This window comes from Osmia lignaria, unplaced genomic scaffold (genome assembly GCF_051020975.1).
Source record: "Osmia lignaria lignaria isolate PbOS001 unplaced genomic scaffold, iyOsmLign1 scaffold0007, whole genome shotgun sequence".
Taxonomy (NCBI): Eukaryota; Metazoa; Arthropoda; class Insecta; order Hymenoptera; family Megachilidae; genus Osmia; species Osmia lignaria.
In genome coordinates, this window is record NW_027478164.1 from 20,135,657 (window position 1) to 20,424,014 (window position 288,358).

A 288,358-nucleotide genomic window follows, 5' to 3' on the forward strand; every position below is an offset into this window, starting at 1 on the left:
ACCTTTTTTGTAGAGAATTAAGTTTCCTACTATTTATCTTCTATGATATTTTCTGATCAGATGCGTAGTTCTCGAGATATATCAAGATATTTAAAAGTTCCGAAGCCGCACCAACATAATAGAGATACAGAAACACCGTGGCCCCTCTCTTTGAGATAACTCTGCACAATTGCGAGCTGCAAATGCCACTTCCAGCTTAGCTGTGCAGAAGAGGAACAACAAGAAGAAGAAATATCTCGAAATATGTCCGTCAGGCCCCTTCCCTTGAGATAAATCTGCAAATATCTCGGAAACGAAGAGAGCTATGGCAAAATGATAAGAGACCTTTTTTGTAGAGAATTAAGTTGCCTACTTTTTATGTTCTATGATATTTTTTGATCAGATGCGTAGTTTTCGAGATATATCGAGATATTTAAAAGTTCCGAAGCCGCACCAACATAATAGAGATACAGAAACACCGTGGCCCCTTTCTTTGAGATAACTCTGCACTATTGCGAGCTGCAAATGCCACTTCCAGCTTAGCTGTGCAGAAGAAGAACAACAAGAAGAAGAAATATCACGAAATATGTCCATTAGGCCCCTTCCCTTGAGATAAATCTGCAAATATCTCGGAAACGAAGCGAGCTATGGCAAAATGTTAAGAGACCTTTTTTGTAGCGAATTAAGTTTCCTACTTTTTATGTTCTATGATATTTTTTGATCAGATGCGTAGTTCTCGAGATATATCAAGATATTTAAAAGTTCCGAAGCCGCACCAACATAATAGAGATACAGAAACACCGTGGCCCCTTTCTTTGAGATAACTCTGCACTATTGCGAGCTGCAAATGCCACTTCCAGCTTAGCTGTGCAGAAGAGGAACAACAAGAAGAAGAAATATCTCGAAATATGTCCGTCAGGCCCCTTCCCTTGAGATAAATCTGCAAATATCTCGGAAACGAAGAGAGCTATGGCAAAATGATAAGAGACCTTTTTTGTAGAGAATTAAGTTGCCTACTTTTTATGTTCTATGATATTTTTTGATCAGATGCGTAGTTTTCGAGATATATCGAGATATTTAAAAGTTCCGAAGCCGCACCAACATAATAGAGATACAGAAACACCGTGGCCCCTTTCTTTGAGATAACTCTGCACTATTGCGAGCTGCAAATGCCACTTCCAGCTTAGCTGTGCAGAAGAAGAACAACAAGAAGAAGAAATATCACGAAATATGTCCATTAGGCCCCTTCCCTTGAGATAAATCTGCAAATATCTCGGAAACGAAGCGAGCTATGGCAAAATGTTAAGAGACCTTTTTTGTAGCGAATTAAGTTTCCTACTTTTTATGTTCTATGATATTTTTTGATCAGACGCGTAGTTCTCGAGATATATCAAGATATTTAAAAGTTCCGAAGCCGCACCAACATAATAGAGATACAGAAACACCGTGGCCCCTTTCTTTGAGATAACTCTGCACTATTGCGAGCTGCAAATGCCACTTCCAGCTTAGCTGTGCAGAAGAAGAACAACAAGAAGAAGAAATATCTCGAAATATGTCCGTCAGGCCCCTTCCCTTGAGATAAATCTGCAAATATCTCGGAAACGAAGAGAGCTATGGCAAAATGATAAGAGACCTTTTTTGTAGAGAATTAAGTTGCCTACTTTTTATGTTCTATGATATTTTTTGATCAGATGCGTCGTTCTCGAGATATATCAAGATATTTAAAAGTTCCGAAGCCGCACCAACATAATAGAGATACAGAAACACCGTGGCCCCTTTCTTTGAGATACCTCTGCACTATTGCGAGCTGCAAATGCCACTTCCAGCTTAGCTGTGCAGAGGAAGAACAACAAGAAGAAGAAATATCTCGAAATATGTCCGTCAGGCCAGTTCCTTTGAGCTGAATCTGCAAATATCTCGGAAACGAAGCGAGCTATGGCAAAATGTTAAGAGACGTTTTTTGTAGAGAATTATGTTTCCTACAATTTATGTTCTATGATATTTTTTGATCAGAAGAGTAGTTTTCGAGATATATCGAGATATTTAAAAGTTCCGAAGCCGCACCAACATAATAGAGATACAGAAACACCGTGGCCCCTTTCTTTGAGATAACTCTGCACTAGTGCGAGCCGCAAATGCCACTTCCAGCTTAGCTGTGCAGAAGAAGAACAACAAGAAGAAGAAATATCTCGAAATATGTCCGTCAGGCCCCTTACCTTGAGATAAATCTGCAAATATCTCGGAAACGAAGCGAGCTATGGCAAAATGTTAAGAGACCTTTTTTGTAGAGAATTAAGTTTCCTACTTTTTATCTTCTATGATATTTTCTGATCAGATGCGTAGTTCTCGAGATATATCAAGATATTTAAAAGTTCCGAAGCCGCACCAACATAATAGAGATACAGAAACACCGTGGCCCCTCTCTTTGAGATAACTCTGCACAATTGCGAGCTGCAAATGCCACTTCCAGCTTAGCTGTGCAGAAGAAGAACAACAAGAAGAAGAAATATCTCGAAATATGTCCGTCAGGCCCCTTCCCTTGAGATAAATCTGCAAATATCTCGGAAACGAAGCGAGCTATGGCAAAATGTTAAGAGACCTTTTTTGTAGAGAATTATCTTTCCTACTTTTTATGTTCCATGATATTTTTTGATCAGATGCGTAGTTCTCGAGATACATCAAGATATTTAAAAGTTCTGAAGCTGCACCAACATAATAGAGATACAGAAACACCGTGGCCCCTTTCTTTGAGATAACTCTGCACTAGTGCGAGCCGCAAATGCCACTTCCAGCTTAGCTGTGCAGAAGAAGAACAACAAGAAGAAGAAATATCTGGAAATATGTCCGTTAGGCCCCTTCCCTTGAGATAAATCTGCAAATATCTCGGAAACGAAGCGAGCTATGGCAAAATGTTGAGAGACCTTTTTTGTAGAGAATTAAGTTTCCTACTATTTATGTTCTATGATATTTTTGGATCAGATGCGTAGTTCTCGAGATATATCAAGATATTTAAAAGTTCCGAAGCCGCACCAGCATAATAGAGATACAGAAACACCGTGGCCCCTTTCTTTGAGATATCTCTGCACTATTGCGAGCTGCAAATGCCACTTCCAGCTTAGCTGCGCAGAAGAAGAACAACAAGAAGAAGAAATATCTCGAAATATGTCCGTCAGGCCCCTTCCCTTGAGATAAATCTGCAAATATCTCGGAAACGAAGCGAGCTATGGCAAAATGTTAAGAGACCTTTTTTGTAGAGAATTATGTTTCCTACAATTTATGTTCTATGATATTTTTTGATCAGAAGCGTAGTTTTCGAGATATATCGAGATATTTAAAAGTTCCGAAGCCGCACCAACATAATAGGGATACAGAAACACCGTGGCCCCTTTCTTCGAGATAACTCTGCACTAGTGCGAGCCGCAAATGCCACTTCCAGCTTAGCTGTGCAGAAGAAGAACAACAAGAAGAAGAAATATCTCGAAATATGTCCGTCAGGCCCCTTCCCTTGAGATAAATCTGCAAATATCTCGGAAACGAAGCGAGCTATGGCAAAATGTTGAGAGACCTTTTTTGTAGAGAATTAAGTTTCCTACTTTTTATGGTCTATGATATTTTTTGATCAGATGCGTAGTTCTCGAGATATATCAAGATATTTAAAAGTTCCGAAGCCGCACCAACATAATAGTGATACAGAAACACCGTGGCCCCTTTCGTTGAGATAACTCTGCACTATTGCGAGCCGCAAATGCCACTTCCAGCTTAGCTGTGCAGAAGAAGAACAACAAGAAGAAGAAATATCTCGAAATATGTCCGTCAGGCCCCTTCCCTTGAGATAAATCTGCAAATATCTCGGAAACGAAGCGAGCTATGGCAAAATGTTAAGAGACCTTTTTTGTAGAGAATTAAGTTTCCTACTTTGTATGTTCCATGATATTTTTTGATCAGACGCGTAGTTCTCGAGATATATCAAGATATTTAAAAGTTCCGAAGCCGCACCAACATAATAGAGATACAGAAACACCGTGGCCCCTTTCTTTGAGATAACTCTGCACTATTGCGAGCTGCAAATGCCACTTCCAGCTTAGCTGTGCAGAGGAAGAACAACAAGAAGAAGGAATATCTCGAAATATGTCCGTCAGGCCAGTTCCTTTGAGCTGAATCTGCAAATATCTCGGAAACGAAGCGAGCTATGGCAAAATGTTAAGAGACGTTTTTTGTAGAGAATTATGTTTCCTACAATTTATGTTCTATGATATTTTTTGATCAGAAGCGTAGTTTTCGAGATATATCGAGATATTCAAAAGTTCCGAAGCCGCACCAACATAATAGAGATACAGAAACACCGTGGCCCCTTTCTTTGAGATAACTCTGCACTAGTGCGAGCCGCAAATGCCACTTCCAGCTTAGCTGTGCAGAACAAGAACAACAAGAAGAAGAAATATCTCGAAATATGTCCGTCAGGCACCTTCCCTTGAGATAAATCTGCAAATATCTCGGAAACGAAGCGAGCTATGGCAAAATGTTAAGAGACCTTTTTTGTAGAGAATTATGTTTCCTACAATTTATGTTCCATGATATTTTTTGATCAGAAGCGTAGTTTTCGAGATATATCGAGATATTTAAAAGTTCCGAAGCCGCACCAACATAATAGAGATACAGAAACACCGTGGCCCCTTTCGTTGAGATAACTCTGCACTAGTGCGAGCCGCAAATGCCACTTCCAGCTTAGCTGTGCAGAAGAAGAACAACAAGAAGAAGAAATATCTCGAAATATGTCCGTCAGGCCCCTTCCCTTGAGATAAATCTGCAAATATCTCGGAAACGAAGCGAGCTATGGCAAAATGTTAAGAGACCTTTTTTGTAGAGAATTAAGTTTCCTACTTTTTATGTTGTATGATATTTTTTGATCAGATGCGTAGTTCTCGAGATATATCAAGATATTCAAAAGTTCCGAAGCCGCACCAACATAATAGAGATACAGAAACACCGTGGCCCCTTTCTTTGAGATAACTCTGCACTATTGCGAGCTGCAAATGCCACTTCCAGCTTAGCTGTGCAGTGGAAGAACAACAAGAAGAAGAAATATCTCGAAATATGTCCGTCAGGCCAGTTCCTTTGAGCTGAATCTGCAAATATCTCGGAAACGAAGCGAGCTATGGCAAAATGTTAAGAGACGTTTTTTGTAGAGAATTATGTTTCCTACAATTTATGTTCTATGATATTTTTTGATCAGAAGCGTAGTTCTCGAGATATATCAAGATATTTAAAAGTTCCGAAGCCGCACCAACATAATAGAGATACAGAAACACTGTGGCCCCTTTCGTTGAGATAACTCTGCACTAGTGCGAGCCGTAAATGCCACTTCCAGCTTAGCTGTGCAGAAGAAGAACAACAAGAAGAAGAAATATCTCGAAATATGTCCGTCAGGCCCCTTCCCTTGAGATAAATCTGCAAATATCTCGGAAACGAAGAGAGCTATGGCAAAATGTTAAGAGACCTTTTTTGTAGAGAATTAAGTTTCCTACTTTTTATGTTCTATGATATTTTTTGATCAGATGCGTAGTTCTCGAGATATATCAAGATATTTAAAAGTTCCGAAGCCGCACCAACATAATAGAGATACAGAAACACCGTGGCCCCTTTCTTTGAGATAACTCTGTACTATTGCGAGCAGGAAATGCCACTTCCAGTTTAGCTGTGCAGAAGAAGAACAACAAGAAGAAGAAATATCTCGAAATATGTCCGTTAGGCCCCTTCCCTTGAGATAAATCTGCAAATATCTCGGAAACGAAGCGAGCTATGGCAAAATGTTAAGAGACGTTTTTTGTAGAGAATTATGTTTCCTACAATTTATGTTCTATGATATTTTTTGATCAGAAGCGTAGTTTTCGAGATATATCGAGATATTTAAAAGTTCCGAAGCAGCACCAACATAATAGAGATACAGAAACACCGTGGCCCCTCTCTTTGAGATAACTCTGCACTATTGCGAGCTGGAAATGCCACTTCCAGTTTAGCTGTGCAGAAGAAGAACAACAAGAAGAAGAAATATCTCGAAATATGTCCGTCAGGCCCCTTCCCTTGAGATAAATCTGCAAATATCTCGGAAACGAAGCGAGCTATTGCAAAATGTTAAGAGACCTTTTTTGTAGAGAATTGAGTTTCCTACTTTTTATGTTCTATGATATTTTTTGATCAGATGCGTAGTTCTCGAGATATATCAAGATATTTAAAAGTTAAGAAGCCGCACCAACATAATAGAGATACAGAAACACCGTGGCCCCTTTCTTTGAGATAACTCTGCACTATTGCGAGCTGGAAATGCCACTTCCAGTTTAGCTGTGCAGAAGAAGAACAACAAGAAGAAGAAATATCTCGAAATATGTCCGTTAGGCCCCTTCCCTTGAGATAAATCTGCAAATATCTCGGAAACGAAGCGGGCTATGGCAAAATGTTAAGAGACCTTTTTTGTAGAGAATTAAGTTTCCCACGTTTTATGTTGTATGATATTTTTTGATCAGATGCGTAGTTCTCGAGATATATTAAGATATTTAAAAGTTCCGAAGCCGCACCAACATAATAGAGATATAGAAACACCGTGGCCCCTCTCTTTGAGATAACTCTGCACTATTGCGAGCTGGAAATGCCACTTCCAGTTTAGCTGTGCAGAAGAAGAACAACAAGAAGAAGAAATATCTCGAAATATGTCCGTTAGGCCCCTTCCCTTGAGATAAATCGGCAAGTATCTCGGAAACGAAGCGAGCTATGGCAAAATGTTGAGAGACCTTTTTTGTAGAGAATTAAGTTTCCTACTTTTTATGTTCTATGATATTTTTTGATCAGATGCGTAGATCTCGAGATATATCAAGATATTTAAAAGTTCCGAAGCCGCACCAACATAATAGAGATACAGAAACACCGTGGCCCCTTTCTTTGAGATAACTCTGCACTATTGCGAGCTGCAAATGCCACTTCCAGCTTAGCTGTGCAGAAGAAGAACAACAAGAAGAAGAAATATCTCGAAATATGTCCGTCAGGCCCCTTCCCTTGAGATAAATCTGCAAATATCTCGAAAACGAAGCGAGCTATGGCAAAATGTTAAGAGACCTTTTTTGTATGGAATTATGTTTCCTACTTTTTATGTTGTATGATATTTTTTGATCAGATGCGTAGTTCTCGAGATATATCAAGATATTTAAAAGTTCCGAAGCCGCACCAACATAATAGAGATACAGAAACACCGTGGCCCCTTTCTTTGAGATAACTCTGTACTAGTGCGAGCCGCAAATGCCACTTCCAGCTTAGCTGTGCAGAAGAAGAACAACAAGAAGAAGAAATATCACGAAATATGTCCGTTAGGCCCCTTCCCTTGAGATAAATCTGCAAATATCTCGGAAACGAAGCGAGCTATGGCAAAATGTTAAGAGACCTTTTTTGTAGCGAATTAAGTTTCCTACTTTTTATGTTCTATGATATTTTTTGATCAGATGCGTAGTTCTCGAGATATATCAAGATATTTAAAAGTTCCGAAGCCGCACCAACATAATAGAGATACAGAAACACCGTGGCCCCTCTCTTTGAGATAACTCTCCACAATTGCGAGCTGCAAATGCCACGTCCAGCTTAGCTGTGCAGAAGAAGAACAACAAGAAGAAGAAATATCTCGAAATATGTCCGTCAGGCCCCTTCCCTTGAGATAAATCTGCAAATATCTCGGAAACGAAGCGAGCTATTGCAAAATGTTAAGAGACCTTTTTTGTAGAGAATTGAATTTCCTACTTTTTATGTTCTATGATATTTTTTGATCAGATGCGTAGTTCTCGAGATATATCAAGATATTTAAAAGTTAAGAAGCCGCACCAACATAATAGAGATACAGAAACACCGTGGCCCTTTCTTTGAGATAACTCTGCACTAATGCGAGCTGCAAATGCCACTTCCAGCTTAGCTGTGCAGAAGAAGAACAACAAGAAGAAGAAATATCTCGAAATGTGTCCGTCAGGCCCCTTCCCTTGAGATAAATCTGCAAATATCTCGGAAACGAAGAGAGCTATGGCAAAATGTTAAGAGACCTTTTTTGTAGAGAATTAAGTTTCCTACTTTTTATGTTCTATGATATTTTTTGATCAGATGCGTAGTTCTCGAGATATATCAAGATATTTAAAAGTTCCGAAGCCGCACCAACATAATAGAGATACAGAAACACCGTGGCCCCTTTCTTTGAGATAACTCTGTACTATTGCGAGCTGGAAATGCCACTTCCAGTTTAGCTGTGCAGAAGAAGAACAACAAGAAGAAGAAATATCTCGAAATATGTCCGTTAGGCCCCTTCCCTTGAGATAAATCTGCAAATATCTCGGAAACAAAGCGAGCTATGGCAAAATGTTAAGAGACGTTTTTTGTAGAGAATTATGTTTCCTACAATTTATGTTCTATGATATTTTTTGATCAGAAGCGTAGTTTTCGAGATATATCGAGATATTTAAAAGTTCCGAAGCAGCACCAACATAATAGAGATACAGAAACACCGTGGCCCCTCTCTTTGAGATAACTCTGCACTATTGCGAGCTGGAAATGCCACTTCCAGTTTAGCTGTGCAGAAGAAGAACAACAAGAAGAAGAAATATCTCGAAATATGTCCTTCAGGCCCCTTCCCTTGAGATAAATCTGCAAATATCTCGGAAACGAAGCGAGCTATTGCAAAATGTTAAGAGACCTTTTTGGTAGAGAATTGAGTTTCCTACTTTTTATGTTCTATGATATTTTTTGATCAGATGCGTAGTTCTCGAGATATATCAAGATATTTAAAAGTTAAGAAGCCGCACCAACATAATAGAGATACAGAAACACCGTGGCCCCTTTCTTTGAGATAACTCTGCACTATTGCGAGCTGGAAATGCCACTTCCAGTTTAGCTGTGCAGAAGAAGAACAACAAGAAGAAGAAATATCTCGAAATATGTCCGTTAGGCCCCTTCCCTTGAGATAAATCTGCAAATATCTCGGAAACGAAGCGAGCTATGGCAAAATGTTAAGAGACCTTTTTTGTAGAGAATTAAGTTTCCTACGTTTTATGTTGTATGATATTTTTTGATCAGATGCGTAGTTCTCGAGATATATCAAGATATTTAAAAGTTCCGAAGCCGCACCAACATAATAGAGATACAGAAACACCGTGGCCCCTCTCTTTGAGATAACTCTGCACTATTGCGAGCTGCAAATGCCACTTCCAGCTTAGCTGTGCAGAAGAAGAACAACAAGAAGAAGAAATATCTCGAAATGTGTCCGTCAGGCCCCTTCCCTTGAGATAAATCTGCAAATATCTCGGAAACGAAGAGAGCTATGGCAAAATGTTAAGAGACCTTTTTTGTAGAGAATTAAGTTTCCTACTTTTTATGTTCTATGATATTTTTTGATCAGATGCGTAGTTCTCGAGATATATCAAGATATTTAAAAGTTGCGAAGCCGCACCAACATAATAGAGATACAGAAACACCGTGGCCCCTTTCTTTGAGATAACTCTGTACTATTGCGAGCTGGAAATGCCACTTCCAGTTTAGCTATGCAGAAGAAGAACAACAAGAAGAAGAAATATCTCGAAATATGTCGGTTAGGCCCCTTCCCTTGAGATAAATCTGCAAATATCTCGGAAACGAAGCGAGCTATGGCAAAATGTTAAGAGACGTTTTTTGTAGCGAATTATGTTTCCTACAATTTATGTTCTATGATATTTTTTGATCAGAAGCGTAGTTTTCGAGATATATCGAGATATTTAAAAGTTCCGAAGCAGCACCAACATAATAGAGATACAGAAACACCGTGGCCCCTTTCTTTGAGATAACTCTGCACTAGTGCGAGCCGCAAATGCCACTTCCAGCTTAGCTGTGCAGAAGAAGAACAACAAGAAGAAGAAATATCTCGAAATATGTCCGTCAGGCCACTTCCCTTGAGATAAATCTGCAAATATCTCGGAAACGAAGCGAGCTATGGCAAAATGTTAAGAGACCTTTTTTGTAGAGAATTATGTTTCCTACTTTTTATGTTCTATGATATTTTTTGATCAGACGCGTAGCTCTCGAGATATATCAAGATATTTAAAAGTTCCGAAGCCGCACCAACATAATAGAGATACAGAAACACCGTGGCCCCTCTCTTTGAGATAACTCTGCACTAGTGCGAGCCGCAAATGCCACTTCCAGCTTAGCTGTGCAGAAGAAGAACAACAAGAAGAAGAAATATCTCGAAATATGTCCGTCAGGCCACTTCCCTTGAGATAAATCTGCAAATATCTCGGAAACGAAGCGAGCTATGGCAAAATGTTAAGAGACCTTTTTTGTAGAGAATTATGTTTCCTACTTTTTATGTTCTATGATATTTTTTGATCAGACGCGTAGCTCTCGAGATATATCAAGATATTTAAAAGTTCCGAAGCCGCACCAACATAATAGAGATACAGAAACACCGTGGCCCCTCTCTTTGAGATAACTCTGCACTATTGCGAGCTGGAAATGCCACTTCCAGTTTAGCTGTGCAGAAGAAGAACAACAAGAAGAAGAAATATCTCGAAATATGTCCGTCAGGCCCCTTCCCTTGAGATAAATCTGCAAATATCTCGGAAACGAAGCGAGCTATGGCAAAATGTTAAGAGACCTTTTTTGTAGAGAATTATGTTTCCTGCTTTTTATGTTCTATGATATTTTTTGATCAGAAGCGTAGTTTTCGAGATATATCGAGATATTTAAAAGTTCCGAAGCCGCACCAACATAATAGAGATACAGAAACACCGTGGCCCCTTTCTTTGAGATAACTCTGCACTATTGCGAGCTGCAAATGCCACTTCCAGCTTAGCTGTGCAGAGGAAGAACAACAAGAAGAAGAAATATCTCGAAATATGTCCGTCAGGCCTCTTCCCTTGAGATAAATCTGCAAATATCTCGGAAACGAAGCGAGCTATGCTAAAATGTTAAGAGACCTTTTTTGTAGAGAATTAAGTTTCCTACTTTTTATGTTCTATGATATTTTTTGATCAGATGCGTAGTTCTCGAGATATATCAAGATATTTAAAAGTTCCGAAGCCGCACCAACATAATAGAGATACAGAAACACCGTGGCCCCTTTCTTTGAGATAACTCTGCACTATTGCGAGCTGCAAATGCCACTTCCAGCTTAGCTGTGCAGAGGAAGAACAACAAGAAGAAGAAATATCTCGAAATATGTCCGTCAGGCCAGTTCCTTTGAGCTGAATCTGCAAATATCTCGGAAACGAAGCGAGCTATGGCAAAATGTTAAGAGACGTTTTTTGTACAGAATTATGTTTCCTACAATTTATGTTCTATGATATTTTTTGATCAGAAGCGTAGTTTTCGAGATATATCGAGATATTTAAAAGTTCCGAAGCCGCACCAACATAATAGGGATACAGAAACACCGTGGCCCCTTTCTTTGAGATAACTCTGCACTATTGCGAGCTGCAAATGCCACTTCCAGCTTAGCTGTGCAGAGGAAGAACAACAAGAAGAAGAAATATCTCGAAATATGTCCGTCAGGCCCCTTCCCTTGAGATAAATCTGCAAATATCTCGGAAACGAAGCGAGCTATGGCAAAATGTTGAGAGACCTTTTTTGTAGAGAATTAAGTTTCCTACTTTTTATGTTCTATGATATTTTTTGATCAGATGCGTAGTTCTCGAGATATATCAAGATATTTAAAAGTTCCGAAGCCGCACCAACATAATAGAGATACAGAAACACCGTGGCCCCTTTCTTTGAGATAGCTCTGCACTAGTGCGAGCAGCAAATGCCACTTCCAGCTTAGCTGTGCAGCAGAAGAACAACAAGAAGAAGAAATATCTCGAAATATGTCCGTCAGGCCACTTCCCTTGAGATAAATCTGCAAATATCTCGGAAACGAAGCGAGCTATGGCAAAATGTTAAGAGACCTTTTTTGTAGAGAATTATGTTTCCTACTTTTTATGTTCTATAATATTTTTTGATCAGACGCGTAGCTCTCGAGATATATCGAGATATTTAAAAGTTCCGAAGCCGCACCAACATAATAGAGATACAGAAACACCGTGGCCCCTTTCTTTGAGATAACTCTGCACTATTGCGAGCTGCAAATGCCACTTCCAGCTTAGCTGTGCAGAGGAAGAACAACAAGAAGAAGAAATATCTCGAAATATGTCCGTCAGGCCAGTTCCTTTGAGCTGAATCTGCAAATATCTCGGAAACGAAGCGAGCTATGGCAAAATGTTAAGAGACCTTTTTTGTAGAGAATTAAGTTTCCTACTTTTTATGTTCTATGATATTTTTTGATCAGATGCGTAGTTCTCGAGATATATCAAGATATTTAAAAGTTCCGAAGCCGCACCAACATAATAGAGATACAGAAACACCGTGGCCCCTTTCGTTGAGATAACTCTGCACTAGTGCGAGCCGCAAATGCCACTTCCAGCTTAGCTGTGCAGAAGAAGAACAACAAGAAGAAGAAATATCTCGAAATATGTCCGTCAGGCCCCTTCCCTTGAGATAAATCTGCAAATATCTCGGAAACGAAGCGAGCTATGGCAAAATGTTAAGAGACGTTTTTTGTAGAGAATTATGTTTCCTACAATTTATGTTCTACGATATTTTTTGATCAGAAGCGTAGTTCTCGAGATATATCGAGATATTTAAAAGTTCCGAAGCCGCACCAACATAATAGGGATACAGAAACACCGTGGCCCCTTTCTTTGAGATAACTCTGCACTAGTGCGAGCCGCAAATGCCACTTCCAGCTTAGCTGTGCAGAAGAAGAACAACAAGAAGAAGAAATATCTCGAAATATGTCCGTCAGGCCCCTTCCCTTGAGATAAATCTGCAAATATCTCGGAAACGAAGCGAGCTATGGCCAATTGTTAAGAGACCTTTTTTGTAGAGAATTAAGTTTCCTACTTTTTATGTTCTATGATATTTTTTGATCAGATGCGTAGTTCTCGAGATATATCAAGATATTTAAAAGTTCCGAAGCCGCACCAACATAATAGAGATACAGAAACACCGTGGCCCCTTTCTTTGAGATAACTCTGCACTGTTGCGAGCTGTAAATGCCACTTCCAGCTTAGCTGTGCAGAAGAAGAACAACAAGAAGAAGAAATATCTCGAAATATGTCCGTCAGGCCCCTTCCCTTGAGATATATCTGCAAATATCTCGGAAACGAAGCGAGCTATGGCAAAATGTTAAGAGACCTTTTTTGTAGAGAATTATGTTTCCTACAATTTATGTTCTATGATATTTTTTGATCAGATGCGTAGTTCTCGAGATATATCAAGATATTTAAAAGTTCCGAAGCCGCACCAACATAATAGAGATACAGAAACACCGTGGCCCCTTTCTTTGAGATAACTCTGCACTACTGCGAGCTGCAAATGCCACTTCCAGCTTAGCTGTGCAGAAGAAGAACAACAAGAAGAAGAAATATCTCGAAATATGTCCGTCAGGCCCCTTCCCTTGAGATAAATCTGCAAATATCTCGGAAACGAAGCGAGCTATGGCAAAATGTTAAGAGACCTTTTTTGTAGAGACTTAAGTTTCCTACTTTTTATGTTCTATGATATTTTTCGATCAGAGGCGTAGTTCTCGAGATATATCAAGATATTTAAAAGTTCCGAAGCCGCACCAACATAATAGAGATACAGAAACACCGTGGCCCCTTTCTTTGAGATAACTCTGCACGATTGCGAGCTGGAAATGCCACTTCCAGTTTAGCTGTGCAGAAGAAGAACAACAAGAAGAAGAAATATCTCGAAATATGTCCATCAGGACCCTTCCCTTGAGATAATTCTGCAAATATCTCGGAAACGAAGCGAGCTATGGCAAAATGTTAGGAGACCTTTTTTGTAGAGAATTATGTTTCCTACAATTTATGTTCTATGATATTTTTTGATCAGAAGCGTAGTTTTCGAGATATATCGAGATATTTAAAAGTTCCGAAGCCGCACCAACATAATAGAGATACGGAAACACCGTGGCCCCTTTCTTTGGGATAACTCTGCACTATTGCGAGCTGGAAATGCCACTTCCAGTTTAGCTGTGCAGAAGAAGAACAACAAGAAGAAGAAATATCTCGAAATATGTCCGTCAGGACCCTTCCCTTGAGATAAATCTGCAAATATCTCGGAAACGAAGCGAGCTATTGCAAAACGTTGAGAGACCTTTTTTGTAGAGAATTAAGTTTCCTACTTTTTATGTTCTATGATATTTTTTGATCAGATGCGTAGTTCTCGAGATATATCAAGATATTTAAAAGCTCCGAAGCTGCACCAACATAATAGAGGTACAGAAACACCGTGGCCCCTTTCTTTGAGATAACCCTGCACTACTGCGAGCTGCAAATGCCACTTCCAGCTTAGCTGTGCAGAAGAAGAACAACAAGAAGAAGAAATATCTCGAAATATGTCCGTCAGGCCCCTTCCCTTGAGATAAATCTGCAAATATCTCGGAAACGAAGCGAGCTATGGCAAAATGTTAAGAGACCTTTTTTGTAGAGAATTAAGTTTCCTACTTTTTATGTTCTATGATATTTTTTGATCAGATGCGTAGTTCTCGAGATATATCCAGATATTTAAAAGTTCCGAAGCGGCACCAACATAATAGAGATACAGAAACACCGTGGCCCCTTTCTTTGAGGTAACTCTGCACTACTGCGAGCTGCAAATGCCACTTCCTGCTTAGCTGTGCAGAAGAAGAACAACAAGAAGAAGAAATGTCTCGAAATATGTCACTCAGGCCCCTTCCCTTGAGATAAATCTGCAAATATCTCGGAAACCAAGCGAGCTATGGCAAAATGTTGAGAGACCTTATTTGTAGACAATTAAGTTTCCTACTTTTTATGTTCTACGATATTTTTTGATCAGATGCGTAGTTCTCGAGATATATCAAGATATTTAAAAGTTCCGAAGCCGCACCAACATAATAGAGATACAGAAACACCGTGGCCCCTTTCTTTGAGATAACTCTGCACTATTGCGAGCTGCAAATGCCACTTCCAGCTTAGCTGTGCAGAAGAAGAACAACAAGAAGAAGAAATATCTCGAAATATGTCCGTCAGGCCCCTTCCCTTAGGATAAATCTGCAAATATCTCGGAAACGAAGCGAGCTATGGCAAAATGTTAAGAGACCTTTTTTGTAGAGAATTATGTTTTCTACAATTTATGTTCTCTGATATTTTTTGATCAGAAGCGTAGTTTTCGAGATATATCGAGATATTTAAAAGTTCCGAAGCCGCACCAACATAATAGAGATACAGAAACACCGTGGCCCCTTTCTTTGAGATAACTCTGCACTATTGCGACCTGCAAATGCCACTTCCAGCTTAGCTGTGCAGAAGAGGAACAACAAGAAGAAGAAATATCTCGGAATATGTCGTCAGGCCCCTTCCCTTGAGCTAAATCTGCAAATATCTCGGAAACGATGCCAGCTATGGGAAAATGTTAAGAGACCTTTTTTGTAGAGAATTATGTTTCCTACTTTTTATGTTCTATGATATTTTTTGATCAGATGCGTAGTTTTCGAGATATATCGAGATATTTAAAAGTTCCGAGGCCGCACCAACATAATAGAGATACAGAAACATCGTGGCCCCTTTCTTTGGGATAACTCTGCACTATTGCGAGCTGCAAATGCCACTTCCAGCTTAGCTGTGCAGAAGAAGAACAACAAGAATAAGAAATATTTCGAAATATGTCCGTCAGGCCCCTTCCCTTGAGATAAATCTGCAAATATCTCGGAAACGAAGCGAGCTACGGCAAAATGTTAAGCGACCTTTTTTGTAGAAAATTAGGTTTCCTACTTTTTATGTTCTATGATATTTTTTGATCAGATGCGTAGTTCTCGAGATATATCAAGATATTTAAAAGTTCCGAAGCCGCACCAACATAATAGAGATACAGAAACACCGTGGCCCCTTTCTTTGAGATAACTCTGCACTATTGCGAGCTGCAAATGCCACTTCCAGCTTAGCTGTGCAGAAGAAGAACAACAAGAAGAAGAAATATCTGGAAATATGTCCCTCAGGCCCCTTCCCTTGAGATAAATCTGCAAATATCTCGGAAACCAAGCGAGCTATGGCAAAATGTTGAGAGACCTTATTTGTAGAGAATTAAGTTTCCTACTTTTTATGTTCTACGATATTTTTTGATCAGATGCGTAGTTCTCGAGATATATCAAGATATTTAAAAGTTCCGAAGCCGCACCAACATAATAGAGATACAGAAACACCGTGGCCCCTTTCTTTGAGATAACTCTGCACTATTGCGAGCTGCAAATGCCACTTCCAGCTTAGCTGTGCAGAAGAAGAACAACAAGAAGAAGAAATATCTCGAAATATGTCCGTCAGGCCCCTTCCCTTGAGATGAATCTGCAAATATCTCGGAAACGAAGCGAGCTATGGCAAAATGTTAAGAGACGTTTTTTGTAGAGAATTATGTTTCCTACAATTTATGTTCTACGATATTTTTTGATCAGAAGCGTAGTTCTCGAGATATATCGAGATATTTAAAAGTTCCGAAGCCGCACCAACATAATAGGGATACAGAAACACCGTGGCCCCTTTCTTTGAGATAACTCTGCACTAGTGCGAGCCGCAAATGCCACTTCCAGCTTAGCTGTGCAGAAGAAGAACAACAAGAAGAAGAAATATCTCGAAATATGTCCGTCAGGCCCCTTCCCTTGAGATAAATCTGCAAATATCTCGGAAACGAAGCGAGCTATGGCCAATTGTTAAGAGACCTTTTTTGTAGAGAATTAAGTTTCCTACTTTTTATGTTCTATGATATTTTTTGATCAGATGCGTAGTTCTCGAGATATATCAAGATATTTAAAAGTTCCGAAGCCGCACCAACATAATAGAGATACAGAAACACCGTGGCCCCTTTCTTTGAGATAACTCTGCACTGTTGCGAGCTGTAAATGCCACTTCCAGCTTAGCTGTGCAGAAGAAGAACAACAAGAAGAAGAAATATCTCGAAATATGTCCGTCAGGCCCCTTCCCTTGAGATATATCTGCAAATATCTCGGAAACGAAGCGAGCTATGGCAAAATGTTAAGAGACCTTTTTTGTAGAGAATTATGTTTCCTACAATTTATGTTCTATGATATTTTTTGATCAGATGCGTAGTTCTCGAGATATATCAAGATATTTAAAAGTTCCGAAGCCGCACCAACATAATAGAGATACAGAAACACCGTGGCCCCTTTCTTTGAGATAACTCTGCACTACTGCGAGCTGCAAATGCCACTTCCAGCTTAGCTGTGCAGAAGAAGAACAACAAGAAGAAGAAATATCTCGAAATATGTCCGTCAGGCCCCTTCCCTTGAGATAAATCTGCAAATATCTCGGAAACGAAGCGAGCTATGGCAAAATGTTAAGAGACCTTTTTTGTAGAGACTTAAGTTTCCTACTTTTTATGTTCTATGATATTTTTCGATCAGAGGCGTAGTTCTCGAGATATATCAAGATATTTAAAAGTTCCGAAGCCGCACCAACATAATAGAGATACAGAAACACCGTGGCCCCTTTCTTTGAGATAACTCTGCACGATTGCGAGCTGGAAATGCCACTTCCAGTTTAGCTGTGCAGAAGAAGAACAACAAGAAGAAGAAATATCTCGAAATATGTCCATCAGGACCCTTCCCTTGAGATAATTCTGCAAATATCTCGGAAACGAAGCGAGCTATGGCAAAATGTTAGGAGACCTTTTTTGTAGAGAATTATGTTTCCTACAATTTATGTTCTATGATATTTTTTGATCAGAAGCGTAGTTTTCGAGATATATCGAGATATTTAAAAGTTCCGAAGCCGCACCAACATAATAGAGATACGGAAACACCGTGGCCCCTTTCTTTGGGATAACTCTGCACTATTGCGAGCTGCAAATGCCACTTCCAGTTTAACTGTGCAGAAGAAGAACAACAAGAAGAAGAAATATCTCGAAATATGTCCGTCAGGACCCTTCCCTTGAGATAAATCTGCAAATATCTCGGAAACGAAGCGAGCTATTGCAAAACGTTGAGAGACCTTTTTTGTAGAGAATTAAGTTTCCTACTTTTTATGTTCTATGATATTTTTTGATCAGATGCGTAGTTCTCGAGATATATCAAGATATTTAAAAGCTCCGAAGCTGCACCAACATAATAGAGGTACAGAAACACCGTGGCCCCTTTCTTTGAGATAACTCTGCACTACTGCGAGCTGCAAATGCCACTTCCAGCTTAGCTGTGCAGAAGAAGAACAACAAGAAGAAGAAATATCTCGAAATATGTCCGTCAGGCCCCTTCCCTTGAGATAAATCTGCAAATATCTCGGAAACGAAGCGAGCTATGGCAAAATGTTAAGAGACCTTTTTTGTAGAGAATTAAGTTTCCTACTTTTTATGTTCTATGATATTTTTTGATCAGATGCGTAGTTCTCGAGATATATCCAGATATTTAAAAGTTCCGAAGCGGCACCAACATAATAGAGATACAGAAACACCGTGGCCCCTTTCTTTGAGGTAACTCTGCACTACTGCGAGCTGCAAATGCCACTTCCAGCTTAGCTGTGCAGAAGAAGAACAACAAGAATAAGAAATATTTCGAAATATGTCCGTCAGGCCCCTTCCCTTGAGATAAATCTGCAAATATCTCGGAAACGAAGCGAGCTACGGCAAAATGTTAAGCGACCTTTTTTGTAGAAAATTAGGTTTCCTACTTTTTATGTTCTATGATATTTTTTGATCAGATGCGTAGTTCTCGAGATATATCAAGATATTTAAAAGTTCCGAAGCCGCACCAACATAATAGAGATACAGAAACACCGTGGCCCCTTTCTTTGAGATAACTCTGCACTATTGCGAGCTGCAAATGCCACTTCCAGCTTAGCTGTGCAGAAGAAGAACAACAAGAAGAAGAAATATCTGGAAATATGTCCCTCAGGCCCCTTCCCTTGAGATAAATCTGCAAATATCTCGGAAACCAAGCGAGCTATGGCAAAATGTTGAGAGACCTTATTTGTAGAGAATTAAGTTTCCTACTTTTTATGTTCTACGATATTTTTTGATCAGATGCGTAGTTCTCGAGATATATCAAGATATTTAAAAGTTCCGAAGCCGCACCAACATAATAGAGATACAGAAACACCGTGGCCCCTTTCTTTGAGATAACTCTGCACTATTGCGAGCTGCAAATGCCACTTCCAGCTTAGCTGTGCAGAAGAAGAACAACAAGAAGAAGAAATATCTCGAAATATGTCCGTCAGGCCCCTTCCCTTGAGATGAATCTGCAAATATCTCGGAAACGAAGCGAGCTATGGCAAAATGTTAAGAGACCTTTTTTGTAGAGAATTATGTTTTCTACAATTTACGTTCTCTGATATTTTTTGATCAGAAGCGTAGTTTTCGAGATATATCGAGATATTTAAAAGTTCCGAAGCCGCACCAACATAATAGAGATACAGAAACACCGTGGCCCCTTTCTTTGAGATAACTCTGCACTATTGCGACCTGCAAATGCCACTTCCAGCTTAGCTGTGCAGAAGAGGAACAACAAGAAGAAGAAATATCTCGGAATATGTCGTCAGGCCCCTTCCCTTGAGCTAAATCTGCAAATATCTCGGAAACGATGCCAGCTATGGGAAAATGATAAGAGACCTTTTTTGTAGAGAATTATGTTTCCTACTTTTTATGTTCTATGATATTTTTTGATCAGATGCGTAGTTTTCGAGATATATCGAGATATTTAAAAGTTCCGAAGCCGCACCAACATAATAGAGATACAGAAACATCGTGGCCCCTTTCTTTGGGATAACTCTGCACTATTGCGAGTTGGAAATGCCACTTCCAGTTTAGCTGTGCAGAAGAAGAACAACAAGAAGAAGAAATATCTGGAAATATGTCCGTCAGGCCCCTTCCCTTGAGATAAATCTGCAAATATCTCGGAAACCAAGCGAGCTATGGCAAAATGTTAAGAGACCTTATTTGTAGAGAATTAAGTTTCCTACTTTTTATGTTCTACGATATTTTTTGATCAGATGCGTAGTTCTCGAGATATATCAAGATATTTAAAAGTTCCGAAGCGGCACCAACATAATAGAGATACAGAAACACCGTGGCCCCTTTCTTTGAGGTAACTCTGCACTATTGCGAGCTGCAAATGCCACTTCCAGCTTAGCTGTGCAGAAGAAGAACAACAAGAAGAAGAAATGTCTCGAAATATGTCCCTCAGGCCCCTTCCCTTGAGATAAATCTGCAAATATCTCGGAAACCAAGCGAGCTATGGCAAAATGTTGAGAGACCTTATTTGTACAGAATTATGTTTCCTACTTTTTATGTTCTATGATATTTTTTGATCAGACGCGTAGTTCTCGAGATATATCAAGATATTTAAAAGTTCCGAAGCCGCACCAACATAATAGAGATACAGAAACACCGTGGCCCCTTTCTTTGAGATATCTCTGCACTATTGCGAGCTGCAAATGCCACTTCCAGCTTAGCTGTGCAGAAGAAGAACAACAAGAAGAAGAAATATCTCGAAATATGTCCGTGAGGCCCCTTCCCTTGAGATAAATCTGCAAATATCTCGGAATCGAAGCGAGCTATGGCAAAATGTTAAGAGACCTTTTTTGTAGAGAATTAAGTTTCCTACTTTTTATGTTCTATGATATTTTTTGATCAGATGCGTAGTTCTCGAGATATATTAAGATATTTAAAAGTTCCGAAGCCGCACCAACATAATAGAGATACCGAAACACCGTGGCCCCTTTCTTTGAGATAACTCTGCACTATTGCGAGCTGCAAATGCCACTTCCAGCTTAGCTGTGCAGAAGAAGAACAACAAGAAGAAGACGTATCTCGAAATATGGCCGTCAGGCCCCTTCCCTTGAGATAAATCTGCAAATATCTCGGAAACGAAGCGAGCTATGGCAAAATGTTAAGAGACCTTTTTTGTAGAGAATTAAGTTTCCTACTTTTTATGTTCTATGATATTTTTTGATCAGATGCGCAGTTCTCGAGATATATCAAGATATTTAAAAGTTCCGAAGCCGCACCAACATAATAGAGATACAGAAACACCGTGGCCCCTTTCTTTGAGATAACTCTGCACTATTGCGAGCTGCAAATGCCACTTCCAGCTTAGCTGTGCAGAAGAAGAACAACAAGAAGAAGAAATATCTCGAAATATGTCCGTCAGGCCCCTGCCCTTGAGATATATCTGCAAATATCTCGGAAACGAAGCGAGCTATGGCAAAATGTTAAGAGACCTTTTTTGTAGAGAATTATGTTTCCTACAATTTATCTTCTATGATATTTTTTGATCAGAAGCGTAGTTTTCGAGATATATCGAGATATTTAAAGGTTCCGAAGCCGCACCAACATAATAGAGATACAGAAACACCGTGGCCCCTTTCTTTGAGATAACTCTGCACTAGTGCGAGCCGCAAATGCCACTTCCAGCTTAGCTGTGCAGAAGAAGAACAACAAGAAGAAGAAATATCTCGAAATATGTCCGTCAGGCCCCTTCCCTTGAGATAAATCTGCAAATATCTCGGAAACAAAGCGAGCTATGGCAAAATGTTAAGAGACCTTTTTTGTAGAGAATTAAGTTTCCTACTTTTTATGTTCTATGATATTTTTTGATCAGATGCGCAGTTCTCGAGATATATCAAGATATTTAAAAGTTCCGAAGCCGCACCAACATAATAGAGATACAGAAACACCGTGGCCCCTTTCTTTGAGATAACTCTGCACTATTGCGAGCTGCAAATGCCACTTCCAGCTTAGCTGTGCAGAAGAAGAACAACAAGAAGAAGAAATATCTCGAAATATGTCCGTCAGGCCCCTTCCCTTGAGATAAATCTGCAAATATCTCGGAAACGAAGCGAGCTATGGCAAAATGTTAAGAGACCTTTTTTGTAGAGAATTATGTTTCCTACAATTTACGTTCTCTGATATTTTTTGATCAGAAGCGTAGTTTTCGAGATATATCGAGATATTTAAAAGTTCCGACGCCGCACCAACATAATAGAGATACAGAAACACCGTGGCCCCTTTCTTTGAGATAACTCTGCACTATTGCGAGCTGCAAATGCCACTTCCAGCTTAGCTGTGCAGAAGAAGAACAACAAGAAGAAGAAATATCTCGAAATATGTCGGTCAGGCCCCTTCCCTTGAGATAAATCTGCAAATATCTCGGAAACGAAGCGAGCTATGGCAAAATGTTAAGAGACCTTTTTTGTAGAGAATTATGTTTCCTACAATTTACGTTCTCTGATATTTTTTGATCAGAAGCGTAGTTTTCGCGATATATCGAGATATTTAAAAGTTCCGAAGCCGCACCAACATAATAGAGATACAGAAACACCGTGGCCCCTTTCTTTGAGATAACTCTGCACTATTGCGAGCTGCAAATGCCACTTCCAGCTTAGCTGTGCAGAAGAGGAACAACAAGAAGAAGAAATATCTCGGAATATGTCCGTCAGGCCCCTTCCCTTGAGCTAAATCTGCAAATATCTCGGAAACAATGCCAGCTATGGGAAAATGTTAAGAGACCTTTTTTGTAGAGAATTAAGTTTCCTACTTTTTATGTTCTATGATATTTTTTGATCAGATGCGTAGTTCTCGAGATATATCAAGATATTTAAAAGTTCCGAAGCCGCACCAACATAATAGAGATACAGAAACACCGTGGCCCCTTTCTTTGAGATAACTCTGCACTATTGCGCGCTGCAAATGCCACTTCCAGCTTAGCTGTGCAGAAGAAGAACAACAAGAAGAAGAAATATCTCGAAATATGTCCGTCAGGCCCCTTCCCTTGAGATAAATCTGCAAATATCTCGGAAACGAAGCGAGCTACGGCAAAATGTTAAGCGACCTTTTTTGTAGAAAATTAGGTTTCCTACTTTTTATGTTCTATGATATTTTTTGATCAGATGCGTAGTTCTAGAGATATATCAAGATATTTAAAAGTTCCGAAGCCGCACCAACATAATAGAGATACAGAAACACCGTGGCCCCTTTCTTTGAGATAACTCTGCACTATTGCGAGCTGCAAATGCCACTTCCAGCTTAGCTGTGCAGAAGAAGAACAACAAGAAGAAGAAATATCTGGAAATATGTCCGTCAGGCCCCTTCCCTTGAGATAAATCTGCAAATATCTCGGAAACCAAGCGAGCTATGGCAAAATGTTAAGAGACCTTATTTGTAGAGAATTAAGTTTCCTACTTTTTATGTTCTACGATATTTTTTGATCAGATGCGTAGTTCTCGAGATATATCAAGATATTTAAAAGTTCCGAAGCCGCACCAACATAATAGAGATACAGAAACACCGTGGCCCCTTTCTTTGAGGTAACTCTGCACTATTGCGAGCTGCAAATGCCACTTCCAGCTTAGCTGTGCAGAAGAAGAACAACAAGAAGAAGAAATGTCTCGAAATATGTCCCTCAGGCCCCTTCCCTTGAGATAAATCTGCAAATATCTCGGAAACCAAGCGAGCTATGGCAAAATGTTGAGAGACCTCATTTGTAGAGAATTAAGTTTCCTACTTTTTATGTTCTACGATATTTTTTGATCAGATGCGTAGTTCTCGAGATATATCAAGATATTTAAAAGTTCCGAAGCCGCACCAACATAATAGAGATACAGAAACACCGTGGCCCCTTTCTTTGAGATAACTCTGCACTATTGCGAGCTGCAAATGCCACTTCCAGCTTAGCTGTGCAGAAGAAGAACAACAAGAAGAAGAAATATCTCGAAATATGTCCGTCAGGCCCCTTCCCTTGAGATAAATCTGCAAATATCTCGGAAACGAAGCGAGCTATGGCAAAATGTTAAGAGACCTTTTTTGTAGAGAATTAAGTTTCCTACTTTTTATGTTCTGTGATATTTTTTGATCAGATGCGTAGTTCTCGAGATATATCAAGATATTTAAAAGTTCCGAAGCCGCACTAACATAATAGAGATACAGAAACACCGTGGCCCCTTTCTTTGAGATAACTCTGCACTATTGCGCGCTGCAAATGCCACTTCCAGCTTAGCTGTGCAGAAGAGGAACAACAAGAAGAAGAAATATCTCGGAATATGTCGTCAGGCCCCTTCCCTTGAGCTAAATCTGCAAATATCTCGGAAACGAAGCGAGCTATTGCAAAACGTTAAGAGACCTTTTTTGTAGAGAATTAAGTTTCCTACTTTTTATGTTCTATGATATTTTTTGATCAGATGCGTAGTTCTCGAGATATATCAAGATATTTAAAAGTTCCGAAGCCGCACCAACATAATAGAGATACAGAAACACCGTGGCCCCTTTCTTTGAGATAACTCTGCACTATTGCGAGCTGCAAATGCCACTTCCAGCTTAGCTGTGCAGAAGAAGAACAACAAGAAGAAGAAATATCTGGAAATATGTCCGTCAGGCCCCTTCCCTTGAGATAAATCTGCAAATATCTCGGAAACGAAGCGAGCTACGGCAAAATGTTAAGAGACCTTTTTTGTAGAAAATTAGGATTCCTACCTTTTATGTTCTATGATATTTTTTGAACAGATGCGTAGTTCTCGAGATATATCAAGATATTTAAAAGTTCCGAAGCCGCACTAACATAATAGAGATACAGAAACACCGTGGCCCCTTTCTTTGAGATAACTCTGCACTATTGCGCGCTGCAAATGCCACTTCCAGCTTAGCTGTGCAGAAGAAGAACAACAAGAAGAAGAAATATCTCGAAATATGTCCGTCAGGCCCCTTCCCTTGAGATAAATCTGCAAATATCTCGGAAACGAAGCGAGCTATGGCAAAATGTTAAGAGACCTTTTTTGTAGAGAATTAAGTTTCCTACTTTTTATGTTCTATGATATTTTTTGATCAGATGCGTAGTTCTCGAGATATATCAAGATATTTAAAAGTTCCGAAGCCGCACTAACATAATAGAGATACAGAAACACCGTGGCCCCTTTCTTTGAGATAACTCTGCACTATTGCGCGCTGCAAATGCCACTTCCAGCTTAGCTGTGCAGAAGAAGAACAACAAGAAGAAGAAATATCTCGAAATATGTCCGTCAGGCCCCTTCCCTTGAGATAAATCTGCAAATATCTCGGAAACGAAGCGAGCTATGGCAAAATGTTAAGAGACCTTTTTTGTAGAGAATTATGTTTCCTACTTTTTATGTTCTATGATATTTTTTGATCAGATGCGTAGTTCTCGAGATATATCAAGATATTTAAAAGTTCCGAAGCCGCACTAACATAATAGAGATACAGAAACACCGTGGCCCCTTTCTTTGAGATAACTCTGCACTACTGCGAGCTGCAAATGCCACTTCCAGCTTAGCTGTGCAGAAGAAGAACAACAAGAAGAAGAAATATCTCGAAATATGTCCGTCAGGCCCCTTCCCTTGAGATAAATCTGCAAATATCTCGGAAACGAAGCGAGCTATGGCAAAATGTTAAGAGACCTTTTTTGTAGAGAATTAAGTTTCCTACTTTTTATGTTCTATGATATTTTTTGATCAGATGCGTAGTTCTCGAGATATATCCAGATATTTAAAAGTTCCGAAGCGGCACCAACATAATAGAGATACAGAAACACCGTGGCCCCTTTCTTTGAGGTAACTCTGCACTATTGCGAGCTGCAAATGCCACTTCCAGCTTAGCTGTGCAGAAGAAGAACAACAAGAAGAAGAAATATCTCGAAATATGTCCCTCAGGCCCCTTCCCTTGAGATAAATCTGCAAATATCTCGGAAACCAAGCGAGCTATGGCAAAATGTTAAGAGACCTTATTTGTAGAGAATTAAGTTTCCTACTTTTTATGTTCTACGATATTTTTTGATCAGATGCGTAGTTCTCGAGATATATCAAGATATTTAAAAGTTCCGAAGCCGCACCAACATAATAGAGATACAGAAACACCGTGGCCCCTTTCTTTGAGATAACTCTGCACTATTGCGAGCTGCAAATGCCACTTCCAGCTTAGCTGTGCAGAAGAAGAACAACAAGAAGAAGAAATATCTCGAAATATGTCCGTCAGGCCCCTTCCCTTGAGATAAATCTGCAAATATCTCGGAAACGAAGCGAGCTATGGCAAAATCTTAAGAGACCTTTTTTGTAGAGAATTATGTTTCCTACAATTTACGTTCTCTGATATTTTTTGATCAGAAGCGTAGTTTTCGAGATATATCGAGATATTTAAAAGTTCCGAAGCCGCACCAACATAATAGGGATACAGAAACACCGTGGCCCCTTTCTTTGAGATAACTCTGCACTATTGCGAGCTGCAAATGCCACTTCCAGCTTAGCTGTGCAGAAGAAGAACAACAAGAAGAAGAAATATCTCGAAATATGTCCGTCAGGCCCCTTCCCTTGAGATAAATCTGCAAATATCTCGGAAACGAAGCGAGCTATGGCAAAATCTTAAGAGACCTTTTTTGTAGAGAATTATGTTTCCTACAATTTACGTTCTCTGATATTTTTTGATCAGAAGCGTAGTTTTCGAGATATATCGAGATATTTAAAAGTTCCGAAGCCGCACCAACATAATAGAGATACAGAAACATCGTGGCCCCTTTCTTTGGGATAACTCTGCACTATTGCGAGCTGGAAATGCCACTTCCAGTTTAGCTGTGCAGAAGAAGAACAACAAGAAGAAGAAATATCTCGAAATATGTCCGTCAGGACCCTTCCCTTGAGATAAATCTGCAAATATCTCGGAAACGAAGCGAGCTATTGCAAAACGTTAAGAGACCTTTTTTATAGAGAATTAAGTTTCCTACTTTTTATGCTCTATGATATTTTTTGATCAGATGCGTAGTTCTCGAGATATATCCAGATATTTAAAAGTTCCGAAGCCGCACCAACATAATAGAGATACAGAAACACCGTGGCCCCTTTCTTTGAGATAACTCTGCACTATTGCGAGCTGCAAATGCCACTTCCAGCTTAGCTGCGCAGAAGAAGAACAACAAGAAGAAGAAATATCTGGAAATATGTCCGTCAGGCCCCTTCCCTTGAGATAAATCTGCAAATATCTCGGAAACGAAGCGAGCTACGGCAAAATGTTAAGAGACCTTTTTTGTAGAAAATTAGGATTCCTACTTTTTATGTTCTATGATATTTTTTGAACAGATGCGTAGTTCTCGAGATATATCAAGATATTTAAAAGTTCCGAAGCCGCACCAACATAATAGAGATACAGAAACACCGTGGCCCCTTTCTTTGAGATAACTCTGCACTATTGCGCGCTGCAAATGGCACTTCCAGCTTAGCTGTGCAGAAGAAGAACAACAAGAAGAAGAAATATCTCGAAATATGTCCGTCAGGCCCCTTCCCTTGGGATAAATCTGCAAATATCTCGGAAACGAAGCGAGCTATGGCAAAATGTTAAGAGACCTTTTTTGTAGAGAATTAAGTTTCCTACTTTTTATGTTCTATGATATTTTTCGATCAGAGGCGTAGTTCTCGAGATATATCAAGATATTTAAAAGTTCCGAAGCCGCACCAACATAATAGAGATACGGAAACACCGTGGCCCCTTTCTTTGAGATTACTCTGCACGATTGCGAGCTGGAAATGCCACTTTCAGTTTAGCTGTGCAGAAGAAGAACAACAAGAAGAAGAAATATCTCGAAATATGTCCATCAGGACCCTTCCCTTGAGATAAATCTGCAAATATCTCGGAAACGAAGCGAGCTATGGCAAAATGTTAAGAGACCTTTTTCGTAGAGAATTAAGTTTCCTACTTTTTATGTTCTATGATATTTTTCGATCAGAGGCGTAGTTCTCGAGATATATCAAGATATTTAAAAGTTCCGAAGCCGCACCAATATAATAGAGATACAGAAACACCGTGGCCCCTTTCTTTGAGATAACTCTGCACGATTGCGAGCTGGAAATGCCACTTCCAGTTTAGCTGTGCAGAAGAAGAACAACAAGAAGAAGAAATATCTCGAAATATGTCCATCAGGACCCTTCCCTTGAGATAAATCTGCAAATATCTCGGAAACGAAGCGAGCTATGGCAAAATGTTAAGAGACCTTTTTTGTAGAGAATTATGATCCCTACAATTTATGTTCTATGATATTTTTTGATCAGATGCGTAGTTCTCGAGATATATCAATATATTTAAAATTTCCGAAGCCGCACCAACATAATAGAGATACAGAAACACCGTGGCCCCTTTCTTTGCGATAACTCTGCACTATTGCGAGCTGCAAATGCCACTTCCAGCTTAGCTGTGCAGAAGAAGAACAACAAGAAGAAGAAATATCTCGAAATATGTCCGTCAGGCCCCTTCCCTTGAGATAAATCTGCAAATATCTCGGAAACGAAGCGAGCTATGCCAAAATGTTAAGAGACCTTATTTGTAGACAATTAAGTTTCCTACTTTTTATGTTCTATGATATTTTTTGATCAGATGCGTAGTTCTCGAGATATATCAAGATATTTAAAAGTTCCGAAGCTGCACCAACATAATAGAGGTGCAGAAACACCGTGGCCTCTTTCTTTGAGATAACTCTGCACTATTGCGAGCTGCAAATGCCACTTCCAGCTTAGCTGTGCAGAAGAGGAACAACAAGAAGAAGAAATATCTCGAAATATGTCCGTCAGGCCCCTTCCCTTGAGATAAATCTGCAAATATCTCGGAAACGAAGCGAGCTATTGCAAAATGTTAAGAGAACTTTTTTGTAGAGAATTGAGTTTCCTACTTTTTATGTTCTATGATATTTTTTGATCAGACGCGTAGTTCTCGCGATATATCAAGATATTTAAAAGTTCCGAAGCCGCACCAACATAATAGAGATACAGAAACACCGTGGCCCCTTTCTTTGAGATAACTCTGCACTATTGCGAGCTGCAAATGCCACTTCCAGCTTAGCTGTGCAGAAGAAGAACAACAAGAAGAAGAAATATCTCGAAATATGTCCGTCAGGCCCCTTCCCTTGAGATACATCTGCAAATATCTCGGAAACGAAGAGAGCTATGGCAAAATGATAAGAGACCTGTTTTGTAGAGAATTAAGTTGCCTACTTTTTATGTTCTATGATATTTTTTGATCAGATGCGTAGTTCTCGAGATATATCAAGATATTTAAAAGTTCCGAAGCCGCACCAACATAATAGAGATACAGAAACACCGTGGCCCCTTTCTTTGAGATAACTCTGCACTATTGCGAGCTGCAAATGCCACTTCAAGCTTAGCTGTGCAGAGGAAGAACAACAAGAAGAAGAAATATCTCGAAATATGTCCGTCAGGCCAGTTCCTTTGAGCTGAATCTGCGAATATCTCGGAAACGAAGCGAGCTATGGCAAAATGTTAAGAGACGTTTTTTGTAGAGAATTATGTTTCCTACAATTTATGTTCTATGATATTTTTTGATCAGAAGCGTAGTTTTCGAGATATATCGAGATATTTAAAAGTTCCGAAGCCGCACCAACATAATAGAGATACAGAAACACCGTGGCCCCTTTCTTTGAGATAACTCTGCACTAGTGCGAGCCGCAAATGCCACTTCCAGCTTAGCTGTGCAGAAGAAGAACAACAAGAAGAAGAAATATCTCGAAATATGTCCGTCAGGCCCCTTCCCTTGAGATAAATCTGCAAATATCTCGGAAACGAAGCGAGCTATTGCAAAATGTTAAGAGACCTTTTTTGTAGAGAATTGAGTTTCCTACTTTTTATGTTCTATGATATTTTTTGATCAGATGCGTAGTTCTCGAGATATATCAGGATATTTAAAAGTTAAGAAGCCGCACCAACATAATAGAGATACAGAAACACCGTGGCCCCTCTCTTTGAGATAACTCCGCACTATTGCGAGCTGGAAATGCCACTTCCAGTTTAGCTGTGCAGAAGAAGAACAACAAGAAGAAGAAATATCTCGAAATATGTCCGTCAGGCCCCTTCCCTTGAGATAAATCAGCAAATATCTCGGAAACGAAGCGAGCTATTGCAAAATGTTAAGAGAACTTTTTTGTAGAGAATTGAGTTTCCTACTTTTTATGTTCTATGATATTTTTTGATCAGACGCGTAGTTCTCGAGATATATCAAGATATTTAAAAGTTCCGAAGCCGCACCAACATAATAGAGATACAGAAACACCGTGGCCCCTTTCTTTGAGATAACTCTGCACTATTGCGAGCTGCAAATGCCACTTCCAGCTTAGCTGTGCAGAAGAAGAACAACAAGAAGAAGAAATATCTCGAAATATGTCCGTCAGGCCCCTTCCCTTGAGATAAATCTGCAAATATCTCGGAAACGAAGAGAGCTATGGCAAAATGATAAGAGACCTTTTTTGTAGAGAATTAAGTTGCCTACTTTTTATGTTCTATGATATTTTTTGATCAGATGCGTAGTTCTCGAGATATATCAAGATATTTAAAAGTTCCGAAGCCGCACCAACATAATAGAGATTCAGAAACACCGTGGCCCCTTTCTTTGAGATAACTCTGCACTATTGCGAGCTGCAAATGCCACTTCCAGCTTAGCTGTGCAGAGGAAGAACAACAAGAAGAAGAAATATCTCGAAATATGTCCGTCAGGCCAGTTCCTTTGAGCTGAATCTGCAAATATCTCGGAAACGAAGCGAGCTATTGCAAAATGTTAAGAGACCTTTTTTGTAGAGAATTGAGTTTCCTACTTTTTATGTTCTATGATATTTTTTGATCAGATGCGTAGTTCTCGAGATATATCAGGATATTTAAAAGTTAAGAAGCCGCACCAACATAATAGAGATACAGAAACACCGTGGCCCCTCTCTTTGAGATAACTCTGCACTATTGCGAGCTGGAAATGCCACTTCCAGTTTAGCTGTGCAGAAGAAGAACAACAAGAAGAAGAAATATCTCGAAATATGTCCGTTAGGCCCATTCCCTTGAGATAAATCTGCAAATATCTCGGAAACGAAGCGAGCTATGGCAAAATGTTAACAGACTTTTTTGTAGAGAATTAAGTTTCCTACTTTTTATGTTCTATGATATTTTTTGATCAGACGCGTAGTTCTCGAGATATATCAAGATATTTAAAAGTTCCGAAGCCGCACCAACATAATAGAGATACAGAAACACCGTGGCCCCTTTCTTTGAGATAACTCTGCACTATTGCGAGCTGTAAATGCCACTTCCAGCTTAGCTGTGCAGAAGAAGAACAACAAGAAGAAGAAATATCTCGAAATATGTCCGTCAGGCCCCTTCCCTTGAGATATATCTGCAAATATCTCGGAAACAAAGCGAGCTATGGCAAAATGTTAAGAGACCTTTTTTGTAATGAATTATGTTTCCTACAATTTATGTTCTATGATATTTTTTGATCAGAAGCGTAGTTTTCGAGATATATCGAGATATTTAAAAGTTCCGAAGCCGCACCAACATAATAGAGATACAGAAACACCGTGGCCCCTTTCTTTCAGATAACTATGCACTATTGCGAGCTGCAAATGCCACTTCCAGCTTAGCTGTGCAGAGGAAGAACAACAAGAAGAAGAAATATCTCGAAATATGTCCGTCAGGCCAGTTCCTTTGAGCTGAATCTGCAAATATCTCGGAAACGAAGCGAGCTATGGCAAAATGTTGAGAAACGTTTTTTGTAGAGAATTATGTTTCCTACAATTTATGTTCTATGATATTTTTTGATCAGAAGCGTAGTTTTCGAGATATATCGAGATATTTAAAAGTTCCGAAGCCGCACCAACATAATAGAGATACAGAAACACCGTGGCCCCTTTCTTTGAGATAACTCTGCACTAGTGCGAGCCGCAAATGCCACTTCCAGCTTAGCTGTGCAGAAGAAGAACAACAAGAAGAAGAAATATCTCGAAATATGTCCGTCAGGCCCCTTCCCTTGAGATAAATCTGCAAATATCTCGGAAACGAAGCGAGCTATTGCAAAATGTTAAGAGACCTTTTTTGTAGAGAATTGAGTTTCCTACTTTTTATGTTCTATGATATTTTTTGATCAGATGCGTAGTTCTCGAGATATATCAGGATATTTAAAAGTTAAGAAGCCGCACCAACATAATAGAGATACAGAAACACCGTGGCCCCTCTCTTTGAGATAACTCTGCACTATTGCGAGCTGGAAATGCCACTTCCAGTTTAGCTGTGCAGAAGAAGAACAACAAGAAGAAGAAATATCTCGAAATATGTCCGTTAGGCCCATTCCCTTGAGATAAATCTGCAAATATCTCGGAAACGAAGCGAGCTATGGCAAAATGTTAACAGACTTTTTTGTAGAGAATTAAGTTTCCTACTTTTTATGTTCTATGATATTTTTTGATCAGACGCGTAGTTCTCGAGATATATCAAGATATTTAAAAGTTCCGAAGCCGCACCAACATAATAGAGATACAGAAACACCGTGGCCCCTTTCTTTGAGATAACTCTGCACTATTGCGAGTTGCAAATGCCACTTCCAGCTTAGCTGTGCAGAAGAAGAACAACAAGAAGAAGAAATATCTCGAAATATATCCGTCAGGCCCCTTCCCTTGAGATAAATCTGCAAATATCTCGGAAACGAAGAGAGCTATGGCAAAATGATAAGAGACCTTTTTTGTAGAGAATTAAGTTGCCTACTTTTTATGTTCTATGATATTTTTTGATCAGATGCGTAGTTCTCGAGATATATCAAGATATTTAAAAGTTCCGAAGCTGCACCAACATAATAGAGGTGCAGAAACACCGTGGCCTCTTTCTTTGAGATAACTCTGCACTGTTGCGAGCTGCAAATGCCACTTCCAGCTTAGCTGTGCAGAAGAGGAACAACAAGAAGAAGAAATATCTCGGAATATGTCCGTCAGGCCCCTTCCCTTGAGATAAATCTGCAAATATCTCGGAAACGATGCCAGCTATGGGAAAATGTTAAGAAACCTTTTCTGTAGAGAATTAAGTTTCCTACTTTTTATCTTCTATGATATTTTTTGATCAGATGCGTAGTTCTCGAGATATATCAAGATATTTAAAAGTTCCGAAGCCGCACCAACATAATAGAGATACAGAAACACAGTCGCCCCTTTCTTTGAGATAACTCTGCACTATTGCGAGCTGTAAATGCCACTTCCAGCTTAGCTGTGCAGAAGAAGAACAACAAGAAGAAGAAATATCTCGAAATATGTCCGTCAGGCCCCTTCCCTTGAGATATATCTGCAAATATCTCGGAAACAAAGCGAGCTATGGCAAAATGTTAAGAGACCTTTTTTGTAATGAATTATGTTTCCTACAATTTATGTTCTATGATATTTTTTGATCAGAAGCGTAGTTTTCGAGATATATCGAGATATTTAAAAGTTCCGAAGCCGCACCAACATAATAGAGATACAGAAACACCGTGGCCCCTTTCTTTCAGATAACTATGCACTATTGCGAGCTGCAAATGCCACTTCCAGCTTAGCTGTGCAGAAGAAGAACAACAAGAAGAAGAAATATCTCGAAATATGTCCGTCAGGCCCCTTCCCTTGAGATAAATCGGCAAGTATCTCGGAAACGAAGCGAGCTATGGCAAAATGTTAAGAGACCTTTTTTGTAGACAATTATGTTTCCTACAATTTATGTTCTATGATATTTTTTGATCAGATGCGTAGTTCTCGAGATATATCAAGATATTTAAAAGTTCCGAAGCCGCACCAACATAATAGAGATACAGAAACACCGTGGCCCCTCTCTTTGAGATAACTCTGCACTATTGCGAGCTGGAAATGCCACGTCCAGTTTAGCTGTGCAGAAGAAGAACAACAAGAAGAAGAAATATCTCGAAATATGTCCGTCAGGCCCCTTCCCTTGAGATAAATCTGCAAATATCTCGGAAACGAAGCGAGCTATGGCAAAATGTTAAGAGACCTTTTTTGTAGAGAATTATGTTTCCTACTTTTTATGTTCTATGATATTTTTTGATCAGACGCGTAGTTCTCGAGATATATCAAGATATTTAAAAGTTCCGAAGCCGCACCAACATAATAGAGATACAGAAACACCGTGGCCCCTTTCTTTGAGATAACTCTGCACTATTGCGAGCTGCAAATGCCACTTCCAGCTTAGCTGTGCAGAAGAAGAACAACAAGAAGAAGAAATATCTCGAAATATGTCCGTCAGGCCCCTTCCCTTGAGATATATCTGCAAATATCTCGGAAACAAAGCGAGCTATGGCAAAATGTTAAGAGACCTTTTTTGTAATGAATTATGTTTCCTACAATTTATGTTCTATGATATTTTTTGATCAGAAGCGTAGTTTTCGAGATATATCGAGATATTTAAAAGTTCCGAAGCCGCACCAACATAATAGAGATACAGAAACACCGTGGCCCCTTTCTTTCAGATAACTATGCACTATTGCGAGCTGCAAATGCCACTTCCAGCTTAGCTGTGCAGAAGAAGAACAACAAGAAGAAGAAATATCTCGAAATATGTCCGTCAGGCCCCTTCCCTTGAGATAAATCGGCAAGTATCTCGGAAACGAAGCGAGCTATGGCAAAATGTTAAGAGACCTTTTTTGTAGACAATTATGTTTCCTACAATTTATGTTCTATGATATTTTTTGATCAGATGCGTAGTTCTCGAGATATATCAAGATATTTAAAAGTTCCGAAGCCGCACCAACATAATAGAGATACAGAAACACCGTGGCCCCTCTCTTTGAGATAACTCTGCACTATTGCGAGCTGGAAATGCCACGTCCAGTTTAGCTGTGCAGAAGAAGAACAACAAGAAGAAGAAATATCTCGAAATATGTCCGTCAGGCCCCTTCCCTTGAGATAAATCTGCAAATATCTCGGAAACGAAGCGAGCTATGGCAAAATGTTAAGAGACCTTTTTTGTAGAGAATTATGTTTCCTACTTTTTATGTTCTATGATATTTTTTGATCAGACGCGTAGTTCTCGAGATATATCAAGATATTTAAAAGTTCCGAAGCCGCACCAACATAATAGAGATACAGAAACACCGTGGCCCCTTTCTTTGAGATAACTCTGCACTATTGCGAGCTGCAAATGCCACTTCCAGCTTAGCTGTGCAGAAGAAGAACAACAAGAAGAAGAAATATCTCGAAATATGTCCGTCAGGCCAGTTCCTTTGAGCTGAATCTGCGAATATCTCGGAAACGAAGCGAGCTATGGCAAAATGTTAAGAGACGTTTTTTGTAGAGAATTATGTTTCCTACAATTTATGTTCTATGATATTTTTTGATCAGAAGCGTACTTTTCGAGATATATCGAGATATTTAAAAGTTCCGAAGCCGCACCAACATAATAGAGATACAGAAACACCGTGGCCCCTTTCTTTGAGATAACTCTGCACTAGTGCGAGCCGCAAATGCCACTTCCAGCTTAGCTGTGCAGAAGAAGAACAACAAGAAGAAGAAATATCTCGAAATATGTCCGTCAGGCCCCTTCCCTTGAGATAAATCTGCAAATATCTCGGAAACGAAGCGAGCTATTGCAAAATGTTAAGAGACCTTTTTTGTAGAGAATTGAGTTTCCTACTTTTTATGTTCTATGATATTTTTTGATCAGATGCGTAGTTCTCGAGATATATCAGGATATTTAAAAGTTAAGAAGCCGCACCAACATAATAGAGATACAGAAACACCGTGGCCCCTTTCTTTGAGATAACTCTGCACTATTGCGACCTGGAAATGCCACTTCCAGTTTAGCTGTGCAGAAGAAGAACAACAAGAAGAAGAAATATCTCGAAATATGTCCGTTAGGCCCCTTCCCTTGAGATAAATCTGCAAATATCTCGGAAACGAAGCGAGCTATGGCAAAATGTTAAGAGACCTTTTTTGTAGAGAATTAAGTTTCCTACGTTTTATGTTCTATGATATTTTTTGATCAGATGCGTAGTTCTCGAGATATATCAAGATATTTAAAAGTTCCGAAGCCGCACCAACATAATAGGGATACAGAAACACCGTGCCCCTCTCTTTGAGATAACTCTGCACTATTGCGAGCTGCAAATGCCACTTCCAGCTTAGCTGTGCAGAAGAAGAACAACAAGAAGAAGAAATATCTCGAAATATGTCCGTCAGGCCCCTTACCTTGAGATAAATCTGCAAATATCTCGGAAACGAAGCGAGCTATGGCAAAATGTTAAGAGACCTTTTTTGTAGAGAATTAAGTTTCCTACTTTTTATCTTCTATGATATTTTCTGATCAGATGCGTAGTTCTCGAGATATATCAAGATATTTAAAAGTTCCGAAGCCGCACCAACATAATAGAGATACAGAAACACCGTGGCCCCTTTCTTTGAGATAACTCTGCACTATTGCGAGCTGCAAATGCCACTTCCAGCTTAGCTGTGCAGAAGAAGAACAACAAGAAGAAGAAATATCTCGAAATATGTCCGTCAGGCCCCTTCCCTTGAGATAAATCTGCAAATATCTCGGAAACGAAGCGAGCTATGGCAAAATGTTAAGAGACCTTTTTTGTAGAGAATTAAGTTGCCTACTTTTTATGTTCTATGATATTTTTTGATCAGATGCGTAGTTCTCGAGATATATCAAGATATTTAAAAGTTCCGAAGCCGCACCAACATAATAGAGATACAGAAACACCGTGGCTCCTTTCTTTGAGATAACTCTGCACTATTGCGACCTGGAAATGCCACTTCCAGTTTAGCTGTGCAGAAGAAGAACAACAAGAAGAAGAAATATCTCGAAATATGTCCGTTAGGCCCCTTCCCTTGAGATAAATCTGCAAATATCTCGGAAACGAAGCGAGCTATGGCAAAATGTTAAGAGACCTTTTTTGTAGAGAATTAAGTTTCCTACGTTTTATGTTCTATGATATTTTTTGATCAGATGCGTAGTTCTCGAGATATATCAAGATATTTAAAAGTTCCGAAGCCGCACCAACATAATAGGGATACAGAAACACCGTGCCCCTCTCTTTGAGATAACTCTGCACTATTGCGAGCTGCAAATGCCACTTCCAGCTTAGCTGTGCAGAAGAAGAACAACAAGAAGAAGAAATATCTCGAAATATGTCCGTCAGGCCCCTTACCTTGAGATAAATCTGCAAATATCTCGGAAACGAAGCGAGCTATGGCAAAATGTTAAGAGACCTTTTTTGTAGAGAATTAAGTTTCCTACTTTTTATCTTCTATGATATTTTCTGATCAGATGCGTAGTTCTCGAGATATATCAAGATATTTAAAAGTTCCGAAGCCGCACCAACATAATAGAGATACAGAAACACCGTGGCCCCTCTCTTCGAGATAACTCCGCTCTATTGCGAGCTGGAAATGCCACTTCCAGCTTAGCTGTGCAGAAGAAGAACAACAAGAAGAAGAAATATCTCGAAATATGTCCGTCAGGCCCCTTACCTTGAGATAGATCTGCAAATATCTCGGAAACGAAGCGAGCTATGGCAAAATGTTAAGAGACCTTTTTTGTAGAGAATTAAGTTTCCTACTTTTTATCTTCTATGATATTTTCTGATCAGATGCGTAGTTCTCGAGATATATCAAGATATTTAAAAGTTCCGAAGCCGCACCAACATAATAGAGATACAGAAACATCGTGGCCCCTCTCTTTGAGATAACTCTGCACAATTGCGAGCTGCAAATGCCACTTCCAGCTTAGCTGTGCAGAAGAGGAACAACAAGAAGAAGAAATATCTCGAAATATGTCCGTCAGGCCCCTTCCCTTGAGATAAATCTGCAAATATCTCGGAAACGAAGCGAGCTATGGCAAAATGTTAAGAGACCTTTTTTGTAGAGAATTAAGTTTCCTACGTTTTATGTTCTATGATATTTTTTGATCAGATGCGTAGTTCTCGAGATATATCAAGATATTTAAAAGTTCCGAAGCCGCACCAACATAATAGGGATACAGAAACACCGTGCCCCTCTCTTTGAGATAACTCTGCACTATTGCGAGCTGCAAATGCCACTTCCAGCTTAGCTGTGCAGAAGAAGAACAACAAGAAGAAGAAATATCTCGAAATATGTCCGTCAGGCCCCTTACCTTGAGATAAATCTGCAAATATCTCGGAAACGAAGCGAGCTATGGCAAAATGTTGAGAGACCTTTTTTGTAGAGAATTACGTTTCCTACTTTTTATCTTCTATGATATTTTCTGATCAGATGCGTAGTTCTCGAGGTATATCACGATATTTAAAAGTTCCGAAGCCGCACCAACATAATAGAGATACAGAAACACCGTGGCCCCTTTCTTTGAGATAACTCTGCACTATTGCGAGCTGCAAATGCCACTTTCAGCTTAGCTGTGCAGAAGAAGAACAACAAGAAGAAGAAATATCTCGAAATATGTCCGTCAGGCCCCTTACCATGAGATAAATCTGCAAATATCTCGGAAACGAAGCGAGCTATGGCAAAATGTTAAGAGGCCTTTTTTGTAGACAATTATGTTTCCTACAATTTATGTTCTATGATATTTTTTGATCAGACGCGTAGTTCTCGAGATATATCAAGATATTTAAAAGTTCCGAAGCCGCACCAACATAATAGAGATACAGAAACACCGTGGCCCCTCTCTTCGAGATAACTCTGCACTATTGCGAGCTGGAAATGCCACTTCCAGCTTAGCTGTGCAGAAGAAGAACAACAAGAAGAAGAAATATCACGAAATATGCCCGTTAGGCCCCTTCCCTTGAGATAAATCTGCAAATATCTCGGAAACCAAGCGAGCTATGGCAAAATGTTAAGAGACCTTTTTTGTAGCGAATTAAGTTTCCTACTTTTTATGTTCTATGATATTTTTTGATCAGATGCGTAGTTCTCGAGATATATCAAGATATTTAAAAGTTCCGAAGCCGCACCAACATAATAGAGATACAGAAACACCGTGGCCCCTTTCTTTCAGATAGCTATGCACTATTGCGAGCTGCAAATGCCACTTCCAGCTTAGCTGTGCAGAAGAAGAACAACAAGAAGAAGAAATATCTCGAAATATGTCCGTCAGGCCCCTTACCTTGAGATAGATCTGCAAATATCTCGGAAACGAAGCGAGCTATGGCAAAATGTTAAGAGACCTTTTTTGTAGAGAATTAAGTTTCCTACTTTTTATCTTCTATGATATTTTCTGATCAGATGCGTAGTTCTCGAGATATATCAAGATATTTAAAAGTTCCGAAGCCGCACCAACATAATAGAGATACAGAAACATCGTGGCCCCTCTCTTTGAGATAACTCTGCACAATTGCGAGCTGCAAATGCCACTTCCAGCTTAGCTGTGCAGAAGAGGAACAACAAGAAGAAGAAATATCTCGAAATATGTCCGTCAGGCCCCTTCCCTTGAGATAAATCTGCAAATATCTCGGAAACGAAGCGAGCTATGGCAAAATGTTAAGAGACCTTTTTTGTAGAGAATTATGTTTTCTACTTTTTATGTTCTATGATATTTTTTGATCAGACGCGTAGTTCTCGAGATATGTCAAGATATTTAAAAGTTCCGAAGCCGCACCAACATAATAGAGATACAGAAACAGCGTGGCTCCTTTCTTTGAGATAACTCTGCACTATTGCGAGCTGCAAATGCCACTTCCAGCTTAGCTGTGCAGAAGAAGAACAACAAGAAGAAGAAATATCTCGAAATATGTCCGTCAGGCCCCTTACCTTGAGATAAATCTGCAAGTATCTCGGAAACGAAGCGAGCTATGGCAAAATGTTAAGAGACCTTTTTTGTAGAGAATTAAGTTTCCTACGTTTTATGTTCTATGATATTTCTTGATCAGATGCGTAGTTCTCGAGATATATCAAGATATTTAAAAGTTCCGAAGCCGCACCAACATAATAGGGATACAGAAACACCGTGCCCCTCTCTTTGAGATAACTCTGCACTATTGCGAGCTGCAAATGCCACTTCCAGCTTAGCTGTGCAGAAGAAGAACAACAAGAAGAAGAAATATCTCGAAATATGTCCGTCAGGCCCCTTACCTTGAGATAAATCTGCAAATATCTCGGAAACGAAGCGAGCTATGGCAAAATGTTGAGAGACCTTTTTTGTAGAGAATTACGTTTCCTACTTTTTATCTTCTATGATATTTTCTGATCAGATGCGTAGTTCTCGAGGTATATCACGATATTTAAAAGTTCCGAAGCCGCACCAACATAATAGAGATACAGAAACACCGTGGCCCCTTTCTTTGAGATAACTCTGCACTATTGCGAGCTGCAAATGCCACTTTCAGCTTAGCTGTGCAGAAGAAGAACAACAAGAAGAAGAAATATCTCGAAATATGTCCGTCAGGCCCCTTACCATGAGATAAATCTGCAAATATCTCGGAAACGAAGCGAGCTATGGCAAAATGTTAAGAGGCCTTTTTTGTAGACAATTATGTTTCCTACAATTTATGTTCTATGATATTTTTTGATCAGACGCGTAGTTCTCGAGATATATCAAGATATTTAAAAGTTCCGAAGCCGCACCAACATAATAGAGATACAGAAACACCGTGGCCCCTCTCTTCGAGATAACTCTGCACTATTGCGAGCTGGAAATGCCACTTCCAGCTTAGCTGTGCAGAAGAAGAACAACAAGAAGAAGAAATATCACGAAATATGTCCGTTAGGCCCCTTCCCTTGAGATAAATCTGCAAATATCTCGGAAACCAAGCGAGCTATGGCAAAATGTTAAGAGACCTTTTTTGTAGCGAATTAAGTTTCCTACTTTTTATGTTCTATGATATTTTTTGATCAGATGCGTAGTTCTCGAGATATATCAAGATATTTAAAAGTTCCGAAGCCGCACCAACATAATAGAGATACAGAAACACCGTGGCCCCTTTCTTTCAGATAGCTATGCACTATTGCGAGCTGCAAATGCCACTTCCAGCTTAGCTGTGCAGAAGAAGAACAACAAGAAGAAGAAATATCTCGAAATATGTCCGTCAGGCCCCTTACCTTGAGATAGATCTGCAAATATCTCGGAAACGAAGCGAGCTATGGCAAAATGTTAAGAGACCTTTTTTGTAGAGAATTAAGTTTCCTACTTTTTATCTTCTATGATATTTTCTGATCAGATGCGTAGTTCTCGAGATATATCAAGATATTTAAAAGTTCCGAAGCCGCACCAACATAATAGAGATACAGAAACATCGTGGCCCCTCTCTTTGAGATAACTCTGCACAATTGCGAGCTGCAAATGCCACTTCCAGCTTAGCTGTGCAGAAGAGGAACAACAAGAAGAAGAAATATCTCGAAATATGTCCGTCAGGCCCCTTCCCTTGAGATAAATCTGCAAATATCTCGGAAACGAAGCGAGCTATGGCAAAATGTTAAGAGACCTTTTTTGTAGAGAATTATGTTTTCTACTTTTTATGTTCTATGATATTTTTTGATCAGACGCGTAGTTCTCGAGATATGTCAAGATATTTAAAAGTTCCGAAGCCGCACCAACATAATAGAGATACAGAAACAGCGTGGCTCCTTTCTTTGAGATAACTCTGCACTATTGCGAGCTGCAAATGCCACTTCCAGCTTAGCTGTGCAGAAGAAGAACAACAAGAAGAAGAAATATCTCGAAATATGTCCGTCAGGCCCCTTACCTTGAGATAAATCTGCAAGTATCTCGGAAACGAAGCGAGCTATGGCAAAATGTTAAGAGACCTTTTTTGTAGAGTATTAAGTTTCCTACGTTTTATGTTCTATGATATTTCTTGATCAGATGCGTAGTTCTCGAGATATATCAAGATATTTAAAAGTTCCGAAGCCGCACCAACATAATAGGGATACAGAAACACCGTGCCCCTCTGTTTGAGATAACTCTGCACTATTGCGAGCTGCAAATCCCACTTCCAGCTTAGCTGTGCAGAAGAAGAACAACAAGAAGAAGAAATATCTCGAAATATGTCCGTCAGGCCCCTTACCTTGAGATAAATCTGCAAATATCTCGGAAACGAAGCGAGCTATGGCAAAATGTTAAGAGACCTTTTTTGTAGAGAATTAAGTTTCCTACTTTTTATCTTCTATGATATTTTCTGATCAGATGCGTAGTTCTCGAGATATATCACGATATTTAAAAGTTCCGAAGCCGCACCAACATAATAGAGATACAGAAACACCGTGGCCCCTTTCTTTGAGATATCTCTGCACTATTGCGAGCTGCAAATGCCACTTCCAGCTTAGCTGCGCAGAAGAAGAACAACAAGAAGAAGAAATATCTCGAAATATGTCCGTCAGGCCCCTTCCCTTGAGATATATCTGCAAAAATCTCGGAAACGAAGCGAGCTATGGCAAAATGTTAAGAGACCTTTTTTGTAGAGAATTATGTTTCCTACAATTTATGTTCTATGATATTTTTTGATCAGATGCGTAGTTCTCGAGATATATCAAGATATTGAAAAGTTCCGAAGCCGCACCAACATAATAGAGATACAGAAACACCGTGGCCCCTTTCTTTGAGATAACTCTGCACTATTGCGAGCTGCAAATGCCACTTTCAGCTTAGCTGTGCAGAAGAAGAACAACAAGAAGAAGAAATATCTCGAAATATGTCCGTCAGGCCAGTTCCTTTGAGCTGAATCTGCAAATATCTCGGAAACGAAGCGAGCTATGGCAAAATGTTAAGAGACGTTTTTTGTAGAGAATTATGTTTCCTACAATTTATGTTCTATGATATTTTTTGATCAGAAGCGTAGTTCTCGAGATATATCAAGATATTTAAAAGTTCCGAAGCCGCACCAACATAATAGGGATACAGAAACACCGTGGCCCCGTTCTTTGAGATAACTCTGCACTAGTGCGAGCCGCAAATGCCACTTCCAGCTTAGCTGTGCAGAAGAAGAACAACAAGAAGAAGAAATAACTCGAAATATGTCCGTCAGGCCCCTTCCCTTGAGATAAATATGCAAATATCTCGGAAACGAAGCGAGCTATGGCAAAATGTTAAGCGACCTTTTTTGTAGAGAATTAAGTTTCCTACTTTTTATGTTCTATGATATTTTTTGATCAGATGCGTAGTTCTCGAGATATATCAAGATATTTAAAAGTTCCGAAGCCGCACCAACATAATAGAGATACAGAAACACCGTGGCCCCTTTCTTTGAGATAACTCTGCACTATTGCGAGCTGCAAATGCCACTTTCAGCTTAGCTGTGCAGAAGAAGAACAACAAGAAGAAGAAATATCTCGAAATATGTCCGTCAGGCCCCTTCCCTTGAGATAAATCTGCAAATATCTCGGAAACGAAGCGAGCTATTGCAAAATGTTAAGAGACCTTTTTTGTAGAGAATTGAGTTTCCTACTTTTTATGTTCTATGATATTTTTTGATCAGATGCGTAGTTCTCGAGATATATCAAGATATTTAAAAGTTCCGAAGCCGCACCAACATAATAGAGATACAGAAACACCGTGGCCCCTTTCTTTCAGATAACTATGCACTATTGCGAGCTGCAAATGCCACTTCCAGCTTAGCTGTGCAGAAGAAGAACAACAAGAAGAAGAAATATCTCGAAATATGTCCGTCAGGCCCCTTACCTTGAGATAAATCTGCAAATATCTCGGAAACGAAGCGAGCTATGGCAAAATGTTAAGAGACCTTTTTTGTAGAGAATTAAGTTTCCTACTTTTTATCTTCTATGATATTTTCTGATCAGATGAGTAGTTCTCGAGATATATCAAGATATTTAAAAGTTCCGAAGCCGCACCAACATAATAGAGATACAGAAACACCGTGGCCCCTTTCTTTGAGATATCTCTGCACTATTGCGAGCTGCAAATGCCACTTCCAGCTTAGCTGCGCAGAAGAAGAACAACAAGAAGAAGAAATATCTCGAAATATGTCCGTCAGGCCCCTTCCCTTGAGATATATCTGCAAATATCTCGGAAACGAAGCGAGCTATGGCAAAATGTTAAGAGACCTTTTTTGTAGAGAATTATGTTTCCTACAATTTATGTTCTATGATATTTTTTGATCAGATGCGTAGTTCTCGAGATATATCAAGATATTTAAAAGTTCCGAAGCCGCACCAACATAATAGAGATACAGAAACACCATGGCCCCTTTCTTTGAGATAACTCTGCACTATTGCGAGCCGCAAATGCCACTTCCAGCTTAGCTGTGCAGAACAAGAACAACAAGAAGAAGAAATATCTCGAAATATGTCCGTCAGGCACCTTCCCTTGAGATAAATCTGCAAATATCTCGGAAACGAAGCGAGCTATTGCAAAATGTTCAGAGACCTTTTTTGTAGAGAATTGAGTTTCCTACTTTTTATGTTCTATGATATTTTTTGATCAGATGCGTAGTTCTCGAGATATATCGAGATATTTAAAAGTTCCGAAGCCGCACCAACATAATAGGGATACAGAAACACCGTGGCCCCTTTCTTTGAGATAACTCTGCACTAGTGCGAGCCGCAAATGCCACTTCCAGCTTAGCTGTGCAGAAGAAGAACAACAAGAAGAAGAAATATCTCGAAATATGTCCGTCAGGCCCCTTCCCTTGAGATAAATCTGCAAATATCTCGGAAACGAAGCGAGCTATCGCAAAATGTTAAGAGACCTTTTTTGTAGAGAATTATGTTTCCTACAATTTATGTTCTACGATATTTTTTGATCAGAAGCGTAGTTTTCGAGATATATCGAGATATTTAAAAGTTCCGAAGCCGCACCAACATAATAGAGATACAGAAACACCGTGGCCCCTTTCTTTGAGATAACTCTGCACTATTGCGCGCTGCAAATGCCACTTCCAGCTTAGCTGTGCAGAAGAAGAACAACAAGAAGAAGAAATATCTCGAAATATGTCCGCCAGGCCCCTTCCCTTGAGATAAATCTGCAAATATCTCGGAAACGCAGCGAGCTATGGCAAAATGTTAAGAGACCTTTTTTGTAGAGAATTATGTTTCCTACAATTTATGTTCTATGATATTTTTTGATCAGAAGCGTAGTTTTCGAGATATATCGAGATATTTAAAAGTTCCGAAGCCGCACCAACATAATAGAGATACAGAAACATCGTGGCCCCTTTCTTTGGGATAACTCTGCACTAGTGCGAGCCGCAAATGCCACTTCCAGCTTAGCTGTGCAGAAGAAGAACAACAAGAAGAAGAAATATCTCGAAATATGTCCGACAGGCCCCTTCCCTTGAGATAAATCTGCAAATATCTCGGAAACGAAGCGAGCTATGGCAAAATGTTAAGAGACCTTTTTTGTAGAGAATTAAGTTTCCTACTTTTTATGTTCTATGATATTTTTTGATCAGATGCGTAGTTCTCGAGATATATCAAGATATTTAAAAGTTCCGAAGCCGCACCAACATAATAGGGATACAGAAACACCGTGGCCCCTTTCTTTGAGATAACTCTGCACTAGTGCGAGCCGCAAATGCCACTTCCAGCTTAGCTGTGCAGAAGAAGAACAACAAGAAGAAGAAATATCTCGAAATATGTCCGTCAGGCCCCTTCCCTTGAGATAAATCTGCAAATATCTCGGAAACGAAGCGAGCTATCGCAAAATGTTAAGAGACCTTTTTTGTAGAGAATTATGTTTCCTACAATTTATGTTCTACGATATTTTTTGATCAGAAGCGTAGTTTTCGAGATATATCGAGATATTTAAAAGTTCCGAAGCCGCACCAACATAATAGAGATACAGAAACACCGTGGCCCCTTTCTTTGAGATAACTCTGCACTATTGCGCGCTGCAAATGCCACTTCCAGCTTAGCTGTGCAGAAGAAGAACAACAAGAAGAAGAAATATCTCGAAATATGTCCGTCAGGCCCCTTCCCTTGAGATAAATCTGCAAATATCTCGGAAACGCAGCGAGCTATGGCAAAATGTTAAGAGACCTTTTTTGTAGAGAATTATGTTTCCTACAATTTATGTTCTATGATATTTTTTGATCAGAAGCGTAGTTTTCGAGATATATCGAGATATTTAAAAGTTCCGAAGCCGCACCAACATAATAGAGATACAGAAACATCGTGGCCCCTTTCTTTGGGATAACTCTGCACTATTGCGAGCTGGAAATGCCACTTCCAGTTTAGCTGTGCAGAAGAAGAACAACAAGAAGAAGAAATATCTCGAAATATGTCCGTCAGGACCCTTCCCTTGAGATAAATCTGCAAATATCTCGGAAACGAAGCGAGCTATTGCAAAACGTTAAGAGACCTTTTTTGTAGAGAATTAAGTTTCCTACTTTTTATGTTGTATGACATTTTTTATCAGAAGCGTAGTTTTCGAGATATATCGAGATATTTAAAAGTTCCGAAGCCGCACCAACATAATAGAGATACAGAAACACCGTGGCCCCTTTCTTTGGGATAACTCTGCACTATTGCGAGCTGCAAATGCCACTTCCAGCTTAGCTGTGCAGAAGAAGAACAACAAGAAGAAGAAATATCTCGAAATATGTCCGTCAGGCCACTTCCCTTGAGATAAATCTGCAAATATCTCGGAAACGAAGCGAGCTATGGCAAAATGTTAAGAGACCTTCTTTGTAGAGAATTAAGTTTCCTGCTTTTTATGTTCGATGATATTTTTTGATCAGATGCGTAGTTCTCGAGATATATCAAGATATTTAAAAGTTCCGAAGCTGCACCAACATAATAGAGGTACAGAAACACCGTGGCCTCTTTCTTTGAGATAACTCTGCACTATTGCGAGCTGCAAATGCCACTTCGAGCTTAGCTGTGCAGAAGAAGAACAACAAGAAGAAGAAATATCTCGAAATATGTCCGTCAGACCCCTTCCCTTGAGATGAATCTGCAAATATCTCGGAAACGAAGCGCGCTATGGCAAAATGTTAAGAGACCTTTTTTGTAGAGAATAATATTTCCTACAATTTACGTTCTATGATATTTTTTGATCAGAAGCGTAGTTTTCGAGATATATCGAGATATTTAAAAGTTCCGAAGCCGCACCAACATAATAGAGATACAGAAACACCGTGGCCCCTTTCTTTGAGATAACTCTGCACTATTGCGACCTGCAAATGCCACTTCCAGCTCAGCTGTGCAGAAGAAGAACAACAAGAAGAAGAAATATCTCGAAATATGTCCGTCAGGCCCCTTCCCTTGAGATAAATCTGCAAATATCACGGAAACGAAGCGAGCTATGGCAAAATGTTAAGAGACCTTTTTTGTAGAGAATTAAGTTTCCTACTTTTTATGTTCTATGATATTTTTTGATCAGATGCGTAGTTCTCGAGATATATCGAGATATTTAAAAGTTCCGAAGCCGCACCAACATAATAGAGATACAGAATCACCGTGGCCCCTTTCTTTGAGATAACTCTGCACTAGTGCGAGCTGCAAATGCCACTTCCAGCTTAGCTGTGCAGAAGAAGAACAACAAGAAGAAGAAATATCTCGAAATATGTCCGTCAAGCCCCTTCCCTTGAGATAAATCTGCAAATATCTCGGAAACGAAGCGAGGTATGGCAAAATGTTAAGCGACCTTTTTTGTAGAGAATTAAGTTTCCTACTTTTTATGTTCTATGATATTTTTTGATCAGATGCGTAGTTCTCGAGATATATCAAGATATTTAAAAGTTCCGAAGCCGCACCAACATAATAGAGATACAGAAACACCGTGGCCCCTTTCTTTGAGATAACTCTGCACTATAGCGAGCTGCAAATGCCACTTCCAGCTTAGCTGTGCAGAGGAAGAACAACAAGAAGAAGAAATATCTCGAAATATGTCCGTCAGGCCAGTTCCTTTGAGCTGAATCTGCAAATATCTCGGAAACGAAGCGAGCTATGGCAAAATGTTAAGAGACGTTTTTTGTAGAGAATTATGTTTCCTACAATTTATGTTCTATGATATTTTTTGATCAGAAGCGTAGTTTTCCAGATATATCGAGATATTTAAAAGTTCCGAAGCCGCACCAACATAATAGGGATACAGAAACACCGTGGCCCCTTTCTTTGAGATAACTCTGCACTAGTGCGAGCCGCAAATGCCACTTCCAGCTTAGCTGTGCAGAAGAAGAACAACAAGAAGAAGAAATATCTCGAAATATGTCCGTCAGGCCCCTTCCCTTGAGATAAATCTGCAAATATCTCGGAAACGAAGAGAGCTATGGCAAAATGTTAAGAGACCTTTTTTGTAGAGAATTAAGTTTCCTACTTTTCATGTTCTATGATATTTTTTGATCAGATGCGTAGTTCTCGAGATATATCAAGATATTGAAAAGTTCCGAAGCCGCACCAACATAATAGAGATACAGAAACACCGTGGCCCCTTTCTTTGAGATAACTCTGCACTATTGCGAGCTGTAAATGCCACTTCCAGCTTAGCTGTGCAGAAGAAGAACAACAAGAAGAAGAAATATCTCGAAATATGTCCGTCAGGCCCCTTCCCTTGAGATATAATTGCAAATATCTCGGAAACGAAGCGAGCTATGGCAAAATGTTAAGAGACCTTTTTTGTAGAGAATTATGTTTCCTACAATTTATGTTCTATGATATTTTTTGTTCAGAAGCGTAGTTTTCGAGATATATCGAGATATTTAAAAGTTCCGAAGCCGCACCAACATAATAGAGATACAGAAACACCGTGGCCCCTTTCTTTGAGATAACTCTGCACTAGTGCGAGCCGCAAATGCCACTTCCAGCTTAGCTGTGCAGAAGAAGAACAACAAGAAGAAGAAATATCTCGAAATATGTCCGACAGGCCCCTTCCCTTGAGATAAATCTGCAAATATCTCGGAAACGAAGCGAGCTATGGCAAAATGTTAAGAGACCTTTTTTGTAGAGAATTAAGTTTCCTACTTTTTATGTTCTATGATATTTTTTGATCAGATGCGTAGTTCTCGAGATATATCAAGATATTTAAAAGTTCCGAAGCCGCACCAACATAATAGGGATACAGAAACACCGTGGCCCCTTTCTTTGAGATAACTCTGCACTAGTGCGAGCCGCAAATGCCACTTCCAGCTTAGCTGTGCAGAAGAAGAACAACAAGAAGAAGAAATATCTCGAAATATGTCCGTCAGGCCCCTTCCCTTGAGATAAATCTGCAAATATCTCGGAAACGAAGCGAGCTATCGCAAAATGTTAAGAGACCTTTTTTGTAGAGAATTATGTTTCCTACAATTTATGTTCTACGATATTTTTTGATCAGAAGCGTAGTTTTCGAGATATATCGAGATATTTAAAAGTTCCGAAGCCGCACCAACATAATAGAGATACAGAAACACCGTGGCCCCTTTCTTTGAGATAACTCTGCACTAGTGCGAGCTGCAAATGCCACTTCCAGCTTAGCTGTGCAGAAGAAGAACAACAAGAAGAAGAAATATCTCGAAATATGTCCGACAGGCCCCTTCCCTTGAGATAAATCTGCAAATATCTCGGAAACGATGCGAGCTATGGCGAAATGTTAAGAGACCTTTTTTGTAGAGAATTAAGTTTCCTACTTTTTATCTTCTATGATATTTTTTGATCAGATGCGTAGTTCTCGAGATAGATCAAGATACTTAAAAGTTCCGAAGCCGCACCAACATAATAGAGATACAGAAACACCGTGGCCCTTCTCTTTGAGATAACTCTGCACTATTGCGAGCTGCAAATGCCACTTCCAGCTTAGCTGTGCAGAAGAAGAACAACAAGAAGAAGAAATATCTCGAAATATGTCCGTCAGGCCCCTTCCCTTGAGATAAATCTGCAAATATCTCGGAGACGAAGCGAGCTATGGCAAAATGTTTAGAGACCTTTCTTGTAGAGAATTAAGTTTCCTACTTTTTATGTAGCATGATATTTTTTGATCAGATGCGTAGTTCTCGAGATATATCAAGATATTTAAAAGTTCCGAAGCCGCACCAACATAATAGAGATACAGAAACACCGTGGCCCCTTTCTTTGAGATAACTCTGCACTATTGCGCGCTGCAAATGCCACTTCCAGCTTAGCTGTGCAGAAGAAGAACAACAAGAAGAAGAAATATCTCGAAATATGTCCGTCAGGCCCCTTCCCTTGAGATAAATCTGCAAATATCTCGGAAACGCAGCGAGCTATGGCAAAATGTTAAGAGACCTTTTTTGTAGAGAATTATGTTTCCTACAATTTATGTTCTATGATATTTTTTGATCAGAAGCGTAGTTTTCGAGATATATCGAGATATTTAAAAGTTCCGAAGCCGCACCAACATAATAGAGATACAGAAACATCGTGGCCCCTTTCTTTGGGATAACTCTGCACTATTGCGAGCTGGAAATGCCACTTCCAGTTTAGCTGTGCAGAAGAAGAACAACAAGAAGAAGAAATATCTCGAAATATGTCCGTCAGGACCCTTCCCTTGAGATAAATCTGCAAATATCTCGGAAACGAAGCGAGCTATTGCAAAACGTTAAGAGACCTTTTTTGTAGAGAATTAAGTTTCCTACTTTTTATGTTGTATGACATTTTTTATCAGAAGCGTAGTTTTCGAGATATATCGAGATATTTAAAAGTTCCGAAGCCGCACCAACATAATAGAGATACAGAAACACCGTGGCCCCTTTCTTTGGGATAACTCTGCACTATTGCGAGCTGCAAATGCCACTTCCAGCTTAGCTGTGCAGAAGAAGAACAACAAGAAGAAGAAATATCTCGAAATATGTCCGTCAGGCCACTTCCCTTGAGATAAATCTGCAAATATCTCGGAAACGAAGCGAGCTATGGCAAAATGTTAAGAGACCTTCTTTGTAGAGAATTAAGTTTCCTGCTTTTTATGTTCGATGATATTTTTTGATCAGATGCGTAGTTCTCGAGATATATCAAGATATTTAAAAGTTCCGAAGCTGCACCAACATAATAGAGGTACAGAAACACCGTGGCCTCTTTCTTTGAGATAACTCTGCACTATTGCGAGCTGCAAATGCCACTTCGAGCTTAGCTGTGCAGAAGAAGAACAACAAGAAGAAGAAATATCTCGAAATATGTCCGTCAGACCCCTTCCCTTGAGATGAATCTGCAAATATCTCGGAAACGAAGCGCGCTATGGCAAAATGTTAAGAGACCTTTTTTGTAGAGAATAATATTTCCTACAATTTACGTTCTATGATATTTTTTGATCAGAAGCGTAGTTTTCGAGATATATCGAGATATTTAAAAGTTCCGAAGCCGCACCAACATAATAGAGATACAGAAACACCGTGGCCCCTTTCTTTGAGATAACTCTGCACTATTGCGACCTGCAAATGCCACTTCCAGCTCAGCTGTGCAGAAGAAGAACAACAAGAAGAAGAAATATCTCGAAATATGTCCGTCAGGCCCCTTCCCTTGAGATAAATCTGCAAATATCACGGAAACGAAGCGAGCTATGGCAAAATGTTAAGAGACCTTTTTTGTAGAGAATTAAGTTTCCTACTTTTTATGTTCTATGATATTTTTTGATCAGATGCGTAGTTCTCGAGATATATCAAGATATTTAAAAGTTCCGAAGCCGCACCAACATAATAGAGATACAGAAACACCGTGGCCCCTTTCTTTGAGATAACTCTGCACTAGTGCGAGCCGCAAATGCCACTTCCAGCTTAGCTGTGCAGAAGAAGAACAACAAGAAGAAGAAATATCTCGAAATATGTACGTCAAGCCCCTTCCCTTGAGATAAATATGCAAATATCTCGGAAACGAAGCGAGCTATCGCAAAATGTTAAGAGACCTTTTTTGTAGAGAATTAAGTTTCCTACTTTTCATGTTCTATGATATTTTTTGATCAGATGCGTAGTTCTCGAGATATATCAAGATATTTAAAAGTTCCGAAGCCGCACCAACATAATAGAGATACAGAAACACCGTGGCCCCTTTCTTTGAGATAACTCTGCACTAGTGCGAGCCGCAAATGCCACTTCCAGCTTAGCTGTGCAGAAGAAGAACAACAAGAAGAAGAAATATCTCGAAATATGTACGTCAAGCCCCTTCCCTTGAGATAAATATGCAAATATCTCGGAAACGAAGCGAGCTATGGCAAAATGTTAAGAGACCTTTTTTGTAGAGAATTCAGTTTCCTACTTTTCATGTTCTATGATATTTTTTGATCAGATGCGTAGTTCTCGAGATATATCAAGACATTTAAAAGTTCCGAAGCCGCACTAACATAATAGAGATACAGAAACACCGTGGCCCCTTTCTTTGAGATAACTCTGCACTATTGCGAGCTGCAAATGCCACTTCCAGCTTAGCTGTGCAGAGGAAGAACAACAAGAAGAAGAAATATCTCGAAATATGTCCGTCAGGCCAGTTCCTTTGAGCTGAATCTGCAAATATCTCGGAAACGAAGCGAGCTATGGCAAAATGTTAAGAGACGTTTTTTGTAGAGAATTATGTTTCCTACAATTTATGTTCTATGATATTTTTTGATCAGAAGCGTAGTCTTCGAGATATATCGAGATATTTAAAAGTTCCGAAGACGCACCAACATAATAGAGATACAGAAACACCGTGGCCCCTTTCTTTGAGATAACTCTGCACTAGTGCGAACCGCAAACGCCACTTACAGCTTAGCTGTGCAGAAGAAGAGCAACAAGAAGAAGAAATATCTCGAAATATGTCCGACAGGCCCCTTCCCTTGAGATAAATCTGCAAATATCTCGGAAACGATGCGAGCTATGGCGAAATGTTAAGAGACATTTTTTGTAGAGAATTAAGTTTCCTACTTCTTATCTTCTATGATATTTTTTGATCAGATGCGTAGTTCTCGAGATAGATCAAGATACTTAAAAGTTCCGAAGCCGCACCAACATAATAGAGATACAGAAACACCGTGGCCCCTTTCTTTGAGATAACTCTGCACTAGTGCGAGCCGCAAATGCCACTTCCAGCTTAGCTGTGCAGAAGAAGAACAACAAGAAGAAGAAATATCTCGAAATATGTACGTCAAGCCCCTTCCCTTGAGATAAATATGCAAATATCTCGGAAACGAAGCGAGCTATGGCAAAATGTTAAGAGACCTTTTTTGTAGAGAATTAAGTTTCCTACTTTTCATGTTCTATGATATTTTTTGATCAGATGCGTGGTTCTCGAGATATATCAAGATATTTAAAAGTTCCCAAGCCGCACTAACATAATAGAGATACAGAAACACCGTGGCCCCTTTCTTTGAGATAACTCTGCACTATTGCGAGCTGCAAATGCCACTTCCAGCTTAGCTGTGCAGAGGAAGAACAACAAGAAGAAGAAATATCTCGAAATATGTCCGTCAGGCCAGTTCCTTTGAGCTGAATCTGCAAATATCTCGGAAACGAAGCGAGCTATGGCAAAATGTTAAGAGACGTTTTTTGTAGAGAATTATGTTTCCTACAATTTATGTTCTATGATATTTTTTGATCAGAAGCGTAGTCTTCGAGATATATCGAGATATTTAAAAGTTCCGAAGACGCACCAACATAATAGAGATACAGAAACACCGTGGCCCCTTTCCTTGAGATAACTGTGCACCAGTGCGAGCCGCAAATGCCACTTCCAGCTTAGCTGTGCAGAAGAAGAACAACAAGAAGAAGAAATATCTCGAAATATGTCCGTCAGGCCCCTTCCCTTGAGATATATCTGCAAATATCTCGGAAACGAAGCGAGCTATTGCAAAATGTTAAGAGACCGTTTTTGTAGAGAATTATGTTTCCTACTTTTTATGTTCTATGATATTTTTTGATCAGACGCGTAGTTCTCGAGATATATCAAGATATTTAAAAGTTCCGAAGCCGCACCAACATAATAGAGATACAGAAACACCGTGGCCCCTTTCTTTGAGATAACTCTGCACTATTGCGAGCTGCAAATGCCACTGCCAGCTTAGCTGTGCAGAAGAAGAACAACAAGAAGAAGAAATATCTCGAAATATGTCCGTCAGGCCCCTTCCCTTGAGATAAATCTGCAAATATCTCGGAAACGAAGAGAGCTATGGCAAAATGTTGAGACCGTTTTTGTAGAGAATTAAGTTTCCGACTTTTCATGTTCTATGATATTTTTTGATCAGATGCGTAGTTCTCGAGATATATCAAGATATTTAAAAGTTCCGAAGCCGCACCAACATAATAGAGATACAGAAACACCGTGGCCCCTTTCTTTGAGATAACTCTGCACTATTGCGAGCTGTAAATGCCACTTCCAGCTTAGCTGTGCAGAAGAAGAACAACAAGAAGAAGAAATATCTCGAAATATGTCCGTCAGGCCCCTTCCCTTGAGATATATCTGCAAATATCTCGGAAACGAAGCGAGCTATGGCAAAATGTTGAGAGACCTTTTTTGTAGAGAATTATGTTTCCTACAATTTATGTTCTATGATATTTTTTGATCAGAAGCGTAGTTTTCGAGATATATCGAGATATTTAAAAGTTCCGAAGCCGCACCAACATAATAGAGATACAGAAACACCGTGGCCCCTTTCTTTGAGATAACTCTGCACTAGTGCGAGCCGCAAATGCCACTTCCAGCTCAGCTGTGCAGAAGAAGAACAACAAGAAGAAGAAATATCTCGAAATATGTCCGTCAGGCCCCTTCCCTTGAGATAAATCTGCAAATATCTCGGAAACGAAGCGAGCTATCGCAAAATGTTAAGAGACCTTTTTTGTAGACAATTATGTTTCCTACAATTTATGTTCTACGAAATTTTTTGATCAGAAGCGTAGTTTTCGAGATATATCGCGATATTTAAAAGTTCCGAAGCCGCACCAACATAATAGAGATACAGAAACACCGTGGCCCCTTTCTTTGAGATAACTCTGCACTATTGCGAGCTGCAAATGCCACTTCCAGCTCAGCTGTGCAGAAGAAGAACAACAAGAAGAAGAAATATCTCGAAATATGTCCGTTAGGCCCCTTCCCTTGAGATAAATCTGCAAATATCTCGGAAACGAAGCGAGCTATGGCAAAATGTTAAGAGACCTTTTTTGTAGAGAATTATGTTTCCTACAATTTATGTTCTATGATATTTTTTGATCAGAAGCGTAGTTTTCGAGATATATCGAGATATTTAAAAGTTCCGAAGCCGCACCAACATAATAGAGATACAGAAACATCGTGGCCCCTTTCTTTGGGATAACTCTGCACTATTGCGAGCTGCAAATGCCGCTTCGAGCTTAGCTGTGCAGAAGAAGAACAACAAGAAGAAGAAATATCTCTAAATATGTCCGCAAGAACCCTTCCCTTGAGATGAATCTGCAAATATCTCGGAAACGAAGCGAGCTATGGCAATATGTTAAGAGACCTTTTTTGTAGAGAATTATGTTTCCTACAATTTATGTTCTATGATATTTTTTGATCAGAAGCGTAGTTTTCGAGACATATCGAGATATTTAAAAGTTCCGAAGCCGCACCAACATAATAGGGATACAGAAACACCGTGGCCCCTTTCTTTGAGATAACTCTGCACTAGTGCGAGCCGCAAATGCCACTTCCAGCTTAGCTGTGCAGAAGAAGAACAACAAGAAGAAGAAATATCTCGAAATATGTCCGTCAGGCCACTTCCCTTGAGATAAATCTGCAAATATCTCGGAAACGAAGCGAACTATGGCAAAATGTTAAGAGACCTTTTTTGTAGAGAATTAAGTTTCCTACTTTTTATGTTCGATGATATTTTTTGATCAGATGCGTAGTTCTCGAGATATATCGAGATATTTAAAAGTTCCGAAGCCGCACCAACATAATAGAGATACAGAAACACCGTGGCCCCTTTCTTTGAGATAACTCTGCACTAGTGCGAACCGCAAACGCCACTTACAGCTTAGCTGTGCAGAAGAAGAGCAACAAGAAGAAGAAATATCTCGAAATATGTCCGACAGGCCCCTTCCCCTGAGATAAATCTGCAAATATCTCGGAAACGATGCGAGCTATGGCGAAATGTTAAGAGACATTTTTTGTGGAGAATTAAGTTTCCTACTTTTTATCTTCTATGATATTTTTGATCAGATGCGTAGTTCTCGAGATAGATCAAGATACTTAAAAGTTCCGAAGCCGCACCAACATAATAGAGATACAGAAACACCGTGGCCCCTCTCTTTGAGATAACTCTGCACTATTGCGAGCTGCAAATGCCACTTCCAGCTTAGCTGTGCAGAAGAAGAACAACAAGAAGAAGAAATATCTCGAAATATGTCCGTCAGGCCACTTCCCTTGAGATAAATCTGCAAATATCTCGGAAACGAAGCGAGCTATGGCAAAATGTTAAGAGACCTTTTTTGTAGAGAATTAAGTTTCCTACTTTTTATGTTCGATGATATTTTTTGATCAGATGCGTAGTTCTCGAGATATATCAAGATATTTAAAAGTTCCGAAGCTGCACCAACATAATAGAGGTACAGAAACGCCGTGGCCTCTTTCTTTGAGATAACTCTGCACTATTGCGAGCTGCAAATGCCACTTCGAGCTTAGCTGTGCAGAAGAAGAACAACAAGAAGAAGAAATATCTCGAAATATGTCCGTCAGACCCCTTCCCTTGAGATGAATCTGCAAATATCTCGGAAACGAAGCGAACTATGGCAAAATGTTAAGAGACCTTTTTTGTAGAGAATTAAGTTTCCTACTTTTTATATTCGATGATATTTTTTGATCAGATGCGTAGTTCTCGAGATATATCAAGATATTTAAAAGTTCCGAAGCTGCACCAACATAATAGAGGTACAGAAACACCGTGGCCTCTTTCTTTGAGATAACTCTGCACTATTGCGAGCTGCAAATGCCGCTTCGAGCTTAGCTGTGCAGAAGAAGAACAACAAGAAGAAGAAATATCTCGAAATATGTCCGTCAGACCCCTTCCCTTGAGATGAATCTGCAAATATCTCGGAAACGAAGCGAGCTATGGCAAAATGTTAAGAGACCTTTTTTGTAGAGAATAATGTTTCCTACAATTTACGTTCTATGATATTTTTTGATCAGAAGCGTAGTTTTCGAGATATATCGAGATATTTAAAAGTTCCGAAGCCGCACCAACATAATAGAGATACAGAAACACCGTGGCCCCTTTCTTTGAGATAACTCTGCACTATTGCGACCTGCAAATGCCACTTCCAGCTCAGCTGTGCAGAAGAAGAACAACAAGAAGAAGACATATCTCGAAATATGTCCGTCAGGCCCCTTCCCTTGAGATAAATCTGCAAATATCTCGGAAACGAAGCGAGCTATGGCAAAATGTTAAGAGACATTTTTTGTAGAGAATTAAGTTTCCTACTTTTTACGTTCTATGATATTTTTTGATCAGAATCGTAGTTTTCGAGATATATCGAGATATTTAAAAGTTCCGAAGCCGCACCAACATAATAGAGATACAGAAACACCGTGGCCCCTTTCTTTGAGATAACTCTGCACTATTGCGAGCTGCAAATGCCACTTCCAGCTTAGCTGTGCAGAGGAAGAACAACAAGAAGAAGAAATATCTCGAAATATGTCCGTCAGGCCAGTTCCTTTGAGCTGAATCTGCAAATATCTCGGAAACGAAGCGAGCTATGGCAAAATGTTAAGAGACCTTTTTTGTAGAGAATTAAGTTTCCTACTTTTTATGTTCGATGATATTTTTTGATCAGATGCGTAGTTCTCGAGATATATCAAGATATTTAAAAGTTCCGAAGCTGCACCAACATAATAGAGGTACAGAAACACCGTGGCCTCTTTCTTTGAGATAACTCTGCACTATTGCGAGCTGCAAATGCCGCTTCGAGCTTAGCTGTGCAGAAGAAGAACAACAAGAAGAAGAAATATCTCGAAATATGTCCGTCAGACCCCTTCCCTTGAGATGAATCTGCAAATATCTCGGAAACGAAGCGAGCTATGGCAAAATGTTAACAGATCTTTTTTGTAGAGAATAATGTTTCCTACAATTTACGTTCTATGATATTTTTTGATCAGAAGCGTAGTTTTCGAGATATATCGAGATATTTAAAAGTTCCGAAGCCGCACCAACATAATAGAGATACAGAAACACCGTGGCCCCTTTCTTTGAGATAACTCTGCACTATTGCGACCTGCAAATGCCACTTCCAGCTCAGCTGTGCAGAAGAAGAACAACAAGAAGAAGAAATATCTCGAAATATGTCCGTCAGGCCAGTTCCTTTGAGCTGAATCTGCAAATATCTCGGAAACGAAGCGAGCTATGGCAAAATGTTAAGAGACCTTTTTTGTAGAGAATTAAGTTTCCTACTTTTTATGTTCGATGATATTTTTTGATCAGATGCGTAGTTCTCGAGATATATCAAGATATTTAAAAGTTCCGAAGCTGCACCAACATAATAGAGGTACAGAAACACCGTGGCCTCTTTCTTTGAGATAACTCTGCACTATTGCGAGCTGCAAATGCCGCTTCGAGCTTAGCTGTGCAGAAGAAGAACAACAAGAAGAAGAAATATCTCGAAATATGTCCGTCAGACCCCTTCCCTTGAGATGAATCTGCAAATATCTCGGAAACAAAGCGAGCTATGGCAAAATGTTAAGAGATCTTTTTTGTAGAGAATAATGTTTCCTACAATTTACGTTCTATGATATTTTTTGATCAGAAGCGTAGTTTTCGAGATATATCGAGATATTTAAAAGTTCCGAAGCCGCACCAACATAATAGAGATACAGAAACACCGTGGCCCCTTTCTTTGAGATAACTCTGCACTATTGCGACCTGCAAATGCCACTTCCAGCTCAGCTGTGCAGAAGAAGAACAACAAGAAGAAGAAATATCTCGAAATATGTCCGTCAGGCCCCTTCCCTTGAGATAAATCTGCAAATATCTCGGAAACGAAGCGAGCTATGGCAAAATGTTAAGAGACATTTTTTGTAGAGAATTAAGTTTCCTACTTTTTACGTTCTATGATATTTTTTGATCAGAAGCGTAGTTTTCGAGATATATCGAGATATTTAAAAGTTCCGAAGCCGCACCAACATAATAGAGATACAGAAACACCGTGGCCCCTTTCTTTGAGATAACTCTGCACTAGTGCGAGCTGCAAATGCCACTTCCAGCTTAGCTGTGCAGAAGAAGAACAACAAGAAGAAGAAATATCTCGAAATATGTCCGTCAGGCCCCTTCCCTTGAGATAAATCTGCAAATATCTCGGAAACGAAGCGAGCTATGGCAAAATGTTAAGAGACCTTTTTTGTAGAGAATTAAGTTTCCTACTTTTTATGTTCTATGATATTTTTTGATCAGATGCGTAGTTCTCGAGATATATCAAGATATTTAAAAGTTCCGAAGCCGCACCAACATAATAGAGATACAGAAACACCGTGGCCCCTTTCTTTGAGATAACTCTGCACTATTGCGAGCTGCAAATGCCACTTCCAGCTTAGCTGTGCAGAGGAAGAACAACAAGAAGAAGAAATATCTCGAAATATGTCCGTCAGGCCAGTTCCTTTGAGCTGAATCTGCAAATATCTCGGAAACGAAGCGAGCTATGGCAAAATGTTAAGAGACGTTTTTTGTAGAGAATTATGTTTCCTACAATTTATGTTCTGTGATATTTTTTGATCAGAAGCGTAGTTTTCGAGATATATCGAGATATTTAAAAGTTCCGAAGACGCACCAACATAATAGGGATACAGAAACACCGTGGCCCCTTTCTTTGAGATAACTCTGCACTAGTGCGAGCCGCAAATGCCACTTCCAGCTTAGCTGTGCAGAAGAAGAACGACAAGAAGAAGAAATATCTCGAAATATGTCCGTCAGGCCACTTCCCTTGAGATAAATCTGCAAATATCTCGGAAACGAAGCGAGCTATGGCAAAATGTTAAGAGACGTTTTTTGTAGAGAATTATGTTTCCTACAATTTATGTTCTATGATATTTTTTGATCAGAAGCGTAGTCTTCGAGATATATCGAGATATTTAAAAGTTCCGAAGACACACCAACATAATAGAGATACAGAAACACCGTGGCCCCTTTCTTTGAGATAACTGTGCACCAGTGCGAGCCGCAAATGCCACTTCCAGCTTAGCTGTGCAGAAGAAGAACAACAAGAAGAAGAAATATCTCGAAATATGTCCGTCAGGCCCCTTCCCTTGAGATATATCTGCAAATATCTCGGAAACGAAGCGAGCTATTGCAAAATGTTAAGAGACCGTTTTTGTAGAGAATTATGTTTTCTACTTTTTATGTTCTATGATATTTTTTGATCAGACGCGTAGTTCTCGAGATATATCAAGATATTTAAAAGTTCCGAAGCCGCACCAACATAATAGAGATACAGAAACACCGTGGCCCCTTTCTTTGAGATAACTCTGCACTATTGCGAGCTGCAAATGCCACTTCCAGCTTAGCTGTGCAGAAGAAGAACAACAAGAAGAAGAAATATCTCGAAATATGTCCGTCAGGCCCCTTCCCTTGAGATAAATCTGCAAATATCTCGGAAACGAAGAGAGCTATGGCAAAATGTTAAGAGACCTTTTTTGTAGAGAATTAAGTTTCCTACTTTTCATGTTCTATGATATTTTTTGATCAGATGCGTAGTTCTCGAGATATATCAAGATATTTAAAAGTTCCGAAGCCGCACCAACATAATAGAGATACAGAAACACCGTGGCCCCTTTCTTTGAGATAACTCTGCACTATTGCGAGCTGTAAATGCCACTTCCAGCTTAGCTGTGCAGAAGAAGAACAACAAGAAGAAGAAATATCTCGAAATATGTCCGTCAGGCCCCTTCCCTTGAGATATATCTGCAAATATCTCGGAAACGAAGCGAGCTATGGCAAAATGTTAAGAGACCTTTTTTGTAGAGAATTATGTTTCCTACAATTTATGTTCTATGATATTTTTTGATCAGAAGCGTAGTTTTCGAGATATATCGAGATATTTAAAAGTTCCGAAGCCGCACCAACATAATAGAGATACAGAAACACCGTGGCCCCTTTCTTTGAGATAACTCTGCACTAGTGCGAGCCGCAAATGCCACTTCCAGCTCAGCTGTGCAGAAGAAGAACAACAAGAAGAAGAAATATCTCGAAATATGTCCGTCAGGCCCCTTCCCTTGAGATAAATCTGCAAATATCTCGGAAACGAAGCGAGCTATCGCAAAATGTTAAGAGACGTTTTTTGTAGAGAATTATGTTTCCTACAATTTATGTTCTATGATATTTTTTGATCAGAAGCGTAGTTTTCGAGATATATCGAGATATTTAAAAGTTCCGAAGCCGCACCAACATAATAGAGATACAGAAACACCGTGGCCCCTTGCTTTGAGATAACTCTGCACTAGTGCGAGCCGCAAATGCCACTTCCAGCTTAGCTGTGCAGAAGAAGAGCAACAAGAAGAAGAAATATCTCGAAATATGTCCGTCAGGCCCCTTCCCTTGAGATAAATCTGCAAATATCTCGGAAACGAAGCGAGCTATGGCAAAATGTTAAGAGACCTTTTTTGTAGAGAATTATGTTTCCTACAATTTATGTTGTATGATATTTTTTGATCAGAAGCGTAGTTTTCGAGATATATCGAGATATTTAAAAGTTCCGAAGCCGCACCAACATAATAGAGATACAGAAACATCGTGGCCCCTTTCTTTGGGATAACTCTGCACTATTGCGAGCTGGAAATGCCACTTCCAGTTTAGCTGTGCAGAAGAAGAACAACAAGAAGAAGAAATATCTCGAAATATGTCCGTCAGGACCCTTCCCTTGAGATAAATCTGCAAATATCTCGGAAACGAAGCGAGCTATTGCAAAACGTTAAGAGACCTTTTTTGTAGAGAATTAAGTTTCCTACTTTTTATGTTGTATGATATTTTTTATCAGAAGCGTAGTTTTCGAGATATATCGAGATATTTAAAAGTTCCGAAGCCGCACCAACATAATAGAGATACAGAAACACCGTGGCCCCTTTCTTTGGGATAACTCTGAACTATTGCGAGCTGCAAATGCCACTTCCAGCTTAGCTGTGCAGAAGAAGAACAACAAGAAGAAGAAATATCTCGAAATATGTCCGTCAGGCCACTTCCCTTGAGATAAATCTGCAAATATCTCGGAAACGAAGCGAGCTATGGCAAAATGTTAAGAGACCTTTTTTGTAGAGAATTAAGTTTCCTACTTTTTATGTTCGATGATATTTTTTGATCAGATGCGTAGTTCTCGAGATATATCAAGATATTTAAAAGTTCCGAAGCTGCACCAACATAATAGAGGTACAGAAACACCGTGGCCTCTTTCTTTGAGATAACTCTGCACTATTGCGAGCTGCAAATGCCACTTCGAGCTTAGCTGTGCAGAAGAAGAACAACAAGAAGAAGAAATATCTCGAAATATGTCCGTCAGACCCCTTCCCTTGAGATGAATCTGCAAATATCTCGGAAACGAAGCGAACTATGGCAAAATGTTAAGAGACCTTTTTTGTAGAGAATTAAGTTTCCTACTTTTTATGTTCGATGATATTTTTTGATCAGATGCGTAGTTCTCGAGATATATCAAGATATTTAAAAGTTCCGAAGCTGCACCAACATAATAGAGGTACAGAAACACCGTGGCCTCTTTCTTTGAGATAACTCTGCACTATTGCGAGCTGCAAATGCCGCTTCGAGCTTAGCTGTGCAGAAGAAGAACAACAAGAAGAAGAAATATCTCGAAATATGTCCGTCAGACCCCTTCCCTTGAGATGAATCTGCAAATATCTCGGAAACGAAGCGAGCTATGGCAATATGTTAAGAGACCTTTTTTGTAGAGAATAATGTTTCCTACAATTTACGTTCTATGATATTTTTTGATCAGAAGCGTAGTTTTCGAGATATATCGCGATATTTAAAAGTTCCGAAGCCGCACCAACATAATAGAGATACAGAAACACCGTGGCCCCTTTCTTTGAGATAACTCTGCACTATTGCGAGCTGCAAATGCCACTTCCAGCTCAGCTGTGCAGAAGAAGAACAACAAGAAGAAGAAATATCTCGAAATATGTCCGTTAGGCCCCTTCCCTTGAGATAAATCTGCAAATATCTCGGAAACGAAGCGAGCTATGGCAAAATGTTAAGAGACCTTTTTTGTAGAGAATTAAGTTTCCTACTTTTTATGTTCTATGATATTTTTTGATCAGAAGCGTAGTTTTCGAGATATATCGAGATATTTAAAAGTTCCGAAGCCGCACCAACATAATAGAGATACAGAAACACCGTGGCCCCTTTCTTTGAGATAACTCTGCACTAGTGCGAGCTGCAAATGCCACTTCCAGCTTAGCTGTGCAGAAGAAGAACAACAAGAAGAAGAAATATCTCGAAATATGTCCGTCAGGCCAGTTCCTTTGAGCTGAATCTGCAAATATCTCGGAAACGAAGCGAGCTATGGCAAAATGTTAAGAGACGTTTTTTGTAGAGAATTATGTTTCCTACAATTTATGTTCTATGATATTTTTTGATCAGAAGCGTAGTTTTCGAGATATATCGAGATATTTAAAAGTTCCGAAGCCGCACCAACATAATAGAGATACAGAAACACCGTGGCCCCTTTCTTTGAGATAACTCTGCACTAGTGCGAACCGCAAACGCCACTTACAGCTTAGCTGTGCAGAAGAAGAGCAACAAGAAGAAGAAATATCTCGAAATATGTCCGACAGGCCCCTTCCCTTGAGATAAATCTGCAAATATCTCGGAAACGATGCGAGCTATGGCGAAATGTTAAGAGACATTTTTTGTAGAGAATTAAGTTTCCTACTTCTTATCTTCTATGATATTTTTTGATCAGATGCGTAGTTCTCGAGATAGATCAAGATACTTAAAAGTTCCGAAGCCGCACCAACATAATAGAGATACAGAAACACCGTGGCCCCTCTCTTTGAGATAACTCTGCACTATTGCGAGCTGCAAATGCCACTTCCAGCTTAGCTGTGCAGAGGAAGAACAACAAGAAGAAGAAATATCTCGAAATATGTCCGTCAGGCCAGTTCCTTTGAGCTGAATCTGCAAATATCTCGGAAACGAAGCGAGCTATGGCAAAATGTTAAGAGACCGTTTTTGTAGAGAATTATGTTTCCTACTTTTTATGTTCTATGATATTTTTTGATCAGACGCGTAGTTCTCGAGATATATCAAGATATTTAAAAGTTCCGAAGCCGCACCAACATAATAGAGATACAGAAACACCGTGGCCCCTTTCTTTGAGATAACTCTGCACTAGTGCGAGCCGCAAATGCCACTTCCAGCTCAGCTGTGCAGAAGAAGAACAACAAGAAGAAGAAATATCTCGAAATATGTCCGTCAGGCCCCTTCCCTTGAGATAAATCTGCAAATATCTCGGAAACGAAGCGAGCTATCGCAAAATGTTAAGAGACCTTTTTTGTAGAGAATTATGTTTCCTACTTTTTATGTTCGATGATATTTTTTGATCAGATGCGTAGTTCTCGAGATATATCAAGATATTTAAAAGTTCCGAAGCTGCACCAACATAATAGAGGTACAGAAACACCGTGGCCTCTTTCTTTGAGATAACTCTGCACTATTGCGAGTTGCAAATGCCACTTCGAGCTTAGCTGTGCAGAAGAAGAACAACAAGAAGAAGAAATATCTCGAAATATGTCCGTCAGACCCCTTCCCTTGAGATGAATCTGCAAATATCTCGGAAACGAAGCGAACTATGGTAAAATGTTAAGAGACCTTTTTTGTAGAGAATTAAGTTTCCTACTTTTTATGTTCGATGATATTTTTTGATCAGATGCGTAGTTCTCGAGATATATCAAGATATTTAAAAGTTCCGAAGCCGCACCAACATAATAGAGATACAGAAACACCGTGGCCCCTTTCGTTGAGATAACTCTGCACTATTGCGCGCTGCAAATGCCACTTCCAGCTTAGCTGTGCAGAAGAAGAACAACAAGAAGAAGAAATATCTCGAAATATGTCCGTCAGGCCCCTTCCCTTGACATAAATCTGCAAATATCTCGGAAACCAAGCGAGCTATGGCAAAATGTTAAGAGACCTTTTTTGTAGAGAATTATGTTTCCTACGATTTATGTTCTATGATATTTTTTGATCAGAAGCGTAGCTTTCGAGATATATCGAGATATTTAAAAGTTCCGAAGCCGCACCAACATAATAGAGATACAGAAACATCGTGGCCCCTTTCTTTGGGATAATTCTGCACTATTGCGAGCTGGAAATGCCACTTCCAGTTTAGCTGTGCAGAAGAAGAACAACAAGAAGAAGAAATATCTCGAAATATGTCCGTCAGGCCCCTTCCCTTGAGATAAATCTGCAAATATCTCGGAAACGAAGAGAGCTATGGCAAAATGTTAAGAGACCTTTTTTGTAGAGAATTAAGGTTCCTACTTTTCATGTTCTATGATATTTTTTGATCAGATGCGTAGTTCTCGAGATATATCAAGATATTTAAAAGTTCCGAAGCCGCACCAACATAATAGAGATACAGAAACACCGTGGCCCCTTTCTTTGAGATAACTCTGCACTATTGCGAGCTGTAAATGCCACTTCCAGCTTAGCTGTGCAGAAGAAGAACAACAAGAAGAAGAAATATCTCGAAATATGTCCGTCAGGCCCCTTCCCTTGAGATAAATCTGCAAATATCTCGGAAACGAAGCGAGCTATCGCAAAATGTTAAGAGACCTTTTTTGTAGAGAATTATGTTTCCTACAATTTATGTTCTACGAAATTTTTTGATCAGAAGCGTAGTTTTCGAGATATATCGAGATATTTAAAAGTTCCGAAGCCGCACCAACATAATAGAGATACAGAAACACCGTGGCCCCTTTCTTTGAGATAACTCTGCACTAGTGCGAGCTGCAAGTGCCACTTCCAGCTTAGCTGTGCAGAAGAAGAACAACAAGAAGAAGAAATATCTCGAAATATGTCCGTCAGGCCCCTTCCCTTGAGATAAATCTGCAAATATCTCGGAAACGAAGCGAGCTATGGCAAAATGTTAAGAGACCTTTTTTGTAGAGAATTAAGTTTCCTACTTTTTATGTTCTATGATATTTTTTGATCAGAAGCGTAGTTTTCGAGATATATCGAGATATTTAAAAGTTCCGAAGCCGCACCAACATAATAGAGATACAGAAACACCGTGGCCCCTTTCTTTGAGATAACTCTGCACTAGTGCGAGCTGCAAATGCCACTTCCAGCTTAGCTGTGCAGAAGAAGAACAACAAGAAGAAGAAATATCTCGAAATATGTCCGTCAGGCCAGTTCCTTTGAGCTGAATCTGCAAATATCTCGGAAACGAAGCGAGCTATGGCAAAATGTTAAGAGACGTTTTTTGTAGAGAATTATGTTTCCTACAATTTATGTTCTATGATATTTTTTGATCAGAAGCGTAGTTTTCGAGATATATCGAGATATTTAAAAGTTCCGAAGCCGCACCAACATAATAGAGATACAGAAACACCGTGGCCCCTTTCTTTGAGATAACTCTGCACTAGTGCGAACCGCAAACGCCACTTACAGCTTAGCTGTGCAGAAGAAGAGCAACAAGAAGAAGAAATATCTCGAAATATGTCCGACAGGCCCCTTCCCTTGAGATAAATATGCAAATATCTCGGAAACGATGCGAGCTATGGCGAAATGTTAAGAGACATTTTTTGTAGAGAATTAAGTTTCCTACTTCTTATCTTCTATGATATTTTTTGATCAGATGCGTAGTTCTCGAGATAGATCAAGATACTTAAAAGTTCCGAAGCCGCACCAACATAATAGAGATACAGAAACACCATGGCCCCTCTCTTTGAGATAACTCTGCACTATTGCGAGCTGCAAATGCCACTTCCAGCTTAGCTGTGCAGAGGAAGAACAACAAGAAGAAGAAATATCTCGAAATATGTCCGTCAGGCCAGTTCCTTTGAGCTGAATCTGCAAATATCTCGGAAACGAAGCGAGCTATGGCAAAATGTTAAGAGACCGTTTTTGTAGAGAATTATGTTTCCTACTTTTTATGTTCTATGATATTTTTTGATCAGACGCGTAGTTCTCGAGATATATCAAGATATTTAAAAGTTCCGAAGCCGCACCAACATAATAGAGATACAGAAACACCGTGGCCCCTTTCTTTGAGATAACTCTGCACTAGTGCGAGCCGCAAATGCCACTTCCAGCTCAGCTGTGCAGAAGAAGAACAACAAGAAGAAGAAATATCTCGAAATATGTCCGTCAGGCCCCTTCCCTTGAGATAAATCTGCAAATATCTCGGAAACGAAGCGAGCTATCGCAAAATGTTAAGAGACCTTTTTTGTAGAGAATTATGTTTCCTACTTTTTATGTTCGATGATATTTTTTGATCAGATGCGTAGTTCTCGAGATATATCAAGATATTTAAAAGTTCCGAAGCTGCACCAACATAATAGAGGTACAGAAACACCGTGGCCTCTTTCTTTGAGATAACTCTGCACTATTGCGAGCTGCAAATGCCACTTCGAGCTTAGCTGTGCAGAAGAAGAACAACAAGAAGAAGAAATATCTCGAAATATGTCCGTCAGACCCCTTCCCTTGAGATGAATCTGCAAATATCTCGGAAACGAAGCGAACTATGGTAAAATGTTAAGAGACCTTTTTTGTAGAGAATTAAGTTTCCTACTTTTTATGTTCGATGATATTTTTTGATCAGATGCGTAGTTCTCGAGATATATCAAGATATTTAAAAGTTCCGAAGCCGCACCAACATAATAGAGATACAGAAACACCGTGGCCCCTTTCGTTGAGATAACTCTGCACTATTGCGCGCTGCAAATGCCACTTCCAGCTTAGCTGTGCAGAAGAAGAACAACAAGAAGAAGAAATATCTCGAAATATGTCCGTCAGGCCCCTTCCCTTGACATAAATCTGCAAATATCTCGGAAACCAAGCGAGCTATGGCAAAATGTTAAGAGACCTTTTTTGTAGAGAATTATGTTTCCTACAATTTATGTTCTATGATATTTTTTGATCAGATGCGTAGTTCTCGAGATATATCAAGATATTTAAAAGTTCCGAAGCCGCACCAACATAATAGAGATACAGAAACACCGTGGCCCCTTTCGTTGAGATAACTCTGCACTATTGCGCGCTGCAAATGCCACTTCCAGCTTAGCTGTGCAGAAGAAGAACAACAAGAAGAAGAAATATCTCGAAATATGTCCGTCAGGCCCCTTCCCTTGAGATAAATCTGCAAATATCTCGGAAACGAAGCGAGCTATGGCAAAATGTTTAGAGACCTTTCTTGTAGAGAATTAAGTTTCCTACAATTTATGTTGTATGATATTTTTTGATCAGAAGCGCAGTTTTCGAGATATATCGAGATATTTAAAAGTTCCGAAGCCGCACCAACATAATAGAGATACAGAAACATCGTGGCCCCTTTCTTTGGGATAACTCTGCACTATTGCGAGCTGGAAATGCCACTTCCAGTTTAGCTGTGCAGAAGAAGAACAACAAGAAGAAGAAATATCTCGAAATATGTCCGTCAGGACCCTTCCCTTGAGATAAATCTGCAAATATCTCGGAAACGAAGCGAGCTATTGCAAAACGTTAAGAGACCTTTTTTGTAGAGAATTAAGTTTCCTACTTTTTATGTTATATGATATTTTTTATCAGAACCGTAGTTTTCGAGATATATCGAGATATTTAAAAGTTCCGAAGCCGCACCAACATAATAGAGATACAGAAACACCGTGGCACCTTTCTTTGGGATAACTCTGCACTATTGCGAGCTGCAAATGCCACTTCCAGCTTAGCTGTGCAGAAGAAGAACAACAAGAAGAAGAAATATCTCGAAATATGTCCGTCAGGCCACTTCCCTTGAGATAAATCTGCAAATATCTCGGAAACGAAGCGAGCTATGGCAAAATGTTAAGAGACCTTTTTTGTAGAGAATTAAGTTTCCTACTTTTTATGTTCGATGATATTTTTTGATCAGATGCGTAGTTCTCGAGATATATCAAGATATTTAAAAGTTCCGAAGCTGCACCAACATAATAGAGGTACAGAAACACCGTGGCCTCTTTCTTTGAGATAACTCTGCACTATTGCGAGCTGCAAATGCCACTTCGAGCTTAGCTGTGCAGAAGAAGAACAACAAGAAGAAGAAATATCTCGAAATATGTCCGTCAGACCCCTTCCCTTGAGATGAATCTGCAAATATCTCGGAAACGAAGCGAACTATGGCAAAATGTTAAGAGACCTTTTTTGTAGAGAATTAAGTTTCCTACTTTTTATGTTCGATGATATTTTTTGATCAGATGCGTAGTTCTCGAGATATATCAAGATATTTAAAAGTTCCGAAGCTGCACCAACATAATAGAGGTACAGAAACACCGTGGCCTCTTTCTTTGAGATAACTCTGCACTATTGCGAGCTGCAAATGCCGCTTCGAGCTTAGCTGTGCAGAAGAAGAACAACAAGAAGAAGAAATATCTCGAAATATGTCCGTCAGGCCAGTTCCTTTGAGCTGAATCTGCAAATATCTCGGAAACGAAGCGAGCTATGGCAAAATGTTAAGAGACGTTTTTTGTAGAGAATAATGTTTCCTACAATTTACGTTCTATGATATTTTTTGATCAGAAGCGTAGTTTTCGAGATATATCGAGATATTTAAAAGTTCCGAAGCCGCACCAACATAATAGAGATACAGAAACACCGTGGCCCCTTTCTTTGAGATAACTCTGCACTATTGCGAGCTGCAAATGCCACTTCCAGCTCAGCTGTGCAGAAGAAGAACAACAAGAAGAAGAAATATCTCGAAATATGTCCGTTAGGCCCCTTCCCTTGAGATAAATCTGCAAATATCTCGGAAACGAAGCGAGCTATGGCAAAATGTTAAGAGACCTTTTTTGTAGAGAATTAAGTTTCCTACTTTTTATGTTCTATGATATTTTTTGATCAGAAGCGTAGTTTTCGAGATATATCGAGATATTTAAAAGTTCCGAAGCCGCACCAACATAATAGAGATACAGAAACACCGTGGCCCCTTTCTTTGAGATAACTCTGCACTAGTGCGAGCTGCAAATGCCACTTCCAGCTTAGCTGTGCAGAAGAAGAACAACAAGAAGAAGAAATATCTCGAAATATGTCCGTCAGGCCAGTTCCTTTGAGCTGAATCTGCAAATATCTCGGAAACGAAGCGAGCTATGGCAAAATGTTAAGAGACCTTTTTTGTAGAGAATTAAGTTTCCTACTTTTTATGTTCTATGATATTTTTTGATCAGATGCGTAGTTCTCGAGATATATCAAGATATTTAAAAGTTCCGAAACCGCACCAACATAATAGAGATACAGAAACACCGTGGCCCCTTTCTTTGAGATAACTCTGCACTATTGCGAGCTGCAAATGCCACTTCCAGCTCAGCTGTGCAGAAGAAGAACAACAAGAAGAAGAAATATCTCGAAATATGTCCGTCAGGCCCCTTCCCTTGAGATAAATCTGCAAATATCTCGGAAACGAAGCGAGCTATGGCAAAATGTTAAGAGACCTTTTTTGTAGACAATTAAGTTTCCTACTTTTTATGTTCTATGATATTTTTTGATCAGATGCGTAGTTCTCGAGATATATCAAGATATTTAAAAGTTCCGAAGCCGCACCAACATAATAGAGATACAGAAACACCGTGGCCCCTTTCTTTGAGATAACTCTGCACTATTGCGAGCTGCAAATGCCACTTCCAGCTTAGCTGTGCAGAGGAGGAACAACAAGAAGAAGAAATATCTCGAAATATGTCCGTCAGGCCAGTTCCTTTGAGCTGAATCTGCAAATATCTCGGAAACGAAGCGAGCTATGGCAAAATGTTAAGAGACATTTTTTGTAGAGAATTATGTTTCCTACAATTTATGTTCTATGATATTTTTTGATGAGAAGCGTAGTTCTCGAGATAGATCAAGATACTTAAAAGTTCCGAAGCCGCACCAACATAATAGAGATACAGAAACACCGTGGCCCCTCTCTTTGAGATAACTCTGCACTATTGCGAGCTGCAAAAGCCACTTCCAGCTTAGCTGTGCAGAAGAAGAACAACAAGAAGAAGAAGTATCTCGAAATATGTCCGTCAGGCCCCTTCCCTTGAGATAAATCTGCAAATATCTCGGAAACGAAGCGAGCTATGGCAAAATGTTAAGAGACCTTTTTTGTAGAGAATTATGTTTCCTACAATTTATGTTCTATGATATTTTTTGATCAGAAGCGTAATTTTCGAGATATATCGAGATATTTAAAAGTTCCGAAGCCGCACCAACATAATAGAGATACAGAAACATCGTGGCCCCTTTCTTTGGGATAACTCTGCACTATTGAGAGCTGGAAATGCCACTTCCAGTTTAGCTGTGCAGAAGAACAACAACAAGAAGAAGAAATATCTCGAAATATGTCCGTCAGGACCCTTCCCTTGAGATAAATCTGCAAATATCTCGGAAACGAAGCGAGCTATTGCAAAACGTTAAGAGACCTTTTTTGTAGAGAATTAAGTTTCCTACTTTTTATGTTCGATGATATTTTTTGATCAGATGCGTAGTTCTCGAGATATATCAAGATATTTAAAAGTTCCGAAGCTGCACCAACATAATAGAGGTACAGAAACACCGTGGCCTCTTTCTTTGAGATAACTCTGCACTATTGCGAGCTGCAAATGCCGCTTCGAGCTTAGCTGTGCAGAAGAAGAACAACAAGAAGATGAAATATCTCGAAATATGTCCGTCAGACCCCTTCCTTGAGATGAATCTGCAAATATCTCGGAAACGAAGCGAGCTATGGCAAAATGTTAAGAGACCTTTTTTGTAGAGAATAATGTTTCCTACAATTTACGTTCTATGATATTTTTTGATCAGAAGCGTAGTTTTCGAGATATATCGAGATATTTAAAAGTTCCGAAGCCGCACCAACATAATAGAGATACAGAAACACCGTGGCCCCTTTCTTTGAGATAACTCTGCACTAGTGCGAGCCGCAAATGCCACTTCCAGCTTAGCTGTGCAGAAGAAGAACAACAAGAAGAAGAAATATCTCGAAATATGTCCGTCAGGCCACTTCCCTTGAGATAAATCTGCAAATATCTCGGAAACGAAGCGAGCTATGGCAAAATGTTAAGAGACGTTTTTTGTAGAGAATTATGTTTCCTACAATTTATGTTCTATGATATTTTTTGATGAGAAGCGTAGTTTTCGAGATATATCGAGATATTTAAAAGTTCCGAAGCCGCACCAACATAATAGAGATACAGAAACACCGTGGCCCCTTTCTTTGAGATAACTCTGCACTAGTGCGAGCCGCAAATGCCACTTCCAGCTTAGCTGTGCAGAAGAAGAGCAACAAGAAGAAGAAATATCTCGAAATATGTCCGACAGGCCCCTTCCCTTGAGATAAACCTGCAAATATCTCGGAAACGATGCGAGCTATGGCGAAATGTTAAGAGACCTTTTTTGTAGAGAATTAAGTTTCCTACTTTTCATCTTCTATGATATTTTTTGATCAGATGCGTAGTTCTCGAGATAGATCAAGATACTTAAAAGTTCCGAAGCCGCACCAACATAATAGAGATACAGAAACACCGTGGCCCCTCTCTTTGAGATAACTCTGCACTATTGCGAGCTGCAAATGCCACTTCCAGCTTAGCTGTGCAGAAGAAGAACAACAAGAAGAAGAAGTATCTCGAAATATGTCCGTCAGGCCCCTTCCCTTGAGATAAATCTGCAAATATCTCGGAAACGAAGCGAGCTATGGCAAAATGTTAAGAGACCTTTTTTGTAGAGAATTATGTTTCCTACAATTTATGTTCTATGATATTTTTTGATCAGAAGCGTAATTTTCGAGATATATCGAGATATTTAAAAGTTCCGAAGCCGCACCAACATAATAGAGATACAGAAACATCGTGGCCCCTTTCTTTGGGATAACTCTGCACTATTGAGAGCTGGAAATGCCACTTCCAGTTTAGCTGTGCAGAAGAACAACAACAAGAAGAAGAAATATCTCGAAATATGTCCGTCAGGACCCTTCCCTTGAGATAAATCTGCAAATATCTCGGAAACGAAGCGAGCTATTGCAAAACGTTAAGAGACCTTTTTTGTAGAGAATTAAGTTTCCTACTTTTTATGTTCGATGATATTTTTTGATCAGATGCGTAGTTCTCGAGATATATCAAGATATTTAAAAGTTCCGAAGCTGCACCAACATAATAGAGGTACAGAAACACCGTGGCCTCTTTCTTTGAGATAACTCTGCACTATTGCGAGCTGCAAATGCCGCTTCGAGCTTAGCTGTGCAGAAGAAGAACAACAAGAAGATGAAATATCTCGAAATATGTCCGTCAGACCCCTTCCTTGAGATGAATCTGCAAATATCTCGGAAACGAAGCGAGCTATGGCAAAATGTTAAGAGACCTTTTTTGTAGAGAATAATGTTTCCTACAATTTACGTTCTATGATATTTTTTGATCAGAAGCGTAGTTTTCGAGATATATCGAGATATTTAAAAGTTCCGAAGCCGCACCAACATAATAGAGATACAGAAACACCGTGGCCCCTTTCTTTGAGATAACTCTGCACTAGTGCGAGCCGCAAATGCCACTTCCAGCTTAGCTGTGCAGAAGAAGAACAACAAGAAGAAGAAATATCTCGAAATATGTCCGTCAGGCCACTTCCCTTGAGATAAATCTGCAAATATCTCGGAAACGAAGCGAGCTATGGCAAAATGTTAAGAGACGTTTTTTGTAGAGAATTATGTTTCCTACAATTTATGTTCTATGATATTTTTTGATCAGATGCGTAGTTCTCGAGATATATCAAGATATTTAAAAGTTCCGAAACCGCACCAACATAATAGAGATACAGAAACCCCGTGGCCCCTTTCTTTGAGATAACTCTGCACTATTGCGAGCTGGAAATGCCACTTCCAGTTTAGCTGTGCAGAAGAAGAACAACAAGAAGAAGAAATATCTCGAAATATGTCCGTTAGGCCCCTTCCCTTGAGATAAATCTGCAAATATCTCGGAAACGAAGCGAGCTATGGCAAAATGTTAAGAGACCTTTTTTGTAGAGAATTAAGTTTCCTACTTTTTAGGTTCTATGATATTTTTTGATCAGAAGCGTAGTTTTCGAGATATATCGAGATATTTAAAAGTTCCGAAGCCGCACCAACATAATAGAGATACAGAAACACCGTGGCCCCTTTCTTTTAGATAACTCTGCACTAGTGCGAGCTGCAAATGCCACTTCCAGCTTAGCTGTGCAGAAGAAGAACAACAAGAAGAAGAAATATCTCGAAATATGTCCGTCAGGCCCCTTCCCTTGAGATAAATCTGCAAATATCTCGGAAACGAAGCGAGCTATGGCAAAATGTTAAGAGACCTTTTTTGTAGAGAATTAAGTTTCCTACTTTTTATGTTCTATGATATTTTTTGATCAGATGGGTAGTTCTCGAGATATATCAAGATATTTAAAAGTTCCGAAGCCGCACCAACATAATAGAGATACAGAAACACCGTGGCCCCTTTCTTTGAGATAACTCTGCACTATTGCGAGCTGCAAATGCCACTTCCAGCTTAGCTGTGCAGAGGAAGAACAACAAGAAGAAGAAATATCTCGAAATATGTCCGTCAGGCCAGTTCCTTTGAGCTGAATCTGCAAATATCTCGGAAACGAAGCGAGCTATGGCAAAATGTTAAGAGACGTTTTTTGTAGAGAATTATGTTTCCTACAATTTATGTTCTATGATATTTTTTGATCAGAAGCGTAGTTTTCGAGATATATCGAGATATTTAAAAGTTCCGAAGCCGCACCAACATAATAGGGATACAGAAACACCGTGGCCCCTTTCTTTGAGATAACTCTGCACTAGTGCGAGCCGCAAATGCCACTTCCAGCTTAGCTGTGCAGAAGAAGAACAACAAGAAGAAGAAGTATCTCGAAATATGTCCGTCAGGCCCCTTCCCTTGAGATAAATCTGCAAATATCTCGGAAACGAAGCGAGCTATGGCAAAATGTTAAGAGACCTTTTTTGTAGAGAATTATGTTTCCTACAATTTATGTTCTATGATATTTTTTGATCAGAAGCGTAATTTTCGAGATATATCGAGATATTTAAAAGTTCCGAAGCCGCACCAACATAATAGAGATACAGAAACATCGTGGCCCCTTTCTTTGGGATAACTCTGCACTATTGAGAGCTGGAAATGCCACTTCCAGTTTAGCTGTGCAGAAGAACAACAACAAGAAGAAGAAATATCTCGAAATATGTCCGTCAGGACCCTTCCCTTGAGATAAATCTGCAAATATCTCGGAAACGAAGCGAGCTATTGCAAAACGTTAAGAGACCTTTTTTGTAGAGAATTAAGTTTCCTACTTTTTATGTTCGATGATATTTTTTGATCAGATGCGTAGTTCTCGAGATATATCAAGATATTTAAAAGTTCCGAAGCTGCACCAACATAATAGAGGTACAGAAACACCGTGGCCTCTTTCTTTGAGATAACTCTGCACTATTGCGAGCTGCAAATGCCACTTCGAGCTTAGCTGTGCAGAAGAAGAAATATCTCGAAATATGTCCGTCAGACCCCTTCCCTTGAGATGAATCTGCAAATATCTCGGAAACGAAGCGAACTATGGCAAAATGTTAAGAGACCTTTTTTGTAGAGAATTAAGTTTCCTACTTTTTATGTTCGATGATATTTTTTGATCAGATGCGTATTTCTCGAGATATATCAAGATATTTAAAGGTTCCGAAGCTGCACCAACATAATAGAGGTACAGAAACACCGTGGCCTCTTTCTTTGAGATAACTCTGCACTATTGCGAGCTGCAAATGCCACTTCCAGCTTAGCTGTGCAGAGGAAGAACAACAAGAAGAAGAAATATCTCGAAATATGTCCGTCAGGCCAGTTCCTTTGAGCTGAATCTGCAAATATCTCGGAAACGAAGCGAGCTATGGCAAAATGTTAAGAGACGTTTTTTGTAGAGAATTATGTTTCGTACAATTTATGTTCTGTGATATTTTTTGATCAGAAGCGTAGTTTTCGAGATATATCGAGATATTTAAAAGTTCCGAAGCCGCACCAACATAATAGGGATACAGAAACACCGTGGCCCCTTTCTTTGAGATAACTCTGCACTAGTGCGAGCCGCAAATGCCACTTCCAGCTTAGCTGTGCAGAAGAAGAACAACAAGAAGAAGAAATATCTCGAAATATGTCCGTCAGGCCACTCCCCTTGAGATAAATCTGCAAATATCTCGGAAACGAAGCGAGCTATGGCAAAATGTTAAGAGACGTTTTTTGTAGAGAATTATGTTTCCTACAATTTATGTTCTATGATATTTTTTGATCAGAAGCGTAGTTTTCGAGATATATCGAGATATTTAAAAGTTCCGAAGCCGCACCAACATAATAGAGATACAGAAACACCGTGGCCCCTTTCTTTGAGATAACTCTGCACTATTGCGACCTGCAAATGCCACTTCCAGCTCAGCTGTGCAGAAGAAGAACAACAAGAAGAAGAAATATCTCGAAATATGTCCGTCAGGCCCCTTCCCTTGAGATAAATCTGCAAATATCTCGGAAACGAAGCGAGGTATGGCAAAACGTTAAGAGACCTTTTTTGTAGGGAACTAAGTTTCCTACTTTTTATGTTCTATGATATTTTTTGATCAGATGCGTAGTTCTCGAGATATATCAAGATATTTAAAAGTTCCGAAGCTGCACCAACATAATAGAGGTACAGAAACACCGTGGCCTCTTTCTTTGAGATAACTCTGCACTATTGCGAGCTGCAAATGCGACTTCGAGCTTAGCTGTGCAGAAGAAGAACAACAAGAAGAAGAAATATCTCGAAATATGTCCGTCAGACCCCTTCCCTTGAGATGAATCTGCAAATATCTCGGAAACGAAGCGAACTATGGCAAAATGTTAAGAGACCTTTTTTGTAGAGAATTAAGTTTCCTACTTTTTATGTTCGATGATATTTTTTGATCAGATGCGTAGTTCTCGAGATATATCAAGATATTTAAAAGTTCCGAAGCTGCACCAACATAATAGAGGTACAGAAACACCGTGGCCTCTTTCTTTGAGATAACTCTGCACTATTGCGAGCTGCAAATGCCGCTTCGAGCTTAGCTGTGCAGAAGAAGAACAACAAGAAGAAGAAATATCTCGAAATATGTCCGTCAGACCCCTTCCCTTGAGATGAATCTGCAAATATCTCGGAAACGAAGCGAGCTATGGCAAAATGTTAAGAGACCTTTTTTGTAGAGAATAATGTTTCCTACAATTTACGTTCTATGATATTTTTTGATCAGAAGCGTAGTTTTCGAGATATATCGAGATATTTAAAAGTTCCGAAGCCGCACCAACATAATAGAGATACAGAAACACCGTGGCCCCTTTCTTTGAGATAACTCTGCACTATTGCGACCTCCAAATGCCACTTCCAGCTCAGCTGTGCAGAAGAAGAACAACAAGAAGAAGAAATATCTCGACATATGTCCGTCAGGCCCCTTCCCTTGAGATAAATCTGCAAATATCTCGGAAACGAAGCGAGCTATGGCAAAATGTTAAGAGACGTTTTTTGTAGAGAATTATGTTTCCTACAATTTATGTTGTATGATATTTTTTGATCAGAAGCGTAGTTTTCGAGATATATCGAGATATTTAAAAGTTCCGAAGCCGCACCAACATAATAGAGATACAGAAACACCGTGGCCCCTTTCTTTGAGATAACTCTGCACTATTGCGACCTGCAAATGCCACTTCCAGCTCAGCTGTGCAGAAGAAGAACAACAAGAAGAAGAAATATCTCGAAATATGTCCGTCAGGCCCCTTCCCTTGAGATAAATCTGCAAATATCTCGGAAACGAAGCGAGCTATGGCAAAATGTTAAGAGACCTTTTTTGTAGGGAATTAAGTTTCCTACTTTTTATGTTCTATGATATTTTTTGATCAGATGCGTAGTTCTCGAGATATATCAAGATATTTAAAAGTTTCGAAACCGCACCAACATAATAGAGATACAGAAACACCGTGGCCCCTTTCTTTGAGATAACTCTGCACTATTGCGAGCTGGAAATGCCACTTCCAGTTTAGCTGTGCAGAAGAAGAACAACAAGAAGAAGAAATATCTCGAAATATGTCCGTTAGGCCCCTTCCCTTGAGATAAATCTGCAAATATCTCGGAAACGAAGCGAGCTATGGCAAAATGTTAAGAGACCTTTTTTGTAGAGAATTAAGTTTCCTACTTTTTATGTTCTATGATATTTTTTGATCAGATGGGTAGTTCTCGAGATATATCAAGATATTTAAAAGTTCCGAAGCCGCACCAACATAATAGGGATACAGAAACACCGTGGCCCCTTTCTTTGAGATAACTCTGCACTAGTGCGAGCCGCAAATGCCACTTCCAGCTTAGCTGTGCAGAAGAAGAACAACAAGAAGAAGAAATATCTCGAAATATGTCCGTCAGGCCACTTCCCTTGAGATAAATCTGCAAATATCTCGGAAACGAAGCGAGCTATGGCAAAATGTTAAGAGACGTTTTTTGTAGAGAATTATGTTTCCTACAATTTATGTTCTATGATATTTTTTGATGAGAAGCGTAGTTTTCGAGATATATCGAGATATTTAAAAGTTCCGAAGCCGCACCAACATAATAGAGATACAGAAACACCGTGGCCCCTTTCTTTGAGATAACTCTGCACTAGTGCGAGCTGCAAATGCCACTTCCAGCTTAGCTGTGCAGAAGAAGAACAACAAGAAGAAGAAATATCTCGAAATATGTCCGTCAGGCCCCTTCCCTTGAGATAAATCTGCAAATATCTCGGAAACGAAGCGATCTATGGCAAAATGTTAAGAGACGTTTTTTGTAGAGAATTATGTTTCCTACAATTTATGTTCTATGATATTTTTTGATCAGAAGCGTAGTTTTCGAGATATATCGAGATATTTAAAAGTTCCGAAGCCGCACCAACATAATAGGGATACAGAAACACCGTGGCCCCTTTCTTTGAGATAACTCTGCACTAGTGCGAGCCGCAAATGCCACTTCCAGCTTAGCTGTGCAGAAGAAGAACAACAAGAAGAAGAAATATCTCGAAATATGTCCGTCAGGCCCCTTCCCTTGAGATAAATCTGCAAATATCTCGGAAACGAAGCGAGCTATGGCAAAATGTTAAGAGACCTTTGTTGTAGAGAATTATGTTTCCTACAATTTATGTTCTATGATATTTTTTGATCAGAAGCGTAGTTTTCGAGATATATCGAGATATTTAAAAGTTCCGAAGCCGCACCAACATAATAGAGATACAGAAACACCGTGGCCCCTTTCTTTGAGATAACTCTGCACTATTGCGACCTGCAAATGCCACTTCCAGCTCAGCTGTGCAGAAGAAGAACAACAAGAAGAAGAAATATCTCGAAATATGTCCGTCAGGCCCCTTCCCTTGAGATAAATCTGCAAATATCTCGGAAACGAAGCGAGCTATGGCAAAATGTTAAGAGACCTTTTTTGTAGAGAATTAAGTTTCCTACTTTTTATGTTCTATGATATTTTTTGATCAGATGCGTAGTTCTCGAGATATATCAAGATACTTAAAAGTTCCGAAGCCGTACCAACATAATAGAGATACAGAAACACCGTGGCCCCTTTCTTTGAGATAACTCTGCACTATTGCGAGCTGGAAATGCCACTTCCAGTTTAGCTGTGCAGAAGAAGAACAACAAGAAGAAGAAATATCTCGAAATATGTCCGTTAGACCCCTTCCCTTGAGATAAATCTGCAAATATCTCGGAAACGAAGCGAGCTATGGCAAAATGTTAAGAGACCTTTTTTGTAGAGAATTAAGTTTCCTACTTTTTATGTTCTATGATATTTTTTGATCAGATGCGTAGTTCTCGAGATATATCAAGATATTTAAAAGTTCCGAAGCCGCACCAACATAATAGAGATACAGAAACACCGTGGCCCCTTTCTTTGAGATAACTGTGCACTATTGCGAGCTGCAAATGCCACTTCCAGCTTAGCTGTGCAGAGGAAGAACAACAAGAAAAAGAAGTATCTCGAAATATGTCCGTCAGGCCCGTTCCTTTGAGCTGAATCTGCAAATATCTCGGAAACGAAGCGAGCTATGGCAAAATGTTAAGAGACGTTTTTTGTAGAGAATTAAGTTTCCTACTTTTTATGTTCTATGATATTTTTTGATCAGATGCGTAGTTCTCGAGATATATCAAGATATTTAAAAGTTCCGAAGCCGCACCAACATAATAGAGATACAGAAACACCGTGGCCCCTTTCTTTGAGATAACTCTGCACTAGTGCGAGCCGCAAATGCCACTTCCAGCTTAGCTGTGCAGAAGAAGAACAACAAGAAGAAGAAATATCTCGAAATATGTCCGTCAGGCCCCTTCCCTTGAGATAAATCTGCAAATATCTCGGAAACGAAGCGAGCTATGGCGAAATGTTAAGAGACCTTTTTTGTAGAGAATTAAGTTTCCTACTTTTTATGTTCTATGATATTTTTTGATCAGATGCGTAGTTCTCGAGATAGATCAAGATATTTAAAAGTTCCGAAGCCGCACCAACATAATAGAGATACAGAAACACCGTGGCCCCTTTCTTTGAGATAACTGTGCACTATTGCGAGCTGCAAATGCCACTTCCAGCTTAGCTGTGCAGAGGAAGAACAACAAGAAAAAGAAGTATCTCGAAATATGTCCGTCAGGCCCGTTCCTTTGAGCTGAATCTGCAAATATCTCGGAAACGAAGCGAGCTATGGCAAAATGTTAAGAGACGTTTTTTGTAGAGAATTAAGTTTCCTACTTTTTATGTTCTATGATATTTTTTGATCAGATGCGTAGTTCTCGAGATATATCAAGATATTTAAAAGTTCCGAAGCCGCACCAACATAATAGAGATACAGAAACACCGTGGCCCCTTTCTTTGAGATAACTCTGCAGTAGTGCGAGCCGCAAATGCCACTTCCAGCTTAGCTGTGCAGAAGAAGAACAACAAGAAGAAGAAATATCTCGAAATATGTCCGTCAGGCCCCTTCCCTTGAGATAAATCTGCAAATGTCTCGGAAACGAAGCGAGCTATGGCAAAATGTTAAGAGACCTTTTTTGTAGAGAATTAAGTTTCCTACTTTTTATGTTCTATGATATTTTTCGATCAGATGCGTAGTTCTCGAGATATATCAAGATATTTAAAAGCTCCGAAGCCGCACCAACATAATAGAGATACAGAAACACCGTGGCCCCTTTCTTTGAGATAACTCTGCACTATTGCGAGCTGCAAATGCCACTTCCAGCTTAGCTGTGCAGAGGAAGAACAACAAGAAAAAGAAGTATCTCGAAATATGTCCGTCAGGCCCGTTCCTTTGAGCTGAATCTGCAAATATCTCGGAAACGAAGCGAGCTATGGCAAAATGTTAAGAGACGTTTTTTGTAGAGAATTATGTTTCCTACAATTTATGTTCTATGATATTTTTCGATCAGAAGCGTAGTTTTCGAGATATATCGAGATATTTAAAAGTTCCGAAGCCGCACCAACATAATAGAGATACAGAAACACCGTGGCCCCTTTCTTTGAGATAACTCTGCACTAGTGCGAGCCGCAAATGCCACTTCCAGCTTAGCTGTGCAGAAGAAGAACAACAAGAAGAAGAAATATCTCGAAATATGTCCGACAGGCCCCTTCCCTTGAGATAAATCTGCAAATATCTCGGAAACGAAGCGAGCTATGGCGAAATGTTAAGAGACCTTTTTTGTAGAGAATTAAGTTTCCTACTTTTTATCTTCTATCATATTTTTTGATCAGATGCGTAGTTCTCGAGATATATCAAGATATTTAAAAGTTCCAAAGCCGCACCAACATAATAGAGATACAGAAACACCGTGGCCCCTTTCTTTGAGATAACTCTGCACTAGTGCGAGCTGCAAATGCCACTTCCAGCTTAGCTGTGCAGAAGAAGAACAACAAGAAGAAGAAATATCTCGAAATATGTCCGTCAGGCCCCTTCCCTTGAGATAAATCTGCAAATATCTCGGAAACGAAGCGAGCTATGGCAAAATGTTAAGAGACCTTTGTTGTAGAGAATTATGTTTCCTACAATTTATGTTCTATGATATTTTTTGATCAGAAGCGTAGTTTTCGAGATATATCGAGATATTTAAAAGTTCCGAAGCCGCACCAACATAATAGAGATACAGAAACACCGTGGCCCCTTTCTTTGAGATAACTCTGCACTATTGCGACCTGCAAATGCCACTTCCAGCTCAGCTGTGCAGAAGAAGAACAACAAGAAGAAGAAATATCTCGAAATATGTCCGTCAGGCCCCTTCCCTTGAGATAAATCTGCAAATATCTCGGAAACGAAGCGAGCTATGGCAAAATGTTAAGAGACCTTTTTTGTAGAGAATTAAGTTTCCTACTTTTTATGTTCTATGATATTTTTTGATCAGATGCGTAGTTCTCGAGATATATCAAGATACTTAAAAGTTCCGAAGCCGCACCAACATAATAGAGATACAGAAACACCGTGGCCCCTTTCTTTGAGATAACTCTGCACTATTGCGAGCTGGAAATGCCACTTCCAGTTTAGCTGTGCAGAAGAAGAACAACAAGAAGAAGAAATATCTCGAAATATGTCCGTTAGACCCCTTCCCTTGAGATAAATCTGCAAATATCTCGGAAACGAAGCGATCTATGGCAAAATGTTAAGAGACGTTTTTTGTAGAGAATTATGTTTCCTACAATTTATGTTCTATGATATTTTTTGATCAGAAGCGTAGTTTTCGAGATATATCGAGATATTTAAAAGTTCCGAAGCCGCACCAACATAATAGGGATACAGAAACACCGTGGCCCCTTTCTTTGAGATAACTCTGCACTAGTGCGAGCCGCAAATGCCACTTCCAGCTTAGCTGTGCAGAAGAAGAACAACAAGAAGAAGAAATATCTCGAAATATGTCCGTCAGGCCCCTTCCCTTGAGATAAATCTGCAAATATCTCGGAAACGAAGCGAGCTATGGCAAAATGTTAAGAGACCTTTTTTGTAGAGAATTAAGTTTCCTACTTTTTATGTTGTATGATATTTTTTGATCAGAAGCGTAGTTTTCGAGATATATCGAGATATTTAAAAGTTCCGAAGCCGCACCAACATAATAGAGATACAGAAACACCGTGGCCCCTTTCTTTGAGATAACTCTGCACTAGTGCGAGCTGCAAATGCCACTTCCAGCTTACCTGTGCAGAAGAAGAACAACAAGAAGAAGAAATATCTCGAAATATGTCCGTCAGGCCCCTTCCCTTGAGATAAATCTGCAAATATCTCGGAAACGAAGCGAGCTATGGCAAAATGTTAAGAGACCTTTGTTGTAGAGAATTATGTTTCCTACAATTTATGTTCTATGATATTTTTTGATCAGAAGCGTAGTTTTCGAGATATATCGAGATATTTAAAAGTTCCGAAGCCGCACCAACATAATAGAGATACAGAAACACCGTGGCCCCTTTCTTTGAGATAACTCTGCACTATTGCGACCTGCAAATGCCACTTCCAGCTCAGCTGTGCAGAAGAAGAACAACAAGAAGAAGAAATATCTCGAAATATGTCCGTCAGGCCCCTTCCCTTGAGATAAATCTGCAAATATCTCGGAAACGAAGCGAGCTATGGCAAAATGTTAAGAGACCTTTTTTGTAGAGAATTAAGTTTCCTACTTTTTATGTTCTATGATATTTTTTGATCAGATGCGTAGTTCTCGAGATATATCAAGATACTTAAAAGTTCCGAAGCCGCACCAACATAATAGAGATACAGAAACACCGTGGCCCCTTTCTTTGAGATAACTCTGCACTATTGCGAGCTGGAAATGCCACTTCCAGTTTAGCTGTGCAGAAGAAGAACAACAAGAAGAAGAAATATCTCGAAATATGTCCGTTAGACCCCTTCCCTTGAGATAAATCTGCAAATATCTCGGAAACGAAGCGAGCTATGGCAAAATGTTAAGAGACCTTTTTTGTAGAGAATTAAGTTTCCTACTTTTTATGTTCTATGATATTTTTTGATCAGATGCGTAGTTCTCGAGATATATCAAGATATTTAAAAGTTCCGAAGCCGCACCAACATAATAGAGATACAGAAACACCGTGGCCCCTTTCTTTGAGATAACTGTGCACTATTGCGAGCTGCAAATGCCACTTCCAGCTTAGCTGTGCAGAGGAAGAACAACAAGAAAAAGAAGTATCTCGAAATATGTCCGTCAGGCCCGTTCCTTTGAGCTGAATCTGCAAATATCTCGGAAACGAAGCGAGCTATGGCAAAATGTTAAGAGACGTTTTTTGTAGAGAATTAAGTTTCCTACTTTTTATGTTCTATGATATTTTTTGATCAGATGCGTAGTTCTCGAGATATATCAAGATATTTAAAAGTTCCGAAGCCGCACCAACGTAATAGAGATACAGAAACACCGTGGCCCCTTTCTTTGAGATATCTCTGCACTAGTGCGAGCCGCAAATGCCACTTCCAGCTTAGCTGTGCAGAAGAAGAACAACAAGAAGAAGAAATATCTCGAAATATGTCCGTCAGGCCCCTTCCCTTGAGATAAATCTGCAAATGTCTCGGAAACGAAGCGAGCTATGGCAAAATGTTAAGAGACCTTTTTTGTAGAGAATTAAGTTTCCTACTTTTTATGTTCTATGATATTTTTCGATCAGATGCGTAGTTCTCGAGATATATCAAGATATTTAAAAGTTCCGAAGCCGCACCAACATAATAGAGATACAGAAACACCGTGGCTCCTTTCTTTGAGATAACTCTGCACTATTGCGAGCTGGAAATGCCACTTCCAGTTTAGCTGTGCAGAAGAAGAACAACAAGAAGAAGAAATATCTCGAAATATGTCCGTTAGGCCCCTTCCCTTGAGATAAATCTGCAAATATCTCGGAAACGAAGCGAGCTATGGCAAAATGTTAAGAGACCTTTTTTGTAGAGAATTAAGTTTCCTACTTTTTATGTTCTATGATATTTTTTGATCAGATGCGTAGTTCTCGAGATATATCAAGATATTTAAAAGCTCCGAAGCCGCACCAACATAATAGAGATACAGAAACACCGTGGCCCCTTTCTTTGAGATAACTCTGCACTATTGCGAGCTGCAAATGCCACTTCCAGCTTAGCTGTGCAGAGGAAGAACAACAAGAAAAAGAAGTATCTCGAAATATGTCCGTCAGGCCCGTTCCTTTGAGCTGAATCTGCAAATATCTCGGAAACGAAGCGAGCTATGGCAAAATGTTAAGAGACGTTTTTTGTAGAGAATTATGTTTCCTACAATTTATGTTCTATGATATTTTTCGATCAGAAGCGTAGTTTTCGAGATATATCGAGATATTTAAAAGTTCCGAAGCCGCACCAACATAATAGAGATACAGAAACACCGTGGCCCCTTTCTTTGAGATAACTCTGCACTAGTGCGAGCCGCAAATGCCACTTCCAGCTTAGCTGTGCAGAAGAAGAACAACAAGAAGAAGAAATATCTCGAAATATGTCCGACAGGCCCCTCCCCTTGAGATAAATCTGCAAATATCTCGGAAACGAAGCGAGCTATGGCGAAATGTTAAGAGACCTTTTTTGTAGAGAATTAAGTTTCCTACTTTTTATGTTCTATGATATTTTTTGATCAGATGCGTAGTTCTCGAGATAGATCAAGATATTTAAAAGTTCCGAAGCCGCACCAACATAATAGAGATACAGAAACACCGTGGCCCCTTTCTTTGAGATAACTGTGCACTATTGCGAGCTGCAAATGCCACTTCCAGCTTAGCTGTGCAGAGGAAGAACAACAAGAAAAAGAAGTATCTCGAAATATGTCCGTCAGGCCCGTTCCTTTGAGCTGAATCTGCAAATATCTCGGAAACGAAGCGAGCTATGGCAAAATGTTAAGAGACGTTTTTTGTAGAGAATTAAGTTTCCTACTTTTTATGTTCTATGATATTTTTTGATCAGATGCGTAGTTCTCGAGATATATCAAGATATTTAAAAGTTCCGAAGCCGCACCAACATAATAGAGATACAGAAACACCGTGGCCCCTTTCTTTGAGATAACTCTGCACTAGTGCGAGCCGCAAATGCCACTTCCAGCTTAGCTGTGCAGAAGAAGAACAACAAGAAGAAGAAATATCTCGAAATATGTCCGTCAGGCCCCTTCCCTTGAGATAAATCTGCAAATGTCTCGGAAACGAAGCGAGCTATGGCAAAATGTTAAGAGACCTTTTTTGTAGAGAATTAAGTTTCCTACTTTTTATGTTCTATGATATTTTTCGATCAGATGCGTAGTTCTCGAGATATATCAAGATATTTAAAAGCTCCGAAGCCGCACCAACATAATAGAGATACAGAAACACCGTGGCCCCTTTCTTTGAGATAACTCTGCACTATTGCGAGCTGCAAATGCCACTTCCAGCTTAGCTGTGCAGAGGAAGAACAACAAGAAAAAGAAGTATCTCGAAATATGTCCGTCAGGCCCGTTCCTTTGAGCTGAATCTGCAAATATCTCGGAAACGAAGCGAGCTATGGCAAAATGTTAAGAGACGTTTTTTGTAGAGAATTATGTTTCCTACAATTTATGTTCTATGATATTTTTCGATCAGAAGCGTAGTTTTCGAGATATATCGAGATATTTAAAAGTTCCGAAGCCGCACCAACATAATAGAGATACAGAAACACCGTGGCCCCTTTCTTTGAGATAACTCTGCACTAGTGCGAGCCGCAAATGCCACTTCCAGCTTAGCTGTGCAGAAGAAGAACAACAAGAAGAAGAAATATCTCGAAATATGTCCGACAGGCCCCTTCCCTTGAGATAAATCTGCAAATATCTCGGAAACGAAGCGAGCTATGGCGAAATGTTAAGAGACCTTTTTTGTAGAGAATTAAGTTTCCTACTTTTTATCTTCTATCATATTTTTTGATCAGATGCGTAGTTCTCGAGATATATCAAGATATTTAAAAGTTCCAAAGCCGCACCAACATAATAGAGATACAGAAACACCGTGGCCCCTTTCTTTGAGATAACTCTGCACTAGTGCGAGCTGCAAATGCCACTTCCAGCTTAGCTGTGCAGAAGAAGAACAACAAGAAGAAGAAATATCTCGAAATATGTCCGTCAGGCCCCTTCCCTTGAGATAAATCTGCAAATATCTCGGAAACGAAGCGAGCTATGGCAAAATGTTAAGAGACCTTTGTTGTAGAGAATTATGTTTCCTACAATTTATGTTCTATGATATTTTTTGATCAGAAGCGTAGTTTTCGAGATATATCGAGATATTTAAAAGTTCCGAAGCCGCACCAACATAATAGAGATACAGAAACACCGTGGCCCCTTTCTTTGAGATAACTCTGCACTATTGCGACCTGCAAATGCCACTTCCAGCTCAGCTGTGCAGAAGAAGAACAACAAGAAGAAGAAATATCTCGAAATATGTCCGTCAGGCCCCTTCCCTTGAGATAAATCTGCAAATATCTCGGAAACGAAGCGAGCTATGGCAAAATGTTAAGAGACCTTTTTTGTAGAGAACTATGTTTCCTACTTTTTATGTTCTATGATATTTTTTGATCAGATGCGTAGTTCTCGAGATATATCAAGATACTTAAAAGTTCCGAAGCCGCACCAACATAATAGAGATACAGAAACACCGTGGCCCCTTTCTTTGAGATAACTCTGCACTATTGCGAGCTGGAAATGCCACTTCCAGTTTAGCTGTGCAGAAGAAGAACAACAAGAAGAAGAAATATCTCGAAATATGTCCGTTAGACCCCTTCCCTTGAGATAAATCTGCAAATATCTCGGAAACGAAGCGATCTATGGCAAAATGTTAAGAGACGTCTTTTGTAGAGAATTATGTTTCCTACAATTTATGTTCTATGATATTTTTTGATCAGAAGCGTAGTTTTCGAGATATATCGAGATATTTAAAAGTTCCGAAGCCGCACCAACATAATAGGGATACAGAAACACCGTGGCCCCTTTCTTTGAGATAACTCTGCACTAGTGCGAGCCGCAAATGCCACTACCAGCTTAGCTGTGCAGAAGAAGAACAACAAGAAGAAGAAATATCTCGAAATATGTCCGTCAGGCCCCTTCCCTTGAGATATATCTGCAAATATCTCGGAAACGAAGCGAGCTATGGCAAAATGTTAAGAGACCTTTTTTGTAGAGAATTAAGTTTCCTACTTTTTATGTTGTATGATATTTTTTGATCAGAAGCGTAGTTTTCGAGATATATCGAGATATTTAAAAGTTCCGAAGCCGCACCAACATAATAGAGATACAGAAACACCGTGGCCCCTTTCTTTGAGATAACTCTGCACTAGTGCGAGCCGCAAATGCCACTTCCAGCTTAGCTGTGCAGAAGAAGAACAACAAGAAGAAGAAATATCTCGAAATATGTCCGTCAGGCCCCTTCCCTTGAGATAAATCTGCAAATATCTCGGAAACGAAGCGAGCTATGGCAAAATGTTAAGAGACCTTTGTTGTAGAGAATTATGTTTCCTACAATTTATGTTCTATGATATTTTTTGATCAGAAGCGTAGTTTTCGAGATATATCGAGATATTTAAAAGTTCCGAAGCCGCACCAACATAATAGAGATACAGAAACACCGTGGCCCCTTTCTTTGAGATAACTCTGCACTATTGCGACCTGCAAATGCCACTTCCAGCTCAGCTGTGCAGAAGAAGAACAACAAGAAGAAGAAATATCTCGAAATATGTCCGTCAGGCCCCTTCCCTTGAGATAAATCTGCAAATATCTCGGAAACGAAGCGAGCTATGGCAAAATGTTAAGAGACCTTTTTTGTAGAGAATTAAGTTTCCTACTTTTTATGTTCTATGATATTTTTTGATCAGATGCGTAGTTCTCGAGATATATCAAGATACTTAAAAGTTCCGAAGCCGCACCAACATAATAGAGATACAGAAACACCGTGGCCCCTTTCTTTGAGATAACTCTGCACTATTGCGAGCTGGAAATGCCACTTCCAGTTTAGCTGTGCAGAAGAAGAACAACAAGAAGAAGAAATATCTCGAAATATGTCCGTTAGACCCCTTCCCTTGAGATAAATCTGCAAATATCTCGGAAACGAAGCGAGCTATGGCAAAATGTTAAGAGACCTTTTTTGTAGAGAATTAAGTTTCCTACTTTTTATGTTCTATGATATTTTTTGATCAGATGCGTAGTTCTCGAGATATATCAAGATATTTAAAAGTTCCGAAGCCGCACCAACATAATAGAGATACAGAAACACCGTGGCCCCTTTCTTTGAGATAACTGTGCACTATTGCGAGCTGCAAATGCCACTTCCAGCTTAGCTGTGCAGAGGAAGAACAACAAGAAAAAGAAGTATCTCGAAATATGTCCGTCAGGCCCGTTCCTTTGAGCTGAATCTGCAAATATCTCGGAAACGAAGCGAGCTATGGCAAAATGTTAAGAGACGTTTTTTGTAGAGAATTAAGTTTCCTACTTTTTATGTTCTATGATATTTTTTGATCAGATGCGTAGTTCTCGAGATATATCAAGATATTTAAAAGTTCCGAAGCCGCACCAACATAATAGAGATACAGAAACACCGTGGCCCCTTTCTTTGAGATAACTCTGCACTAGTGCGAGCCGCAAATGCCACTTCCAGCTTAGCTGTGCAGAAGAAGAACAACAAGAAGAAGAAATATCTCGAAATATGTCCGTCAGGCCCCTTCCCTTGAGATAAATCTGCAAATGTCTCGGAAACGAAGCGAGGTATGGCAAAATGTTAAGAGACCTTTTTTGTAGAGAATTAAGTTTCCTACTTTTTATGTTCTATGATATTTTTCGATCAGATGCGTAGTTCTCGAGATATATCAAGATATTTAAAAGTTCCGAAGCCGCACCAACATAATAGAGATACAGAAACACCGTGGCTCCTTTCTTTGAGATAACTCTGCACTATTGCGAGCTGGAAATGCCACTTCCAGTTTAGCTGTGCAGAAGAAGAACAACAAGAAGAAGAAATATCTCGAAATATGTCCGTTAGGCCCCTTCCCTTGAGATAAATCTGCAAATATCTCGGAAACGAAGCGAGCTATGGCAAAATGTTAAGAGACCTTTTTTGTAGAGAATTAAGTTTCCTACTTTTTATGTTCTATGATATTTTTTGATCAGATGCGTAGTTCTCGAGATATATCAAGATATTTAAAAGCTCCGAAGCCGCACCAACATAATAGAGATACAGAAACACCGTGGCCCCTTTCTTTGAGATAACTCTGCACTATTGCGAGCTGCAAATGCCACTTCCAGCTTAGCTGTGCAGAGGAAGAACAACAAGAAAAAGAAGTATCTCGAAATATGTCCGTCAGGCCCGTTCCTTTGAGCTGAATCTGCAAATATCTCGGAAACGAAGCGAGCTATGGCAAAATGTTAAGAGACGTTTTTTGTAGAGAATTATGTTTCCTACAATTTATGTTCTATGACATTTTTCGATCAGAAGCGTAGTTTTCGAGATATATCGAGATATTTAAAAGTTCCGAAGCCGCACCAACATAATAGAGATACAGAAACACCGTGGCCCCTTTCTTTGAGATAACTCTGCACTAGTGCGAGCCGCAAATGCCACTTCCAGCTTAGCTGTGCAGAAGAAGAACAACAAGAAGAAGAAATATCTCGAAATATGTCCGACAGGCCCCTCCCCTTGAGATAAATCTGCAAATATCTCGGAAACGAAGCGAGCTATGGCGAAATGTTAAGAGACCTTTTTTGTAGAGAATTAAGTTTCCTACTTTTTATGTTCTATGATATTTTTTGATCAGATGCGTAGTTCTCGAGATAGATCAAGATATTTAAAAGTTCCGAAGCCGCACCAACATAATAGAGATACAGAAACACCGTGGCCCCTTTCTTTGAGATAACTGTGCACTATTGCGAGCTGCAAATGCCACTTCCAGCTTAGCTGTGCAGAGGAAGAACAACAAGAAAAAGAAGTATCTCGAAATATGTCCGTCAGGCCCGTTCCTTTGAGCTGAATCTGCAAATATCTCGGAAACGAAGCGAGCTATGGCAAAATGTTAAGAGACGTTTTTTGTAGAGAATTAAGTTTCCTACTTTTTATGTTCTATGATATTTTTTGATCAGATGCGTAGTTCTCGAGATATATCAAGATATTTAAAAGTTCCGAAGCCGCACCAACATAATAGAGATACAGAAACACCGTGGCCCCTTTCTTTGAGATAACTCTGCACTAGTGCGAGCCGCAAATGCCACTTCCAGCTTAGCTGTGCAGAAGAAGAACAACAAGAAGAAGAAATATCTCGAAATATGTCCGTCAGGCCCCTTCCCTTGAGATAAATCTGCAAATGTCTCGGAAACGAAGCGAGCTATGGCAAAATGTTAAGAGACCTTTTTTGTAGAGAATTAAGTTTCCTACTTTTTATGTTCTATGATATTTTTCGATCAGATGCGTAGTTCTCGAGATATATCAAGATATTTAAAAGCTCCGAAGCCGCACCAACATAATAGAGATACAGAAACACCGTGGCCCCTTTCTTTGAGATAACTCTGCACTATTGCGAGCTGCAAATGCCACTTCCAGCTTAGCTGTGCAGAGGAAGAACAACAAGAAAAAGAAGTATCTCGAAATATGTCCGTCAGGCCCGTTCCTTTGAGCTGAATCTGCAAATATCTCGGAAACGAAGCGAGCTATGGCAAAATGTTAAGAGACGTTTTTTGTAGACAATTATGTTTCCTACAATTTATGTTCTATGATATTTTTCGATCAGAAGCGTAGTTTTCGAGATATATCGAGATATTTAAAAGTTCCGAAGCCGCACCAACATAATAGAGATACAGAAACACCGTGGCCCCTTTCTTTGAGATAACTCTGCACTAGTGCGAGCCGCAAATGCCACTTCCAGCTTAGCTGTGCAGAAGAAGAACAACAAGAAGAAGAAATATCTCGAAATATGTCCGACAGGCCCCTTCCCTTGAGATAAATCTGCAAATATCTCGGAAACGAAGCGAGCTATGGCGAAATGTTAAGAGACCTTTTTTGTAGAGAATTAAGTTTCCTACTTTTTATCTTCTATCATATTTTTTGATCAGATGCCTAGTTCTCGAGATATATCAAGATATTTAAAAGTTCCAAAGCCGCACCAACATAATAGAGATACAGAAACACCGTGGCCCCTTTCTTTGAGATAACTCTGCACTAGTGCGAGCCGCAAATGCCACTTCCAGCTTAGCTGTGCAGAAGAAGAACAACAAGAAGAAGAAATATCTCGAAATATGTCCGTCAGGCCCCTTCCCTTGAGATAAATCTGCAAATATCTCGGAAACGAAGCGAGCTATGGCAAAATGTTAAGAGACCTTTTTTGTAGAGAATTAAGTTTCCTACTTTTTATGTTCTATGATATTTTTTGATCAGATGCGTAGTTCTCGAGATATATCAAGATATTTAAAAGTTCCGAAGCCGCACCAACATAATAGAGATACAGAAACACCGTGGCCCCTTTCTTTGAGATAACTCTGCATTATTGCGAGCTGCAGATGCCACTTCCAGCTTAGCTATGCAGAGGAAGAACAACAAGAAAAAGAAGTATCTCGAAATATGTCCGTCAGGCCCGTTCCTTTGAGCTGAATCTGCAAATATCTCGGAAACGAAGCGAGCTATGGCAAAATGTTAAGAGACGTTTTTTGTAGAGAATTATGTTTCCTACAATTTATGTTCTATGATATTTTTTGATCAGAAGCGTAGTTTTCGAGATATATCGAGATATTTAAAAGTTCCGAAGCCGCACCAACATAATAGAGATACAGAAACACCGTGGCCCCTTTCTTTGAGATAACTCTGCACTAGTGCGAGCCGCAAATGCCACTTCCAGCTTAGCTGTGCAGAAGAAGAACAACAAGAAGAAGAAATATCTCGAAATATGTCCGTCAGGCCCCTTCCCTTAAGATAAATCTGCAAATATCTCGGAAACGATGCGAGCTATGGCAAAATGTTAAGAGACCTTTTTTGTAGAGAATTAAGTTTCCTACTTTTTATGTTCTATGATATTTTTTGATCAGAAGCGTAGTTTTCGAGATATATCGAGATATTTAAAAGTTCCGAAGCCGCACCAACATAATAGAGATACAGAAACACCGTGGCCCCTTTCTTTGAGATAACTCTCCACTAGTGCGAGCCGCAAATGCCACTTCCAGCTTAGCTGTGCAGAAGAAGAACAACAAGAAGAAGAAATATCTCGAAATATGTCCGTCAGGCCCCTTTCCTTGAGATAAATCTGCAAATATCTCGGAAACGAAGCGAGCTATGGCAAAATGTTAAGAGACGTTTTTTGTAGAGAATTATGTTTCCTACAATTTATGTTCTATGATATTTTTTGATCAGAAGCGTAGTTTTCGAGATATATCGAGATATTTAAAAGTTCCGAAGCCGCACCAACAGAATAGAGATACAGAAACACCGTGGCCCCTTTCTTTGAGATAACTCTGCACTAGTGCGAGCTGCAAATGCCACTTCCAGCTTAGCTGTGCAGAAGAAGAACAACAAGAAGAAGAAATATCTCGAAATATGTCCGTCAGGCCCCTTCCCTTGAGATAAATCTGCAAATATCTCGGAAACGAAGCGAGCTATGGCAAAATGTTAAGAGACCTTTTTTGTAGAGAATTAAGTTTCCTACTTTTTATGTTCTATGATATTTTTTGATCAGATGCGTAGTTCTCGAGATATATCAAGATATTTAAAAGTTCCGAAGCCGCACCATCATAATAGAGATACAGAAACACCGTGGCCCCTTTCTTTGAGATAACTCTGCACTATTGCGAGCTGGAAATGCCACTTCCAGTTTAGCTGTGCAGAAGAAGAACAACAAGAAGAAGAAATATCTCGAAATATGTCCGTCAGACCCCTTCCCTTGAGATGAATCTGCAAATATCTCGGAAATGAAGCGAGCTATGGCAAAATGTAAAGAGACCTTTTTTGTAGAGAATAATGTTTCCTACAATTTATGTTCTATGATATTTTTTGATCAGAAGCGTAGTTTTCGAGATATATCGAGATATTTAAAAGTTCCGAAGCCGCACCAACATAATAGAGATACAGAAACACCGTGGCCCCTTTCTTTGAGATAACTCTGCACTATTGCGACCTGCAAATGCCACTTCCAGCTCAGCTGTGCAGAAGAAGAACAACAAGAAGAAGAAATATCTCGAAATATGTCCGTCAGGCCCCTTCCCTTGAGATAAATCTGCAAATATCTCGGAAACGAAGCGAGCTATGGCAAAATGTTAAGAGACCTTTTTTGTAGAGAATTAAGTTTCCTACTTTTTATGTTCTATGATATTTTTTGATCAGATGCGTAGTTCTCGAGATATATCAAGATATTTAAAAGTTCCGAAGCCGCACCAACATAATAGAGATACAGAAACACCGTGGCCCCTTTCTTTGAGATAGCTCTGCATTATTGCGAGCTGCAGATGCCACTTCCAGCTTAGCTGTGCAGAGGAAGAACAACAAGAAAAAGAAGTATCTCGAAATATGTCCGTCAGGCCCGTTCCTTTGAGCTGAATCTGCAAATATCTCGGAAACGAAGCGAGCTATGGCAAAATGTTAAGAGACGTTTTTTGTAGAGAATAATGTTTCCTACAATTTATGTTCTATGATATTTTTTGATCAGAAGCGTAGTTTTCGAGATATATCGAGATATTTAAAAGTTCCGAAGCCGCACCAACATAATAGAGATACAGAAACACCGTGGCCCCTTTCTTTGAGATAACTCTGCACTATTGCGACCTGCAAATGCCACTTCCAGCTCAGCTGTGCAGAAGAAGAACAACAAGAAGAAGAAATATCTCGAAATATGTCCGTCAGGCCCCTTCCCTTGAGATAAATCTGCAAATATCTCGGAAACGAAGCGAGCTATGGCAAAATGTTAAGAGACCTTTTTTGTAGAGAATTAAGTTTCCTACTTTTTATGTTCTATGATATTTTTTGATCAGATGCGTAGTTCTCGAGATATATCAAGATATTTAAAAGTTCCGAAGCCGCACCAACATAATAGAGATACAGAAACACCGTGGCCCCTTTCTTTGAGATAGCTTTGCATTATTGCGAGCTGCAGATGCCACTTCCAGCTTAGCTGTGCAGAGGAAGAACAACAAGAAAAAGAAGTATCTCGAAATATGTCCGTCAGGCCCGTTCCTTTGAGCTGAATCTGCAAATATCTCGGAAACGAAGCGAGCTATGGCAAAATGTTAAGAGACGTTTTTTGTAGAGAATTATGTTTCCTACAATTTATGTTCTATGATATTTTTTGATCAGAAGCGTAGTTTTCGAGATATATCGAGATATTTAAAAGTTCCGAAGCCGCACCAACATAATAGAGATACAGAAACACCGTGGCCCCTTTCTTTGAGATAACTCTGCACTAGTGCGAGCCGCAAATGCCACTTCCAGCTTAGCTGTGCAGAAGAAGAACAACAAGAAGAAGAAATATCTCGAAATATGTCCGACAGGCCCCTTCCCTTGAGATAAATCTGCAATTATCTCGGAAACGAAGCGAGCTATGGCGAAATGTTAAGAGACCTTTTTTGTAGAGAATTAAGTTTCCTACTTTTTATCTTCTATGATATTTTTTGATCAGATGCGTAGTTCTCGAGATATATCAAGATATTTAAAAGTTCCGAAGCCGCACCAACATAATACAGATACAGAAACACCGTGGCCCCTTTCTTTGAGATAACTCTGCACTAGTGCGAGCCGCAAATGCCACTTCCAGCTTAGCTGTGCAGAAGAAGAACAACAAGAAGAAGAAATATCTCGAAATATGTCCGTCAGGCCCCTTCCCTTAAGATAAATCTGCAAATATCTCGGAAACGATGCGAGCTATGGCAAAATGTTAAGAGACCTTTTTTTTAGAGAATTAAGTTTCCTACTTTTTATGTTCTATGATATTTTTTGATCAGAAGCGTAGTTTTCGAGATATATCGAGATATTTAAAAGTTCCGAAGCCGCACCAACATAATAGAGATACAGAAACACCGTGGCCCCTTTCTTTGAGATAACTCTCCACTAGTGCGAGCCGCAAATGCCACTTCCAGCTTAGCTGTGCAGAAGAAGAACAACAAGAAGAAGAAATATCTCGAAATATGTCCGTCAGGCCCCTTTCCTTGAGATAAATCTGCAAATATCTCGGAAACGAAGCGAGCTATGGCAAAATGTTAAGAGACCTTTTTTGTAGAGAATTATGTTTCCTACTTTTTATGTTCTATGATATTTTTTGATCAGACGCGTAGTTCTCGAGATATATCAAGATATTTAAAAGTTCCGAAGCCGCACCAACATAATAGAGATACAGAAACACCGTGGCCCCTTTCTTTGAGATAGCTCTGCAATAGTGCGAGCCGCAAATGCCACTTCCAGCTTAGCTGTGCAGAAGAAGAACAACAAGAAGAAGAAATATCTCGAAATATGTCCGTTAGGCCCCTTCCCTTGAGATAAATCTGCAAATATCTCGGAAACGAAGCGAGCTATGGCAAAATGTTAAGAGACCTTTTTTGTAGAGAATTAAGTTTCCTACCTTTTATGTTCTATGATATTTTTTGATCAGCTGCGTAGTTCCCGAGATATATCAAGATATTTAAAAGTTCCGAAGCCGCACCAACATAATAGAGATACAGACACACCGTGGCCCCTTTCTTTGAGATAACTCTGCACTATTGCGAGCTGCAAATGCCACTTCCAGCTTAGCTGTGCAGAGGAAGAACAACAAGAAGAAGAAATATCTCGAAATATGTCCGTCAGGCCAGTTCCTTTGAGCTGAATCTGCAAATATCTCGGAAACGAAGCGATCTATGGCAAAATGTTAAGAGACGTTTTTTGTAGAGAATTATGTTTCCTACAATTTATGTTCTATGATATTTTTTGATCAGAAGCGTAGTTTTCGAGATATATCGAGATATTTAAAAGTTCCGAAGCCGCACCAACATAATAGGGATACAGAAACACCGTGGCCCCTTTCTTTGAGATAACTCTGCACTAGTGCGAGCCGCAAATGCCACTTCCAGCTTAGCTGTGCAGAAGAAGAACAACAAGAAGAAGAAATATCTCGAAATATGTCCGTCAGGCCCCTTCCCTTGAGATAAATCTGCAAATATCTCGGAAACGAAGCGAGCTATGGCAAAATGTTAAGAGACCTTTTTTGTAGAGAATTATGTTTCCTACAATTTATGTTCTATGATATTTTTTGATCAGATGCGTAGTTCTCGAGATATATCAAGATATTTAAAAGTTCCGAAGCCACACCAACATAATAGAGATACAGAAACACCGTGGCCCCTTTCTTTGAGATAACTCTGCACTATTGCGAGCTGTAAATGCCACTTCCAGCTTAGCTGTGCAGAAGAAGAACAACAAGAAGAAGAAATATCTCGAAATATGTCCGTCAGGGCCCTTCCCTTGAGATAAATCTGCAAATATCTCGGAAACGAAGCGAGCTATGGCAAAATGTTAAGAGACCTTTTTTGTAGAGAATTAAGTTTCCTACTTTTTATGTTCTATGATATTTTTTGATCAGAAGCGTAGTTTTCGAGATATATCGAGATATTTAAAAGTTCCGAAGCCGCACCAACATAATAGAGATACAGAAACACCGTGGCCCCTTTCTTTGAGATAACTCTGCACTAGTGCGAGCTGCAAATGCCACTTCCAGCTTAGCTGTGCAGAAGAAGAACAACAAGAAGAAGAAATATCTCGAAATATGTCCGTCAGGCCCCTTCCCTTGAGATAAATCTGCAAATATCTCGGAAACGAAGCGAGCTATGGCAAAATGTTAAGAGACCTTTTTTGTAGAGAATTAAGTTTCCTACTTTTTATGTTCGATGATATTTTTTGATCAGATGCGTAGTTCTCGAGATATATCAAGATATTTAAAAGTTCCGAAGCTGCACCAACATAATAGAGGTACAGAAACACCGTGGCCTCTTTCTTTGAGATAACTCTGCACTATTGCGAGCTGCAAAATTCCGCTTCGAGCTTAGCTGTGCAGAAGAAGAACAACAAGAAGAAGAAATATCTCGAAATATGTCCGTCAGACCCCTTCCCTTGAGATGAATCTGCAAATATCTCGGAAATGAAGCGAGCTATGGCAAAATGTAAAGAGACCTTTTTTGTAGAAAATAATGTTTCCTACAATTTATGTTCTATGATATTTTTTGATCAGAAGCGTAGTTTTCGAGATATATCGAGATATTTAAAAGTTCCGAAGCCGCACCAACATAATAGAGATACAGAAACACCGTGGCCCCTTTCTTTGAAATAACTCTGCACTATTGCGACCTGCAAATGCCACTTCCAGCTCAGCTGTGCAGAAGAAGAACAACAAGAAGAAGAAATATCTCGAAATATGTCCGTCAGGCCCCTTCCCTTGAGATAAATCTGCAAATATCTCGGAAACGAAGCGAGCTATGGCAAAATGTTAAGAGACCTTTTTTGTAGAGAATTAAGTTTCCTACTTTTTATGTTCTATGATATTTTTTGATCAGATGCGTAGTTCTCGAGATATATCAAGATATTTAAAAGTTCCGAAGCCGCACCAACATAATAGAGATACAGAAACACCGTGGCCCCTTTCTTTGAGATAACTCTGCACTATTGCGAGCTGGAAATGCCACTTCCAGTTTAGCTGTGCAGAAGAAGAACAACAAGAAGAAGAAATATCTCGAAATATGTCCGTCAGACCCCTTCCCTTGAGATGTATCTGCAAATATCTCGGAAATGAAGCGAGCTATGGCAAAATGTAAAGAGACCTTTTTTGTAGAGAATAATGTTTCCTACAATTTATGTTCTATGATATTTTTTGATCAGAAGCGTAGTTTTCGAGATATATCGAGATATTTAAAAGTTCCGAAGCCGCACCAACATAATAGAGATACAGAAACACCGTGGCCCCTTTCTTTGAGATAACTCTGCACTATTGCGACCTGCAAATGCCACTTCCAGCTCAGCTGTGCAGAAGAAGAACAACAAGAAGAAGAAATATCTCGAAATATGTCCGTCAGGCCCCTTCCCTTGAGATAAATCTGCAAATATCTCGGAAACGAAGCGAGCTATGGCAAAATGTTAAGAGACCTTTTTTGTAGAGAATTAAGTTTCCTACTTTTTATGTTCTATGATATTTTTTGATCAGATGCGTAGTTCTCGAGATATATCAAGATATTTAAAAGTTCCGAAGCCGCACCAACATAATAGAGATACAGAAACACCGTGGCCCCTTTCTTTGAGATAACTCTGCATTATTGCGAGCTGCAGATGCCACTTCCAGCTTAGCTGTGCAGAGGAAGAACAACAAGAAAAAGAAGTATCTCGAAATATGTCCGTCAGGCCCGTTCCTTTGAGCTGAATCTGCAAATATCTCGGAAACGAAGCGAGCTATGGCAAAATGTTAAGAGACGTTTTTTGTAGAGAATTATGTTTCCTACAATTTATGTTCTATGATATTTTTTGATCAGAAGCGTAGTTTTCGAGATATATCGAGATATTTAAAAGTTCCGAAGCCGCACCAACATAATAGAGATACAGAAACACCGTGGCCCCTTTCTTTGAGATAACTCTGCACTAGTGCGAGCCGCAAATGCCACTTCCAGCTTAGCTGTGCAGAAGAAGAACAACAAGAAGAAGAAATATCTCGAAATATGTCCGACAGGCCCCTTCCATTGAGATAAATCTGCAATTATCTCGGAAACGAAGCGAGCTATGGCGAAATGTTAAGAGACCTTTTTTGTAGAGAATTAAGTTTCCTACTTTTTATCTTCTATGATATTTTTTGATCAGATGCGTAGTTCTCGAGATATATCAAGATATTTAAAAGTTCCGAAGCCGCACCAACATAATACAGATACAGAAACACCGTGGCCCCTTTCTTTGAGATAACTCTGCACTAGTGCGAGCCGCAAATGCCACTTCCAGCTTAGCTGTGCAGAAGAAGAACAACAAGAAGAAGAAATATCTCGAAATATGTCCGTCAGGCCCCTTCCCTTAAGATAAATCTGCAAATATCTCGGAAACGATGCGAGCTATGGCAAAATGTTAAGAGACCTTTTCTGTAGAGAATTAAGTTTCCTACTTTTTATGTTCTATGATATTTTTTGATCAGAAGCGTAGTTTTCGAGATATATCGAGATATTTAAAAGTTCCGAAGCCGCACCAACATAATAGAGATACAGAAACACCGTGGCCCCTTTCTTTGAGATAACTCTCCACTAGTGCGAGCCGCAAATGCCACTTCCAGCTTAGCTGTGCAGAAGAAGAACAACAAGAAGAAGAAATATCTCGAAATATGTCCGTCAGGCCCCTTTCCTTGAGATAAATCTGCAAATATCTCGGAAACGAAGCGAGCTATGGCAAAATGTTAAGAGACCTTTTTTGTAGAGAATTATGTTTCCTACTTTTTATGTTCTATGATATTTTTTGATCAGACGCGTAGTTCTCGAGATATATCAAGATATTTAAAAGTTCCGAAGCCGCACCAACATAATAGAGATACAGAAACACCGTGGCTCCTTTCTTTGAGATAGCTCTGCAATAGTGCGAGCCGCAAATGCCACTTCCAGCTTAGCTGTGCAGAAGAAGAACAACAAGAAGAAGAAATATCTCGAAATATGTCCGTTAGGCCCCTTCCCTTGAGATAAATCTGCAAATATCTCGGAAACGAAGCGAGCTATGGCAAAATGTTAAGAGACCTTTTTTGTAGAGAATTAAGTTTCCTACCTTTTATGTTCTATGATATTTTTTGATCAGATGCGTAGTTCCCGAGATATATCAAGATATTTAAAAGTTCCGAAGCCGCACCAACATAATAGAGATACAGAAACACCGTGGCCCCTTTCTTTGAGATAACTCTGCACTATTGCGAGCTGCAAATGCCACTTCCAGCTTAGCTGTGCAGAGGAAGAACAACAAGAAGAAGAAATATCTCGAAATATGTCCGTCAGGCCAGTTCCTTTGAGCTGAATCTGCAAATATCTCGGAAACGAAGCGATCTATGGCAAAATGTTAAGAGACGTTTTTTGTAGAGAATTATGTTTCCTACAATTTATGTTCTATGATATTTTTTGATCAGAAGCGTAGTTTTCGAGATATATCGAGATATTTAAAAGTTCCGAAGCCGCACCAACATAATAGGGATACAGAAACACCGTGGCCCCTTTCTTTGAGATAACTCTGCACTAGTGCGAGCCGCAAATGCCACTTCCAGCTTAGCTGTGCAGAAGAAGAACAACAAGAAGAAGAAATATCTCGAAATATGTCCGTCAGGCCCCTTCCCTTGAGATAAATCTGCAAATATCTCGGAAACGAAGCGAGCTATGGCAAAATGTTAAGAGACCTTTTTTGTAGAGAATTATGTTTCCTACAATTTATGTTCTATGATATTTTTTGATCAGATGCGTAGTTCTCGAGATATATCAAGATATTTAAAAGTTCCGAAGCCACACCAACATAATAGAGTTACAGAAACACCGTGGCCCCTTTCTTTGAGATAACTCTGCACTATTGCGAGCTGTAAATGCCACTTCCAGCTTAGCTGTGCAGAAGAAGAACAACAAGAAGAAGAAATATCTCGAAATATGTCCGTCAGGGCCCTTCCCTTGAGATAAATCTGCAAATATCTCGGAAACGAAGCGAGCTATGGCAAAATGTTAAGAGACCTTTTTTGTAGAGAATTAAGTTTCCTACTTTTTATGTTCTATGATATTTTTTGATCAGAAGCGTAGTTTTCGAGATATATCGAGATATTTAAAAGTTCCGAAGCCGCACCAACATAATAGAGATACAGAAACACCGTGGCCCCTTTCTTTGAGATAACTCTGCACTAGTGCGAGCTGCAAATGCCACTTCCAGCTTAGCTGTGCAGAAGAAGAACAACAAGAAGAAGAAATATCTCGAAATATGTCCGTCAGGCCCCTTCCCTTGAGATAAATCTGCAAATATCTCGGAAACGAAGCGAGCTATGGCAAAATGTTAAGAGACCTTTTTTGTAGAGAATTAAGTTTTCTACTTTTTATGTTCTATGATATTTTTTGATCAGATGCGTAGTTCTCGAGATATATCAAGATATTTAAAAGTTCCGAAGCCGCACCAACATAATAGAGATACAGAAACACCGTGGCCCCTTTCTTTGAGATAACTCTGCGCTATTGCGAGCTGCAAATGCCACTTCCAGCTTAGCTGTGCAGAGGAAGAACAACAAGAAGAAGAAGTATCTCGAAATATGTCCGTCAGGCCCGTTCCTTTGAGCTGAATCTGCAAATATCTCGGAAACGAAGCGAGCTATGGCAAAATGTTAAGATACGTTTTTTGTAGAGAATTATGTTTCCTACAATTTATGCTCTATGATATTTTTTGATCAGAAGCGTAGTTTTCGAGATATATCGAGATATTTAAAAGTTCCGAAGCCGCACCAACATAATAGAGATACAGAAACACCGTGGCCCCTTTCTTTGAGATAACTCTGCACTAGTGCGAGCCGCAAATGCCACTTCCAGCTTAGCTGTGCAGAAGAAGAACAACAAGAAGAAGAAATATCTCGAAATATGTCCGTCAGGCCCCTTCCCTTGAGATAAATCTGCAAATATCTCGGAAACGAAGCGAGCTATGGCAAAATGTTAAGAGACCTTTTTTGTAGAGAATTAAGTTTCCTACTTTTTGTGTTCGATGATATTTTTTGATCAGATGCGTAGTTCTCGAGATATATCAAGATATTTAAAAGTTCCGAAGCTGCACCAACATAATAGAGGTACAGAAACACCGTGGCCTCTTTCTTTGAGATAACTCTGCACTATTGCGAGCTGCAAATGCCGCTTCGAGCTTAGCTGTGCAGAAGAAGAACAACAAGAAGAAGAAATATCTCGAAATATGTCCGTCAGACCCCTTCCCTTGAGATGAATCTGCAAATATCTCGGAAACGAAGCGAGCTATGGCAAAATGTTAAGAGACCTTTTTTGTAGAGAATTAAGTTTCCTACTTTTTATGTTCGATGATATTTTTTGATCAGATGCGTAGTTCTCGAGATATATTAAGATATTTAAAAGTTCCGAAGCTGCACCAACATAATAGAGGTACAGAAACACCGTGGCCTCTTTCTTTGAGATAACTCTGCACTATTGCGAGCTGCAAATGCCGCTTCGAGCTTAGCTGTGCAGAAGAAGAACAACAAGAAGAAGAAATATCTCGAAATATGTCCGTCAGACTCCTTCCCTTGAGATGAATCTGCAAATATCTCGGAAATGAAGCGAGCTATGGCAAAATGTAAAGAGACCTTTTTTGTAGAGAATAATGTTTCCTACAATTTATGTTCTATGATATTTTTTGATCAGAAGCGTAGTTCTCGAGATATATCAAGATATTTAAAAGTTCCGAAGCCGCACCAACATAATAGAGATACAGAAACACCGTGGCCCCTTTCTTTGAGATAACTCTGCACTATTGCGAGCTGGAAATGCCACTTCCAGTTTAGCTGTGCAGAAGAAGAACAACAAGAAGAAGAAATATCTCGAAATATGTCCGTCAGACCCCTTCCCTTGAGATGAATCTGCAAATATCTCGGAAATGAAGCGAGCTATGGCAAAATGTAAAGAGACCTTTTTTGTAGAGAATAATGTTTCCTACAATTTATGTTCTATGATATTTTTTGATCAGAAGCGTAGTTTTCGAGATATATCGAGATATTTAAAAGTTCCGAAGCCGCACCAACATAATAGAGATACAGAAACACCGTGGCCCCTTTCTTTGAGATAACTCTGCACTATTGCGACCTGCAAATGCCACTTCCAGCTCAGCTGTGCAGAAGAAGAACAACAAGAAGAAGAAATATCTCGAAATATGTCCGTCAGGCCCCTTCCCTTGAGATAAATCTGCAAATATCTCGGAAACGAAGCGAGCTATGGCAAAATGTTAAGAGACCTTTTTTGTAGAGAATTAAGTTTCCTACTTTTTATGTTCTATGATATTTTTTGATCAGATGCGTAGTTCTCGAGATATATCAAGATATTTAAAAGTTCCGAAGCCGCACCAACATAATAGAGATACAGAAACACCGTGGCCCCTTTCTTTGAGATAACTCTGCATTATTGCGAGCTGCAGATGCCACTTCCAGCTTAGCTGTGCAGAGGAAGAACAACAAGAAAAAGAAGTATCTCGAAATATGTCCGTCAGGCCCGTTCCTTTGAGCTGAATCTGCAAATATCTCGGAAACGAAGCGAGCTATGGCAAAATGTTAAGAGACGTTTTTTGTAGAGAATTATGTTTCCTACAATTTATGTTCTATGATATTTTTTGATCAGAAGCGTAGTTTTCGAGATATATCGAGATATTTAAAAGTTCCGAAGCCGCACCAACATAATAGAGATACAGAAACACCGTGGCCCCTTTCTTTGAGATAACTCTGCACTAGTGCGAGCCGCAAATGCCACTTCCAGCTTAGCTGTGCAGAAGAAGAACAACAAGAAGAAGAAATATCTCGAAATATGTCCGACAGGCCCCTTCCCTTGAGATAAATCTGCAATTATCTCGGAAACGAAGCGAGCTATGGCGAAATGTTAAGAGACCTTTTTTGTAGAGAATTAAGTTTCCTACTTTTTATCTTCTATGATATTTTTTGATCAGATGCGTAGTTCTCGAGATATATCAAGATATTTGAAAGTTCCGAAGCCGCACCAACATAATACAGATACAGAAACACCGTGGCCCCTTTCTTTGAGATAACTCTGCACTAGTGCGAGCCGCAAATGCCACTTCCAGCTTAGCTGTGCAGAAGAAGAACAACAAGAAGAAGAAATATCTCGAAATATGTCCGTCAGGCCCCTTCCCTTAAGATAAATCTGCAAATATCTCGGAAACGATGCGAGCTATGGCAAAATGTTAAGAGACCTTTTTTGTAGAGAATTAAGTTTCCTACTTTTTATGTTCTATGATATTTTTTGATCAGAAGCGTAGTTTTCGAGATATATCGAGATATTTAAAAGTTCCGAAGCCGCACCAACATAATAGAGATACAGAAACACCGTGGCCCCTTTCTTTGAGATAACTCTCCACTAGTGCGAGCCGCAAATGCCACTTCCAGCTTAGCTGTGCAGAAGAAGAACAACAAGAAGAAGAAATATCTCGAAATATGTCCGTCAGGCCCCTTTCCTTGAGATAAATCTGCAAATATCTCGGAAACGAAGCGAGCTATGGCAAAATGTTAAGAGACCTTTTTTGTAGAGAATTATGTTTCCTACTTTTTATGTTCTATGATATTTTTTGATCAGACGCGTAGTTCTCGAGATATATCAAGATATTTAAAAGTTCCGAAGCCGCACCAACATAATAGAGATACAGAAACACCGTGGCTCCTTTCTTTGAGATAGCTCTGCAATAGTGCGAGCCGCAAATGCCACTTCCAGCTTAGCTGTGCAGAAGAAGAACAACAAGAAGAAGAAATATCTCGAAATATGTCCGTTAGGCCCCTTCCCTTGAGATAAATCTGCAAATATCTCGGAAACGAAGCGAGCTATGGCAAAATGTTAAGAGACCTTTTTTGTAGAGAATTAAGTTTCCTACCTTTTATGTTCTATGATATTTTTTGATCAGATGCGTAGTTCCCGAGATATATCAAGATATTTAAAAGTTCCGAAGCCGCACCAACATAATAGAGATACAGAAACACCGTGGCCCCTTTCTTTGAGATAACTCTGCATTATTGCGAGCTGCAGATGCCACTTCCAGCTTAGCTGTGCAGAGGAAGAACAACAAGAAAAAGAAGTATCTCGAAATATGTCCGTCAGGCCCGTTCCTTTGAGCTGAATCTGCAAATATCTCGGAAACGAAGCGAGCTATGGCAAAATGTTAAGAGACGTTTTTTGTAGAGAATTATGTTTCCTACAATTTATGTTCTATGATATTTTTTGATCAGAAGCGTAGTTTTCGAGATATATCGAGATATTTAAAAGTTCCGAAGCCGCACCAACATAATAGAGATACAGAAACACCGTGGCCCCTTTCTTTGAGATAACTCTGCACTAGTGCGAGCCGCAAATGCCACTTCCAGCTTAGCTGTGCAGAAGAAGAACAACAAGAAGAAGAAATATCTCGAAATATGTCCGACAGGCCCCTTCCCTTGAGATAAATCTGCAATTATCTCGGAAACGAAGCGAGCTATGGCGAAATGTTAAGAGACCTTTTTTGTAGAGAATTAAGTTTCCTACTTTTTATCTTCTATGATATTTTTTGATCAGATGCGTAGTTCTCGAGATATATCAAGATATTTAAAAGTTCCGAAGCCGCACCAACATAATACAGATACAGAAACACCGTGGCCCCTTTCTTTGAGATAACTCTGCACTAGTGCGAGCCGCAAATGCCACTTCCAGCTTAGCTGTGCAGAAGAAGAACAACAAGAAGAAGAAATATCTCGAAATATGTCCGTCAGGCCCCTTCCCTTAAGATAAATCTGCAAATATCTCGGAAACGATGCGAGCTATGGCAAAATGTTAAGAGACCTTTTTTGTAGAGAATTAAGTTTCCTACTTTTTATGTTCTATGATATTTTTTGATCAGAAGCGTAGTTTTCGAGATATATCGAGATATTTAAAAGTTCCGAAGCCGCACCAACATAATAGAGATACAGAAACACCGTGGCCCCTTTCTTTGAGATAACTCTCCACTAGTGCGAGCCGCAAATGCCACTTCCAGCTTAGCTGTGCAGAAGAAGAACAACAAGAAGAAGAAATATCTCGAAATATGTCCGTCAGGCCCCTTTCCTTGAGATAAATCTGCAAATATCTCGGAAACGAAGCGAGCTATGGCAAAATGTTAAGAGACCTTTTTTGTAGAGAATTATGTTTCCTACTTTTTATGTTCTATGATATTTTTTGATCAGACGCGTAGTTCTCGAGATATATCAAGATATTTAAAAGTTCCGAAGCCGCACCAACATAATAGAGATACAGAAACACCGTGGCTCCTTTCTTTGAGATAGCTCTGCAATAGTGCGAGCCGCAAATGCCACTTCCAGCTTAGCTGTGCAGAAGAAGAACAACAAGAAGAAGAAATATCTCGAAATATGTCCGTTAGGCCCCTTCCCTTGAGATAAATCTGCAAATATCTCGGAAACGAAGCGAGCTATGGCAAAATGTTAAGAGACCTTTTTTGTAGAGAATTAAGTTTCCTACCTTTTATGTTCTATGATATTTTTTGATCAGATGCGTAGTTCCCGAGATATATCAAGATATTTAAAAGTTCCGAAGCCGCACCAACATAATAGAGATACAGAAACACCGTGGCCCCTTTCTTTGAGATAACTCTGCACTATTGCGAGCTGCAAATGCCACTTCCAGCTTAGCTGTGCAGAGGAAGAACAACAAGAAGAAGAAATATCTCGAAATATGTCCGTCAGGCCAGTTCCTTTGAGCTGAATCTGCAAATATCTCGGAAACGAAGCGATCTATGGCAAAATGTTAAGAGACGTTTTTTGTAGAGAATTATGTTTCCTACAATTTATGTTCTATGATATTTTTTGATCAGAAGCGTAGTTTTCGAGATATATCGAGATATTTAAAAGTTCCGAAGCCGCACCAACATAATAGGGATACAGAAACACCGTGGCCCCTTTCTTTGAGATAACTCTGCACTAGTGCGAGCCGCAAATGCCACTTCCAGCTTAGCTGTGCAGAAGAAGAACAACAAGAAGAAGAAATATCTCGAAATATGTCCGTCAGGCCCCTTCCCTTGAGATAAATCTGCAAATATCTCGGAAACGAAGCGAGCTATGGCAAAATGTTAAGAGACCTTTTTTGTAGAGAATTATGTTTCCTACAATTTATGTTCTATGATATTTTTTGATCAGATGCGTAGTTCTCGAGATATATCAAGATATTTAAAAGTTCCGAAGCCACACCAACATAATAGAGTTACAGAAACACCGTGGCCCCTTTCTTTGAGATAACTCTGCACTATTGCGAGCTGTAAATGCCACTTCCAGCTTAGCTGTGCAGAAGAAGAACAACAAGAAGAAGAAATATCTCGAAATATGTCCGTCAGGGCCCTTCCCTTGAGATAAATCTGCAAATATCTCGGAAACGAAGCGAGCTATGGCAAAATGTTAAGAGACCTTTTTTGTAGAGAATTAAGTTTCCTACTTTTTATGTTCTATGATATTTTTTGATCAGAAGCGTAGTTTTCGAGATATATCGAGATATTTAAAAGTTCCGAAGCCGCACCAACATAATAGAGATACAGAAACACCGTGGCCCCTTTCTTTGAGATAACTCTGCACTAGTGCGAGCTGCAAATGCCACTTCCAGCTTAGCTGTGCAGAAGAAGAACAACAAGAAGAAGAAATATCTCGAAATATGTCCGTCAGGCCCCTTCCCTTGAGATAAATCTGCAAATATCTCGGAAACGAAGCGAGCTATGGCAAAATGTTAAGAGACCTTTTTTGTAGAGAATTAAGTTTTCTACTTTTTATGTTCTATGATATTTTTTGATCAGATGCGTAGTTCTCGAGATATATCAAGATATTTAAAAGTTCCGAAGCCGCACCAACATAATAGAGATACAGAAACACCGTGGCCCCTTTCTTTGAGATAACTCTGCACTATTGCGAGCTGCAAATGCCACTTCCAGCTTAGCTGTGCAGAGGAAGAACAACAAGAAGAAGAAGTATCTCGAAATATGTCCGTCAGGCCCGTTCCTTTGAGCTGAATCTGCAAATATCTCGGAAACGAAGCGAGCTATGGCAAAATGTTAAGATACGTTTTTTGTAGAGAATTATGTTTCCTACAATTTATGCTCTATGATATTTTTTGATCAGAAGCGTAGTTTTCGAGATATATCGAGATATTTAAAAGTTCCGAAGCCGCACCAACATAATAGAGATACAGAAACACCGTGGCCCCTTTCTTTGAGATAACTCTGCACTAGTGCGAGCCGCAAATGCCACTTCCAGCTTAGCTGTGCAGAAGAAGAACAACAAGAAGAAGAAATATCTCGAAATATGTCCGTCAGGCCCCTTCCCTTGAGATAAATCTGCAAATATCTCGGAAACGAAGCGAGCTATGGCAAAATGTTAAGAGACCTTTTTTGTAGAGAATTAAGTTTCCTACTTTTTGTGTTCGATGATATTTTTTGATCAGATGCGTAGTTCTCGAGATATATCAAGATATTTAAAAGTTCCGAAGCTGCACCAACATAATAGAGGTACAGAAACACCGTGGCCTCTTTCTTTGAGATAACTCTGCACTATTGCGAGCTGCAAATGCCGCTTCGAGCTTAGCTGTGCAGAAGAAGAACAACAAGAAGAAGAAATATCTCGAAATATGTCCGTCAGACCCCTTCCCTTGAGATGAATCTGCAAATATCTCGGAAACGAAGCGAGCTATGGCAAAATGTTAAGAGACCTTTTTTGTAGAGAATTAAGTTTCCTACTTTTTATGTTCGATGATATTTTTTGATCAGATGCGTAGTTCTCGAGATATATCAAGATATTTAAAAGTTCCGAAGCTGCACCAACATAATAGAGGTACAGAAACACCGTGGCCTCTTTCTTTGAGATAACTCTGCACTATTGCGAGCTGCAAATGCCGCTTCGAGCTTAGCTGTGCAGAAGAAGAACAACAAGAAGAAGAAATATCTCGAAATATGTCCGTCAGACCCCTTCCCTTGAGATGAATCTGCAAATATCTCGGAAACGAAGCGAGCTATGGCAAAATGTTAAGAGACCCTTTTTGTAGAGAATAATGTTTCCTACAATTTACGTTCTATGATATTTTTTGATCAGAAGCGTAGTTTTCGAGATATATCGAGATATTTAAAAGTTCCGAAGCCGCACCAACATAATAGAGATACAGAAACACCGTGGCCCCTTTCTTTGAGATAACTCTGCACTATTGCGACCTGCAAATGCCACTTCCAGCTCAGCTGTGCAGAAGAAGAACAACAAGAAGAAGAAATATCTCGAAATATGTCCGTCAGGCCCCTTCCCTTGAGATATATCCGCAAATATCTCGGAAACGAAGCGAGCTATGGCAAAATGTTAAGAGACCTTTTTTGTAGAGAATTAAGTTTCCTACTTTTTATGTTCTATGATATTTTTTGATCAGATGCGTAGTTCTCGAGATATATCAAGATATTTAAAAGTTCCGAAGCCGCACCAACATAATAGAGATACAGAAACACCGTGGCCCCTTTCTTTGAGATAACTCTGCACTATTGCGAGCTGGAAATGCCACTTCCAGTTTAGCTGTGCAGAAGAAGAACAACAAGAAGAAGAAATATCTCGAAATATGTCCGTTAGGCCCCTTCCCTTGAGATAAATCTGCAAATATCTCGGAAACGAAGCGAGCTCTGGCAAAATGTTAAGAGACCTTTTTTGTAGAGAATTAAGTTTCCTACTTTTTATGTTCTATGATATTTTTTGATCAGAAGCGTAGTTTTCGAGATATATCGAGATATTTAAAAGTTCCGAAGCCGCACCAACATAATAGAGATACAGAAACACCGTGGCCCCTTTCTTTGAGATAACTCTGCACTATTGCGACCTGCAAATGCCACTTCCAGCTCAGCTGTGCAGAAGAAGAACAACAAGAAGAAGAAATATCTCGAAATATGTCCGTCAGGCCCCTTCCCTTGAGATAAATCTGCAAATGTCTCGGAAACGAAGCGAGCTATGGCAAAATGTTAAGAGACCTTTTTTGTAGAGAATTAAGTTTCCTACTTTTTATGTTCTATAATATTTTTTGATCAGATGCGTAGTTCTCGAGATATATCAACATATTTAAAAGTTCCGAAGCCGCACCAACATAATAGAGATACAGAAACACCGTGGCCCCTTTCTTTGAGATAACTCTGCACTATTGCGAGCTGGAAATGCCACTTCCAGTTTAGCTGTGCAGAAGAAGAACAACAAGAAGAAGAAATATCTCGAAATATGTCCGTTAGGCCCCTTCCCTTGAGATAAATCTGCAAATATCTCGGAAACGAAGCGAGCTATGGCAAAATGTTAAGAGACCTTTTTTGTAGAGAATTAAGTTTCCTACTTTTTATGTTGTATGATATTTTTTGATCAGAAGCGTAGTTTTCGAGATATATCGAGATATTTAAAAGTTCCGAAGCCGCACCAACATAATAGAGATACAGAAACACCGTGGCCCCTTTCTTTGAGATAACTCTGCACTAGTGCGAGACGGAAATGCCACTTCCAGCTTAGCTGTGCAGAAGAAGAACAACAAGAAGAAGAAATATCTCGAAATATGTCCGTCACGCCCCTTCCCTTGAGATAAATCTGCAAATATCTCGGAAACGAAGCGAGTTATGGCAAAATGTTTAGAGACCTTTCTTGTAGAGAATTAAGTTTCCTACTTTTTATGTAGTATGATATTTTTTGATCAGATGCGTAGTTCTCGAGATATATCAAGATATTTAAAAGTTCCGAAGCCGCACCAACATAATAGAGATACAGAAACACCGTGGCCCCTTTCTTTGAGATAACTCTGCACTATTGCGAGCTGCAAATGCCACTTCGAGCTTAGATGTGCAGAAGAAGAACAACAAGAAGAAGAAATATCTCGAAATATGTCCGTCAGACCCCTTCCCTTGAGATGAATCTGCAAATATCTCGGAAACGAAGCGAGCTATGGCAAAATGTTAAGAGACCCTTTTTGTAGAGAATAATGTTTCCTACAATTTACGTTCTATGATATTTTTTGATCAGAAGCGTAGTTTTGGAGATATATCGAGATATTTAAAAGTTGCGAAGCCGCACCAACATAATAGAGATACAGAAACACCGTGGCCCCTTTCTTTGAGATAACTCTGCACTATTGCGACCTGCACATGCCACTTCCAGCTCAGCTGTGCAGAAGAAGAACAACAAGAAGAAGAAATATCTCGAAATATGTCCGTCAGGCCCCTTCCCTTGAGATATATCTGCAAATATCTCGGAAACGAAGCGAGCTATGGCAAAATGTTAAGAGACCTTTTTTGTAGAGAATTAAGTTTCCTACTTTTTATGTTCTATGATATTTTTTGATCAGATGCGTAGTTCTCGAGATATATCAAGATATTTAAAAGTTCCGAAGCCGCACCAACATAATAGAGATACAGAAACACCGTGGCCCCTTTCTTTGAGATAACTCTGCACTATTGCGAGCTGGAAATGCCACTTCCAGTTTAGCTGTGCAGAAGAAGAACAACAAGAAGAAGAAATATCTCGAAATATGTCCGTTAGGCCCCTTCCCTTGAGATAAATCTGCAAATATCTCGGAAACGAAGCGAGCTATGGCAAAATGTTAAGAGACCTTTTTTGTAGAGAATTAAGTTTCCTACTTTTTATGTTCTATGATATTTTTTGATCAGAAGCGTAGTTTTCGAGATATATCGAGATATTTAAAAGTTCCGAAGCCGCACCAACATAATAGAGATACAGAAACACCGTGGCCCCTTTCTTTGAGATAACTCTGCACTATTGCGACCTGCAAATGCCACTTCCAGCTCAGCTGTGCAGAAGAAGAACAACAAGAAGAAGAAATATCTCGAAATATGTCCGTCAGGCCAGTTCCTTTGAGCTGAATCTGCAAATATCTCGGAAACGAAGCGAGCTATGGCAAAATGTTAAGAGACAGTTTTTGTAGAGAATTAGGTTTCCTACTTTTTATGTTCTATGATATTTTTTGATCAGACGAGTAGTTCTCGAGATATATCAAGATATTTAAAAGTTCCGAAGCCGCACCAACATAATAGAGATACAGAAACACCGTGGCCCCTTTCTTTGAGATAACTCTGCACTATTGCGAGCTGCAAATGCCACTTCCAGCTTAGCTGTGCAGAGGAAGAACAACAAGAAGAAGAAATATCTCGAAATATGTCCGTCAGGCCAGTTCCTTTGAGCTGAATCTGCAAATATCTCGGAAACGAAGCGAGCTATGGCAAAATGTTAAGAGACGTTTTTTGTAGAGATTATGTTTCCTACAATTTATGTTCTATGATATTTTTTGATCAGAAGCGTAGTTTTCGAGATATATCGAGATATTTAAAAGTTCCGAAGACGCACCAACATAATAGAGATACAGAAACACCGTGGCCCCTTTCTTTGAGATAACTGTGCACTAGTGCGAGCCGCAAATGCCACTTCCAGCTTAGCTGTGCAGAAGAAGAACAACAAGAAGAAGAAATATCTCGAAATATGTCCGTCAGGCCCCTTCCCTTGAGATATATCTGCAAATATCTCGGAAACGAAGCGAGCTATGGCAAAATGTTAAGAGACAGTTTTTGTAGAGAATTAAGTTTCCTACTTTTTATGTTCTATGATATTTTTTGATCAGACGAGTAGTTCTCGAGATATATCGAGATATTTAAAAGTTCCGAAGCCGCACCAACATAATAGAGATACAGAAACACCGTGGCCCCTTTCTTTGAGATAACTCTGCACTATTGCGAGCTGGAAATGCCACTTCCAGTTTAGCTGTGCAGAAGAAGAACATCAAGAAGAAGAAATATCTCGAAATATGTCCGTTAGGCCCCTTCCCTTGAGATAAATCTGCAAATATCTCGGAAACGAAGCGAGCTATGGCAAAATATTAAGAGACCTTTTTTGTAGAGAATTAAGTTTCCTACTTTTTATGTTCTATGATATTTTTTGATCAGATGCGTAGTTCTCGAGATATATCAAGATATTTAAAAGTTCCGAAGCCGCACCAACATAATAGAGATACAGAAACACCGTGGCCCCTTTCTTTGAGATAACTCTGCACTATAGCGAGCTGCAAATGCCACTTCCAGCTTAGCTGTGCAGAGGAAGAACAACAAGAAGAAGAAATATCTCGAAATATGTCCGTCAGGCCAGTTCCTTTGAGCTGAATCTGCAAATATCTCGGAAACGAAGCGAGCTATGGCAAAATGTTAAGAGACGTTTTTTGTAGAGAATTATGTTTCCTACAATTTATGTTCTATGATATTTTTTGATCAGAAGCGTAGTTTTCCAGATATATCGAGATATTTAAAAGTTCCGAAGCCGCACCAACATAATAGGGATACAGAAACACCGTGGCCCCTTTCTTTGAGATAACTCTGCACTAGTGCGAGCCGCAAATGCCACTTCCAGCTTAGCTGTGCAGAAGAAGAACAACAAGAAGAAGAAATATCTCGAAATATGTCCGTCAGGCCCCTTCCCTTGAGATAAATCTGCAAATATCTCGGAAACGAAGAGAGCTATGGCAAAATGTTAAGAGACCTTTTTTGTAGAGAATTAAGTTTCCTACTTTTCATGTTCTATGATATTTTTTGATCAGATGCGTAGTTCTCGAGATATATCAAGATATTGAAAAGTTCCGAAGCCGCACCAACATAATAGAGATACAGAAACACCGTGGCCCCTTTCTTTGAGATAACTCTGCACTATTGCGAGCGGTAAATGCCGCTTCCAGCTTAGCTGTGCAGAAGAAGAACAACAAGAAGAAGAAATATCTCGAAATATGTCCGTCAGGCCCCTTCCCTTGAGATATAATTGCAAATATCTCGGAAACGAAGCGAGCTATGGCAAAATGTTAAGAGACCTTTTTTGTAGAGAATTATGTTTCCTACAATTTATGTTCTATGATATTTTTTGTTCAGAAGCGTAGTTTTCGAGATATATCGAGATATTTAAAAGTTCCGAAGCCGCACCAACATAATAGAGATACAGAAACACCGTGGCCCCTTTCTTTGAGATAACTCTGCACTATTGCGAGCTGGAAATGCCACTTCCAGTTTAGCTGTGCAGAAGAAGAACAACAAGAAGAAGAAATATCTCGAAATATGTCCGTTAGGCCCCTTCCCTTGAGATAAATCTGCAAATATCTCGGAAACGAAGCGAGCTATGGCAAAATGTTAAGAGACCTTTTTTGTAGAGAATTAAGTTTCCTACTTTTTATGTTCTATGATATTTTTTGATCAGACGCGTAGTTCGCGAGATATATCAAGATATTTAAAAGTTCCGAAGCCGCACCAACATAATAGAGATACAGAAACACCGTGGCCCCTTTCTTTGAGATAACTCTGCACTATTGCGAGCTGCAAATGCCACTTCCAGCTTAGCTGTGCAGAGGAAGAACAACAAGAAGAAGAAATATCTCGAAATATGTCCGTCAGGCCAGTTCCTTTGAGCTGAATCTGCAAATATCTCGGAAACGAAGCGAGCTATGGCAAAATGTTAAGAGACGTTTTTTGTAGAGATTATGTTTCCTACAATTTATGTTCTATGATATTTTTTGATCAGAAGCGTAGTTTTCGAGATATATCGAGATATTTAAAAGTTCCGAAGACGCACCAACATAATAGAGATACAGAAACACCGTGGCCCCTTTCTTTGAGATAACTGTGCACTAGTGCGAGCCGCAAATGCCACTTCCAGCTTAGCTGTGCAGAAGAAGAACAACAAGAAGAAGAAATATCTCGAAATATGTCCGTCAGGCCCCTTCCCCTTGAGATATATCTGCAAATATCTCGGAAACGAAGCGAGCTATGGCAAAATGTTAAGAGACACTTTTTGTAGAGAATTAAGTTTCCTACTTTTTATGTTCTATGATATTTTTTGATCAGACGAGTAGTTCTCAAGATATATCGAGATATTTAAAAGTTCCGAAGCCGCACCAACATAATAGAGATACAGAAACACCGTGGCCCCTTTCTTTGAGATAACTCTGCACTAGTGCGAGCCGCAAATGCCACTTCCAGCTTAGCTGTGCAGAAGAAGAACAACAAGAAGAAGAAATATCTCGAAATATGTCCGTCAGGCCCCTTCCCTTGAGATAAATATGCAAATATCTCGGAAACGAAGCGAGCTATGGCAAAATGTTAAGAGACCTTTTTTGTAGAGAATTAAGTTTCCTACTTTTCATGTTCTATGATAGTTTTTGATCAGATGCGTAGTTCTCGAGATATATCAAGATATTTAAAAGTTCCGAAGCCGCACCAACATAATAGAGATACAGAAACACCGTGGCCCCTTTCTTTGAGATATCTCTGCACTATTGCGAGCTGCAAATGCCACTTCCAGCTTAGCTGTGCAGAAGAAGAACAACAAGAAGAAGAAATATCTCGAAATATGTCCGTGAGGCCCCTTCCCTTGAGATATATCTGCAAATATCTCGGAAACGAAGCGAGCTATGGCAAAATGTTAAGAGACCTTATTTGTAGAGAATTAAGTTTCCTACTTTTTATGTTCTATGATATTTTTTGATCAGATGCGTAGTTCTCGAGATATATCAAGATATTTAAAAGTTCCGAAGCCGCACCAACATAATAGAGATACAGAAACACCGTGGCCCCTTTCTTTGAGATAACTCTGCACTAGTGCGAGCCGCAAATGCCACTTCCAGCTTAGCTGTGCAGAGGAAGAACAACAAGAAGAAGAAATATCTCGAAATATGTCCGTCAGGCCAGTTCCTTTGAGCTGAATCTGCAAATATCTCGGAAACGAAGCGAGCTATGGCAAAATGTTAAGAGACGTTTTTTGTAGAGATTATGTTTCCTACAATTTATGTTCTATGATATTTTTTGATCAGAAGCGTAGTTTTCGAGATATATCGAGATATTTAAAAGTTCCGAAGACGCACCAACATAATAGAGATACAGAAACACCGTGGCCCCTTTCTTTGAGATAACTGTGCACTAGTGCGAGCCGCAAATGCCACTTCCAGCTTAGCTGTGCAGAAGAAGAACAACAAGAAGAAGAAATATCTCGAAATATGTCCGTCAGGCCCCTTCCCCTTGAGATATATCTGCAAATATCTCGGAAACGAAGCGAGCTATGGCAAAATGTTAAGAGACACTTTTTGTAGAGAATTAAGTTTCCTACTTTTTATGTTCTATGATATTTTTTGATCAGACGAGTAGTTCTCAAGATATATCGAGATATTTAAAAGTTCCGAAGCCGCACCAACATAATAGAGATACAGAAACACCGTGGCCCCTTTCTTTGAGATAACTCTGCACTAGTGCGAGCCGCAAATGCCACTTCCAGCTTAGCTGTGCAGAAGAAGAACAACAAGAAGAAGAAATATCTCGAAATATGTCCGTCAGGCCCCTTCCCTTGAGATAAATATGCAAATATCTCGGAAACGAAGCGAGCTATGGCAAAATGTTAAGAGACCTTTTTTGTAGAGAATTAAGTTTCCTACTTTTCGTGTTCTATGATAGTTTTTGATCAGATGCGTAGTTCTCGAGATATATCAAGATATTTAAAAGTTCCGAAGCCGCACCAACATAATAGAGATACAGAAACACCGTGGCCCCTTTCTTTGAGATAACTCTGCACTATTGCGAGCTGCAAATTCCACTTCGAGCTTAGATGTGCAGAAGAAGAACAACAAGAAGAAGAAATATCTCGAAATATGTCCGTCAGACCCCTTCCCTTGAGATGAATCTGCAAATATCTCGGAAACGAAGCGAGCTATGGCAAAATGTTAAGAGACCTTTTTTGTAGAGAATTAAGTTTCCTACTTTTTATGTTGTATGATATTTTTTGATCAGAAGCGTAGTTTTCGAGATATATCGAGATATTTAAAAGTTCCGAAGCCGCACCAACATAATAGAGATACAGAAACACCGTGGCCCCTTTCTTTGAGATAACTCTGCACTAGTGCGAGCCGCAAATGCCACTTCCAGCTTAGCTGTGCAGAAGAAGAACAACAAGAAGAAGAAATATCTCGAAATATGTCCGTCAGGCCCCTTCCCTTGAGATAAATCTGCAAATATCTCGGAAACGAAGAGAGCTATGGCAAAATGTTAAGAGACCTTTTTTGTAGAGAATTAAGTTTCCTACTTTTCATGTTCTATGATATTTTTTGATCAGATGCGTAGTTCTCGAGATATATCAAGATATTTAAAAGTTCCGAAGCCGCACCAACATAATAGAGATACAGAAACACCGTGGCCCCTTTCTTTGAGATATCTCTGCACTATTGCGAGCTGCAAATGCCACTTCCAGCTTAGCTGTGCAGAAAAAGAACAACAAGAAGAAGAAATATCTCGAAATATGTCCGTGAGGCCCCTTCCCTTGAGATATATCTGCAAATATCTCGGAAACGAAGCGAGCTATGGCAAAATGTTAAGAGACCTTATTTGTAGAGAATTAAGTTTCCTACTTTTTATGTTCTATGATATTTTTTGATCAGAAGCGTAGTTTTCGAGATATATCGAGATATTTAAAAGTTCCGAAGACGCACCAACATAATAGAGATACAGAAACACCGTGGCCCCTTTCTTTGAGATAACTGTGCACTAGTGCGAGCCGCAAATGCCACTTCCAGCTTAGCTGTGCAGAAGAAGAACAACAAGAAGAAGGAATATCTCGAAATATGTCCGTCAGGCCCCTTCCCCTTGAGATATATCTGCAAATATCTCGGAAACGAAGCGAGCTATGGCAAAATGTTAAGAGACAGTTTTTGTAGAGAATTAAGTTTCCTACTTTTTATGTTCTATGATATTTTTTGATCAGATGCGTAGTTCTCGAGATATATCAAGATATTTAAAAGTTCCGAAGCCGCACCAACATAATAGAGATACAGAAACACCGTGGCCCCTTTCTTGGAGATAACTCTGCACTATTGCGAGCTGCAAATGCCACTTCCAGCTTAGCTGAGCAGAGGAAGAACAACAAGAAGAAGAAATATCTCGAAATATGTCCGTCAGGCCAGTTCCTTTGAGCTGAATCTGCAAATATCTCGGAAACGAAGCGAGCTATGGCAAAATGTTAAGAGACGTTTTTTGTAGACAATTATGTTTCCTACAATTTATGTTCTATGATATTTTTTGATCAGAAGCGTAGTTTTCGAGATATATCGAGATATTTAAAAGTTCCGAAGACGCACCAACATAATAGAGATACAGAAACACCGTGGCCCCTTTCTTTGAGATAACTGTGCACTAGTGCGAGCCGCTAATGCCACTTCCAGCTTAGCTGTGCAGAAGAAGAACAACAAGAAGAAGAAATATCTCGAAATATGTCCGTCAGGCCCCTTCCCTTGAGATATATCTGCAAATATCTCGGAAACGAAGCGAGCTATGGCAAAATGTTAAGAGACAGTTTTTGTAGAGAATTAAGTTTCCTACTTTTTATGTTCTATGATATTTTTTGATCAGACGAGTAGTTCTCGAGATATATCGAGATATTTAAAAGTTCCGAAGCCGCACCAACATAATAGAGATACAGAAACACCGTGGCCCCTTTCTTTGAGATAACTCTGCACTAGTGCGAGCCGCAAATGCCACTTCCAGCTTAGCTGTGCAGAAGAAGAACAACAAGAAGAAGAAATATCTCGAAATATGTCCGTCAGGCCCCTTCCCTTGAGATAAATATGCAAATATCTCGGAAACGAAGCGAGCTATGGCAAAATGTTAAGAGACCTTTTTTGTAGAGAATTAAGTTTCCTACTTTTCATGTTCTATGATAGTTTTTGATCAGATGCGTAGTTCTCGAGATATATCAAGATATTTAAAAGTTCCGAAGCCGCACCAACATAATAGAGATACAGAAACACCGTGGCCCCTTTCTTTGAGATAACTCTGCACTATTGCGAGCTGCAAATGCCACTTCGAGCTTAGATGTGCAGAAGAAGAACAACAAGAAGAAGAAATATCTCGAAATATGTCCGTCAGACCCCTTCCCTTGAGATGAATCTGCAAATATCTCGGAAACGAAGCGAGCTATGGCAAAATGTTAAGAGACCTTTTTTGTAGAGAATTAAGTTTCCTACTTTTTATGTTGTATGATATTTTTTGATCAGAAGCGTAGTTTTCGAGATATATCGAGATATTTAAAAGTTCCGAAGCCGCACCAACATAATAGAGATACAGAAACACCGTGGCCCCTTTCTTTGAGATAACTCTGCACTAGTGCGAGCCGCAAATGCCACTTCCAGCTTAGCTGTGCAGAAGAAGAACAACAAGAAGAAGAAATATCTCGAAATATGTCCGTCAGGCCCCTTCCCTTGAGATAAATCTGCAAATATCTCGGAAACGAAGAGAGCTATGGCAAAATGTTAAGAGACCTTTTTTGTAGAGAATTAAGTTTCCTACTTTTCATGTTCTATGATATTTTTTGATCAGATGCGTAGTTCTCGAGATATATCAAGATATTTAAAAGTTCCGAAGCCGCACCAACATAATAGAGATACAGAAACACCGTGGCCCCTTTCTTTGAGATATCTCTGCACTATTGCGAGCTGCAAATGCCACTTCCAGCTTAGCTGTGCAGAAGAAGAACAACAAGAAGAAGAAATATCTCGAAATATGTCCGTGAGGCCCCTTCCCTTGAGATATATCTGCAAATATCTCGGAAACGAAGCGAGCTATGGCAAAATGTTAAGAGACCTTATTTGTAGAGAATTAAGTTTCCTACTTTTTATGTTCTATGATATTTTTTGATCAGAAGCGTAGTTTTCGAGATATATCGAGATATTTAAAAGTTCCGAAGACGCACCAACATAATAGAGATACAGAAACACCGTGGCCCCTTTCTTTGAGATAACTGTGCACTAGTGCGAGCCGGAAATGCCACTTCCAGCTTAGCTGTGCAGAAGAAGAACAACAAGAAGAAGAAATATCTCGAAATATGTCCGTCAGGCCCCTTCCCTTGAGATATATCTGCAAATATCTCGGAAACGAAGCGAGCTATGGCAAAATGTTAAGAGACAGTTTTTGTAGAGAATTAAGTTTCCTACTTTTTATGTTCTATGATATTTTTTGATCAGACAAGTAGTTCTCGAGATATATCGAGATATTTAAAAGTTCCGAAGCCGCACCAACATAATAGAGATACAGAAACACCGTGGCCCCTTTCTTTGAGATAACTCTGCACTATTGCGAGCTGGAAATGCCACTTCCAGTTTAGCTGTGCAGAAGAAGAACAACAAGAAGAAGAAATATCTCGAAATATGTCCGTTAGGCCCCTTCCCTTGAGATAAATCTGCAAATATCTCGGAAACGAAGCGAGCTATGGCAAAATGTTAAGAGACCTTTTTTGTAGAGAATTAAGTTTCCTACTTTTTATGTTCTATGATATTTTTTGATCAGACGCGTAGTTCTCGAGATATATCAAGATATTTAAAAGTTCCGAAGCCGCACCAACATAATAGAGATACAGAAACACCGTGGCCCCTTTCTTTGAGATAACTCTGCACTATTGCGAGCTGCAAATGCCACTTCCAGCTTAGCTGTGCAGAGGAAGAACAACAAGAAGAAGAAATATCTCGAAATATGTCCGTCAGGCCAGTTCCTTTGAGCTGAATCTGCAAATATCTCGGAAACGAAGCGAGCTATGGCAAAATGTGAAGAGGCGTTTTTTGTAGAGATTATGTTTCCTACAATTTATGTTCTATGATATTTTTTGATCAGAAGCGTAGTTTTCGAGATATATCGAGATATTTAAAAGTTCCGAAGACGCACCAACATAATAGAGATACAGAAACACCGTGGCCCCTTTCTTTGAGATAACTGTGCACTAGTGCGAGCCGCTAATGCCACTTCCAGCTTAGCTGTGCAGAAGAAGAACAACAGGAAGAAGAAATATCTCGAAATATGTCCGTCAGGCCCCTTCCCTTGAGATATATCTGCAAATATCTCGGAAACGAAGCGAGCTATGGCAAAATGTTAAGAGACAGTTTTTGTAGAGAATTAAGTTTCCTACTTTTTATGTTCTATGATATTTTTTGATCAGACGAGTAGTTCTCGAGATATATCGAGATATTTAAAAGTTCCGAAGCCGCACCAACATAATAGAGATACAGAAACACCGTGGCCCCTTTCTTTGAGATAACTCTGCACTAGTGCGAGCCGCAAATGCCACTTCCAGCTTAGCTGTGCAGAAGAAGAACAACAAGAAGAAGAAATATCTCGAAATATGTCCGTCAGGCCCCTTCCCTTGAGATAAATATGCAAATATCTCGGAAACGAAGCGAGCTATGGCAAAATGTTAAGAGACCTTTTTTGTAGAGAATTAAGTTTCCTACTTTTTATGTTCTATGATAGTTTTTGATCAGATGCGTAGTTCTCGAGATATATCAAGATATTTAAAAGTTCCGAAGCCGCACCAACATAATAGAGATACAGAAACACCGTGGCCCCTTTCTTTGAGATAACTCTGCACTATTGCGAGCTGCAAATGCCACTTCGAGCTTAGATGTGCAGAAGAAGAACAACAAGAAGAAGAAATATCTCGAAATATGTCCGTCAGACCCCTTCCCTTGAGATGAATCTGCAAATATCTCGGAAACGAAGCGAGCTATGGCAAAATGTTAAGAGACCTTTTTTGTAGAGAATTAAGTTTCCTACTTTTTATGTTGTATGATATTTTTTGATCAGAAGCGTAGTTTTCGAGATATATCGAGATATTTAAAAGTTCCGAAGCCGCACCAACATAATAGAGATACAGAAACACCGTGGCCCCTTTCTTTGAGATAACTCTGCACTAGTGCGAGCCGCAAATGCCACTTCCAGCTTAGCTGTGCAGAAGAAGAACAACAAGAAGAAGAAATATCTCGAAATATATCCGTCAGGCCCCTTCCCTTGAGATAAATCTGCAAATATCTCGGAAACGAAGAGAGCTATGGCAAAATGTTAAGAGACCTTTTTTGTAGAGAATTAAGTTTCCTACTTTTCATGTTCTATGATATTTTTTGATCAGATGCGTAGTTCTCGAGATATATCAAGATATTTAAAAGTTCCGAAGCCGCACCAACATAATAGAGATACAGAAACACCGTGGCCCCTTTCTTTGAGATATCTCTGCACTATTGCGAGCTGCAAATGCCACTTCCAGCTTAGCTGTGCAGAAGAAGAACAACAAGAAGAAGAAATATCTCGAAATATGTCCGTGAGGCCCCTTCCCTTGAGATATATCTGCAAATATCTCGGAAACGAAGCGAGCTATGGCAAAATGTTAAGAGACCTTATTTGTAGAGAATTAAGTTTCCTACTTTTTATGTTCTATGATATTTTTTGATCAGAAGCGTAGTTTTCGAGATATATCGAGATATTTAAAAGTTCCGAAGACGCACCAACATAATAGAGATACAGAAACACCGTGGCCCCTTTCTTTGAGATAACTCTGCACTAGTGCGAGCCGCAAATGCCACTTCCAGCTTAGCTGTGCAGAAGAAGAACAACAAGAAGAAGAAATATCTCGAAATATGTCCGTCAGGCCCCTTCCCCTTGAGATATATCTGCAAATATCTCGGAAACGAAGCGAGCTATGGCAAAATGTTAAGAGACACTTTTTGTAGAGAATTAAGTTTCCTACTTTTTATGTTCTATGATATTTTTTGATCAGACGAGTAGTTCTCAAGATATATCGAGATATTTAAAAGTTCCGAAGCCGCACCAACATAATAGAGATACAGAAACACCGTGGCCCCTTTCTTTGAGATAACTCTGCACTAGTGCGAGCCGCAAATGCCACTTCCAGCTTAGCTGTGCAGAAGAAGAACAACAAGAAGAAGAAATATCTCGAAATATGTCCGTCAGGCCCCTTCCCTTGAGATAAATATGCAAATATCTCGGAAACGAAGCGAGCTATGGCAAAATGTTAAGAGACCTTTTTTGTAGAGAATTAAGTTTCCTACTTTTCATGTTCTATGATAGTTTTTGATCAGATGCGTAGTTCTCGAGATATATCAAGATATTTAAAAGTTCCGAAGCCGCACCAACATAATAGAGATACAGAAACACCGTGGCCCCTTTCTTTGAGATATCTCTGCACTATTGCGAGCTGCAAATGCCACTTCCAGCTTAGCTGTGCAGAAGAAGAACAACAAGAAGAAGAAATATCTCGAAATATGTCCGTGAGGCCCCTTCCCTTGAGATATATCTGCAAATATCTCGGAAACGAAGCGAGCTATGGCAAAATGTTAAGAGACCTTATTTGTAGAGAATTAAGTTTCCTACTTTTTATGTTCTATGATATTTTTTGATCAGATGCGTAGTTCTCGAGATATATCAAGATATTTAAAAGTTCCGAAGCCGCACCAACATAATAGAGATACAGAAACACCGTGGCCCCTTTCTTTGAGATAACTCTGCACTAGTGCGAGCCGCAAATGCCACTTCCAGCTTAGCTGTGCAGAGGAAGAACAACAAGAAGAAGAAATATCTCGAAATATGTCCGTCAGGCCAGTTCCTTTGAGCTGAATCTGCAAATATCTCGGAAACGAAGCGAGCTATGGCAAAATGTTAAGAGACGTTTTTTGTAGAGATTATGTTTCCTACAATTTATGTTCTATGATATTTTTTGATCAGAAGCGTAGTTTTCGAGATATATCGAGATATTTAAAAGTTCCGAAGACGCACCAACATAATAGAGATACAGAAACACCGTGGCCCCTTTCTTTGAGATAACTGTGCACTAGTGCGAGCCGCAAATGCCACTTCCAGCTTAGCTGTGCAGAAGAAGAACAACAAGAAGAAGAAATATCTCGAAATATGTCCGTCAGGCCCCTTCCCCTTGAGATATATCTGCAAATATCTCGGAAACGAAGCGAGCTATGGCAAAATGTTAAGAGACACTTTTTGTAGAGAATTAAGTTTCCTACTTTTTATGTTCTATGATATTTTTTGATCAGACGAGTAGTTCTCAAGATATATCGAGATATTTAAAAGTTCCGAAGCCGCACCAACATAATAGAGATACAGAAACACCGTGGCCCCTTTCTTTGAGATAACTCTGCACTAGTGCGAGCCGCAAATGCCACTTCCAGCTTAGCTGTGCAGAAGAAGAACAACAAGAAGAAGAAATATCTCGAAATATGTCCGTCAGGCCCCTTCCCTTGAGATAAATATGCAAATATCTCGGAAACGAAGCGAGCTATGGCAAAATGTTAAGAGACCTTTTTTGTAGAGAATTAAGTTTCCTACTTTTCGTGTTCTATGATAGTTTTTGATCAGATGCGTAGTTCTCGAGATATATCAAGATATTTAAAAGTTCCGAAGCCGCACCAACATAATAGAGATACAGAAACACCGTGGCCCCTTTCTTTGAGATAACTCTGCACTATTGCGAGCTGCAAATTCCACTTCGAGCTTAGATGTGCAGAAGAAGAACAACAAGAAGAAGAAATATCTCGAAATATGTCCGTCAGACCCCTTCCCTTGAGATGAATCTGCAAATATCTCGGAAACGAAGCGAGCTATGGCAAAATGTTAAGAGACCTTTTTTGTAGAGAATTAAGTTTCCTACTTTTTATGTTGTATGATATTTTTTGATCAGAAGCGTAGTTTTCGAGATATATCGAGATATTTAAAAGTTCCGAAGCCGCACCAACATAATAGAGATACAGAAACACCGTGGCCCCTTTCTTTGAGATAACTCTGCACTAGTGCGAGCCGCAAATGCCACTTCCAGCTTAGCTGTGCAGAAGAAGAACAACAAGAAGAAGAAATATCTCGAAATATGTCCGTCAGGCCCCTTCCCTTGAGATAAATCTGCAAATATCTCGGAAACGAAGAGAGCTATGGCAAAATGTTAAGAGACCTTTTTTGTAGAGAATTAAGTTTCCTACTTTTCATGTTCTATGATATTTTTTGATCAGATGCGTAGTTCTCGAGATATATCAAGATATTTAAAAGTTCCGAAGCCGCACCAACATAATAGAGATACAGAAACACCGTGGCCCCTTTCTTTGAGATATCTCTGCACTATTGCGAGCTGCAAATGCCACTTCCAGCTTAGCTGTGCAGAAAAAGAACAACAAGAAGAAGAAATATCTCGAAATATGTCCGTGAGGCCCCTTCCCTTGAGATATATCTGCAAATATCTCGGAAACGAAGCGAGCTATGGCAAAATGTTAAGAGACCTTATTTGTAGAGAATTAAGTTTCCTACTTTTTATGTTCTATGATATTTTTTGATCAGAAGCGTAGTTTTCGAGATATATCGAGATATTTAAAAGTTCCGAAGACGCACCAACATAATAGAGATACAGAAACACCGTGGCCCCTTTCTTTGAGATAACTGTGCACTAGTGCGAGCCGCAAATGCCACTTCCAGCTTAGCTGTGCAGAAGAAGAACAACAAGAAGAAGGAATATCTCGAAATATGTCCGTCAGGCCCCTTCCCCTTGAGATATATCTGCAAATATCTCGGAAACGAAGCGAGCTATGGCAAAATGTTAAGAGACAGTTTTTGTAGAGAATTAAGTTTCCTACTTTTTATGTTCTATGATATTTTTTGATCAGATGCGTAGTTCTCGAGATATATCAAGATATTTAAAAGTTCCGAAGCCGCACCAACATAATAGAGATACAGAAACACCGTGGCCCCTTTCTTGGAGATAACTCTGCACTATTGCGAGCTGCAAATGCCACTTCCAGCTTAGCTGAGCAGAGGAAGAACAACAAGAAGAAGAAATATCTCGAAATATGTCCGTCAGGCCAGTTCCTTTGAGCTGAATCTGCAAATATCTCGGAAACGAAGCGAGCTATGGCAAAATGTTAAGAGACGTTTTTTGTAGACAATTATGTTTCCTACAATTTATGTTCTATGATATTTTTTGATCAGAAGCGTAGTTTTCGAGATATATCGAGATATTTAAAAGTTCCGAAGACGCACCAACATAATAGAGATACAGAAACACCGTGGCCCCTTTCTTTGAGATAACTGTGCACTAGTGCGAGCCGCTAATGCCACTTCCAGCTTAGCTGTGCAGAAGAAGAACAACAAGAAGAAGAAATATCTCGAAATATGTCCGTCAGGCCCCTTCCCTTGAGATATATCTGCAAATATCTCGGAAACGAAGCGAGCTATGGCAAAATGTTAAGAGACAGTTTTTGTAGAGAATTAAGTTTCCTACTTTTTATGTTCTATGATATTTTTTGATCAGACGAGTAGTTCTCGAGATATATCGAGATATTTAAAAGTTCCGAAGCCGCACCAACATAATAGAGATACAGAAACACCGTGGCCCCTTTCTTTGAGATAACTCTGCACTAGTGCGAGCCGCAAATGCCACTTCCAGCTTAGCTGTGCAGAAGAAGAACAACAAGAAGAAGAAATATCTCGAAATATGTCCGTCAGGCCCCTTCCCTTGAGATAAATATGCAAATATCTCGGAAACGAAGCGAGCTATGGCAAAATGTTAAGAGACCTTTTTTGTAGAGAATTAAGTTTCCTACTTTTCATGTTCTATGATAGTTTTTGATCAGATGCGTAGTTCTCGAGATATATCAAGATATTTAAAAGTTCCGAAGCCGCACCAACATAATAGAGATACAGAAACACCGTGGCCCCTTTCTTTGAGATAACTCTGCACTATTGCGAGCTGCAAATGCCACTTCGAGCTTAGATGTGCAGAAGAAGAACAACAAGAAGAAGAAATATCTCGAAATATGTCCGTCAGACCCCTTCCCTTGAGATGAATCTGCAAATATCTCGGAAACGAAGCGAGCTATGGCAAAATGTTAAGAGACCTTTTTTGTAGAGAATTAAGTTTCCTACTTTTTATGTTGTATGATATTTTTTGATCAGAAGCGTAGTTTTCGAGATATATCGAGATATTTAAAAGTTCCGAAGCCGCACCAACATAATAGAGATACAGAAACACCGTGGCCCCTTTCTTTGAGATAACTCTGCACTAGTGCGAGCCGCAAATGCCACTTCCAGCTTAGCTGTGCAGAAGAAGAACAACAAGAAGAAGAAATATCTCGAAATATGTCCGTCAGGCCCCTTCCCTTGAGATAAATCTGCAAATATCTCGGAAACGAAGAGAGCTATGGCAAAATGTTAAGAGACCTTTTTTGTAGAGAATTAAGTTTCCTACTTTTCATGTTCTATGATATTTTTTGATCAGATGCGTAGTTCTCGAGATATATCAAGATATTTAAAAGTTCCGAAGCCGCACCAACATAATAGAGATACAGAAACACCGTGGCCCCTTTCTTTGAGATATCTCTGCACTATTGCGAGCTGCAAATGCCACTTCCAGCTTAGCTGTGCAGAAGAAGAACAACAAGAAGAAGAAATATCTCGAAATATGTCCGTGAGGCCCCTTCCCTTGAGATATATCTGCAAATATCTCGGAAACGAAGCGAGCTATGGCAAAATGTTAAGAGACCTTATTTGTAGAGAATTAAGTTTCCTACTTTTTATGTTCTATGATATTTTTTGATCAGAAGCGTAGTTTTCGAGATATATCGAGATATTTAAAAGTTCCGAAGACGCACCAACATAATAGAGATACAGAAACACCGTGGCCCCTTTCTTTGAGATAACTGTGCACTAGTGCGAGCCGGAAATGCCACTTCCAGCTTAGCTGTGCAGAAGAAGAACAACAAGAAGAAGAAATATCTCGAAATATGTCCGTCAGGCCCCTTCCCTTGAGATATATCTGCAAATATCTCGGAAACGAAGCGAGCTATGGCAAAATGTTAAGAGACAGTTTTTGTAGAGAATTAAGTTTCCTACTTTTTATGTTCTATGATATTTTTTGATCAGACAAGTAGTTCTCGAGATATATCGAGATATTTAAAAGTTCCGAAGCCGCACCAACATAATAGAGATACAGAAACACCGTGGCCCCTTTCTTTGAGATAACTCTGCACTATTGCGAGCTGGAAATGCCACTTCCAGTTTAGCTGTGCAGAAGAAGAACAACAAGAAGAAGAAATATCTCGAAATATGTCCGTTAGGCCCCTTCCCTTGAGATAAATCTGCAAATATCTCGGAAACGAAGCGAGCTATGGCAAAATGTTAAGAGACCTTTTTTGTAGAGAATTAAGTTTCCTACTTTTTATGTTCTATGATATTTTTTGATCAGACGCGTAGTTCTCGAGATATATCAAGATATTTAAAAGTTCCGAAGCCGCACCAACATAATAGAGATACAGAAACACCGTGGCCCCTTTCTTTGAGATAACTCTGCACTATTGCGAGCTGCAAATGCCACTTCCAGCTTAGCTGTGCAGAGGAAGAACAACAAGAAGAAGAAATATCTCGAAATATGTCCGTCAGGCCAGTTCCTTTGAGCTGAATCTGCAAATATCTCGGAAACGAAGCGAGCTATGGCAAAATGTGAAGAGGCGTTTTTTGTAGAGATTATGTTTCCTACAATTTATGTTCTATGATATTTTTTGATCAGAAGCGTAGTTTTCGAGATATATCGAGATATTTAAAAGTTCCGAAGACGCACCAACATAATAGAGATACAGAAACACCGTGGCCCCTTTCTTTGAGATAACTGTGCACTAGTGCGAGCCGCTAATGCCACTTCCAGCTTAGCTGTGCAGAAGAAGAACAACAGGAAGAAGAAATATCTCGAAATATGTCCGTCAGGCCCCTTCCCTTGAGATATATCTGCAAATATCTCGGAAACGAAGCGAGCTATGGCAAAATGTTAAGAGACAGTTTTTGTAGAGAATTAAGTTTCCTACTTTTTATGTTCTATGATATTTTTTGATCAGACGAGTAGTTCTCGAGATATATCGAGATATTTAAAAGTTCCGAAGCCGCACCAACATAATAGAGATACAGAAACACCGTGGCCCCTTTCTTTGAGATAACTCTGCACTAGTGCGAGCCGCAAATGCCACTTCCAGCTTAGCTGTGCAGAAGAAGAACAACAAGAAGAAGAAATATCTCGAAATATGTCCGTCAGGCCCCTTCCCTTGAGATAAATATGCAAATATCTCGGAAACGAAGCGAGCTATGGCAAAATGTTAAGAGACCTTTTTTGTAGAGAATTAAGTTTCCTACTTTTTATGTTCTATGATAGTTTTTGATCAGATGCGTAGTTCTCGAGATATATCAAGATATTTAAAAGTTCCGAAGCCGCACCAACATAATAGAGATACAGAAACACCGTGGCCCCTTTCTTTGAGATAACTCTGCACTATTGCGAGCTGCAAATGCCACTTCGAGCTTAGATGTGCAGAAGAAGAACAACAAGAAGAAGAAATATCTCGAAATATGTCCGTCAGACCCCTTCCCTTGAGATGAATCTGCAAATATCTCGGAAACGAAGCGAGCTATGGCAAAATGTTAAGAGACCTTTTTTGTAGAGAATTAAGTTTCCTACTTTTTATGTTGTATGATATTTTTTGATCAGAAGCGTAGTTTTCGAGATATATCGAGATATTTAAAAGTTCCGAAGCCGCACCAACATAATAGAGATACAGAAACACCGTGGCCCCTTTCTTTGAGATAACTCTGCACTAGTGCGAGCCGCAAATGCCACTTCCAGCTTAGCTGTGCAGAAGAAGAACAACAAGAAGAAGAAATATCTCGAAATATATCCGTCAGGCCCCTTCCCTTGAGATAAATCTGCAAATATCTCGGAAACGAAGAGAGCTATGGCAAAATGTTAAGAGACCTTTTTTGTAGAGAATTAAGTTTCCTACTTTTCATGTTCTATGATATTTTTTGATCAGATGCGTAGTTCTCGAGATATATCAAGATATTTAAAAGTTCCGAAGCCGCACCAACATAATAGAGATACAGAAACACCGTGGCCCCTTTCTTTGAGATATCTCTGCACTATTGCGAGCTGCAAATGCCACTTCCAGCTTAGCTGTGCAGAAGAAGAACAACAAGAAGAAGAAATATCTCGAAATATGTCCGTGAGGCCCCTTCCCTTGAGATATATCTGCAAATATCTCGGAAACGAAGCGAGCTATGGCAAAATGTTAAGAGACCTTATTTGTAGAGAATTAAGTTTCCTACTTTTTATGTTCTATGATATTTTTTGATCAGAAGCGTAGTTTTCGAGATATATCGAGATATTTAAAAGTTCCGAAGACGCACCAACATAATAGAGATACAGAAACACCGTGGCCCCTTTCTTTGAGATAACTCTGCACTAGTGCGAGCCGCAAATGCCACTTCCAGCTTAGCTGTGCAGAAGAAGAACAACAAGAAGAAGAAATATCTCGAAATATGTCCGTCAGGCCCCTTCCCTTGAGATATATCTGCAAATATCTCGGAAACGAAGCGAGCTATGGCAAAATGTTAAGAGACAGTTTTTGTAGAGAATTAAGTTTCCTACTTTTTATGTTCTATGATATTTTTTGATCAGACGAGTAGTTCTCGAGATATATCGAGATATTTAAAAGTTCCGAAGCCGCACCAACATAATAGAGATACAGAAACACCGTGGCCCCTTTCTTTGAGATAACTCTGCACTATTGCGAGCTGGAAATGCCACTTCCAGTTTAGCTGTGCAGAAGAAGAACATCAAGAAGAAGAAATATCTCGAAATATGTCCGTTAGGCCCCTTCCCTTGAGATAAATCTGCAAATATCTCGGAAACGAAGCGAGCTATGGCAAAATATTAAGAGACCTTTTTTGTAGAGAATTAAGTTTCCTACTTTTTATGTTCTATGATATTTTTTGATCACATGCGCAGTTCTCGAGATATATCAAGATATTTAAAAGTTCCGAAGCCGCACCAACATAATAGAGATACAGAAACACCGTGGCCCCTTTCTTTGAGATAACTCTGCACTATTGCGAGCTGGAAATGCCACTTCCAGTTTAGCTGTGCAGAAGAAGAACAACAAGAAGAAGAAATATCTCGAAATATGTCCGTTAGGCCCCTTCCCTTGAGATAAATCTGCAAATATCTCGGAAACGAAGCGAGCTATGGCAAAATGTTAAGAGACCTTTCTTGTAGAGAATTAAGTTTCCTACTTTTTATGTTCTATGATATTTTTTGATCAGACGCGTAGTTCTCGAGATATATCAAGATATTTAAAAGTTCCGAAGCCGCACCAACATAATAGAGATACAGAAACACCGTGGCCCCTTTCTTTGAGATAACTCTGCACTATTGCGAGCTGCAAATGCCACTTCCAGCTTAGCTGTGCAGAGGAAGAACAACAAGAAGAAGAAATATCTCGAAATATGTCCGTCAGGCCAGTTCCTTTGAGCTGAATCTGCAAATATCTCGGAAACGAAGCGAGCTATGGCAAAATGTGAAGAGACGTTTTTTGTAGAGATTATGTTTCCTACAATTTATGTTCTATGATATTTTTTGATCAGAAGCGTAGTTTTCGAGATATATCGAGATATTTAAAAGTTCCGAAGACGCACCAACATAATAGAGATACAGAAACACCGTGGCCCCTTTCTTTGAGATAACTGTGCACTAGTGCGAGCCGCAAATGCCACTTCCAGCTTAGCTGTGCAGAAGAAGAACAACAAGAAGAAGAAATATCTCGAAATATGTCCGTCAGGCCCCTTCCCCTTGAGATATATCTGCAAATATCTCGGAAACGAAGCGAGCTATGGCAAAATGTTAAGAGACAGTTTTTGTAGAGAATTAAGTTTCCTACTTTTTATGTTCTATGATATTTTTTGATCAGACGAGTAGTTCTCGAGATATATCGAGATATTTAAAAGTTCCGAAGCCGCACCAACATAATAGAGATACAGAAACACCGTGGCCCCTTTCTTTGAGATAACTCTGCACTAGTGCGAGCCGCAAATGCCACTTCCAGCTTAGCTGTGCAGAAGAAGAACAACAAGAAGAAGAAATATCTCGAAATATGTCCGTCAGGCCCCTTCCCTTGAGATAAATATGCAAATATCTCGGAAACGAAGCGAGCTATGGCAAAATGTTAAGAGACCTTTTTTGTAGAGAATTAAGTTTCCTACTTTTTATGTTCTATGATATTTTTTGATCAGATGCGTAGTTCTCGAGATATATCAAGATATTTAAAAGTTCCGAAGCCGCACCAACATAATAGAGATACAGAAACACCGTGGCCCCTTTCTTTGAGATAACTCTGCACTATTGCGAGCTGCAAATGCCACTTCCAGCTTAGCTGAGCAGAGGAAGAACAACAAGAAGAAGAAATATCTCGAAATATGTCCGTCAGGCCAGTTCCTTTGAGCTGAATCTGCAAATATCTCGGAAACGAAGCGAGCTATGGCAAAATGTTAAGAGACGTTTTTTGTAGACAATTATGTTTCCTACAATTTATGTTCTATGATATTTTTTGATCAGAAGCGTAGTTTTCGAGATATATCGAGATATTTAAAAGTTCCGAAGACGCACCAACATAATAGAGATACAGAAACACCGTGGCCCCTTTCTTTGAGATAACTGTGCACTAGTGCGAGCCGCTAATGCCACTTCCAGCTTAGCTGTGCAGAAGAAGAACAACAAGAAGAAGAAATATCTCGAAATATGTCCGTCAGGCCCCTTCCCTTGAGATATATCTGCAAATATCTCGGAAACGAAGCGAGCTATGGCAAAATGTTAAGAGACAGTTTTTGTAGAGAATTAAGTTTCCTACTTTTTATGTTCTATGATATTTTTTGATCAGACGAGTAGTTCTCGAGATATATCGAGATATTTAAAAGTTCCGAAGCCGCACCAACATAATAGAGATACAGAAACACCGTGGCCCCTTTCTTTGAGATAACTCTGCACTAGTGCGAGCCGCAAATGCCACTTCCAGCTTAGCTGTGCAGAAGAAGAACAACAAGAAGAAGAAATATCTCGAAATATGTCCGTCAGGCCCCTTCCCTTGAGATAAATATGCAAATATCTCGGAAACGAAGCCAGCTATGGCAAAATGTTAAGAGACCTTTTTTGTAGAGAATTAAGTTTCCTACTTTTTATGTTCTATGATACTTTTTGATCAGATGCGTAGTTCTCGAGATATATCAAGATATTTAAAAGTTCCGAAGCCGCACCAACATAATAGAGATACAGAAACACCGTGGCCCCTTTCTTTGAGATAACTCTGCACTATTGCGAGCTGCAAATGCCACTTCCAGCTTAGCTGAGCAGAGGAAGAACAACAAGAAGAAGAAATATCTCGAAATATGTCCGTCAGGCCAGTTCCTTTGAGCTGAATCTGCAAATATCTCGGAAACGAAGCGAGCTATGGCAAAATGTTAAGAGACGTTTTTTGTAGACAATTATGTTTCCTACAATTTATGTTCTATGATATTTTTTGATCAGAAGCGTAGTTTTCGAGATATATCGAGATATTTAAAAGTTCCGAAGCCGCACCAACATAATAGAGATACAGAAACACCATAGCCCCTTTCTTTGAGATAACTCTGCTCTATTGCGAGCTGCAAATGCCACTTCCAGCTTAGCTGTGCAGAAGAAGAACAACAAGAAGAAGAAATATCTCGAAATATGTCCGTCAGGCCCCTTCCCTTGAGATAGATCTGCAAATATCTCGGAAACGAAGAGAGCTATGGCAAAATGTTAAGAGACCTTTTTTGTAGAGAATTAAGTTTCCTACTTTTCATGTTCTATGATAGTTTTTGATCAGATGCGTAGTTCTCGAGATATATCAAGATATTTAAAAGTTCCGAAGCCGCACCAACATAATAGAGATACAGAAACACCGTGGCCCCTTTCTTTGAGATAACTCTGCACTATTGCGAGCTGCAAATGCCACTTCGAGCTTAGATGTGCAGAAGAAGAACAACAAGAAGAAGAAATATCTCGAAATATGTCCGTCAGACCCCTTCCCTTGAGATGAATCTGCAAATATCTCGGAAACGAAGCGAGCTATGGCAAAATGTTAAGAGACAGTTTTTGTAGAGAATTAGGTTTCCTACTTTTTATGTTCTATGATATTTTTTGATCAGACGAGTAGTTCTCGAGATATATCAAGATATTTAAAAGTTCCGAAGCCGCACCAACATAATAGAGATACAGAAACACCGTGGCCCCTTTCTTTGAGATAACTCTGCACTATTGCGAGCTGCAAATGCCACTTCCAGCTTAGCTGTGCAGAGGAAGAACAACAAGAAGAAGAAATATCTCGAAATATGTCCGTCAGGCCAGTTCCTTTGAGCTGAATCTGCAAATATCTCGGAAACGAAGCGAGCTATGGCAAAATGTTAAGAGACGTTTTTTGTAGAGATTATGTTTCCTACAATTTATGTTCTATGATATTTTTTGATCAGAAGCGTAGTTTTCGAGATATATCGAGATATTTAAAAGTTCCGAAGAAGCACCAACATAATAGAGATACAGAAACACCGTGGCCCCTTTCTTTGAGATAACTGTGCACTAGTGCGAGCCGCAAATGCCACTTCCAGCTTAGCTGTGCAGAAGAAGAACAACAAGAAGAAGAAATATCTCGAAATATGTCCGTCAGGCCCCTTCCCTTGAGATATATCTGCAAATATCTCGGAAACGAAGCGAGCTATGGCAAAATGTTAAGAGACACTTTTTGTAGAGAATTAAGTTTCCTACTTTTTATGTTCTATGATATTTTTTGATCAGACGAGTAGTTCTCAAGATATATCGAGATATTTCAAAGTTCCGAAGCCGCACCAACATAATAGAGATACAGAAACACCGTGGCCCCTTTCTTTGAGATAACTCTGCACTAGTGCGAGCCGCAAATGCCACTTCCAGCTTAGCTGTGCAGAAGAAGAACAACAAGAAGAAGAAATATCTCGAAATATGTCCGTCAGGCCCCTTCCCTTGAGATAAATATGCAAATATCTCGGAAACGAAGCGAGCTATGGCAAAATGTTAAGAGACCTTTTTTGTAGAGAATTAAGTTTCCTACTTTTCATGTTCTATGATAGTTTTTGATCAGATGCGTAGTTCTCGAGATATATCAAGATATTTAAAAGTTCCGAAGCCGCACCAACATAATAGAGATACAGAAACACCGTGGCCCCTTTCTTTGAGATATCTCTGCACTATTGCGAGCTGCAAATGCCACTTCCAGCTTAGCTGTGCAGAAGAAGAACAACAAGAAGAAGAAATATCTCGAAATATGTCCGTGAGGCCCCTTCCCTTGAGATATATCTGCAAATATCTCGGAAACGAAGCGAGCTATGGCAAAATGTTAAGAGACCTTATTTGTAGAGAATTAAGTTTCCTACTTTTTATGTTCTATGATATTTTTTGATCAGAAGCGTAGTTTTCGAGATATATCGAGATATTTAAAAGTTCCGAAGACGCACCAACATAATAGAGATACAGAAACACCGTGGCCCCTTTCTTTGAGATAACTGTGCACTAGTGCGAGCCGCAAATGCCACTTCCAGCTTAGCTGTGCAGAAGAAGAACAACAAGAAGAAGAAATATCTCGAAATATGTCCGTCAGGCCCCTTCCCTTGAGATATATCTGCAAATATCTCGGAAACGAAGCGAGCTATGGCAAAATGTTAAGAGACAGTTTTTGTAGAGAATTAAGTTTCCTACTTTTTATGTTCTATGATATTTTTTGATCAGACGAGTAGTTCTCGAGATATATCGAGATATTTAAAAGTTCCGAAGCCGCACCAACATAATAGAGATACAGAAACACCGTGGCCCCTTTCTTTGAGATAACTCTGCACTATTGCGAGCTGGAAATGCCACTTCCAGTTTAGCTGTGCAGAAGAAGAACATCAAGAAGAAGAAATATCTCGAAATATGTCCGTTAGGCCCCTTCCCTTGAGATAAATCTGCAAATATCTCGGAAACGAAGCGAGCTATGGCAAAATATTAAGAGACCTTTTTTGTAGAGAATTAAGTTTCCTACTTTTTATGTTCTATGATATTTTTTGATCAGATGCGCAGTTCTCGAGATATATCAAGATATTTAAAAGTTCCGAAGCCGCACCAACATAATAGAGATACAGAAACACCGTGGCCCCTTTCTTTGAGATAACTCTGCACTATTGCGAGCTGGAAATGCCACTTCCAGTTTAGCTGTGCAGAAGAAGAACAACAAGAAGAAGAAATATCTCGAAATATGTCCGTTAGGCCCCTTCCCTTGAGATAAATCTGCAAATATCTCGGAAACGAAGCGAGCTATGGCAAAATGTTAAGAGACCTTTTTTGTAGAGAATTAAGTTTCCTACTTTTTATGTTCTATGATATTTTTTGATCAGACGCGTAGTTCTCGAGATATATCAAGATATTTAAAAGTTCCGAAGCCGCACCAACATAATAGAGATACAGAAACACCGTGGCCCCTTTCTTTGAGATAACTCTGCACTATTGCGAGCTGCAAATGCCACTTCCAGCTTAGCTGTGCAGAGGAAGAACAACAAGAAGAAGAAATATCTCGAAATATGTCCGTCAGGCCAGTTCCTTTGAGCTGAATCTGCAAATATCTCGGAAACGAAGCGAGCTATGGCAAAATGTGAAGAGACGTTTTTTGTAGAGATTATGTTTCCTACAATTTATGTTCTATGATATTTTTTGATCAGAAGCGTAGTTTTCGAGATATATCGAGATATTTAAAAGTTCCGAAGACGCACCAACATAATAGAGATACAGAAACACCGTGGCCCCTTTCTTTGAGATAACTGTGCACTAGTGCGAGCCGCAAATGCCACTTCCAGCTTAGCTGTGCAGAAGAAGAACAACAAGAAGAAGAAATATCTCGAAATATGTCCGTCAGGCCCCTTCCCCTTGAGATATATCTGCAAATATCTCGGAAACGAAGCGAGCTATGGCAAAATGTTAAGAGACAGTTTTTGTAGAGAATTAAGTTTCCTACTTTTTATGTTCTATGATATTTTTTGATCAGACGAGTAGTTCTCGAGATATATCGAGATATTTAAAAGTTCCGAAGCCGCACCAACATAATAGAGATACAGAAACACCGTGGCCCCTTTCTTTGAGATAACTCTGAACTAGTGCGAGCCGCAAATGCCACTTCCAGCTTAGCTGTGCAGAAGAAGAACAACAAGAAGAAGAAATATCTCGAAATATGTCCGTCAGGCCCCTTCCCTTGAGATAAATATGCAAATATCTCGGAAACGAAGCGAGCTATGGCAAAATGTTAAGAGACCTTTTTTGTAGAGAATTAAGTTTCCTACTTTTTATGTTCTATGATATTTTTTGATCAGATGCGTAGTTCTCGAGATATATCAAGATATTTAAAAGTTCCGAAGCCGCACCAACATAATAGAGATACAGAAACACCGTGGCCCCTTTCTTTGAGATAACTCTGCACTATTGCGAGCTGCAAATGCCACTTCCAGCTTAGCTGAGCAGAGGAAGAACAACAAGAAGAAGAAATATCTCGAAATATGTCCGTCAGGCCAGTTCCTTTGAGCTGAATCTGCAAATATCTCGGAAACGAAGCGAGCTATGGCAAAATGTTAAGAGACGTTTTTTGTAGACAATTATGTTTCCTACAATTTATGTTCTATGATATTTTTTGATCAGAAGCGTAGTTTTCGAGATATATCGAGATATTTAAAAGTTCCGAAGCCGCACCAACATAATAGAGATACAGAAACACCATAGCCCCTTTCTTTGAGATAACTCTGCTCTATTGCGAGCTGCAAATGCCACTTCCAGCTTAGCTGTGCAGAAGAAGAACAACAAGAAGAAGAAATATCTCGAAATATGTCCGTCAGGCCCCTTCCCTTGAGATAGATCTGCAAATATCTCGGAAACGAAGAGAGCTATGGCAAAATGTTAAGAGACCTTTTTTGTAGAGAATTAAGTTTCCTACTTTTTATGTTGTATGATATTTTTTGATCAGAAGCGTAGTTTTCGAGATATATCGAGATATTTAAAAGTTCCGAAGCCGCACCAACATAATAGAGATACAGAAACACCGTGGCCCCTTTCTTTGAGATAACTCTGCACTAGTGCGAGCCGCAAATGCCACTTCCAGCTTAGCTGTGCAGAAGAAGAACAACAAGAAGAAGAAATATCTCGAAATATGTCCGTCAGGCCCCTTCCCTTGAGATAAATCTGCAAATATCTCGGAAACGAAGAGAGCTATGGCAAAATGTTAAGAGACCTTTTTTGTAGAGAATTAAGTTTCCTACTTTTCATGTTCTATGATATTTTTTGATCAGATGCGTAGTTCTCGAGATATATCAAGATATTTAAAAGTTCCGAAGCCGCACCAACATAATAGAGATACAGAAACACCGTGGCCCCTTTCTTTGAGATAACTCTGCACTATTGCGAGCTGTAAATGCCACTTCCAGCTTAGCTGTGCAGAAGAAGAACAACAAGAAGAAGAAATATCTCGAAATATGTCCGTCAGGCCAGTTCCTTTGAGCTGAATCTGCAAATATCTCGGAAACGAAGCGAGCTATGGCAAAATGTTAAGAGACGTTTTTTGTAGAGATTATGTTTCCTACAATTTATGTTCTATGATATTTTTTGATCAGAAGCGTAGTTTTCGAGATATATCGAGATATTTAAAAGTTCCGAAGACGCACCAACATAATAGAGATACAGAAACACCGTGGCCCCTTTCTTTGAGATAACTGTGCACTAGTGCGAGCCGCAAATGCCACTTCCAGCTTAGCTGTGCAGAAGAAGAACAACAAGAAGAAGAAATATCTCGAAATATGTCCGTCAGGCCCCTTCCCCTTGAGATATATCTGCAAATATCTCGGAAACGAAGCGAGCTATGGCAAAATGTTAAGAGACAGTTTTTGTAGAGAATTAAGTTTCCTACTTTTTATGTTCAATGATATTTTTTGATCAGACGAGTAGTTCTCGAGATATATCGAGATATTTAAAAGTTCCGAAGCCGCACCAACATAATAGAGATACAGAAACACCGTGGCCCCTTTCTTTGAGATAACTCTGCACTAGTGCGAGCCGCAAATGCCACTTCCAGCTTAGCTGTGCAGAAGAAGAACAACAAGAAGAAGAAATATCTCGAAATATGTCCGTCAGGCCCCTTCCCTTGAGATAAATATGCAAATATCTCGGAAACGAAGCGAGCTATGGCAAAATGTTAAGAGACCTTTTTTGTAGAGAATTAAGTTTCCTACTTTTTATGTTCTATGATATTTTTTGATCAGATGCGTAGTTCTCGAGATATATCAAGATATTTAAAAGTTCCGAAGCCGCACCAACATAATAGAGATACAGAAACACCGTGGCCCATTTCTTTGAGATAACTCTGCACTATTGCGAGCTGCAAATGCCACTTCCAGCTTAGCTGAGCAGAGGAAGAACAACAAGAAGAAGAAATATCTCGAAATATGTCCGTCAGGCCAGTTCCTTTGAGCTGAATCTGCAAATATCTCGGAAACGAAGCGAGCTATGGCAAAATGTTAAGAGACGTTTTTTGTAGACAATTATGTTTCCTACAATTTATGTTCTATGATATTTTTTGATCAGAAGCGTAGTTTTCGAGATATATCGAGATATTTAAAAGTTCCGAAGCCGCACCAACATAATAGAGATACAGAAACACCATAGCCCCTTTCTTTGAGATAACTCTGCTCTATTGCGAGCTGCAAATGCCACTTCCAGCTTAGCTGTGCAGAAGAAGAACAACAAGAAGAAGAAATATCTCGAAATATGTCCGTCAGGCCCCTTCCCTTGAGATAGATCTGCAAATATCTCGGAAACGAAGAGAGCTATGGCAAAATGTTAAGAGACCTTTTTTGTAGAGAATTAAGTTTCCTACTTTTTATGTTGTATGATATTTTTTGATCAGAAGCGTAGTTTTCGAGATATATCGAGATATTTAAAAGTTCCGAAGCCGCACCAACATAATAGAGATACAGAAACACCGTGGCCCCTTTCTTTGAGATAACTCTGCACTAGTGCGAGCCGCAAATGCCACTTCCAGCTTAGCTGTGCAGAAGAAGAACAACAAGAAGAAGAAATATCTCGAAATATGTCCGTCAGGCCCCTTCCCTTGAGATAAATCTGCAAATATCTCGGAAACGAAGAGAGCTATGGCAAAATGTTAAGAGACCTTTTTTGTAGAGAATTAAGTTTCCTACTTTTCATGTTCTATGATATTTTTTGATCAGATGCGTAGTTCTCGAGATATATCAAGATATTTAAAAGTTCCGAAGCCGCACCAACATAATAGAGATACAGAAACACCGTGGCCCCTTTCTTTGAGATAACTCTGCACTATTGCGAGCTGTAAATGCCACTTCCAGCTTAGCTGTGCAGAAGAAGAACAACAAGAAGAAGAAATATCTCGAAATATGTCCGTCAGGCCAGTTCCTTTGAGCTGAATCTGCAAATATCTCGGAAACGAAGCGAGCTATGGCAAAATGTTAAGAGACGTTTTTTGTAGAGATTATGTTTCCTACAATTTATGTTCTATGATATTTTTTGATCAGAAGCGTAGTTTTCGAGATATATCGAGATATTTAAAAGTTCCGAAGACGCACCAACATAATAGAGATACAGAAACACCGTGGCCCCTTTCTTTGAGATAACTGTGCACTAGTGCGAGCCGCAAATGCCACTTCCAGCTTAGCTGTGCAGAAGAAGAACAACAAGAAGAAGAAATATCTCGAAATATGTCCGTCAGGCCCCTTCCCCTTGAGATATATCTGCAAATATCTCGGAAACGAAGCGAGCTATGGCAAAATGTTAAGAGACAGTTTTTGTAGAGAATTAAGTTTCCTACTTTTTATGTTCAATGATATTTTTTGATCAGACGAGTAGTTCTCGAGATATATCGAGATATTTAAAAGTTCCGAAGCCGCACCAACATAATAGAGATACAGAAACACCGTGGCCCCTTTCTTTGAGATAACTCTGCACTAGTGCGAGCCGCAAATGCCACTTCCAGCTTAGCTGTGCAGAAGAAGAACAACAAGAAGAAGAAATATCTCGAAATATGTCCGTCAGGCCCCTTCCCTTGAGATAAATATGCAAATATCTCGGAAACGAAGCGAGCTATGGCAAAATGTTAAGAGACCTTTTTTGTAGAGAATTAAGTTTCCTACTTTTTATGTTCTATGATATTTTTTGATCAGATGCGTAGTTCTCGAGATATATCAAGATATTTAAAAGTTCCGAAGCCGCACCAACATAATAGAGATACAGAAACACCGTGGCCCATTTCTTTGAGATAACTCTGCACTATTGCGAGCTGCAAATGCCACTTCCAGCTTAGCTGAGCAGAGGAAGAACAACAAGAAGAAGAAATATCTCGAAATATGTCCGTCAGGCCAGTTCCTTTGAGCTGAATCTGCAAATATCTCGGAAACGAAGCGAGCTATGGCAAAATGTTAAGAGACGTTTTTTGTAGACAATTATGTTTCCTACAATTTATGTTCTATGATATTTTTTGATCAGAAGCGTAGTTTTCGAGATATATCGAGATATTTAAAAGTTCCGAAGCCGCACCAACATAATAGAGATACAGAAACACCATAGCCCCTTTCTTTGAGATAACTCTGCTCTATTGCGAGCTGCAAATGCCACTTCCAGCTTAGCTGTGCAGAAGAAGAACAACAAGAAGAAGAAATATCTCGAAATATGTCCGTCAGGCCCCTTCCCTTGAGATAGATCTGCAAATATCTCGGAAACGAAGAGAGCTATGGCAAAATGTTAAGAGACCTTTTTTGTAGAGAATTAAGTTTCCTACTTTTCATGTTCTATGATAGTTTTTGATCAGATGCGTAGTTCTCGAGATATATCAAGATATTTAAAAGTTCCGAAGCCGCACCAACATAATAGAGATACAGAAACACCGTGGCCCCTTTCTTTGAGATAACTCTGCACTATTGCGAGCTGCAAATGCCACTTCGAGCTTAGATGTGCAGAAGAAGAACAACAAGAAGAAGAAATATCTCGAAATATGTCCGTCAGACCCCTTCCCTTGAGATGAATCTGCAAATATCTCGGAAACGAAGCGAGCTATGGCAAAATGTTAAGAGACCTTTTTTGTAGAGAATTAAGTTTCCTACTTTTTATGTTCTATGATATTTTTTGATCAGACGCGTAGTTCTCGAGATATATCAAGATATTTAAAAGTTCCGAAGCCGCACCAACATAATAGAGATACAGAAACACCGTGGCCCCTTTCTTTGAGATAACTCTGCTCTAGTGCGAGCCGCAAATGCCACTTCCAACTTAGCTGTGCAGAAGAAGAACAACAAGAAGAAGAAATATCTCGAAATATGTCCGTCAGGCCCCTTCCCTTGAGATAAATCTGCAAATATCTCGGAAACGAAGCGAGCTATGGCAAAATGTTAAGAGACATTTTTGGAAGAGAATTAAGTTTCCTACTTTTTATGTTCTATGATATTTTTTGATCAGATGCGTAGTTCTCGAGATATATCAAGATATTTAAAAGTTCCGAAGCCGCACCAACATAATAGAGATACAGAAACACCGTGGCCCCTTTCTTTGAGATAACTCTGCACTAGTGCGAGCCGCAAATGCCACTTCCAGCTTAGCTGTGCAGAAGAAGAACAACAAGAAGAAGAAATATCTCGAAATATGTCCGTCAGGCCCCTTCCCTTGAGATAAATCTGCAAATATCTCGGAAACGAAGCGAGCTATGGCAAAATGTTAAGAGACGTTTTTTGTAGAGAATTAAGTTTCGTACTTTTTATGTTCTATGATATTTTTTGATCAGATGCGTAGTTCTCGAGATATATCAAGATATTTAAACGTTCCGAAGCCGCACCAACATAATAGAGATACAGAAACACCGTGGCCCCTTTCTTTGAGATAACTCTGCACTATTGCGAGCTGGAAATGCCACTTCCAGTTTAGCTGTGCAGAAGAAGAACATCAAGAAGAAGAAATATCTCGAAATATGTCCGTTAGGCCCCTTCCCTTGAGATAAATCTGCAAATATCTCGGAAACGAAGCGAGCTATTGCAAAATATTAAGAGACCTTTTTTGTAGAGAATTAAGTTTCCTACTTTTTATGTTCTATGATATTTTTTGATCAGACGCGTAGTTCTCGAGATATATCAATATATTTAAAAGTTCCGAAGCCGCACCAACATAATAGAGATACAGAAACACCGTGGCCCCTTTCTTTGAGATAACTCTGCTCTAGTGCGAGCCGCAAATGCCACTTCCAACTTAGCTGTGCAGAAGAAGAACAACAAGAAGAAGAAATATCTCGAAATATGTCCGTCAGGCCCCTTCCCTTGAGATAAATCTGCAAATATCTCGGAAACGAAGCGAGCTATGGCAAAATGTTAAGAGACATTTTTGGAAGAGAATTAAGTTTCCTACTTTTTATGTTCTATGATATTTTTTGATCAGATGCGTAGTTCTCGAGATATATCAAGATATTTAAAAGTTCCGAAGCCGCACCAACATAATAGAGATACAGAAACACCGTGGCCCCTTTCTTTGAGATAACTCTGCACTAGTGCGAGCCGCAAATGCCACTTCCAGCTTAGCTGTGCAGAAGAAGAACAACAAGAAGAAGAAATATCTCGAAATATGTCCGTCAGGCCCCTTCCCTTGAGATAAATCTGCAAATATCTCGGAAACGAAGCGAGCTATGGCAAAATGTTAAGAGACGTTTTTTGTAGAGAATTAAGTTTCGTACTTTTTATGTTCTATGATATTTTTTGATCAGATGCGTAGTTCTCGAGATATATCAAGATATTTAAACGTTCCGAAGCCGCACCAACATAATAGAGATACAGAAACACCGTGGCCCCTTTCTTTGAGATAACTCTGCACTATTGCGAGCTGGAAATGCCACTTCCAGTTTAGCTGTGCAGAAGAAGAACATCAAGAAGAAGAAATATCTCGAAATATGTCCGTTAGGCCCCTTCCCTTGAGATAAATCTGCAAATATCTCGGAAACGAAGCGAGCTATTGCAAAATATTAAGAGACCTTTTTTGTAGAGAATTAAGTTTCCTACTTTTTATGTTCTATGATATTTTTTGATCAGACGCGTAGTTCTCGAGATATATCAAGATATTTAAAAGTTCCGAAGCCGCACCAACATAATAGAGATACAGAAACACCGTGGCCCCTTTCTTTGAGATATCTCTGCACTATTGCGAGCTGCAAATGCCACTTCCAGCTTAGCTGTGCAGAAGAAGAACAACAAGAAGAAGAAATATCTCGAAATATGTCGGTGAGGCACCTTCCCTTGAGATATATCTGCAAATATCTAGGAAACGAAGCGAGCTATGGCAAAATGTTAAGAGACCTTGTTTGTAGAGAATTAAGTTTCCTACTTTTTATGTTCTATGATATTTTTTGATCAGATGCGTAGTTCTCGAGATATATCAAGATATTTAAAAGTTCCGAAACCGCACCAACATAATAGAGATACAGAAACACCGTGGCCCCTTTCTTTGAGATAACTCTGCACTAGTGCGAGCCGCAAATGCCACTTCCAACTTAGCTGTGCAGAAGAAGAACAACAAGAAGAAGAAATATCTCGAAATATGTCCGTTAGGCCCCTTCCCTTGAGATAAATCTGCAAATATCTCGGAAACGAAGCGAGCTATGGCAAAATGTTAAGAGACCTTTTTTGTAGAGAATTAAGTTTCCTACTTTTTATGTTCTATGATATTTTTTGATCAGATGCGTAGTTCTCGAGATATATCAAGATATTTAAAAGTTCCGAAACCGCACCAACATAATAGAGATACAGAAACACCGTGGCCCCTTTCTTTGAGATAACTCTGCACTAGTGCGAGCCGCAAATGCCACTTCCAACTTAGCTGTGCAGAAGAAGAACAACAAGAAGAAGAAATATCTCGAAATATGTCCGTTAGGCCCCTTCCCTTGAGATAAATCTGCAAATATCTCGGAAACGAAGCGAGCTATGGCAAAATGTTAAGAGACCTTTTTTGTAGAGAATTAAGTTTCCTACTTTTTATGTTCTATGATATTTTTTGATCAGATGCGTAGTTCTCGAGATATATCAAGATATTTAAAAGTTCCGAAGCCGCACCAACATAATAGAGATACAGAAACACCGTGGCCCCTTTCTTTGAGATAACTCTGCACTAGTGCGAGCCGCAAATGCCACTTCCAGCTTAGCTGTGCAGAAGAAGAACAACAAGAAGAAGAAATATCTCGAAATATGTCCGTCAGGCCCCTTCCCTTGAGATAAATCTGCAAATATCTCGGAAACGAAGCGAGCTATGGCAAAATGTTAAGAGACATTTTTGGAAGAGAATTAAGTTTCCTACTTTTTATGTTCTATGATATTTTTTGATCAGATGCGTAGTTCTCGAGATATATCAAGATATTTAAAAGTTCCGAAGCCGCACCAACATAATAGAGATACAGAAACACCGTGGCCCCTTTCTTTGAGATAACTCTGCACTAGTGCGAGCCGCAAATGCCACTTCCAGCTTAGCTGTGCAGAAGAAGAACAACAAGAAGAAGAAATATCTCGAAATATGTCCGTCAGGCCCCTTCCCTTGAGATAAATCTGCAAATATCTCGGAAACGAAGCGAGCTATGGCAAAATGTTAAGAGACGTTTTTTGTAGAGAATTAAGTTTCGTACTTTTTATGTTCTATGATATTTTTTGATCAGATGCGTAGTTCTCGAGATATATCAAGATATTTAAACGTTCCGAAGCCGCACCAACATAATAGAGATACAGAAACACCGTGGCCCCTTTCTTTGAGATAACTCTGCACTATTGCGAGCTGGAAATGCCACTTCCAGTTTAGCTGTGCAGAAGAAGAACATCAAGAAGAAGAAATATCTCGAAATATGTCCGTTAGGCCCCTTCCCTTGAGATAAATCTGCAAATATCTCGGAAACGAAGCGAGCTATTGCAAAATATTAAGAGACCTTTTTTGTAGAGAATTAAGTTTCCTACTTTTTATGTTCTATGATATTTTTTGATCAGACGCGTAGTTCTCGAGATATATCAAGATATTTAAAAGTTCCGAAGCCGCACCAACATAATAGAGATACAGAAACACCGTGGCCCCTTTCTTTGAGATAACTCTGCACTAGTGCGAGCCGCAAATGCCACTTCCAGCTTAGCTGTGCAGAAGAAGAACAACAAGAAGAAGAAATATCTCGAAATATGTCCGTCAGGCACCATCCCTTGAGATATATCTGCAAATATCTAGGAAACGAAGCGAGCTATGGCAAAATGTTAAGAGACCTTGTTTGTAGAGAATTAAGTTTCCTACTTTTTATGTTCTATGATATTTTTTGATCAGATGCGTAGTTCTCGAGATATATCAAGATATTTAAAAGTTCCGAAACCGCACCAACATAATAGAGATACAGAAACACCGTGGCCCCTTTCTTTGAGATAACTCTGCACTAGTGCGAGCCGCAAATGCCACTTCCAACTTAGCTGTGCAGAAGAAGAACAACAAGAAGAAGAAATATCTCGAAATATGTCCGTTAGGCCCCTTCCCTTGAGATAAATCTGCAAATATCTCGGAAACGAAGCGAGCTATGGCAAAATGTTAAGAGACCTTTTTTGTAGAGAATTAAGTTTCCTACTTTTTATGTTCTATGATATTTTTTGATCAGATGCGTAGTTCTCGAGATATATCAAGATATTTAAAAGTTCCGAAGCCGCACCAACATAATAGAGATACAGAAACACCGTGGCCCCTTTCTTTGAGATAACTCTGCACTAGTGCGAGCCGCAAATGCCACTTCCAGCTTAGCTGTGCAGAAGAAGAACAACAAGAAGAAGAAATATCTCGAAATATGTCCGTGAGGCCCCTTCCCTTGCGATATATCTGCAAATATCTAGGAAACGAAGCGAGCTATGGCAAAATGTTAAGAGACCTTGTTTGTAGAGAATTAAGTTTCCTACTTTTTATGTTCTATGATATTTTTTGATCAGATGCGTAGTTCTCGAGATATATCAAGATATTTAAAAGTTCCGAAACCGCACCAACATAATAGAGATACAGAAACACCGTGGCCCCTTTCTTTGAGATAACTCTGCACTAGTGCGAGCCGCAAATGCCACTTCCAGCTTAGCTGTGCAGAAGAAGAACAACAAGAAGAAGAAATATCTCGAAATATGTCCGTCAGGCCCCTTCCCTTGAGATAAATCTGCAAATATCTCGGAAACGAAGCGAGCTATGGCAAAATGTTAAGAGACATTTTTGGAAGAGAATTAAGTTTCCTACTTTTTATGTTCTATGATATTTTTTGATCAGATGCGTAGTTCTCGAGATATATCATGATATTTAAAAGTTCCGAAGCCGCACCAACATAATAGAGATACAGAAACACCGTGGCCCCTTTCTTTGAGATAACTCTGCACTAGTGCGAGCCGCAAATGCCACTTCCAGCTTAGCTGTGCAGAAGAAGAACAACAAGAAGAAGAAATATCTCGAAATATGTCCGTCAGGCCCCTTCCCTTGAGATAAATCTGCAAATATCTCGGAAACGAAGCGAGCTATGGCAAAATGTTAAGAGACGTTTTTTGTAGAGAATTAAGTTTCGTACTTTTTATGTTCTATGATATTTTTTGATCAGATGCGTAGTTCTCGAGATATATCAAGATATTTAAACGTTCCGAAGCCGCACCAACATAATAGAGATACAGAAACACCGTGGCCCCTTTCTTTGAGATAACTCTGCACTAGTGCGAGCCGCAAATGCCACTTCCAGCTTAGCTGTGCAGAAGAAGAACAACAAGAAGAAGAAATATCTCGAAATATGTCCGTCAGGCCCCTTCCCTTGAGATAAATCTGCAAATATCTCGGAAACGAAGCGAGCTATGGCAAAATGTTAAGAGACATTTTTGGAAGAGAATTAAGTTTCCTACTTTTTATGTTCTATGATATTTTTTGATCAGATGCGTAGTTCTCGAGATATATCATGATATTTAAAAGTTCCGAAGCCGCACCAACATAATAGAGATACAGAAACACCGTGGCCCCTTTCTTTGAGATAACTCTGCACTAGTGCGAGCCGCAAATGCCACTTCCAGCTTAGCTGTGCAGAAGAAGAACAACAAGAAGAAGAAATATCTCGAAATATGTCCGTCAGGCCCCTTCCCTTGAGATAAATCTGCAAATATCTCGGAAACGAAGCGAGCTATGGCAAAATGTTAAGAGACGTTTTTTGTAGAGAATTAAGTTTCGTACTTTTTATGTTCTATGATATTTTTTGATCAGATGCGTAGTTCTCGAGATATATCAAGATATTTAAACGTTCCGAAGCCGCACCAACATAATAGAGATACAGAAACACCGTGGCCCCTTTCTTTGAGATAACTCTGCACTATTGCGAGCTGGAAATGCCACTTCCAGTTTAGCTGTGCAGAAGAAGAACATCAAGAAGAAGAAATATCTCGAAATATGTCCGTTAGGCCCCTTCCCTTGAGATAAATCTGCAAATATCTCGGAAACGAAGCGAGCTATTGCAAAATATTAAGAGTCCTTTTTTGTAGAGAATTAAGTTTCCTACTTTTTATGTTCTATGATATTTTTTGATCAGACGCGTAGTTCTCGAGATATATCAAGATATTTAAAAGTTCCGAAGCCGCACCAACATAATAGAGATACAGAAACACCGTGGCCCCTTTCTTTGAGATATCTCTGCACTATTGCGAGCTGCAAATGCCACTTCCAGCTTAGCTGTGCAGAAGAAGAACAACAAGAAGAAGAAATATCTCGAAATATGTCGGTGAGGCACCTTCCCTTGAGATATATCTGCAAATATCTAGGAAACGAAGCGAGCTATGGCAAAATGTTAAGAGACCTTGTTTGTAGAGAATTAAGTTTCCTACTTTTTATGTTCTATGATATTTTTTGATCAGATGCGTAGTTCTCGAGATATATCAAGATATTTAAAAGTTCCGAAACCGCACCAACATAATAGAGATACAGAAACACCGTGGCCCCTTTCTTTGAGATAACTCTGCACTAGTGCGAGCCGCAAATGCCACTTCCAACTTAGCTGTGCAGAAGAAGAACAACAAGAAGAAGAAATATCTCGAAATATGTCCGTTAGGCCCCTTCCCTTGAGATAAATCTGCAAATATCTCGGAAACGAAGCGAGCTATGGCAAAATGTTAAGAGACCTTTTTTGTAGAGAATTAAGTTTCCTACTTTTTATGTTCTATGATATTTTTTGATCAGATGCGTAGTTCTCGAGATATATCAAGATATTTAAAAGTTCCGAAACCGCACCAACATAATAGAGATACAGAAACACCGTGGCCCCTTTCTTTGAGATAACTCTGCACTAGTGCGAGCCGCAAATGCCACTTCCAACTTAGCTGTGCAGAAGAAGAACAACAAGAAGAAGAAATATCTCGAAATATGTCCGTTAGGCCCCTTCCCTTGAGATAAATCTGCAAATATCTCGGAAACGAAGCGAGCTATGGCAAAATGTTAAGAGACCTTTTTTGTAGAGAATTAAGTTTCCTACTTTTTATGTTCTATGATATTTTTTGATCAGATGCGTAGTTCTCGAGATATATCAAGATATTTAAAAGTTCCGAAGCCGCACCAACATAATAGAGATACAGAAACACCGTGGCCCCTTTCTTTGAGATAACTCTGCACTAGTGCGAGCCGCAAATGCCACTTCCAGCTTAGCTGTGCAGAAGAAGAACAACAAGAAGAAGAAATATCTCGAAATATGTCCGTCAGGCCCCTTCCCTTGAGATAAATCTGCAAATATCTCGGAAACGAAGCGAGCTATGGCAAAATGTTAACAGACATTTTTGGAAGAGAATTAAGTTTCCTACTTTTTATGTTCTATGATATTTTTTGATCAGATGCGTAGTTCTCGAGATATATCAAGATATTTAAAAGTTCCGAAGCCGCACCAACATAATAGAGATACAGAAACACCGTGGCCCCTTTCTTTGAGATAACTCTGCACTAGTGCGAGCCGCAAATGCCACTTACAGCTTAGCTGTGCAGAAGAAGAACATCAAGAAGAAGAAATATCTCGAAATATGTCCGTTAGGCCCCTTCCCTTGAGATAAATCTGCAAATATCTCGGAAACGAAGCGAGCTATTGCAAAATATTAAGAGACCTTTTTTGTAGAGAATTAAGTTTCCTACTTTTTATGTTCTATGATATTTTTTGATCAGACGCGTAGTTCTCGAGATATATCAAGATATTTAAAAGTTCCGAAGCCGCACCAACATAATAGAGATACAGAAACACCGTGGCCCCTTTCTTTGAGATAACTCTGCACTAGTGCGAGCCGCAAATGCCACTTCCAGCTTAGCTGTGCAGAAGAAGAACAACAAGAAGAAGAAATATCTCGAAATATGTCCGTCAGGCACCTTCCCTTGAGATATATCTGCAAATATCTAGGAAACGAAGCGAGCTATGGCAAAATGTTAAGAGACCTTGTTTGTAGAGAATTAAGTTTCCTACTTTTTATGTTCTATGATATTTTTTGATCAGATGCGTAGTTCTCGAGATATATCAAGATATTTAAAAGTTCCGAAACCGCACCAACATAATAGAGATACAGAAACACCGTGGCCCCTTTCTTTGAGATAACTCTGCACTAGTGCGAGCCGCAAATGCCACTTCCAACTTAGCTGTGCAGAAGAAGAACAACAAGAAGAAGAAATATCTCGAAATATGTCCGTTAGGCCCCTTCCCTTGAGATAAATCTGCAAATATCTCGGAAACGAAGCGAGCTATGGCAAAATGTTAAGAGACCTTTTTTGTAGAGAATTAAGTTTCCTACTTTTTATGTTCTATGATATTTTTTGATCAGATGCGTAGTTCTCGAGATATATCAAGATATTTAAAAGTTCCGAAGCCGCACCAACATAATAGAGATACAGAAACACCGTGGCCCCTTTCTTTGAGATAACTCTGCACTAGTGCGAGCCGCAAATGCCACTTCCAGCTTAGCTGTGCAGAAGAAGAACAACAAGAAGAAGAAATATCTCGAAATATGTCCGTCAGGCCCCTTCCCTTGAGATAAATCTGCAAATATCTCGGAAACGAAGCGAGCTATGGCAAAATTTTAAGAGACCTTTTTTGTAGAGAATTAAGTTTCCTACTTTTTATGTTCTATGATATTTTTTGATCAGATGCGTAGTTCTCGAGATATATCAAGATATTTAAACGTTCCGAAGCCGCACCAACATAATAGAGATACAGAAACACCGTGGCCCCTTTCTTTGAGATAACTCTGCACTATTGCGAGCTGGAAATGCCACTTCCAGTTTAGCTGTGCAGAAGAAGAACATCAAGAAGAAGAAATATCTCGAAATATGTCCGTTAGGCCCCTTCCCTTGAGATAAATCTGCAAATATCTCGGAAACGAAGCGAGCTATTGCAAAATATTAAGAGACCTTTTTTGTAGAGAATTAAGTTTCCTACTTTTTATGTTCTATGATATTTTTTGATCAGACGCGTAGTTCTCGAGATATATCAAGATATTTAAAAGTTCCGAAGCCGCACCAACATAATAGAGATACAGAAACACCGTGGCCCCTTTCTTTGAGATAACTCTGCACTAGTGCGAGCCGCAAATGCCACTTCCAACTTAGCTGTGCAGAAGAAGAACAACAAGAAGAAGAAATATCTCGAAATATGTCCGTCAGGCCCCTTCCCTTGAGATAAATCTGCAAATATCTCGGAAACGAAGCGAGCTATGGCAAAATGTTAAGAGACATTTTTGGAAGAGAATTAAGTTTCCTACTTTTTATGTTCTATGATATTTTTTGATCAGATGCGTAGTTCTCGAGATATATCATGATATTTAAAAGTTCCGAAGCCGCACCAACATAATAGAGATACAGAAACACCGTGGCCCCTTTCTTTGAGATAACTCTGCACTAGTGCGAGCCGCAAATGCCACTTCCAGCTTAGCTGTGCAGAAGAAGAACAACAAGAAGAAGAAATATCTCGAAATATGTCCGTCAGGCCCCTTCCCTTGAGATAAATCTGCAAATATCTCGGAAACGAAGCGAGCTATGGCAAAATGTTAAGAGACGTTTTTTGTAGAGAATTAAGTTTCGTACTTTTTATGTTCTATGATATTTTTTGATCAGATGCGTAGTTCTCGAGATATATCAAGATATTTAAACGTTCCGAAGCCGCACCAACATAATAGAGATACAGAAACACCGTGGCCCCTTTCTTTGAGATAACTCTGCACTAGTGCGAGCCGCAAATGCCACTTCCAGCTTAGCTGTGCAGAAGAAGAACAACAAGAAGAAGAAATATCTCGAAATATGTCCGTCAGGCCCCTTCCCTTGAGATAAATCTGCAAATATCTCGGAAACGAAGCGAGCTATGGCAAAATGTTAAGAGACATTTTTGGAAGAGAATTAAGTTTCCTACTTTTTATGTTCTATGATATTTTTTGATCAGATGCGTAGTTCTCGAGATATATCATGATATTTAAAAGTTCCGAAGCCGCACCAACATAATAGAGATACAGAAACACCGTGGCCCCTTTCTTTGAGATAACTCTGCACTAGTGCGAGCCGGAAATGCCACTTCCAGCTTAGCTGTGCAGAAGAAGAACAACAAGAAGAAGAAATATCTCGAAATATGTCCGTCAGGCCCCTTCCCTTGAGATAAATCTGCAAATATCTCGGAAACGAAGCGAGCTATGGCAAAATGTTAAGAGACGTTTTTTGTAGAGAATTAAGTTTCGTACTTTTTATGTTCTATGATATTTTTTGATCAGATGCGTAGTTCTCGAGATATATCAAGATATTTAAACGTTCCGAAGCCGCACCAACATAATAGAGATACAGAAACACCGTGGCCCCTTTCTTTGAGATAACTCTGCACTATTGCGAGCTGGAAATGCCACTTCCAGTTTAGCTGTGCAGAAGAAGAACATCAAGAAGAAGAAATATCTCGAAATATGTCCGTTAGGCCCCTTCCCTTGAGATAAATCTGCAAATATCTCGGAAACGAAGCGAGCTATTGCAAAATATTAAGAGTCCTTTTTTGTAGAGAATTAAGTTTCCTACTTTTTATGTTCTATGATATTTTTTGATCAGACGCGTAGTTCTCGAGATATATCAAGATATTTAAAAGTTCCGAAGCCGCACCAACATAATAGAGATACAGAAACACCGTGGCCCCTTTCTTTGAGATATCTCTGCACTATTGCGAGCTGCAAATGCCACTTCCAGCTTAGCTGTGCAGAAGAAGAACAACAAGAAGAAGAAATATCTCGAAATATGTCGGTGAGGCACCTTCCCTTGAGATATATCTGCAAATATCTAGGAAACGAAGCGAGCTATGGCAAAATGTTAAGAGACCTTGTTTGTAGAGAATTAAGTTTCCTACTTTTTATGTTCTATGATATTTTTTGATCAGATGCGTAGTTCTCGAGATATATCAAGATATTTAAAAGTTCCGAAACCGCACCAACATAATAGAGATACAGAAACACCGTGGCCCCTTTCTTTGAGATAACTCTGCACTAGTGCGAGCCGCAAATGCCACTTCCAACTTAGCTGTGCAGAAGAAGAACAACAAGAAGAAGAAATATCTCGAAATATGTCCGTTAGGCCCCTTCCCTTGAGATAAATCTGCAAATATCTCGGAAACGAAGCGAGCTATGGCAAAATGTTAAGAGACCTTTTTTGTAGAGAATTAAGTTTCCTACTTTTTATGTTCTATGATATTTTTTGATCAGATGCGTAGTTCTCGAGATATATCAAGATATTTAAAAGTTCCGAAACCGCACCAACATAATAGAGATACAGAAACACCGTGGCCCCTTTCTTTGAGATAACTCTGCACTAGTGCGAGCCGCAAATGCCACTTCCAACTTAGCTGTGCAGAAGAAGAACAACAAGAAGAAGAAATATCTCGAAATATGTCCGTTAGGCCCCTTCCCTTGAGATAAATCTGCAAATATCTCGGAAACGAAGCGAGCTATGGCAAAATGTTAAGAGACCTTTTTTGTAGAGAATTAAGTTTCCTACTTTTTATGTTCTATGATATTTTTTGATCAGATGCGTAGTTCTCGAGATATATCAAGATATTTAAAAGTTCCGAAGCCGCACCAACATAATAGAGATACAGAAACACCGTGGCCCCTTTCTTTGAGATAACTCTGCACTAGTGCGAGCCGCAAATGCCACTTCCAGCTTAGCTGTGCAGAAGAAGAACAACAAGAAGAAGAAATATCTCGAAATATGTCCGTCAGGCCCCTTCCCTTGAGATAAATCTGCAAATATCTCGGAAACGAAGCGAGCTATGGCAAAATGTTAACAGACATTTTTGGAAGAGAATTAAGTTTCCTACTTTTTATGTTCTATGATATTTTTTGATCAGATGCGTAGTTCTCGAGATATATCAAGATATTTAAAAGTTCCGAAGCCGCACCAACATAATAGAGATACAGAAACACCGTGGCCCCTTTCTTTGAGATAACTCTGCACTAGTGCGAGCCGCAAATGCCACTTACAGCTTAGCTGTGCAGAAGAAGAACATCAAGAAGAAGAAATATCTCGAAATATGTCCGTTAGGCCCCTTCCCTTGAGATAAATCTGCAAATATCTCGGAAACGAAGCGAGCTATTGCAAAATATTAAGAGACCTTTTTTGTAGAGAATTAAGTTTCCTACTTTTTATGTTCTATGATATTTTTTGATCAGACGCGTAGTTCTCGAGATATATCAAGATATTTAAAAGTTCCGAAGCCGCACCAACATAATAGAGATACAGAAACACCGTGGCCCCTTTCTTTGAGATAACTCTGCACTAGTGCGAGCCGCAAATGCCACTTCCAGCTTAGCTGTGCAGAAGAAGAACAACAAGAAGAAGAAATATCTCGAAATATGTCCGTCAGGCACCTTCCCTTGAGATATATCTGCAAATATCTAGGAAACGAAGCGAGCTATGGCAAAATGTTAAGAGACCTTGTTTGTAGAGAATTAAGTTTCCTACTTTTTATGTTCTATGATATTTTTCGATCAGATGCGTAGTTCTCGAGATATATCAAGATATTTAAAAGTTCCGAAACCGCACCAACATAATAGAGATACAGAAACACCGTGGCCCCTTTCTTTGAGATAACTCTGCACTAGTGCGAGCCGCAAATGCCACTTCCAACTTAGCTGTGCAGAAGAAGAACAACAAGAAGAAGAAATATCTCGAAATATGTCCGTTAGGCCCCTTCCCTTGAGATAAATCTGCAAATATCTCGGAAACGAAGCGAGCTATGGCAAAATGTTAAGAGACCTTTTTTGTAGAGAATTAAGTTTCCTACTTTTTATGTTCTATGATATTTTTTGATCAGATGCGTAGTTCTCGAGATATATCAAGATATTTAAAAGTTCCGAAGCCGCACCAACATAATAGAGATACAGAAACACCGTGGCCCCTTTCTTTGAGATAACTCTGCACTAGTGCGAGCCGCAAATGCCACTTCCAGCTTAGCTGTGCAGAAGAAGAACAACAAGAAGAAGAAATATCTCGAAATATGTCCGTCAGGCCCCTTCCCTTGAGATAAATCTGCAAATATCTCGGAAACGAAGCGAGCTATGGCAAAATTTTAAGAGACCTTTTTTGTAGCGAATTAAGTTTCCTACTTTTTATGTTCTATGATATTTTTTCATCAGATGCGTAGTTCTCGAGATATATCAAGATATTTAAACGTTCCGAAGCCGCACCAACATAATAGAGATACAGAAACACCGTGGCCCCTTTCTTTGAGATAACTCTGCACTATTGCGAGCTGGAAATGCCACTTCCAGTTTAGCTGTGCAGAAGAAGAACATCAAGAAGAAGAAATATCTCGAAATATGTCCGTTAGGCCCCTTCCCTTGAGATAAATCTGCAAATATCTCGGAAACGAAGCGAGCTATTGCAAAATATTAAGAGACCTTTTTTGTAGAGAATTAAGTTTCCTACTTTTTATGTTCTATGATATTTTTTGATCAGACGCGTAGTTCTCGAGATATATCAAGATATTTAAAAGTTCCGAAGCCGCACCAACATAATAGAGATACAGAAACACCGTGGCCCCTTTCTTTGAGATATCTCTGCACTATTGCGAGCTGCAAATGCCACTTCCAGCTTAGCTGTGCAGAAGAAGAACAACAAGAAGAAGAAATATCTCGAAATATGTCCGTGAGGCCCCTTCCCTTGAGATATATCTGCAAATATCTAGGAAACGAAGCGAGCTATGGCAAAATGTTAAGAGACCTTGTTTGTAGAGAATTAAGTTTCCTACTTTTTATGTTCTATGATATTTTTTGATCAGATGCGTAGTTCTCGAGATATATCAAGATATTTAAAAGTTCCGAAACCGCACCAACATAATAGAGATACAGAAACACCGTCGCCCCTTTCTTTGAGATAACTCTGCACTAGTGCGAGCCGCAAATGCCACTTCCAACTTAGCTGTGCAGAAGAAGAACAACAAGAAGAAGAAATATCTCGAAATATGTCCGTTAGGCCCCTTCCCTTGAGATAAATCTGCAAATATCTCGGAAACGAAGCGAGCTATGGCAAAATGTTAAGAGACCTTTTTTGTAGAGAATTAAGTTTCCTACTTTTTATGTTCTATGATATTTTTTGATCAGACGCGTAGTTCTCGAGATATATCAAGATATTTAAAAGTTCCGAAGCCGCACCAACATAATAGAGATACAGAAACACCGTGGCCCCTTTCTTTGAGATATCTCTGCACTATTGCGAGCTACAAATGCCACTTCCAGCTTAGCTGTGCAGAAGAAGAACAACAAGAAGAAGAAATATCTCGAAATATGTCCGTGAGGCCCCTTCCCTTGAGATATATCTGCAAATATCTAGGAAACGAAGTGAGCTATGGCAAAATGTTAAGAGACCTTGTTTGTAGAGAATTAAGTTTCCTACTTTTTATGTTCTATGATATTTTTTGATCAGATGCGTAGTTCTCGAGATATATCAAGATATTTAAAAGTTCCGAAACCGCACCAACATAATAGAGATACAGAAACACCGTGGCCCCTTTCTTTGAGATAACTCTGCACTAGTGCGAGCCGCAAATGCCACTTCCAACTTAGCTGTGCAGAAGAAGAACAACAAGAAGAAGAAATATCTCGAAATATGTCCGTTAGGCCCCTTCCCTTGAGATAAATCTGCAAATATCTCGGAAACGAAGCGAGCTATGGCAAAATGTTAAGAGACCTTTTTTGTAGAGAATTAAGTTTCCTACTTTTTATGTTCTATGATATTTTTTGATCAGATGCGTAGTTCTCGAGATATATCAAGATATTTAAAAGTTCCGAAGCCGCACCAACATAATAGAGATACAGAAACACCGTGGCCCCTTTCTTTGAGATAACTCTGCACTAGTGCGAGCCGCAAATGCCACTTCCAGCTTAGCTGTGCAGAAGAAGAACAACAAGAAGAAGAAATATCTCGAAATATGTCCGTCAGGCCCCTTCCCTTGAGATAAATCTGCAAATATCTCGGAAACGAAGCGAGCTATGGCAAAATGTTAAGAGACATTTTTGGAAGAGAATTAAGTTTCCTACTTTTTCTGTTCTATGATATTTTTTGATCAGATGCGTAGTTCTCGAGATATATCAAGATATTTAAACGTTCCGAAGCCGCACCAACATAATAGAGATACAGAAACACCGTGGCCCCTTTCTTTGAGATAACTCTGCACTAGTGCGAGCCGCAAATACCACTTCCAGCTTAGCTGTGCAGAAGAAGAACAACAAGAAGAAGAAATATCTCGAAATATGTCCGTCAGGCCCCTTCCCTTGAGATAAATCTGCAAATATCTCGGAAACGAAGCGAGCTATGGCAAAATGTTAAGACACCTTTTTTGTAGAGAATTAAGTTTCCTACTTTTTATGTTCTATGATATTTTGTGATCAGATGCGTAGTTCTCGAGATATATCAAGATATTTAAAAGTTCCGAAGCCGCACCAACATAATAGAGATACAGAAACACCGTGGCCCCTTTCTTTGAGATAACTCTGCACTATTGCGAGCTGGAAATGCCACTTCCAGTTTAGCTGTGCAGAAGAAGAACATCAAGAAGAAGAAATATCTCGAAATATGTCCGTTAGGCCCCTTCCCTTGAGATAAATCTGCAAATATCTCGGAAACGAAGCGAGCTATGGCAAAATATTAAGAGACCTTTTTTGTAGAGAATTAAGTTTCCTACTTTTTATGTTCTATGATATTTTTTGATCAGATGCGGAGTTCTCGAGATATATCAAGATATTTAAAAGTTCCGAAGCCGCACCAACATAATAGAGATACAGAAACACCGTGGCCCCTTTCTTTGAGATAACTCTGCACTATTGCGAGCTGGAAATGCCACTTCCAGTTTAGCTGTGCAGAAGAAGAACAACAAGAAGAAGAAATATCTCGAAATATGTCCGTTAGGCCCCTTCCCTTGAGATAAATCTGCAAATATCTAGGAAACGAAGCGAGCTATGGCAAAATGTTAAGAGACCTTGTTTGTAGAGAATTAAGTTTCCTACTTTTTATGTTCTATGATATTTTTTGATCAGATGCGTAGTTCTCGAGATATATCAAGATATTTAAAAGTTCCGAAACCGCACCAACATAATAGAGATACAGAAACACCGTGGCCCCTTTCTTTGAGATAACTCTGCACTAGTGCGAGCCGCAAATGCCACTTCCAACTTAGCTGTGCAGAAGAAGAACAACAAGAAGAAGAAATATCTCGAAATATGTCCGTCAGGCCCCTTCCCTTGAGATAAATCTGCAAATATCTCGGAAACGAAGCGAGCTATGGCAAAATGTTAAGAGACATTTTTGGAAGAGAATTAAGTTTCCTACTTTTTATGTTCTATGATATTTTTTGATCAGATGCGTAGTTCTCGAGATATATCAAGATATTTAAAAGTTCCGAAGCCGCACCAACATAATAGAGATACAGAAACACCGTGGCCCCTTTCTTTGAGATAACTCTGCACTAGTGCGAGCCGCAAATGCCACTCCCAGCTTAGCTGTGCAGAAGAAGAACAAGAAGAAGAAGAAATATCTCGAAATATGTCCGTCAGGCCCCTTCCCTTGAGATAAATCTGCAAATATCTCGGAAACGAAGCGAGCTATGGCAAAATGTTAAGAGACCTTTTTTGTAGAGAATTAAGTTTCGTACTTTTTATGTTCTATGATATTTTTTGATCAGATGCGTAGTTCTCGAGATATATCAAGATATTTAAACGTTCCGAAGCCGCACCAACATAATAGAGATACAGAAACACCGTGGCCCCTTTCTTTGAGATAACTCTGCACTATTGCGAGCTGGAAATGCCACTTCCAGTTTAGCTGTGCAGAAGAAGAACATCAAGAAGAAGAAATATCTCGAAATATGTCCGTTAGGCCCCTTCCCTTGAGATAAATCTGCAAATATCTCGGAAACGAAGCGAGCTATTGCAAAATATTAAGAGACCTTTTTTGTAGAGAATTAAGTTTCCTACTTTTTATGTTCTACGATATTTTTTGATCAGACGCGTAGTTCTCGAGATATATCAAGATATTTAAAAGTTCCGAAGCCGCACCAACATAATAGAGATACAGAAACACCGTGGCCCCTTTCTTTGAGATAACTCTGCACTAGTGCGAGCCGCAAATGCCACTTCCAGCTTAGCTGTGCAGAAGAAGAACAACAAGAAGAAGAAATATCTCGAAATATGTGCGTCAGGCCCCTTCCCTTGAGATAAATCTGCAAATATCTCGGAAACGAAGCGACCTATGGCAAAATGTTAAGAGACCTTTCTTGTAGAGAATTAAGTTTCCTACTTTTTATGTAGTATGATATTTTTTGATCAGATGCGTAGTTCTCGAGATATATCAAGATATTTAAAAGTTCCGAAGCCGCACCAACATAACAGAGATACAGAAACACCGTGGCCCCTTTCTTTGAGATAACTCTGTACTATTGCGCGCTGCAAATGCCACTTCCAGCTTAGCTGTGCAGAAGAAGAACAACATGAAGAAGAAATATCTCGAAATATGTCCGTCAGGCCCCTTCCCTTGAGATAAATCTGCAAATATCTCGGAAACGAAGCGAGCTATGGCAAAATGTTAAGAGACCTTTTTTGTAGAGAATAATGTTTCCTACAATTTACGTTCTATGATATTTTTTGATCAGAAGCGTAGTTTTCGAGATATATCGAGATATTTAAAAGTTCCGAAGGCGCACCAACATAATAGAGATACAGAAACACCGTGGCCCCTTTCTTTGAGATAACTCTGCACTAGTGCGAGCCGCAAATGCCACTTCTAGCTTAGCTGTGCAGAAGAAGAACAACAAGAAGAAGAAATATCTCGAAATATGTCCGTCAGGCCCCTTCCCTTGAGATATATCTGCAAATATCTCGGAAACGAAGCGAGCTATGGCAAAATGTTAAGAGACCTTTTTTGTAGAGAATTAGGTTTCCTACTTTTTATCTTCTATGATATTTTTTGATCAGATGCGTAGTTCTCGAGATATATCAAGATATTTAAAAGTTCCGAAGCCGCACCAACATAATAGAGATACAAAAACACCGTGGCCCCTCTCTTTGAGATAACTCTGCACTAGTGCGAGCTGGAAATGCCACTTCCAGTTTAGCTGTGCAGAGGAAGAACAACAAGAAGAAGAAATATCTCGAAATATGTCCGTTAGGCCCCTTCCCTTGAGATAAATGTGCAAATATCTCGGAAACGAAGCAAGCTATGGCAAAATGTTAAGAGACCTTTTTTGTAGAGAATTAAGTTTCCTACTTTTTATGTTCTATGATATTTTTTGATCAGATGCGTAGTTCTCGAGATATATCAAGATATTTAAAAGTTCCGAAGCCGCACCAACATAATAGAGATACAGAAACACCGTGGCCCCTTTCTTTGAGATAACTGTGTACTAGTGCGAGCCGCAAATGCCACTTCCAGCTTAGCTGTGCAGAAGAAGAACAACAAGAAGAAGAAATATCTCGAAATATGTACGTCATGCCCCTTCCCTTGAGATAAATCTGCAAATATCTCGGAAACGAAGCGGGCTATGGCAAAATGTTAACAGACCTTTTTTGTAGAGAATTAAGTTTCCTATTTTTTATGTTCTATGATATTTTTTGATCAGATGCGTAGTTCTCGAGATATATCAAGATATTTAAAAGTTCCGAAGCCGCACCAACATAATAGAGATACAGAAACACCGTGGCCCCTTTCATTGAGATAACGCTGCACTAGTGCGAGCCGCAAATGCCACTTCCAGCTTAGCTGTGCAGAAGAAGAACAACAAGAAGAAGAAATATCTCGAAATATGTCCGTCAGGCCCCTTCCCTTGAGATAAATCTGCAAATATCTCGGAAACGAAGCGAGCTATGGCAAAATGTTAAGAGACCTTTTTTGTAGAGAATTAAGTTTCCTACTTTTTATGTTCTATGATATTTTTTGATCAGATGCGTAGTTCTCGAGATATATCAAGACATTTAAAAGTTCCGAAGCCGCACCAACATAATAGAGATACAGAAACACCGTGGCCCCTTTCTTTGAGATAACTCTGCACTATTGCGAGCTGCAAATGCCACTTCCAGCTTAGCTGTGCAGAAGAAGAACAACAAGAAGAAGAAATATCTCGAAATATGTCCGTCAGGCCCCTTCCCTTGAGATATATCTGCAAATATCTCGGAAACGAAGCGAGCTATGGCAAAATGTTAAGAGACCTTTTTTGTAGAGAATTAAGTTTGCTACTTTTTATGTTCTATGATATTTTTTGATCAGAAGCGTAGTTCTCGAGATATATCAAGATATTTAAAAGTTCCGAAGCCGCACCAACATAATAGAGATACAGAAACACCGTGGCCCATTTCTTTGAGATAACTGTGTACTAGTGCGAGCCGCAAATGCCACTTCCAGCTTAGCTGTGCAGAAGAAGAACAACAAGAAGAAGAAATATCTCGAAATATGTCCGTCAGGCCCCTTCCCTTGAGATAAATCTGCAAATATCTCGGAAACGAAGCGAGCTATGGCAAAATGTTAAGAGACCTTTCTTGTAGAGAATTAAGTTTCCTACTTTTTATGTAGTATGATATTTTTTGATCAGATGCGTAGTTCTCGAGATATATCAAGATATTTAAAAGTTCCGAAGCCGCACCAACATAACAGAGATACAGAAACACCGTGGCCCCTTTCTTTGAGATAACTCTGCACTATTGCGCGCTGCAAATGCCACTTCCAGCTTAGCTGTGCAGAAGAAGAACAACATGAAGAAGAAATATCTCGAAATATGTCCGTCAGGCCCCTTCCCTTGAGATAAATCTGCAAATATCTCGGAAACGAAGCGAGCTATGGCAAAATGTTAAGAGACCTTTTTTGTAGAGAATAATGTTTCCTACAATTTACGTTCTATGATATTTTTTGATCAGAAGCGTAGTTTTCGCGATATATCGAGATATTTAAAAGTTCCGAAGGCGCACCAACATAATAGAGATACAGAAACACCGTGGCCCCTTTCTTTGAGATAACTCTGCACTATTGCGACCTACAAATGCCACTTCCAGCTTAGCTGTGCAGAAGAAGAACAACAAGAAGAAGAAATATCTCGAAATATGTCCGTCAGGCCCCTTCCCTTGAGATAAATCTGCAAATATCTCGGAAACGAAGCGAGCTATGGCAAAATGTTAAGAGACGTTTTTTGTAGAGAATTATGTTTCCTACAATTTATGTTCTATGATATTTTTTGATCAGAAGCGTAGTTTTCGAGATATATCGAGATATTTAAAAGTTCCGAAGCCGCACCAACATAATAGGGATACAGAAACACCGTGGCCCCTTTCTCTGAGATAACTCTGCACTAGTGCGAGCCGCAAATGCCACTTCCAGCTTAGCTGTGCAGAAGAAGAACAACAAGAAGAAGAAATATCTCGAAATATGTCCGTCAGGCCACTTCCCTTGAGATAAATCTGCAAATATCTCGGAAACGAAGCGAGCTATGGCAAAATGTTAAGAGACGTTTTTTGTAGAGAATTATGTTTCCTACAATTTATGTTCTATGATATTTTTTGATCAGAAGCGTAGTTTTCGAGATATATCGAGATATTTAAAAGTTCCGAAGCCGCACCAACATAATAGAGATACAGAAACACCGTGGCCCCTCTCTTTGAGATAACTCTGCACTATTGCGAGCTGCAAATGCCACTTCCAGCTTAGCTGTGCAGAAGAAGAACAACAAGAAGAAGAAATATCTCGAAATATGTCCGTCAGGCCCCTTCCCTTGAGATAAATCTGCAAATATCTCGGAAACGAAGCGAGCTATGGCAAAACGTTAAGAGACCTTTTTTGTAGAGAATAATATTTCCTACAATTTACGTTCTATGATATTTTTTGATCAAAAGCGTAGTTTTCGAGATATATCGAGATATTTAAAAGCTCCGAAGCCGCACCAACATAATAGAGATACAGAAACACCGTGGCCCCTTTCTTTGAGATAACTCTGCACTATTGCGAGCCGCAAATGCCACTTCCAGCTCAGCTGTGCAGAAGAAGAACAACAAGAAGAAGAAATATCTCGAAATATGTCCGTCAGGCCCCTTCCCTTGAGATAAATATGCAAATATCTCGGAAACGAAGCGAGCTATGGCAAAATGTTAAGAGACCTTTTTTGTAGAGAATTAAGTTTCCTACTTTTTATGTTCTATGATATTTTTTGATCAGATGCGTAGTTCTCGAGATATATCAAGATATTTAAAAGTTCCGAAGCCGCACCAACATAATAGAGATACAGAAACACCGTGGCCCCTTTCTTTGAGATAACTCTGCACTATTGCGAGCTGCAAATGCCACTTCCAGCTTAGCTGTGCAGAGGAAGAACAACAAGAAGAAGAAATATCTCGAAATATGTCCGTCAGCCCAGTTCCTTTGAGCTGAATCTGCAAATATCTCGGAAACGAAGCGAGCTATGGCAAAATGTTAAGAGACGTTTTTTGTAGAGAATTATGTTTCCTACAATTTATGTTCTATGATATTTTTTGATCAGAAGCGTAGTTTTCGAGATATATCGAGATATTTAAAAGTTCCGAAGACGCACCAACATAATAGAGATACAGAAACACCGTGGCCCCTTTCTTTGAGATAACTGTGCACCAGTGCGAGCCGCAAATGCCACTTCCAGCTTAGCTGTGCAGAAGAAGAACAACAAGAAGAAGAAATATCTCGAAATATGTCCGTCAGGCCCCTTCCCTTGAGATATATCTGCAAATATCTCGGAAACGAAGCGAGCTATGGCAAAATGTTAAGAGACCTTTTTTGTAGAGAATTAAGTTTCCTACTTTTTATGTTCTATGATATTTTTCGATCAGATGCGTAGTTCTCGAGATACATCAAGATATTTAAAAGTTCCGAAGCCGCACCAACATAATAGGGATACAGAAACACCGTGGCCCCTTTCTTTGAGATAACTCTGCACTATTGCGAGCTGCAAATGCCACTTCCAGCTTAGCTGTGCAGAGGAAGAACAACAAGAAGAAGAAATATCTCGAAATATGTCCGTCAGGCCAGTTCCTTTGAGCTGAATCTGCAAATATCTCGGAAACGAAGCGAGCTATGACAAAATGTTAAGAGACGTTTTTTGTAGAGAATTATGTTTCCTACAATTTATGTTCTATGATATTTTTTGATCAGAAGCGTAGTTTTCGAGATATATCGAGATATTTAAAAGTTCCGAAGCCGCACCAACATAATAGGGATACAGAAACACCGTGGCCCCTTTCTTTGAGATAACTCTGCACTAGTGCGAGCCGCAAATGCCACTTCCAGCTTAGCTGTGCAGAAGAAGAACAACAAGAAGAAGAAATATCTCGAAATATGTCCGTCAGGCCACTTCCCTTGAGATAAATCTGCAAATATCTCGGAAACGAAGCGAGCTATGGCAAAATGTTAAGAGACGTTTTTTGTAGAGAATTATGTTTCCTACAATTTATGTTCTATGGTATTTTTTGATCAGAAGCGTAGTTTTCGAGATATATCGATATATTTAAAAGTTCCGAAGGCGCACCAACATAATAGAGATACAGAAACACCGTGGCCCCTTTCTTTGAGATAACTCTGCACTATTGCGACCTACAAATGCCACTTCCAGCTTAGCTGTGCAGAAGAAGAACAACAAGAAGAAGAAATATCTCGAAATATGTCCGTCAGGCCCCTTCCCTTGGGATATATCTGCAAATATCTCGGAAACGAAGCGAGCTATGGCAAAATGTTAAGAGACCTTTTTTGTAGAGAATTAAGTTTCCTACAATTTATGTTCTATGATATTTTTTGATCAGAAGCGTAGTTTTCGAGATATATCGAGATATTTAAAAGTTCCGAAGCCGCACCAACATAATAGAGATACAGAAACACCGTGGCCCCTTTCTTTGAGATAACTTTGCACTATTGCGAGCTGTAAATGCCACTTTCAGCTTATCTGTGCAGAAGAAGAACAACAAGAAGAAGAAATATCTCGAAATATGTCCGTCAGGCCCCTTCCCTTGAGATATATCTGCAAATATCTCGGAAACGAAGCGAGCTATGGCAAAATGTTAAGAGACCTTTTTTGTAGAGAATTATGTTTCCTACAATTTATGTTCTATGATATTTTTTGATCAGAAGCGTAGTTTTCGAGATATATCGAGATATTTAAAAGTTCCGAAGCCGCACCAACATAATAGAGATACAGAAACACCGTGGCCCCTTTCTCTGAGATAACTCTGCACTAGTGCGAGCCGCAAATGCCACTTCCAGCTTAGCTGTGCAGAAGAAGAACAACAAGAAGAAGAAATATCTCGAAATATGTCCGTCAGGCCCCTTCCCTTGAGATATATCTGCAAATATCTCGGAAACGAAGCGAGCTATGGCAAAATGTTAAGAGACCTTTTTTGTAGAGAATTATGTTTCCTACAATTTATGTTCTATGATATTTTTTGATCAGAAGCGTAGTTTTCGAGATATATCGAGATATTTAAAAGTTCCGAAGCCGCACCAACATAATAGAGATACAGAAACACCGCGGCCCCCTTCTCTGAGATAACTCTGCACTAGTGCGAGCCGCAAATGCCACTTCCAGCTTAGCTGTGCAGAAGAAGAACAACAAGAAGAAGAAATATCTCGAAATATGTACGTCATGCCCCTTCCCTTGAGATAAATCTGCAAATATCTCGGAAACGAAGCGAGCTATGGCAAAATGTTAAGAGACCTTTTTTGTAGACAATTAAGTTTCCTACTTTTTATGTTCTATGATATTTTTTGATCAGATGCGTAGTTCTCGAGATATATCAAGATATTTAAAAGTTCCGAAGGCGCACCAACATAATAGAGATACAGAAACACCGTGGCCCCTTTCTTTGAGATAACTCTGCACTATTGCGACCTACAAATGCCACTTCCAGCTTAGCTGTGCAGAAGAAGAACAACAAGAAGAAGAAATATCTCGAAATATGTCCGTCAGGCCCCTTCCCTTGAGATAAATCTGCAAATATCTCGGAAACGAAGCGAGCTATGGCAAAATGTTAAGAGACCTTTTTTGTACAGAATTATGTTTCCTACTTTTTATGTTCTATGATATTTTTTGATCAGATGCGTAGTTCTCGAGATATATCAAGATATTTAAAAGTTCGGAAGCCGCACCAACATAATAGAGATACAGAAACACCGTGGCCCCTTTCTTTGAGATAACTCTGCACTATTGCGAGCTGGAAATGCCACTTCCAGTTTAGCTGTGCAGAAGAAGAACCACAAGAAGAAGAAATATCTCGAAATATGTCCGTCAGGCCCCTTCCCTTGAGATAAATCTGCAAATATCTCGGAAACGAAGTCGAGCTATGGCAAAATGTTAAGAGACGTTTTTTGTAGAGAATTATGTTTCCTACAATTTATGTTCTATGATATTTTTTGATCAGAAGCGTAGTTTTCGTGATATATCGAGATATTTAAAAGTTCCGAAGCCGCACCAACATAATAGGGATACAGAAACACCGTGGCCCCTTTCGCTGAGATAACTCTGCACTAGTGCGAGCCGCAAATGCCACTTCCAGCTTAGCTGTGCAGAAGAAGAACAACAAGAAGAAGAAATATCTCGAAATATGTCCGTCAGGCCACTTCCCTTGAGATAAATCTGCAAATATCTCGGAAACGAAGCGAGCTATGGCAAAATGTTAAGAGACGTTTTTTGTAGAGAATTATGTTTCCTACAATTTATGTTCTATGATATTTTTTGATCAGAAGCGTAGTTTTCGAGATATATCGAGATATTTAAAAGTTCCGAAGCCGCACCAACATAATAGAGATACAGAAACACCGTGGCCCCTCTCTTTGAGATAACTCTGCACTATTGCGAGCTGCAAATGCCACTTCCAGCTTAGCTGTGCAGAAGAAGAACAACAAGAAGAAGAAATATCTCGAAATATGTCCGTCAGGCCCCTTCCCTTGAGATAAATCTGCAAATATCTCGGAAACGAAGCGAGCTATGGCAAAATGTTTAGAGACCTTTCTTGTAGAGAATTAAGTTTCCTACTTTTTATGTAGTATGATATTTTTTGATCAGATGCGTAGTTCTCGAGATATATCAAGATATTTAAAAGTTCCGAAGCCGCACCAACATAATAGAGATACAGAAACACCGTGGCCCCTTTCTTTGACATAACTCTGCACTATTGCGCGCTGCAAATGCCACTTCCAGCTTAGCTGTGCAGAAGAAGAACAACAAGAAGAAGAAATATCTCGAAATATGTCCGTCAGACCCCTTCCCTTGAGATAAATCTGCAAATATCTCGGAAACGAAGCGAGCTATGGCAAAATGTTAAGAGACCTTTTTTGTAGAGAATTAAGTTTCCTACTTTTTATGTTCGATGATATTTTTTGATCAGATGCGTAGTTCTCGAGATATATCAAGATATTTAAAAGTTCCGAAGCTGCACCAACATAATAGAGGTACAGAAACACCGTGGCCTCTTTCTTTGAGATAACTCTGCACTATTGCGAGCTGCAAATGCCACTTCGAGCTTAGCTGTGCAGAAGAAGAACAACAAGAAGAAGAAATATCTCGAAATATGTCCGTCAGACCCCTTCCCTTGAGATGAATCTGCAAATATCTCGGAAACGAAGCGAGCTATGGCAAAACGTTAAGAGACCTTTTTTGTAGAGAATAATATTTCCTACAATTTACGTTCTATGACATTTTTTGATCAAAAGCGTAGTTTTCAGGATATATCGAGATATTTAAAAGCTCCGAAGCCGCACCAACATAATAGAGATACAGAAACACCGTGGCCCCTTTCTTTGAGATAACTCTGCACTATTGCGAGCCGCAAATGCCACTTCCAGCTCAGCTGTGCAGAAGAAGAACAACAAGAAGAAGAAATATCTCGAAATATGTCCGTCAGGCCCCTTCCCTTGAGATAAATATGCAAATATCTCGGAAACGAAGCGAGCTATGGCAAAATGTTAAGAGACCTTTTTTGTAGAGAATTAAGTTTCCTACTTTTTATGTTGTATGATATTTTTTGATCAGATGCGTAGTTCTCGAGATATATCAAGATATTTAAAAGTTCCGAAGCCGCACCAACATAATAGAGATACAGAAACACCGTGGCCCCTTCTTTGAGATAACTCTGCACTATTGCGAGCTGCAAATGCCACTTCCAGCTTAGCTGTGCAGAGGAAGAACAACAAGAAGAAGAAATATCTCGAAATATGTCCGTCAGCCCAGTTCCTTTGAGCTGAATCTGCAAATATCTCGGAAACGAAGCGAGCCATGGCAAAATATTAGGAGACGTTTTTTGTAGAGAATTCTGTTTCCTACAATTTATGTTCTATGATATTTTTTGATCAGAAGCGTAGTTTTCGAGATATATCGAGATATTTAAAAGTTCGGAAGCCGCACCAACATAATAGAGATACAGAAACACCGTGGCCCCTTTCTTTGAGATAACTCTGCACTATTGCGAGCTGGAAATGCCACTTCCAGTTTAGCTGTGCAGAAGAAGAACCACAAGAAGAAGAAATATCTCGAAATATGTCCGTCAGGCCCCTTCCCTTGAGATAAATCTGCAAATATCTCGGAAACGAAGTCGAGCTATGGCAAAATGTTAAGAGACGTTTTTTGTAGAGAATTATGTTTCCTACAATTTATGTTCTATGATATTTTTTGATCAGAAGCGTAGTTTTCGTGATATATCGAGATATTTAAAAGTTCCGAAGCCGCACCAACATAATAGGGATACAGAAACACCGTGGCCCCTTTCGCTGAGATAACTCTGCACTAGTGCGAGCCGCAAATGCCACTTCCAGCTTAGCTGTGCAGAAGAAGAACAACAAGAAGAAGAAATATCTCGAAATATGTCCGTCAGGCCACTTCCCTTGAGATAAATCTGCAAATATCTCGGAAACGAAGCGAGCTATGGCAAAATGTTAAGAGACGTTTTTTGTAGAGAATTATGTTTCCTACAATTTATGTTCTATGATATTTTTTGATCAGAAGCGTAGTTTTCGAGATATATCGAGATATTTAAAAGTTCCGAAGCCGCACCAACATAATAGAGATACAGAAACACCGTGGCCCCTCTCTTTGAGATAACTCTGCACTATTGCGAGCTGCAAATGCCACTTCCAGCTTAGCTGTGCAGAAGAAGAACAACAAGAAGAAGAAATATCTCGAAATATGTCCGTCAGGCCCCTTCCCTTGAGATAAATCTGCAAATATCTCGGAAACGAAGCGAGCTATGGCAAAATGTTTAGAGACCTTTCTTGTAGAGAATTAAGTTTCCTACTTTTTATGTAGTATGATATTTTTTGATCAGATGCGTAGTTCTCGAGATATATCAAGATATTTAAAAGTTCCGAAGCCGCACCAACATAATAGAGATACAGAAACACCGTGGCCCCTTTCTTTGACATAACTCTGCACTATTGCGCGCTGCAAATGCCACTTCCAGCTTAGCTGTGCAGAAGAAGAACAACAAGAAGAAGAAATATCTCGAAATATGTCCGTCAGACCCCTTCCCTTGAGATAAATCTGCAAATATCTCGGAAACGAAGCGAGCTATGGCAAAATGTTAAGAGACCTTTTTTGTAGAGAATTAAGTTTCCTACTTTTTATGTTCGATGATATTTTTTGATCAGATGCGTAGTTCTCGAGATATATCAAGATATTTAAAAGTTCCGAAGCTGCACCAACATAATAGAGGTACAGAAACACCGTGGCCTCTTTCTTTGAGATAACTCTGCACTATTGCGAGCTGCAAATGCCACTTCGAGCTTAGCTGTGCAGAAGAAGAACAACAAGAAGAAGAAATATCTCGAAATATGTCCGTCAGACCCCTTCCCTTGAGATGAATCTGCAAATATCTCGGAAACGAAGCGAGCTATGGCAAAACGTTAAGAGACCTTTTTTGTAGAGAATAATATTTCCTACAATTTACGTTCTATGACATTTTTTGATCAAAAGCGTAGTTTTCAGGATATATCGAGATATTTAAAAGCTCCGAAGCCGCACCAACATAATAGAGATACAGAAACACCGTGGCCCCTTTCTTTGAGATAACTCTGCACTATTGCGAGCCGCAAATGCCACTTCCAGCTCAGCTGTGCAGAAGAAGAACAACAAGAAGAAGAAATATCTCGAAATATGTCCGTCAGGCCCCTTCCCTTGAGATAAATATGCAAATATCTCGGAAACGAAGCGAGCTATGGCAAAATGTTAAGAGACCTTTTTTGTAGAGAATTAAGTTTCCTACTTTTTATGTTCTATGATATTTTTTGATCAGATGCGTAGTTCTCGAGATATATCAAGATATTTAAAAGTTCCGAAGCCGCACCAACATAATAGAGATACAGAAACACCGTGGCCCCTTTCTTTGAGATAACTCTGCACTATTGCGAGCTGCAAATGCCACTTCCAGCTTAGCTGTGTAGAGGAAGAACAACAAGAAGAAGAAATATCTCGAAATATGTCCGTCAGGCCAGTTCCTTTGAGCTGAATCTGCAAATATCTCGGAAACGAAGAGGGCTATGGCAAAATGTTAAGAGACCTTTTTTGTAGAGAATTAAGTTTCCTACTTTTTATGTTCTATGATATTTTTTGATCAGATGCGTAGTTCTCGAGATATATCAAGATATTTAAAAGTTCCGAAGCCGCACCAACATAATAGAGATACAGAAACACCGTGGCCCCTTTCTTTGAGATAACTCTGCACTATTGCGAGCTGCAAATGCCACTTCCAGCTTAGCTGTGCAGAGGAAGAACAACAAAAGAAGAAATATCTCGAAATATGTCCGTCAGGCCAGTTCCTTTGAGCTGAATCTGCAAATATCTCGGAAACGAAGCGAGCTATGGCAAAATGTTAAGAGACGTTTTTTCTAGAGAATTATGTTTCCTACAATTTATGTTCTATGATATTTTTTGATCAGAAGCGTAGTTTTCGAGATATATCGAGATACTTAAAAGTTCCGAAGCCGCACCAACATATTAGAGATACAGAAACACCGTGGCCCCTTTCTTTGAGATAACTGTGCACTAGTGCGAGCCGCAAATGCCACTTCCAGCTTAGCTGTGCAGAAGAAGAACAACAAGAAGAAGAAATATCTCGAAATATGTCCGTCAGGCCCCTTCCCTTGAGATAAATCTGCAAATATCTCGGAAACGAAGCGAGCTATGGCAAAATGTTAAGAGACCTTTTTTGTAGAGAATTATGTTTCCTACTTTTTATGTTCTATGATATTTTTTGATCAGACGCGTAGTTCTCGAGATATATAAGGATATTTAAAAGTTCCGAAGCCGCACCAACATAATACAGATACAGAAACACCGTGGCCCCTTTCTTTGAGATAACTCTGCACTAGTGCGAGCCGCAAATGCCACTTCCAGCTTAGCTGTGCAGAAGAAGAACAACAAGAAGAAGAAATATCTCGAAATATGTCCGTCAGGCCCCTTCCCTTGAGATAAATCTGCAAATATCTCGGAAACGAAGCGAGCTATGGCAAAATGTTAAGAGACCTCTTTGTAGAGAATTAAGTTTCCTACTTTTTATGTTCTATGATATTTTTTGATCAGACGCGTAGTTCTCGAGATACATCAAGATATTTAAAAGTTCCGAAGCCGCACCAACATAATAGAGATACAGAAACACCGTGGCCCCTTTCTTTGAGATATCTCTGCACTATTGCGAGCTGCAAATGCCACTTCCAGCTTAGCTGTGCAGAAGAAGAACAACAAGAAGAAGAAATATCTCGAAATATGTCCGTGAGGCCCCTTCCCTTGAGATAAATCTGCAAATATCTCGGAAACGAAGCGAGCTATGGCAAAATGTTAAGAGACCTTATTTGTAGAGAATTAAGTTTCCTACTTTTTATGTTCTATGATATTTTTTGATCAGATGCGTAGTTCTCGAGATATATCAAGATATTTAAAAGTTCCGAAACCGCACCAACATAATAGAGATACAGAAACACCGTGGCCCCTTTCTTTGAGATAACTCTGCACTATTGCGAGCTGTAAATGCCACTTCCAGCTTAGCTGTGCAGAAGAAGAACAACAAGAAGAAGAAATATCTCGAAATATGTCCGTCAGGCCCCTGCCCTTGAGATATATCTGCAAATATCTCGGAAACCAAGCGAGCTATGGCAAAATGTTAAGAGACCTTTTTTGTAGAGAATTATGTTTCCTACAATTTATCTTCTATGATATTTTTTGATCAGAAGCGTAGTTTTCGAGATATATCTAGATATTTAAAAGTTACGAAGCCGCACCAACATAATAGAGATACAGAAACACCGTGGCCCCTTTCTTTGAGATAACTCTGCAATAGTGCGAGCCGCAAATGCCACTTCCAGCTTAGCTGTGCAGAAGAAGAACAACAAGAAGAAGAAATATCTCGAAATATGTCCGTCAGGCCCCTTCCCTTGAGATAAATCTGCAAATATCTCGGAAACGAAGCGAGCTATGGCAAAATGTTAAGAGACCTTTTTTGTAGAGAATTAAGTTTCCTACTTTTTATGTTCTATGATATTTTTTGATCAGATGCGTAGTTCTCGAGATATATCAAGATATTTAAAAGTTCCGAAGCCGCACCAACATAATACAGATACAGAAACACCGTGGCCCCTTTCTTTGAGATAACTCTGCACTAGTGCGAGCCGCAAATGCCACTTCCAGCTTAGCTGTGCAGAAGAAGAACAACAAGAAGAAGAAATATCTCGAAATATGTCCGTCAGGCCCCTTCCCTTGAGATAAATCTGCAAATATCTCGGAAACGAAGCGAGCTATGGCAAAATGTTAAGAGACCTTTTTTGTAGAGAATTAAGTTTCCTACTTTTTATGTTCTATGATATTTTTTGATCAGATGCGTAGTTCTCGAGATATATCAAGATATTTAAAAGTTCCGAAGCCGCACCAACATAATACAGATACAGAAACACCGTGGCCCCTTTCTTTGAGATAACTCTGCACTAGTGCGAGCCGCAAATGCCACTTCCAGCTTAGCTGTGCAGAAGAAGAACAACAAGAAGAAGAAATATCTCGAAATATGTCCGTCAGGCCCCTTCCCTTGAGATATATCTGCAAATATCTCGGAAACGAAGCGAGCTATGGCAAAATGTTAAGAGACCTTTTTTGTAGAGAATTATGTTTCCTACAATTTACCTTCTATGATATTCTTTGATCAGATGCGTAGTTCTCGAGATATATCAAGATATTTAAAAGTTCCGAAGCCGCACCAACATAATAGAGATACAGAAACACCGTGGCCCCTTTCTTTGAGATAACTCTGCACTATTGCGAGCTGCAAATGCCACTTCCAGCTTAGCTGTGCAGAAGAAGAACATCAAGAAGAAGAAATATCTCGATTAATGTCCGTCAGGCCCCTTCCCTTGAGATAAATCTGCAAATATCTCGGAAACGAAGAGGGCTATGGCAAAATGTTAAGAGACCTTTTTTGTAGAGAATTAAGTTTCCTACTTTTTATGTTCTATGATATTTTTTGATCAGATGCGTAGTTCTCGAGATATATCAAGATATTTAAAAGTTCCGAAGCCGCACCAACATAATAGAGATACAGAAACACCGTGGCCCCTTTCTTTGAGATAACTGTGCACTATTGCGAGCTCGAAATGCCACTTCCAGTTTAGCTGTGCAGAAGAAGAACAACAAGAAGAAGAAATATCTCGAAATATGTCCGTTAGGCCCCTTCCCTTGAGATAAATCTCCAAATATCTCGGAAACGAAGCGAGCTATGGCAAAATGTTAAGAGACCTTTTTTGTAGAGAATTAAGTTTCCTACTTTTTATGTTCTACGATATTTTTTGATCAGAAGCGTAGTTTTCGAGATATATCGAGATATTTAAAAGTTCCGAAGCCGCACCAACATAATAGAGATACAGAAACACCGTGGCCCCTTTCTTTGAGATAACTGTGCACTAGTGCGAGCCGCAAATGCCACTTCCAGCTTAGCTGTGCAGAAGAAGAACAACAAGAAGAAGAAATATCTCGAAATATGTCCGTCAGGCCCCTTCCCTTGAGATAAATCTGCAAATATCTCGGAAACGAAGCGAGCTATGGCAAAATGTTAAGAGACCTTTTTTGTAGAGAATTATGTTTCCTACAATTTATGTTCTATGATATTTTTTGATCAGAAGCGTAGTTTTCGAGATATATCAAGATATTTAAAAGTTCCGAAGCCGCACCTACATAATAGAGATACAGAAACACCGTGGCCCCTTTCTTTAAGATAACTCTGCACTATTGCGAGCTGCAAATGCCACTTCCAGCTTAGCTGTGTAGAGGAAGAACAACAAGAAGAAGAAATATCTCGAAATATGTCCGTCAGGCCAGTTCCTTTGAGCTGAATCTGCAAATATCTCGGAAACGAAGCGAGGTATGGCAAAATGTTAAGAGACCTTTTTTGTAGAGAATTATGTTTCCTACAATTTATGTTCTATGATATTTTTTGATCAGAAGCGTAGTTTTCGAGATATATCGAGATATTTAAAAGTTCCGAAGCCGCACCAACATAATACAGATACAGAAACACCGTGGCCCCTTTCTTTGAGATAACTCTGCACTAGTGCGAGCCGCAAATGCCACTTCCAGCTTAGCTGTGCAGAAGAAGAACAACAAGAAGAAGAAATATCTCGAAATATGTCCGTCAGGCCCCTTCCCTTGAGATATATCTGCAAATATCTCGGAAACGAAGCGAGCTATGGCAAAATGTTAAGAGACCTTTTTTGTAGAGAATTATGTTTCCTACAATTTATCTTCTATGATATTCTTTGATCAGATGCGTAGTTCTCGAGATATATCAAGATATTTAAAAGTTCCGAAGCCGCACCAACATAATAGAGATACAGAAACACCGTGGCCCCTTTCTTTGAGATAACTCTGCACTATTGCGAGCTGCAAATGCCACTTCCAGCTTAGCTGTGCAGAAGAAGAACATCAAGAAGAAGAAATATCTCGATTAATGTCCGTCAGGCCCCTTCCCTTGAGATAAATCTGCAAATATCTCGGAAACGAAGAGGGCTATGGCAAAATGTTAAGAGACGTTTTTTGTAGAGAATTAAGTTTCCTACTTTTTATGTTCTATGATATTTTTTTATCTGATGCGTAGTTCTCGAGATATATCAAGATATTTAAAAGTTCCGAAGCCGCACCAACATAATAGAGATACAGAAACACCGTGGCCCCTTTCTTTGAGATAACTGTGCACTATTGCGAGCTGTAAATGCCACTTCCAGCTTAGCTGTGCAGAAGAAGAACAACAAGAAGAAGAAATATCTCGAAATATGTCCGTCAGGCCCCTTCCCTTGAGATATATCTGCAAATATCTCGGAAACGAAGCTAGCTATGGCAAAATGTTAAGAGACCTTTTTTGTAGAGAATTAGGTTTCCTACAATTTATGTTCTATGATATTTTTTGATCAGAAGCGTAGTTTTCGAGATATATCGAGATATTTAAAAGTTCCAAAGCCGCACCAACATAATAGAGATACAGAAACACCGTGGCCCCTTTCTTTGAGATAACTCTGCACTAGTTCGAGCCGCAAATGCCACTTCCAGCTTAGCTGTGCAGAAGAAGAACAACAAGAAGAAGAAATATCTCGAAATATGTCCGTCAGGCCCCTTCCCTTGAGATAAATCTGCAAATATCTCGGAAACGAAGCGAGCTATGGCAAAATGTTAAGAGACCTTTTTTGTAGAGAATTATGTTTCCTACAATTTATGTTCTATGATATTTTTTGATCAGAAGCGTAGTTTTCGAGATATATCAAGATATTTAAAAGTTCCGAAGCCGCACCTACATAATAGAGATACAGAAACACCGTGGCCCCTTTCTTTAAGATAACTCTGCACTATTGCGAGCTGCAAATGCCACTTCCAGCTTAGCTGTGTAGAGGAAGAACAACAAGAAGAAGAAATATCTCGAAATATGTCCGTCAGGCCAGTTCCTTTGAGCTGAATCTGCAAATATCTCGGAAACGAAGCGAGGTATGGCAAAATGTTAAGAGACCTTTTTTGTAGAGAATTATGTTTCCTACAATTTATGTTCTATGATATTTTTTGATCAGAAGCGTAGTTTTCGAGATATATCGAGATATTTAAAAGTTCCGAAGCCGCACCAACATAATAGGGATACAGAAATACCGTGGCCCCTTTCTTTGAGATAACTCTGCAATAGTGCGAGCCGCAAATGCCACTTCCAGCTTAGCTGTGCAGAAGAAGAACAACAAGAAGAAGAAATATCTCGAAATATGTCCGTCAGGCCCCTTCCCTTGAGATATATCTGCAAATATCTCGGAAACGAAGCGAGCTATGGCAAAATGTTAAGAGACCTTTTTTGTAGAGAATTATGTTTCCTACAATTTATGTTCTATGATATTCTTTGATCAGATGCGTAGTTCTCGAGATATATCAAGATATTTAAAAGTTCCGAAGCCGCACCAACATAATAGGGATACAGAAATACCGTGGCCCCTTTCTTTGAGATAACTCTGCACTAGTGCGAGCCGCAAATGCCACTTCCAGCTTAGCTGTGCAGAAGAAGAACAACAAGAAGAAGAAATATCTCGAAATATGTCCGTCAGGCCCCTTCCCTTGAGATATATCTGCAAATATCTCGGAAACGAAGCGAGCTATGGCAAAATGTTAAGAGACCTTTTTTGTAGAGAATTAGGTTTCCTACAATTTATGTTCTATGATATTTTTTGATCAGAAGCGTAGTTTTCGAGATATATCGAGATATTTAAAAGTTCCAAAGCCGCACCAACATAATAGAGATACAGAAACACCGTGGCCCCTTTCTTTGAGATAACTCTGCACTAGTTCGAGCCGCAAATGCCACTTCCAGCTTAGCTGTGCAGAAGAAGAACAACAAGAAGAAGAAATATCTCGAAATATGTCCGTCAGGCCCCTTCCCTTGAGATAAATCTGCAAATATCTCGGAAACGAAGCGAGCTATGGCAAAATGTTAAGAGACCTTTTTTGTAGAGAATTATGTTTCCTACAATTTATGTTCTATGATATTTTTTGATCAGAAGCGTAGTTTTCGAGATATATCAAGATATTTAAAAGTTCCGAAGCCGCACCTACATAATAGAGATACAGAAACACCGTGGCCCCTTTCTTTAAGATAACTCTGCACTATTGCGAGCTGCAAATGCCACTTCCAGCTTAGCTGTGTAGAGGAAGAACAACAAGAAGAAGAAATATCTCGAAATATGTCCGTCAGGCCAGTTCCTTTGAGCTGAATCTGCAAATATCTCGGAAACGAAGCGAGGTATGGCAAAATGTTAAGAGACCTTTTTTGTAGAGAATTATGTTTCCTACAATTTATGTTCTATGATATTTTTTGATCAGAAGCGTAGTTTTCGAGATATATCGAGATATTTAAAAGTTCCGAAGCCGCACCAACATAATAGGGATACAGAAATACCGTGGCCCCTTTCTTTGAGATAACTCTGCACTAGTGCGAGCCGCAAATGCCACTTCCAGCTTAGCTGTGCAGAAGAAGAACAACAAGAAGAAGAAATATCTCGAAATATGTCCGTCAGGCCCCTTCCCTTGAGATATATCTGCAAATATCTCGGAAACGAAGCGAGCTATGGCAAAATGTTAAGAGACCTTTTTTGTAGAGAATTATGTTTCCTACAATTTATGTTGTATGATATTCTTTGATCAGATGCGTAGTTCTCGAGACATATCAAGATATTTAAAAGTTCCGAAGCCGCACCTACATAATAGAGATACAGAAACACCGTGGCCCCTTTCTTTAAGATAACTCTGCACTATTGCGAGCTGCAAATGCCACTTCCAGCTTAGCTGTGTAGAGGAAGAACAACAAGAAGAAGAAATATCTCGAAATATGTCCGTCAGGCCAGTTCCTTTGAGCTGAATCTGCAAATATCTCGGAAACGAAGCGAGGTATGGCAAAATGTTAAGAGACCTTTTTTGTAGAGAATTATGTTTCCTACAATTTATGTTCTATGATATTTTTTGATCAGAAGCGTAGTTTTCGAGATATATCGAGATATTTAAAAGTTCCGAAGCCGCACCAACATAATAGGGATACAGAAATACCGTGGCCCCTTTCTTTGAGATAACTCTGCAATAGTGCGAGCCGCAAATGCCACTTCCAGCTTAGCTGTGCAGAAGAAGAACAACAAGAAGAAGAAATATCTCGAAATATGTCCGTCAGGCCCCTTCCCTTGAGATATATCTGCAAATATCTCGGAAACGAAGCGAGCTATGGCAAAATGTTAAGAGACCTTTTTTGTAGAGAATTATGTTTCCTACAATTTATGTTCTATGATATTCTTTGATCAGATGCGTAGTTCTCGAGATATATCAAGATATTTAAAAGTTCCGAAGCCGCACCAACATAATAGGGATACAGAAATACCGTGGCCCCTTTCTTTGAGATAACTCTGCACTAGTGCGAGCCGCAAATGCCACTTCCAGCTTAGCTGTGCAGAAGAAGAACAACAAGAAGAAGAAATATCTCGAAATATGTCCGTCAGGCCCCTTCCCTTGAGATATATCTGCAAATATCTCGGAAACGAAGCGAGCTATGGCAAAATGTTAAGAGACCTTTTTTGTAGAGAATTAGGTTTCCTACAATTTATGTTCTATGATATTTTTTGATCAGAAGCGTAGTTTTCGAGATATATCGAGATATTTAAAAGTTCCAAAGCCGCACCAACATAATAGAGATACAGAAACACCGTGGCCCCTTTCTTTGAGATAACTCTGCACTAGTTCGAGCCGCAAATGCCACTTCCAGCTTAGCTGTGCAGAAGAAGAACAACAAGAAGAAGAAATATCTCGAAATATGTCCGTCAGGCCCCTTCCCTTGAGATAAATCTGCAAATATCTCGGAAACGAAGCGAGCTATGGCAAAATGTTAAGAGACCTTTTTTGTAGAGAATTATGTTTCCTACAATTTATGTTCTATGATATTTTTTGATCAGAAGCGTAGTTTTCGAGATATATCAAGATATTTAAAAGTTCCGAAGCCGCACCTACATAATAGAGATACAGAAACACCGTGGCCCCTTTCTTTAAGATAACTCTGCACTATTGCGAGCTGCAAATGCCACTTCCAGCTTAGCTGTGTAGAGGAAGAACAACAAGAAGAAGAAATATCTCGAAATATGTCCGTCAGGCCAGTTCCTTTGAGCTGAATCTGCAAATATCTCGGAAACGAAGCGAGGTATGGCAAAATGTTAAGAGACCTTTTTTGTAGAGAATTATGTTTCCTACAATTTATGTTCTATGATATTTTTTGATCAGAAGCGTAGTTTTCGAGATATATCGAGATATTTAAAAGTTCCGAAGCCGCACCAACATAATAGGGATACAGAAATACCGTGGCCCCTTTCTTTGAGATAACTCTGCACTAGTGCGAGCCGCAAATGCCACTTCCAGCTTAGCTGTGCAGAAGAAGAACAACAAGAAGAAGAAATATCTCGAAATATGTCCGTCAGGCCCCTTCCCTTGAGATATATCTGCAAATATCTCGGAAACGAAGCGAGCTATGGCAAAATGTTAAGAGACCTTTTTTGTAGAGAATTATGTTTCCTACAATTTATGTTCTATGATATTCTTTGATCAGATGCGTAGTTCTCGAGACATATCAAGATATTTAAAAGTTCCGAAGCCGCACCAACATAATAGGGATACAGAAATACCGTGGCCCCTTTCTTTGAGATAACTCTGCACTAGTGCGAGCCGCAAATGCCACTTCCAGCTTAGCTGTGCAGAAGAAGAACAACAAGAAGAAGAAATATCTCGAAATATGTCCGTCAGGCCCCTTCCCTTGAGATATATCTGCAAATATCTCGGAAACGAAGCGAGCTATGGCAAAATGTTAAGAGACCTTTTTTGTAGAGAATTATGTTTCCTACAATTTATGTTCTATGATATTCTTTGATCAGATGCGTAGTTCTCGAGATATATCAAGATATTTAAAAGTTCCGAAGCCGCACCAACATAATAGAGATACAGAAACACCGTGGCCCCTTTCTTTGAGATAACTCTGCACTATTGCGAGCTGCAAATGCCACTTCCAGCTTAGCTGTGCAGAAGAAGAACATCAAGAAGAAGAAATATCTCGATTAATGTCCGTCAGGCCCCTTCACTTGAGATAAATCTGCAAATATCTCGGAAACGAAGAGGGCTATGGCAAAATGTTAAGAGACGTTTTTTGTAGAGAATTAAGTTTCCTACTTTTTATGTTCTATGATATTTTTTTATCTGATGCGTAGTTCTCGAGATATATCAAGATATTTAAAAGTTCCGAAGCCGCACCAACATAATAGAGATACAGAAACACCGTGGCCCCTTTCTTTGAGATAACTCTGCACTATTGCGAGCTGTAAATGCCACTTCCAGCTTAGCTGTGCAGAAGAAGAACAACAAGAAGAAGAAATATCTCGAAATATGTCCGTCAGGCCCCTTCCCTTGAGATATATCTGCAAATATCTCGGAAACGAAGCTAGCTATGGCAAAATGTTAAGAGACCTTTTTTGTAGAGAATTACGTTTCCTACAATTTATGTTCTATGATATTTTTTGATCAGAAGCGTAGTTTTCGAGATATATCGAGATATTTAAAAGTTCCGAAGCCGCGCCAACATAATAGAGATACAGAAACACCGTGGCCCCTTTCTTTGAGATAACTCTGCACTATTGCGAGCTGTAAATGCCACTTCCAGCTTAGCTGTGCAGAAGAAGAACAACAAGAAGAAGAAATATCTCGAAATATGTCCGTCAGGCCCCTTCCCTTGAGATAAATCTGCAAATATCTCGGAAACGAAGAGAGCTATGGCAAAATGTTAAGAGACCTTTTTTGTAGAGAATTAAGTTTCCTACTTTTTATGTTCTATGATATTTTTTGATCGGATGCGTAGTTCTCGAGATATATCAAGATATTTAAAAGTTCCGAAGCCGCACCAACATAATAGAGATACAGAAACACCGTGGCCCCTTTCTTTGAGATAACTCTGCACTATTGCGAGCTGTAAATGCCACTTCCAGCTTAGCTGTGCAGAAGAAGAACAACAAGAAGAAGAAATATCTCGAAATATGTCCGTCAGGCCCCTTCCCTTGAGATAAATCTGCAAATATCTCGGAAACGAAGCGAGCTATGGCAAAATGTTAAGAGACCTTTTTTGTAGAGAATTAAGTTTCCTACTTTTTATGTTCTATGATATTTTTTGATCAGATGCGTAGTTCTCGAGATATATCAAGATATTTAAAAGTTTCGAAGCCGCACCAACATAATAGAGATACAGAAACACCGTGGCCCCTTTCTTTGAGATAACTCTGCACTATTGCGAGCTGCAAATGCCACTTCCAGCTTAGCTGTGCAGAGGAAGAACAACAAGAAGAAGAAATATCTCGAAATATGTCCGTCAGGCCAGTTCCTTTGAGCTGAATCGGCAAATATCTCGGAAACGAAGCGAGCTATGGCAAAATGTTAAGAGACGTTTTTTGTAGAGAATTATGTTTCCTACAATTTATGTTCTATGATATTTTTTGATCAGAAGCGTAGTTTTCGAGATATATCGAGATATTTAAAAGTTCCGAAGCCGCACCAACATAATAGGGATACAGAAACACCGTGGCCCCTTTCTTTGAGATAACTCTGCACTAGTGCGAGCCGCAAATGCCACTTCCAGCTTAGCTGTGCACAGGAAGAACAACAAGAAGAAGAAATATCTCGAAATATGTCCGTCAGGCCAGTTCCTTTGAGCTGAATCTGCAAATATCTCGGAAACGAAGCGAGCTATGGCAAAATGTTAAGAGACGTTTTTTGTAGAGAATTATGTTTCCTACAATTTATGTTCTATGATATTTTTTGGTCAGAAGCGTAGTTTTCGAGATATATCGAGATATTTCAAAGTTCAGAAGCCGCACCAACATAATAGGGATACAGAAACACCGTGGCCCCTTTCTTTGAGATAACTCTGCACTATTGCGAGCTGTAAATGCCACTTCCAGCTTAGCTGTGCAGAAGAAGCACAACAAGAAGAAGAAATATCTCGAAATATGTCCGTCAGGCCCCTTCCCTTGAGATAAATCTGCAAATATCTCGGAAACGAAGAGAGCTATGGCAAAATGTTAAGAGACCTTTTTTGTAGAGAATTAAGTTTCCTACTTTTTATGTTCTATGATATTTTTTGATCAGATGCGTAGTTCTCGAGATATATCAAGATATTTAAAAGTTCCGAAGCCGCACCAACATAATAGAGATACAGAAACACCGTGGCCCCTTTCTTTGAGATAACTCTGCACTATTGCGAGCTGTAAATGCCACTTCCAGCCTAGCTGTGCAGAAGAAGAACAACAAGAAGAAGAAATATCTCGAAATATGTCCGTCAGGCCCCTTCCCTTGAGATATATCTGCAAATATCTCGGAAACCAAGCGAGCTATGGCAAAATGTTAAGAGACCTTTTTTGTGGAGAAGTATGTTTCCTACAATTTATGTTCTATGATATTTTTTGATCAGAAGCGTAGTTTTCGAGATATATCGAGATATTTAAAAGTTCCGAAGCCGCACCAACATAATAGAGATACAGAAACACCGTGGCCCCTTTCTTTGAGATAACTCTGCACTAGTGCGAGCCGCAAATGCCACTTCCAGCTTAGCTGTGCAGAAGAAGAACAAGAAGAAGAAGAAATATCTCGAAATATGTCCGTCAGGCCCCTTCCCTTGAGATAAATCTGCAAATATCTCGGAAACGAAGCGAGCTATGGCAAAATGTTAAGAGACCTTTTTTGTAGAGAATTAAGTTTCCTACTTTTTATGTTCTATGATATTTTTTGATCAGATGCGTAGTTCTCGAGATATATCAAGATATTTAAAAGTTTCGAAGCCGCACCAACATAATAGAGATACAGAAACACCGTGGCCCCTTTCTTTGAGATAACTCTGCACTAGTGCGAGCCGCAAATGCCACTTCCAGCTTAGCTGTGCAGAGGAAGAACAACAAGAAGAAGAAATATCTCGAAATATGTCCGTCAGGCCAGTTCCTTTGAGCTGAATCTGCAAATATCTCGGAAACGAAGCGAGCTATGGCAAAATGTTAAGAGACGTTTTTTGTAGAGAATTATGTTTCCTACAATTTATGTTCTATGATATTTTTTGGTCAGAAGCGTAGTTTTCGAGATATATCGAGATATTTAAAAGTTCAGAAGCCGCACCAACATAATAGGGATACAGAAACACCGTGGCCCCTTTCTTTGAGATAACTCTGCACTAGTGCGAGCCGCAAATGCCACTTCCAGCTTAGCTGTGCAGAGGAAGAACAACAAGAAGAAGAAATATCTCGAAATATGTCCGTAAGGCCCCTTCCCTTGAGATAAATCTGCAAATATCTCGGAAACGAAGCGAGCTATGGCAAAATGTTAAGAGACCTTTTTTGTAGAGAATTAAGTTTCCTACTTTTTATCTTCTATGATATTTTTTGATCAGATGCGTAGTTCTCGAGATATATCAAGATATTTAAAAGTTCCGAAGCCGCACCAACATAATAGAGATACAGAAACACCGTGGCCCCTTTCTTTGAGATAACTCTGCACTATTGCGAGCTGTAAATGCCACTTCCAGCTTAGCTGTGCAGAAGAAGAACAACAAGAAGAAGAAATATCTCGAAATATGTCCGTCAGGCCCCTTCCCTTGAGATATATCTGCAAATATCTCGGAAACCAAGCGAGCTATGGCAAAATGTTAAGAGACCTTTTTTGTAGAGAAGTATGTTTCCTACAATTTATGTTCTATGATATTTTTTGATCAGAAGCGTAGTTTTCGAGATATATCGAGATATTTAAAAGTTCCGAAGCCGCACCAACATAATAGAGATACAGAAACACCGTGGCCCCTTTCTTTGAGATAACTCTGCACTAGTGCGAGCCGCAAATGCCACTTCCAGCTTAGCTGTGCAGAAGAAGAACAACAAGAAGAAGAAATATCTCGAAATATGTCCGTCAGGCCCCTTCCCTTGAGATAAATCTGCAAATATCTCGGAAACGAAGCGAGCTATGGCAAAATGTTAAGAGACCTTTTTTGTAGAGAATTAAGTTTCCTACTTTTTATGTTCTATGATATTTTTTGATCAGATGCGTAGTTCTCGAGATATATCAAGATATTTAAAAGTTTCGAAGCCGCACCAACATAATAGAGATACAGAAACACCGTGGCCCCTTTCTTTGAGATAACTCTGCACTATTGCGAGCTGCAAATGCCACTTCCAGCTTAGCTGTGCAGAAGAAGAACAAGAAGAAGAAGAAATATCTCGAAATATGTCCGTCAGGCCCCTTCCCTTGAGATAAATCTGCAAATATCTCGGAAACGAAGCGAGCTATGGCAAAATGTTAAGAGACCTTTTTTGTAGAGAATTAAGTTTCCTACTTTTTATGTTCTATGATATTTTTTGATCAGATGCGTAGTTCTCGAGATATATCAAGATATTTAAAAGTTTCGAAGCCGCACCAACATAATAGAGATACAGAAACACCGTGGCCCCTTTCTTTGAGATAACTCTGCACTAGTGCGAGCCGCAAATGCCACTTCCAGCTTAGCTGTGCAGAGGAAGAACAACAAGAAGAAGAAATATCTCGAAATATGTCCGTCAGGCCAGTTCCTTTGAGCTGAATCTGCAAATATCTCGGAAACGAAGCGAGCTATGGCAAAATGTTAAGAGACGTTTTTTGTAGAGAATTATGTTTCCTACAATTTATGTTCTATGATATTTTTTGGTCAGAAGCGTAGTTTTCGAGATATATCGAGATATTTAAAAGTTCAGAAGCCGCACCAACATAATAGGGATACAGAAACACCGTGACCCCTTTCTTTGAGATAACTCTGCACTATTGCGAGCTGCAAATGCCACTTCCAGCTTAGCTGTGCAGAGGAAGAACAACAAGAAGAAGAAATATCTCGAAATATGTCCGTCAGGCCAGTTCCTTTGAGCTGAATCGGCAAATATCTCGGAAACGAAGCGAGCTATGGCAAAATGTTAAGAGACCTTTTTTGTAGAGAATTAAGTTTCCTACTTTTTATCTTCTATGATATTTTTTGATCAGATGCGTAGTTCTCGAGATATATCAAGATATTTAAAAGTTCCGAAGCCGCACCAACATAATAGAGATACAGAAACACCGTGGCCCCTCTCTTTGAGATAACTCTGCACTATTGCGGGCTGGAAATGCCACTTCCAGTTTAGCTGTGCAGAAGAACAACAACAAGAAGAAGAAATATCTCGAAATATGTCCGTCAGGCCCCTTCCCTTGAGATATATCTGCAAATATCTCGGAAACGAAGCGAGCTATGACAAAATGTTAAGATACCTTTTTTGTAGAGAATTATGTTTCCTACAATTTATGTTCTATGATATTTTTTGATCAGAAGCGTAGTTTTCGAGATATATCGAGATATTTAAAAGTTCCAAAGCCGCACCAACATAACAGAGATACAGAAACACCGTGGCCCCTTTCTTTGAGATAACTCTGCACTAGTTCGAGCTGTAAATGCCACTTCCAGCTTAGCTGTGCAGAAGAAGAACAACAAGAAGAAGAAATATCTCGAAATATGTCCGTCAGGCCCCTTCCCTTGAGATAAATCTGCAAATATCTCGGAAACGAAGGGAGCTATGGCAAAATGTTAAGAGACCTTTTTTGTAGAGAATTAAGTTTCCTACTTTTTATGTTCTATGATATTTTTTGATCAGATGCGTAGTTCTCGAGATATATCAAGATATTTAAAAGTTCCGAAGCCGCACCAACATAATAGAGATACAGAAACACCGTGGCCCCTTTCTTTGAGATAACTCTGCACTATTGCGAGCTGTAAATGCCACTTCCAACCTAGCTGTGCAGAAGAAGAACAACAAGAAGAAGAAATATCTCGAAATATGTCCGTCAGGCCCCTTCCCTTGAGATATATCTGCAAATATCTCGGAAACCAAGCGAGCTATGGCAAAATGTTAAGAGACCTTTTTTATAGAGAAGTATCTTTCCTACAATTTATGTTCTATGATATTTTTTGATCAGAAGCGTAGTTTTCGAGATATATCGAGATATTTAAAAGTTCCGAAGCCGCACCAACATAATAGAGATACAGAAACACCGTGGCCCCTTTCTTTGAGATAACTCTGCACTAGTGCGAGCCGCAAATGCCACTTCCAGCTTAGCTGTGCAGAAGAAGAACAACAAGAAGAAGAAATATCTCGAAATATGTCCGTCAGGCCCCTTCCCTTGAGATAAATCTGCAAATATCTCGGAAACGAAGCGAGCTATGGCAAAATGTTAAGAGACCTTTTTTGTAGAGAATTAAGTTTCCTACTTTTTATGTTCTATGATATTTTTTGATCAGATGCGTAGTTCTCGAGATATATCAAGATATTTAAAAGTTTCGAAGCCGCACCAACATAATAGAGATACAGAAACACCGTGGCCCCTTTCTTTGAGATAACTCTGCACTAGTGCGAGCCGCAAATGCCACTTCCAGCTTAGCTGTGCAGAGGAAGAACAACAAGAAGAAGAAATATCTCGAAATATGTCCGTCAGGCCAGTTCCTTTGAGCTGAATCTGCAAATATCTCGGAAACGAAGCGAGCTATGGCAAAATGTTAAGAGACGTTTTTTGTAGAGAATTATGTTTCCTACAATATATGTTCTCAGATATTTTTTGGTCAGAAGCGTAGTTTTCGAGATATATCGAGATATTTAAAAGTTCAGAAGCCGCACCAACATAATAGGGATACAGAAACACCGTGACCCCTTTCTTTGAGATAACTCTGCACTATTGCGAGCTGCAAATGCCACTTCCAGCTTAGCTGTGCAGAGGAAGAACAACAAGAAGAAGAAATATCTCGAAATATGTCCGTCAGGCCAGTTCCTTTGAGCTGAATCTGCAAATATCTCGGAAACGAAGCGAGCTATGGCAAAATGTTAAGAGACGTTTTTTGTAGAGAATTATGTTTCCTACAATATATGTTCTCAGATATTTTTTGGTCAGAAGCGTAGTTTTCGAGATATATCGAGATATTTAAAAGTTCAGAAGCCGCACCAACATAATAGGGATACAGAAACACCGTGACCCCTTTCTTTGAGATAACTCTGCACTATTGCGAGCTGCAAATGCCACTTCCAGCTTAGCTGTGCAGAGGAAGAACAACAAGAAGAAGAAATATCTCGAAATATGTCCGTCAGGCCCCTTCCCTTGAGATAAATCTGCAAATATCTCGGAAACGAAGCGAGCTATGGCAAAATGTTAAGAGACCTTTTTTGTAGAGAATTAAGTTTCCTACTTTTTATCTTCTATGATATTTTTTGATCAGATGCGTAGTTCTCGAGATATATCAAGATATTTAAAAGTTCCGAAACCGCACCAACATAATAGAGATACAGAAACACCGTGGCCCCTTTCTTTGAGATAACTCTGCACTATTGCGAGCTGTAAATGCCACTTCCAGCTTAGCTGTGCAGAAGAAGAACAACAAGAAGAAGAAATATCTCGAAATATGTCCGTCAGGCCCCTTCCCTTGAGATATATCTGCAAATATCTCGGAAACGAAGCGAGCTATGGCAAAATGTTAAGAGACCTTTTTTGTAGAGAATTATGTTTCCTACAATTTATGTTCTATGATATTTTTTGATCAGAAGCGTAGTTTTCGAGATATATCGAGATATTTAAAAGTTCCAAAGCCGCACCAACATAATAGAGATACAGAAACACCGTGGCCCCTTTCTTTGAGATAACTCTGCACTAGTTCGAGCCGCAAATGCCACTTCCAGCTTAGCTGTGCAGAAGAAGAACAACAAGAAGAAGAAATATCTCGAAATATGTCCGTCAGGCCCCTTCCCTTGAGATATATCTGCAAATATCTCGGAAACGAAGCGAGGTATGGCAAAATGTTAAGAGACCTTTAGTGTAGAGAATTATGTTTCCTACAATTTATGTTCTATGATATTTTTTGATCAGAAGCGTAGTTTTCGAGATATATCGAGATATTTAAAAGTTCCGAAGCCGCACCAACATAATAGGGATACAGAAATACCGTGGCCCCTTTCTTTGAGATAACTCTGCACTAGTGCGAGCCGCAAATGCCACTTCCAGCTTAGCTGTGCAGAAGAAGAACAACAAGAAGAAGAAATATCTCGAAATATGTCCGTCAGGCCCCTTCCCTTGAGATATATCTGCAAATATCTCGGAAACGAAGCGAGCTATGGCAAAATGTTAAGAGACCTTTTTTGTAGAGAAGTATGTTTCCTACAATTTATGTTCTATGATATTTTTTGATCAGAAGCGTAGTTTTCGAAATATATCGAGATATTTAAAAGTTCCGAAGCCGCACCAACATAATAGAGATACAGAAACACCGTGGCCCCTTTCTTTGAGATAACTCTGCACTAGTGCGAGCCGCAAATGCCACTTCCAGCTTAGCTGTGCAGAAGAAGAACAACAAGAAGAAGAAATATCTCGAAATATGTCCGTCAGGCCCCTTCCCTTGAGATAAATCTGCAAATATCTCGGAAACGAAGCGAGCTATGGCAAAATGTTAAGAGACCTTTTTTGTAGAGAATTAAGTTTCCTACTTTTTATGTTCTATGATATTTTTTGATCAGATGCGTAGTTCTCGAGATATATCAAGATATTTAAAAGTTTCGAAGCCGCACCAACATAATAGAGATACAGAAACACCGTGGCCCCTTTCATTGAGATAACTCTGCACTATTGCGAGCTGCAAATGCCACTTCCAGCTTAGCTGTGCAGAGGAAGATCAACAAGAAGAAGAAATATCTCGAAATATGTCCGTCAGGCCAGTTCCTTTGAGCTGAATCGGCAAATATCTCGGAAACGAAGCGAGCTATGGCAAAATGTTAAGAGACGTTTTTTGTAGAGAATTATGTTTCCTACAATTTATGTTCTATGATATTTTTTGATCAGAAGCGTAGTTTTCGGGATATATCGAGATATTTAAAAGTTCCGAAGCCGCACCAACATAATAGGGATACAGTAACACCGTGGCCCCTTTCTTTGAGATAACTCTGCACTAGTGCGAGCCGCAAATGCCACTTCCAGCTTAGCTGTGCAGAGGAAGAACAACAAGAAGAAGAAATATCTCGAAATATGTCCGTCAGGCCAGTTCCTTTGAGCTGAATCTGCAAATATCTCGGAAACGAAGCGAGCTATGGCAAAATGTTAAGAGACGTTTTTTGTAGAGAATTATGTTTCCTACAATTTATGTTCTATGATATTTTTTGGTCAGAAGCGTAGTTTTCGAGATATATCGAGATATTTAAAAGTTCAGAAGCCGCACCAACATAATAGGGATACAGAAACACCGTGACCCCTTTCTTTGAGATAACTCTGCACTATTGCGAGCTGCAACTGCCACTTCCAGCTTAGCTGTGCAGAGGAAGAACAACAAGAAGAAGAAATATCTCGAAATATGTCCGTCAGGCCAGTTCCCTTGAGATAAATCTGCAAATATCTCGGAAACGAAGCGAGCTATGGCGAAATGTTAAGAGACCTTTTTTGCAGAGAATTAAGTTTCCTACTTTTTATCTTCTATGATATTTTTTGATCAGATGCGTAGTTCTCGAGATATATCAAGATATTTAAAAGTTCCGAAGCAGCACCAACATAATAGAGATACAGAAACACCGTGGCCCCTTTCTTTGAGATAACTCTGCACTATTGCGAGCTGTAAATGCCACTTCCAGCTTAGCTGTGCAGAAGAAGAACAATAAGAAGAAGAAATATCTCGAAATATGTCCGTCAGGCCCCTTCCCTTGAGATAAATATGCAAATATCTCGGAAACGAAGCGAGCTATGGCAAAATGTTAAGCGACGTTTTTTGTAGAGAATTAAGTTTCCTACTTTTTATGTTCTATGATATTTTTTGATCAGATGCGTAGTTCTCGAGATATATCAAGATATTTGAAAGTTCCGAAGCCGCACCAACATAATAGAGATACAGAAACACCGTGGCCCCTTTCTTTGAGATAACTCTGCACTATTGCGAGCTGTAAATGCCACTTCCAGCTTAGCTGTGCAGAAGAAGAACAACAAGAAGAAGAAATATCTCGAAATATGTCCGTCAGACCCCTTCCCTTGAGATAAATATGCAAATATCTCGGAAACGAAGCGAGCTATGGCAAAATGTTAAGCGACCTTTTTTGTAGAGAATTATGTTTCCTACTTTTTATGTTCTATGATATTTTTTGATCAGATGCGTACTTCTCGAGATATATCAAGATATTTAAAAGTTCCGAGGCCGCACCAACATAATAGAGATACAGAAACACCGTGGCCCCTTTCTTTGAGAAAACTCTGCACTATTGCGAGCTGCAAATGCCACTTCCAGCTTAGCTGTGCAGAGGAAGAACAACAAGAAGAAGAAATATCTCGAAATATGTCCGTCAGGCCCCTTCCCTTGAGATAAATATGCAAATATCTCGGAAACAAAGCGAGCTATGGCAAAATGTTAAGCGACCTTTTTTGTAGAGAATTAAGTTTCCTACTTTTTATGTTCTATGATATTTTTTGATCAGATGCGTAGTTCTCGAGATATATCAAGATATTTAAAAGTTCCGAAGCCGCACCAACATAATAGAGATACAGAAACACCGTGGCCCCTTTCTTTGAGATAACTCTGCACTGTTGCGAGCTGTAAATGCCACTTCCAGCTTAGCTGTGCAGAAGAAGAACAACAAGAAGAAGAAATATCTCGAAATATGTCCGTCAGGCCCCTTCCCTTGAGATAAATATGCAAATATCTCGGAAACGAAGCGAGCTATAGCAAAATGTTAAGAGACCTTTTTTGTAGAGAATTAAGTTTCCTACTTTTTATGTTCTATGATATTTTTTGATCAGATGCGTAGTTCTCGAGATATATCAAGATATTTAAAAGTTCCGAAGCCGCACCAACATAATAGAGATACAGAAACACCGTGGCCCCTTTCTTTGAGAAAACTCTGCACTATTGCGAGCTGCAAATGCCACTTCCAGCTTAGCTGTGCAGAGGAAGAACAACAAGAAGAAGAAATATCTCGAAATATGTCCGTCAGGCCAGTTCCTTTGAGCTGAATCTGCAAATATCTCGGAAACGAAACGAGCTATGGCAAAATGTTAAGAGACGTTTTTTGTAGAGAATTATGTTTCCTACAATTTATGTTCTATGATATTTTTTGATCAGAAGCGTAGTTTTCGAGATATATCGAGATATTTAAAAGTTCCGAAGACGCACCAACATAATAGAGATACAGAAACACCGTGGCCCCTTTCTTTGAGATAACTCTGCACTAGTGCGAGCCGCAAATGCCACTTCCAGCTTAGCTGTGCAGAAGAAGAACAACAAGAAGAAGAAATATCTCGAAATATGTCCGTCAGGCCCCTTCCCTTGAGATAAATCTGCAAATATCTCGGAAACGAAGCGAGCTATGGCAAAATGTTAAGAGACCTTTTTTGTAGAGAATTAAGTTTCCTACTTTTTATGTTCTATGATATTTTTTGATCAGATGCGTAGTTCTCGAGATATATCAAGATATTTAAAAGTTCCGAAGCCGCACCAACATAATAGAGATACAGAAACACCGTGGCCCCTTTCTTTGAGGTAACTCTGCACTATTGCGAGCTGCAAATGCCACTTCCAGCTTAGCTGTGCAGAAGAAGAACAACAAGAAGAAGAAATATCTCGAAATATGTCCGTCAGGCCCCTTCCCTTGAGATAAATCTGCAAATATCTCGGAAACGAAGCGAGCTATGGCAAAATCTTAAGAGACCTTTTTTGTAGAGAATTAAGTTTCCTACTTTTTATGTTCTATGATATTTTTCGATCAGAGGCGTAGTTCTCGAGATATATCAAGATATTTAAAAGTTCCGAAGCCGCACCAACATAATAGAGATACAGAAACACCGTGGCCCCTCTCTTTGAGATAACTCTGCATGATTGCGAGCTGGAAATGCCACTTCCAGTTTAGCTGTGCAGAAGAAGAACAACAAGAAGAAGAAATATCTCGAAATATGTCCGTCAGGACCCTTCCCTTGAGATAAATCTGCAAATATCTCGGAAACGAAGCGAGCTATTGCAAAACGTTAAAAGACCTTTTTTGTAGAGAATTAAGTTTCCTACTTTTTATGTTCTATGATATTTTTTGATCAGATGCGTAGTTCTCGAGATATATCAAGATATTTAAAAGCTCCGAAGCTGCACCAACATAATAGAGGTACAGAAACACCGTGGCCCCTTTCTTTGAGAAAACTCTGCACTATTGCGAGCTGCAAATGCCACTTCCAGCTTAGCTGTGCAGAGGAAGAACAACAAGAAGAAGAAATATCTCGAAATATGTCCGTCAGGCCAGTTCCTTTGAGCTGAATCTGCAAATATCTCGGAAACGAAACGAGCTATGGCAAAATGTTAAGAGACGTTTTTTGTAGAGAATTATGTTTCCTACAATTTATGTTCTATGATATTTTTTGATCAGAAGCGTAGTTTTCGAGATATATCGAGATATTTAAAAGTTCCGAAGACGCACCAACATAATAGAGATACAGAAACACCGTGGCCCCTTTCTTTGAGATAACTCTGCACTATTGCGAGCCGCAAATGCCACTTCCAGCTTAGCTGTGCAGAAGAAGAACAACAAGAAGAAGAAATATCTCGAAATATGTCCGTCAGGCCCCTTCCCTTGAGATATATCTGCAAATATCTCGGAAACGAAGCGAGCTATCGCAAAATGTTAAGAGACATTTTTTGTAGAGAATTAAGTTTCCTACTTTTTATGTTCTATGATATTTTTTGATCAGATGCGTAGTTCTCGAGATATATCAAGATATTTAAAAGTTCCGAAGCCGCACCAACATAATAGAGATACAGAAACACCGTGGCCCCTTTCTTTGAGGTAACTCTGCACTATTGCGAGCTGCAAATGCCACTTCCAGATTAGCTGTGCAGAAGAAGAACAACAAGAAGAAGAAATATCTCGAAATATGTCCGTCAGGCCCCTTCCCTTGAGATAAATCTGCAAATATCTCGGAAACGAAGCGAGCTATGGCAAAATGTTAAGAGACCTTTTTTGTAGAGAATTAAGTTTCCTACTTTTTATGTTCTATGATATTTTTCGATCAGAGGCGTAGTTCTCGAGATATATCAAGATATTTAAAAGTTCCGAAGCCGCACCAACATAATAGAGATACAGAAACACCGTGGCCCCTCTCTTTGAGATAACTCTGCATGATTGCGAGCTGGAAATGCCACTTCCAGTTTAGCTGTGCAGAAGAAGAACAACAAGAAGAAGAAATATCTCGAAATATGTCCGTCAGGACCCTTCCCTTGAGATAAATCTGCAAATATCTCGGAAACGAAGCGAGCTACGGCAAAACGTTAAGAGACCTTTTTTGTAGAGAATTATGTTTCCTACAATTTACGTTCTCTGATATTTTTTGATCAGAAGCGTAGTTTTCGAGATATATCAAGATATTTAAAAGTTCCGAAGCCGCACCAACATAATAGAGATACAGAAACACCGTGGCCCCATTCTTTGCGATAACTCTGCACTATTGCGAGCTGCAAATGCCACTTCCAGCTTAGCTGAGCAGAAGAAGAACAACAAGAAGAAGAAATATCTGGAAATATGTCCGTCAGGCCCCTTCCCTTGAGATAAATCTGCAAATATCTCGGAAACGAAGCGAGCTACGGCAAAATGTTAAGAGACCTTTTTTGTAGAAAATTAGGATTCCTACTTTTTATGTTCTATGATATTTTTTGAACAGATGCGTAGTTCTCGAGATATATCAAGATATTTAAAAGTTCCGAAGCCGCACCAACATATTAGAGATACAGAAACACCGTGGCCCTTTCTTTGAGAAAACTCTGCACTATTGCGAGCTGCAAATGCCACTTCCAGCTTAGCTGTGCAGAGGAAGAACAACAAGAAGAAGAAATATCTCGAAATATGTCCGTCAGGCCAGTTCCTTTGAGCTGAATCTGCAAATATCTCGGAAACGAAACGAGCTATGGCAAAATATTAAGAGACGTTTTTTGTAGAGAATTATGTTTCCTACAATTTATGTTCTATGATATTTTTTGATCAGAAGCGTAGTTTTCGAGATATATCGAGATATTTAAAAGTTCCGAAGACGCACCAACATAATAGAGATACAGAAACACCGTGGCCCCTTTCTTTGAGATAACTCTGCACTAGTGCGAGCCGCAAATGCCACTTCCAGCTTAGCTGTGCAGAAGAAGAACAACAAGAAGCAGAAATATCTCGAAATATGTCCGTCAGGCCCCTTCCCTTGAGATATATCTGCAAATATCTCGGAAACGAAGAGAGCTATGGCAAAATGTTAAGAGACCTTTTTTGTAGAGAATTAAGTTTCCTACTTTTTATGTTCTATGATATTTTTCGATCAGAGGCGTAGTTCTCGAGATATATCAAGATATTTAAAAGTTCCGAAGCCGCACCAACATATTAGAGATACAGAAACACCGTGGCCCCTTTCTTTGAGACAACTCTGCATGATTGCGAGCTGGAAATGCCACTTCCAGTTTAGCTGTGCAGAAGAAGAACAACAAGAAGAAGAAATATCTCGAAATATGTCCGTCAGGACCCTTCCCTTGAGATAAATCTGCAAATATCTCGGAAACGAAGCGAGCTATTGCAAAACGTTGAAAGACCTTTTTTGTAGAGAATTAAGTTTCCTACTTTTTATGTTCTATCATATTTTTTGATCAGATGCGTAGTTCTCGAGATATATCAAGATATTTAAAAGCTCCGAAGCTGCACCAACATAATAGAGGTACAGAAACACCGTGGCCCCTTTCTTTGAGAAAACTCTGCACTATTGCGAGCTGCAAATGCCACTTCCAGCTTAGCTGTGCAGAGGAAGAACAACAAGAAGAAGAAATATCTCGAAATATGTCCGTCAGGCCAGTTCCTTTGAGCTGAATCTGCAAATATCTCGGAAACGAAACGAGCTATGGCAAAATATTAAGAGACGTTTTTTGTAGAGAATTATGTTTCCTACAATTTATGTTCTATGATATTTTTTGATCAGAAGCGTAGTTTTCGAGATATATCGAGATATTTAAAAGTTCCGAAGACGCACCAACATAATAGAGATACAGAAACACCGTGGCCCCTTTCTTTGAGATAACTCTGCACTAGTGCGAGCCGCAAATGCCACTTCCAGCTTAGCTGTGCAGAAGAAGAACAACAAGAAGCAGAAATATCTCGAAATATGTCCGTCAGGCCCCTTCCCTTGAGATATATCTGCAAATATCTCGGAAACGAAGAGAGCTATGGCAAAATGTTAAGAGACCTTTTTTGTAGAGAATTAAGTTTCCTACTTTTTATGTTCTATGATATTTTTCGATCAGAGGCGTAGTTCTCGAGATATATCAAGATATTTAAAAGTTCCGAAGCCGCACCAACATAATAGAGATACAGAAACACCGTGGCCCCTCTCTTTGAGATAACTCTGCATGATTGCGAGCTGGAAATGCCACTTCCAGTTTAGCTGTGCAGAAGAAGAACAACAAGAAGAAGAAATATCCTGAAATATGTCCGTCAGGACCCTTCCCTTGAGATAAATCTGCAAATATCTCGGAAACGAAGCGAGCTATTGCAAAACGTTGAAAGACCTTTTTTGTAGAGAATTAAGTTTCCTACTTTTTATGTTCTATGATATTTTTTGATCAGATGCGTAGTTCTCGAGATATATCAAGATATTTAAAAGTTTCGAAGCCGCACCAACATAATAGAGATACAGAAACACCGTGGCCCCATTCTTTGCGATAACTCTGCACTATTGCGAGCTGCAAATGCCACTTCCAGCTTAGCTGTGCAGAAGAAGAACAACAAGAAGAAGAAATATCTGGAAATATGTCCGTCAGGCCCCTTCCCTTGAGATAAATCTGCAAATATCTCGGAAACGAAGCGAGCTACGGCAAAATGTTAAGAGACCTTTTTTGTAGAAAATTAGGATTCCTACTTTTTATGTTCTATGATATTTTTTGAACAGATGCGTAGTTCTCGAGATATATCAAGATATTTAAAAGTTCCGAAGCCGCACCAACATATTAGAGATACAGAAACACCGTGGCCCCTTTCTTTGAGACAACTCTGCACTATTGCGCGCTGCAAATGCCACTTCCAGCTTAGCTGTGCAGAAGAAGAACAACAAGAAGAAGAAATATCTCGAAATATGTCCGTCAGGCCCCTTCCCTTGAGATAAATATGCAAATATCTCGGAAACGAAGCGAGCTATGGCAAAATGTTAAGCGACCTTTTTTGTAGAGAATTAAGTTTCCTACTTTTTATGTTCTATGATATTTTTTGATCAGATGCGTAGTTCTCGAGATATATCAAGATATTTAAAAGTTCCGAAGCCGCACCAACATAATAGAGATACAGAAACACCGTGGCCCCTTTCTTTGAGATAACTCTGCACTAGTGCGAGCCGCAAATGCCACTTCCAGCTTAGCTGTGCAGAAGAAGAACAACAAGAAGCAGAAATATCTCGAAATATGTCCGTCAGGCCCCTTCCCTTGAGATATATCTGCAAATATCTCGGAAACGAAGAGAGCTATGGCAAAATGTTAAGAGACCTTTTTTGTAGAGAATTAAGTTTCCTACTTTTTATGTTCTATGATATTTTTCGATCAGAGGCGTAGTTCTCGAGATATATCAAGATATTTAAAAGTTCCGAAGCCGCACCAACATATTAGAGATACAGAAACACCGTGGCCCCTTTCTTTGAGACAACTCTGCATGATTGCGAGCTGGAAATGCCACTTCCAGTTTAGCTGTGCAGAAGAAGAACAACAAGAAGAAGAAATATCTCGAAATATGTCCGTCAGGACCCTTCCCTTGAGATAAATCTGCAAATATCTCGGAAACGAAGCGAGCTATTGCAAAACGTTGAAAGACCTTTTTTGTAGAGAATTAAGTTTCCTACTTTTTATGTTCTATCATATTTTTTGATCAGATGCGTAGTTCTCGAGATATATCAAGATATTTAAAAGCTCCGAAGCTGCACCAACATAATAGAGGTACAGAAACACCGTGGCCCCTTTCTTTGAGAAAACTCTGCACTATTGCGAGCTGCAAATGCCACTTCCAGCTTAGCTGTGCAGAGGAAGAACAACAAGAAGAAGAAATATCTCGAAATATGTCCGTCAGGCCAGTTCCTTTGAGCTGAATCTGCAAATATCTCGGAAACGAAACGAGCTATGGCAAAATATTAAGAGACGTTTTTTGTAGAGAATTATGTTTCCTACAATTTATGTTCTATGATATTTTTTGATCAGAAGCGTAGTTTTCGAGATATATCGAGATATTTAAAAGTTCCGAAGACGCACCAACATAATAGAGATACAGAAACACCGTGGCCCCTTTCTTTGAGATAACTCTGCACTAGTGCGAGCCGCAAATGCCACTTCCAGCTTAGCTGTGCAGAAGAAGAACAACAAGAAGCAGAAATATCTCGAAATATGTCCGTCAGGCCCCTTCCCTTGAGATATATCTGCAAATATCTCGGAAACGAAGAGAGCTATGGCAAAATGTTAAGAGACCTTTTTTGTAGAGAATTAAGTTTCCTACTTTTTATGTTCTATGATATTTTTCGATCAGAGGCGTAGTTCTCGAGATATATCAAGATATTTAAAAGTTCCGAAGCCGCACCAACATAATAGAGATACAGAAACACCGTGGCCCCTCTCTTTGAGATAACTCTGCATGATTGCGAGCTGGAAATGCCACTTCCAGTTTAGCTGTGCAGAAGAAGAACAACAAGAAGAAGAAATATCCTGAAATATGTCCGTCAGGACCCTTCCCTTGAGATAAATCTGCAAATATCTCGGAAACGAAGCGAGCTATTGCAAAACGTTGAAAGACCTTTTTTGTAGAGAATTAAGTTTCCTACTTTTTATGTTCTATGATATTTTTTGATCAGATGCGTAGTTCTCGAGATATATCAAGATATTTAAAAGTTTCGAAGCCGCACCAACATAATAGAGATACAGAAACACCGTGGCCCCATTCTTTGCGATAACTCTGCACTATTGCGAGCTGCAAATGCCACTTCCAGCTTAGCTGTGCAGAAGAAGAACAACAAGAAGAAGAAATATCTGGAAATATGTCCGTCAGGCCCCTTCCCTTGAGATAAATCTGCAAATATCTCGGAAACGAAGCGAGCTACGGCAAAATGTTAAGAGACCTTTTTTGTAGAAAATTAGGATTCCTACTTTTTATGTTCTATGATATTTTTTGAACAGATGCGTAGTTCTCGAGATATATCAAGATATTTAAAAGTTCCGAAGCCGCACCAACATATTAGAGATACAGAAACACCGTGGCCCCTTTCTTTGAGACAACTCTGCACTATTGCGCGCTGCAAATGCCACTTCCAGCTTAGCTGTGCAGAAGAAGAACAACAAGAAGAAGAAATATCTCGAAATATGTCCGTCAGGCCCCTTCCCTTGAGATAAATATGCAAATATCTCGGAAACGAAGCGAGCTATGGCAAAATGTTAAGCGACCTTTTTTGTAGAGAATTAAGTTTCCTACTTTTTATGTTCTATGATATTTTTTGATCAGATGCGTAGTTCTCGAGATATATCAAGATATTTAAAAGTTCCGAAGCCGCACCAACATAATAGAGATACAGAAACACCGTGGCCCCTTTCTTTGAGATAACTCTGCACTATTGCGAGCTGTAAATGCCACTTCCAGCTTAGCTGTGCAGAAGAAGAACAACAAGAAGAAGAAATATCTCGAAATATGTCCGTCAGGCCCCTTCCCTTGAGATAAATATGCAACTATCTCGGAAACGAAGCGAGCTATGGCAAAATGTTAAGAGACCTTTTTTGTAGAGAATTAAGTTTCCTACTTTTTATGTTCTATGATATTTTTCGATCAGAGGCGTAGTTCTCGAGATATATCAAGATATTTAAAAGTTCCGAAGCCGCACCAACATAATAGAGATACAGAAACACCGTGGCCCCTCTCTTTGAGATAACTCTGCATGATTGCGAGCTGGAAATGCCACTTCCAGTTTAGCTGTGCAGAAGAAGAACAACAAGAAGAAGAAATATCTCGAAATATGTCCGTCAGGACCCTTCCCTTGAGATAAATCTGCAAATATCTCGGAAACGAAGCGAGCTATTGCAAAACGTTAAAAGACCTTTTTTGTAGAGAATTAAGTTTCCTACTTTTTATGTTCTATGATATTTTTTGATCAGATGCGTAGTTCTCGAGATATATCAAGATATTTAAAAGCTCCGAAGCTGCACCAACATAATAGAGGTACAGAAACACCGTGGCCCCTTTCTTTGAGAAAACTCTGCACTATTGCGAGCTGCAAATGCCACTTCCAGCTTAGCTGTGCAGAGGAAGAACAACAAGAAGAAGAAATATCTCGAAATATGTCCGTCAGGCCAGTTCCTTTGAGCTGAATCTGCAAATATCTCGGAAACGAAACGAGCTATGGCAAAATATTAAGAGACGTTTTTTGTAGAGAATTATGTTTCCTACAATTTATGTTCTATGATATTTTTTGATCAGAAGCGTAGTTTTCGAGATATATCGAGATATTTAAAAGTTCCGAAGACGCACCAACATAATAGAGATACAGAAACACCGTGGCCCCTTTCTTTGAGATAACTCTGCACTAGTGCGAGCCGCAAATGCCACTTCCAGCTTAGCTGTGCAGAAGAAGAACAACAAGAAGAAGAAATATCTCGAAATATGTCCGTCAGGCCCCTTCCCTTGAGATATATCTGCAAATATCTCGGAAACGAAGAGAGCTATGGCAAAATGTTAAGAGACCTTTTTTGTAGAGAATTAAGTTTCCTACTTTTCATGTTCTACGATATTTTTTGATCGGATGCGTAGTTTTCGAGATATATCAAGATATTTAAAAGTTCCGAAGCCGCACCAACATAATAGAGATACAGAAACACCGTGGCCCCTTTCTTTGAGATAACTCTGCACTAGTGCGAGCCGCAAATGCCGCTTCCAGCTTAGCTGTGCAGAAGAAGAACAACAAGAAGAAGAAATATCTCGAAATATGTCCGTCAGGCCCCTTCCCTTGAGATAAATCTGCAAATATCTCGGAAACGAAGCGAGCTATGGCAAAATGTTAAGCGACCTTTTTTGTAGAGAATTAAGTTTCCTACTTTTTATGTTCTATGATATTTTTTGATCAGATGCGTAGTTCTCGAGATATATCAAGATATTTAAAAGTTCCGAAGCCGCACCAACATAATAGAGATACAGAATCACCGTGGCCCCTTGCTTTGAGATAACTCTGCACTATTGCGAGCTGTAAATGCCACTTCCAGCTTAGCTGTGCAGAAGAAGAACAACAAGAAGAAGAAATATCTCGAAATATGTCCGTCAGGCCCCTTCCCTTGAGATAAATATGCAACTATCTCGGAAACGAAGCGAGCTATGGCAAAATGTTAAGAGACCTTTTTTGTAGAGAATTAAGTTTCCTACTTTTTATGTTCTATGATATTTTTTGATCAGATGCGTAGTTCTCGAGATATATCAAGATATTTAAAAGTTCCGAAGCCGCACCAACATAATAGAGATACAGAAACACCGTGGCCCCTTTCTTTGAGAAAACTCTGCACTATTGCGAGCTGCAAATGCCACTTCCAGCTTAGCTGTGCAGAGGAAGAACAACAAGAAGAAGAAATATCTCGAAATATGTCCGTCAGGCCCCTTCCCTTGAGATAAATATGCAAATATCTCGGAAACGAAGCGAGCTATGGCAAAATGTTAAGCGACCTTTTTTGTAGAGAATTAAGTTTCCTACTTTTTATGTTCTATGATATTTTTTGATCAGATGCGTAGTTCTCGAGATATATCAAGATATTTAAAAGTTCCGAAGCCGCACCAACATAATAGAGATACAGAAACACCGTGGCCCCTTTCTTTGAGATAACTCTGCACTATTGCGAGCTGTAAATGCCACTTCCAGCTTAGCTGTGCAGAAGAAGAACAACAAGAAGAAGAAATATCTCGAAATATGTCCGTCAGGCCCCTTCCCTTGAGATAAATATGCAAATACCTCGGAAACGAAGCGAGCTATGGCAAAATGTTAAGAGACCTTATTTGTAGAGAATTAAGTTTCCTACTTTTTATGTTCTATGATATTTTTTGATCAGATGCGTAGTTCTCGAGATATATCAAGATATTTAAAAGTTCCGAAGCCGCACCAACATAATAGAGATACAGAAACACCGTGGCCCCTTTCTTTGAGAAAACTCTGCACTATTGCGAGCTGCAAATGCCACTTCCAGCTTAGCTGTGCAGAGGAAGAACAACAAGAAGAAGAAATATCTCGAAATATGTCCGTCAGGCCAGTTCCTTTGAGCTGAATCTGCAAATATCTCGGAAACGAAACGAGCTATGGCAAAATGTTAAGAGACGTTTTTTGTAGAGAATTATGTTTCCTACAATTTATCTTCTATGATATTTTTTGATCAGAAGCGTAGTTTTCGAGATATATCGAGATATTTAAAAGTTCCGAAGACGCACCAACATAATAGAGATACAGAAACACCGTGGCCCCTTTCTTTGAGATAACTCTGCACTAGTGCGAGCCGCAAATGCCACTTCCAGCTTAGCTGTGCAGAAGAAGAACAACAAGAAGAAGAAATATCTCGAAATATGTCCGTCAGGCCCCTTCCCTTGAGATATATCTGCAAGTATCTCGGAAACGAAGAGAGCTATGGCAAAATGTTAAGAGACCTTTTTTGTAGAGAATTAAGTTTCCTACTTTTCATGTTCTACGATATTTTTTGATCGGATGCGTAGTTTTCGAGATATATCAAGATATTTAAAAGTTCCGAAGCCGCACCAACATAATAGAGATACAGAAACACCGTGGCCCCTTTCTTTGAGATAACTCTGCACTAGTGCGAGCCGCAAATGCCGCTTCCAGCTTAGCTGTGCAGAAGAAGAACAACAAGAAGAAGAAATATCTCGAAATATGTCCGTCAGGCCCCTTCCCTTGAGATAAATCTGCAAATATCTCGGAAACGAAGCGAGCTATGGCAAAATGTTAAGAGACCTTTTTTGTAGAGAATTAAGTTTCCTACTTTTTATGTTCTATGATATTTTTTGATCAGATGCGTAGTTCTCGAGATATATCAAGATATTTAAAAGTTCCGAAGCCGCACCAACATAATAGAGATACAGAAACACCGTGGCCCCTTTCTTTGAGGTAACTCTGCACTATTGCGAGCTGCAGATGCCACTTCCAGCTTAGCTGTGCAGAAGAAGAACAACAAGAAGAAGAAATATCTCGAAATATGTCCGTCAGGCCCCTTCCCTTGAGATAAATCTGCAAATATCTCGGAAACGAAGCGAGCTATGGCAAAATGTTAAGAGACCTTTTTTGTAGAGAATTAAGTTTCCTACTTTTTATGTTCTATGATATTTTTCGATCAGAGGCGTAGTTCTCGAGATATATCAAGATATTTAAAAGTTCCGAAGCCGCACCAACATAATAGAGATACAGAAACACCGTGGCCCCTCTCTTTGAGATAACTCTGCATGATTGCGAGCTGGAAATGCCACTTCCAGTTTAGCTGTGCAGAAGAAGAACAACAAGAAGAAGAAATATCTCGAAATATGTCCGTCAGGACCCTTCCCTTGAGATAAATCTGCAAATATCTCGGAAACGAAGCGAGCTATTGCAAAACGTTAAAAGACCTTTTTTGTAGAGAATTAAGTTTCCTACTTTTTATGTTCTATGATATTTTTTGATCAGATGCGTAGTTCTCGAGATATATCAAGATATTTAAAAGCTCCGAAGCTGCACCAACATAATAGAGGTACAGAAACACCGTGGCCCCTTTCTTTGAGATAACTCTGCACTATTGCGAGCTGCAAATGCCACTTCCAGCTTAGCTGTGCAGAAGAAGAACAACAAGAATAAGAAATATTTCGAAATATGTCCGTCAGGCCCCTTCCCTTGAGATAAATCTGCAAATATCTCGGAAACGAAGCGAGCTACGGCAAAATGTTAAGAGACCTTTTTTGTAGAGAATTATGTTTCCTACAATTTACGTTCTCTGATATTTTTTGATCAGAAGCGTAGTTTTCGAGATATATCAAGATATTTAAAAGTTCCGAAGCCGCACCAACATAATAGAGATACAGAAACACCGTGGCCCCATTCTTTGCGATAACTCTGCACTATTGCGAGCTGCAAATGCCACTTCCAGCTTAGCTGTGCAGAAGAAGAACAACAAGAAGAAGAAATATCTGGAAATATGTCCGTCAGGCCCCTTCCCTTGAGATAAATCTGCAAATATCTCGGAAACGAAGCGAGCTATGGCAAAATGTTAAGAGACCTTTTTTGTAGAAAATTAGGATTCCTACTTTTTATGTTCTATGATATTTTCTGATCAGATGAGTAGTTCTCGAGATATATCGAGATATTTAAAAGTTCCGAAGCCGCACCAACATAATAGAGATACAGAAACACCGTGGCCCCTTTCTTTGAGATAACTCTGCACTATTGCGACCTGCAAATGCCACTTCCAGCTTAGCTGTGCAGAAGAGGAACAACAAGAAGAAGAAATATCTCGGAATATGTCCGTCAGGCCCCTTCCCTTGAGCTAAATCTGCAAATATCTCGGAAACGATGCCAGCTATGGGAAAATGTTAAGAGACCTTTTTTGTAGAGAATTAAGTTTCCTACTTTTTATGTTCTACGATATTTTTTGATCAGATGCGTAGTTCTCGAGATATATCAAGATATTTAAAAGCTCCGAAGCTGCACCAACATAATAGAGGTACAGAAACACCGTGGCCCCTTTCTTTGAGATAACTCTGCACTATTGCGAGCTGCAAATGCCACTTCCAGCTTAGCTGTGCAGAAGAAGAACAACAAGAATAAGAAATATTTCGAAATATGTCCGTCAGGCCCCTTCCCTTGAGATAAATCTGCAAATATCTCGGAAACGAAGCGAGCTATGGCAAAATGTTAAGAGACCATTTTTGTAGAGAATTAAGTTTCCTACTTTTTATGTTGTATGTTATTTTTTGATCAGATGCGTAGTTCTCGAGATATATCCTGATATTTAAAAGTTCCGAAGCGGCACCAACATAATAGAGATACAGAAACACCGTGGCCCCTTTCTTTGAGGTAACTCTGCACTATTGCGAGCTGCAAATGCCACTTCCAGCTTAGCTGTGCAGAAGAAGAACAACAAGAAGAAGAAATATCTCGAAATATGTCCGTCAGGCCCCTTCCCTTGAGATAAATCTGCAAATATCTCGGAAACGAAGCGAGCTATGGCAAAATGTTAAGAGACCTTTTTTGTAGAGAATTAAGTTTCCTACTTTTTATGTTCTATGATATTTTCTGATCAGATGAGTAGTTCTCGAGATATATCGAGATATTTAAAAGTTCCGAAGCCGCACCAACATAATAGAGATACAGAAACACCGTGGCCCCTTTCTTTGAGATAACTCTGCACTATTGCGACCTGCAAATGCCACTTCCAGCTTAGCTGTGCAGAAGAGGAACAACAAGAAGAAGAAATATCTCGGAATATGTCCGTCAGGCCCATTCCCTTGAGCTAAATCTGCAAATATCTCGGAAACGATGCCAGCTATGGGAAAATGTTAAGAGACCTTTTTTGTAGAGAATTAAGTTTCCTACTTTTTATGTTCTACGATATTTTTTGATCAGATGCGTAGTTCTCGAGATATATCAAGATATTTAAAAGCTCCGAAGCTGCACCAACATAATAGAGGTACAGAAACACCGTGGCCCCTTTCTTTGAGATAACTCTGCACTATTGCGAGCTGCAAATGCCACTTCCAGCTTAGCTGTGCAGAAGAAGAACAACAAGAATAAGAAATATTTCGAAATATGTCCGTCAGGCCCCTTCCCTTGAGATAAATCTGCAAATATCTCGGAAACGAAGCGAGCTATGGCAAAATGTTAAGAGACCATTTTTGTAGAGAATTAAGTTTCCTACTTTTTATGTTCTATGTTATTTTTTGATCAGATGCGTAGTTCTCGAGATATATCCTGATATTTAAAAGTTCCGAAGCGGCACCAACATAATAGAGATACAGAAACACCGTGGCCCCTTTCTTTGAGGTAACTGTGCACTATTGCGAGCTGCAAATGCCACTTCCAGCTTAGCTGTGCAGAAGAAGAACAACAAGAAGAAGGAATATCTCGAAATATGTCCGTCAGGCCCCTTCCCTTGAGATAAATCTGCAAATATCTCGGAAACCAAGCGAGCTATGGCAAAATGTTTAGAGACCTTATTTGTAGAGAATTAAGTTTCCTACTTTTTATGTTCTACGATATTTTTTGATCAGATGCGTAGTTCTCGAGATGTATCAAGATATTTAAAAGTTCCGAAGCCGCACCAACATAATAGAGATACAGAAACACCGTGGCCCCTCTCTTTGAGATAACTCTGCATGATTGCGAGCTGGAAATGCCACTTCCAGTTTAGCTGTGCAGAAGAAGAACAACAAGAAGAAGAAATACCTCGAAATATGTCCGTCAGGACCCTTCCCTTGAGATAAATCTGCAAATATCTCGGAAACGAAGCGAGCTATTGCAAAACGTTAAAAGACCTTTTTTGTAGAGAATTAAGTTTCCTACTTTTTATGTTCTATGATATTTTTTGATCAGATACGTAGTTCTCGAGATATATCAAGATATTTAAAAGTTCCGAAGCCGCACCAACATAATAGAGATACAGAAACATCGTGGCCCCTTTCTTTGAGATAACTCTGCACTAGTGCGAGCTGCAAATGCCACTTCCAGCTTAGCTGTGCAGAAGAAGAACAACAAGAAGAAGAAATATCTCGAAATATGTCCGTCAGGCCCCTTCCCTTGAGATAAATCTGCAAATATCTCGGAAACGAAGCGAGCTATGGCAAAATGTTAAGAGACCTTATTTGTAGAGAATTAAGTTTCCTACTTTTTATGTTCTGTGATATTTTTTGAGCAGATGCGTAGTTCTCGAGATATATCAAGATATTTAAAAGTTCCGAAGCCGCACCAACATAATAGAGATACAGAAACACCGTGGCCCCTTTCTTTGAGATAACTCTGCACTATTGCGACCTGCAAATGCCACTTCCAGCTTAGCTGTGCAGAAGAAGAACAACAAGAAGAAGAAATATCTCGAAATATGTCCGTCAGGCCCCTTCCCTTGAGATAAATCTGCAAATATCTCGGAAACGAAGCGAGCTACGGCAAAATGTTAAGAGACCTTTTTTGTAGAAAATTAGGATTCCTACTTTTTATGTTCTATGATATTTTTTGAACAGATGCGTAGTTCTCGAGATATATCAAGATATTTAAAAGTTCCGAAGCCGCACCAATATAATAGAGATACAGAAACACCGTGGCCCCTTTCTTTGAGACAACTCTGCACTATTGCGCGCTGCAAATGCCACTTCCAGCTTAGCTGTGCAGAAGAAGAACAACAAGAAGAAGAAATATCTCGAAATATGTCCGTCAGGCCCCTTCCCTTGAGATAAATCTGCAAATATCTCGGAAACCAAGCGAGCTATCGCAAAATGTTAAGAGACCTTATTTGTAGAGAATTAAGTTTCCTACTTTTTATGTTCTACGATATTTTTTGATCAGATGCGTAGTTCTCGAGATATATCCTGATATTTAAAAGTTCCGAAGCGGCACCAACATAATAGAGATACAGAAACACCGTGGCCCCTTTCTTTGAGGTAACTCTGCACTATTGCGAGCTGCAAATGCCACTTCCAGCTTAGCTGTGCAGAAGAGGAACAACAAGAAGAAGAAATATCTCGGAATATGTCCGTCAGGGCCCTTCCCTTGAGATAAATCTGCAAATATCTCGGAAACGAAGCGAGCTATTGCAAAACGTTAAAAGACCTTTTTTGTAGAGAATTAAGTTTCCTACTTTTTATGTTCTATGATATTTTTTGATCAGATGCGTAGTTCTCGAGATATATCAAGATATTTAAAAGCTCCGAAGCTGCACCAACATAATAGAGGTACAGAAACACCGTGGCCCCTTTCTTTGAGATAACTCTGCACTATTGCGAGCTGCAAATGCCACTTCCAGCTTAGCTGTGCAGAAGAAGAACAACAAGAATAAGAAATATTTCGAAATATGTCCGTCAGGCCCCTTCCCATGAGATAAATCTGCAAATATCTCGGAAACGAAGCGAGCTACGGCAAAATGTTAAGAGACCTTTTTTGTAGAGAATTAAGTTTCCTACTTTTTATGTTCTATGATATTTTTCGATCAGAGGCGTAGTTCTCGAGATATATCAAGATATTTAAAAGTTCCGAAGCCGCACCAACATAATAGAGATACAGAAACACCGTGGCCCCTCTCTTTGAGATAACTCTGCATGATTGCGAGCTGGAAATGCCACTTCCAGTTTAGCTGTGCAGAAGAAGAACAACAAGAAGAAGAAATATCTCGAAATATGTCCGTCAGGACCCTTCCCTTGAGATAAATCTGCAAATATCTCGGAAACCAAGCGAGCTATTGCAAAACGTTAAGAGACCTTTTTTGTAGAGAATTAAGTTTCCTACTTTTTATGTTCTATGATATTTTTTGATCAGATGCGTAGTTCTCGAGATATATCAAGATATTTAAAAGTTCCGAAGCCGCATCAACATAATAGAGATACAGAAACACCGTGGCCCCTTTCTTTGCGATAACTCTGCACTATTGCGAGCTGCAAATGCCACTTCCAGCTTAGCTGTGCAGAAGAAGAACAACAAGAAGAAGAAATATCTCGAAATATGTCCGTCAGGCCCCTTCCCATGAGATAAATCTGCAAATATCTCGGAAACGAAGCGAGCTACGGCAAAATGTTAAGAGACCTTTTTTGTAGAGAATTAAGTTTCCTACTTTTTATGTTCTATGATATTTTTCGATCAGAGGCGTAGTTCTCGAGATATATCAAGATATTTAAAAGTTCCGAAGCCGCACCAACATAATAGAGATACAGAAACACCGTGGCCCCTCTCTTTGAGATAACTCTGCATGATTGCGAGCTGGAAATGCCACTTCCAGTTTAGCTGTGCAGAAGAAGAACAACAAGAAGAAGAAATATCTCGAAATATGTCCGTCAGGACCCTTCCCTTGAGATAAATCTGCAAATATCTCGGAAACGAAGCGAGCTATTGCAAAACGTTAAGAGACCTTTTTTGTAGAGAATTAAGTTTCCTACTTTTTATGTTCTATGATATTTTTTGATCAGATGCGTAGTTCTCGAGATATATCAAGATATTTAAAAGTTCCGAAGCCGCATCAACATAATAGAGATACAGAAACACCGTGGCCCCTTTCTTTGCGATAACTCTGCACTATTGCGAGCTGCAAATGCCACTTCCAGCTTAGCTGTGCAGAAGAAGAACAACAAGAAGAAGAAATATCTCGAAATATGTCCGTCAGGCCCCTTCCCTTGAGATAAATCTGCAAATATCTCGGAAACGAAGCGAGCTATGGCAAAATGTTGAGAGACCTTTTTTGTAGAGAATTAAGTTTCCTACTTTTTATGTTCTATGATATTTTTTGATCAGATGCGTAGTTCTCGAGATATATCAAGATATTTAAAAGTTCCGAAGCCGCACCAACATAATAGAGATACAGAAACACCGTGGCCCCTTTCTTTGAGATAACTCTGCACTATTGCGAGCTGTAAATGCCACGTCCAGCTTAGCTGTGCAGCAGAAGAACAACAAGAAGAAGAAATATCTCGAAATATGTCCGTCAGGCCCCTTCCCTTGAGATAAATCTGCAAATATCTCGGAAACGAAGCGAGCTATGGCAAAATGTTAAGAAACCTTATTCGTAGAGAATTAAGTTTCCTACTTTTTATGGTCTATGATATTTTTTGATCAGATGCGTAGTTCTCGAGATATATCAAGATATTTAAAAGTTCCGAAGCCGCACCAACATAATAGAGATACAGAAACACCGTGGCCCCTTTCTTTGAGATAACTCTGCACTATTGCGAGCTGCAAATGCCACTTCCAGCTTAGCTGTGCAGAAGAAGAACAACAAGAAGAAGAAATATCTCGAAATATGTCCGTCAGGGCCCTTCCCTTGAGATAAATCTGCAAATATCTCGGAAACGAAGCGAGGTATGGCAAAATGTTAAGCGACTTTATTTGTAGAGAATTAAGTTTCCTACTTTTTACGTTCTATGATATTTTTTAATCAGATGCGTAGTTCTCGAGATATATAAAGATATTTTAAAGTTCCGAAGCCGCACCAACATAATAGAGATACAGAAACACCGTGGCCCCTTTCTTCGAGATAACTCTGCACTATTGCGAGCTGCAAATGCCACTTCCAGCTTAGCTGTGCAGAAGAAGAACAACAAGAAGAAGAAATATCTCGAAAAATGTCCGTCAGGCCCCTTCCCTTGAGATAAATCTGCAAATATCTCGGAAACGAAGCGAGCTATGGCAAAATGTTAAGAAACCTTATTCGTAGAGAATTAAGTTTCCTACTTTTTATGGTCTATGATATTTTTTGATCAGATGCGTAGTTCTCGAGATATATCAAGATATTTAAAAGTTCCGAAGCCGCACCAACATAATAGAGATACAGAAACAACCGTGGCCCCTTTCTTTGAGATAACTCTGCACTATTGCGAGCTGTAAATGCCACGTCCAGCTTAGCTGTGCAGAAGAAGAACAACAAGAAGAAGAAATATCTCGAAATATGTCCGTCAGGCCCCTTCCCTTGAGATAAATCTGCAAATATCTCGGAAACGAAGCGAGCTATGGCAAAATGTTAAGAAACCTTATTCGTAGAGAATTAAGTTTCCTACTTTTTATGGTCTATGATATTTTTTGATCAGATGCGTAGTTCTCGAGATATATCAAGATATTTAAAAGTTCCGAAGCCGCACCAACATAATAGAGATACAGAAACACCGTGGCCCCTTTCTTTGAGATAACTCTGCACTATTGCGAGCTGCAAATGCCACTTCCAGCTTAGCTGTGCAGAAGAAGAACAACAAGAAGAAGAAATATCTCGAAATATGTCCGTCAGGCCCCTTCCCTTGAGATAAATCTGCAAATATCTCGGAAACGAAGCGAGCTATGGCAAAATGTTAAGCGACTTTATTTGTAGAGAATTAAGTTTCCTACTTTTTACGTTCTATGATATTTTTTAATCAGATGCGTAGTTCTCGAGATATATAAAGATATTTTAAAGTTCCGAAGCCGCACCAACATAATAAAGATACAGAAACACCGTGGCCCCTTTCTTCGAGATAACTCTGCACTATTGCGAGCTGCAAATGCCACTTCCAGCTTAGCTGTGCAGAAGAAGAACAACAAGAAGAAGAAATATCTCGAAAAATGTCCGTCAGGCCCCTTCCCTTGAGATAAATCTGCAAATATCTCGGAAACGAAGCGAGCTATGGCAAAATGTTAAGAAACCTTATTCGTAGAGAATTAAGTTTCCTGCTTTTTATGGTCTATGATATTTTTTGATCAGATGCGTAGTTCTCGAGATATATCAAGATATTTAAAAGTTCCGAAGCCGCACCAACATAATAGAGATACAGAAACAACCGTGGCCCCTTTCTTTGAGATAACTCTGCACTATTGCGAGCTGTAAATGCCACGTCCAGCTTAGCTGTGCAGAAGAAGAACAACAAGAAGAAGAAATATCTCGAAATATGTCCGTCAGGCCCCTTCCCTCGAGATAAATCTGCAAATATCTCGGAAACGAAGCGAGCTATGGCAAAATGTTAAGAGACCTTTTTTGTAGAGAATTAAGTTTCCTACTTTTTATGTTCTATGATATTTTTTGATCAGAAGCGTAGTTTTCGAGATATATCGAGATATTTAAAAGATCCGAAGCCGCACCAACATAATAGAGATACAGAAACAACCGTGGCCCCTTTCTTTGAGATAACTCTGCACTATTGCGAGCTGTAAATGCCACGTCCAGCTTAGCTGTGCAGAAGAAGAACAACAAGAAGAAGAAATATCTCGAAATATGTCCGTCAGGCCCCTTCCCTCGAGATAAATCTGCAAATATCTCGGAAACGAAGCGAGCTATGGCAAAATGTTAAGAGACCTTTTTTGTAGAGAATTAAGTTTCCTACTTTTTATGTTCTATGATATTTTTTGATCAGAAGCGTAGTTTTCGAGATATATCGAGATATTTAAAAGATCCGAAGCCGCACCAACATAATAGAGATACAGAAACACCGTGGCCCCTTTCTTCGAGATAACTCTGCACTATTGCGAGCTGCAAATGCCACCTGCAGCTTAGCTGTGCAGAAGAAGACCAACAAGAAGAAGAAATATCTCGAAATATGTCCGTCAGGCCCCTTCCCTTGAGATAAATCTGCAAATATCTCGGAAACGAAGCGAGCTATGGCAAAATGTTAAGAGACCTTATTTGTGGAGAATTAAGTTTCCTACTTTTTATGTTCTATGATAATATTTGATCAGATGCGTAGTTCTCGAGATATATAAAGATATTTAAAAGATCCGAAGCTGCACCAACATAATAGAGATACAGAAACACCGTGGCCCCTTTCTTTGAGATAACTCTGCACTAGTGCGAGCCGCAAATGCCGCTTCCAGCTTAGCTGTGCAGAAGAAGAACAACAAGAAGAAGAAATATCTCGAAATATGTCCGTCAGGCCCCTTCCCTCGAGATAAATCTGCAAATATCTCGGAAACGAAGCGAGCTATGGCAAAATGTTAAGAGACCTTTTTTGTAGAGAATTAAGTTTCCTACTTTTTATGTTCTATGATATTTTTTGATCGGATGCGTAGTTCTCGAGATATATCAAGATATTTAAAAGTTCCGAAGCCGCACCAACATAATAGAGATACAGAAACACCGTGGCCCCTTTCTTTGAGATAACTCTGCACTATTGCGAGCTGCAAATGCCACTTCCAGCTTAGCTGTGCAGAAGAAGAACAACAAAAAGAAGAAATATCTCGAAATATGTCCGTCAGGCCCCTTCCCTTGAGATAAATCTGCAAATATCTCGGAAACGAAGCGAGCTATGGCAAAATGTTAAGAGACCTTTTTTGTAGAGAATTAAGTTTCCTACTTTTTATGTTCTATGATATTTTTTGATCAGATGCGTAGTTCTCGAGATATATCAAGATATTTAAAAGTTAAGAAGCCGCACCAACATAATAGAGATACAGAAACACCGTGGCCCCTTTCTTTGAGATAACTCTGCACTAATGCGAGCTGCAAATGCCACTTCCAGCTTAGCTGTGCAGAAGAAGAACAACAAGAAGAAGAAATATCACGAAATATGTCCGTTAGGCCCCTTCCCTTGAGATAAATCTGCAAATATCTCGGAAACGAAGCGAGCTATGGCAAAATGTTAAGAGACCTTTTTGTAGCGAATTAAGTTTCCTACTTTTTATGTTCTATGATATTTTCTGATCAGATTCGTAGTTCTCGAGATATATCGAGATATTTAAAAGATCCGAAGCCGCACCAACATAATAGAGATACAGAAACACCGTGGCCCCTTTCTTCGAGATAACTCTGCACTATTGCGAGCTGCAAATGCCACTTCCAGCTTAGCTGTGCAGAAGAAGACCAACAAGAAGAAGAAATATCTCGAAATATGTCCGTCAGGCCCCTTCCCTTGAGATAAATCTGCAAATATCTCGGAAACGAAGCGAGCTATGGCAAAATGTTAAGAGACCTTATTTGTGGAGAATTAAGTTTCCTACTTTTTATGTTCTATGATATTATTTGATCAGATGCGTAGTTCTCGAGATATATCAAGATATTTAAAAGTTCCGAAGCCGCACCAACATAATAGAGATACAGAAACACCGTGGCCCCTTTCTTTGAGATAACTCTGCACTATTGCGAGCTGCAAATGCCACTTCCAGCTTAGCTGTGCAGAAGAAGAACAACAAGAAGAAGAAATATCTCGAAATATGTCCGTCAGGCCCCTTCCCTTGAGATAAATCTGCAAATATCTCGGAAACGAAGCGAGCTATGGCAAAATGTTAAGAGACGTTTCTTGTAGAGAATTATGTTTCCTACAATTTATGTTCTATGATATTTTTTGATCAGAAGCGTAGTTTTCGAGATATATCGAGATATTTAAAAGTTCCGAAGCAGCACCAACATAATAGAGATACAGAAACACCGTGGCCCCTTTCTTTGAGATAACTCTGCACTATTGCGAGCTGCAAATGCCACTTCCAGCTTAGCTGTGCAGAAGAAGAACAACAAGAAGAAGAAATATCTCGAAATGTGTCCGTCAGGCCCCTTCCCTTGAGATAAATCTGCAAATATCTCGGAAACGAAGAGAGCTATGGCAAAATGTTAAGAGACCTTTTTTGTAGAGAATTAAGTTTCCTACTTTTTATGTTCTATGATATTTTTTGATCAGACGCGTAGTTCTCGAGATATATCAAGATATTTAAAAGTTCCGAAGCCGCACCAACATAATAGAGATACAGAAACACCGTGGCCCCTTTCTTTGAGATAACTCTGTACTATTGCGAGCTGGAAATGCCACTTCCAGTTTAGCTGTGCAGAAGAAGAACAACAAGAAGAAGAAATATCTCGAAATATGTCCGTTAGGCCCCTTCCCTTGAGATAAATCTGCAAATATCTCGGAAACGAAGCGAGCTATGGCAAAATGTTAAGAGACGTTTTTTGTAGAGAATTATGTTTCCTACAATTTATGTTCTATGATATTTTTTGATCAGAAGCGTAGTTTTCGAGATATATCGAGATATTTAAAAGTTCCGAAGCAGCACCAACATAATAGAGATACAGAAACACCGTGGCCCCTTTCTTTGAGATAACTCTGCACTAGTGCGAGCCGCAAATGCCACTTCCAGCTTAGCTGTGCAGAAGAAGAACAACAAGAAGAAGAAATATCTCGAAATATGTCCGTCAGGCCCCTTCCCTTGAGATAAATCTGCAAATATCTCGGAAACGAAGCGAGCTATTGCAAAATGTTAAGAGACCCTTTTTGTAGAGAATTGAGTTTCCTACTTTTTATGTTCTATGATATTTTTTGATCAGACGCGTAGCTCTCGAGATATATCAAGATATTTAAAAGTTCCGAAGCCGCACCAACATAATAGAGATACAGAAACACCGTGGCCCCTCTCTTTGAGATAACTCTGCACTATTGCGAGCTGCAAATGCCACTTCCAGCTTAGCTGTGCAGAGGAAGAACAACAAGAAGAAGAAATATCTCGAAATATGTCCGTCAGGTCAGTTCCTTTGAGCTGAATCTGCAAATATCTCGGAAACGAAGCGAGCTATGGCAAAATGTTAAGAGACCTTTTTTGTAGAGAATTAAGTTTCCTACTTTTTATCTTCTATGATATTTTCTGATCAGATGCGTAGTTCTCGAGATATATCAAGATATTTAAAAGTTCCGAAGCCGCACCAACATAATAGAGATACAGAAACACCGTGGCCCCTTTCTTTGAGATAACTCTGCACTAGTGCGAGCCGCAAATGCCACTTCCAGCTTAGCTGTGCAGCAGAAGAACAACAAGAAGAAGAAATATCTCGAAATATGTCCGTCAGGCCACTTCCCTTGAGATAAATCTGCAAATATCTCGGAAACGAAGCGAGCTATGGCAAAATGTTAAGAGACCTTTTTTGTAGAGAATTATGTTTCCTACTTTTTATGTTCTATGATATTTTTTGATCAGACGCGTAGCTCTCGAGATATATCAAGATAGTTAAAAGTTCCGAAGCCGCACCAACATAATAGAGATACAGAAACACCGTGGCCCCTTTCTTTCAGATAACTATGCACTATTGCGAGCTGTAAATGCCACTTCCAGCTTAGCTGTGCAGAAGAAGAACAACAAGAAGAAGAAATATCTCGAAATATGTCCGTCAGGCCCCTTACCTTGAGATAAATCTGCAAATATCTCGGAAACAAAGCGAGCTATGGCAAAATCTTACGAGACTTTTTTGTAGAGAATTAAGTTTCCTACTTTTTATGTTCTATGATATTTTTTGATCAGATGCGTAGTTCTCGAGATATATCAAGATACTTAAAAGTTCCGAAGCCGCACCAACATAATAGAGATACAGAAACACCGTGGCCCCTTTCTTTGAGATAACTCTGTACTATTGCGAGCTGGAAATGCCACTTCCAGTTTAGCTGTGCAGAAGAAGAACAACATGAAGAAGAAATATCTCGAAATATGTCCGTTAGGCCCCTTCCCTTGAGATGAATCTGCAAATATCTCGGAAACGAAGCGAGCTATGGCAAAATGTTAAGAGACGTTTTTTGTAGAGAATTATGTTTCCTACAATTTATGTTCTATGATATTTTTTGATCAGAAGCGTAGTTTTCGAGATATATCGAGATATTTAAAAGTTCCGAAGCAGCACCAACATAATAGAGATACAGAAACACCGTGGCCCCTTTCTTTGAGATAACTCTGCACTATTGCGAGCTGTAAATGCCACTTCCAGCTTAGCTGTGCAGAAGAAGAACAACAAGAAGAAGAAATATCTCGAAATATGTCCGTCAGGCCCCTTACCTTGAGATAAATCTGCAAATATCTCGGAAACGAAGCGAGCTATGGCAAAATGTTAAGAGACGTTTTTTGTAGAGAATTAAGTTTCCTACTTTTTATCTTCTATGATATTTTTTGATCAGATGCGTAGTTCTCGAGATATATCAAGATATTTAAAAGTTCCGAAGCCGCACCAACATAATAGAGATACAGAAACACCGTGGCCCCTTTCTTTGAGATAACTCTGCACTAGTGCGAGCCGCAAATGCCACTTCCAGCTTAGCTGTGCAGAAGAAGAACAACAAGAAGAAGAAATATCTCGAAATATGTCCGTCAGGCCACTTCCCTTGAGATAAATCTGCAAATATCTCGGAAACGAAGCGAGCTATAGCAAAATGTTAAGAGACCTTTTTTGTAGAGAATTATGTTTCCTACTTTTTATGTTCTATGATATTTTTTGATCAGACGCGTAGCTCTCGAGATATATCAAGATATTTAAAAGTTCCGAAGCCGCACCAACATAATAGAGATACAGAAACACCGTGGCCCCTTTCTTTGAGATAACTCTGCACTAGTGCGAGCCGCAAATGCCACTTCCAGCTTAGCTGTGCAGCAGAAGAACAACAAGAAGAAGAAATATCTCGAAATATGTCCGTCAGGCCACTTCCCTTGAGATAAATCTGCAAATATCTCGGAAACGAAGCGAGCTATGGCAAAATGTTAAGAGACCTTTTTTGTAGAGAATTATGTTTCCTACTTTTTATGTTCTATGATATTTTTTGATCAGACGCGTAGCTCTCGAGATATATCAAGATATTTAAAAGTTCCGAAGCCGCACCAACATAATAGAGATACAGAAACACCGTGGCCCCTTTCTTTGCGATAACTCTGCACTATTGCGAGCTGCAAATGCCACTTCCAGCTTAGCTGTGCAGAAGAAGAACAACAAGAAGAAGAAATATCTCGAAATATGTCCGTCAGGCCCCTTCCCTTGAGATAAATCTGCAAATATCTCGGAAACGAAGCGAGCTATGGCAAAATTTTAAGAGACCTTTTTTGTAGAGAATTAAGTTTCCTACTTTTTATGTTCTATGATATTTTTCGATCAGAGGCGTAGTTCTCGAGATATATCAAGATATTTCAAAGTTCCGAAGCCGCACCAACATAATAGAGATACAGAAACACCGTGGCCCCTTTCTTTGAGATAACTCTGTACTATTGCGAGCTGGAAATGCCACTTCCAGTTTAGCTGTGCAGAAGAAGAACAACAAGAAGAAGAAATATCTCGAAATATGTCCGTTAGGCCCCTTCCCTTGAGATGAATCTGCAAATATCTCGGAAACGAAGCGAGCTATGGCAAAATGTTAAGAGACGTTTTTTGTAGAGAATTATGTTTCCTACAATTTATGTTCTATGATATTTTTTGATCAGAAGCGTAGTTTTCGAGATATATCGAGATATTTAAAAGTTCCGAAGCAGCACCAACATAATAGAGATACAGAAACACCGTGGCCCCTTTCTTTGAGATAACTCTGCACTAGTGCGAGCCGCAAATGCCACTTCCAGCTTAGCTGTGCAGAAGAAGAACAACAAGAAGAAGAAATATCTCGAAATATGTCCGTCAGGCCCCTTCCCTTGAGATAAATCTGCAAATATCTCGGAAACGAAGCGAGCTATTGCAAAATGTTAAGAGACCTTTTTTGTAGAGAATTGAGTTTCCTACTTTTTATGTTCTATGATATTTTTTGATCAGACGCGTAGCTCTCGAGATATATCAAGATATTTAAAAGTTCCGAAGCCGCACCAACATAATAGAGATACAGAAACACCGTGGCCCCTCTCTTTGAGATAACTCTGCACTATTGCGAGCTGCAAATGCCACTTCCAGCTTAGCTGTGCAGAGGAAGAACAACAAGAAGAAGAAATATCTCGAAATATGTCCGTCAGGTCAGTTCCTTTGAGCTGAATCTGCAAATATCTCGGAAACGAAGCGAGCTATGGCAAAATGTTAAGAGACCTTTTTTGTAGAGAATTAAGTTTCCTACTTTTTATCTTCTATGATATTTTCTGATCAGATGCGTAGTTCTCGAGATATATCAAGATATTTAAAAGTTCCGAAGCCGCACCAACATAATAGAGATACAGAAACACCGTGGCCCCTTTCTTTGAGATAACTCTGCACTAGTGCGAGCCGCAAATGCCACTTCCAGCTTACCTGTGCAGCAGAAGAACAACAAGAAGAAGAAATATCTCGAAATATGTCCGTCAGGCCACTTCCCTTGAGATAAATCTGCAAATATCTCGGAAACGAAGCGAGCTATGGCAAAATGTTAAGAGACCTTTTTTGTAGAGAATTATGTTTCCTACTTTTTATGTTCTATGATATTTTTTGATCAGACGCGTAGCTCTCGAGATATATCAAGATAGTTAAAAGTTCCGAAGCCGCACCAACATAATAGAGATACAGAAACACCGTGGCCCCTTTCTTTCAGATAACTATGCACTATTGCGAGCTGTAAATGCCACTTCCAGCTTAGCTGTGCAGAAGAAGAACAACAAGAAGAAGAAATATCTCGAAATATGTCCGTCAGGCCCCTTCCCTTGAGATAAATCTGCAAATATCTCGGAAACGAAGCGAGCTATGGCAAAATGTTAAGAGACCTTTTTTGTAGAGAATTAAGTTTCCCACTTTTTATGTTCTATGATATTTTTTGATCAGATGCGTAGTTCTCGAGATATATCAAGATATTTAAAAGTTCCGAAGCCGCACCAACATAATAGAGATACAGAAACACCGTGGCCCCTTTCTTTGAGATAACTCTGCACTATTGCGAGCTGCAAATGCCACTTCCAGCTTAGCTGTGCAGAGGAAGAACAACAAGAAGAAGAAATATCTCGAAATATGTCCGTCAGGCCCCTTCCCTTGAGATATATCTGCAAATATCTCGGAAACGAAGCGAGCTATGGCAAAATGTTAAGAGACCTTTTTTGTAGAGAATTATGTTTCCTACAATTTATGTTCTATGATATTTTTTGATCAGAAGCGTAGTTTTCGAGATATATCGAGATATTTAAAAGTTCCAAAGCCGCACCAACATAATAGAGATACAGAAACACCGTGGCCCCTTTCTTTGAGATAACTCTGCACTATTGCGAGCTGTAAATGCCACTTCCAGCTTAGCTGTGCAGAAGAAGAACAACAAGAAGAAGACATATCTCGAAATATGTCCGTCAGGCCCCTTCCCTTGAGATAAATCTGCAAATATCTCGGAAACGAAGCGAGCTATGGCAAAATGTTAAGAGACCTTTTTTGTAGAGAATTAAGTTTTCTACTTTTTATGTTCTATGATATTTTTTGATCAGATGCGTAGTTCTCGAGATATATCAAGATATTTAAAAGTTCCGAAGCCGCACCAACATAATAGAGATACAGAAACACCGTGGCCCCTTTCTTTGAGATAACTCTGCAGTATTGCGAGCTGTAAATGCCACTTCCAGCTTAGCTGTGCAGGAGAAGAACAACAAGAAGAAGAAATATCTCGAAATATGTCCGTCAGGCCCCTTCCCTTGAGATATATCTGCAAATATCTCGGAAACGAAGCGAGCTATGGCAAAATCTTAAGGGACCTTTTTTGAAGAGAATTATGTTTCCTACAATTTATGTTCTATGATATTTTTTGATCAGAAGCGTAGTTTTCGAGATATATCGAGATATTTAAAAGTTCCAAAGCCGCACCAACATAATAGAGATACAGAAACACCGTGGCCCCTTTCTTTGAGATAACTCTGCATTAGTGCGAGCCGCAAATGCCACTTCCAGCTTAGCTGTGCAGAAGAAGAACAACAAGAAGAAGAAATATCTCGAAATATGTCCGTCAGGCCCCTTCCCTTGAGATAAATCTGCAAATATCTCGGAAACGAAGCGAGCTATGGCAAAATGTTAAGAGACCTTTTTTGTAGAGAATTAAGTTTCATACTTTTTATGTTCTATGATATTTTTTGATCAGATGCGTAGTTCTCGAGATATATCAAGATATTTAAAAGTTCCGAAGCCGCACCAACATAATAGAGATACAGAAACACCGTGGCCCCTTTCTTTGAGATAACTCTGCACTATTGCGAGCTGCAAATGCCACTTCCAGCTTAGCTGTGCAGAGGAAGAACAACAAGAAGAAGAAATATCTCGAAATATGTCCGTCAGGCCAGTTCCTTTGAGCTGAATCTGCAAATATCTCGGAAACGAAGCAAGCTATGGCAAAATGCTAAGAGACCTTTTTTGTAGAGAATTAAGTTCGCTACTTTTTATGTTCTATGATATTTTTTGATCAGATGCGTAGTTCTCGAGATATATCAAGATATTTAAAAGTTCCGAAGCCGCACCAACATAATAGAGATACAGAAACACCGTGGCCCCTCTCTTTGAGATAACTCTTCACTATTGCGAGCTGGAAATGCCACTTCCAGTTTAGCTGTGCAGAAGAAGAACAACAAGAAGAAGAAATATCTCGAAATATGTCCGTCAGGCCCCTTCCCTTGAGATAAATCTGCAAATATCTCGGAAACGAAGCGAGCTATGGCAAAATGTTGAGAGACCTTTTTTGTAGAGAATTAAGTTTCCTACTTTTTATGTTCTATGATATTTTTTGATCAGATGCGTAGTTCTCGAGATATATCAAGATATTTAAAAGTTCCGAAGCCGCACCAACATAATAGAGATACAGAAACACCGTGGCCCCTCTCTTTGAGATAACTCTGCACTATTGCGAGCTGGAAATGCCACTTCCAGTTTAGCTGTGCAGAAGAAGAACAACAAGAAGAAGAAATATCTCGAAATATGTCCGTCAGGCCCCTTCCCTTGAGATATATCTGCAAATATCTCGGAAACGAAGCCAGCTATGGCAAAATGTTAGGAGACCTTTTTTGTAGAGAATTATGTTTCCTACAATTTATGTTCTATGATATTTTTTGATCAGAAGCGTAGTTTTCGAGATATATCGAGATATTTAAAAGTTCCGAAGCCGCACCAACATAATAGAGATACAGAAACACCGTGGCCCCTTTCGTTGAGATAACTCTGCACTAGTGCGAGCTGGAAATGCCACTTCCAGTTTAGCTGTGCAGAAGAAGAACAACAAGAAGAAGAAATATCTCGAAATATGTCCGTCAGGCCCCTTCCCTTGAGATATATCTGCAAATATCTCGCAAACGAAGCCAGCTATGGCAAAATGTTAGGAGACCTTTTTTGTAGAGAATTATGTTTCCTACAATTTATGTTCTATGATATTTTTTGATCAGAAGCGTAGTTTTCGAGATATATCGAGATATTTAAAAGTTCCGAAGCCGCACCAACATAATAGGGATACAGAAACACCGTGGCCCCTTTCTTTGAGATAACTCTGCACTAGTGCGAGCCGCAAATGCCACTTCCAGCTTAGCTGTGCAGAAGAAGAACAACAAGAAGAAGAAATATCTCGAAATATGTCCGTCAGGCCCCTTCCCTTGAGATATATCTGCAAATATCTCGGAAACGAAGCGAGCTATGGCAAAATGTTAAGAGACCTTTTTTGTAGAGAATTATGTTTCGTACAATTTATGTTCTATGATATTTTTTGGTGAGAAGCGTAGTTTTCGAGATATATCGAGATATTTAAAAGTTCCAAAGCCGCACCAACATAATAGAGATACAGAAACACCGTGGCCCCTTTCTTTGAGATAACTCTGCACTAGTGCGAGCCGCAAATGCCACTTCCAGCTTAGCTGTGCAGAAGAAGAACAACAAGAAGAAGAAATATCTCGAAATATGTCCGTCAGGCCCCTTCCCTTGAGATATATCTGCAAATATCTCGGAAACGAAGCGAGCTATGGCAAAATGTTAAGACACCTTTTTTGTAGAGAATTAAGTTTCCTACTTTTTATGTTCTATGATATTTTTTGATCAGATGCGTAGTTCTCGAGATATATCAAGATATTTAAAAGTTCCGAAGCCGCACCAACATAATAGGGATACAGAAACACCGTGGCCCCTTTCTTTGAGATAACTCTGCAGTATTGCGAGCTGTAAATGCCACTTCCAGCTTAGCTGTGCAGAAGAAGAACAACAAGAAGAAGAAATATCTCGAAATATGTCCGTCAGGCCAGTTCCTTTGAGCTGAATCTGCAAATATCTCGGAAACGAAGCGAGCTATGGCAAAATGTTAAGAGAAGTTTTTTGTAGAGAATTATGTTTCCTACAATTTATGTTCTATGATATTTTTTGATCAGAAGCGTAGTTTTCGAGATATATCGAGATATTTAAAAGTTCCGAAGCCGCACCAACATAATAGGGATACAGAAACACCGTGGCCCCTTTCTTTGAGATAACTCTGCAGTATTGCGAGCTGTAAATGCCACTTCCAGCTTAGCTGTGCAGAAGAAGAACAACAAGAAGAAGAAATATCTCGAAATATGTCCGCCAGGCCCCTTCCCTTGAGATAAATCTGCAAATATCTCGGAAATGAAGCGAGCTATGGCAAAATGTTAAGAGACCTTTTTTGTAGAGAATTATGTTTCCTACAATTTATGTTCTATGATATTTTTTGATCAGAAGCGTAGTTTTCGAGATATATCGAGATATTTAAAAGTTCCAAAGCCGCACCAACATAATAGGGATATAGAAACACCGTGGCCCCTTTCTTTGAGATAACTCTGCACTAGTGCGAGCCGCAAATGCCACTTCCAGCTTAGCTGTGCAGAAGAAGAACAACAAGAAGAAGAAATATCTCGAAATATGTCCGCCAGGCCCCTTCCCTTGAGATAAATCTGCAAATATCTCGGAAACGAAGCGAGCTATGGCCAATTGTTAAGAGACCTTTTTTGTAGAGAATTAAGTTTCCTACTTTTTATGTTCTATGATATTTTTTGATCAGATGCGTAGTTCTCGAGATATATCAAGATATTTAAAAGTTCCGAAGCCGCACCAACATAATAGGGATACAGAAACACCGTGGCCCCTTTCTTTGAGATAACTCTGCACTATTGCGAGCTGTAAATGCCACTTCCAGCTTAGCTGTGCAGAAGAAGAACAACAAGAAGAAGACATATCTCGAAATATGTCCGTCAGGCCCCTTCCCTTGAGATATATCTGCAAATATCTCGGAAACGAAGCGAGCTATGGCAAAATGTTAAGAGACCTTTTTTGTAGAGAATTATGTTTCCTACAATTTATGTTCTATGATATTTTTTGATCAGAAGCGTAGTTTTCGAGATATATCGAGATATTTAAAAGTTCCAAAGCCGCACCAACATAATAGAGATACAGAAACACCGTGGCCCCTTTCTTTGAGATAACTCTGCACTATTGCGAACTGCAAATGCCACTTCCAGCTTAGCTGTGCAGAGGAAGAACAACAAGAAGAAGAAATATCTCGAAATATGTCCGTCAGGCCAGTTCCTTTGAGCTGAATCTACAAATATCTCGGAAACGAAGCGAGCTATGGCAAAATGTTAAGAGACGTTTTTTGTAGAGAATTATGTTTCCTACAATTTATGTTCTATGATATTTTTTGATCAGAAGCGTAGTTTTCGAGATATATCGAGATATTTAAAAGTTCCGAAGCCGCACCAACATAATAGGGATACAGAAACACCGTGGCCCCTTTCTTTGAGATAACTCTGCACTATTGCGAGCTGTAAATGCCACTTCCAGCTTAGCTGTGCAGAAGAAGAACAACAAGAAGAAGACATATCTCGAAATATGTCCGTCAGGCCCCTTCCCTTGAGATATATCTGCAAATATCTCGGAAACGAAGCGAGCTATGGCAAAATGTTAAGAGACCTTTTTTGTAGAGAATTATGTTTCCTACAATTTATGTTGTATGATATTTTTGATCAGAAGCGTAGTTTTCGAGATATATCGAGATATTTAAAAGTTCCAAAGCCGCACCAACATAATAGAGATACAGAAACACCGTGGCCCCTTTCTTTGAGATAACTCTGCAGTATTGCGAGCTGTAAATGCCACTTCCAGCTTAGCTGTGCAGAAGAAGAACAACAAGAAGAAGAAATATCTCGAAATATGTCCGTCAGGCCAGTTCCTTTGAGCTGAATCTGCAAATATCTCGGAAACGAAGCGAGCTATGGCAAAATGTTAAGAGAAGTTTTTTGTAGAGAATTATGTTTCCTACAATTTATGTTCTATGATATTTTTTGATCAGAAGCGTAGTTTTCGAGATATATCGAGATATTTAAAAGTTCCGAAGCCGCACCAACATAATAGGGATACAGAAACACCGTGGCCCCTTTCTTTGAGATAACTCTGCAGTATTGCGAGCTGTAAATGCCACTTCCAGCTTAGCTGTGCAGAAGAAGAACAACAAGAAGAAGAAATATCTCGAAATATGTCCGCCAGGCCCCTTCCCTTGAGATAAATCTGCAAATATCTCGGAAACGAAGCGAGCTATGGCAAAATGTTAAGAGACCTTTTTTGTAGAGAATTATGTTTCCTACAATTTATGTTCTATGATATTTTTTGATCAGAAGCGTAGTTTTCGAGATATATCGAGATATTTAAAAGTTCCAAAGCCGCACCAACATAATAGGGATATAGAAACACCGTGGCCCCTTTCTTTGAGATAACTCTGCACTAGTGCGAGCCGCAAATGCCACTTCCAGCTTAGCTGTGCAGAAGAAGAACAACAAGAAGAAGAAATATCTCGAAATATGTCCGCCAGGCCCCTTCCCTTGAGATAAATCTGCAAATATCTCGGAAACGAAGCGAGCTATGGCCAATTGTTAAGAGACCTTTTTTGTAGAGAATTAAGTTTCCTACTTTTTATGTTCTATGATATTTTTTGATCAGATGCGTAGTTCTCGAGATATATCAAGATATTTAAAAGTTCCGAAGCCGCACCAACATAATAGGGATACAGAAACACCGTGGCCCCTTTCTTTGAGATAACTCTGCACTATTGCGAGCTGTAAATGCCACTTCCAGCTTAGCTGTGCAGAAGAAGAACAACAAGAAGAAGACATATCTCGAAATATGTCCGTCAGGCCCCTTCCCTTGAGATATATCTGCAAATATCTCGGAAACGAAGCGAGCTATGGCAAAATGTTAAGAGACCTTTTTTGTAGAGAATTATGTTTCCTACAATTTATGTTCTATGATATTTTTTGATCAGAAGCGTAGTTTTCGAGATATATCGAGATATTTAAAAGTTCCAAAGCCGCACCAACATAATAGAGATACAGAAACACCGTGGCCCCTTTCTTTGAGATAACTCTGCACTATTGCGAACTGCAAATGCCACTTCCAGCTTAGCTGTGCAGAGGAAGAACAACAAGAAGAAGAAATATCTCGAAATATGTCCGTCAGGCCAGTTCCTTTGAGCTGAATCTGCAAATATCTCGGAAACGAAGCGAGCTATGGCAAAATGTTAAGAGACGTTTTTTGTAGAGAATTATGTTTCCTACAATTTATGTTCTATGATATTTTTTGATCAGAAGCGTAGTTTTCGAGATATATCGAGATATTTAAAAGTTCCGAAGCCGCACCAACATAATAGGGATACAGAAACACCGTGGCCCCTTTCTTTGAGATAACTCTGCACTATTGCGAGCTGTAAATGCCACTTCCAGCTTAGCTGTGCAGAAGAAGAACAACAAGAAGAAGACATATCTCGAAATATGTCCGTCAGGCCCCTTCCCTTGAGATATATCTGCAAATATCTCGGAAACGAAGCGAGCTATGGCAAAATGTTAAGAGACCTTTTTTGTAGAGAATTATGTTTCCTACAATTTATGTTCTATGATATTTTTTGATCAGAAGCGTAGTTTTCGAGATATATCGAGATATTTAAAAGTTCCAAAGCCGCACCAACATAATAGAGATACAGAAACACCGTGGCCCCTTTCTTTGAGATAACTCTGCAGTATTGCGAGCTGTAAATGCCACTTCCAGCTTAGCTGTGCAGAAGAAGAACAACAAGAAGAAGAAATATCTCGAAATATGTCCGTCAGGCCAGTTCCTTTGAGCTGAATCTGCAAATATCTCGGAAACGAAGCGAGCTATGGCAAAATGTTAAGAGAAGTTTTTTGTAGAGAATTATGTTTCCTACAATTTATGTTCTATGATATTTTTTGATCAGAAGCGTAGTTTTCGAGATATATCGAGATATTTAAAAGTTCCGAAGCCGCACCAACATAATAGGGATACAGAAACACCGTGGCCCCTTTCTTTGAGATAACTCTGCAGTATTGCGAGCTGTAAATGCCACTTCCAGCTTAGCTGTGCAGAAGAAGAACAACAAGAAGAAGAAATATCTCGAAATATGTCCGCCAGGCCCCTTCCCTTGAGATAAATCTGCAAATATCTCGGAAACGAAGCGAGCTATGGCAAAATGTTAAGAGACCTTTTTTGTAGAGAATTATGTTTCCTACAATTTATGTTCTATGATATTTTTTGATCAGAAGCGTAGTTTTCGAGATATATCGAGATATTTAAAAGTTCCAAAGCCGCACCAACATAATAGGGATATAGAAACACCGTGGCCCCTTTCTTTGAGATAACTCTGCACTAGTGCGAGCCGCAAATGCCACTTCCAGCTTAGCTGTGCAGAAGAAGAACAACAAGAAGAAGAAATATCTCGAAATATGTCCGCCAGGCCCCTTCCCTTGAGATAAATCTGCAAATATCTCGGAAACGAAGCGAGCTATGGCCAATTGTTAAGAGACCTTTTTTGTAGAGAATTAAGTTTCCTACTTTTTATGTTCTATGATATTTTTTGATCAGATGCGTAGTTCTCGAGATATATCAAGATATTTAAAAGTTCCGAAGCCGCACCAACATAATAGGGATACAGAAACACCGTGGCCCCTTTCTTTGAGATAACTCTGCACTATTGCGAGCTGTAAATGCCCCTTCCAGCTTAGCTGTGCAGAAGAAGAACAACAAGAAGAAGACATATCTCGAAATATGTCCGTCAGGCCCCTTCCCTTGAGATATATCTGCAAATATCTCGGAAACGAAGCGAGCTATGGCAAAATGTTAAGAGACCTTTTTTGTAGAGAATTATGTTTCCTACAATTTATGTTCTATGATATTTTTTGATCAGAAGCGTAGTTTTCGAGATATATCGAGATATTTAAAAGTTCCAAAGCCGCACCAACATAATAGAGATACAGAAACACCGTGGCCCCTTTCTTTGAGATAACTCTGCACTATTGCGAACTGCAAATGCCACTTCCAGCTTAGCTGTGCAGAGGAAGAACAACAAGAAGAAGAAATATCTCGAAATATGTCCGTCAGGCCAGTTCCTTTGAGCTGAATCTGCAAATATCTCGGAAACGAAGCGAGCTATGGCAAAATGTTAAGAGACGTTTTTTGTAGAGAATTATGTTTCCTACAATTTATGTTCTATGATATTTTTTGATCAGAAGCGTAGTTTTCGAGATATATCGAGATATTTAAAAGTTCCGAAGCCGCACCAACATAATAGGGATACAGAAACACCGTGGCCCCTTTCTTTGAGATAACTCTGCACTATTGCGAGCTGTAAATGCCACTTCCAGCTTAGCTGTGCAGAAGAAGAACAACAAGAAGAAGACATATCTCGAAATATGTCCGTCAGGCCCCTTCCCTTGAGATATATCTGCAAATATCTCGGAAACGAAGCGAGCTATGGCAAAATGTTAAGAGACCTTTTTTGTAGAGAATTATGTTTCCTACAATTTATGTTCTATGATATTTTTTGATCAGAAGCGTAGTTTTCGAGATATATCGAGATATTTAAAAGTTCCAAAGCCGCACCAACATAATAGAGATACAGAAACACCGTGGCCCCTTTCTTTGAGATAACTCTGCACTATTGCGAACTGCAAATGCCACTTCCAGCTTAGCTGTGCAGAGGAAGAACAACAAGAAGAAGAAATATCTCGAAATATGTCCGTCAGGCCAGTTCCTTTGAGCTGAATCTGCAAATATCTCGGAAACGAAGCGAGCTATGGCAAAATGTTAAGAGACGTTTTTTGTAGAGAATTATGTTTCCTACAATTTATGTTCTATGATATTTTTTGATCAGAAGCGTAGTTTTCGAGATATATCGAGATATTTAAAAGTTCCGAAGCCGCACCAACATAATAGGGATACAGAAACACCGTGGCCCCTTTCTTTGAGATAACTCTGCAGTATTGCGAGCTGTAAATGCCACTTCCAGCTTAGCTGTGCAGAAGAAGAACAACAAGAAGAAGAAATATCTCGAAATATGTCCGCCAGGCCCCTTCCCTTGAGATAAATCTGCAAATATCTCGGAAACGAAGCGAGCTATGGCCAATTGTTAAGAGACCTTTTTTGTAGAGAATTAAGTTTCCCACTTTTTATGTTCTATGATATTTTTTGATCAGATGCGTAGTTCTCGAGATATATCAAGATATTTAAAAGTTCCGAAGCCGCACTAACATAATAGGGATACAGAAACACCGTGGCCCCTTTCTTTGAGATAACTCTGCACTATTGCGAGCTGTAAATGCCACTTCCAGCTTAGCTGTGCAGAAGAAGAACAACAAGAAGAAGACATATCTCGAAATATGTCCGTCAGGCCCCTTCCCTTGAGATATATCTGCAAATATCTCGGAAACGAAGCGAGCTATGGCAAAATGTTAAGAGACCTTTTTTGTAGAGAATTATGTTTCCTACAATTTATGTTCTATGATATTTTTTGATCAGAAGCGTAGTTTTCGAGATATATCGAGATATTTAAAAGTTCCAAAGCCGCACCAACATAATAGGGATATAGAAACACCGTGGCCCCTTTCTTTGAGATAACTCTGCACTAGTGCGAGCCGCAAATGCCACTTCCAGCTTAGCTGTGCAGAAGAAGAACAACAAGAAGAAGAAATATCTCGAAATATGTCCGCCAGGCCCCTTCCCTTGAGATAAATCTGCAAATATCTCGGAAACGAAGCGAGCTATGGCCAATTGTTAAGAGACCTTTTTTGTAGAGAATTAAGTTTCCTACTTCTTATGTTCTATGATATTTTTTGATCAGATGCGTAGTTCTCGAGATATATCAAGATATTTAAAAGTTCCGAAGCCGCACCAACATAATAGGGATACAGAAACACCGTGGCCCCTTTCTTTGAGATAACTCTGCACTATTGCGAGCTGTAAATGCCACTTCCAGCTTAGCTGTGCAGAAGAAGAACAACAAGAAGAAGACATATCTCGAAATATGTCCGTCAGGCCCCTTCCCTTGAGATATATCTGCAAATATCTCGGAAACGAAGCGAGCTATGGCAAAATGTTAAGAGACCTTTTTTGTAGAGAATTATGTTTCCTACAATTTATGTTCTATGATATTTTTTGATCAGACGCGTAGTTTTCGAGATATATCGAGACATTTAAAAGTTCCAAAGCCGCACCAACATAATAGAGATACAGAAACACCGTGGCCCCTTTCTTTGAGATAACTCTGCACTATTGCGAACTGCAAATGCCACTTCCAGCTTAGCTGTGCAGAGGAAGAACAACAAGAAGAAGAAATATCTCGAAATATGTCCGTCAGGCCAGTTCCTTTGAGCTGAATCTGCAAATATCTCGGAAACGAAGCGAGCTATGGCAAAATGTTAGGAGACGTTTTTTGTAGAGAATTATGTTTCCTACAATTTATGTTCTATGATATTTTTTGATCAGAAGCGTAGTTTTCGAGATATATCGAGATATTTAAAAGTTCCGAAGCCGCACCAACATAATAGGGATACAGAAACACCGTGGCCCCTTTCTTTGAGATAACTCTGCAGTATTGCGAGCTGTAAATGCCACTTCCAGCTTAGCTGTGCAGAAGAAGAACAACAAGAAGAAGAAATATCTCGAAATATGTCCGCCAGGCCCCTTCCCTTGAGATAAATCTGCAAATATCTCGGAAACGAAGCGAGCTATGGCAAAATGTTAAGAGACCTTTTTTGTAGAGAATTATGTTTCCTACAATTTATGTTCTATCATATTTTTTGATCAGAAGCGTAGTTTTCGAGATATATCGAGATATTTAAAAGTTCCGAAGCCGCACCAACATAATAGAGATACAGAAACACCGTGGCCCCTTTCTTTGAGATAACTCTGCACTATTGCGAGCCGCAAATGCCACTTCCAGCTTATCTGTGCAGAAGAAGAACAACAAGAAGAAGAAATATCTCGAAATATGTCCGTCAGGCCCCTTCCCTTGAGATAAATCTGCAAATATCTCGGAAACGAAGCGAGCTATGGCAAAATGTTAAGAGACGTTTTTTGTAGAGAATTAAGTTTCCTACTTTTTATGTTCTATGATATTTTTTGATCAGATGCGTAGTTCTCGAGATATATCAAGATATTTAAAAGTTCCGAAGCCGCACCAACATAATAGGGATACAGAAACACCGTGGCCCCTTTCTTTGAGATAACTCTGCACTAGTGCGAGCCGCAAATGCCACTTCCAGCTTAGCTGTGCAGAAGAAGAACAACAAGAAGAAGAAATATCTCGAAATATGTCCGTCAGGCCCCTTCCCTTGAGATATATCTGCAAATATCTCGGAAACGAAGCGAGCTATGGCAAAATGTTAAGAGACCTTTTTTGTAGAGAATTAAGTTTCCTACTTTTTATGTTCTATGATATTTTTTGATCAGATGCGTAGTTCTCGAGATATATCAAGATATTTAAAAGTTCCGAAGCCGCACCAACATAATAGAGATACAGAAACACCGTGGCCCCTTTCTTTGAGATAACTCTGCACTATTGCGAGCTGCAAATGCCACTTCCAGCTTAGCTGTGCAGAAGAAGAACATCAAGAAGAAGAAATATCTCGAAATATGTCCGTCAGGCACCTTCCCTTGAGATAAATCTGCAAATATCTCGGAAACGAAGAGAGCTATGGCAAAATGTTAAGAGACTTTTTTTGTAGAGAATTAAGTTTCCTACTTTTTATGTTCTATGATATTTTTTGATCAGATGCGTAGTTCTCGAGATATATCAAGATATTTAAAAGTTCCGAAGCCGCACCAACATAATAGGGATACAGAAACACCGTGGCCCCTTTCTTTGAGATAACTCTGCACTAGTGCGAGCCGCAAATGCCACTTCCAGCTTAGCTGTGCAGAAGAAGAACAACAAGAAGAAGAAATATCTCGAAATATGTCCGTCAGGCCCCTTCCCTTGAGATATATCTGCAAATATCTCGGAAACGAAGCGAGCTATGGCAAAATGTTAAGAGACATTTTTTGTAGAGAATTAAGTTTCCTACTTTTTATGTTCTATGATATTTTTTGATCAGATGCGTAGTTCTCGAGATATATCAAGATATTTAAAAGTTCCGAAGCCGCACCAACATAATAGAGATACAGAAACACCGTGGCCCCTTTCTTTGAGATAACTCTGCATTATTGCGAGCTGTAAATGCCACTTCCAGCTTAGCTGTGCAGAAGAAGAACAACAAGAAGAAGAAATATCTCGAAATATGTCCGTCAGGCCCCTTCCCTTGAGATAAATCTGCAAATATCTCGGAAACGAAGAGAGCTATGGCAAAATGTTAAGAGACCTTTTTTGTAGAGAATTAAGTTTCCTACTTTTTATGTTCTATCATATTTTTTGATCTGATGCGTAGTTCTCGAGATATATCAAGATATTTAAAAGTTCCGAAGCCGCACCAACATAATAGAGATACAGAAACACCGTGGCCCCTTTCTTTGAGATAACTCTGCACTATTGCGAGCTGTAAATGCCACTTCCAGCTTAGCTGTGCAGAAGAAGAACAACAAGAAGAAGAAATATCTCGAAATGTGTCCGTCAGGCCCCTTCCCTTGAGATAAATCTGCAAATATCTCGGAAACGAAGCGAGCTATGGCAAAATGTTGAGAGACCTTTTTTGTAGAGAATTAAGTTTCCTACGTTTTATGTTCTATGATATTTTTTGATCAGATGCGTAGTTCTCGAGATATATCAAGATATTTAAAAGTTCCGAAGCCGCACCAACATAATAGAGATACAGAAACACCGTGGCCCCTTTCTTTGAGATAACTCTGCACTATTGCGAGCTGCAAATGCCACTTCCAGCTTAGCTGTGCAGAAGAAGAACATCAAGAAGAAGAAATATCTCGAAATATGTCCGTCAGGCCCCTTCCCTTGAGATAAATCTGCAAATATCTCGGAAACGAAGAGAGCTATGGCAAAATGTTAAGAGACCTTTTTTGTAGAGAATTAAGTTTCCTACTTTTTATGTTCTATGATATTTTTTGATCTGATGCGTAGTTCTCGAGATATATCAAGATATTTAAAAGTTCCGAAGCCGCACCAACATAATAGAGATACAGAAACACCGTGGCCCCTTTCTTTGAGATAACTCTGCACTATTGCGAGCCGCAAATGCCACTTCCAGCTTAGCTGTGCAGAAGAAGAACAACAAGAAGAAGAAATATCTCGAAATATGTCCGTCAGGCCCCTTCCCTTGAGATAAATCTGCAAATATCTCGGAAACGAAGCGAGCTATGGCAAAATGTTAAGAGACCTTTTTTGTAGAGAATTATGTTTCCTACAATTTATGTTCTATGATATTTTTTGATCAGAAGCGTAGTTTTCGAGATATATCGAGATATTTAAAAGTTCCGAAGCCGCACCAACATAATAGGGATACAGAAACACCGTGGCCCCTTTCGTTGAGATAACTCTGCACTAGTGCGAGCCGCAAATGCCACTTCCAGCTTAGCTGTGCAGAGGAAGAACAACAAGAAGAAGAAATATCTCGAAATATGTCCGTCAGGCCAGTTCCTTTGAGCTGAATCTGCAAATATCTCGGAAACGAAGCGAGCTATGGCAAAATGTTAAGAGACGTTTTTTGTAGAGAATTATGTTTCCTACAATTTATGTTCTATGATATTTTTTGATCAGAAGCGTAGTTTTCGAGATATATCGAGATATTTAAAAGTTCCGAAGCCGCACCAACATAATAGGGATACAGAAACACCGTGGCCCCTTTCTTTGAGATAACTCTGCAGTATTGCGAGCTGTAAATGCCACTTCCAGCTTAGCTGTGCAGAAGAAGAACAACAAGAAGAAGAAATATCTCGAAATATGTCCGTCAGGCCCCTTCCCTTGAGATAAATCTGCAAATATCTCGGAAACGAAGAGAGCTATGGCAAAATGTTAAGAGACCTTTTTTGTAGAGAATTAAGTTTCCTACTTTTTATGTTCTATCATATTTTTTGATCTGATGCGTAGTTCTCGAGATATATCAAGATATTTAAAAGTTTCGAAGCCGCACCAACATAATAGAGATACAGAAACACCGTGGCCCCTTTCTTTGAGATAACTCTGCACTATTGCGAGCTGTAAATGCCACTTCCAGCTTAGCTGTGCAGAAGAAGAACAACAAGAAGAAGAAATATCTCGTAATATGTCCGTCAGGCCCCTTCCCTTGAGATATATCTGCAAATATCTCGGAAACGAAGCGAGCTATGGCAAAATGTTAACAGACCTTTTTTGTAGAGAATCATGTTTCCTACAATTTATGTTCTATGATATTTTTTGATCAGAAGCGTAGTTTTCGAGATATATCGAGATATTTAAAAGTTCCGAAGCCGCACCAACATAATAGGGATACAGAAACACCGTGGCCCCTTTCTTTGAGATAACTCTGCACTAGTGCGAGCCGCAAATGCCACTTCCAGCTTAGCTGTGCAGAAGAAGAACAACAAGAAGAAGAAATATCTCGAAATATGTCCGTCAGGCCCCTTCCCTTGAGATAAATCTGCAAATATCTCGGAAACGAAGCGAGCTATGGCCAATTGTTAAGAGACCTTTTTTGTAGAGAATTAAGTTTCCTACTTTTTATGTTCTATGATATTTTTTGATCAGATGCGTAGTTCTCGAGATATATCAAGATATTTAAAAGTTCCGAAGCCGCACCAACATAATAGGGATACAGAAACACCGTGGCCCCTTTCTTTGAGATAACTCTGCACTAGTGCGAGCCGCAAATGCCACTTCCAGCTTAGCTGTGCAGAAGAAGAACAACAAGAAGAAGAAATATCTCGAAATATGTCCGTCAGGCCCCTTCCCTTGAGATATATCTGCAAATATCTCGAAAACGAAGCGAGCTATGGCAAAATGTTAAGAGACCTTTTTTGTAGAGAATTAAGTTTCCTACTTTTTATGTTCTATGATATTTTTTGATCAGATGCGTAGTTCTCGAGATATATCAGGATATTTAAAAGTTCCGAAGCCGCACCAACATAATAGAGATACAGAAAAACCGTGGCCCCTTTCTTTGAGATAACTCTGCACTATTGCGAGCTGCAAATGCCACCTCCAGCTTAGCTGTGCAGAAGAAGAACAACAAGAAGAAGAAATATCTCGAGATATGTCCGTCAGGCCCCTTCCCTTGAGATATATCTGCAAATATCTCGGAAACGAAGCGAGCTATGGCAAAATGTTAAGAGACCTTTTTTGTAGAGAATTAAGTTTCCTACTTTTTCTGTTCTATGATATTTTTTGATCAGATGCGTAGTTCTCGAGATATATCGAGATATTTAAAAGTTCCGAAGCCGCACCAACATAATAGAGATACAGAAACACCGTGGCCCCTTTCTTTGAGATAACTCTGCACTAGTGTGAGCCGCAAATGCCACTTCCAGCTTAGCTGTGCAGAAGAAGAACAACAAGAAGAAATATCTCGAAATATGTCCGTCAGGCCCCTTCCCTTGAGATAAATCTGCAAATATCTCGGAAACGAAGCGAGCTATGGCAAAATGTTAAGAGACCTTTTTTCTAGAGAATTAAGTTTCCTACTTTTTATGTTCTATGATATTTTTTGATCAGATGCGTAGTTCTCGAGATATATCAAGATATTTAAAAGTTCCGAAGCCGCACCAACATAATAGAGATAGAGAAACACCGTGGCCCCTTTCTTTGAGATAACTCTGCACTATTGCGAGCTGCAAATGCCACTTCCAGCTTAGCTGTGCAGAAGAAGAACAACAAGAAGAAGAAATATCTCGAAATATGTCCGTCAGGCCCCTTCCCTTGAGATAAATCTGCAAATATCTCGGAAACGAAGCGAGCTATGGCAAAATGTTAAGAGACCTTTTTTGTAGAGAATTAAGTTTCCTACTTTTTATGTTCTATGATATTTTTTGATCAGATGCGTAGTTCTCGAGATATATCAAGATATTTAAAAGTTCCGAAGCCGCACCAACATAATAGAGATACAGAAAGACCGTGGCACCTTTCTTTGAGATAACTCTGCACTATTGCGAGCTGCAAATGCCACTTCCAGCTTAGCTGTGCAGAAGAAGAACAACAAGAAGAAGAAATATCTCGAAATATGTCCGTCAGGCCCCTTCCCTTGAGATATATCTGCAAATATCTCGGAAACGAAGCGAGCTATGGCAAAATGTTAAGGGACCTTTTTTGTAGAGAATTAAGTTTCCTACTTTTTACGTTCTATGATATTTTTTGATCAGATGCGTAGTTCTCGAGATATATCAAGATATTTAAAAGTTCCGAAGCCGCACCAACATAATAGAGATACAGAAACACCGTGGCCCCTTTCTTTGAGATGACTCTGCACTATTGCGAGCTGGAAATGCCACTTCCACTTTAGCTGTGCAGAAGAAGAACAACAAGAAGAAGAAATATCTCGAAATATGTCCGTCAGGCCCGTTCCTTTGAGCTGAATCTGCAAATATCTCGGAAACGAAGCGAGCTATGGCAAAATGTTAAGAGACGTTTTTTGTAGAGAATTATGTTTTCTACAATTTATGTTCTATGATATTTTTTGATCAGAAGCGTAGTTTTCGAGATATATCGAGATATTTGAAAGTTCCGAAGCCGCACCAACATAATAGAGATACAGAAACACCGTGGCCCCTTTCGTTGAGATAACTCTGCACTATTGCGAGCTGCAAATGCCACTTCCAGCTTAGCTGTGCAGAAGAAGAACAACAAGAAGAAGAAATATCTCGAGATATGTCCGTCAGGCCCCTTCCCTTGAGATATATCTGCAAATATCTCGGAAACGAAGCGAGCTATGGCAAAATGTTAAGAGACCTTTTTTGTAGAGAATTAAGTTTCCTACTTTTTCTGTTCTATGATATTTTTTGATCAGATGCGTAGTTCTCGAGATATATCGAGATATTTAAAAGTTCCGAAGCCGCACCAACATAATAGAGATACAGAAACACCGTGGCCCCTTTCTTTGAGATAACTCTGCACTAGTGTGAGCCGCAAATGCCACTTCCAGCTTAGCTGTGCAGAAGAAGAACAACAAGAAGAAATATCTCGAAATATGTCCGTCAGGCCCCTTCCCTTGAGATAAATCTGCAAATATCTCGGAAACGAAGCGAGCTATGGCAAAATGTTAAGAGACCTTTTTTCTAGAGAATTAAGTTTCCTACTTTTTATGTTCTATGATATTTTTTGATCAGATGCGTAGTTCTCGAGATATATCAAGATATTTAAAAGTTCCGAAGCCGCACCAACATAATAGAGATAGAGAAACACCGTGGCCCCTTTCTTTGAGATAACTCTGCACTATTGCGAGCTGCAAATGCCACTTCCAGCTTAGCTGTGCAGAAGAAGAACAACAAGAAGAAGAAATATCTCGAAATATGTCCGTCAGGCCCCTTCCCTTGAGATAAATCTGCAAATATCTCGGAAACGAAGCGAGCTATGGCAAAATGTTAAGAGACCTTTTTTGTAGAGAATTAAGTTTCCTACTTTTTATGTTCTATGATATTTTTTGATCAGATGCGTAGTTCTCGAGATATATCAAGATATTTAAAAGTTCCGAAGCCGCACCAACATAATAGAGATACAGAAAGACCGTGGCACCTTTCTTTGAGATAACTCTGCACTATTGCGAGCTGCAAATGCCACTTCCAGCTTAGCTGTGCAGAAGAAGAACAACAAGAAGAAGAAATATCTCGAAATATGTCCGTCAGGCCCCTTCCCTTGAGATATATCTGCAAATATCTCGGAAACGAAGCGAGCTATGGCAAAATGTTAAGGGACCTTTTTTGTAGAGAATTAAGTTTCCTACTTTTTACGTTCTATGATATTTTTTGATCAGATGCGTAGTTCTCGAGATATATCAAGATATTTAAAAGTTCCGAAGCCGCACCAACATAATAGAGATACAGAAACACCGTGGCCCCTTTCTTTGAGATGACTCTGCACTATTGCGAGCTGGAAATGCCACTTCCACTTTAGCTGTGCAGAAGAAGAACAACAAGAAGAAGAAATATCTCGAAATATGTCCGTCAGGCCCGTTCCTTTGAGCTGAATCTGCAAATATCTCGGAAACGAAGCGAGCTATGGCAAAATGTTAAGAGACGTTTTTTGTAGAGAATTATGTTTTCTACAATTTATGTTCTATGATATTTTTTGATCAGAAGCGTAGTTTTCGAGATATATCGAGATATTTGAAAGTTCCGAAGCCGCACCAACATAATAGAGATACAGAAACACCGTGGCCCCTTTCGTTGAGATAACTCTGCACTATTGCGAGCTGCAAATGCCACTTCCAGCTTAGCTGTGCAGAAGAAGAACAACAAGAAGAAGAAATATCTCGAGATATGTCCGTCAGGCCCCTTCCCTTGAGATATATCTGCAAATATCTCGGAAACGAAGCGAGCTATGGCAAAATGTTAAGAGACCTTTTTTGTAGAGAATTAAGTTTCCTACTTTTTCTGTTCTATGATATTTTTTGATCAGATGCGTAGTTCTCGAGATATATCGAGATATTTAAAAGTTCCGAAGCCGCACCAACATAATAGAGATACAGAAACACCGTGGCCCCTTTCTTTGAGATAACTCTGCACTAGTGTGAGCCGCAAATGCCACTTCCAGCTTAGCTGTGCAGAAGAAGAACAACAAGAAGAAATATCTCGAAATATGTCCGTCAGGCCCCTTCCCTTGAGATAAATCTGCAAATATCTCGGAAACGAAGCGAGCTATGGCAAAATGTTAAGAGACCTTTTTTCTAGAGAATTAAGTTTCCTACTTTTTATGTTCTATGATATTTTTTGATCAGATGCGTAGTTCTCGAGATATATCAAGATATTTAAAAGTTCCGAAGCCGCACCAACATAATAGAGATAGAGAAACACCGTGGCCCCTTTCTTTGAGATAACTCTGCACTATTGCGAGCTGCAAATGCCACTTCCAGCTTAGCTGTGCAGAAGAAGAACAACAAGAAGAAGAAATATCTCGAAATATGTCCGTCAGGCCCCTTCCCTTGAGATAAATCTGCAAATATCTCGGAAACGAAGCGAGCTATGGCAAAATGTTAAGAGACCTTTTTTGTAGAGAATTAAGTTTCCTACTTTTTATGTTCTATGATATTTTTTGATCAGATGCGTAGTTCTCGAGATATATCAAGATATTTAAAAGTTCCGAAGCCGCACCAACATAATAGAGATACAGAAAGACCGTGGCACCTTTCTTTGAGATAACTCTGCACTATTGCGAGCTGCAAATGCCACTTCCAGCTTAGCTGTGCAGAAGAAGAACAACAAGAAGAAGAAATATCTCGAAATATGTCCGTCAGGCCCCTTCCCTTGAGATATATCTGCAAATATCTCGGAAACGAAGCGAGCTATGGCAAAATGTTAAGGGACCTTTTTTGTAGAGAATTAAGTTTCCTACTTTTTACGTTCTATGATATTTTTTGATCAGATGCGTAGTTCTCGAGATATATCAAGATATTTAAAAGTTCCGAAGCCGCACCAACATAATAGAGATACAGAAACACCGTGGCCCCTTTCTTTGAGATGACTCTGCACTATTGCGAGCTGGAAATGCCACTTCCACTTTAGCTGTGCAGAAGAAGAACAACAAGAAGAAGAAATATCTCGAAATATGTCCGTCAGGCCCGTTCCTTTGAGCTGAATCTGCAAATATCTCGGAAACGAAGCGAGCTATGGCAAAATGTTAAGAGACGTTTTTTGTAGAGAATTATGTTTTCTACAATTTATGTTCTATGATATTTTTTGATCAGAAGCGTAGTTTTCGAGATATATCGAGATATTTGAAAGTTCCGAAGCCGCACCAACATAATAGAGATACAGAAACACCGTGGCCCCTTTCGTTGAGATAACTCTGCACTATTGCGAGCTGCAAATGCCACTTCCAGCTTAGCTGTGCAGAAGAAGAACAACAAGAAGAAGAAATATCTCGAAATATGTCCGTCAGGCCAGTTCCTTTGAGCTGAATCTGCAAATATCTCGGAAACGAAGCGAGCTATGGCAAAATGTTAAGAGACGTTTTTTGTAGAGAATTATGTTTCCTACAATTTATGTTCTATGATATTTTTTGATCAGATGCGTAGTTCTCGAGATATATCAAGATATTTAAAAGTTCCGAAGCCGCACCAACATAATAGAGATACAGAAAGACCGTGGCACCTTTCTTTGAGATAACTCTGCACTATTGCGAGCTGCAAATGCCACTTCCAGCTTAGCTGTGCAGAAGAAGAACAACAAGAAGAAGAAATATCTCGAAATATGTCCGTCAGGCCCCTTCCCTTGAGATATATCTGCAAATATCTCGGAAACGAAGCGAGCTATGGCAAAATGTTAAGGGACCTTTTTTGTAGAGAATTAAGTTTCCTACTTTTTACGTTCTATGATATTTTTTGATCAGATGCGTAGTTCTCGAGATATATCAAGATATTTAAAAGTTCCGAAGCCGCACCAACATAATAGAGATACAGAAACACCGTGGCCCCTTTCTTTGAGATGACTCTGCACTATTGCGAGCTGGAAATGCCACTTCCACTTTAGCTGTGCAGAAGAAGAACAACAAGAAGAAGAAATATCTCGAAATATGTCCGTCAGGCCCGTTCCTTTGAGCTGAATCTGCAAATATCTCGGAAACGAAGCGAGCTATGGCAAAATGTTAAGAGACGTTTTTTGTAGAGAATTATGTTTTCTACAATTTATGTTCTATGATATTTTTTGATCAGAAGCGTAGTTTTCGAGATATATCGAGATATTTGAAAGTTCCGAAGCCGCACCAACATAATAGAGATACAGAAACACCGTGGCCCCTTTCGTTGAGATAACTCTGCACTATTGCGAGCTGCAAATGCCACTTCCAGCTTAGCTGTGCAGAAGAAGAACAACAAGAAGAAGAAATATCTCGAAATATGTCCGTCAGGCCAGTTCCTTTGAGCTGAATCTGCAAATATCTCGGAAACGAAGCGAGCTATGGCAAAATGTTAAGAGACGTTTTTTGTAGAGAATTATGTTTCCTACAATTTATGTTCTATGATATTTTTTGATCAGAAGCGTAGTTTTCGAGATATATCGAGATATTTAAAAGTTCCGAAGCCGCACCAACATAATAGGGATACAGAAACACCGTGGCCCCTTTCTTTGAGATAACTCTGCAGTATTGCGAGCTGTAAATGCCACTTCCAGCTTAGCTGTGCAGAAGAAGAACAACAAGAAGAAGAAATATCTCGAAATATGTCCGTCAGGCCCCTTCCCCTGAGATATATCTGCAAATATCTTGGAAACCAAGCGAGCTATGGCAAAATGTTAAGAGACCTTTTTTGTAGAGAATTAAGTTTCCTACTTTTTATCTTCTATGATATTTTTTGATCAGATGCGTAGTTCTCGAGATATATCAAGATATTTAAAAGTTCCGAAGCCGCACCAACATAATAGAGATACAGAAACACCGTGGCCCCTTTCGTTGAGATAACTCTGCACTATTGCGAGCTGCAAATGCCACTTCCAGCTTAGCTGTGCAGAAGAAGAACAACAAGAAGAAGAAATATCTCGAAATATGTCCGTCAGGCCCCTTCCCTTGAGATAAATCTGCAAATATCTCGGAGACGAAGCGAGCTATGGCAAAATGTTAAGAGACCTTTTTTGTAGAGAATTGAGTTTGCTATTTTTTATGTTCTATGATATTTTTTGATCAGACGCGTAGTTCTCGAGATATATCAAGATATTTGAAAGTTCCGAAGCCGCACCAACATAATAGAGATACAGAAAAACCGTGGCCCCTTTCTTTGAGATAACTCTGCACTATTGCGAGCTGCAAATGCCACCTCCAGCTTTGCTGTGCAGAAGAAGAACAACAAGAAGAAGAAATATCTCGAGATATGTCCGTCAGGCCCCTTCCCTTGAGATATATCTGCAAATATCTCGGAAACGAAGCGAGCTATGGCAAAATGTTAAGAGACCTTTTTTGTAGAGAATTAAGTTTCCTACTTTTTATGTTCTATGATATTTTTTGATCTGATGCGTAGTTCTCGAGATATATCAAGATATTTAAAAGTTCCGAAGCCGCACCAACATAATAGAGATACAGAAACACCGTGGCCCCTTTCTTTGAGATAACTCTGCACTATTGCGAGCTGTAAATGCCACTTCCAGCTTAGCTGTGCAGAAGAAGAACAACAAGAAGAAGACATATCTCGAAATATGTCCGTCAGGCCCCTTCCCTTGAGATATATCTGCAAATATCTCGGAAACGAAGCGAGCTATGGCAAAATGTTAAGAGACCTTTTTTGTAGAGAATTATGTTTCCTACAATTTATGTTCTATCATATTTTTTGATCAGAAGCGTAGTTTTCGAGATATATCGAGATATTTAAAAGTTCCGAAGCCGCACCAACATAATAGAGATACAGAAACACCGTGGCCCCTTTCTTTGAGATAACTCTGCACTATTGCGAGCCGCAAATGCCACTTCCAGCTTAGCTGTGCAGAAGAAGAACAAGAAGAAGAAATATCTCGAAATATGTCCGTCAGGCCAGTTCCTTTGAGCTGAATCTGCAAATATCTCGGAAACGAAGCGAGCTATGGCAAAATGTTAAGAGACGTTTTTTGTAGAGAATTATGTTTCCTACAATTTATGTTCTATGATATTTTTTGATCAGAAGCGTAGTTTTCGAGATATATCGAGATATTTAAAAGTTCCGAAGCCGCACCAACATAATAGGGATACAGAAACACCGTGGCCCCTTTCTTTGAGATAACTCTGCAGTATTGCGAGCTGTAAATGCCACTTCCAGCTTAGCTGTGCAGAAGAAGAACAACAAGAAGAAGAAATATCTCGAAATATGTCCGTCAGGCCCCTTCCCCTGAGATATATCTGCAAATATCTTGGAAACCAAGCGAGCTATGGCAAAATGTTAAGAGACCTTTTTTGTAGAGAATTAAGTTTCCTACTTTTTATCTTCTATGATATTTTTTGATCAGATGCGTAGTTCTCGAGATATATCAAGATATTTAAAAGTTCCGAAGCCGCACCAACATAATAGAGATACAGAAACACCGTGGCCCCTTTCGTTGAGATAACTCTGCACTATTGCGAGCTGCAAATGCCACTTCCAGCTTAGCTGTGCAGAAGAAGAACAACAAGAAGAAGAAATATCTCGAAATATGTCCGTCAGGCCCCTTCCCTTGAGATAAATCTGCAAATATCTCGGAGACGAAGCGAGCTATGGCAAAATGTTAAGAGACCTTTTTTGTAGAGAATTGAGTTTGCTATTTTTTATGTTCTATGATATTTTTTGATCAGACGCGTAGTTCTCGAGATATATCAAGATATTTGAAAGTTCCGAAGCCGCACCAACATAATAGAGATACAGAAAAACCGTGGCCCCTTTCTTTGAGATAACTCTGCACTATTGCGAGCTGCAAATGCCACCTCCAGCTTTGCTGTGCAGAAGAAGAACAACAAGAAGAAGAAATATCTCGAGATATGTCCGTCAGGCCCCTTCCCTTGAGATATATCTGCAAATATCTCGGAAACGAAGCGAGCTATGGCAAAATGTTAAGAGACCTTTTTTGTAGAGAATTAAGTTTCCTACTTTTTATGTTCTATGATATTTTTTGATCTGATGCGTAGTTCTCGAGATATATCAAGATATTTAAAAGTTCCGAAGCCGCACCAACATAATAGAGATACAGAAACACCGTGGCCCCTTTCTTTGAGATAACTCTGCACTATTGCGAGCTGTAAATGCCACTTCCAGCTTAGCTGTGCAGAAGAAGAACAACAAGAAGAAGACATATCTCGAAATATGTCCGTCAGGCCCCTTCCCTTGAGATATATCTGCAAATATCTCGGAAACGAAGCGAGCTATGGCAAAATGTTAAGAGACCTTTTTTGTAGAGAATTATGTTTCCTACAATTTATGTTCTATCATATTTTTTGATCAGAAGCGTAGTTTTCGAGATATATCGAGATATTTAAAAGTTCCGAAGCCGCACCAACATAATAGAGATACAGAAACACCGTGGCCCCTTTCTTTGAGATAACTCTGCACTATTGCGAGCCGCAAATGCCACTTCCAGCTTAGCTGTGCAGAAGAAGAACAAGAAGAAGAAATATCTCGAAATATGTCCGTCAGGCCCCTTCCCTTGAGATATATCTGCAAATATCTCGGAAACGAAGCGAGCTATGGCAAAATGTTAAGAGACCTTTTTTGTAGAGAATTAAGTTTCCTACTTTTTATGTTCTATGATATTTTTTGATCAGCTCCGTAGTTCTCGAGATATATCAAGATATTTAAAAGTTCCGAAACCGCACCAACATAATAGAGATACAGAAACACCGTGGCCCCTCTCTTTGAGATAACTCTGCACTATTGCGAGCTGGAAATGCCACTTCCAGTTTAGCTGTGCAGAAGAAGAACAACAAGAAGAAGAAATATCTCGAAATATGTCCGTTAGGCCCCTTCCCTTGAGATAAATCTGCAAATATCTCGGAAACGAAGCGAGCTATGGCAAAATGTTAAGAGACCTTTTTTCTAGAGAATTAAGTTTCCTACTTTTTATGTTCTATGATATTTTTTGATCAGATGCGTAGTTCTCGAGATATATCAAGATATTTAAAAGTTCCGAAGCCGCACCAACATAATAGAGATACAGAAACACCGTGGCCCCTTTCTTTGAGATGACTCTGCACTATTGCGAGCTGGAAATGCCACTTCCACTTTAGCTGTGCAGAAGAAGAACAACAAGAAGAAGAAATATCTCGAAATATGTCCGTCAGGCCCGTTCCTTTGAGCTGAATCTGCAAATATCTCGGAAACGAAGCGAGCTATGGCAAAATGTTAAGAGACGTTTTTTGTAGAGAATTATGTTTTCTACAATTTATGTTCTATGATATTTTTTGATCAGAAGCGTAGTTTTCGAGATATATCGAGATATTTGAAAGTTCCGAAGCCGCACCAACATAATAGAGATACAGAAACACCGTGGCCCCTTTCGTTGAGATAACTCTGCACTATTGCGAGCTGCAAATGCCACTTCCAGCTTAGCTGTGCAGAAGAAGAACAACAAGAAGAAGAAATATCTCGAAATATGTCCGTCAGGCCAGTTCCTTTGAGCTGAATCTGCAAATATCTCGGAAACCAAGCGAGCTATGGCAAAATGTTAAGAGACGTTTTTTGTAGAGAATTATGTTTCCTACAATTTATGTTCTATGATATTTTTTGATCAGAAGCGTAGTTTTCGAGATATATCGAGATATTTAAAAGTTCCGAAGCCGCACCAACATAATAGGGATACAGAAACACCGTGGCCCCTTTCTTTGAGATAACTCTGCAGTATTGCGAGCTGTAAATGCCACTTCCAGCTTAGCTGTGCAGAAGAAGAACAACAAGAAGAAGAAATATCTCGAAATATGTCCGTCAGGCCCCTTCCCTTGAGATAAATCTGCAAATATCTCGGAAACGAAGAGAGCTATGGCAAAATGTTAAGAGACCTTTTTTGTAGAGAATTAAGTTTCCTACTTTTTATGTTCTATCATATTTTTTGATCTGATGCGTAGTTCTCGAGATATATCAAGATATTTAAAAGTTCCGAAGCCGCACCAACATAATAGAGATACAGAAACACCGTGGCCCCTTTCTTTGAGATAACTCTGCACTATTGCGAGCTCTAAGTGCCACTTCCAGCTTAGCTGTGCAGAAGAAGAACAACAAGAAGAAGAAATATCTCGTAATATGTCCGTCAGGCCCCTTCCCTTGAGATATATCTGCAAATATCTCGGAAACGAAGCGAGCTATGGCAAAATGTTAACAGACCTTTTTTGTAGAGAATCATGTTTCCTACAATTTATGTTCTATGATATTTTTTGATCAGAAGCGTAGTTTTCGAGATATATCGAGATATTTAAAAGTTCCGAAGCCGCACCAACATAATAGGGATACAGAAACACCGTGGCCCCTTTCTTTGAGATAACTCTGCACTAGTGCGAGCCGCAAATGCCACTTCCAGCTTAGCTGTGCAGAAGAAGAACAACAAGAAGAAGAAATATCTCGAAATATGTCCGTCAGGCCCCTTCCCTTGAGATATATCTGCAAATATCTCGGAAACGAAGCGAGCTATGGCAAAATGTTAAGAGACCTTTTTTGTAGAGAATTAAGTTTCCTACTTTTTATGTTCTATGATATTTTTTGATCAGATGCGTAGTTCTCGAGATATATCAGGATATTTAAAAGTTCCGAAGCCGCACCAACATAATAGAGATACAGAAAAACCGTGGCCCCTTTCTTTGAGATAACTCTGCACTATTGCGAGCTGCAAATGCCACCTCCAGCTTAGCTGTGCAGAAGAAGAACAACAAGAAGAAGAAATATCTCGAGATATGTCCGTCAGGCCCCTTCCCTTGAGATATATCTGCAAATATCTCGGAAACGAAGCGAGCTATGGCAAAATGTTAAGAGACCTTTTTTGTAGAGAATTAAGTTTCCTACTTTTTCTGTTCTATGATATTTTTTGATCAGATGCGTAGTTCTCGAGATATATCGAGATATTTAAAAGTTCCGAAGCCGCACCAACATAATAGAGATACAGAAACACCGTGGCCCCTTTCTTTGAGATAACTCTGCACTAGTGTGAGCCGCAAATGCCACTTCCAGCTTAGCTGTGCAGAAGAAGAACAACAAGAAGAAATATCTCGAAATATGTCCGTCAGGCCCCTTCCCTTGAGATAAATCTGCAAATATCTCGGAAACGAAGCGAGCTATGGCAAAATGTTAAGAGACCTTTTTTCTAGAGAATTAAGTTTCCTACTTTTTATGTTCTATGATATTTTTTGATCAGATGCGTAGTTCTCGAGATATATCAAGATATTTAAAAGTTCCGAAGCCGCACCAACATAATAGAGATAGAGAAACACCGTGGCCCCTTTCTTTGAGATAACTCTGCACTATTGCGAGCTGCAAATGCCACTTCCAGCTTAGCTGTGCAGAAGAAGAACAACAAGAAGAAGAAATATCTCGAAATATGTCCGTCAGGCCCCTTCCCTTGAGATAAATCTGCAAATATCTCGGAAACGAAGCGAGCTATGGCAAAATGTTAAGAGACCTTTTTTGTAGAGAATTAAGTTTCCTACTTTTTATGTTCTATGATATTTTTTGATCAGATGCGTAGTTCTCGAGATATATCAAGATATTTAAAAGTTCCGAAGCCGCACCAACATAATAGAGATACAGAAAGACCGTGGCACCTTTCTTTGAGATAACTCTGCACTATTGCGAGCTGCAAATGCCACTTCCAGCTTAGCTGTGCAGAAGAAGAACAACAAGAAGAAGAAATATCTCGAAATATGTCCGTCAGGCCCCTTCCCTTGAGATATATCTGCAAATATCTCGGAAACGAAGCGAGCTATGGCAAAATGTTAAGGGACCTTTTTTGTAGAGAATTAAGTTTCCTACTTTTTACGTTCTATGATATTTTTTGATCAGATGCGTAGTTCTCGAGATATATCAAGATATTTAAAAGTTCCGAAGCCGCACCAACATAATAGAGATACAGAAACACCGTGGCCCCTTTCTTTGAGATGACTCTGCACTATTGCGAGCTGGAAATGCCACTTCCACTTTAGCTGTGCAGAAGAAGAACAACAAGAAGAAGAAATATCTCGAAATATGTCCGTCAGGCCCGTTCCTTTGAGCTGAATCTGCAAATATCTCGGAAACGAAGCGAGCTATGGCAAAATGTTAAGAGACGTTTTTTGTAGAGAATTATGTTTTCTACAATTTATGTTCTATGATATTTTTTGATCAGAAGCGTAGTTTTCGAGATATATCGAGATATTTGAAAGTTCCGAAGCCGCACCAACATAATAGAGATACAGAAACACCGTGGCCCCTTTCGTTGAGATAACTCTGCACTATTGCGAGCTGCAAATGCCACTTCCAGCTTAGCTGTGCAGAAGAAGAACAACAAGAAGAAGAAATATCTCGAAATATGTCCGTCAGGCGCCTTCCCTTGAGATATATCTGCAAATATCTCGGAAACGAAGCGAGCTATGGCAAAATGTTAAGAGACCTTTTTTGTAGAGAATTGAGTTTGCTATTTTTTATGTTCTATGATATTTTTTGATCAGACGCGTAGTTCTCGAGATATATCAAGATATTTGAAAGTTCCGAAACCGCACCAACATAATAGAGATACAGAAACACCGTGGCCCCTCTCTTTGAGATAACTCTGCACTATTGCGAGCTGGAAATGCCACTTCCAGCTTAGCTGTGCAGAAGAAGAACAACAAGAAGAAGAAATATCTCGAAATATGTCCGTCAGGCCCCTTCCCCTGAGATATATCTGCAAATATCTTGGAAACCAAGCGAGCTATGGCAAAATGTTAAGAGACCTTTTTTGTAGAGAATTAAGTTTCCTACTTTTTATCTTCTATGATATTTTTTGTTCAGATGCGTAGTTCTCGAGATATATCAAGATATTTGAAAGTTCCGAAGCCGCACCAACATAATAGAGATACAGAAACACCGTGGCCCCTTTCGTTGAGATAACTCTGCACTATTGCGAGCTGCAAATGCCACTTCCAGCTTAGCTGTGCAGAAGAAGAACAACAAGAAGAAGAAATATCTCGAAATATGTCCGTCAGGCCCCTTCCCTTGAGATAAATCTGCAAATATCTCGGAGACGAAGCGAGCTATGGCAAAATGTTAAGAGACCTTTTTTGTAGAGAATTGAGTTTGCTATTTTTTATGTTCTATGATATTTTTTGATCAGACGCGTAGTTCTCGAGATATATCAAGATATTTGAAAGTTCCGAAGCCGCACCAACATAATAGAGATACAGAAAAACCGTGGCCCCTTTCTTTGAGATAACTCTGCACTATTGCGAGCTGCAAATGCCACCTCCAGCTTTGCTGTGCAGAAGAAGAACAACAAGAAGAAGAAATATCTCGAGATATGTCCGTCAGGCCCCTTCCCTTGAGATATATCTGCAAATATCTCGGAAACGAAGCGAGCTATGGCAAAATGTTAAGAGACCTTTTTTGTAGAGAATTAAGTTTCCTACTTTTTATGTTCTATGATATTTTTTGATCAGATGCGTAGTTCTCGAGATATATCAAGATATTTAAAAGTTCCGAAGCCGCACCAACATAATAGAGATACAGAAACACCGTGGCCCCTTTCTTTGAGATAACTCTGCACTATTGCGAGCTGCAAATGCCACTTCCAGCTTAGCTGTGCAGAAGAGGAACAACAAGAAGAAGAAATATCTCGAAATATGTCCGTCAGGCCCCTTCCCTTGAGATGTATCTGCAAATATCTCGGAAACGAAGCGAGCTATGGCAAAATGTTAAGAGACCTTTTTTGTAGAGAATTATGTTTCCTACAATTTATGTTCTATGATATTTTTTGATCAGAAGCGTAGTTTTCGAGATATATCGAGATATTTAAAAGTTCCGAAGCCGCACCAACATAATAGAGATACAGAAATACCGTGGCCCCTTTCTTTGAGATAAGTCTGCACTAGTGTGAGCCGCAAATGCCACTTCCAGCTTAGCTGTGCAGAAGAAGAACAACAAGAAGAAATATCTCGAAATATGTCCGTCAGGCCCCTTCCCTTGAGATATATCTGCAAATATCTCGGAAACGAAGCGAGCTATGGCAAAATGTTAAGAGACCTTTTTTGTAGAGAATTAAGTTTCCTACTTTTTATGTTCTATGATATTTTTTGATCAGCTCCGTAGTTCTCGAGATATATCAAGATATTTAAAAGTTCCGAAACCGCACCAACATAATAGAGATACAGAAACACCGTGGCCCCTCTCTTTGAGATAACTCTGCACTATTGCGAGCTGGAAATGCCACTTCCAGTTTAGCTGTGCAGAAGAAGAACAACAAGAAGAAGAAATATCTCGAAATATGTCCGTTAGGCCCCTTCCCTTGAGATAAATCTGCAAATATCTCGGAAACGAAGCGAGCTATGGCAAAATGTTAAGAGACCTTTTTTGTAGAGAATTAAGTTTCCTACTTTTTATGTTCTATGATATTTTTTGATCAGATGCGTAGTTCTCGAGATATATCAAGATATTTAAAAGTTCCGAAGCCGCACCAACATAATAGAGATACAGAAACACCGTGGCCCCTTTCTTTGAGATAACTCTGCACTATTGCGAGCTGCAAATGCCACTTCCAGCTTAGCTGTGCAGAAGAGGAACAACAAGAAGAAGAAATATCTCGAAATATGTCCGTCAGGCCCCTTCCCTTGAGATGTATCTGCAAATATCTCGGAAACGAAGCGAGCTATGGCAAAATGTTAAGAGACCTTTTTTGTAGAGAATTATGTTTCCTACAATTTATGTTCTATGATATTTTTTGATCAGAAGCGTAGTTTTCGAGATATATCGAGATATTTAAAAGTTCCGAAGCCGCACCAACATAATAGAGATACAGAAACACCGTGGCCCCTTTCTTTGAGATAAGTCTGCACTAGTGTGAGCCGCAAATGCCACTTCCAGCTTAGCTGTGCAGAAGAAGAACAACAAGAAGAAATATCTCGAAATATGTCCGTCAGGCCCCTTCCCTTGAGATATATCTGCAAATATCTCGGAAACGAAGCGAGCTATGGCAAAATGTTAAGAGACCTTTTTTGTAGAGAATTGAGTTTGCTATTTTTTATGTTCTATGATATTTTTTGATCAGACGCGTAGTTCTCGAGATATATCAAGATATTTGAAAGTTCCGAAGCCGCACCAACATAATAGAGATACAGAAAAACCGTGGCCCCTTTCTTTGAGATAACTCTGCACTATTGCGAGCTGCAAATGCCACCTCCAGCTTTGCTGTGCAGAAGAAGAACAACAAGAAGAAGAAATATCTCGAGATATGTCCGTCAGGCCCCTTCCCTTGAGATATATCTGCATATATCTCGGAAACGAAGCGAGCTATGGCAAAATGTTAAGAGACCTTTTTTGTAGAGAATTAAGTTTCCTACTTTTTATGTTCTATGATATTTTTTGATCAGATGCGTAGTTCTCGAGATATATCAAGATATTTAAAAGTTCCGAAGCCGCACCAACATAATAGAGATACAGAAACACCGTGGCCCCTTTCTTTGAGATAACTCTGCACTATTGCGAGCTGCAAATGCCACTTCCAGCTTAGCTGTGCAGAAGAGGAACAACAAGAAGAAGAAATATCTCGAAATATGTCCGTCAGGCCCCTTCCCTTGAGATGTATCTGCAAATATCTCGGAAACGAAGCGAGCTATGGCAAAATGTTAAGAGACCTTTTTTGTAGAGAATTATGTTTCCTACAATTTATGTTCTATGATATTTTTTGATCAGAAGCGTAGTTTTCGAGATATATCGAGATATTTAAAAGTTCCGAAGCCGCACCAACATAATAGAGATACAGAAACACCGTGGCCCCTTTCTTTGAGATAAGTCTGCACTAGTGTGAGCCGCAAATGCCACTTCCAGCTTAGCTGTGCAGAAGAAGAACAACAAGAAGAAATATCTCGAAATATGTCCGTCAGGCCCCTTCCCTTGAGATATATCTGCAAATATCTCGGAAACGAAGCGAGCTATGGCAAAATGTTAAGAGACCTTTTTTGTAGAGAATTAAGTTTCCTACTTTTTATGTTCTATGATATTTTTTGATCAGCTCCGTAGTTCTCGAGATATATCAAGATATTTAAAAGTTCCGAAACCGCACCAACATAATAGAGATACAGAAACACCGTGGCCCCTCTCTTTGAGATAACTCTGCACTATTGCGAGCTGGAAATGCCACTTCCAGTTTAGCTGTGCAGAAGAAGAACAACAAGAAGAAGAAATATCTCGAAATATGTCCGTTAGGCCCCTTCCCTTGAGATAAATCTGCAAATATCTCGGAAACGAAGCGAGCTATGGCAAAATGTTAAGAGACCTTTTTTGTAGAGAATTAAGTTTCCTACTTTTTATGTTCTATGATATTTTTTGATCAGATGCGTAGTTCTCGAGATATATCAAGATATTTAAAAGTTCCGAAGCCGCACCAACATAATAGAGATACAGAAACACCGTGGCCCCTTTCTTTGAGATAACTCTGCACTATTGCGAGCTGCAAATGCCACTTCCAGCTTAGCTGTGCAGAAGAGGAACAACAAGAAGAAGAAATATCTCGAAATATGTCCGTCAGGCCCCTTCCCTTGAGATGTATCTGCAAATATCTCGGAAACGAAGCGAGCTATGGCAAAATGTTAAGAGACCTTTTTTGTAGAGAATTATGTTTCCTACAATTTATGTTCTATGATATTTTTTGATCAGAAGCGTAGTTTTCGAGATATATCGAGATATTTAAAAGTTCCGAAGCCGCACCAACATAATAGAGATACAGAAACACCGTGGCCCCTTTCTTTGAGATAAGTCTGCACTAGTGTGAGCCGCAAATGCCACTTCCAGCTTAGCTGTGCAGAAGAAGAACAACAAGAAGAAATATCTCGAAATATGTCCGTCAGGCCCCTTCCCTTGAGATATATCTGCAAATATCTCGGAAACGAAGCGAGCTATGGCAAAATGTTAAGAGACCTTTTTTGTAGAGAATTAAGTTTCCTACTTTTTATGTTCTATGATATTTTTTGATCAGATGCGTAGTTCTCGAGATATATCAAGATATTTAAAAGTTCCGAAGCCGCACCAACATAATAGAGATAGAGAAACACCGTGGCCCCTTTCTTTGAGATAACTCTGCACTATTGCGAGCTGCAAATGCCACTTCCAGCTTAGCTGTGCAGAAGAAGAACAACAAGAAGAAGAAATATCTCGAAATATGTCCGTCAGGCCCCTTCCCTTGAGATAAATCTGCAAATATCTCGGAAACGAAGCGAGCTATGGCAAAATGTTAAGGGACCTTTTTTGTAGAGAATTAAGTTTCCTACTTTTTACGTTCTATGATATTTTTTGATCAGATGCGTAGTTCTCGAGATATATCAAGATATTTAAAAGTTCCGAAGCCGCACCAACATAATAGAGATACAGAAACACCGTGGCCCCTTTCTTTCAGATAACTCTGCACTATTGCGAGCTGGAAATGCCACTTCCACTTTAGCTGTGCAGAAGAAGAACAACAAGAAGAAGAAATATCTCGAAATATGTCCGTCAGGCCCGTTCCTTTGAGCTGAATCTGCAAATATCTCGGAAACGAAGCGAGCTATGGCAAAATGTTAAGAGACGTTTTTTGTAGAGAATTATGTTTTCTACAATTTATGTTCTATGATATTTTTTGATCGGAAGCGTAGTTTTCGAGATATATCGAGATATTTGAAAGTTCCGAAGCCGCACCAACATAATAGAGATACAGAAACACCGTGGCCCCTTTCGTTGAGATAACTCTGCACTATTGCGAGCTGCAAATGCCACTTCCAGCTTAGCAGTGCAGAAGAAGAACAACAAGAAGAAGAAATATCTCGAAATATGTCCGTCAGGCCCGTTCCTTTGAGCTGAATCTGCAAATATCTCGGAAACGAAGCGAGCTATGGCAAAATGTTAAGAGACGTTTTTTGTAGAGAATTATATTTTCTACAATTTATGTTCTATGATATTTTTTGATCAGATGCGTAGTTCTCGAGATATATCAAGATACTAAAAAGTTCCGAAGCCGCACCAACATAATAGAGATACAGAAACACCGTGGCCCCTTTCTTTGAGATAACTCTGCACTATTGCGAGCTGCAAATACCACTTCCAGCTTAGCTGTGCAGAAGAAGAACAACAAGAAGAAGAAATATCTCGAAATATGTCTGTCAGGCCCCTTCCCTTGAGATAAATCTGCAAATATCTCGGAAACGAAGCGAGCTATGGCAAAATGTTAAGAGACCTTTTTTGTAGAGAATTAAGTTTCCTACTTTTTATGTTCTATGATATTTTTTGATCAGATACGTAGTTCTCGAGATATATCAAGGTATTTAAAAGTTCCGAAGCCGCACCAACATAATAGAGATACAGAAACACCGTGGCCCCTTTCTTTGAGATAACTCTGCACTATTGCGAGCTGTAAATGCCACTTCCAGCTTAGCTGTGCAGAAGAAGAACAACAAGAAGAAGAAATATCTCGAAATATGTCCGTCAGGCCCCTTCCCCTGAGATAAATCTGCAAATATCTCGGAAACGAAGCAAGCTATGGCAAAATGTTAAGAGACCTTTTTTGTAGAGAATTAAGTTTCCTACTTTTTATGTTCTATGATATTTTTTGATCAGAAGCGTAGTTTTCGAGATATATCGAGATATTTAAAAGTTCCGAAGCCGCACCAACATAATAGAGATACAGAAACACCGTGGCCCCTTTCGTTGAGATAACTCTGCACTATTGCGCGCTGCAAATGCCACTTCCAGCTTAGCTGTGCAGAAGAAGAACAACAAGAAGAAGAAATATCTCGAAATATGACCGTCAGGCCCCTTCCCTTGAGATATATCTGCAAATATCTCGGAAACGAAGCGAGCTATGGCAAAATGTTAAGAGAGCTTTTTTGTAGGGAATTAAGTTTCCTACTTTTTATGTTCTATGACATTTTTTGATCAGATGCGTAGTTCTCGTGATATATCAAGATATTTAAAAGTTCCGAAGCCGCACCAACATAATAGAGATACAGAAACACCGTGGCCCCTTTCTTTGAGATAACTCTGCAGTATTGCGAGCTGGAAATGCCACTTCCAGTTTAGCTGTGCAGAAGAAGAACAAGAAGAAGAAGAAATATCTCGAAATATGTCCGTCAGGCCCCTTCCCTTGAGATAAATCTGCAAATATCTCGGAAACGAAGCGAGCTATGGCAAAATGTTAAGAGACCTTTTTTGTAGAGAATTAAGTTTCCTACTTTTTATGTTCTATGATATTTTTTGATCAGATGCGTAGTTCTCCAGATATATCAAGATATTTAAAAGTTCCGAAGCCGCACCAACATAATAGAGATAGAGAAAGACCGTGGCCCCTTTCTTTGAGATAACTCTGCACTATTGCGAGCTGCAAATGCCACTTCCAGCTTAGCTGTGCAGAAGAAGAACAACAAGAAGAAGAAATATCTCGAAATATGTCCGTCAGGCCCCTTCCCTTGAGATAAATCTGCAAATATCTCGGAAACGAAGCGAGCTATGGCAAAATGTTAAGGGCCCTTTTTTGTAGAAAATTAAGTTTCCTACTTTTTATGTTCTATGATATTTTTTGATCAGATGCGTAGTTCTCGAGATATATCAAGATATTTAAAAGTTCCGAAGCCGCACCAACATAATAGAGATACAGAAACACCGTGGCCCCTTTCTTTGAGATAACTCTGCACTATTGCGAGCTGCAAATGCCACTTCCAGCTTAGCTGTGCAGAAGAAGAACAACAAGAAGAAGAAATATCTCGAAATATGTCCGTCAGGCCCCTTCCCTTGAGATAAATCTGCAAATATCTCGGAAACGAAGCGAGCTATGGCAAAATGTTAAGAGACCTTTTTTGTAGAGAATTAAGTTTCCTACTTTTTATGTTCTATGATATTTTTTGATCAGATACGTAGGTCTCGAGATATATCAAGGTATTTAAAAGTTCCGAAGCCGCACCAACATAATAGAGATACAGAAACACCGTGGCCCCTTTCTTTGAGATAACTCTGCAGTATTGCGAGCTGGAAATGCCACTTCCAGTTTAGCTGTGCAGAAGAAGAACAACAAGAAGAAGAAATATCTCGAAATATGTCCGTCAGGCCCCTTCCCTTGAGATAAATCTGCAAATATCTCGGAAACGAAGCGAGCTATGGCAAAATGTTAAGAGACCTTTTTTGTAGAGAATTAAGTTTCCTACTTTTTATGTTCTATGATATTTTTTGATCAGATGCGTAGTTCTCCAGATATATCAAGATATTTAAAAGTTCCGAAGCCGCACCAACATAATAGAGATAGAGAAAGACCGTGGCCCCTTTCTTTGAGATAACTCTGCACTATTGCGAGCTGCAAATGCCACTTCCAGCTTAGCTGTGCAGAAGAAGAACAACAAGAAGAAGAAATATCTCGAAATATGTCCGTCAGGCCCCTTCCCTTGAGATAAATCTGCAAATATCTCGGAAACGAAGCGAGCTATGGCAAAATGTTAAGGGACCTTTTTTGTAGAGAATTAAGTTTCCTACTTTTTATGTTCTATGATATTTTTTGATCAGATGCGTAGTTCTCGAGATATATCAAGATATTTAAAAGTTCCGAAGCCGCACCAACATAATAGAGATACAGAAACACCGTGGCCCCTTTCTTTGAGATAACTCTGCACTATTGCGAGCTGCAAATGCCACTTCCAGCTTAGCTGTGCAGAAGAAGAACAACAAGAAGAAGAAATATCTCGAAATATGTCCGTCAGGCCCCTTCCCTTGAGATAAATCTGCAAATATCTCGGAAACGAAGCGAGCTATGGCAAAATGTTAAGAGACCTTTTTTGTAGAGAATTAAGTTTCCTACTTTTTATGTTCTATGATATTTTTTGATCAGATGCGTAGTTCTCGAGATATATCAAGATATTTAAAAGTTCCGAAGCCGCACCAACATAATAGAGATACAGAAACACCGTGGCCCCTTTCTTTGAGATAACTCTGCACTATTGCGGGCTGCAAATGCCACTTCCAGCTTAGCTGTGCAGAAGAAGAACAACAAGAAGGAGAAATATCTCGAAATATGTCCGTCAGGCCCCTTCCCCTGAGATAAATCTGCAAATATCTCGGAAACGAAGCGAGCTATGGCAAAATGTTAAGAGACCTTTTTTGTAGAGAATTAAGTTTCCTACTTTTTATGTTCTATGATATTTTTTGATCAGATACGTAGTTCTCGAGATATATTAAGGTATTTAAAAGTTCCGAAGCCGCACCAACATAATAGAGATAGAGAAAGACCGTGGCCCCTTTCTTTGAGATAACTCTGCACTATTGCGAGCTGCAAATGCCACTTCCAGCTTAGCTGTGCAGAAGAAGAACAACAAGAAGAAGAAATATCTCGAAATATGTCCGTCAGGCCCCTTCCCTTGAGATAAATCTGCAAATATCTCGGAAACGAAGCGAGCTATGGCAAAATGTTAAGAGACCTTTTTTGTAGAGAATTAAGTTTCCTACTTTTTATGTTCTATGATATTTTTTGATCAGATACGTAGGTCTCGAGATATATCAAGGTATTTAAAAGTTCCGAAGCCGCACCAACATAATAGAGATACAGAAACACCGTGGCCCCTTTCTTTGAGATAACTCTGCACTATTGCGAGCTGTAAATGCCACTTCCAGCTTAGCTGTGCAGAAGAAGAACAACAAGAAGAAGAAATATCTCGAAATATGTCCGTCAGGCCCCTTCCCCTGAGATAAATCTGCAAATATCTCGGAAACGAAGCGAGCTATGGCAAAATGTTATGAGACCTTTTTTGTAGAGAATTAAGTTTCCTACTTTTTATGTTCTATGATATTTTTTGATCAGATGCGTAGTTCTCGAGATATATCAAGATATTTAAAAGTTCCGAAGCCGCACCAACATAATAGAGATACAGAAACACCGTGGCCCCTTTCTTTGAGATAACTCTGCACTATTGCGAGCTGCAATGCCACTTCCAGCTTAGCTGTGCAGAAGAAGAACAACAAGAAGAAGAAATATCTCGAAATATGTCCGTCAGGCCCCTTCCCTTGAGATAAATCTGCAAATATCTCGGAAACGAAGAGAGCTATGGCAAAATGTTAAGAGACCTTTTTTGTAGAGAATTAAGTTTTCTACTTTTTATGTTCTACGATATTTTTTGATCAGATGCGTAGTTCTCGAGATATATCAAGATATTTAAAAGTTCCGAAGCCGCAACAACATAATAGAGATACAGAAACACCGTGGCCCCTTTCTTTGAGATAACTCTGCACTATTGCGAGCTGCAAAAGCCACTTCCAGCTTAGCTGTGCAGAAGAAGAACAACATGAAGAAGAAATATCTCGAAATATGTCCGTCAGGCCCCTTCCCTTGAGATAAAGCTGCAAATATATCGGAAACGAAGCGAGCTATGGCAAAATGTTAAGAGACCTTATTTGTAGAGAATTAAGTTTCCTACTTCTTATGTTCTATGATATTTTTTGATCAGATGCGTAGTTCTCGAGATATATCAAGATATTTAAAAGTTCCGAAGACGCACCAACATAATAGAGATACAGAAACACCGTGGCCCCTTTCTTTGAGATAACTCTGCACTATTGCGAGCTGGAAACGCCACTTCCAGTTTAGCTGTGCAGAAGAAGAACAACAAGAAGAAGAAATATCTCGAAATATGTCCGTTAGGCCCCTTCCCTTGAGATAAATCTGCAAATATCTCGGAAACGAAGCGAGCTATGGCAAAATGTTAAGAGACCTTTTTCGTAGAGAATTAAGTTTCCTACTTTTTATGTTCTATGATATTTTTTGATCAGATGCGTAGTTCTCGAGATATATCAAGATATTTAAAAGTTCCGAAGCCGCACCAACATAATAGAGATACAGAAACACCGTGGCCCCTTTCTTTGAGATAACTCTGCACTATTGCGAGCTGCAAATGCCACTTCCAGCTTAGCTGTGCAGAAGAAGAACAACAAGAAGAAGAAATATCTCGAAATATGTCCGTCAGGCCCCTTCCCTTGAGATATATCTGCAAATATCTCGGAAACGAAGCGAGCTATGGCAAAATGTTAAGAGACCTTTTTTGTAGAGAATTAAGTTTCCTACTTTTTATGTTCTATGATATTTTTTGATCAGATGCGTAGTTCTCGAGATATATCAAGATATTTAAAAGTTCCGAAGCCGCACCAACATAATAGAGATACAGAAACACCGTGGCCCCTTTCTTTGAGATAACTCTGCACTATTGCGAGCTGTAAATGCCACTTCCAGCTTAGCTGTGCAGAAGAAGAACAACAAGAAGAAGAAATATCTCGAAATATGTCCGCCAGGCCCCTTCCCTTGAGATAAAGCTGCAAATATATCGGAAACGAAGCGAGCTATGGCAAAATGTTAAGAGACCGTATTTGTAGAGAATTAAGTTTCCTACTTTTTATGTTCTATGATATTTTTTGATCAGATGCGTAGTTCTCGAGATATATCAAGATATTTAAAAGTTCCGAAGACGCACCAACATAATAGAGATACAGAAACACCGTGGCCCCTTTCTTTGAGATAACTCTGCACTATTGCGAGCTGCAAATGCCACTTCCAGCTTAGCTGTGCAGAAGAAGAACAACAAGAAGAAGAAATATCTCGAAATATGTCCCTCAGGCCCCTTCCCTTGGGATGAATCTGCAAATATCTCGGAAACGAAGCGAGCTATGGCAAAATGTTAAGAGACGTTTTTTGTAGAGAATTATGTTTCCTACAATTTATGTTCTATGATATTTTTTGATGAGAATCGTAGTTTTCGAGATATATCGAGATATTTAAAAGTTCCGAAGCCGCACCAACATAATAGAGATACAGAAACACCGTGGCCCCTTTCTTTGAGATAACTCTGCACTATTGCGAGCTGCAAATGCCACTTCCAGCTTAGCTGTGCAGAAGAAGAACAACAAGAAGAAGAAATATCTCGAAATATGTCCCCCAGGCCCCTTCCCTTGGGATAAATCTGCAAATATCTCGGAAACGAAGCGAGCTATGGCAAAATGTTAAGAGACCTTTTTTGTAGAGAATTAGGTTTCCTACTTTTCATGTTCTATGAGATTTTTTGATCAGATGCGTAGTTCTCGAGATATATCAAGATATTTAAAAGTTCCGAAGCCGCACCAACATAATAGAGATACAGAAACACCGTGGCCCCTTTCTTTGAGATAACTCTGCACTATTGCGAGCTGTAAATGCCACTTCCAGCTTAGCTGTGCAGAAGAAGAACAACAAGAAGAAGAAATATCTCGAAATATGTCCGCCAGGCCCCTTCCCTTGAGATAAAGCTGCAAATATATCGGAAACGAAGCGAGCTATGGCAAAATGTTAAGAGACCGTATTTGTAGAGAATTAAGTTTCCTACTTTTTATGTTCTATGATATTTTTTGATCAGATGCGTAGTTCTCGAGATATATCAAGATATTTAAAAGTTCCGAAGACGCACCAACATAATAGAGATACAGAAACACCGTGGCCCCTTTCTTTGAGATAACTCTGCACTATTGCGAGCTGCAAATGCCACTTCCAGCTTAGCAGTGCAGAAGAAGAACAACAAGAAGAAGAAATATCTCGAAATATGTCCCTCAGGCCCCTTCCCTTGGGATAAATCTGCAAATATCTCGGAAACGAAGCGAGCTATGGCAAAATGTTAAGAGACCTTATTTGTAGAGAATTAAGTTTGCTACTTTTTATGTTCTATGATATTTTTTGATCAGATGCGTAGTTCTCGAGATATATCAAGATATTTAAACGTTCCGAAGCCGCACCAACATAATAGAGATACAGAAACACCGTGGCCCCTTTCTTTGAGATAACTCTGCACTATTGCGAGCTGGAAACGCCACTTCCAGTTTAGCTGTGCAGAAGAAGAACAACAAGAAGAAGAAATATCTCGAAATATGTCCGTTAGGCCCCTTCCCTTGAGATAAATCTGCAAATATCTCGGAAACGAAGCGAGCTATGGCAAAATGTTAAGAGACCTTTTTCGTAGAGAATTAAGTTTCCTACTTTTTATGTTCTATGATATTTTTTGATCAGATGCGTAGTTCTCGAGATATATCAAGATATTTAAAAGTTCCGAAGCCGCACCAACATAATAGAGATACAGAAACACCGTGGCCCCTTTCTTTGAGATAACTCTGCACTATTGCGAGCTGCAAATGCCACTTCCAGCTTAGCTGTGCAGAAGAAGAACAACAAGAAGAAGAAATATCTCGAAATATGTCCGTCAGGCCCCTTCCCTTGAGATATATCTGCAAATATCTCGGAAACGAAGCGAGCTATGGCAAAATGTTAAGAGACCTTTTTTGTAGAGAATTAAGTTTCCTACTTTTTATGTTCTATGATATTTTTTGATCAGATGCGTAGTTCTCGAGATATATCAAGATATTTAAAAGTTCCGAAGCCGCACCAACATAATAGAGATACAGAAACACCGTGGCCCCTTTCTTTGAGATAACTCTGCACTATTGCGAGCTGTAAATGCCACTTCCAGCTTAGCTGTGCAGAAGAAGAACAACAAGAAGAAGAAATATCTCGAAATATGTCCGCCAGGCCCCTTCCCTTGAGATAAAGCTGCAAATATATCGGAAACGAAGCGAGCTATGGCAAAATGTTAAGAGACCGTATTTGTAGAGAATTAAGTTTCCTACTTTTTATGTTCTATGATATTTTTTGATCAGATGCGTAGTTCTCGAGATATATCAAGATATTTAAAAGTTCCGAAGACGCACCAACATAATAGAGATACAGAAACACCGTGGCCCCTTTCTTTGAGATAACTCTGCACTATTGCGAGCTGCAAATGCCACTTCCAGCTTAGCTGTGCAGAAGAAGAACAACAAGAAGAAGAAATATCTCGAAATATGTCCCTCAGGCCCCTTCCCTTGGGATAAATCTGCAAATATCTCGGAAACGAAGCGAGCTATGGCAAAATGTTAAGAGACCTTATTTGTAGAGAATTAAGTTTGCTACTTTTTATGTTCTATGATATTTTTTGATCAGATGCGTAGTTCTCGAGATATATCAAGATATTTAAACGTTCCGAAGCCGCACCAACATAATAGAGATACAGAAACACCGTGGCCCCTTTCTTTGAGATAACTCTGCACTATTGCGAGCTGGAAATGCCACTTCCAGTTTAGGTGTGCAGAAGAAGAACAACAAGAAGAAGAAATATCTCGAAATATGTCCGTTAGGCCCCTTCCCTTGAGATAAATCTGCAAATATCTCGGAAACGAAGCGAGCTATGGCAAAATGTTAAGAAAGCTTTTTTGTAGAGAATTAAGTTTCCTACTTTTTATGTTCTATGATATTTTTTGATCAGATGCGTAGTTCTCGAGATATATCAAGATATTTAAAAGTTCCGAAGCCGCACCAACATAATAGAGATACAGAAACTCCGTGGCCCCTTTCTTTGAGATAACTCTGCACTATTGCGAGCTGCAAATGCCACTTCCAGCTTAGCTGTGCAGAGGAAGAACAACAAGAAGAAGAAATATCTCGAAATATGTCCGTCAGGCCCGTTCCTTTGAGATGAATCTGCAAATATCTCGGAAACGAAGCGAGCTATGGCAAAATGTTAAGAGACGTTTTTTGTAGAGAATTATGTTTCCTACAATTTATGTTCTATGATATTTTTTGATGAGAATCGTAGTTTTCGAGATATATCGAGATATTTAAAAGTTCCGAAGCCGCACCAACATAATAGAGATACAGAAACACCGTGGCCCCTTTCTTTGAGATAACTCTGCACTATTGCGAGCTGCAAATGCCACTTCCAGCTTAGCTGTGCAGAAGAAGAACAACAAGAAGAAGAAATATCTCGAAATATGTCCCCCAGGCCCCTTCCCTTGGGATAAATCTGCAAATATCTCGGAAACGAAGCGAGCTATGGCAAAATGTTAAGAGACCTTTTTTGTAGAGAATTAGGTTTCCTACTTTTCATGTTCTATGAGATTTTTTGATCAGATGCGTAGTTCTCGAGATATATCAAGATATTTAAAAGTTCCGAAGCCGCACCAACATAATAGAGATACAGAAACACCGTGGCCCCTTTCTTTGAGATAACTCTGCACTATTGCGAGCTGTAAATGCCACTTCCAGCTTAGCTGTGCAGAAGAAGAACAACAAGAAGAAGAAATATCTCGAAATATGTCCGCCAGGACCTTTCCCTTGAGATAAATCTGCAAATATCTCGGAAACGAAGCGAGCTATGGCAAAATGTTATGAGACCTTTTTTGTAGAGAATTAAGTTTCCTACTTTTTATGTTCTATGATATTTTTTGATCAGATGCGTAGTTCTCGAGATATATCAAGATATTTAAAAGTTCCGAAGCCGCACCAACATAATAGAGATACAGAAACACCGTGGCCCCTTTCTTTGAGATAACTCTGCACTATTGCGAGCTGCAAATGCCACTTCCAGCTTAGCTGTGCAGAAGAAGAACAACAAGAAGAAGAAATATCTCGAAATATGTCCGTCAGGCCCCTTCCCTTGAGATAAATCTGCAAATATCTCGGAAACGAAGAGAGCTATGGCAAAATGTTAAGAGACCTTTTTTGTAGAGAATTAAGTTTTCTACTTTTTATGTTCTACGATATTTTTTGATCAGATGCGTAGTTCTCGAGATATATCAAGATATTTAAAAGTTCCGAAGCCGCACCAACATAATAGAGATACAGAAACACCGTGGCCCCTTTCTTTGAGATAACTCTGCACTATTGCGAGCTGCAAATGCCACTTCCAGCTTAGCTGTGCAGAAGAAGAACAACAAGAAGAAGAAATATCTCGAAATATGTCCGTCAGGCCCCTTCACTTGAGATAAATCTGCAAATATCTCGGAAACGAAGCGAGCTATGGCAAAATGTTAAGAGACCTTTTTTGTAGAGAATTAAGTTTCCTACTTTTTATGTTCTATGATATTTTTTGATCAGATGCGTAGTTCTCGAGATATATCAAGATATTTAAAAGTTCCGAAGCCGCACCAACATAATAGAGATACAGAAACACCGTGGCCCCTCTCTTTGAGATAACTCTGCACTATTGCGAGCTGCAAATGCCACTTCCAGGTTAGCTGTGCAGAAGAAGAACAACAAGAAGAAGAAATATCTCGAAATATGTCCGTTAGGCCCCTTCCCTTGAGATAAATTTGCAAATATCTCGGAAACGAAGCGAGCTATGGTAAAATGTTAAGAGACCTTATTTGTAGAGAATTAAGTTTCCTACTTTTCATGTTCTATGATATTTTTTGATCAGATGCGTAGTTCTCGAGATATATCAAGATATTTAAAAGTTCCGAAGCCGCACCAACATAATAGAGATACAGAAACACCGTGGCCCCTTTCTTTGAGATAACTCTGCACTAGTGCGAGCCGCAAATGCCACTTCCAGCTTAGCTGTGCAGAAGAAGAACAACAAGAAGAAGAAATATCTCGAAATATGTCCGTCAGGCCCCTTCCCTCGAGATAAATCTGCAAATATCTCGGAAACGAAGCGAGCTATGGCAAAATGTTAAGAGACCTTTTTTGTAGAGAATTAAGTTTCCTACTTTTTATGTTCTATGATATTTTTTGATCAGATGCGTAGTTCTCGAGATATATCAAGATATTTAAAAGTTCAGAAGCCGCACCAACATAATAGAGATACAGAAACACCGTGGCCCCTTTCTTTGAGATAACTCTGCACTAGTGCGAGTCGCAAATGCCACTTCCAGCTTAGCTGTGCAGAAGAAGAACAACAAGAAGAAGAAATATCTCGAAATATGTCCGTCAGGCCCCTTCCCTTGAAATAAATCTGCCAATATCTCGGAAACGAAGCGAGCTATGGCAAAATGTTAAGAGACCTTTTTTGTAGAGAATTAAGTTTCCTACTTTTTATGTTCTATGATATTTTTTGATCAGATGCGTAGATCTCGAGATATATCAAGATATTTAAAAGTTCCGAAGCTGCACCAACATAATAGAGGTACAGAAACACCGTGGCCGCTTTCTTTGAGATAACTCTGCACTATTGCGAGCTGCAAATGCCACTTCCAGCTTAGCTGTGCAGAAGAAGAACAACAAGAAGAAGAAATATTTCGAAATATGTCCGTCAGGCCCCATCCCTTGAGATAAATCTGCAAATATCTCGGAAACCAAGCGAGCTATGGCAAAATGTTAAGCGACCTTTCTTGTAGAGAATTAAGTTTCCTACTTTTTATGTTCTATGATATTTTTTGATCAGATGCGTAGTTCTCGAGATATATCAAGATACTTAAAAGTTCCGAAGCCGCAGCAACATAATAGAGATACAGAAACACCGTGTCCCCTTTCTTTGCGATAACTCTGCACTATTGCGAGCTGCAAATGCCACTTCCAGCTTCGCTGTGCAGAAGAAGAACAACAAGAAGAAGAAATAACACGAAATATGTCCGTCAGGCCCCTTCCCTTGAAATAAATCTGCCAATATCTCGGAAACGAAGCGAGCTATGGCAAAATGTTAAGAGACCTTTTTTGTAGAGAATTAAGTTTCCTACTTTCTATGTTCTATGATATTTTTTGATCAGATGCGTAGATCTCGAGATATATCAAGATATTTAAAAGTTCCGAAGCCGCACCAACATAATAGAGATACAGAAACACCGTGGCCCCTTTCTTTGAGATAACTCTGCACTATGGCGAGCTGCAAATGCCACTTCCAGCTTAGCTGTGCAGAAGAAGAACAACAAGAAGAAGAAATATCTCGAAATATGTCCGTTAGGCCCCTTCCCTTGAGATAAATCTGCAAATATCTCGGAAACGAAGCGACCTATGGCAAAATGTTAAGAGACCTTTTTTGTAGAGAATTAAGTTTCCTACTTTTTAAGTTCTATGATATTTTTTGATCAGATACGTAGTTCTCGAGATATATCAAGATATTTAAAAGTTCCGAAGCCGCACCAACATAATAGAGATACAGAAACACCGTGGCCCCTTTCTTTGAGATAACTCTGCACTGTTGCGAGCTGCAAATGCCACTTCCAGCTTAGCTGTGCAGAAGAAGAACAACAAGAAGAAGAAATATCTCGAAATATGTCCGTCAGGCCCCTTCCCTTGAGATAAATCTGCAAATATCTCGGAAACGAAGCGAGCTATGGCAAAATGTTTAGACCTTTTTTGTAGAGAATTATGTTTCCTACTTTTTATGTTCTATGATATTTTTTGATCAGACGCGTAGTTCTCGAGATATATCAAGATATTTAAAAGTTCCGAAGCCGCACCAACATAATAGAGATACAGAAACACCGTGGCCCCTTTCTTTGAGATAACTCTGCACTATTGCGAGCTGCAAACGCCACTTCCAGCTTAGCTGTGCAGAAGAAGAACAACGAGAAGAAGAAATATCTCGAAATATGTCCGTCAAGCCCCTTCCCTTGAGATAAATCTGCAAATATCTCGGAAACGAAGCGAGCTATGGCAAAATGTTAAGAGACCTTATTTGTAGACAATTAAGTTTCCTACTTTTTATGTTCTATGATATTTTTTGATCAGATGCGTAGTTCTCGAGATATATCAAGATATTTAAAAGTTCCGAAGCCGCACCAACATAATAGAGATACAGAAACACCGTGGCCCCTTTCTTTGCGATAACTCTGCATTATTGCGAGCTGCAAATGCCACTTCCATCTTAGCTGTGCAGAAGAAGAACAACAAGAAGAAGAAATATCTCGAAATATGTCCGTCAGGCCCCTTCCCTTGAGATAAATTTGCAAATATCTCGGAAACGAAGCGAGCTATGGCAAAATGTTAAGAGACCTTATTTGTAGAGAATTAAGTTTCCTACTTTTTATGTTCTATGATATTTTTTGATCAGATGCGTAGTTCTCGAGATATATCAAGATATTTAAAAGTTCCGAAGCCGCACCAACATAATAGAGATACAGAAACACCGTGGCCCCTTTCTTTGAGATAACTCTGCACTATTGCGAGCTGGAAATGCCACTTCCAGGTTAGCTGTGCAGAAGAAGAACAACAAGAAGAAGAAATATCTCGAAATATGTCCGTTAGGCCCCTTCCCTTGAGATAAATTTGCAAATATCTCGGAAACGAAGCGAGCTATGGCAAAATGTTAAGAGACCTTATTTGTAGAGAATTAAGTTTCCTACTTTTCATGTTCTATGATATTTTTTGATCAGATGCGTAGTTCTCGAGATATATCAAGATATTTAAAAGTTCCGAAGCCGCACCAACATAATAGAGATACAGAAACACCGTGGCCCCTTTCTTTGAGATAACTCTGCACTAGTGCGAGCCGCAAATGCCACTTCCAGCTTAGCTGTGCAGAAGAAGAACAACAAGAAGAAGAAATATCTCGAAATATGTCCGTCAGGCCCCTTCCCTCGAGATAAATCTGCAAATATCTCGGAAACGAAGCGAGCTATGGCAAAATGTTAAGAGACCTTTTTTGTAGAGAATTAAGTTTCCTACTTTTTATGTTCTATGATATTTTTTGATCAGATGCGTAGTTCTCGAGATATATCAAGATATTTAAAAGTTCAGAAGCCGCACCAACATAATAGAGATACAGAAACACCGTGGCCCCTCTCTTTGAGATAACTCTGCACTATTGCGAGCTGCAAATGCCACTTCCAGCTTAGCTGTGCAGAGGAAGAACAACAAGAAGAAGAAATATCTCGAAATATGTCCGTTAGGCCCCTTCCCTTGAGATAAATTTGCAAATATCTCGGAAACGAAGCGAGCTATGGTAAAATGTTAAGAGACCTTATTTGTAGAGAATTAAGTTTCCTACTTTTCATGTTCTATGATATTTTTTGATCAGATGCGTAGTTCTCGAGATATATCAAGATATTTAAAAGTTCCGAAGCCGCACCAACATAATAGAGATACAGAAACACCGTGGCCCCTTTCTTTGAGATAACTCTGCACTAGTGCGAGCCGCAAATGCCACTTCCAGCTTAGCTGTGCAGAAGAAGAACAACAAGAAGAAGAAATATCTCGAAATATGTCCGTCAGGCCCCTTCCCTCGAGATAAATCTGCAAATATCTCGGAAACGAAGCGAGCTATGGCAAAATGTTAAGAGACCTTTTTTGTAGAGAATTAAGTTTCCTACTTTTTATGTTCTATGATATTTTTTGATCAGATGCGTAGTTCTCGAGATATATCAAGATATTTAAAAGTTCAGAAGCCGCACCAACATAATAGAGATACAGAAACACCGTGGCCCCTTTCTTTGAGATAACTCTGCACTAGTGCGAGTCGCAAATGCCACTTCCAGCTTAGCTGTGCAGAAGAAGAACAACAAGAAGAAGAAATATCTCGAAATATGTCCGTCAGGCCCCTTCCCTTGAAATAAATCTGCCAATATCTCGGAAACGAAGCGAGCTATGGCAAAATGTTAAGAGACCTTTTTTGTAGAGAATTAAGTTTCCTACTTTTTATGTTCTATGATATTTTTTGATCAGATGCGTAGATCTCGAGATATATCAAGATATTTAAAAGTTCCGAAGCTGCACCAACATAATAGAGGTACAGAAACACCGTGGCCGCTTTCTTTGAGATAACTCTGCACTATTGCGAGCTGCAAATGCCACTTCCAGCTTAGCTGTGCAGAAGAAGAACAACAAGAAGAAGAAATATTTCGAAATATGTCCGTCAGGCCCCATCCCTTGAGATAAATCTGCAAATATCTCGGAAACCAAGCGAGCTATGGCAAAATGTTAAGCGACCTTTCTTGTAGAGAATTAAGTTTCCTACTTTTTATGTTCTATGATATTTTTTGATCAGATGCGTAGTTCTCGAGATATATCAAGATACTTAAAAGTTCCGAAGCCGCAGCAACATAATAGAGATACAGAAACACCGTGTCCCCTTTCTTTGCGATAACTCTGCACTATTGCGAGCTGCAAATGCCACTTCCAGCTTCGCTGTGCAGAAGAAGAACAACAAGAAGAAGAAATAACACGAAATATGTCCGTCAGGCCCCTTCCCTTGAAATAAATCTGCCAATATCTCGGAAACGAAGCGAGCTATGGCAAAATGTTAAGAGACCTTTTTTGTAGAGAATTAAGTTTCCTACTTTCTATGTTCTATGATATTTTTTGATCAGATGCGTAGATCTCGAGATATATCAAGATATTTAAAAGTTCCGAAGCCGCACCAACATAATAGAGATACAGAAACACCGTGGCCCCTTTCTTTGAGATAACTCTGCACTATGGCGAGCTGCAAATGCCACTTCCAGCTTAGCTGTGCAGAAGAAGAACAACAAGAAGAAGAAATATCTCGAAATATGTCCGTTAGGCCCCTTCCCTTGAGATAAATCTGCAAATATCTCGGAAACGAAGCGACCTATGGCAAAATGTTAAGAGACCTTTTTTGTAGAGAATTAAGTTTCCTACTTTTTAAGTTCTATGATATTTTTTGATCAGATACGTAGTTCTCGAGATATATCAAGATATTTAAAAGTTCCGAAGCCGCACCAACATAATAGAGATACAGAAACACCGTGGCCCCTTTCTTTGAGATAACTCTGCACTGTTGCGAGCTGCAAATGCCACTTCCAGCTTAGCTGTGCAGAAGAAGAACAACAAGAAGAAGAAATATCTCGAAATATGTCCGTCAGGCCCCTTCCCTTGAGATAAATCTGCAAATATCTCGGAAACGAAGCGAGCTATGGCAAAATGTTTAGACCTTTTTTGTAGAGAATTATGTTTCCTACTTTTTATGTTCTATGATATTTTTTGATCAGACGCGTAGTTCTCGAGATATATCAAGATATTTAAAAGTTCCGAAGCCGCACCAACATAATAGAGATACAGAAACACCGTGGCCCCTTTCTTTGAGATAACTCTGCACTATTGCGAGCTGCAAACGCCACTTCCAGCTTAGCTGTGCAGAAGAAGAACAACGAGAAGAAGAAATATCTCGAAATATGTCCGTCAAGCCCCTTCCCTTGAGATAAATCTGCAAATATCTCGGAAACGAAGCGAGCTATGGCAAAATGTTAAGAGACCTTATTTGTAGACAATTAAGTTTCCTACTTTTTATGTTCTATGATATTTTTTGATCAGATGCGTAGTTCTCGAGATATATCAAGATATTTAAAAGTTCCGAAGCCGCACCAACATAATAGAGATACAGAAACACCGTGGCCCCTTTCTTTGCGATAACTCTGCATTATTGCGAGCTGCAAATGCCACTTCCATCTTAGCTGTGCAGAAGAAGAACAACAAGAAGAAGAAATATCTCGAAATATGTCCGTCAGGCCCCTTCCCTTGAGATAAATTTGCAAATATCTCGGAAACGAAGCGAGCTATGGCAAAATGTTAAGAGACCTTATTTGTAGAGAATTAAGTTTCCTACTTTTTATGTTCTATGATATTTTTTGATCAGATGCGTAGTTCTCGAGATATATCAAGATATTTAAAAGTTCCGAAGCCGCACCAACATAATAGAGATACAGAAACACCGTGGCCCCTTTCTTTGAGATAACTCTGCACTATTGCGAGCTGGAAATGCCACTTCCAGGTTAGCTGTGCAGAAGAAGAACAACAAGAAGAAGAAATATCTCGAAATATGTCCGTTAGGCCCCTTCCCTTGAGATAAATTTGCAAATATCTCGGAAACGAAGCGAGCTATGGCAAAATGTTAAGAGACCTTATTTGTAGAGAATTAAGTTTCCTACTTTTCATGTTCTATGATATTTTTTGATCAGATGCGTAGTTCTCGAGATATATCAAGATATTTAAAAGTTCCGAAGCCGCACCAACATAATAGAGATACAGAAACACCGTGGCCCCTTTCTTTGAGATAACTCTGCACTAGTGCGAGCCGCAAATGCCACTTCCAGCTTAGCTGTGCAGAAGAAGAACAACAAGAAGAAGAAATATCTCGAAATATGTCCGTCAGGCCCCTTCCCTCGAGATAAATCTGCAAATATCTCGGAAACGAAGCGAGCTATGGCAAAATGTTAAGAGACCTTTTTTGTAGAGAATTAAGTTTCCTACTTTTTATGTTCTATGATATTTTTTGATCAGATGCGTAGTTCTCGAGATATATCAAGATATTTAAAAGTTCAGAAGCCGCACCAACATAATAGAGATACAGAAACACCGTGGCCCCTCTCTTTGAGATAACTCTGCACTATTGCGAGCTGCAAATGCCACTTCCAGCTTAGCTGTGCAGAGGAAGAACAACAAGAAGAAGAAATATCTCGAAATATGTCCGTCAGGCCCGTTCCTTTGAGCTGAATCTGCAAATATCTCGGAAACGAAGCGAGCTATGGCAAAATGTTAAGAGACCTTTTTTGTAGAGAATTAAGTTTCCTACTTTTTATGTTCTATGATATTTTTTGATCAGATGCGTAGTTCTCGAGATATATCAAGATATTTAAAAGTTCCGAAGCCGCACCAACATAATAGAGATACAGAAACACCGTGGCCCCTTTCTTTGAGATAACTCTGCACTAGTGCGAGCCGCAAATGCCACTTCCAGCTTAGCTGTGCAGAAGAAGAACAACAAGAAGAAGAAATATCTCGAAATATGTCCGTCAGGCCCCTTCCCTTGAAATAAATCTGCCAATATCTCGGAAACGAAGCGAGCTATGGCAAAATGTTAAGAGACCTTTTTTGTAGAGAATTAAGTTTCCTACTTTTTATGTTCTATGATATTTTTTGATCAGATACGTAGTTCTCGAGATATATCAAGATATTTAAAAGTTCCGAAGCCGCACCAACATAATAGAGATACAGAAACACCGTGGCCCCTTTCTTTGAGATAACTCTGCACTATTGCGAGCTGCAAACGCCACTTCCAGCTTAGCTGTGCAGAAGAAGAACAACAAGAAGAAGAAATATCTCGAAATATGTCCGTCAGGCCCCTTCCCTTGAGATAAATCTGCAAATATCTCGGAAACGAAGCGAACTATGGCAAAATGTTAAGAGACGTTTTTTGTAGAGAATTATGTTTTCTACAATTTATGTTCTATGATATTTTTTGATCAGAAGCGTAGTTTTCGAGATATATCGAGATATTTGAAAGTTCCGAAGCCGCACCAACATAATAGAGATACAGAAACACCGTGGCCCCTTTCTTTGAGATAACTCTGCACTATTGCGAGCTGCAAATGCCACTTCCAGCTTAGCTGTGCAGAAGAAGAACAAGAAGAAGAAGAAATATCTCGAAATATGTCCGTCAGGCCCCTTCCCTTGAGATAAATCTGCAAATATCTCGGAAACGAAGCGAGCTATGGGAAAATGTTAAGAGACCTTTTTTGTAGAGAATTATGTTTCCTACTTTTTATGTTCTATGATATTTTTTGATCAGACGCGTCGTTCTCGAGATATATCAAGATATTTAAAAGTTCCGAAGCCGCACCAACATAATAGAGATACAGAAACACCGTGGCCCCTTTCTTTGAGATAACTCTGCACTATTGCGAGCTGCAAACGCCACTCCCAGCTTAGCTGTGCAGAAGAAGAACAACGAGAAGAAGAAATATCTCGAAATATGTCCGTCAAGCCCCTTCCCTTGAGATAAATCTGCAAATATCTCGGAAACGAAGCGAGCTATGGCAAAATGTTAAGAGACCTTTTTTGTAGAGAATTAAGTTTCCTACTTTTTATGTTCTATGATATTTTTTGATCAGATGCGTAGTTCTCGAGATATATCAAGATATTTAAAAGTTCCGAAGCCGCACCAACATAATAGAGATACAGAAACACCGTGGCCCCTCTCTTTGAGATAACTCTGCACTATTGCGGGCTGGAAATGCCACTTCCAGTTTAGCTGTGCAGAAGAAGAACAACAAGAAGAAGAAATATCTCGAAATATGTCCGTTAGGCCCCTTCCCTTGAGATAAATCTGCAAATATCTCGGAAACGAAGCGAGCTATGGCAAAATGTTAAGAGACCTTTTTTGTAGAGAATTAAGTTTCCTACTTTTTATGTTCTATGATATTTTTTGATCAGATGCGTAGTTCTCGAGATATATCAAGATATTTAAAAGTTCCGAAGCCGCACCAACATAATAGAGATACAGAAACACCGTGGCCCCTTTCTTTGAGATAACTCTGCAATAGTGCGAGCCGCAAATGCCACTTCCAGCTTAGCTGTGCAGAAGAAGAACAACAAGAAGAAGAAATATCTCGAAATATGTCCGTCAGGCCCCTTCCCTTGAGATAAATCTGCAAATATCTCGGAAACGAAGCGAGCTATGGCAAAATGTTAAGAGACCTTTTTTGTAGAGAATTAAGTTTCCTACTTTTTATGTTCTATGATATTTTTTGATCAGATGCGTAGTTCTCGAGATATATCAAGATATTTAAAAGTTCCGAAGCCGCACCAACATAATAGAGATACAGAAACACCGTGGCCCCTTTCTTTGAGATAACTCTGCACTATTGCGAGCTGCAAATGCCACTTCCAGCTTAGCTGTGCAGAGGAAGAACAACAAGAAGAAGAAATATCTCGAAATATGTCCGTCAGGCCCGTTCCTTTGAGCTGAATCTGCAAATATCTCGGAAAGGAAGCGAGCTATGGCAAAATGTTAAGAGACATTTTGTGTAGAGAATTATGTTTCCTACAATTTATGTTCTATGATGTTTTTTGATCAGAAGCGTAGTTTTCGAGATATATCGAGATATTCAAAAGTTCCGAAGCCGCACCAACATAATAGAGATACAGAAACACCGTGGCCCCTTTCTTTGAGATAACTCTGCACTAGTGCGAGCCGCAAATGCCACTTCCAGCTTAGCTGTGCAGAAGAAGGACAACAAGAAGAAGAAATATCTCGAAATATGTCCGTCAGGCCCCTTCCCTTGAGATAAATCTGCAAATATCTCGGAAACGAAGCGACCTATGGCAAAATGTTAAGAGACCTTTTTTGTAGAGAATTAAGTTTCCTACTTTTTATCTTCTATGATATTTTTTGATCAGATGCGTAGTTCTCGAGATATATCAAGATATTTAAAAATTCCGAAGCCGCACCAACATAATAGAGATACAGAAACACCGTGGCCCCTCTCTTTGAGATAACCCTGCACTATTGCGACCTGGAAATGCCACTTCCAGTTTAGCTGTGCAGAAGAAGAACAACAAGAAGAAGAAATATCTCGAAATATGTCCGTTAGGCCCCTTCCCTTGAGATAAATCTGCAAATATCTCGGAAACGAAGCGAGCTATGGCAAAATGTTAAGAGAGCTTTTGTGTAGAGAATTAAGTTTCCTACTTTTTCTGTTCTATGATATTTTTTGATCAGATGTGTAGTTCTCGAGATATATCAAGATATTTAAAAGTTCCGAAGCCGCACCAACATAATAGAGATACAGAAACACCGTGGCCCCTTTCTTTGAGATAACTCTGCACTAGTGCGAGCCGCAAATGCCACTTCCAGCTTAGCTGTGCAGAAGAAGAACAACAAGAAGAAGAAATATCTCGAAATATGTCCGTCAGGCCCCTTCCCTTGAGATAAATCTGCAAATATCTCGGAAACGAAGCGAACTATGGCAAAATGTTAAGATACCTTTTTTGTAGAGAATTAAGTTTCCTACTTTTTATGTTCTATGACATTTTTTGATCAGATGCGTAGTTCTCGAGATATATCACGATACTTAAAAGTTCCGAAGCCGCACCAACATAATAGAGGTACAGAAACACCGTGGCCCCTTTCTTTGAGATAACTCTGCACTATTGCGAGCTGCAAATGCCACTTCCAGCTTAGCTGTGCAGAAGAAGAACAACAAGAAGAAGAAATATCTCGAAATATGTCCGTCAGGCCCCTTCCCTTGAGATAAATCTGCAAATATCTCGGAAACGAAGCGAGCTATGGCAAAATGTTAAGAGACCTTTTTTGTAGAGAATTATGTTTCCTACTTTTTATGTTCTATGATATTTTTTGATCAGACGCGTCGTTCTCGAGATATATCAAGATATTTAAAAGTTCCGAAGCCGCACCAACATAATAGAGATACAGAAACACCGTGGCCCCTTTCTTTGAGATAACTCTGCACTATTGCGAGCTGCAAATGCCACTTCCAGCTTAGCTGTGCAGAACAAGAACAACAAGAAGAAGAAATATCTCGAAATATGTCCGTCAGGCCCCTTCACTTGAGATAAATCTGCAAACATCTCGGAAACGAAGCGAGCTATGGCAAAATGTTAAGAGGCCTTTTTTGTAGAGAATTAAGTTTCCTACTTTTTATGTTCTATGATATTTTTTGATCAGATGCGTAGTTCTCGAGATATATCAAGATATTTAAAAGTTCCGAAGCCGCACCAACATAATAGAGATACAGAAACACCGTGGCCCCTCTCTTTGAGATAACTCTGCACTATTGCGAGCTGGAAATGCCACTTCCAGTTTAGCTGTGCAGAAGAAGAACAACAAGAAGAAGAAATATCTCGAAATATGTCCGTTAGGCCCCTTCCCTTGAGATAAATCTGCAAATATCTCGGAAACGAAGCGAGCTATGGCAAAATGTTAAGAGACCTTTTTTGTAGAGAATTAAGTTTTCTACTTTTTATGTTCTATGATATTTTTTGATCAGATGCGTAGTTCTCGAGATATATCAAGATATTTAAAAGTTCCGAAGCCGCACCAACATAATAGAGATACAGAAACACCGTGGCCCCTTTCTTTGAGATAACTCTGCAATAGTGCGAGCCGCAAATGCCACTTCCAGCTTAGCTGTGCAGAAGAAGAACAACAAGAAGAAGAAATATCTCGAAATATGTCCGTCAGGCCCCTTCCCTTGAGATAAATCTGCAAATATCTCGGAAACGAAGCGAGCTATGGCAAAATGTTAAGAGACCTTTTTTGTAGAGAATTAAGTTTCCTACTTTTTATGTTCTATGATATTTTTTGATCAGATGCGTAGTTCTCGAGATATATCAAGATATTTAAAAGTTCCGAAGCCGCACCAACATAATAGAGATACAGAAACACCGTGGCCCCTTTCTTTGAGATAACTCTGCACTAGTGCGAGCCGCAAATGCCACTTCCAGCTTAGCTGTGCAGAAGAAGAACAACAAGAAGAAGAAATATCACGAAATATGTCCGTCAGGCCCCTTCCCTTGAGATAAATCTGCAAATATCTCGGAAACGAAACGAGCTATGGCAAAATGTTAAGAGACCTTTTTTGTAGAGAATTAAGTTTCCTCCTTTTTATGTTCTATGATATTTTTTGATCAGAAGCGTAGTTTTCGAGATATATCGAGATATTTAAAAGTTCCGAAGCCGCACCAACATAATAGAGATACAGAAACACCGTGGCCCCTTTCTTTGAGATAACTCTGCACTAGTGCGAGCCGCAAATGCCACTTCCAGCTTAGCTGTGCAGAAGAAGGACAACAAGAAGAAGAAATATCTCGAAATATGTCCGTCAGGCCCCTTCCCTTGAGATAAATCTGCAAATATCTCGGAAACCAAGCGAGCTATGGCAAAATGTGAAGAGACCTTTTTTGTAGAGAATTAAGTTTCCTACTTTTTATGTTCTATGATATTTTTTGATCACATGCGTAGTTCTCGAGATATATCAAGATATTTAAAAGTTCCGAAGCCGCACCAACATAATAGAGATACAGAAACACCGTGGCCCCTTTCTTTGAGATAACTCTGCACTAGTGCGAGCCGCAATTGCCACTTCCAGCTTAGCTGTGCAGAGGAAGAACAACAAGAAGAAGAAATATCTCGAAATATGTCCGTCAGGCCCCTTCCCTTGAGATAAATCTGCAAATATCTCGGAAACGAAGCGAGCTACGGCAAAATGTTAAGAGACGTTTTTTGTAGGAAATTAGGTTTCCTACTTTTTATGTTCTATGATATTTTTTGATCAGATGCGTAGTTCTCGAGATATATCAAGATATTTAAAAGTTCCGAAGCTGCACCAACATAATAGGGGTACAGAAACACCGTGGCCTCTTTCTTTGAGATAACTCTGCACTAGTGCGACCTGCAAATGCCACTTCCAGCTTAGCTGTGCAGAAGAAGAACAACAAGAAGAAGAAATATCTCGAAATATGTCCGTCAGGCCCCTTCCCTTGAGATAAATCTGCAAATATCTCGGAAACGAAGCGAACTATGGCAAAATCTTAAGATACCTTTTTTGTAGAGAATTAAGTTTCCTACTTTTTATGTTCTATGATATTTTTTGATCAGATGCGTAGTTCTCGAGATATATCAAGATACTTAAAAGTTCCGAAGCCGCACCAACATAATAGAGGTACAGAAACACCGTGGCCCCTTTCTTTGAGATAACTATGCACTATTGCGAGCTGCAAATGCCACTTCCAGCTTAGCTGTGCAGAAGAAGAACAACAAGAAGAAGAAATATCTCGAAATATGTCCGTCAGGCCCCTTCCCTTGAGATAAATCTGCAAATATCTCGGAAACGAAGCGAGCTATGGCAAAATGTTAAGAGGCCTTTTTTGTAGAGAATTAAGTTTCCTACTTTTTATGTTCTATGATATTTTTTGATCAGATGCGTAGTTCTCGAGATATATCAAGATATTTAAAAGTTCCGAAGCCGCACCAACATAATAGAGATACAGAAACACCGTGGCCCCTCTCTTTGAGATAACTCTGCACTATTGCGAGCTGGAAATGCCACTTCCAGTTTAGCTGTGCAGAAGAAGAACAACAAGAAGAAGAAATATCTCGAAATATGTCCGTTAGGCCCCTTCCCTTGAGATAAATCTGCAAATATCTCGGAAACGAAGCGAGCTATGGCAAAATGTTAAGAGACCTTTTTTGTAGAGAATTAAGTTTCCTACTTTTTATGTTCTATGACATTTTTTGATCAGATGCGTAGTTCTCGAGATATATCAAGATACTTAAAAGTTCCGAAGCCGCACCAACATAATAGAGGTACAGAAACACCGTGGCCCCTTTCTTTGAGATAACTCTGCACTATTGCGAGCTGCAAATGCCACTTCCAGCTTAGCTGTGCAGAAGAAGAACAACAAGAAGAAGAAATATCTCGAAATATGTCCGTCAGGCCCCTTCCCTTGAGATAAATCTGCAAATATCTCGGAAACGAAGCGAGCTATGGCAAAATGTTAAGAGACCTTTTTTGTAGAGAATTATGTTTCCTACTTTTTATGTTCTATGATATTTTTTGATCAGACGCGTCGTTCTCGAGATATATCAAGATATTTAAAAGTTCCGAAGCCGCACCAACATAATAGAGATACAGAAACACCGTGGCCCCTTTCTTTGAGATAACTCTGCACTATTGCGAGCTGCAAACGCCACGCCCAGCTTAGCTGTGCAGAAGAAGAACAACGAGAAGAAGAAATATCTCGAAATATGTCCGTCAAGCCCCTTCCCTTGAGATAAATCTGCAAATATCTCGGAAACGAAGCGAGCTATGGCAAAATGTTAAGAGACCTTATTTGTAGAGAATTAAGTTTCCTACTTTTTATGTTCTATGATATTTTTTGATCAGATGCGTAGTTCTCGAGATATATCAAGATATTTAAAAGTTCCGAAGCCGCACCAACATAATAGAGATACAGAAACACCGTGGCCCCTTTCTTTGAGATAACTCTGCACTATTGCGAGCTGCAAATGCCACTTCCAGCTTAGCTGTGCAGAAGAAGAACAACAAGAAGAAGAAATATCTCGAAATATGTCCGTCAGGCCCCTTCACTTGAGATAAATCTGCAAATATCTCGGAAACGAAGCGAGCTATGGCAAAATGTTAAGAGGCCTTTTTTGTAGAGAATTAAGTTTCCTACTTTTTATGTTCTATGATATTTTTTGATCAGATGCGTAGTTCTCGAGATATATCAAGATATTTAAAAGTTCCGAAGCCGCACCAACATAATAGAGATACAGAAACACCGTGGCCCCTCTCTTTGAGATAACTCTGCACTATTGCGAGCTGGAAATGCCACTTCCAGTTTAGCTGTGCAGAAGAAGAACAACAAGAAGAAGAAATATCTCGAAATATGTCCGTTAGGCCCCTTCCCTTGAGATAAATCTGCAAATATCTCGGAAACGAAGCGAGCTATGGCAAAATGTTAAGAGACCTTTTTTGTAGAGAATTAAGTTTCCTACTTTTTATGTTCTATGATATTTTTTGGTCAGATGCGTAGTTCTCGAGATATATCAAGATATTTAAAAGTTCCGAAGCCGCACCAACATAATAGAGATACAGAAACACCGTGGCCCCTTTCTTTGAGATAACTCTGCAATAGTGCGAGCCGCAAATGCCACTTCCAGCTTAGCTGTGCAGAAGAAGAACAACAAGAAGAAGAAATATCTCGAAATATGTCCGTCAGGCCCCTTCCCTTGAGATAAATCTGCAAATATCTCGGAAACGAAGCGAACTATGGCAAAATGTTAAGATACCTTTTTTGTAGAGAATTAAGTTTCCTACTTTTTATGTTCTATGACATTTTTTGATCAGATGCGTAGTTCTCGAGATATATCAAGATACTTAAAAGTTCCGAAGCCGCACCAACATAATAGAGGTACAGAAACACCGTGGCCCCTTTCTTTGAGATAACTCTGCACTATTGCGAGCTGCAAATGCCACTTCCAGCTTAGCTGTGCAGAAGAAGAACAACAAGAAGAAGAAATATCTCGAAATATGTCCGTCAGGCCCCTTCCCTTGAGATAAATCTGCAAATATCTCGGAAACGAAGCGAGCTATGGCAAAATGTTAAGAGACCTTTTTTGTAGAGAATTATGTTTCCTACTTTTTATGTTCTATGATATTTTTTGATCAGACGCGTCGTTCTCGAGATATATCAAGATATTTAAAAGTTCCGAAGCCGCACCAACATAATAGAGATACAGAAACACCGTGGCCCCTTTCTTTGAGATAACTCTGCACTATTGCGAGCTGCAAACGCCACGCCCAGCTTAGCTGTGCAGAAGAAGAACAACGAGAAGAAGAAATATCTCGAAATATGTCCGTCAAGCCCCTTCCCTTGAGATAAATCTGCAAATATCTCGGAAACGAAGCGAGCTATGGCAAAATGTTAAGAGACCTTATTTGTAGAGAATTAAGTTTCCTACTTTTTATGTTCTATGATATTTTTTGATCAGATGCGTAGTTCTCGAGATATATCAAGATATTTAAAAGTTCCGAAGCCGCACCAACATAATAGAGATACAGAAACACCGTGGCCCCTTTCTTTGAGATAACTCTGCACTATTGCGAGCTGCAAATGCCACTTCCAGCTTAGCTGTGCAGAAGAAGAACAACAAGAAGAAGAAATATCTCGAAATATGTCCGTCAGGCCCCTTCACTTGAGATAAATCTGCAAATATCTCGGAAACGAAGCGAGCTATGGCAAAATGTTAAGAGGCCTTTTTTGTAGAGAATTAAGTTTCCTACTTTTTATGTTCTATGATATTTTTTGATCAGATGCGTAGTTCTCGAGATATATCAAGATATTTAAAAGTTCCGAAGCCGCACCAACATAATAGAGATACAGAAACACCGTGGCCCCTCTCTTTGAGATAACTCTGCACTATTGCGAGCTGGAAATGCCACTTCCAGTTTAGCTGTGCAGAAGAAGAACAACAAGAAGAAGAAATATCTCGAAATATGTCCGTTAGGCCCCTTCCCTTGAGATAAATCTGCAAATATCTCGGAAACGAAGCGAGCTATGGCAAAATGTTAAGAGACCTTTTTTGTAGAGAATTAAGTTTCCTACTTTTTATGTTCTATGATATTTTTTGGTCAGATGCGTAGTTCTCGAGATATATCAAGATATTTAAAAGTTCCGAAGCCGCACCAACATAATAGAGATACAGAAACACCGTGGCCCCTTTCTTTGAGATAACTCTGCAATAGTGCGAGCCGCAAATGCCACTTCCAGCTTAGCTGTGCAGAAGAAGAACAACAAGAAGAAGAAATATCTCGAAATATGTCCGTCAGGCCCCTTCCCTTGAGATAAATCTGCAAATATCTCGGAAACGAAGCGAACTATGGCAAAATGTTAAGATACCTTTTTTGTAGAGAATTAAGTTTCCTACTTTTTATGTTCTATGACATTTTTTGATCAGATGCGTAGTTCTCGAGATATATCAAGATACTTAAAAGTTCCGAAGCCGCACCAACATAATAGAGGTACAGAAACACCGTGGCCCCTTTCTTTGAGATAACTCTGCACTATTGCGAGCTGCAAATGCCACTTCCAGCTTAGCTGTGCAGAAGAAGAACAACAAGAAGAAGAAATATCTCGAAATATGTCCGTCAGGCCCCTTCCCTTGAGATAAATCTGCAAATATCTCGGAAACGAAGCGAGCTATGGCAAAATGTTAAGAGACCTTTTTTGTAGAGAATTATGTTTCCTACTTTTTATGTTCTATGATATTTTTTGATCAGACCCGTCGTTCTCGAGATATATCAAGATATTTAAAAGTTCCGAAGCCGCACCAACATAATAGAGATACAGAAACACCGTGGCCCCTTTCTTTGAGATAACTCTGCACTATTGCGAGCTGCAAACGCCACTCCCAGCTTAGCTGTGCAGAAGAAGAACAACGAGAAGAAGAAATATCTCGAAATATGTCCGTCAAGCCCCTTCCCTTGAGATAAATCTGCAAATATCTCGGAAACGAAGCGAGCTATGGCAAAATGTTAAGAGACCTTATTTGTAGAGAATTAAGTTTCCTACTTTTTATGTTCTATGATATTTTTTGATCAGATGCGTAGTTCTCGAGATATATCAAGATATTTAAAAGTTCCGAAGCCGCACCAACATAATAGAGATACAGAAACACCGTGGCCCCTTTCTTTGAGATAACTCTGCACTATTGCGAGCTGCAAATGCCACTTCCAGCTTAGCTGTGCAGAAGAAGAACAACAAGAAGAAGAAATATCTCGAAATATGTCCGTCAGGCCCCTTCACTTGAGATAAATCTGCAAATATCTCGGAAACGAAGCGAGCTATGGCAAAATGTTAAGAGGCCTTTTTTGTAGAGAATTAAGTTTCCTACTTTTTATGTTCTATGATATTTTTTGATCAGATGCGTAGTTCTCGAGATATATCAAGATATTTAAAAGTTCCGAAGCCGCACCAACATAATAGAGATACAGAAACACCGTGGCCCCTCTCTTTGAGATAACTCTGCACTATTGCGAGCTGGAAATGCCACTTCCAGTTTAGCTGTGCAGAAGAAGAACAACAAGAAGAAGAAATATCTCGAAATATGTCCGTTAGGCCCCTTCCCTTGAGATAAATCTGCAAATATCTCGGAAACGAAGCGAGCTATGGCAAAATGTTAAGAGACCTTTTTTGTAGAGAATTAAGTTTCCTACTTTTTATGTTCTATGACATTTTTTGATCAGATGCGTAGTTCTCGAGATATATCAAGATACTTAAAAGTTCCGAAGCCGCACCAACATAATAGAGGTACAGAAACACCGTGGCCCCTTTCTTTGAGATAACTCTGCACTATTGCGAGCTGCAAATGCCACTTCCAGCTTAGCTGTGCAGAAGAAGAACAACAAGAAGAAGAAATATCTCGAAATATGTCCGTCAGGCCCCTTCCCTTGAGATAAATCTGCAAATATCTCGGAAACGAAGCGAGCTATGGCAAAATGTTAAGAGACCTTTTTTGTAGAGAATTATGTTTCCTACTTTTTATGTTCTATGATATTTTTTGATCAGACGCGTCGTTCTCGAGATATATCAAGATATTTAAAAGTTCCGAAGCCGCACCAACATAATAGAGATACAGAAACACCGTGGCCCCTTTCTTTGAGATAACTCTGCACTATTGCGAGCTGCAAACGCCACTCCCAGCTTAGCTGTGCAGAAGAAGAACAACGAGAAGAAGAAATATCTCGAAATATGTCCGTCAAGCCCCTTCCCTTGAGATAAATCTGCAAATATCTCGGAAACGAAGCGAGCTATGGCAAAATGTTAAGAGACCTTATTTGTAGAGAATTAAGTTTCCTACTTTTTATGTTCTATGATATTTTTTGATCAGATGCGTAGTTCTCGAGATATATCAAGATATTTAAAAGTTCCGAAGCCGCACCAACATAATAGAGATACAGAAACACCGTGGCCCCTTTCTTTGAGATAACTCTGCACTATTGCGAGCTGCAAATGCCACTTCCAGCTTAGCTGTGCAGAAGAAGAACAACAAGAAGAAGAAATATCTCGAAATATGTCCGTCAGGCCCCTTCACTTGAGATAAATCTGCAAATATCTCGGAAACGAAGCGAGCTATGGCAAAATGTTAAGAGGCCTTTTTTGTAGAGAATTAAGTTTCCTACTTTTTATGTTCTATGATATTTTTTGATCAGATGCGTAGTTCTCGAGATATATCAAGATATTTAAAAGTTCCGAAGCCGCACCAACATAATAGAGATACAGAAACACCGTGGCCCCTCTCTTTGAGATAACTCTGCACTATTGCGAGCTGGAAATGCCACTTCCAGTTTAGCTGTGCAGAAGAAGAACAACAAGAAGAAGAAATATCTCGAAATATGTCCGTTAGGCCCCTTCCCTTGAGATAAATCTGCAAATATCTCGGAAACGAAGCGAGCTATGGCAAAATGTTAAGAGACCTTTTTTGTAGAGAATTAAGTTTCCTACTTTTTATGTTCTATGACATTTTTTGATCAGATGCGTAGTTCTCGAGATATATCAAGATACTTAAAAGTTCCGAAGCCGCACCAACATAATAGAGGTACAGAAACACCGTGGCCCCTTTCTTTGAGATAACTCTGCACTATTGCGAGCTGCAAATGCCACTTCCAGCTTAGCTGTGCAGAAGAAGAACAACAAGAAGAAGAAATATCTCGAAATATGTCCGTCAGGCCCCTTCCCTTGAGATAAATCTGCAAATATCTCGGAAACGAAGCGAGCTATGGCAAAATGTTAAGAGACCTTTTTTGTAGAGAATTATGTTTCCTACTTTTTATGTTCTATGATATTTTTTGATCAGACGCGTCGTTCTCGAGATATATCAAGATATTTAAAAGTTCCGAAGCCGCACCAACATAATAGAGATACAGAAACACCGTGGCCCCTTTCTTTGAGATAACTCTGCACTATTGCGAGCTGCAAACGCCACTCCCAGCTTAGCTGTGCAGAAGAAGAACAACGAGAAGAAGAAATATCTCGAAATATGTCCGTCAAGCCCCTTCCCTTGAGATAAATCTGCAAATATCTCGGAAACGAAGCGAGCTATGGCAAAATGTTAAGAGACCTTATTTGTAGAGAATTAAGTTTCCTACTTTTTATGTTCTATGATATTTTTTGATCAGATGCGTAGTTCTCGAGATATATCAAGATATTTAAAAGTTCCGAAGCCGCACCAACATAATAGAGATACAGAAACACCGTGGCCCCTTTCTTTGAGATAACTCTGCACTATTGCGAGCTGCAAATGCCACTTCCAGCTTAGCTGTGCAGAAGAAGAACAACAAGAAGAAGAAATATCTCGAAATATGTCCGTCAGGCCCCTTCACTTGAGATAAATCTGCAAATATCTCGGAAACGAAGCGAGCTATGGCAAAATGTTAAGAGGCCTTTTTTGTAGAGAATTAAGTTTCCTACTTTTTATGTTCTATGATATCTTTTGATCAGATGCGTAGTTCTCGAGATATATCAAGATATTTAAAAGTTCCGAAGCCGCACCAACATAATAGAGATACAGAAACACCGTGGCCCCTTTCTTTGAGATAACTCTGCAATAGTGCGAGCCGCAAATGCCACTTCCAGCTTAGCTGTGCAGAAGAAGAACAACAAGAAGAAGAAATATCTCGAAATATGTCCGTCAGGCCCCTTCCGTTGAGATAAATCTGCAAATATCTCGGAAACGAAGCGAGCTATGGCAAAATGTTAAGAGACCTTTTTTGTAGAGAATTATGTTTCCTACTTTTTATGTTCTATGATATTTTTTGATCAGATGCGTAGTTCTCGAGATATATCAAGATATTTAAAAGTTCCGAAGCCGCACCAACATAATAGAGATACAGAAACACCGTGGCCCCTTTCTTTGAGATAACTCTGCACTATTGCGAGCTGCAAATGCCACTTCCAGCTTAGCTGTGCAGAGGAAGAACAACAAGAAGAAGAAATATCTCGAAATATGTCCGTCAGGCCCGTTCCTTTGAGCTGAATCTGCAAATATCTCGGAAACGAAGCGAGCTATGGCAAAATGTTAAGAGACGTTTTGTGTAGAGAATTATGTTTCCTACAATTTATGTTCTATGATGTTTTTTGATCAGAAGCGTAGTTTTCGAGATATATCGAGATATTCAAAAGTTCCGAAGCCGCACCAACATAATAGAGATACAGAAACACCGTGGCCCCTTTCTTTGAGATAACTCTGCACTAGTGCGAGCCGCAAATGCCACTTCCAGCTTAGCTGTGCAGAAGATGGACAACAAGAAGAAGAAATATCTCGAAATATGTCCGTCAGGCCCCTTCCCTTGAGATAAATCTGCAAATATCTCGGAAACGAAGCGAGCTATGGCAAAATGTTAAGAGACCTTTTTTGTAGAGAATTAAGTTTCCTACTTTTTATCTTCTATGATATTTTTTGATCAGATGCGTAGTTCTCGAGATATATCAAGATATTTAAAAATTCCGAAGCCGCACCAACATAATAGAGATACAGAAACACCGTGGCCCCTCTCTTTGAGATAACCCTGCACTATTGCGACCTGGAAATGCCACTTCCAGTTTAGCTGTGCAGAAGAAGAACAACAAGAAGAAGAAATATCTCGAAATATGTCCGTTAGGCCCCTTCCCTTGAGATAAATCTGCAAATATCTCGGAAACGAAGCGAGCTATGGCAAAATGTTAAGAGAGCTTTTTTGTAGAGAATTAAGTTTCCTACTTTTTCTGTTCTATGATATTTTTTGATCAGATGCGTAGTTCTCGAGATATATCAAGATATTTAAAAGTTCCGAAGCCGCACCAACATAATAGAGATACAGAAACACCGTGGCCCCTTTCTTTGAGATAACTCTGCACTAGTGCGAGCCGCAAATGCCACTTCCAGCTTAGCTGTGCAGAAGAAGAACAACAAGAAGAAGAAATATCTCGAAATATGTCCGTCAGGCCCCTTCCCTTGAGATAAATCTGCAAATATCTCGGAAACGAAACGAGCTATGGCAAAATGTTAAGAGACCTTTTTTGTAGAGAATTAAGTTTCCTACTTTTTATGTTCTATGATATTTTTTGATCACATGCGTAGTTCTCGAGATATATCAAGATATTTAAAAGTTCCGAAGCCGCACCAACATAATAGAGATACAGAAACACCGTGGCCCCTTTCTTTGAGATAACTCTGCACTAGTGCGAGCCGCAATTGCCACTTCCAGCTTAGCTGTGCAGAGGAAGAACAACAAGAAGAAGAAATATCTCGAAATATGTCCGTCAGGCCCCTTCCCTTGAGATAAATCTGCAAATATCTCGGAAACGAAGCGAGCTACGGCAAAATGTTAAGAGACGTTTTTTGTAGAAAATTAGGTTTCCTACTTTTTATGTTCTATGATATTTTTTGATCAGATGCGTAGTTCTCGAGATATATCAAGATATTTAAAAGTTCCGAAGCTGCACCAACATAATAGGGGTACAGAAACACCGTGGCCTCTTTCTTTGAGATAACTCTGCACTAGTGCGACCTGCAAATGCCACTTCCAGCTTAGCTGTGCAGAAGAAGAACAACAAGAAGAAGAAATATCTCGAAATATGTCCGTCAGGCCCCTTCCCTTGAGATAAATCTGCAAATATCTCGGAAACGAAGCGAACTATGGCAAAATCTTAAGATACCTTTTTTGTAGAGAATTAAGTTTCCTACTTTTTATGTTCTATGATATTATTTGATCAGATTCGTAGTTCTCGAGATATATCAAGATACTTAAAAGTTCCGAAGCCGCACCAACATAATAGAGGTACAGAAACACCGTGGCCCCTTTCTTTGAGATAACTATGCACTATTGCGAGCTGCAAATGCCACTTCCAGCTTAGCTGTGCAGAAGAAGAACAACAAGAAGAAGAAATATCTCGAAATATGTCCGTCAGGCCCCTTCCCTTGAGATAAATCTGCAAATATCTCGGAAACGAAGCGAGCTATGGCAAAATGTTAAGAGACCTTTTTTGTAGAGAATTATGTTTCCTACTTTTTATGTTCTATGATATTTTTTGATCAGAAGCGTAGTTTTCGAGATATATCGAGATATTTAAAAGTTCCGAAGCCGCACCAACATAATAGAGATACAGAAACACCGTGGCCCCTTTCTTTGAGATAACTCTGCACTAGTGCGAGCCGCAAATGCCACTTCCAGCTTAGCTGTGCAGAAGAAGGACAACAAGAAGAAGAAATATCTCGAAATATGTCCGCCAGGCCCCTCCCCTTGAGATAAATCTGCAAATATCTCGGAAACAAAGCGAGCTATGGCAAAATGTTAAGAGACCTTTTTTGTAGAGAATTAAGTTTCCTACTTTTTATCTTCTATGATATTTTTTGATCAGATGCGTAGTTCTCGAGATATATCAAGATATTTAAAAATTCCGAAGCCGCACCAACATAATAGAGATACAGAAACACCGTGGCCCCTCTCTTTGAGATAACTCTGCACTATTGCGAGCTGCAAATGCCACTTCCAGCTTACCTGTGCAGAGGAAGAACAACAAGAAGAAGAAATATCTCGAAATATGTCCGTCAGGCCCGTTCCTTTGAGCTGAATCTGCAAATCTCTCGGAAACGAAGCGAGCTATGGCAAAATGTTAAGAGACGTTTTGTGTAGAGAATTATGTTTCCTACAATTTATGTTCTATGATGTTTTTTGATCAGAAGCGTAGTTTTCGAGATATATCGAGATATTCAAAAGTTCCGAAGCCGCACCAACATAATAGAGATACAGAAACACCGTGGCCCCTTTCTTTGAGATAACTCTGCACTAGTGCGAGCCGCAAATGCCACTTCCAGCTTAGCTGTGCAGAAGAAGGACAACAAGAAGAAGAAATATCTCGAAATATGTCCGTCAGGCCCCTTCACTTGAGATAAATCTGCAAATATCTCGGAAACGAAGCGAGCTATGGCAAAATGTTAAGAGACCTTTTTTGTAGAGAATTAAGTTTCCTACTTTTTATGTTCTATGATATTTGTTGATCAGATGCGTAGTTCTCGAGATATATCAAGATACTTAAAAGTTCCGAAGCCGCACCAACATAATAGAGACACAGAAACACCGTGGCCCCTCTCTTTGAGATAACTCTGCACTATTGCGAGCTGCAAATGCCACTTCCAGCTTAGCTGTGCAGAGGAAGCACAACAAGAAGAAGAAATATCTCGAAATATGTCCGTCAGGCCCGTTCCTTTGAGCTGAATCTGCAAATATCTCGGAAACGAAGCGAGCTATGGCAAAATGTTAAGAGACTTTTTTGTAGAGAATTATGTTTCCTACAATTTATGTTCTATGATATTTTTTGATCAGAAGCGTAGTTTTCGAGATATATCGAGATATTTAAAAGTTCCGAAGCCGCACCAACATAATAGAGATACAGAAACACCGTGGCCCCTTTCTTTGAGATAACTCTGCACTAGTGCGAGCCGCAAATGCCACTTCAGCTTAGCTGTGCAGAAGAAGGACAACAAGAAGAAGAAATATCTCGAAATATGTTCGTCAGGCCCCTTCCCTTGAGATAAATCTGCAAATATCTCGGAAACAAAGCGAGCTATGGCAAAATGTTAAGAGACCTTTTTTGTAGAGAATTAAGTTTCCTACTTTTTATCTTCTATGATATTTTTTGATCAGATGCGTAGTTCTCGAGATATATCAAGATATTTAAAAATTCCGAAGCCGCACCAACATAATAGAGATACAGAAACACCGTGGCCCCTCTCTTTGAGATAACTCTGCACTATTGCGAGCTGGAAATGCCACTTCCAGTTTAGCTGTGCAGAAGAAGAACAACAAGAAGAAGAAATATCTCGAAATATGTCCGTCAGGCCCCTTCCCTTGAGATAAATCTGCAAATATCTCGGAAACGAAGCGAGCTATGGCAAAATGTTAAGAGACGTTTTTTGTAGAGAATTATGTTTCCTACAATTTATGTTCTATGATATTTTTTGATCAGAAGCGTAGTTTTCGAGATATATCGAGATATTTAAAAGTTCCGAAGCCGCACCAACATAATAGAGATACAGAAACACCGTGGCCCCTTTCTTTGAGATAACTCTGCACTAGTGCGAGCCGCAAATGCCACTTCCCGCTTAGCTGTGCAGATGAAGAACAACAAGAAGAAGAAATATCTCGAAA